The sequence below is a fragment of the Gambusia affinis genome, linkage group LG19 (assembly GCF_019740435.1).
Source record: "Gambusia affinis linkage group LG19, SWU_Gaff_1.0, whole genome shotgun sequence".
Lineage (NCBI taxonomy): Eukaryota > Metazoa > Chordata > Actinopteri > Cyprinodontiformes > Poeciliidae > Gambusia > Gambusia affinis.
This window is the reverse complement of record NC_057886.1, coordinates 11,448,338-11,686,049: the sequence shown is the minus strand read 5'-3', so window position 1 is coordinate 11,686,049 and position 237,712 is coordinate 11,448,338. Positions and strand designations below refer to the sequence as shown.

The window sequence follows — 237,712 nt, the reverse complement described above, 5'->3', positions numbered from 1 at the left end:
GAGGTACTATAAAAGATGTGCAGTACATTACTGGTTTATTTTGTTTACTAAATGATTTAATTAATGTGTGTACGTGTGTAGTGTAAAGATGGATCCCAAAGAGATATTAAATGTAGCTTATATTAATTAAAATTCTTCAAAGAGTTATTGTAAATAGTGATGGCTGTCAGCAGGAAAAATCTCTTGTAGCGGTCTGTATTACATCGTACTTGAAAAAGCTTCTGACTGAAGACACTCTGTTTTCCCAATGCTTTAAACATACATTTGACAGATTAAAGTTTCAGAGTAATTTTTTTCTGATTCTGATATTGAGATTGACAAAATAATACATAAAAAGAGTATCGGTTTAAAAAAAAGCCAAACTTATCTGTTATCCACTTTTCAACAAAACCAAAAATGTCTTAAAGTATATTTATACTCTCCAATGGAAGATTTTTTATTAACATTACAGTAATCAAACCTTTTTATTATTATTGCTGAATAACTTTTTACCTGTTTCCACTGATATTTTTAAAATTAATTTGGCATTGAGCTCTTTCTGAGTCTTGCCATCATCCAAATCTTCAACTCCATTCACAGATTCTCTGATTCAAGTTGGAACTAGCTTTGCACTTCCAAAATTTCTCATATTACTTCCAATCAGGAGAAACATGAAGGTAAAAGATACATTTTAGAATGAAACCTAAATCTGTCATTTGTGTAAATAATTAGTTTTGTGTGTAAAATTTGCGTGACATGCCCAACAACCCACCCCAAAAATACAAGGTTAGTCACAGTGTCAATGTAGTGCTACTGTAGGTCACTGACCTATTTCCATAAAATTTTAAAGGTACTTATTTGTTTATAGAAGATATTTTGTTTTCATTGCAATCATTTTAGCATATATTTACTTTTTGTTTTTTAAGTATAACCTGTTTAATGTTTTGTTAAAAATCAAAAGTACTAGCATTTTAGTTTGCTGTTATATATATATCGTTTTTAGCCTATTTTTATTAAAGTTATTTTTATTTTGGGATTTAAAGTGTTTATTTGTAAGTTTCAATAAATAAGTTACATCTACAATTTTTGTCTTTTGTTTTCACAAAAGTACCCTCGTTTTATTTTAGTGTTGCTGCTTCCACTCCTGCACGACAGCAGCACATGATGTAATCGCTCAGATTCAGAGCTGTGACGTCGAATCACCCCACTCCGATTCTCAGCTTCTCATTGGACAACTTCGCTGGTTCTACAGGAGGAGGTGCTGATTCCGGTCAGACAAACTTAACTACCGGCAGCTCCCTCCCACATGAGATTTTGATTGGTTGTTTCGCGACAAGCCCATAATAAACAAATGCACGCTGCTGCCTTCAATATTAATAATTTGTTATCATAATTTAAGATGGAGTAAACATTACTGAAATGAATAGTAGAATTTATATCAGTACGTAGTATAGTTATGGTTTTGTTGGCGTTTTCAATTATTTCTTGTCATTGGATAAATAATGAATACGGTAGAGTAGTGTGTCGTTTATCACAAATTAATAACCATAACGTCTCTTGTACAGTCTCATAAAATAATTGAAATGCACTCCACATTGTTTCATCCGTTTGCTCAGCAATCAAAACAATAACGAGAGTCGTGGGAATCTGCTAGAAGCTCGCTGATTGGCTGGCTCACCTGTCAGTCTTCAGGGTTGTGTGGGTTCCTCTGTTAGGGCTGAATGAGCTTCAGTATTTGACTCGGTTTGACAAGTTTTCCAGCGACGATCATGGCTGGTTGGTGCGTATAGTTTAGTTGACATATCGGCAAACAACGCATCCTGGATAAGTTTTAGGTCAACTTGGGATCCGACAGTTTCTCAAATGTAGGGACGTAAACGATAAAAGACTCTCCAGCTTTCTGAGATCAGGTAGCACGTCGAGCCGATTCTGTGGTCCATAGACTCAGACGAGAGTGAAGATGAACCGCCTGTCTTTTGACGATCCTTCGTTGGATCTGGATCCAACACTGTCTCTTAACGACCCAAGTGAAATTGACACGGCCCTCTTAAGCGACATCGATGGTAAGGAGTTGTACATTTTGTTTATATGGATACCCGTTAAGTCAGTCATGTTTAAAGAGCTGCAAGAGTAAGCACTGCATGGACTTTTCTCTGTTTTTTTAGTAATGTGTGTTGTGCACTTTGTAACAAACAGCAGAAACAAACTTAACGACTCAAACAGCTTATAGTGTGTCTTTAATAAGACACATAGCTAGAATTAGCTATTTAGCTTTTGAGTTTTCTAAAATGCTTCCCTTTGGTTTTATACGTCAGATTAATAGATTTCTGTTGTAAGTGGTTCTTACTATAACTTAAATGTGCACAAATTGGTTATTCTGTTGCTAATTTTAGCAAGTGAGACTAAGGTGCTGCTAACGGTTGTGAGTGAGCCCCGCCCCCAGCGTGCCTCGCCGACAGAGGTTACTGTCGTTCATTCCTCCTTCCTGGGTTCAGCTCCCTCAGTTGGAACGTATTAACAAGTTTTTACGGTTTGCCCTAATACAATACGACATCCTGCATTGTTACACCTAGTTATGTATTTCATCTTAAATCCTTGTGGATTATAAAATGTTCCACAGTTTGTGTTATTAAGGAGGGGGCAAACAGCTTTTTATCAATAATGCAAGATTTTCTGTTTCCTAATGATTTTCCACCGTTCTCCAATGTGTGTTTTATGAGTACAGCCAAAGTGTAACATGATAAACGGCTGTGGGTAAACAGTATTCGGTCGTGCTCTCCTAAATTTGACCGACTGTAACCCAGTGGTGACGCTGCACGATGGTAACCTCCAGTGGACACCCAGCATCTCTCCCTCTGCTCGCTGTCTTGGTCTGATCGGCGTAGCAAGTCTGAGAGCCGCGCTCTGATTGGTCAAGAGCGATCACCTCATACACAACAGTGGTTTTATACATTCAGGCTTCAACGTTGCACAGCAGACATAACATACACCCGGTAGCGCGTTTCTTGGATGCGATTATTCTATACTTTAACCAGTCAACTCTAGAAGTGGGAAATTATTTTCAATATATGTAAAGAACACTTTATCTTTGTCAAGAGAGAGTTTGAGTTCTCAAACTGGTGATACTATGATCTACCTTGGCAATCCAATGATCACTAGAAGCTTTGGTATTGACTATTTCTAAATGAAATAGAAGTACTTTGGTTTAAAAAGCTTAATAAATGCACACAACTGGATATATTATTTATTAATGCACATTCTTATTTTCTGGAATACAAAAATGACTCAAAAGAAGGTTGCATGTCATCCAGGTTCTTCACCAGCCCCAGACTGATATACTACCAATTAATCATATATCATTTAGCAAAGAAAAAAAGAGGCAGAATTTTCTCAAAATTTCCTCCAGTGTAAAAAAAAAAATCTATTAAAGAGAAACACAAATGGATAAAACACGACACAGATAAGGTGAAGCGCATATGCTTCACTTCACTTCAGCGTTTAAACAGCTTGAGGCTGAAAGCTGTGCTTCCGTCTGGAAGGTTCTGCTTTTGATGTGGTACTGTTTGTCTGGTAGCAACGGTTCCAGGGAGTTCATGTCGAGTGTGTGAGCGGTCTCTGGTAATGTTCAGGACCGGGCTCCCATAGCTACACTGGACCTGATCCAGGACAGAGAGTAGACACACTCCAGACGCCTCCTAAACCTCTGATCTGCAGGGCTGTCGTAGTTGTCACTTTGCCTTTTCACCTTTTTATCACACTTGTATTTCAATTTTTAACAGATCCCTTTTAGCTCTTAATGGAGTAATTATGAGGTTTACTTCTGGTTTATGGGTGACATTTCTAATTTTTTCCTGGTTTTTGTGCACTTCTACAGACATGCTTCAGCTCATCAACAATCAGGACATGGAGTTTGGAGGACTCTTTGATCCCACTCCCTTCTCAGGGAGCCCTTCCACCCAAGAGATGAATGCCTTGCCCCAGACCATCACCTCTGCTTCACCTCCTGCCACCACTCCCACACCTTCATCCACCACCACTTCCTCCATCCTGAGCAGCAACCCCCACTTAGACGCCCTGTTGGGCCCGCCTATCAGCCGCAGCTCCTCGGCCCCGGACAAGGCCTTCCAGCCTGCCACCTTCCAGCAATCTCCCCTGGCTCAGGTGCCCAGCTCCTCACAGAGGCAGCAGCAACCGTCATCAAGCCAGCAGGCTCAGAGCCTCAGACAGCCCCTGGTGGAGCAGCCCCAGCCGAGCGTCAGCCCGCCTGCCGCCGCGCAGGCAGCAGCGTCCCCTCACGGCTCGCCAGGTCCAAATCCGGCGTTCAGCTCCACGACACAGACACTTTTCACATCCCCTGCGCCTCAGACTGCACCTCAGCCCCAGGCACAACCTCAGGCCCAGAGCAACTTTCAGAGCCAAAGTAGCTTTACGGGTAAGTCTTTTGCAGGGTGACGAACGTGTCGAAGAGAAAGACGTGTAGCTCAAAAAAGCTGGAAAATCAGAAATTCTCTGTAAGGGAAATATTGTTCTGATATTTTGAAGTGCAGTGCCACGATCGTTTCTTTGTGTGTCGCAGTCTAATATCAATCATGAATCGATGTTCGCAATGGTTTGATTTGCTCTATAGACGTAATGTGAGTTAAAGAAAAAAAGTTGTCCCTATGTCACCAGTGTCTCAGTATGGGCCGTTTTGAATGAGTGCAGTACAAATTGCTGTGTTATTGGCTCAGAATGACTAGTGTTGTAAAGCTGCTTAATTACATAGTAAGCTCTTTGAGTGCTGTCAGTTTATCCTTTGCTCATATCGACTTGATAGTTTTTTGTTTATTTTAATAATGTTGACATTTGTCGTGTGTCTTCTACTACAGTCGTTAATTAGATGTTGAGGTGTGACGACAAAGAAGCCTTTGGATATTGCATCTAATTTGTGTCTAATAGCCCTGGCTAAATAAATGAAACTATTATCAAAGTCCTGTGTTTGCACAATACCCTCTGTAGATATAGGTTCAGCAGAGTGCAGTAGCTACTGTGTAGTGTTTTATTCATGCAAATGCAATAATTAGTTTAGATTACGCGTAGAGGCAACTCTCTGATTCACTGACTTAAGGAGATGTTCTGAGGTGTTCACTGGGGTTAGGATGATTTGGTTCTTTTTTTTATAGTTCTTTTCTTTATTTGATTCAATCCCTTTTTTTTATTATCACATGGCTAAAGTCTCTGACCCAGGTGCGGTTTGGCATATGAAACCGTTATCTCAATTTTACGTGATAAGAGGAGGTATGGAATGACTCACTAAAATTTCTAAATAGGTAAAAGGTTATCTTAAGTCTACACACTGATTAACAAATCGTTTTATGAAATCATAAGCTTAGTTGGAATATTGGCAAAAGGGCTGAAAACGGTTTGCTTCTTGTGTCGCCGCTTGAAGTCCTGATAGCAAATTAGCATTTCTGTCTTATGTCTTTTTTGCTTTCATGGTGCTTTTCTTTCGCGTTTTGCAATGTCTAGATTTGGGTTTTTTGTTGAATCACTTTCTACGTTCATTTGACTTCTGTTGGCCTTTAAGAGAAAGTGATGATCTGATTGCTAAATAATAAATGCCTATTCTGAGCAAACTGTTCTGATGTTCTCACCTGATATTCAGCGGATATTTGTCCAACTAATGACAGAAAAGTTTTAAAGCTGCAGGCGAACCTCTGCTTTCTGCTTGCACATCAGTATTTTTAGACCACTTTCATTCACGACTGTTTTAATTCTTCGTGCTTGTTTGCATAATTCTTATGCTAAAATGACACGTTTTTAGAAAATTACAACTAAAATCAATTACTTGTTTGTTGGGAGACGGTGTTACTCATAGATGCATAGTCTAGAACTGTTGAATCCTTCGAAAAGCAGCTTGAGGCACTTTTTTTTTTATTTAGACAAGCTTTTAGTTAAATGCACCTCTTATCGTTTTTGTCAGCTGTTTCAGCTTGTTTTTCTTGAACTCTTTGCAGCACTTTGTGATTTTTGTCTGTGAAAGGTGCTATATAAATAAAGTTTACTCACTTGCCACCTTTCTTTTAGTGAAATAAAAGATAGGCTTTTTACAGAAATGATAAGATACACAGCGCTAACAAAAGATTACGATAAATACTTTATAGTAGGTATAAAGTTTACTCACTTGCCACCTTTCTTTTAGTGAAATAAAAGATAGGCTTTTTAAAAAAATGATAAGATACACAGCGCTAACAAAAGATTACGATAAATACTTTATAGTAGCTATAAAGACATAAAATTTTTGAATTTGAATTGCTTCCATCCACCGATTTTCTTATTCACAAAACCTTTGCCGCCTTTAGACTTTGCTTGATTACTAGTGTTGATGTGCCACATTTGCAGCAGTTCAGTTGCAATAAAAAAATTCAGCAAATACCCATATTAATTCATCTGAAAAAAAAAAAAAGTATTAAAGATATTTTATCGAGTTTAACCCGCTTGGTTTAACGGTGCTGTCCCTGTTTTTCAGCCGTCAGCCCCAGCAGCGTGAGCTCTCCTGCCACCAGCTTATCGTCCTCGCCTCCAAGCGTCCAGCCAGTGACCATTCAGACCCAGCTTCAAGGCCTGACCTCTGCCTCCCCCCTCCTGGCCACCTCAGCTAGCCCTCCAGCACAGACCATTACAACCCAAGTACAACAAGTACCTGTAAGTGTGTGAAGCTGCTCCTTGATTGCTCCTGGCCTGGAGAAAGGATGCCTTATTTATGGGTCATTGGTCTGTGTGTGTTTGCATCAGGTGCTGCTGCAGCCCCAGTTCATAAAGGCTGAATCTGTGCTGCTCACCACTTTAAAGCCTGACCCTTGTATGGTCACAACCATGGCCTCCCCTACGTCTCTAGTGACCACCACCAGCCCGGTACAGACCACGTCCCTGCAGGTAGCAGACGAGGCCAGATGTCAATGTAAATTGTGAATTTTACATTTGAGAAAACTTTACTGATTTCTATCCATTTGTAGGCTTTTATGGGTGGAGGTACCATCCTGACCACCGTGCCTGTGATGGTGGATGCGGAAAAGCTTCCCATCAACCGCATCGCCATCGCCGGCAAGCCGTCAGGCCAGCCGCACAAGGGGGAGAAGCGCACCGCTCACAACGCCATCGAGAAACGCTATCGTTCCTCCATCAACGATAAAATATTGGAGCTGAAAGATATTGTCGCTGGCACTGAAGCCAAGGTTGGAAACTGTTGATTCTATGCTCTACTATACTGTGCTGCAATGCTATTTCATTGTAATGAAATCAAAGCACTTGCTTGATGTTCTCGGTTCTGGTGGGAATGTAATAATGACTGACTGGTGTAGATGCCGTGTTTGATCTTTCCTCCTCTTCTTTAGCTCAACAAGTCGGCTGTCCTCAGGAAAGCCATCGACTACATCCGCTACCTGCAGCAGACGAATCAGAAGCTCAAACAGGAGAACATGGCTCTGAAAATGGCAGCTCAAAAGAACAGTGAGCATTTGAAGCCTCATCCTATCCGTGTTCTTCGGCTCGCTGTTAAGCCGGGCCAAAGCCCTCTGAGCTGTTGGTATACACTCTGACTGTTCTTTTTTTTTTGTGATCACTTTCTCCTTCCTTTCGAAGAGTCTCTCAAAGATCTGGTTGCCATGGAGGTGGAAACTCAGGCAGAAGTGAAGAACGAGCTGCCCACTCCGCCAGCCTCCGACGTCGGCTCCCCGACCTCGTGCTCGCGTTGTAGCAGTGACTCAGAACCCGACAGCCCCATGGGAGAGGACACGAAGGTGTGTGGCGAACATTTGATTTGCCAGGCAGCGGTTTTGAAAGTTGCGAGACAGTCAATTTTTATTTTAGGTTAAATTTACACTAATTGTCTTTCTGGATCTTCCTTTGCTGCAGTCCCATTTAGGTTTGCTGGACCAATCTGCAGCAGGTGGCGTGGTCGGAGGCATGCTGGACCGCTCCCGCATGGCGTTGTGCGCTTTTACCTTCCTCTTCCTCTCCCTTAACCCACTGGCTGCTTTGCTCTGCTCATCTGGCAGCAGCTCTGCAGGAAACAATGCAGACATTACCCCCCATCATGCAGGAAGAAGCGTCTTGGGTGTAGATATTCCAGGTAAACCTGCTGGTTTGTTGTAGCAGTTGTCTACTGGAGTTATTTTTGCTCATTACTGAGTGTATCCATGCTGTCCGTAGCTGAGTCTTGGGGCTGGATGGATTGGATGCTCCCCACCATATTGGTGTGGCTGCTGAACGGTATTCTGGTGTCGGGAGTTCTGATCCGATTGTTGGTTTACGGCGAGCCCGTGACCCGTCCACATTCAGGGTCGTCCGTACTGTTCTGGAGACACCGCAAACAGGCCGACCTGGACCTGGCCAGAGTAAGATGGTCTGGTTATTAATCAGCCTTTTGAATAACGATTCATCCATGCCTTACATGAGCTTTTCTGTCTTCTTCAGGGGGATTTTGCTCAGGCCAGTCATAACTTGCGAACCTGTCTGAAGGCGCTGGGTCGCCCCCTGCCCACGTCCCAGTTGGACCTGGCCTGCGCGGTGCTCTGGTCCCTGCTGAGGTTCTGCCTTCAGCGCCTCTGGGTCGGCCGCTGGCTCGCCGCAAGGGCTGGAGGTCTGCGCAGCGATCGCCCCCTGCAGGAGGATGCCTGTAAAAGCAGCCGTGATGCCGCCTTGGTTTATCACCGCCTGCACCAGCTTCACATGACGGGTAGATTTAACACCACAACTTAGGTTATGTTAATCGCATTTGACTTTTTAAAACAACATTTTTGATCTATCCTAATATCATTTGCAATAACAGGAAAAAATGCGGCTGTTATGAACCTTTTTTTTGTGCGTTTGTGCAGGGAAGCTGAACGGCAGCCGCCTGTCAGCAGTCCACATGGCTTTAAGTGCGGTGAACCTGGCAGAATGTGCTGGCTCATGCCTGCCTGTAGCCAGTCTGGCTGAGGTCTACGTCTCTGCAGCGCTACGAGTCAAAGCCAGCCTGCCAAGGATCCTCCATTTTACCTCTGTGAGTCATCATTTCCATGCTTATATTAATCAGTCAAAGCCTTCAGTGACTGAAATCAAGCGAACCTCACTGAACCAAGTTCCGTCTTCTCTCCCGACAGCGTGTGTTCCTGAGCAGTGCCCGCCAGGCGTGCCTGTCGTCCAGCGGCTGCGTGCCTCTGGCCATGCAGTGGCTCTGTCACCCGCTCGGCCACCGCTTCTTCGTGGACGGGGACTGGGCCATTCGCAGCATGCCTAAAGAAAGCATCTACAGCCAGGCTGGAAACACTGGTAGGCCACCAGTTACCTAATGCAGCCTAATTTAGTCCATTGAATTGTCTTCCATTTCCCCTGAAAACTATTCAAAAATAATTGAAATGGCTTGGCGTTCCTACAGTGGACCCTCTGGCCCAGGTGACTCAGGCTTTCAGAGAACACCTCCTCGAAAAGGCTCTTTACTGTGTTGCCCAGCCGCACGGAGAGAAGAGTCCCAACCAGGCTGACGGGTGAGAAAACACTGGGGGCTTTTAAACATGTCTCTGTGTTTTTGACCAGCATTCATTCATTTTTCTAGTTTCCCTATTGTGAAAAAGTTCCTAATAAACGAGAATGTCGGAGCACTTGTTGACCTTTTGACTGGTTTCTGCTGTCAGGGAGTACGCCGATGCTCTGGAGTACCTCCAGCTGTTGATTAGTGCGTCTGATGCCGCCGGTGCAACGTCCCAGTCCTTTGCAATTGGCTCCAACATGGCTATTATGACTGGTAGGTTAAAAAATAATTAGAAAATTAAAAGTTTGATAAAAAGTTTTTGAAAATAATGGCAATAATGACAACTTGCTTTCTGTAAATGATGATGATTGCCATAGTTAGTTATTAATTTAGAATATTCACACTTTTAAAAAAAGGGATAAAATTTTTTTTGTTGATTTTAACATTAATGGTATTAATAATAATTGAAAACAGCATCTTTATTACTAATAATAACCCTATCAAATTAAATATTTAAAACGCATAAATAAAACATGCCTTCGTAAATAATAATGCTGTAATCATATAACACATTGTTGTACAATAAAAATATAATAACTGAGTAATTAAACCTAAATGCATGGAATACAGTAATAATTATAACAAGCATTATTTTTATTCTATAGCAGCATCTGAATTCCTAATAACTGCACAGTATGTATTCATGTTACAGTCTTGTCCAGTAGATTATACTGTTGTTGTTATTATTAAGCTTGTTTTTTTTGTGTGTTGTTTTTAACACTTTAAGAACTTTTTTGAGAACCTTCATATCCAGATTCCCCTTTGCAGGGACAGTAAAGGCTGATTCTATTCCATTCTGCAATAATTCAATCAATTGATAAATCAAATTCTAACATTCCTGAAAAATCACGACAGAAAAAAGGCTTTTAATTGAACCCTTTAATGCATCGCTCCATTTTGCCTTCACATGTCCCAGCTCTACCTGGGTGCTTTTACTAAATCAAATAACCAGCAAAGTCCAGTTATACTCTTTAGAAATCAAGTAGTCTGATTTCCACTTGACTTTCACCCCCGCAGCACTTCCTTTTGTCTCCCCTAATCTAAGCTTAAAAAAAAAAGAAATTTAAAAAAAGGGAACCCGGTAAAATGGAGGCACGCCGGATTGCTTCATTTATCTTCAGCACTGTCAAATCTGTGATCACCTTGAAAGGAGGAATGGAAGCGAGGCTGTGCCGGGGTTTTTAATCGGAAACTTTTTCTTGGCAGAGCTTCAGGATGCTCTCTGTGTTTTAAAATGTGCTTGTGGAGGTTGCATGGGCGTGCAGCAGAATATATTACCCTCCTTAAAAGATCTCGCTGTGGGTGCAAGGTGGGACTCTACCAGAGAGAATGATTCAGGACTCAGACTATAGACAGCTGTCTTTGTGTATTGTGATGCATGTTAAATGTGGGGGGCAAAAAAAAAAAAAAAGCATGTGGGGGATTTGAATATTTGCATAATTGCCTGTCTACGGGAGGGTGTCTCATTTTTTTTTTTTACTTTTTAAATTTTTTTTTCTCCAATCACTAGGCTGCGACCCCCACTCTAAGTGGTGGTCCTCGGTTGCCATAGTGATCATCAATTGGCTTCAAGGAGATGATGCTGCAGCAGAGAGGCTCTATCCAACTGTGGAGCACCTGCCCCGCAGCCTGCAGAACGCAGAGTAAGTTCTGCGTCCGATTCGAGAGGATTTTATTGAACTTTGGCCTTTTTTTTTTACTGCTCCACACACACACACGCACGCACACGACCACCGTCACACACTTGCACTGCTTTAACCTGTGTCCTTTGTCTGATTTGCCACTGGTCCTGGCAGGAGTCTTCTGCCCAAAGCGTGCCTCAACACATTCAGGGCAGTCAGAGCTCTGCTGTCCAAGCCAGAAAACTGCCAGCTGAGTCTGAGCCACACTGACAAGGCCAGCGCCTTGCTCCGAGACAGCCTCAACCTGGGACCGCACTGCCACAGCTCCAACTTAGACAAGGTACGCACATGCTGGAGTCGAGCTGATTTATCTTTAAAAGCTTACAGTGGAGTACAAAAAAAAACCCCACAAAGAAAAAAACATGTTTAGGATATTAGAGTGGAATACAAAAAAAATAAATAAAAAATCAGAAGAAAAAGATACTTTTAGAATATTATTTGCACACAAAGCCGCATGATTTTTTTTACCTGCCCTCAGAGCTCCAGATTCCCCCCTGCAGTAGTTCCTCGGTGCCTCTGTGGGGCGCTGCGGCGGCCCTCCCTGTGGTTTTTACCACATGGTGATTCTGGTGGATTGGCAGCTCAAAATGAGTGTGCTGTGTTTGTGTGTGTGTGTGTGTGTATGTCTATGGCCAGAGCTGCAGTGCATTGTAGTTGCATTGCATGTGTGTCTCCTAAGAGTGCAATGTACCTGCAGTGCAACACAGAGCTGGACCAAGAGCAGCAGAACACACAATCACACACACACACACGCCCACACACGCACACAGGATGGAGGAGAAGGGAGAGTTTGTTTCTGCTTCATAAAATCTCTGTAGGCTTTCCTTTCATGTGGAAGGTAAAAACAACCGTTAAAAATATGAAATATTTTAGGTAACACATTTTCGTGACCCGGTCGACCTCTCCTATCATTTCCATGATGTCCTATTTGTGTACTTCAACCAATCCGGTCGATATTTCTACAGGTCGTCGAGTTAATGGTGTGCGACCTCCTGCTGGTTTTGAGGACCAACATCTGGCGCTTGCAGCAGCAAGGAACGAGTCCTACAGGGTCCGGCTTGGTGGGCTCCAGCGGCCCTGCCAGCCTTCATCAGGCGTCGCCACCAGAACTTCAGGGCTTCCAGCAAGACCTCTGCTCCCTACGCAAGCTGGCACACAGCTTCAGACCTGCAATGCGAAGAGTACGTGCAATTTTTACCCGTGTGTTTTCAGGGGGTTGACAAACTGCTTTAACAGATCGATTGCTATGTGACCAGTGGTGAAGATGTGACCAGTCAGAAAGGCTGATTTTGGGTTTTGTGAAACCATTTCACAGTTGGTTTGGATCAAAACTCTGCTAAAGATTTCATCATTTTAACATGGTCATTCCTTTGGAAGAGAAACCGGCCCACAGCATCACAGATCCTCCACCATGCTTATCAGTGGGCATAAGGTGCTTTTCTACATATTTTCCCTTTGTTTCACATTAATCCGACCTGATCTTAGTGTCATCTGACCAAAGCTAAAGTCTCACTGCAGTTCAGCAAACTGCACTCTATTTAACTTTAAAAACCTTTTTTAATTTTGCAAGAATTCTGCATAAATGTACTCAAATTTGAAGGTTGGATTTTTCAGATTTCCTACCTAATAAACAACTTCTATAACAACACATAAATACGCTTTGTGTTGTTATAGAACCCATCATAATGAATCTCTACAGATGGTGAGCACATTGTTGCTTCATTTAAACACAAACCCATCCTTTATTTAAATCGGCAACACAAACCAAAGCAGCTCTGATCGTTTGAAGGGAGTCTGTGGAGCAATTCTCAGTAAAAAAACAACAAAAAAAATACAATTCTACTCACTTCCACTCATAACACACACACGCACACACACAGCCTTAGGCAAGTATGTGGCATCATTGTTCACAGAGACTCTCTGAGGTAGAGCTGAGCATTAGGTGTGAGTCATCGTCTCTCGCTCTTGTTCCTCCTGTTTGGCTCTAATCTCTCTCTGCCCTCTGCTTCTCTCCAGTTGTTCCTTCACGAAGCCACTGCCAGGCTGATGGCGGGGGCCAGTCCCACCAGAACCCATCAGCTACTGGACCGCTCACTGCGGCGCCGAGCAACACCCGGAGCCAAGACAGGTGCGTTCGTGTCAATGGAGAGGCTTCAGTGGGTTTTTTGGTGTCATCTGACCCGTGCAAGTAATCGGGACGCGTTTGGCGAGACGAATGTTTTATGGTCAGAGAATCTGCAGCGTGAGGGTTGGCTCGGTCTGTTGTTTTGTCTGATAAAAGTCAAAAAAAAAAAAAAAAAAAGCAGATTTTTTTTCTTTGAGAGACCTAAAAGGGGCTGAATGCAAATGTATGTCAGACTCAGGGTGCTTGAAATCCTTGAAAATGCTTGAATTTCATTTTGCCGTTTTCAAGGTTTGGAAAGTCCTTGAAGTGCTTGACATAAACCTGACAGTTTTGCAATAAAGTTCAATCTAATAGTTGATTAAAAGCCTGCATGTGGAAACAGCTGAAACCAGATATTTTCATACACATAATAAAAGACACAGATACATTTCTTCTCACTGACTGAAGTTGAATCAGGTGAAACATTTTATGCTTTAGGTCAGTTAGAGTTACCAAAGTTGTTTCTATTTGCTAAATGCCAGAAAACTTGAGGAGAACACTTTTTTGTGAATTTCTTTGTATTTTTTATTTTTTATTGACATGTGTTCCTTAGAGTTTTGTTCTTAGATCAGTTGGGTGTTTAGGTGGTGTGTGTGTGCGTGCGTGGGTGTGTGTGTGAGACATTTCAAAACATAAGATTTTGTTACATTTGACTTCACCTTGTCCCTGCTGTAGAATGTAGAATACCATAATAAAAAATATTAACAGTAAGAAATTATGTCATATATTGATTAATTAAAACTGTTTTTTACTTAATTTGTATTGCTTTTATCTCCAAAGCGTAGTGTGAGAAAAGTTTGAAAATCTCCCTCCAAAATGCTTGAAAAGTCCTTGAATTTTACTGTGAGCGAAATGAATGTACCGACTTAACATTTATAATTACTACTATTTGTGTGACACAATAAAATATGTCGATGTCGTGGTGGTTGTTGGGGGGGGTGAATAAATAAATAAAAGCAAACATAATGCAAATAGTTGACCTGAGCTCCATAGCTCACCAGATGTTTGGTTTCTCTGTGTGCAGAGGAGTGCGAGGCGCGGCCTGGCCAGCGGGAGCAGGCCGAGGCTGTGATGCTGGCCTGCCGCTATCTTCCTCCCTCGTTCCTGTCGGCCCCGGGCCAGAGGGTGGGCATGCTGGCCGATGCGGCCCGCACCCTGGAGAAGCTTGGCGACAAGAGGACGCTCCACGACTGCCAGCAGATGATCATAAAGCTGGGCAGCGGCACCACCGTCACCAGCAGCTAGAGTGAGGGAGAGGCGGGGTGAGGGAGACTGGCACCGACACTGTGTACTGAAACACCCCGTGTGTACAAACGCACGCGGGAACAGGTGGAGAAAAGACCTGCTTCCGCAGAAACCTTCCAGTCTTTATTGAAATTCAGAAGTTGCTCCTCCTGCCTACCTGGCCTCACATCTTAAGGCACTTTTAGAGTTGATGAACTCTGTTTCTTTTTAAATTATGAAATAATGTGAAAAAGAAAGAAGAAAAAACACAAAGCATCATTTTTCCTATCAGGCCAAACTCCCTTGTGAGAATTGATTGCAGTGTCCCACTCTGACCACAGTGAGGAGCCACCACTTCCCGGAGGTGGGAGGGAGACGTTTGCTGTGTAGCTCCTCCCTCTCTCCTCCCGACCGTCTGACAGATCTGCACCTTTTCTCCCCAAAAAAGGTGCCCGGTGTGTGGGGGTCTTGGTGTCGCTTTGTTTATGGGGGAATATTAAATAAAAAGTAACCAATCTCAATGGTTTGATCGTGGACGTGCGCGCTGAAAAGCCTCTCCACATACTGTAAAGATTTGAGGTCATCATCTGGCTCAACCCCCCTCAATCTTTTGTCTGCACTAGGCCTGTGAGGCTGCTCTTAATGGAAAACAATAACAATAAGGCTTTATGAAATTATTTTCATAGTTTTTGTGTATTTGTTTTTTGCTGTGTACATATTTTACATCATATTTATAATCTGGAGGAACTTTGATTAGCTGTTTTTTTTAATACTCAGAGTGATAATTGCTTATTTCCTCCCCCTGAATCCATCTTGAGTATTCTTAGAGCAGGTTTAGTCGAGTCAGGTCTGTACTGCATAGATCTGTGCTGGTTGACTCTTTAGGTCTTGGACATTTGTAAACGTATGAAATCAAAAACAATTTTCTACGACATGGCTTTGACATTTCTGAAGATCATTTGTTGCCCTAAAAAAAAAATGAAATATTCGGGGGGGTTTTCCCCATTTATAACACTATCGTACAAGAAAATACCCTTTTCTCATAATTTAGGTGGGCCACAACATTTTCTGATGATTTTTTTGAAAGCTTGTAAAAATTTTCAACAAAATGTTTGTTGTTTAACAGTATGTATTTTTATATATAGTTGGTCATGTGAAAACTGAGATGAAAGCTTGTGTAGCAACCTTGTTGGAAGGTATTGTCTTATAACTGACATTTGTTTTTTTCTCCTCCTTCCTCTCTTATATTATTTCATCCTTACATGTAAATATTAAATCATTTTTTAAAGAAAACTTGTTGCTTTTTTTAAATTGGTGAATCTCCTTCATTTGAAAATATAACTAATAGTTTAAACTATAATAATTGTTCTGTGTTAAACTGAAATGACAATTTCTTGCGTTTCCTCTTTTGAAGAGTGATCTATGTTCCTATGTACTTACTTTGTAGGTTTTGACATTTTAGGTCCTTTAAGCAGTTTCAGAATTATATTGCACACTTTTCAGATTTTTGTTGTGTTAAATGCACACAAACACTCCCAGAAAGTCTCAGTGAATATTTATCCTTGGATGGGAAAAATTTGCTTAGGAAAAACTTGCTTAAGAAAAATCCAAAAGTTTTATGATCTCAAACCTTTGACGAATTGAAAAGGAAAACATGCTACTCCTCCTCCCCTTATTTTTTCATAAATTAGTCCACTAAATCCAGGTTTTTTCTTCAGTGTGTCAAAGTGTGCAAAGACAAAAACATCAGGCATTGGTCGTAGCAGCATTGAAAGGTGCTGGTATATTTAACATTGGCGTTACAAAAAACATTTCAAACAAAGTGATGCTGTAGTGTCATCGAGTCCAAAACAAACAGACATGAAAATCAATAAAACGGCATGCTCCCACTTAAGACAAGTGACATTCCAAAAAAGGGGGGTTATTTTTTTTGTATCATCAATGGATTCTTTTAATAACGTTTTATAAGCAATAACATATTCCATTTTATAGAAAATAAACATCTCTAGGAAATACTATACACAATTATATTAGTACATCACATCTTACATTTAAACAGCATCAAATACTTCTGTACACCATTAAATAATGAGCTTCGAAAAGAGAATGTTTTGGTGTGACGTTTTTGCACTTTCTTTTCTGCTTTTAATACTTAAATATGTCTCTTTCTGATATGACTAGAACGTTAACGGTCTCTCTGCGCGGTGCAGCGTTATATTGCCCGGCAGAGAGAAGAATAGGCTACATTTTCGATACACAAACAGACAGGTGGAGCGTCTCTTTGCGTGGCTGTGGAGTAATTACACATCACTGGATATTTCTGAGCTGTACATTGATATGAAGTGACATGAAACCGAACTCCGCTTCCGTAATCCAAGCCCTCGTCTGATCCGGTACGATGAGGATGTCTGCTGTACATACTGAATGTGCACACAGTTGAATTAAACTCAACAAATTTTATATTTTTCTTTTTTTTTGTTTTTCGTTTTTTACATATATATCTATATATTTTCATTTCTGAGTAACACAAAGTCTGACATATAACAAGGGTGACGCAATGATGTTGCCTAGTCATAATGCACATCAATATACACCTTTAAAGTTAAGAGCATTATATTAAAATACAATTTTTTTTTCTTTTAGAACCGGCAAAGCACATAATTTACAGTTTCCTCGTTTATCTTTTTTTAGTTTCGTCTCGTGTTCCAAACACAAATGCTGACATTGAAATGGTACATCCACTGGTTGGTTGCTGTATTTTTGTTTATTAGGCTGTTTAGCAAAATAGCCCAACGTCATGACGCTACCGCCACCATGTTTGACACTTGGTACAGTGTTTTTTCCCCCTTTTTTAATATATATATATATATATATATATATATATATATATATATATATATATATATATATATATATATATATATATATATATATATATATATATATATATATATATATATATATATATATATATATAATCTTCCCCACCCACCAAGACAGGCGAGATCTTCAATTGAAGATGCACTCAGACACAAACACATGGCGAGGGTGTGGCTGTGGAATGAGTAATCACATACGCACAAGGAGAACACTGCTGTGGGATCCTGTTGGACGCGGCGGGCAAAGGGACCTTTCTGTTCAGTTCCCTGAGCCCATCCGAAAACAGAAAACACACACTCCCACGAATGTTCCTCGCTCTGCATTTCAAATAGTTTCCGCTGGGGTCCAGACAAAAAGCACGTCCCCTCCCCTTGATAGACGGCGTCACCACCCCCTGCCTCGCTGCGAGGGATCGTTTTTCAGCAAACAGCTGTTCAGCTCTCCAGGGAATAAGCGGCTCCATGGCTCCACACCTCGACGCAGCCTCTCGCCGTCGTGCTCGTCTACTGTCATGTATTTTACTTTTATTTATTTATTTGGCTTGCAGGACAAGTGGCAGAGTGATGGTTTTGGTAGTGAAGATGGAATGCAGGGATATCTTACAGATCCTGTTAAGGAAGAAAGGAGAAATTTAGAGACGTTCAGAGCGACTCTCTTCATTCTGTCTTATGACCCTTTTTTAAAATTCTTCCTTTGGTTTGAACCAGAAAAAGCTTCAGGCAGCTGTGATGCAGGTGGAGAGAGCCTCCAGGCCACTCTGAGCGGTGAGAATTGAAGCTTTTTCTGCAGAAATGTGCAGAAAACATCAAAGCGAGGCTGCTGCATGAAAGAGGAGATGAATTCAGCTGACCAGCTTGGCTGTAAAAAGAAAACCGTGTAAGAGCCAGTGATGCACTTAGAGTGACTCGCAAAAGTTTTCACGCTGCTTGAGCCTCCTCTTGTTTTTGTTGTGCTACAACCACAAGTTTCTGTGTATTTTTCTACATTTTTATCAGCCAACACAATAAAAAAGAAAGTGCTGTATAATGATGAACAAAACAAAACAAAACAAAACAAAACACAAAATTTCAGCTTTCTTAACAAATAGAAATTTGAAATAGATTGTATGAGTTTGTATTTAATGTGCTCAAAAATGTTTTGCTCCAGGCAGCTTTAAGTCTTTTTAGCTACATCTCTAAAAGGTTTACACATCTAAAAACATCATTTTCAGTTGTTTTTTGCAAAATAACTCCTAGTCACTCTGAGGAACTGTGCATGTCCATTTTTTAAATACACATTTATTGTGTATTTAAATAAATGTTCAATTTTAATTTTGACATTTTCAATTTTGACACATTTTAACACTGTGGCAATATTTCATGTTAGCCTGCTGAAAGGCCTCCGTCCAGCATTAAATCTTTATAGTCTCTTCCAGATTTTATTCTATATTTAGTTACATACATTTGAAAAGCAGTGTATTCTTCATTTATTTTCCTCCTTCTGACTTCAGTCTGCCAGCTGCCCATCCTCATGGTCTTCCTGTTCTCTTTCTGCTTTCTGGTCTCTGGAGTAACACATGACGGTTTTTTTTTTACGCCTGTAGTCTCTCCACCTCGCTGTCACACCAAGGCTCTCTTTTGTAGCCTTTCCTTTCTTGCACCACCTCGACGGCTCCCAGTCTGCCGCTCTCTGATGTAACTGTCCTGATTCGGCTCTTTTTATTCCACCTCAGCCTCAGTGTGAAACTGTCTGTTTCCCCTGTTCCTTAGTGGTTGTTTTTTGCACCCAAGTGGATATATGTGAGCTTACAACTAACCTGCTAATCATCCCATGCTGATGCGCTATTAATGTGTTACGTTTAGGTGAATTCTATCCCGCCTTAAAGTGAGAACACAGGGATAAAGAGAGTCCTCTGACGTGGCAACCCATGGGTGGGGCGCTTGCATGTTTATCCGTGTCTCCTCTTCCCTTTGATTGGGCCGCTGAGCTTAAATTGGCTCGGCGCAGACATGCAGCCTCTCAGATCCCTCAGCCTGATGACAGCTCTGCCTCAGCGCAGCTAACAACGTTCTCTCTCTCTGACTTGCTCTCATTTTCTCTGTGTTTCTCACACGTCGTCTCTGCCGCTCAGACGTGGGAGTGGAGGTGAAGGGGGAGGCGCAGGGGGAGAGAGAGAGAGAAAGAGAGGGGATGAGAAAGGAAGCGGGTGAGAAAGGGGCTGATTGAGGAAGGGTGAAGGGAGGATGGAAGGGGGGAGAAAAACAAATCGGGGAGCTTATAGGATATCAGAAGGTGAACGGATTGAGACGCTGGGAGAGACGGAGCAGCGGGGGAGCAAAGAAGCGGAATGAGGCTAACAGGAAAAAAGAAGGAGGAAGGAGAAATAATGAGAGGAAGAAGTAGAGAGTAATGGTGGAGAGAGCATGTGGGGAGGATAACAGGCAGCGATGGTGGGTGGGGTGTTTTGATCAGCTGCCAGCTTTTCATCCCTGCCAGTCTGCACAGAGGAGAGCAGGAAAGGAAAAGGGAGCAAAGGAGGGAGGGAGGAACAGAAAATGCAGATGAAGGGGGGGGGGGGGGGGTGGAGAGAGAGAGAAATGATGTGAGGCTGGTGCCACCGCTGCCTCAATGCACTGCTGCTCTCTGCTGAATGTCAGCATCTCTGCCTCTCTATACCAGCCCCCCCCCTTCACCCCCTTCGCATTTGACCTTCCACGCTGTGCTGCACTGTCCATTCATCACCAGCAGATGGTGTCTGTCCCACAGGAAAAGCAGGTGTGGTGCAGACTGTTAATGTTCACCAGAAAAGCAGGGAGCCTTTGTAATTTTGGAGGTCTGAGGGTGTTGGGCCGGTCTAGGCTGCTGGAAATGTTTAACAATTAGTGAGTCTGGGATGATAATGATGAATCTGTCCTTTGTAGTTAAAGGACAATAACAGGGACAGGAAGAGCTGCATAAACTGCACTGCATGCAGTATATCCAGTCGATTCAAATTTTGGATGTGCACAAGAGTACACTGTTCCTTTTAGAAAAGTAAAAGTAGGACAGGAATGGAGTCATAAGAAGAAAAGTTAAATTATGAGCTCTGCTTGTTCACGTATATCTTCTAAAAGTAAAAATAAAAGCGAAACTTCCACAATATTCATTCAGACTTGAATCATACATGGACTCTTTCCGTGCCTGAATTTTATTTTGGGGTATCAGAGTAAAAGGGGCTTAACAAAAATACATAACATACCTTTCAGATCTTTCTTTTTATAAACTAATGCTGAAATCCATTTATCATTTCCCTTCCAACAAATAATTACACAGTACCTTTTGAATATCATTGAAATACATTGTGGTTGAAACGTGACAATGTAACTAAAATTTTAGGATGTATGAATACTTTTGCAAAGCACTGTAAGATACTCTACAACACGATGCTGTGAAGTGTCGACTTTAAGGACTAAAAGATTTTCAGGTCTTGTAAAATATCATCAGAAACAAACACTGTAATGATCAATATGCATAAATTTTTACTAGTAACAGTTTTCTTGTCTTACCTCATGTTTTGGGCATTTGATGGAAAAATCATCCTCATGAAATGTGCAGCCTACAGGCAGCGAGAGAAAAGGCAAAGAGGAAAATAAGCTTGCATCGCAGCTAAACAAGTGAAATGAATCAAACAGACGCACGACACCCTTGAACCCCACGTAGATGGCAAAAGCCAGTAAACGATGAAAATGCAAAAGAAAGAATTGCACAGAAAGTAAGAACGAGAGATGGGCGCAAGTGAGTGGATGAGTTGCAGAGCGGGCAGGCAGACATGGCTGGTGCACTCAGCAGGATTAAAAAGGGCCTCACTCCGCTCCCTCTGCTGGCTCTGCAGACGTGGCAGGCCTTCTAATCCTCACACTGTACCTCTCTGGCATGAAGTTTCACAAGGGTAAGCCATGTCACACACATGCTGACACTTCCAACAGCAACAGCGAACAGGAACACACAAATGGGTGAGCTGAGGGGACGTACATATTCGTAACATGCTCCTGAGATGAACAATCTATGTTTTATTGTTTTAGTGAAGCAAGCATTGCACACGTCAGTAGAGGTTCACACACCCACAGTTAGAGCCCCGACAGCCGCGTGGATGGATTGCGGTCAATAATGCACACATAGAGCGTCCCCCCACCCGTCTTGTTCCGTTCTCTTTCTTACTTCTTTCTCTTTCTTACTTACCATTCAGACTCATACTTTCATCATCCTCTTTAATCAAAGCTCTATTTTGGGTTTTCTCTCCCTCTTTGCTCTCAGACGTATCGTTTTGCATTCAATATTGCTACTACTCTATGCATTTTCCCTCTCGGTTTACCCACATCATCTTCTCTTGACTCACCGTTTAATTTTTCACTCTTTTTTTTTAATTTTAACTCTTGCTTGACCTCACTTTCATCTGTCCACATTGGCTTCTTTTGTTTTAATTTCAGTCCAATTCACTGGTATTGTTTCCTACCGAAGTTTCTTACCTATCTCTTTGGCGCAGATGTAGTGGTACTTATAAGAGCAGCCTCTCCAACAGCAGCTGAGAGACGCTCCTGAAATCTGGCACTTGTGACAGCTCTGGGGTTCATCAGACAGAGAAAAAAACCAGTAAAGCACCATTCTAAAATAAATAACACACAAAGAAGGATTGTCTTGACCGTATTTTGAGCCTCTTTATGATTGTTAACATACCGTTTGAGCTGACTTGTTGGCAGCTTCCTTCAGTCCATATAGCCTTCCAGCTACCATAATTATCCCCTTGGTCCAGATGGTACAGTTTTCATGAGCCCAGTGCTCCTTGGCCACTGCCTCCATTTGTAGCTTTTGGAACATGCTTTCATTGCCCTCTTGGTCTTTTGAAGTGGCCGTGTAGAGATTCTGGAGCTGCTTCATTCTCCTGAATCGCTCTCTGAGGGTAACTCTTCTCGGACCACCTTCCTGACACGGTCTTTCCGGTCTCAGTAGCCGTCTGTAGTGCCGGTGATGGTGCCTGCTGTTTCCAGCCTCTTCAGTGGTAGCTTCTGTATTTCCCTCCTTTTCTGAGTTCACTCTATCTTCAGTCTTCGAGGAAGTCCCTGGTTCTTCACTGCTGTTACTGTCATTCTCGTGGGTCTTGCTGCCATCTTCCCTGAAGAGTTGCGTATGTGTGATAGTCAAAATTTTCCGTGGAATACTATCTTCTGTGTAGTATGGTCCACACAAATCACCCAGGTCTTTGTAGTTTGGTGGTTTCCCACACAAGCAACACATAAGACGCATGTCAGATAGATTTGTGTTTACCAATGGTCCTAGTTGCATGGCAGCAGTGTGTGGCACTACTTTAGCAACTGTGAAAGGATTCCTCATTCTAAGTATGCCCTTTTTTCTCCGTCTCTGAAATACAACAGCATCGTCAGGCTTGTTGACTATGGCACACCAAGAAGAAAAGTCTCTAGAGTTGTTGATCCGTACATAAGGACAAAAAGATAGTTTGGAATTCCTGTTGATTGGTCTCCTTCTGATTCTTTTCACAGAGATGAACTCCATCTGTTTTTCTGTAACAGTCACCACAGGACCCACAATACTAGTCTCTTCACTTTCTATATTCTCTCGTTCTCTTTTTTCTCTTTCTTCTTTTGCTCTTTCCTCTTTTTGGTCCTGCTCACATCCAGCTGCCCTTACAACTGCCTCAATTACCTCAATGGCATCTTTCATTCCAGGTTTTGGCCCAGGTTTTTTGTGGATCTTCACTGGCTTCCCAGGAGCGTGCTCCATTGAGGCTTGGCTTCTTTTTTGTTTAGTTGGGTTTGCGGATGGTTTTCGGCCTCTTCGAGGTTTTTGAATAAGTTCTGCAGAGATAGCTTGTGGGGTTTCTGTGAATTTATCCTCGCTAGTTGGTAGAGGTTCCGTGTACTTTGTGGACTCTGTGGCCGTGACTTTTTCCTCTATTCTCTCCACAGGTTCTGGTGTTTCTGTTGTGTTGAGCTCATCTACTGTCTCGGTTTCCTCTAAATTGGCTTCACCCTTTCTCTTCTTCCTCCTCTGTTTAAGGTGCATTTCATGGTTGTTCTTAATAGCTCTCTGTTTAGCAAGTCTTGGTGTTGTAATAATGAGGCTGTCTGCTTCCAAAGCTACCACTGATGCATCTGTACTTTCCACCATGGCCCATCTCTTTCTCTTCGTTCTGACAGACTTTGTGGCATCACTCTTGGAAGTCTGTTGTGTCCTCTCATCTAGAGTTCCAACATCTAATGATGTCTCTGTTGAAGACAAAGCCTTATTGTCAGCAACCTCCATCTTGGTTTCTACTTTACCTTTTTCTTGTCTTCCGTAATTCTTATTTGTAATCTCTTCTTCCACTAATGGTCTTACTATATCTTTTGCTGATTCTTCTCGGCTTAACTCATGCTTGCCACCTAGTTGTGATACATCTTCCATTGTCATTGCTTCTTCTTGCTCTTTCATTTCCTCCTTTGTAAACTCTAATGTCTCTGTGTTATTTATTTGAATAAAAGCCTCACCTTCCTTAAAGACAAATTCAGAAAAAGCCTTTGACGTAAAGTCCTCACTTAGACTACTGTCCTGTTGCGTAGCTGGGAAGTGTTTTTTTGAGCTGGGAGATGTAATCTTCTGTACCATTGCCTCATATTTCTGCCCTCTGCCTTTGCGTGGAGGGAGAACTTTTGTTTTGGTGGGGCACTGGGGAGGCACCACAGGCATGTCACTGGTGGCAGATCCACTGCTGTTAGGAGGCGCATCTTTTGTTGAGGCACTGACCAGAGAAGCTTTCCTGGGTGGTCCTCGCTTTCTTCTGGGGCCTCGGACACTTTTGTCTTTGCGTGCTGGTAGAATCTCTTCAAACAGGACTGACTGAGATGGTAAGTTTCTTAGTTTGGGCTTTGGACCTCTCTTCTTTTTTACAGGTGGTGTGGAAATGTCTGGGCTAGATGTGTGCTTTAGTATTGATAATGTCTTTTCTTTAGATTCTTCAGAGAGGGCTGGCTTTGCAAGTGGTACAGGTGAGTGTAGGGAAACATTGGTTGTTATCATGGCATCAGGATTTGGAGTTAGTAGTTTTTTCACAACTATGACCTCTTTAACTTTTAGAGAGATATCGCTGATTTTATTTTCTGTTGATGTTGAAGTTTGAATATCTTCCCCTCCCCTTTCCTTTTCTTTCGTTAGCTTATCCTGTGAGAGTTTTCTGGATCTTAAGACCATATTGTTGTTTTCCCTTTCTTGTACCTTTATTTCTGGGAGAGATCGCTTTTCCTCTGTTGGAGATTTTCCGTCTTGGTTATATTGCAGTGTTGCATGTTTTAGAGCTTTCCTGGTCCTGCTTTGCATTTCTGGGACTTGTCTTGGATCTTCCCGGTCCATCAATTTTGCTTTTGAAATTGAGCCCCTTGGGCGACCAACTGGAGCTTTGATGGGAGCAGCCTCGGTAGGAGGCAAAACCTCACCAGGCTTGAGTCCAGGTTTTGGACCTGGTCTTAGGACTGGTTTTGGTCCAGGTTTTGGTCCAGATTTTGAACCTGGCTTTGGCCCTGGTTTTTGCCTTACAATAGTTTCAAGTTTCAGTGGCACTTCTGATTCCTGTGATGCAGGCTTTTGTCCTGTCTTTTTCCCAGGTTTTGGTCCAGGTTTTGGCCCTGACTTTAGACCAGGCTTAGCACCTGGCTTAGGCCCTGGTTTTGCACTGGGTTTTGACCCTGGCTTAGATCCAGGTTTTGGGCCTGGTTTTCTCTTCACATTAGGTTCAACTTTTGCTTGCATATCTGGTGCATTAAAAGAGCGAGTGCACATTCTGGATTGAAAACCATCTGTCAGCATTTTAGGAGTCTGGCTCACCATAGAATCCTGATGAGCAAGGTTAGTTTGATCTGAGAATAAAATAGTCTTGCTTGGAGCCATGCTTGATTTTTGCTGAGAGGAATTTGTTTCTTTGTCCTCCTTTTCTTCCTCCTTCTTCAAACTCAGTTGTCGCCTTAATGCCACACCTGAATGTATGATTCTCCTTCTACCCCTAACATGCTTACGCCCATATGTCCTTGGCTGAGCAGATGGAACCATAGGCTCTGGTTTAGCTAGTGGTGTCACAGCACTGGAACAACTTATGCCTGGTTCTATATCATCATCCCCTTTTTGAGGAGATGGTGGAGTGTCAGCCCAGGAAGGGGCAGAGGGAAGTATTGACTTCCCTGGCAGCTGAGGAGAGTCCGGCTCCAGGACCTTAGCATCGCTGTGATCAATATGATCTCTAGCCTGGGCAGGAGGAGCTGCCTTATCATTGAGAGCAGAGAAGACTGGCATAGCAGACTGTGGCTGAGGTGCTGTGTCGCCGATGGCTGACTCCCTTGTTGAAACATCTGTTGCTGTCGTTGCTGCTGCTGCATTAAGATGACCGGGTCCCCCTGCAAAATCACTGTCAGTGTTAAGAGCTAAATTGTGGAATTCTGTTCTGCTGCAGAGATCTTCAGAGGGACTCATTTGGATGTCTTCGTCATTTATGTGCTCTTCAGTTAATGACTGTCTTTCTTTCTCCTCCTCTGCTTCCTCCCTAATATCTTTAGACAAAAGCTGTGAAAGAGAACTTTTTTCAATTTCTTCTTTCTCATCTTCATTTATCTCATCCTCTTCCCTATCTTCTACTATGTCTTTGTCATTCTCCTGTGTTCTGCTCTCCTTCTTGTCACAACTAGACTCTTCCAGGACTTCAGTTTGTGGGGTTGGAGAGGTATTTGCTGAACTGTCATCTTTCTCTGTGGAATATGGATCCTGCTCAAGGTCTCCTCTTGAAATGAATGGCAACGTTTTCACAGAACTCTCAGATGCAGTTGGAGATTCAGACTTGAATACCCCTGACTTCATCTCTTGACTAAAGTGATCTTTGTTACTGGAATCAGAGAGATCAGCTGGGGACTGTTCAACTGAATCTCTTGCATCAGAGTCATATTTGCTCTGGACCTCTTGGTACATTGAGTCTTCATAGCAATAGCCTTTTTCTGCCATATTAGTGTTTATTTTGCTGTAGAAATTTGGGCATTTTTCCTCATCTGTCCATTTCTCTTGCTTCTCTGTAGGGTTGCTTGAGTCTGTTTTACTTATAAAATCAAGAGTCTTTTCCATTGCTTCCTCTTCTTTTCCAGCAGGTTTTTCAGTCCAAGCTGACTCTTCAAAGTTCTCTTTTACAGGCTGATTGATGTGTTGTATGTCTGATGGGGAATCACTTTCTTGTTTCATAGGACTTGGTATTGTAATGCTTGTTGGAGATCTCTCATCACCAATGCTCTTCACTGGGGTATTCATGCCATCTCCTCCTTGCCCTGCCGTGCATCTTATAGGATCAGGGGTAAGGTTGTGCAACCCTGAGTCCCCAGACCTAGTAGACATATCATCTGGAGAGGCAATGGAGCAAGAGGAGGCTGTGTCCAGGCTGAGTTGTGTGTTGTTGTGGGCCTGGGCTGGACTTCTACCCTGGCCAAAGTAATAGAAACCTCTGTCCAATGGTTCATCACTACTGCTGGAGTAGCCACCCTCATGGAGTTCCATAGGCAATGGTTGGTGCTGTGGGGTAGAGTAAGGTTCATGCATGGCCCCACCCACCATGCCACCACTGTCTGGATATGGAGGGCTTTTGTATTCTTCACCTTTCTTGGTGGAGGCCCCACTTCCAGTGCTGCTGTTGCTCCCACCACTGCTGCGCTTGCTGCCCTTCTTGTTTGCAACCAGGGCTTCTGAAAGCAGGAGCTGTTGAACATTATTGGAGATATTCTCCACCTGAGAGGTGAGAGCGTTTAGGCTCCACAAGCTGGGGTTTGATAACAACTTCTCCGAGAAGCGCTCTTTCATTGTGGGCGCTTGTGGTGTTGAAGTGTAGCTGTGGGATGCTGTGTGGGATATGTTGGGTGAAGGGTGGGACCGTGGGGGCATTAGCATGGTGTTTGTGCTGGCTTGATCTTGCATACCAGCTGAAGAGGATGATGATGATGAGGCTGCCCCAGGTGTCATTGGTGGTTGGCCATACTGGAATGATTCTGGATTAGTCATCAGTGGTGAAGGGGTGGAACTGTATGAGGGTGAACGTCCGACAGAGCGAGCAGGGGAATGACTTGAGGAGGGGCTGCAAGTCTGATAATACTGTTCTGGAGATCTGACAGGGAGCTCTGACAGACAGTAATTTTGTTGGGGTTGGCTATAGTGTTGGTATTTAGGGTGGGGTTCTTGGGGGTTGGTCATTGCCTGTAAAGATGTCTGCTGCTCATAACCTCTGGGTGTTGACTGCTGGTACCCATAGCTGTTCTGGGTTGACCTGTAAGCCCCCTGCTTCAAACTGCTATGACTACTTAGCTGTCTGCTATACTGAGAATTTGGAGGTATGTTGTAGCCTTTATAACAATGGGGCATGGGACTGCATTTTTCCATGTATGGGGATGGAGAGGGGGAGGGCTGAGGATAGTGTAGATGACTTTGGGGATACATGAGAGGTGAAGGAGCAGGATTAGGAGGGTGAGGCTGGTGGTGTGGACTTGTATAACTTGGGGTAGAAGGCTGGTGGCATGGGGTTTGGGAATGCCCCAACATGTTTGAGTCTATGTACTGGGAGGATCCAGGTGCAGGGGAAGCACCAGCCTCCAGTCGCCCCACCATCTCCTGTTCATACTGTGCTAACTGTGCAGGGTCCTCCCATTTCTGCTGGAGATGGCCCTCGCTCATATACTGGGCGGAATAATTTCCTGGGGCCATATGATTGCTATAGCCTCCAGGGCCCTGCAAGTGTTGACTGGGGTTTGGTGGGGGAACTTTGCTTCCTCTAAAGGATTTTTTTGCCTGTGAAGCTGATGAGCTCCCATTTCCATTTCCACTGCCTCCAGTACTTCCTGGGTACCCAGAATAGTTTTGCTGGCTGTAGCAGTCCTTGGGTCCTCCAATTCCAGCTGCTCCACCTGTGGGCACATTTGCTGTGTTAGACATAGCCTCATAGCCTGACCTGTTGTGCCCGGGGCCAGGGCCTGGATGAGGACCAGGGCCTGGGTGTGGATGCTGCGGATGGGGATGATGTGGGTGTTGCCGGTAGGTCTCCAGGCGAGATAATTCATGGGGCTCCTGCTGATAGCAGGGTTGGTTGCTGTGGTAACCACTGTTGCGCTCACGAAAGGACTGCATAACTCACTCCGTCTGTAGGCTGAGCAGGGAGGGGGAGGTGAGGTGAAACGGGAGGAAGGGGAAGAGGGGTCTGAAGGTATGGAGGGAAGAAGGAGAGGAAATAGAGAAAAAAGACAAGAAATTATGAAGGGGTATGGTCTAAGCATTTTTCTTTGTCTAAAGAGAGCTTGAGTATGCATTTCAAGAGACACTTAAAGTAACAACTAATTTCTCTTTCTGAGAAAAACACACATGTAGACACACATACATTCAGATCCAAAGTAGATAATGTGTGGTATGCATTTCCAAACACACATATTCAGTTGTATTGGTCTGGTTTGATTGACCAATGTAAAACCTAAAGAATTCCTTGGTATTATTTTTTATTTTTATACAGTTCTGTGCCATTATTTGTGTTAACTGTACATCTATCAAGTGTATTTGAACTACTTGATAATTAAGCCATTTTTAAATTTTAATTTCTTTCATTTTTCAACTTTTTACTAATTTTATGTTATTTTCTGGTCAGGTGTTAATGAAATTTTCAGCTGGGTCCTCCAACGGAATTGGAGGACCCAGCTGCCTTCTGGTCAGATTGAAACTCTAGTTCACTCCCAGGAGAAGTGGTCACTAACACACTGTGTGTGTGTGCATGCTCTAAATGCACCAGCAGAGGGGTTGTGTTGATAGTATAAGATGCATTTCTTCCAGTATGTGACTGCGTTTTGGGACTATACGGTTTCACCTGCATGTGTGTGTGAGTGTGCGTGTGTGTAAGTGTGTGAATGCATTTATACAGAACAGAGATGAACAGGGGAGAGGTGGAGACTTTTGCTGATCTATAAAAGCAAAAGAGTCACCCGGAGACACTGAGCATCAGAGTGAGCATCAGAGTGCGTGTGTGTGTATGTGTGTGCATGTCTGAGAGAGTCAGTTTTAGTACAATATCCCCACCCTGAATACACTCTAGGACTATGTAACATCTCACCAGACACAACAAAATTATTCATCTATGAATACTCTGTGTGTATGTTTGTGTGTGCTTAATAGACTATCTTAATCTTGTGTATTTCTTGGTGAGAAAAGCTCTGGTCTATCTTTTTAAAAATACTACAAACAGATGCTCACATTTATTGACAAAGAGACACTTGTAAATTTCCATGGAGACCTAATATCAGCTTTCCTACCATCCTTGCTCCCCTACTCTCAGGTCAATACCGTTCCACCTGGGGTGACGTGCGTGTGGGCATACTTGTTTACACAATATCATGGAAAAGACGTGGGATTCTCCAAAACCAAGCAAGCTGAGAACAGCAGGTGGGTTCAGCAAAGACACAAATTATTTGTGTTTGGAGTAAGCCCTCTCATTCCACACTGTTTCAGTGTCGACTGCTTTGCTATAGATTTCACACTCCTTGAATGCTTTCCAAGTTACAACCGTAAACTTTATTATGCTTTTTGGGACATAATGTGATTACTTTGATGTGAAATAAAAAAGTTAAATCTAAAAACTGCATCCATTCCAACATCAGTTGGAATGGATGCAGAGCAGAGTTGTGAGCGATGATTCTCAATTGGATTGGAGTTTGAACTTGAACTGGGTCCGTCCTAAAAGAAAAATTTGTTTTGGTCTAAACCAGAGGTCTTCAATTCCAGTCCTCCAGGGCTGCCACTTTAAGATGTGTCCCTGGTCCAATACAGCTGAATTACTTCATTAGTATGCAGACAAGTTTTTCAGAGCCCTGTTAATGACCTGATTATTTGACTCAGGTGTGTTGAAGCAGAAACAGAGCTAAATGTGTTTAAACTATTTATACTGAGATGAAATAACAGAGAATTTCTATATGCTAATCACCTTTTAAGAGACTGCATTGAATTTATGTGTGCGTATCAGTTTAAAGGGGTGGGGGTGTTCATTATCTTACTCTTCACTTTTATGTTTTCTATATGGAACTGGAAAACATGTTTGAGTTTACTTGGACTTTATAATTATAGCACTTCTTTACATTGGTCCAAGTAAAATGAACAGCATTTTGCAGTTGTAACATGATAAATTATGAAAAAAAAAAGTTCCTGGGGTTGGGCATACAAGACATGACACTGTAATCATATTTTTTGTGCTTGATTGCATCTTGCAATAAAACAAAACAAAGAAACCAAAGACACTTTCCCTCGAATCGATTTACTTCACGCTTGCTTTTTCTCAAACACACTGCGTGTGTGTATGGCGGCGTCTACATTCCCGTCACGTCCCCCTTCCACCTCCATTCGGCACCTCCCTCCCTTTCCACTGTTATCTTCCGCACAGAAGCGCGGCACCATGGTGTCGACCGATTGCCATATTTGTGGATGCACAACGTCTCCGCTTCAGTGAGGAGCAGAGAGGAGAGAGGATGGAGCACACATGCTGAGATCACCAAATCCTCCCTGTTTATTTGTCTGCCCATTCTTCAGGGCTTGCATTAGAACAGAGAATGAGGCTTGAAGGAGAAGCAAACTTGCATATGTTTTTTTTCCCCTATATCTCCATGCAGGCCTATACATCTATATATTACAGACATCCAGCAATACACCCACATTTTCCTCCCTCTATTCTTGTCTTCTACTTTTCCAAGCTGATCGTGTTTTGCATCTTTCAACAAAGTGATATTGGCACAGGAAAGATAATTCCCATTCCCATTCCACTATTGCCCCGTTTTCCTTGTCTTTCTATTTCCTCTTCAACCTTCCCGATAGAGATGGGGGTGGCAACGGGAGGGGAAAAGACAACATGGCGTTGTTGGCGACCACCAACGCCATGATAAGGTGAGAGAGAGAGAAAGAAAGAAAGAAAGAGAGACAGGATGCAAGCCACTAAAGAGACGGACGGTGAGGGGATGCAACAGCAGGGAAGAAGTGATAGAATGATAAGTTTGATGAGGAAGACAAGGAGAAGGGGGGCTGTAGAGGACAGAGGAGAATGCATGATTTAGTGAGTGGGCTTCACAGCCTGAGCTCATGGGAAATACAAACTGCAGCAAATACCACACATCCACTTGCATCCACATTACACACAAAGTGGGTCTATAGTGCTTTGCAAACACATTCATATGCCCTGATACTGGCTAATCTGCTGCATTCCCTCAATTTCCCATCTCCTACAACTATTAGATTTACTATCTGTTTGAACTTTTCTGTGCATGTTTGCTTATTTATAATTTCCAGCAGTTTTTCTTTTGTTATTCCATCTGCTTTTACCCATTGTGAAGCACTTTGTTACACAGCAGCAAAATATTTATTGAGTGATTGAACTTTTTGAAAGTTTAACCACAAAGCTTATTTAACAGCATGTCATATAGTCAAACAGAGATAAGTATATATAATTTTCGGTTCTCATAAAAATAAGGAAAAAATGTGGTATCCTTTTTATACTTAGCTCCACTTACTCTGCTATCTCTAGATCAGTGGCCTCAAACTACATTCCTCAAGGGCCAGAGACCGGCAACTTTTAGATGTCTCTGCTTCAGCACACCTGGCTCCAATATGAACTCATTAGCATATTGGGGTTAGGGTTAGGGTTAGGGTAGGGTTTCCCATCTCTCACTGCATGCCTCACTGCATGCTAGTGAGGCAATTTCACCATTCAATTTAAACGTGTAGGACAAGGGACACATGTAAAAGTTGCAGGACTCTGGCTCTCAAGGATTTCAGTTTGAGACCGCTGCTGTAGATTATGTCTAGTGCCACCATTTTCCTTCAACACAATATCTCAGAGGAGGCCTAAGGAAAGAAAAATGAAATAAAATACCTCAAATGACAACCACAGATGTAGTAACATCAAGATGTGAGAATTTCTTGAGTGAAAATTGCATAGAACTAAATACAAGGTCATTCTAGGAAAAAAATCTTACTGGTTTCAAAAGACTTGAAAGTAGGGCAAAGGAAAACAACATTCAACCATAGCTCCTATTAAATGCCATAGATGAAAGTCAAGTATGAGTTAGAGTGGTTTAGTCAAAGTCGAGACCTAATTCCAACTGATCTGATTCCAAGTAATCTGTGGTGAGACCTGAAAATGTATGTTTTTTGGATGCTCTCCATTCAATTTGACAGCAAATGGGTTTTTTCTACATTGATAATTAGATAAATTCTTGAGCCCTACAGACAAACAAGACCCAACATTGATTACCACTGCTGCATCCAACATTTTTTTTTCCCTTCCAGCTGCCTTACTATTATAATTTGAACAGTTTTGTGCTTCAACACACCTGGGAAGGATCTATTCGTTTGAAGCATTAAAATGCATCTGCCTCCAAGTTAAACACTGCCAGGAAGGAATGGGGGGAAGGAAAAGAAGGAGCGGGAGGAATAGAGAGAGGGGTGAATTTGATTGTTCCGCTGAATGGTTCATAATGCGCAGAACTGTGGCTGGTTCCAGTACCCCCCCCCCTTTCTCTTCCTCTTTTTCATCACATCATCTTCAGAGGCAGCTTGAGATGGGATTTATCTGCTTTCTCAACACACATGCACACACAAAGGGACAGAGAGAGACAGAAAAAGAGAGAGAGAGAGAAAGAGAGAGGCAGCTCACTCGTTCCATCAAATCTGGCTCTGAAGCACTTTGGCTTCAAATCTCTTTCCTGCTCCTGGTCCGTCTGTCTGTCTGACACCAATAAACACACGCGTGCGGATGCACAAAGCGGAGGCACACAGAGAGTGGAGGGATGGAACGTCTCTGTGTGTTTACCTCCCCAGTCATGCTGGTTAATTATGCATGCAGAGGCAGTTTGCTGGGAAGGTGGAACGGCCTGGGAGGAATTGCACACGCACGCACGCTTGCACATTCAATCACACGTATTCGCTAAAAAAAAGAAGAAGAAGAAGTCACACACCACCGCTGGAACTACACGGCCCAGCGACACACACGTTCACTAAAGCTCAGCTCGCATGCTCCTCAACAACCTGACAACACACTTAAATATACCAGACACGCAACGCTCTCTAACTTCTCTCTTTTAGCAAACACACACACACCCGCACACACACTCGTGTCTAACACATCTTGCTTTAACACTGGGCTTAACGCAGCGTGCTCCAAAATAACGCAGAAACCCGCCCCGCCTCTGCTTCCAATCAGCACGCTGCAATCCCCTTCCCAATTACACACACTTCAGCAACGCGACACGGAGAGCATTCAGATTCCTCAGACATCACGCTCCCTTTTCTTATTTCCTGTCTGCATCCTCGCCTCTCTGCACCTCCCGTGCCCTTTCATTCGATAACCTCGGGTTCAATGCAACGGACGGGCTGACAGGCCGACCGGATGGCAAACACGCAACATCTCCCCGTGTCTCGCTCCTCTGCAGTGTCGCGGCCAGACTGCGTGGGTGGTTTCCTACCCAGGAGAGAGGCTTAGGAGATTGAGGCAGCCAATATCTACTCCGACATTTGTCAGGGTCCCGTTGTCATGACACTCAGCTGGAGGTCACAGAAGGTCACCAGCAGCCAGTCACATAGATTATTGGAAGACACATGGAGGGGGGCAGAGATGTGCCACCAAAGACAGGCAAAGGGATGCTGATGTGAGGCCACAGGATACAGAATTTGTATTTGTATAAAAAAAAACAAACAAAAAAAAACTACAAAATTATTTCATTTCCTGGACTTGATGGCTGTGCGTCTATTTGCATATATTTGCAATTTGCATTGCAAATCTGGTTCAGAAATAAAATAGTCAAAATTGTTCAAAGTGGTTCAAATTGTAATGCTTTGTGGCCTGCCTCTTGAATCCTCACTTATTCTTTCTTATATTCAAGGAATAAGGCTGTAATGGTATATATGTCTGTCCTAATATCAGTACAAATCACTACAATTTCTATTTTAATTTACTGACTTTCAGACAGTTGTCCTTTCCTCAGTCACAATAAAAAGGTGAAATGATAATAGTGGAAAATTGCTGCATCTACTGGACTCTGCTAGTGTCTGCAATCTGCATCGTGGCCCTGGTGGAACAATAAACCAGAGACCATGTACAAAACACAGCTAGTCAAATTGGTTTGTGGATTTCTCCCAGAATCTTCCCTTGTGCTTCTTTAAATTCAAACTAACATTGGTGCATTATCACCAAACCCAAATGCACTGCAGTCATTAGCAAGAACATATCTTTTATTGCTTTTTGTTAAGTGAAATAACAGAAAATGAGATGACTACAATCTAAAGAAATCTGCACCAAACTAATAGAGATATCCCTCAAAAAAGAGAAAGAAAAAACATGCTTGGGTGAGCTTCATATGTGTGTTTGCCTCTACAACCTGAGTCGTGAATATGATACAAAAATAAAGCAGATTCGTGCACAAAACAGGCAAAGTGATGCAATTTAATTTCTTTGTAAATTCCCCTCTATATCTTCATTTAGTCTTGTTTACTAACTAGCAAACAGGGGGTGTCAGGTTAGATGTCTTAGTGAAGAATGATTATGGGCAGTATCTTAACTTGCAGGTAACTTGCATTTAACAAAATGCATTTAACAAAATGCCATGTCATTTAACAAAATGACATGGCAGTAAATGTGCAAGATATGGCCTAAAGCAGTCCACACCAAAATAATGCAAAATGGGTGGATAAACCAGAAATGCACATCTCTTTTTTATTTATTTTTAGTTTCCAAGGAGAACAGCAACAGTGGGCTGAGAGTGTTTTGATCATTTATGTAGTGGGCACATATTTGATTTAAGACATTACTTGAAGTATTGAGAAGAGTCTTGTCTTCGGCCACAAAACAATAGCAAATGCAAAAACGGGTGGAAAATGCTGCTTCCACTGAAACGCTGGTGACCAAAAACAGCGAAAGGCAATGCTGCATAATTTTATCGCAAATCTTCAGTTGATCTCATTTATGTAAAAGCTAACATGGTACAAGTATCTGTACAAGCAAATCACAATACAGATGTCACGTATGGATGTATATATTTTTATGGTATTTTGTTAAGTCACACATCAAAACAATCCACAGCAAATTAATGCAAGACTGATGATGATAATCTTATCTTTTAGAAAAAAACCCATAAGTTCTACTTTTGCAAACTGTATCTTTGACATCAGGCGTGACCTCATTAAATATGTCAGAACCACAAAATGCAAGCTAAAATTCACTGTTACCTAGTGACAAACTGTAATAAAGTGTAAGAAACAGGTTTTGATTTATATACGTTTATATTGAATTTCCGTCCTACACCAATACGGTTCTCAATTTGCTTCATGTAGACTAAATCAGTTAAAATAACAACATGTTTATTTAGAACACACAAACATTTAGCTTTACAGAAATTTTGTTAGAGCTGCAAATGAGCTGCTAGTGGTTACTGGTTATCCTGTAATTATACCAAACCTTATAAGCAAAACCTATAATCAAATCGCCTGCTATGTACCCATTACACCTTTACGGTCTACGAACTAGGATAAGTTAGAAAAACTGCAGTTTAAAAGTCCATTGCACTAATCCTTCAAAATTCACGTGATTTTTAACAAACAACTCTTTTGATTGACCATATGTAAATATGGACAGGTTCGTTCACAGCCTCCAATGGTAATTTGTCTTCCTGTGAACAAACACAGGAATTTGGGAATGAGGGAGGAAAACAACAAGCCTTGATGCAGGAGAGCATTTTGATTCGGTGAGGAAGGCCAGCTAATGTGAGGTTTGTGTCTGAGCGATGTTGTCTTTCCTCCTCTCTGGAGTTTAGGGATGACTCATCCACAGCCACAGACATGGCTGGCTTTTCCGTTACAGAGGCAGGACGACATCGGAGACACAGATGTCTGCACAAACATTCTCAAAACCAAAAATACCAACCGTGCGCACTGCACACATTTTATTTAAATACACAAAGCCGGTATAATAGAAGACAACAGGGGCACAGACAGACAGAGCTGCAGATTTGGAAGAAAACAACGAAGTTTGGAGAAGGAGCGGCAGATCTTCAACACCTCGTAGAAGGATGCACAAATGAGCCTGATTTGATGCACATAGAAACAATCTCTCTCTAAATCAGTTATTAAAAGACAAAAAAGTTAATTCATTAGGGGTTCTGTTATGAACGTTGCATTTCTGCTTTTCCTTTGCCTTTCTTTGACACATTCAGGTGATGTCCGGTGACCTTTGGGAGAGCGATGAAGTGAGGGCAGTAACCAAGAAAATGTATATAGAATTTAAAAATGGGCCTAGAATCTTCTCCTCTCTAAATCCATATAGTCTTTGATGACATCTAGCTGTTGTAATAAAATAGATGTTTACTACAGAGTAAATTTACCTCCTTCATGTTTGACGCTGTCCTAAACGTATGGCAATGATTTCTCTTTTTCCTCACATTTTCCCCTCCTTATTTTTCATCTTACGTCATCTCACCTGATGCAATCAGCTGTCCTTTGTGTGACAGCCGTTGCTGTCCCTCCATAAAACATTTGACCACTCAAGTTGTAGGAAAAAAAGCAAAGCACCGAGTCACATATTTTACCTCCATTTATTTTTTGAAATAATTGAGTCATTTGAGTCACTTGGACATAAGACCGTCAGAACTAATGTTACATAGAAGGATAGATCACTTCATGGTTCTTCAAAAGTCAGAAACAGAAGCACTTCAGCTTGATGCTGCTCAATGGGCAGGAGATGAGCATGTGATTTGTGAAAAATCCCGTTCATCTATTTTTTCTGTATACTCCCTTCTCCTTCTTTTTCTTTCCTATAGCCTTGACCCAAAATCATTCGGCCCTCCTCTGTTCTGGTTCTCCACACAGCTATCATTTGTCTCTTTTTTTTTTTTTTCTCTCCACAATCCGTTTTTTTCTTTCCGTCTCTCACCGTCTTTCGGCACGGTCACCTCCATCCGGCAGCTGTCGAGCATTGCCCTTTGAAGGACTAAATCTGGTCTTTGTTGACATGGTGACAGAGTGATGAGATGGGGCGGGGATGGAGAGAAGAATGAGCGATCAGGAATTACAGGCACGCAGGCACAATCAAGCACATGGCATCTGCAAAGGGCATTTTTTTCCTCTGGTATAGGAACAGGTTGTGCATGTGATGGGAATAAGAAGAAAGAAAACTGATTGCTTACTCCCTGTTGTGCGTCTTTGTGCTTTTGTGAAAGAGAGCCTGTGTTTTTCTGAAGCCAGGTGACAACAAATGTGTGTCCAAGCATTCTGCAATCTGTCCCAGACATGACCATGCAGGTATTTGTGAATATTAGACTCTGGGCAACCTTTCTTGCTCCAGAGCATGAAAAACGTGCTCTGTGGTCTCTAGGACGTGTCAGTAACCTCACTAATGCCCACACACTTTCTCATTTTGTGTACATGGTTAACTTCTCTCTTATACACCCAAAACACACACGAGGCAGTTGGGATCTTGTAAAATGGGGCACAAGCCTACTTGGTATTCAATCAGAATCATCCAGTGAAGGAGACTTTGGAGCAGAGGAAATAGGATGCAGAAGGAAGATTGGACAAGTGAAGACAAAGCAAAGTAATCAGCGTCTGCTCAGTCCCCGTCAACATCCTGGGCTAGAATACAAGCTGATCCTTTGGAAAATGCAACATTGATCCATTTCCCAGCGATGCATTCATGCACACACAAAACACACGCCACACAAATGTCTTATTCCAGGTAATGGGATGCAGCGTCGCACCCCCCTGTAGAGGGAACCGAGCCGGGGCAGGTTTGGTGTGACGTCCCCGCTGGGCTCCACAGTGCGTTCCCCTCCCATGTCTGCTCATCCCTCAACTCATTTGCACGTACCCGGCTCTCACACATGTGCAAGTGTTCACAAATTCACCGGCACACATCCAGAAAGCACGCACACACTGATCTGCACCTGCTCCCGCTTTGTGCCACTTCAGTACCTCTCATTGATGACGCTGCGTCACTCCTTCTGTGTCGGTGTTCTGACATGCATAAAAACACATTCTATCTCTTCCTGTCTGCTGTTTTTTTCTTCTTCTCTTTTTGTCCTCCAGGTTGTCCTATCCACGACCTCTGTCTACCACAGTGATTCCTTGCCCTGAAGCAAATGTGCAGATGCTCTTTGTCTGACTGGAGGTGTGCATGTGTGTGACCTTGTATTGGATTGGGAGAGGTCAGACTTCTTTTTGGTCTGGCGCACTGAACTCAAGCTGTTGGTGATGGGTGTACTCCATCGTGGATGTTGCTTTTGTGTCTGAAAATGAGACGGATTTGTTTTTTTTAATTCTTTTTAAAAAAAAGAAAGCAAGGCATGATAGAAAACTTTTATTAACCGGCTTAAACATTAACTGGTAAACCAGGAGCTTGAGCCTCACAAAAATGTTTATATCCAAAACTACTACTCCATTGGTATTCGGCTATTCTAAAATTCAGCTAAAAGTACTACTGGCAAGGACATAAAAATGGAGTATAAAAATAGGAAAGGGTATCTTTCGTGCTAGTCAGGGCAGAGTTAATGATTCTTGAGATATATTCTAGATAGATTAAATAGAGGGAGCTCGTAGGAGAGCGACTGATCCTCTGAATTGAAAGGAATCAGTTGCGGGGGTCAAACATCTGATCAGAATGTCTCCTTTACTCTTTACTTTCATGTGCATCCAGCCTAATGTGGACCTCCACTTCTTAAAGGCAGCTGCATCCAGATACTGTCATTACTGAGTTTTTAGTAAATCTTCTGCGAGAGCAAACCACAATGGTGCCCAATTAGCTGCTGAGAACAAGAGGTAAACATCATTCTCAGCTCCAACATCCAGTTTTCAGAATTGAATTTTGCTATATTACAGAAAGATGCTGTTTTTTTATGAGCTTATCTTCTAAACAGATGGATGAGTTGACAGGGAATATTTAGTTAGTTTCTAGTGTTCTTTGTTGAGGATATTGTCATCCAGTAGAAATGTTCAAATCATGCCACGGTCTACTGAGTGGATGTGTAGGTGATATTTAATATTTAAAGGCCAAGCAACTTTTTTTTTTGTACTTTCTGTTTTGTGATCATCTGACAGCAACAACACTAACCACTGGCAGACAACTGTAAGCACTTACAAAATGGCTTCAGCAGAAAATATTTCTCCAATTACGAACCGCAACAAAAACAAGCTTTTGGCACCCAAAATTTCAACACCACCAACAGATGTTGCCAACATCTGTTTACAGAGAATCTAGTGGATGATATCTACCAGAGTTGATTTGTAGTGTCTTTCACTGCCAGTCCTTCCTAAAAGTCTACAATCTCTCCCTGGACCACCTCAATAAAGCCCAACGGCTGTTTTTTGTGAGTGTCTGTGCATGCAGATAACAATGTGTTTATGTTTGTATTTGTCCACATGATGATTTAGAAATGCTTTATGGAATATTGTCCCCCTCTGCAATATTTCCCGTGACTCAAGATCCAAAATACAGACATTTATCCACATATATCTGCGCAGGGTGAGCCTCAACTATAAACTTTTTACAGCTTCTAACACGGATTTGTCTGGATATTTGATCACTTTTGATATAAAAAATGATAAGGCATTGATATAGACCCTATCACTTTGAATTTCTAAGAGAGAAATTCAAGTGATTCATTTGACCATGCGACTCGCATGGATCCATCCTTTGAACATAGTTCAACAAAAATTTTCATATCAAAATGACTTTAAGGTCATTGCAGGGGCTTGATGTCAGCATGCTAAAGCCGTCCCAAAATCGGTTTTGATGTGTGTTTCAGGATCTCTGCAATGTTGGAACACCCCGGTTTCAACCATCTGACACAAACCAGAGAAAGGAAATTGGCTTAGACCAGCAAGGGAAAAGCCAGCTGTGATCTGGAAACTGCTGCTACACCAGTCTCAATATCCACAGTGAAGACGGTAAAAGTTTGGACTCAGAAAGAAAGTCCAGACCCAAAACCAAAACCAACAGGCATGATTGAAATTTGAAGCTGCTCTTAAAGTCAAACCCAATGTCTTCTGGTGAATGAAGTAAAGTAAAGGCAGTCAAGTACCAACTGTTAAGCAACATACTGAGGGTACTGACCTCAAATTAACAACTGGTTGATTTAAGGTCAACAAGTAGTTATATGAAACTTGAACACAAACACAAATATATTCTTGCGTTTTGCAGCGGATAAAGCAAATTCACATGAAGCTTCTGGAAGTTGGGAACTGGCCCATTTTCAACCCATTTTGAAAATGTTAAGAAACTATATCTTAACTATATCTGTGTAGATTTGAAAAAAACAACAAAAAACATGTTTAAACTTGAACATCCTACTTGTTTGAAAAGTTTAAGCAGTTATTTGCTGTCAAGTTATTCTAACTTGGTAAAATAAGCTATTAAAAATCCATCCCTAAATTAACAATTTTGGATTCATAGGCTATCCAACACAGGCAAGTCACCAAATCAGTGACGGTGGGTCACTGAAATAAAAGAGCAACATGAGTGGAAGAGTTGAGAGTGTGAACCAACAGCCAAGGAAAGGAGAGAAGGATTACTGGGGAACTAGAGGCCAAATATAGAGGAAAAGAGCACATGAGGGGAGATTGGGAAGAAATAGAAGACCAGCGGGGGGATAGGTGAGAAACAGTGCAGTGATGGAGAGGGAGAAGGGAAAATATGAAATGAGAGTAAGCGAGGGTGAAAAAAAAGACGAAGGGAGCAACGGGAGATAAGTGGCAAGATATGAAGCCAGGCGTAGGATTGGAGCGAGGCAACGAAGGGCAAAAGTGACAGAGCGATGCTGTGAGATCAAGGCAGCTGGGGGAGGAAAAGATGCAGAACAACAACGAGGAGAGGAGAGGATTGGGGGAACGGATGTGAGATTGAGGGCACAGAGACAAGGGAGGAAAAAGAGTGGGAGGGTTAGGGAGAGATAGATTGAAGCTGCAAGATCAAGGCAGATGTGAGGGAGGGTTTACGGCGAGAAGGGGGAGGGCATAGCAACGAGGCGAATGGAGAGATGCAGGGAGGAGAGGAGAAACGGAGATCGTTATCGCTGGGCCGTGCTGCCTATCGATTTGCGTCAGTGTCTCGAGCCCTGGTGAAATAACAGCGCTTGCTGAGATGCAGGCACCAGCCGTCATTAGCTAAAAAACATAGCTCCGAAGACACCTGGGTCTGCGGCGGGGGCTCGAGCCCGTGTCAGCAGCGCGTGACCATCTGGCACGTTTGATGTCCCCCATGATCGAGACCAGTAAGCACGTTAGAGAGAGACAGATGACAAAGTTTGAGCACTTTGTAGGAGAGGAAAACAAATTGCCGGAAGAGTAAAAGCAGATTGCGTGAGAAACCAGCAGATTGTGGCAAGAAGAATGACGGACAGACAAAGATGCTTAAAAAAAAAAGAAGAAGAAGAAGCAATCAGGCTGCGATGTTTCATGTGACGTTCCTTTCACTTCGGGTGACAGATCTATCGGTCATTTCTCACACTAAGACGAAAGAAGACAAAGTGAGCACCCTGACATCCCTCTCTTTTCCCGCATGTGGTGCAGTGTGATGGTGGCAGTGGAGGTGATATGAGCGTGTGTGTCTCACCAGGGACTGGGAAAGTGTGAATATGACTGTGGAACTCTGCCAACTGAGCACTGGAGAGGGGGAGAGAAAAAGAGATGAGATAGAGGAAAGGTGGGGAAGTTGGAGGGGAAGGGGGGGATCCCATCCTTTGTTCTTCGCTGATGAAAGACGGACTCGGATCTTCTACTCCCACTCCAGCTTTCACTGATGAGCCCTGATGCGTTAGGGCCGAGCGAGTGAGCAGAGCAAACACACACACACATTCACGCCCACAGACACAGACACACAACGGTGCATGCACAGCGGCCTTATTTCATTCAAGAAAGACCCAAATGACTCCCCGCTCACTAATTAAACTTTAATCTCCAATAGCTGCGCACAAATTACCTGCCACGCCACTGAGCGCTGGATAACAGGAATACGTGAAGAGAAAGAGCGAGAGAGGGGTGGACAGATGAGGCGCATTGAAGGTCACGCTACCTGTAGGATAAAATGAAATGTCGTGCATTTCTGGCTCTGTATGAGCAATGAGCATCTGTGTGTATGTATGTGTGCCAACATCCATTACCATGGTGTTTAGATGTTTTTTTTTTCTTTCTTTTGTGTGGGTGTGCGCGTGTGCGTGTGTGTGTGTGTGTGTGTGTGTGTGTGTGTGTGTGTATTGAGAGGGCTGGGAACTCCTTAATGTTGCATCACACACCTGAATGTTATCACACACATGCAAAGTTGCAGCCAAGTCCTCACATCCTCCTCCTGGCCTCGTTCTCATTACGCTCTTTTTCCAGGCACATCCTCTGCTAGGACACACAGACTCTCCGCCATTTTGTGCCACACAGCAGAGGACAGCCACATCAGTGTATGTATGCGTGTGTGTGTGTGTGTGGCACATGGTTAATCACGAAGAACTAATGATAATTACGACCATTTTCCATCCAGTCCTCTATTTCCAAGCTGGACGGTTAGTTTATATGTGTGGTTGTGGGTCTAGTGTCCATCAGTGAACCACTGGCAGGCAAAATTACCGACATGGAATCCCAAAGCTCTCCCTACATGCCACATTAGCAGCTGTATAGTTCATATAATCCCATCAGTGGCAAAGATAAAAGCCTGTTTGGTCAAAAGTTAAGACTTACAAATGATAAGTGTCTTACATGCTGCATCAAACTCTTTCTATGAACGTTAAGCAACTATGTGTGTCGAAATGTCTGAGTTTGAAATATTTTAAACCAAACAAAAAGGCAAAATGGTCTCCAGGATTCAATAGAAGCCAAAAACATCTTCTTTTCAAAGTTGCTCAACCTTTGTCATGTTGGAATGAGAGAATTTATCAATTGACATTTCATAGTTCCACAGAAACTGGTTGCACATGATTGTTTTTACAAAATAGATTATTTTGTAAAAATATATATATTTTTTTGACATTATTAAAAAGATAAACTGTTAAAAGTCATGTATCGTGTTTTAAGTGTAAGCACTACTTTGAATAATCAAATTTGGTTTCTGGTTGTAATGTGGCAAAATGTGAAGAAAAAAAAAAAGTTCCTGAATCTGGATGCCTTAAGCGAGCCGATGCGTTTTCCACCAATGTGGAGGATAACATAAACAGTTGTCATCATTTTACAGTCAAGAAAAACATCTTCCATCCCCAGGCTATATAGTATTTCACTTTGCTGTATTGATGCCTGATGTGCTGGTGTTCTTTTTGTTTTTTTTAAAGATTTTTATTTCTACAACGTTACTGAAAATGGACAATAAAAAGGAAATTATTATTTTTTTCTTAAGACTATGGAATTTATAAAGTTTTTCATATTTTCTTAGTTGATTAATGTCACATTGTGAGAGAGTATATGTGTTATAGCACAACGTGAGAGGAATACAGTTCTGTTCAGCGGGACTGAGGCAAAACAAAATTGATCCGGAAAACAAAAACATGAATAGAAAAAAAAAAAAAAACAGATTCACAAACACAGACAAAAGAACTACTCAAACACCCAATGTACACAACCATGGTAAAAATTCACAAAAACTGAGTAAAAGTTACAGAAGTTTAATTTACGGAGGTATTGTGCATTCTGTGATGATGAGTCACAAGGAAGAAAGGTTGTAGGGGGTTTAAAGATGTTTCAGATTAACTTGAAATCAGTCATTCAGTGCACCAGTCTAGATGTCAGAGTGAGTTCAACCTGAAAGCAGACCAAAATGTACAAAAAAGAAGTCTCCATAAGTCCTGAAACATTATTACGGAACCGGCAGGAAGCTCTGACTAAAGATGTGAATGTGCATAGATTCGCATCAGAAAGAGACTGCACAGATTTAAATTTTATGTTAAATGTGCAAGGAAGAAACATGAAAAGGAGACAACACAGACAAACATCGGGTCTTCTGAAACAATGTTCCAGAGCATGAGAACAGAGGACGTGCTTGGTGTAAACTAAATGCATTATTCCATGAAAACAACCTCATGCCAACTGTGAAGCCTGGAGCTGATAGAGTCGTGGTTTGGGAATACTTTGATGCAGAAAGTCCTGATCAACTCCATCTTAGAGAACATCATAAATTTCCCTGTGTATCATAGAGGGTGCTTGAAAAAAATCTAAGAGCATCTGTAAAAAATGCAGAAGTGGACCCTGCAACATGACAATAACCCAAAATGTAACAGTCAATACACCGAGATTTAAGAAATGAAAAGTCCTGGGCTGAGTCAAAACCCATCAGCTGGCTCCTTTTCATACCATAGAAAGTTGAACAAAAAATTAATCATAAGAAGGTAAAATTATCAGCACGTACTTTAGTGTTGTGCTTAAAAACTTGTTAACGTGCTGATGTTTTTATACGAGTTTTCAGAATTTACATTTTCTTCTCAGACTGCTGGGTTTTCCTAAAAAGATGCCCATATCTTACTGCAGCTGTTTTCTGTAGTGCTGAATAGCTTCTTTTTGCACAGTGTTCTTTCCATTTGTTTGGTAAGTTAAATATCAGTTTTAGTAGCCATAAATTTGCGTTGTAATTACAATTTCAGCTTCTCCAATACGCTAAGACAACACTCGTAACAGTTGCAGTGTCGAGCTTAAAAGCTCTTAACACTTTCACGGTCTATCACCTATAAAAGTAAGCCACAGGCTAGAACCAAAGACAACTTACCACCTCCAAACCCTTTTATACCAGCTATTCATACAAGACAGCTCCTGTTACATATAGTTGGAGGTGAGGTTTTGTATCAGGGACAATCAAGGATACGCCCGTCATGCAAGGATGCTAGTGTGTGGAGTTTTGTGTTTGAGTTAGCCTGGGTGTGCGTGTGTGTGTGTGTGTGTGTGTGTGTGCACACTGCCCGCCATGCGTGGCTAGACAGAGTTAGGTGTTCTGGGAGGGGCGCTGGCACAGCGGTGTGCCCATATGCTTGTGACTGAGTGGCGGGCACGGGGAGGGCAAAACGAACGGAGTTGGGATGTGCACTGTGCCTGTGGTGCATGACTTCATCCCTCCTGCAGGTGCAGAGGGCACCTAGTGAAGCCGATTTACTAAAAAACATGCTGCTAATGCAGGAATAAGAACAAGGGAGCAAAATAACAAGCAGATAAGACAGAAAAAAAATTATCTCTGCAATTAAAAAACACACGCGTCTCTCTTTTCCATCCGCATTATTGAGTTTATTCCGTGCGTCTGTTTCTCAGAAGACTCATTTAACTTTGCAACACCAGAAAACAACTTTTCCGATTATCCATGAAATGCATGCATCTAGTTAAGCAGCCTAACTCTTTAACATTAAGCTCATAAGACTCTAGTACGGATTCGTCTTGATGTCTGTTAGGTGTGAGTTTGTGTGCGGAGCTGACATTGCCACAAGGTGGCTTGGTCAGTGCACCGAGATGCAGCTTGCGTCATCTGAACACCCACAGACATTATCAGCGTCTCACACACACACACACACACACACACACGTTTCCAAAATCTGTGGGAAGAGGCATTTGGATCATGACACCGTGCAGCTGCATTAACACACGCCCAAGTTTTAGTTTAATCCAGAGAGATGTGAGGAGCAAGCGATGCCTTTGAAAGTTCATTAGCAGGCAACTCCCACAAACAGAGACCTGCAAGCAGCTTGTGTGATTTGGAGGTTGTTGATTTGATAACTTTTGATGCAACCACATCAGAACATCAAACCCATTATGCCAATTTTCTCTATGATGCACTCATCATGGAAATGGTTATGATAAGTTTTAGACCTTAAAAATGCATTTGAACCTATATCTTTGCATTACAGCGTATTCAACGTCAATGACTTTTGAAAGGTTAACTTTAATTTTTGCTTAATGTATATATTTATGGTGGTAGGGTTACTTTTAAGCAAACAGAGATTCCAGGAAATTCAACATAAATTCAGACTTGTACAGTCAATTCTTGTTTATGATAATAGACAAAGTACTATCTTTTCTAATCAGCTGCCACTGGAGAAGGAACAGTTTAAATGCTTCGGCGGAAGACCCAAATGTGAACACCAATCTTGTCCAGAATGACTGCAGGTAAACTTTTCACCAGAATTGTGAATGTTGTTAAGTGCTTATAAGCTGCGCAATTCGGCACCTAGCAACCAACCTGCAGCCAATCAGTGCGCCTCCTTCCATGTATCCTTGACAACGCAACACGATTCTTCAAATGTACATCCATGCAGGCCCCATGCAGCGCTTTCAGCTGGCGAGAGCCAGACTTTAAGCAGCATTAAACCTTAATTTTGGACATTAGTGTAGCGAAGATAAACAAACACCTCAGAAAGACTGGCTGAGGTTTCCAAACTGTTCAACAGGGTGGGATTTCGCAGAAAACGCTGCTCTTCTTCCAGTAAAAAGTGGAAGTGCACTCCTTAGAGCTTCGCACTCAGGCAGATGGCAAAAAGAAAGGCTGATGGAAAATTTCTCTTCCAACACGCTCATCCTCTTCTATAAACTGAAAACAAGTGCATTTGGACGAAAGAGGAGGAGGCCAAAGAAGCCACTTCTTTGCTGCTTGCTTAGGTTAGACTAAGCCAACACTCAGACATCATTTTCTATGTTACGGCCCAAAATGAACCAAGCTGTCATTTAAATTTTTATGTATGACCCTCATGGCTTCAAGTTAAAAGAAGGCAAAGAGTCTCATTGACTCCCTAAACCACCATAGAGATGATCACTTCCTATTTTAACCCCCCAGACATCCTCTATTTCTCCTTCCCGCCATCCCACGTCCATTTCTTCTTCCTCTCTGCTGCCTGTTCCTACCTGTCTCATTTGCATAGGATGCCTTATTTGCATACATATGAGCTAAAGAGAAAGGGGATTTGGGAGCTGGAGGAAAAAAAAAAAAAAAACACGGGAAAGAGGAGGAGGCGAGATATGCAGGCAGGCGGCTGCTGATGAAAAGAAATGAAAAAGGGGCCTTTCAGGAGGAAGCTGCATCCGCCACCCTTCTCCCTCTCTTTCTCTCTCTGTCTCTCCTGATTTTTTTCCCACCTTTTCTCTTTCAATTCTGTTCTCGCCCTTTAGGTCGCACCTTAGAGAGTGCCTGCAAAGGCCCCATTAACGTGAAATATCAGGCCGAGAGACGGAGAGGGCGAAGACGGGGAGGGGGGGGGGAGAGAAAAAAAAGGGGAACAAATAACCAGCAAAAGAGCAAATGCAGCGTGGGCCAAGTAAGAAGAGGGGGATAAAAACAGAAGAGAAAAGAAAAACAAAGAGAAAAAGCTGACAGATAAATACGGCAAAGGAGCTTGTGTGTACGGATCAGCCATCTATTCCCTGCAGCAGCCTGGCTCTGTGTTGCTGCGGCGTTGCTGTTGCTGTGGTGGCGATGGATGGTTGCTTCGGCAGAGCAACATTGATTGGTTGTGAAGTAAATCCCCCCGTTTTGTAAGCCCCGCGGGGTGAGCTGTTTCCCTCTGAAAAGGACGGAACATGACAAGCCCCTTTGCTTCAGTTGCACATTAAACATGTACACCGAGGGTGCAACAAAATATCCTCGCACATCCGCTTAAACCCCCCCCCCCCGAAACATACAGGAAAACGTGAGGAGCAGCCCATCTCCTACGTCTCCACATCAGGACGACCCAGATGCAGCCCATGAAATCCGTCCCTGGCTGCATACAAATACCTCAGCGTCTCACACACCGACACACACGCACCTTCCCACACACACACACACGCACACAAACAGCCATATTTATCCAGCTCGCTCCTGCTAATTGCATGCTTCTAATAACCTGGTGTAGATAGAAAACAGAGCCGTGCTCTCTCTTGTCTCTCGTCTCCCCGTGGACAGAGTCCAGACATGAGGCAACTGCAGAAGCCAGGAATATGAAAAGGCAGCTGGAGATAGGAGAAGGGCAGATACAGATGATTGTGTCTTGTTTGCGTGTTTGTGTGCGCGTTCGTTCGTCTTCTGCTCTTTGTTTGATCTCTACAGCCGGGCCCAAAACGGTGCAGCAAAACTGAAATAGCATTCCTGCAACACACATGCATAGACATGAGCAACAATGCACTGATCAGTTTTGTGACCTATTTCTGTTCTCTGATTTAAAAAAAATAATGCTTAGACATTTTTTTGCTACTGAAACAATGATTTTTGTTTAAAACAAAGACAAAATAATAAACAAAATTTTTATTTTACATTCTAATGATAGATAGGCCTAAATTAAAGTACACTGACTTGCCAAGGATTTCTTTAAAAATGTAATGGTTTCTAAGAAAATTGCTACTCAAAATTTGTTAACACCTGATTTCAAGTGGCTTCCTCTTCTTCTGTTCTGAGTTTTCACATTTTATTTGATGATTGCTACAAACACAAACATGGCAAATATTTGCAAACAGAGCCCCATGTCTGTTTTTGCTCGGCCTACGCAATATGCGGCTTCACAAGAAAATGGCTTCTTCCTTTAATACCAGAAAAACTTGGGTTTATTGTGAGTTACAGGTTAATCAGTATTTCTCTTTTAATTTTAAGTGGTAGAAGCTGTGACTGTGAATATGCTCACAGACAAAAATGTTCTCGATATAAATTTGATCCAGTCTTTGAAATTCCTTTTTTGTAGTAACAACTTCTGCTCTGAAGAGTGTTTAGGTCCATGTAACCTGGTAGCATTGAACCAACAAAGTTTGGATTTTTTTTTTTTTTACTAAAAATTTTGGACTCCAGAAGATTTTTTCTGTAAACTTTCACGGACCAGTCGCGCTACAAGCTACAGACCAATATCTGTGTTTGTACATGTTTGTGAGTGCACCCACACGCGCGTGCAATCGCTTGTGTGTGAGGCATCTCCAGGGTACCATCAGGAGCGGGTAGAGAGAGGACAGTCTGCGGGGGGAAGAGAAGGGGGAGAAAGTGATGAAAGGTGGCAGGGGGTAAGGAGCAGAGATGAAAGCATGGAGGGTAAAAAGGGCAGAGAAGGGATGCGAGAAGGGAGAAACAAAGGGGAGAGGATGTGCCGAGCCGGGTTGAGGGAAAGAGGGAAGGACAGATGCACTGACTGCTGATTGGACAGAGAACAAGGGGAGAAGCGAGGGAGAGAGCAGAGGAGGGAAAGAAAGAGCCTGTCACCTCTAGTCAGCGGCTATTAGCGGCAGCAGCAGCTCTGAGACACCATCCCTCATTCTGCTCTGCCAGCGCTGGCACAATTAGACACACACACACACACACACACACACGCACACACACATGCACGCCCGGACGCACGCGCTATCACGCACACGTTCATACATCCATCTTTCTGCTCCCTGATTCTGTGCGTGTGTGTGGCTGAGACTAATTGAGAGAGTGCGTCAGGCTGGGCGCAGTGTTTTTTTTTGTCTTGGTCTGCTATGTGTGTGCGCGTGCGTGTGTATGTGTTCACGTAATGAGGAGGGAAAGAGAGAACGTCCTTGCGTTTGATCTGCTTGTGTGCATACGTCCGTGCATGCATGCATGTGTGTGTGCAGCACACAGGGCCCCCTGCCCAGGCCTGAGAGTGACTGATAGAGTCCATGCCAACTGGAGCTGCATGCCACAGTCTCCACGCCTGCACCCGTGTCCTGCCACTGCCAGCCCCCTCGTCTCTCATCTCTCCGTTTCCCTCTGTCGGCCTCCTCCTTCTCATCTTCCTCAATCCTTCCAGCTTCTTTTTTCCCTGGTTCATGTTAAATCGCTTTGTTTTTTTCAGGGTTTTTTTTCCCGGCAAGACAGCTCTTCCCTTTTTCCCTCTCATTTGATGCCCTCTCATCCTTGAATCTTTTTAATAGTCGAAGCTCAACCTGCCCTCCTCTAATTTGTCTGACTAATTTGTCAGTGCGTCCATTTGACGCACCGACGCCACATTTCGTGACAGCCTTTCTGTTTATCCCGCTCTAAAAATGTTTTGCTTTTACCTTCCACCTCAAAATGAACCACTTTCCTTCTCCGTTTTATTTTTTTATAATCCTCTAGTCATCTTCTCTTCTTCCTTCTTTTCCCCCTACATCAATAATTAATTTTCCGCATGCCGCCACTAGTGGCAGCTGTTTCCTATTTTCCGCTCCATTCATAAACCCTTTCCTCAATACTGTCTTGATATTTTTGCTCTCATCTTTCCACTTTCTCCATTTTTTTCCTCGTCTACTCTGAAATGTCCCTTTTCATGGCTCGCCTTCATTTTCATCGGAATCCTCATTATTTACTACCTACTATCACTCTTCGCCCTTCCCTTTCTCTCCCTTCCCCCTTCTCGCTCCTCTATCACCTTCTTCTCAGCCGTGAATCTCCTCATTTCCATAGAGCTTTGCAGCAGGCAAACCAGCCTGGCTCCTCACACATGCGCATGAATCGACGCAGCACGCATTCCTCCATCCTGAAACGTAGAGGTCAGGGAAGATGAGCACGTGACGTGTTTATGCACTCGGACAGGTCTTTTATGCAATGAGATTTGACTGCTAATTTCTTCCTATTTTGTATTTCTTGTTTTACTTGGTACATTTTTTTGGTGCCAACAGCTGTTACTGACAGTAACCAGACATCAAATGGGCAGACACAGAAAGGGGGGGGAAGACATGCAGCAAACGTTTCAAGTTCGGGATCGAACCCGGGATGAACGGATACACCTGCCTGAATTCTTCGTACTTTATTGGAAGATAGCATGAGAAAATAATTTTGTTTATCATTTTAATACATTAATATCTGCATTCGTATTCAGCCTTCACATACTAAAAGCGAAACTGAAAAGCCAAGCAAGCAGAGAGCATTATTCAGAGGTGAAGCCAAGATCACCTCTGATCTCAGTAAAGAGGAGCTGCAAAGATTCACTGCTCAGGTGGGATAATCTGCAGGTCAGACAACTGTTAGTTGTGCATTCCATACATCTCACCTACTCTTGACCTGTTGAAGTAAACTACACCTTCTACTGTCAAACATGGTAGGTGAAGCTGATTAGAGTTCATATGTAGATCTGTGGAGTCGTAAATAAGATCCAGCTAAGCTAAGAGGCTAGATGGAGAGAGTATTCATTGGAGAAGGAGCCTGCAATGGGAAGATCATGCTGTGTCTTATTTAAGGGTATCAGAGTAAATCGGGGTTGAATACAAATTTATGTCGCAGTTTTCAGATTTTTGCTTGCATTCACAAAACCACACACACATTCACACACACTGATGGTAAGCTACTGCACTTAAAAAACAACATTTTGGAAAACACATGTCACTTTTCACAATTATGTACTGCTGTGTTATTGAATCAAATTAAATCCCAATATAAAACACTGACATTTGAGGTTATAATGTGTTCAAAATCTATACCATTCACTTTGGTTCAGATTTATGCATTCGGAACGATAGTGACTGATAGTTTGAGACCTGTTCTTTTATGAGAAATTATGGCTGTGCCACGGAAGTCCAGTACCTCAACGTGGCAGGGTGCATAGAGTTTAAACATTGAACCCAGTCTATTACGAGGAGTCGAAACTAACCTGCCTTATTACGGCAGAGCAGTAAAAAAACATACCTGTGGAAATTCTGCCTTTTTTTTTTAAAGCTTGTCTGCATTGTTTTCATTGCAACTTTGAGTCCACAGAACAAACAGCAGCAGATCAAGAGAGAGACGAAAGCGGACGAAGAGAAAGTCTGCTTATTAGGGCACCACTGGCTGCAGCGTAAATGTGATTCATTGGGAGAGCAGCAAAGACACAAAGGGAGCGAGAGACAGAATGAGAAAGAGGGAGATGGATCGACTTGTGATCTGGGGCGGCTCAGGATCAGGGTGGCTGTCTGCTGTCCTAAGGGAAAGAAAGGGCTCGCTCATTATTTCAGGAGGGTGACACTGGTTTTCACCACGCGTAGAATAAATAGGAACGCCGCAGTCCAGGCTGCACAAGTTATCACTGTGCAAAATAGGCTGACAGCACATTATCCAGCAGCAGGCAGAGGTCTATCTGTCTCAGGTAATGGTCACCTTCTGCATTCCTTTTGTGAGCTTGCCCCTTATCACACAAACTCCTAAGCCCGTGTGGAAATATGAACGACCTTATCTGTTTCTAGAAACCCCGTACATGAAATTTCATCAGTATGCGAGCATCCTGTGTATCTTTTTGTGTGTGTTGGTTGGGGGTTGGGGAGACGTCTGCATGCGATGACGTGTGCGCACTCGTGTGTGAGACGCTGGTGCAGCCGTGCAAGCCTGTGACTTACTCTGTGTGACATTTGACATACTAAAGTGCCCGCAGTGTCTGCTCCACGGGACCCGGGCTGCTCTCTGAGAGCACGGCAGCACGCCTCCGCTCCCACTCGCCGCATCGCATCTCGTCAAGTCTGTCCCCTCGCATTTTCATTTTCCCATTTCGCCTCATTCATATGCTATTTTTGGATTTAAAAACCAGGTAGGCTTTTATTTCCCCCCCCTTCCCATCTGGTTTCCAGTCAATACGATACCCCCTGTCCCTGTCACCTGTTATTCTCTTTTCTGCTACATTTTCCCATCCTCTCATCTGTTTTCTGTTTTTTCTCTGTCCTTTTATCGTCTCTCGGCTAACACCATGGCCCATTAGCTTAGTTCACTCCCATTGCCTTGATAACTTTGAGTGGGTATGCTAGAGTTGTGTTAAGCAGCGATGGGTTTGTTGTTTGTCTTTGTTGACACACGTTTCTTTGAGAAGGAAGCAGTGGGAAGGGCCAGTCTGCCGCCGCCGCCACCACCGGTGTTTCTGGACTCCTGTGCTCACTTGCATCCGCTCAAACTTGCACACATCAGCTCAACGAGAGCGCCCACCACGCACGCTCCAGATAAACAAGTGCGCTCACATCTCCCAGGAAGTTACCATGGCAACTCCCTCTCTTTCATTCCCCTCACCGGTTCACTCTGTCTCTCTCTGACTGAGCCGCCTGGTTGGCTGGCTGTCCTGGAGGCGAGACAATAGCGGGTATCAAGGCCAATGTCACTTTTTACTCCTCCCCTTCATCATTTTCTACTCCCCATTTTCTGTCTAAAACCAGCCAAAACCCAACCAGCACTATACATATAATAAAAGCAGGAAAGAAAACACTTGTATTGATAAATGTGACATCACATGTATCAATGTGATGTCACATTTGAAAACAATAGTACAGTATTCAGTGAGTTTCTTGCAATTCTGCTCAATCTCTCCCCTTTCCCACTCCCTTTTCTTTACTTTTTTGCATAATGTGACCAATTGCCTTCTTCCCTTTGTAGGGCGCGAGAGGAAAAGGGGATTTCATGCAGGCTAACTAAGCCCCTAATCCCCTGTTTCATGCCAGTCTCCCTGTCTCACTCTCTCTATTTTGGGTTACTGAAATTTGTGCGTTTTCACCAAGTTGCCATGGCGGAAAGAAGTATTAAGATTATTCCAATCTGTAGATATTCAGTAACTAGGCTTGCAGCTAACCTAATCAGCATAAAGTGTGTGAAGATTTTTGGCAAAGCCACGAATGAATGAATGAATGAATGAATGAATGAATGAATGAATGAAATGAGGTTAATCACGGATCCTAAAAGGTTTACACATATAGTTACTTGCAAATTGAACGTTTTTACATTTTGCTGTGTTACGACTGAGTCTGTTGCATATTATAGCACATTATCATTTGTTAGAAATAAAAATCAGAAAGGCTTGTTGACCATTTATTTTCGAGCTCCTTGAATTGATACACTGTAGAACTACTTTTCACAGCAATATTTTGCTAATTTTTCTTTGCAAAATAGCTCAAGCTCCATCAGATAGCATGGAGAGCACCTGTGAACAGCAACCTTCAAATCTTATTCTACATTCTCAATTGGCTTTAATGCTGGACTTTGACTGAGGTATTCCGATACACGAATATGATCCTATTCCATGTAGTCCAAAACGGCCTCCACTGAAACAGAATGGCCATGTCAATATTATGTAAGCATCCATTTTAACTTTGGTGCCATCCAGTCTTCACCTTGGCATTGGGATTACATTAATAAATCAAAAAGTTTTAATACTTTACGTTAAAGAATGACTGATTGATAGACTCATCTATGTGATCGTCACAGTGAAGAAAGAGTTGAACCAATATTTAGTGGTTCTTCTATGTTGAGACTCTCCCCTCTGGTCATGAGAAATTGATCATGACTGAATGATAATTTCGATTTTTTTGTGCCGTTCAGGAATTGCAGTCTTCCTGTAGTTTTAGCAATAACAGCGGAGGGAGCGAACAAAGCCATTCAGTCCGTGTTGGCCACACTTTCAAATACTGAATTAACATTAACAGCCATCTTGTTCGGCTTGGCACTTCTCCCTTCGCAGTGGAGGGCCATTGTTTACAGTGAAGGCAATTTCCTGTAAGCTTCAGGCTTCAGTCTGGAGCTGGCACATTGCGTACACCACGACCAAACTTTAGAGATTGGGTAAAATTTTTAAACTTCAACAGAGTCCACACCTCCAGCAAGCTATTGTTTCTCAATAGCCAAGTCCAGACCCTCTGTATGAAGCAAACTGTAGAACAAGGGGGTTGGTTTTTATCAAGCTGCACATCCTCTCCACATACAGAATTTTAAAAAATATGCTTTTGAAACTGTTTTTTAAAAGCCCTTAATCAGAACACAGTTTGCGTGTGAACTAGGGCGCAGACAGTAAAAAACTGTTTTTCAAACTATTGATGTTTGATTAAAAATCCAATTAACCCTTTTTTAGGCTACAACCACTTCAGAGTTGTCAATCCTTTCTGAAAACAACTTGAGGCTATTGAGGGTAACATTTCAGTTCATTTCAGGTAGGATCATTAAGTTATAGCAGGGTATGTTACTTTTATTCTACATAAATAAGGAATAACCATTCTTATTTTCTTTTACCTGCTGCAACTCTGCTCACTGTTTCTTTAAAGTTTTACAAAAGTTCCTGTTTTCTGGATTTTTGTTTAAGAATAGTCATTGCCTCTATTGTTAACATTAATAATGGATGACTATAGATTTAAATACAACAGCGTGGTTTAGCAAATGTGCCATACTTAGCGACAGTAAAGAGGAGTTGAAGTGGCTGTTCTTAAAGCAGATGGGAGTCTTTGGCTGTAATGCTCCCTCACTGTCTGTCTCACGTCTTTCTTTCCGCCTCTGAATGACTGCAGCTCAGACCGTCACTCCGTGGTGGATGTGTGCGAGGAGGCAAGAGAGTGAGGAAGGAAGGAAGAGAGCTGTCAGGCGCTCCGGCTAAGCATCTAATAGGTTCCCATACTGAACTGACATTTGAAGGCTGCAGGAGCATTAGTCTCGAAATGAAAAGAGAGACGGATCTGGAGAAAGAGAGAAAGAGAGAGAGGGAGAGAGACTGGGTGTGCAGCAAGCGTTCTGCAGCCTTTATCAATGGATCTGTCTATCCTTTCGCTCTGCGCAGCCTCATCTCTGTGATCTCCACCCACCAGAGTCCTCCGCCTCCTCACACCGTCCCCTGGCCTCTCGCTGTATATCTATCGAGCCCAGAAAGAAGAGACGGGAAGGACGGAGATGAAAGGAGGGAGAAGGAATACAGTCAGCGGTTGACCCAGGGAGCGCTGAATGAGCATGCGAGGCATGGCAAGAGGGATGAGAGGAACTGATGAAAAAGAGATAAGAGCCAAAGAAGGGGTGAGAAGACTGAATGTTAAATGTATAATTAAAGGTATGTCCTGATGGAGACGGATGTGGCAGAGCTGACAAAGGCAGCTAATAGAAATAAATAGACAGAAAGATGGACACAAGACAGGTACATCAACAGACATCCAGAGTGAAGACCGTTTGCCCTAAATCTCAGTCTCCCTCTCTGTCTGACAGCAACGTCGAGAGATCAGAGGCTTCTCACAGCCTCTTTATGCTCAATTTATCTCCTGTCATTTGTCAGTCATGTTTTCTTCTAGGCTACTTTCGGGGCTCTCATTTCAGTCTCTCAAGAGCCATCTCAGGTAATCTACTACAAACAGCTGCAACTCCTGGAACTAGAAGATAACTGCATTACTGTCTTGGCTTAGGCAAGATCCAGGAACCAAATGGCTTCTGGAGACGAACTATTCAAAGCTAGGCATTAGGCCAGAGTGTTACTGGGAGGGTGGCTCTGGGGTGAGTGGCGCTATCCATTAACTATTAACTTCCTCAGTCATTTTACGAAAGAGTAAAAAACATTTATTGAAGTTATCTTGAGATACAATTTTCCATCATATTTTAACATCTACTGATAAATAATGGGAAAACACAACTTTATCTAGGCCTTGAAAACTTCAAATGAAGAAATACTTTCAGATGAATGTTAACAAGTCATGTTATGATGGTGGACATCCAGAGAGCTCTTGAAATGACTTCAACTTTGTCAAAAGGAAAAGTACCTGCTTTTGAAAAGATTCCCTATTTATACATTGTTTACATCAATATTTTTATGAATTTTTCTTATTGGAGACATATTCTGAACATTTTGTAGAATACTCTAGACTCTGGAAGCAAGAAAGAAGCACCTAAATAAATGTATGAAAAGGGCATAAGGTTAACAGCCACATTCCCTGAATTGTAAAACACACTTTCCTGCGTATATGTGGTTTACTTTGGGTGGTCACTCTTCCAACATTCACAATAAATGTCTGATGGAGGTTTGCTGTCTGGACTTTAATGTGTGTCTCTGTGCACTTGTTTGCAATGACAATCAGTCGCAAAGTTTGCTGTGCATATGTAAATACATACGTATCTGTGTGTACACACGTGCATCTAAATCTGTGAGGGAGCCTGTGTGTGGAGATGATAAGCACCTGAGCCCTGAGGCGGCCTTCAGATTTCCCCTCACGTCCTCGGTGAAATCAGCCCAATCACTGCACTGTCATCTCCCTGCCACCAGAGAGAGGCCTGCGCTGCATACTGACAAGCTCATTTGCCTAGTGCTGTGTACACACATGCATGCACACACGCACGAGCATGTGCACGCTCACTTATGCCCTCCAGGCTTTCCACTTTCTCCCAAAATTGAGTTCAAATAGAACCACTGTGGGAGACATTTGTTGGGATTTTTTTTTTTTTTTTTTTTTTTTTTTTTTGCGCAGGTGAGAAAAAAATGCTTCCTTCTTTTTATATTTGCCAAATTGAAGTGTAATTTTTCTTCCAGCACGCCACAGTCAGATGAATACCTTAACCCCAAATGGATCATCAAATATTACTTATTACGGCTAAGATTCCCTATATGAGTTGCATTAAAAATTCACCTGGTGTTGATGGCAACTGAAGCTTCCCATTGATCAGAGAACAGAACTGATTCCAATCTTGCCCGTGTGTGGATAAGTTCGAAAAGGTTACTTCTGATGCGCTGCCATATTTGATTCATTACATTTTACAACTGACTCAAAAGTGATTCTTCTGAATCTTAAAAATTAAAAGTAACAGAAAGCAAAATAAACCAAAAAATATTTATATGTGATATCTTGTTTTGGCAGCTATATTTTAGCTTTATGCCTTTCATGCACACCAAAGTAAAAAAATGCATTATTTGGCAGTGGTTTCAGTTTATACTTAATCTTTTGAACGTAGTTGCAGTGCTTGTACAAACCAGACCATCTCCAATACTATTACCTTGTTAAATAGTCCCACAGGGTTCTGGTATGGAGCCACTTTTTATTTTTATTTTTTGTTTGTTTTATGGCCTCCTGTTTGAACTGATGATCAATACTTTGTGAACATCTGTATAATGCACTTATGCAGCTGATATTGAATTGTGCTGCAATATCTTCAAACACAATCTTCATCACAGTATCAATGTTTGCAATACTGGAAATGATTTATGTGTGAAATGCAAGATGGGGTAGGCTATTTTTATTCCATTCAAGCTGCATGACAGTAATACTGTGTATTTGGTCAAATTAATGATTAATATGCTTAAATACATACTGGCAGGGGCATTCTTTTCATTAGATATAACTGCTTTTTACTTGTTAATGGAATTATGAAATTATACCTTGTGTTTGTATGATAATTGTCCCTGACATTGTTCCATAATTAGACAATTAACTCTTTCAAGCACAGTTGTCCATTCAAGTCATGGAAATCTAATAGTTGGGTTTGACTAATTTAAATCTCCATATAATCCCATCTTACAACTCTGACCATATGGAGACATTGATTAGTGTCTGATTAGTGAACGTGGTAAGATATCCATGGAGGCATGGGCTGTTTTATGACAATTTTAAAAAGTGAGACCTTTAAGAGCCCAATACATTTATGCGTCATAGCATTTTATTGGTTATAAAGACTTTTAATGAGTGACCAGAGATAGAGAAGGGGTTTCTCTGGTTATATACATGATTATATAGACTGAAAATATATGTAGCTCTTGCCCTCCTCCTGTTTCGGCAGGTCATTTGAGTATGATGGCTAGAGAGAGGAAAATACCCGCTCCTCCAGTTGAATGTTTGGAAATTTGTCTAATAGTGAAAAACACAGTAATGGCTTCAGAAAAGATGCCATTCATCACTTTTCTTAAGGTGACACTGACCAAACATTCACATCAAGCTATGAAAGATATAGTGCCCATCCGTATAATAAACAGTCCATTCCAGATTTGCCAATTTTGCAAATCCATCCATCCATCCATCCATTTTCTGTTCACCCTTGTCCCTAATGGGGTCGGGAGTTGCTGGTGCCGATCTCCAGCTACGTTCCGGGCGAGAGGCGGGGTTCACCCTGGACAGGTCGCCAGTCTATCACAGGGCAACACAGAGACAGACAGGACACACAACCATTCACACACACACTCACACCTAGGGAGAATTTAAAGAGACCAAATAACCTGACAGTCATGTTTTTGGACTGTGAGAGGAAGCCGGAGAACCCGGAGAGAACCCACCATACACAGGGAGAACATGCAAACTCCATGCAGAAAGATCCCGGGCCGGGAATCGAACCCAGGACCTTCTTGCTTGCAAGGCAACAGCTCTACCAACTGCACCACTGTGCAGTGCAATTTTGCAAATGCCCTGACTAATTAGCAAGCTAATATAAACTCGGATGCTTTTATTGTTACATTAAGAAGAGAAGGACTGGAATAAAGGTTTACTCTTCTTGCTGGCTTTTCCCAGCAGGCACTATAAAATTTCAATGCATTCCTTAAAATTGAATGAGAACTTTAACACTAACCTATAAAAATATCTACAGTGCACACTAAAAACATTGTAATAAGTAACTGGGATGATAGGTTGATTTAAAAGATTAACTGGAAACCAAAAAATATATTGTGTGGAGTTGGAGTTAATCGTAGTTGCTTTTCTGATGGTTTTCATATTTTTGTTGATCAATTTCTGCTTCATTATCACATCACTGAGCGTTTACATTCTGTTGACCCAAAACTGTCCTTAAAACCTATATATAGAGACAGACAAGCGGAAGACAGACATTTACGAGCTGCAGGCTGAATGAGCGGATTTGAGAGGAAGCATCTTGCCGTATTTGTTCATGTTTTGCAGTCCTGTAACGTGCGAGCTTGAGAGTAAGAAAACGCAGAGAATATATTAATTCTGCATGTGTTTATGTCCGTGTGCCTTGCCGAGCTTGTGCGGCGGCAGAAGCCACACAGAGTGCTGCTCTCCTGTCAGTGTGATTAGACGGCTGCACTGACAGAGCAGCGATGGAGAGACCAGAGGGAGAGATAGAAAGCGGCGGAGAGACGGGGAAAGACTTTCAACCGAGGCGGGGGATTTGAGGGAGGGAGTCTTCAAAGAGCATGCGGCCAGGCGCCTGACACGTACAGCATTTCTGCCTCTGTTTTTCAGACGCACTCACCCGAATGTTAACACTCACCCAGGGCTGCAGTGAGGTCATTTTAGCTCCGCTTTCCTTTCGGTTTAACATGAGCACAACACTTATCTATGCATGCACACAGTTCACCTTGACTCTCTTTCCTCAGCCCAAAAGAGGCCAATGTGAGAGCGTGTCTCAGTGTCGGATGAGAGGTTTCCATGAGAACAGCCACAGCGGCAACCCCCATGGGCTCATTTACATATTCAAGTGCAGAAGTGTGGTTGAATTACAGTGATTGAATGACCTAATCGATAGGGTGGACTTAATGGATGGATGCAAGGAAGGACAGACAGAGGAGAATGGAGATGAGGAGAAAGCGAGCTGAGAGGAAGAGGGGCGTGCCAGCTGATGGTAAATCGGAGTGCACATGGTGCAATGGAGCAGCATTTTGGGTACAAATTGAAATCGGTTTGTGTTTTCCGATTCAAGCCATACAAGTACCTACGGCTCAGTGTATGCATATTAACCATGGCTAGTACCCACACGTCCTGAGCAAGTTACATAAAAAAATATAAGGAAGGGAAAAATTGGAGGGCAAACATTTTTAAATATTTAGTTGCACAAAATGGTGTAAGAAGAAATTGCGGCACTCATCTTGGTATTTCTTGTCAGTAATGGGCATCCAACTTTATGTGATGAACTAAGCCCCAAATATTGACTTGGGTGCTTCATCTATGTTCGAAACTCTTCTTTTTATGTAAGAAAAGATGTAACTCAAGTTACCTGTTGTGTAGATGCCAGAAAGCATCAACAACAATAATGAGCTGAGAAGGCAGGAGCTTCGCCCCCTTGTGGATAACAGATGACACACACATAAAAAAATGAAAACAAAGAAATGAAAAATCAACTGAACTTTACTAGTGCTTTGTAAGCTTGTATTGCAAATGTATTTTAACATGAGGAGTTAAAAAGCGTTTTGTAATCAATTATGTAATCAGAAGAAAAAAAGCAGGCATCAGTAGATTTTAATAGAAACATTTTAAATTGGGCATTTGCTTCTCAGCACAAGTTGAAGTCATGTTGTTGAATCTACAAAAAATACCAACAATAACACAGTTTAAGCACCAACTAATTAAGATGGTTTTCCCCCCTAAACAAGTACCACTGCTAAAGCCATATTACTTCAACGGAGCGCTTCGGTACTCAATATGACAGATTAAAAACAAAGCTATCTCAGGAGTTTTGAACACAATGTTTTTGGTTCGTTGTTGATCTCTGTGAGCTCACCCTCAGCACACAAACTATGATGAGTAAGCACCAGTGTTTTGGTGCCTGAGTTGCTGCTTTTGGTGGTGAAAGCTGAAACAAAATGGTCCCCAGCTAGCACTAGCATCAGTTTATCCCTTCCTTTCTTTAGAGGGAAACCCACCGGAGAGCAATAACAATGTGGCATCCCAGGTCCACTGAAGAATGACCCGGGGTCCTGCTGGGGTGAGGTCTATGCTGGATTTGTCCCACTAGTCCGCTACTCCTATTTTTAAAAGCAGAGACTGCACAGGGAGCTGCCACTGTGAGGTACAAGGACAGGGCAGAAAATGTGTGATAAAGCAAATCCAAGAAAAAAAAAGTGAAAGACCTTCAGAAGGCCAGCAGAAACTTTGAGCGGTTGTGAGAAAGACTGACTCTTTCTTGAAAAAAAAAACAAAAAAGAGGGGGCTTAAAACTACTGCAGGGTACAAGCATTCCCTTGAATTATCAAACATTAAGATCCATAATTGTATGCTGTGATCTTCTTAAACTTTTTTTATTTTTTTCATCGTCCTTGACTCTCTTGCTGACCACACAAATTCACTGGACATGCAACGGCCAATTTTCTGAAAGGCAGCCTTCGCTCTGCTTGGCTGTGTCTAAAAGCCCAAGATTATCTAAGCATCAGTAAGCCACCGAGGAAGTGGATCAATCATGGTTTTATTATGATGAGTGCGTTGGGGTGGCTGCGCAGAAAAGTAAATGGTGCTACATTATGCAGTGCAATAACTTTCCATAACGGAAAGGCAGCCGCAAGAGGCGAGCAGCACAATGAGATGTTTACATAAACATAACGGAAAGGATGCTGACTGTGTGGAATTGACAGTTTATGGAGGTGTGTGAAGCTTCCAAGAGCACAATGTGGAGATGCTGTGTTCTGACAAACAAACAAAAAAAAAAAAATAGAGAAAGAAATCTGTGTTTGACGGTGGATTTGTGGCGCATTTCTTTTAATCTCTTTGCAAATTCACACGCGCATCCGCACCCAGATGTTTGATTTGGTGCAGTGGCGAGAGCTGGACCGGAGGTGAGGCCGCAATCAGCAGCTGCTGTGACAATGGAGCCCCGGTGGTCAGAGGGACAGAGGAGTGCGATGGGTGGTGGAGGATTCAGAGCGAGATGGGGGGAGGGAGAGAGGTCTGCTGGGGGAATCAGTGATGGGGAAAATGGATGGAGGCGAGGGGAGAAACGCGGGGGTTGGGGGAGGAGCTGGGGTGGGCGGCTCTAATGGCCCGAAGACACAGCTGGCTGCAGACACCGAAGGACATAGACACCGAGAGAGTGAGACAGACTGAAGGAGGGCGATGGCGGCGGCGTGGGGTGCAAAGCAGATAAAAATAGAGGGGGAAGAGAAAGCAAGAGATGAGGAAAGGAAAGAAAAAGATTCTTCCTCTTTTGTAAGATTTCTGCATCTGGTCGCCTACTGTGGTGGACATGGACGCTCATAGCTCGTGCACGCACAAACAAACACATGAATGCCGCTGCCATGCATAACAATGAATTATCCATGGAACAATGGTGGCTCCTTATTAATAATGAACATTAAGGATGAGACAAACATAAGAGGCAGGGTGGTAAAACGACAGGAAATTTTGATTTACTTCAGTTCCAACCATTTACGGAAAGTGGATTAGAAAACACCATGACTATAGAAGGTCATAACATTTTTTTTTTAACCATTTGAATACTTCTAATGTGACCATACCAAATATTTCCTGTGAGGGACAAACCAAAAAGTTTGTGGCTTTTAAACTAGAAAACCCTGAGCTTCATCTGGCTAGTCAGAAACCAAAAACTATAAAATCTTTACAAATGCACCGGGTGTACATGCAAGCAGGTTCGTTAACATAAACAAACTTTGGTGTGGATGTCGTTACTGCAGGAAGAATTACTTGGTGGCAGCTATTTTGTGCATCAGTGAGGTTTTTAAAATGAAATCAGATGAAGAAGAGAACAATGAGGAACTATTTAAAAGGCAAAAATATTTTATATACGTTCAGACATGTCTGTAGTTCAATCAGGCTGTGAGAGAGTGCTACTTTAGCTGATAACAAGAAGGCAGGACAGGGTGCAACAAAAATGTTCTTTATCCTTTTGAGGTTTCTGGAAAATGTTGGCCGAGTTAAAGTAAGGAACTCTATTCTCTACAAAAATGCACTTAGAGACTGCTGCTTTAGCAGTGGCAGTTGTGATATGAGAGCTAATCGCTAATTGAAGACACTGAAGACAAGTGAAAATGTCTACGTTGTGAAATAAATGATTTCAATCCTTCCTTTCCCACAAAATCTCTGCTTTCAATCTAAAAAACTGAACAATGAATATCTCAAATAGTCTTTGTTTACATTTAGGTTCCCGATGAGAAATTGGAATTGGCTAAAATCGGCCAACATTTCCCCCAAAAGCAGAAAAATCAGCTGCTAAATTCTGAATGACGCATTTCGATTTCCAGCAAAAGCGCTGGCTCCTCCGACGGATGCACCTCAACTATTAACTGTAATAATGACATAATGCAGAATGAATATATTAACGAGGAGAAGAAATGTGAATTTGTAAACTCCGCTGAGACGGGAATGTGTAATTATGTGCCATGCAGGAGAGAGAAAGAGAGATAGAGGGATATGAGAGAATGATGAATAATGAAAAAAATAGAGAGCAGACCAAATAATGTGGCGTAATATTCTAAAGGGGAGCATACCAAAAGGGGAAGAAGATTGGCGTTAGAACAGCAGATGTAAGATGAAGATAGAAAAAAAGCAGGAGGGGGTAAAACAGAGAGGAAGAGGCAGAAGTGGAGGAGTGAGAGGGAGGAGGCGTGGGGTCGGATGTTGACAGAGCAAAACGGAGAGACACGCTGCAAGAAAGAGAAAGAGTGGCATCTGTGCACACCAGGAGAGCAGTGGAGAGCATAAAAGGTTAACAGAAAGGGAGCTGGGGAGGAGAAGCTGGGTCAAGGAAGAGGCAGACAGAAACAGTGGAAGACGGAGGCTCCGAGGGAGAAGGCAGGGGGTGAAAAGGGGATGACTCAAAAAGAAGCAAGGAATGAGTCGGAAGGGCGGAAGCAGATTGCCACGAGGAAAGATGGATCTGTTGCAGGCTAGGAACAGAAAGGAAGTGGTGCAGGGAAGACAGTTACATGAGGAAGAGTCAGAAGGAGTCCCATTTATCTCCAAGGTGAGGCTTTAAAACCTACCTGCCTTACTCGTTTTAAACAGTGAGCAAGGAAAGTCTACTTGTTTCAGATCAACAGAGCCTAGAGGGTGCCAGGTGAGGAAAAAAAAAAAACGGAAATCCATTTCCAGAGCTTTGGAAAGCACACCGATAGATCTCCAATAACACTGACGTCTATGTGCAGCAGGTGCTGTGGTGAGCCATGTTTTCAGTTTGAAGCTGAAAGGGTAGAAACAGCGGTCAACACAGCGGTCTCGCTTAAAAAGGGTTTAGAGGCCGTCCCTCTGGGAGATGGCTATATTTAGCAACTTTAATAGTTTTCATGCCATGCCTTCTTTAGAGAACAAAACCTTTTAATTGATCGTTGAAGTTGTCCAGGTTTAAATCTAATGGATCAAATTAAGTCAACTTTCATTTATAGTTGGAAATTTCGCTGAACACTTTTAATCAGATTTAGAATCAGCCAAGGCTGTGTGAACAAACAAAAAAATATAGAATTTTTTGGTTTTCAAGTCCCCACAGCACACAGACATTAGTTATGCATATATAAATAAAAGAAGAGCAGACCTGTAACTCTATTTTTAACCATTTTTTATATACATAAAAAGAAGAACAAAAAGATTGCCATGACATTGCAATAATGCTTATTTAGTTTCACAGCAGAGTATCTGACTACTCAGGCTGTAAGGTGTTCATTGTGTTCAGCAGAGAGACAACCTGGAGAAATAAACTGTCTCTGTGATGGATGGTTTAGGCAAATATTGCTCTATCGTGCCCACGTAAAGGTAAAATTGGAAAGAATTTGTATCCAGGATGTGTGGAGTCTGCAGAGATGCTAGTAGGTCCTTTTTCTGATCCTTGATGTTTACAAGTCCTTGAGAGAACAAAGGTCAGCCCTGTTGACCCCCACTGCAGACCTGATTCCTGGTTGCAATCAGCTATAGCTGATTTGTGGATAATCCAAGCCACAAACTGATGATTTATCACAATATCTGTGGAAGCAAAGCTTCAATATCAGCATCCTAATAAATTTGAACTATCTTAAACACCAAGAGATGTTTTTGAAGGCTTCAGAGTAAAGATTGGCTGGTGTTTGAAACACACCAACGGCACTGAAGAACGGGAGCTGACGACAATGTTTTGACTGGGATGAAATGGAAAATATGAACCGGAGCTTCAGATCTACGAGGTGCATTGATCTAGTCAGATTTTGTTATTGTAGATGACATGATACATGGAATCACTACAATATTTCTTTCAGTCCTGTGCTGGATACATTTTGTACATTTGCTTTGCTTCACTTTTTATACACGCTGAAGATGTCCCTCTTTAGTTGGTGCGTCTGCGTGCGCGTGTACGTGTACGTGTGTGCGTGGGTGTCGAACCACATGAATAAATATCGCCACAGAGATAGCCCAGGGTTTGTTGACTGCTCTGATGTTTAAATTTGTGCCGCGGCTTCTCCCAGCGAAGCTCGTGACTCACTCTCTGATATAAGCTAACGCGCTAAAAGCAACTCCGGGTCAGCGCTTACCTCTTCTAATTTAACGCTGAAGGGGAAAACTGCTTAGGTAGTTGCGAAGTGTTCCCAGCCCAAAGTAATCCCACCACCCCGATTACAGTCTCGGTTACTTTTTAGGGTGATCGATGTGAGCCATTGCGCTAGACGTTGCCTAATGTTAATGAGATCGACACAGATTTTGTTATTAGCCAGCTAGGCTAATGTATTCTAATGCATTCTCTGCTGCCCGTCTCTTATCCGTGCAGGATATGCATGCAGCATCCTGTCTGACTCACAGAGATCTCATTACAGATCTCTCCAGCTCAACGAAACCCTGTCGCTGGCCTCTCCACCTTCATCCATCTATCCTTCACTCCATCTCCCGTTGCTCTTTGCCCCTTTTTCTCCCCTGGTCTTTTTAGTATGCATTGCTGTGTGGCCTGTGTAGGTGAGAGTCGCTGCTTCTGCTTGAGTTCACGGGTGAATGTAAGAGGAGGAATGCAGGTGTGTGCATACATGAAAATCCAGGCTTAAGGTTGACTTTTTGCATCGTGATTTGGGTCTTGATCTTGATTCTGTTTGCATGCGTAAACATGAGAGCTAAAGCCTAATACAGACACAACTGCTATGTTGGGCAGTTTTTTCTCCCCTCCTTTTTATACATCTGCTTTGCTGCTCGCTGTCATCCAAAAATAAGGACAGGTATTCATTATGTTTTTGCTTAGTGGGGTGGAAATATATTGCAAATACTCTGATAATTGATCGTATCAAAATTCTAATTAAATTAGAAAATTCGGCTCAGGCTTATCCGTTTAAGCCTCAGGTGGTTTGTGCGCGCGTTGGTGTGTATGTGCATGTGTGTACTCTCCTTCCGGCTACCATGACTACGGCTCGGTCAGTCGATGGACATGTGAGGCAGAGAGGAAGAGGTTATTAGCATCTCTATCATGTTTTCTCTGCATGAGAACATCAGCAATTAGCCAGATCCCAAACACACTCCGTTCAGTCCTCCATCTAGGTGACTGAACATCCCTCCTGGGGATGCGAATGCAGGTCCGCCTCTGACGTGTTTGGAGTGATTGCTTTGTTTACATACTTTTTCATATTTTGCTTTGTTCCTTGTAAGAGAAAGTTTGACTGAATCAACACAGCTCATTATGTGATTTGTTGAACACCGGGTCCAGCTTATGGGAGATGGTTAGTTCTTCGTGTTTGACGTCAAAAGCGAGTGTGTATATGTGAGGGTGATTATTCTGGAAGCCCAAGGTAAAGAGGCAGCCTTCATAATAACTCTCTGATTAAAAAATAAAAATCAAACAAATGAAAAACTCCTCTGCCTCCGCTCTGCATCTACCTCCGCAGTGTGGCAACCTTTTCCTCAGAGAGTCATGAAGAGAATAGATGAGAAAGCAAACAAGAAGGGAAAGAAAAACGGAAAAGGACAAGGTTTTAAGCACAGGTTTGCAGAGCTTTGAAAAATTATTTGCCTCTTTGCCAGTTTCTTGCGTTATTCCCATTTTTGTCAAACTTAAGCGTTTCAGAAATAAAATAATTTCAGGTAAACATGACCTGAATAAATACGAACAGTTTGATTTACGATTAAACCTAACCACGTACTATGTGGAATTGTATAGTATGGTCAGAAAACCATTTTTAAAAGTAGCTTTTATTAAAAACGTGTTTTTATATATTTGTTAAAACAATTACTCTGTCCTGGCAGTACTGTATGAAACAGATAATCAAGCTCCTTTGCCTCCATAGCTTGGTCATAAACAACCAATCAGAGCCAGGAGGAGGGTCTTTACATGGTGTACGCAAGCATCATTGACCATGTGATGATGGCTCCTGGCTTCGATTGGTTGTTTTTGACCGAGTTATGTATTTCTGCAGATGGCAGTAGGACCACATAGAGACGGCAGAAGAGATTGATCTGTTCACAGATTATCTATCTCAAGTTATACTTTGACAATACAGTGAACATTTAAAGTATATGTAAAAAACATGTTTTATAAAAGTTACACACTGCAGCTATGAGGCTTGGTTGGTTCCCCAAGCCACAGTCAGAACGATTGTCCACAAACAAGAGAGCACATTGAACAATGGTGAACATTTCCTGGAGTGGATAGTCTACCAGAATTAGGCCAAGAGTGCATTGACGACTCATCTGCTAAAGCTTTTCATAGCTCTCTTGCCTCAGTTACACTGGTGCATCTGTTTTCCAGGGTCAAAACCACTGTTGACCAAAAAGACAAAGGTCAGTCTAACATGTTCCGAAGAGCATTTTGAAAATCTGATGATGCAAAAGTGGAACTTTAAAAAAAAAAAAAAAAAAAAAAAAAAAATTTAATTAGCTTCTTGTAATATGTAGTTTAAAAGTAATCCAGCAATTCAGAAATAGCCTGACAGTGAGACATGGTAGTGGTGACCTGTGGCTGCTTTGCCTCTTCGTGATCAGGACGACTTGCCATAATCTCAACTGTATTTAAAATATGCAGAAATGACTGAAACTGCAGCAACTACACCAAAAGGTTTGGAGTGTGATACTTAAAGTCTGGACATAAATCAGATTGAGATACTATGGCAGCATGACCTCAAACAGGTTGTTCATGCTCATAAACCTTCTAATGTAGCTAAATTAAAAAAAAAATGAAGCAAAGAAGAGGCGGCCTAAGTTTATATATATGTGATTATAAATGTTATATTTGGAAAGTGATAACTTTTCACCTGGGTTAAGTTTTGTTCACATAATTTAAATCATGGTTATTTTTTTTTTCTGTATTTACTTTATCCAATACTGAAATTTATTTGATAATCTGAAACAATATTTGATACATTGCAGAAAGAGAAGAAATCTGCAGGGGGCAATTTGATTTTTACATGACTGTAAACGGAAGTGAGCTAAAATAGCAATGCAGGGCGAGAAACAGTAGCAAAACAAGCTGAAGCAGTGTCAGACAGAGAGAGACCCCATTATCACACTGGCAGCTGTTTATTTATATTGTCCGCTGCCCAAATTTCAATCCAGCTTCCCTTCTATCACCACAGCAACACCATATTGTCAAACCCTATCAGCATGCCAGCAAGGCTGCTATATGCAGATCTGGCATCGGGCCGTTGCTTACTTCCAGATCCCACATGCAGAGCAGCGTTCATTGGTTTCACCACCTGGCTGGCTTACTGTGTGCCACCGGTTGCTATGGAAGCTAATTCACAGGCAGGAAACTCACTTTGCAGCACAGACACAACCAAATCACAGGAGGAGCTATCACGTACACAAGGATTGAAGGAAATGCTCACATGCTGGCATGCTAAGTTGGCCAAAAACCAAATTTCATTTTCAGGGTATTGCAACGATACTTGAAGCAGTAAAAATATCCAATATTGAAAATCAAGCATCACACGCATTACTACCACTGATTCATCACCCGTGAAAAATATTTAAATGTACTTCTACCTCATTTTTGTTGTAATTTTACTGATCTTTTAGCCACCTGTGTTGGTTTGTTGGAGCCCTAAGTAGCTGATGAGATTTTTGTCATTTTTTTAAGGTTTAAGATTAAAATTAAAGTTAATATCTTTGGAGGAAAAATACAAGCATTTCAGTCAACACCTTGTACAATTAGTTTCTGCTGCATTACAACTGCAAACCTTTTAGTGCATGTTCATACCAACTTTAAGCATCAAACATCTGATAAACTTACAAATTTTTCTTTGTAAAACAACTCCACATCAGTCAGATAGGATGTTCCTTCACTACCCATGTATAGCTTAGGGGTTTAATGGAAAATAAGAAAATCAAAACCGAAAACAGTCTGCTGCATCTTAAGTCAAAATCACTACAACTAAAACATATAACTCACATGTACCTAAGAAAAAGAGTGTAGAAATGTTCACATTTGTAACAGATGAATTTACCCACATTAACTGGACAGTCAAATTCCCTTTTTTATTCTTAAACTTTTAATTAAAAAAAGAAAACTCAGATCTCATCATCTTGTGTTATTTGCAAGTTTTCCTAAATTTAGCAATGATAAAATTGGAGGAGTCATAATCAAAGACAATACAAAGCAAAATAGTTTTTAGCAACTTGCTGTTTGTGATTCAGACGTGACTGATCAGGTGAGGAATGTGAGAGAGAAGATGTTTTTTTTTTTTTGTATGTCACGTTCTTCAACATTTCTCTCTCGTTGCTCCTTTTATCTTTCCTCTGACTTGTTCTTAATGCTGCGTTATGTAACCGCAGCAGCTGTTTGAAGTCGCAAGAGGGTAGGAAGAAGGGTAGAAAAGTTTTCAAAGTGCTGCTGCTGCCACTGATCAGAGCACAAGGGAGAAGCAAGTGACAGTGTCTGCTTCCAAAACAAACGCCTGGTCCCATCACACATTCTACCTGTGAGCTTCAGTTTTTATACCCAACTATTTGTTGTTCTTTTCAACAAACGTGAAAATCTGCATGTCTGACATTTTGTGTATAATGTGTGTCAAACTATTCACAGGAAACCACAGGTGCAATACAACTAACGACCACAAGGTGAAAGATCCAAAACAGCCAAGAAGGAACAACCCTAAATTTTACTTGAGAAAAGGACTGGCATATACTAGTAATGTCACATATTTAATATTGTTTATTTGCTTGTCACATACACATTTCAGTCTAACTGCAAGTTCTCTTCCTAAAGGAACAGATGAAAAACTAAAACATTTATCCTTTGAAACAATGAAAATTGAAAAAAGTTAAATAAACGAGAATTTAAAAAAATTGGGTCATTTATGAATTGAAGGGGAAAACAATAACTACACCAATCAATAGGCAAAATATTTGAATTAATTTATTTTCAGTCAATCAATGAGACTTTACGATCTAACAAGTTAAACAACTATATTAAAATGTGCGAAATGAAGAAATGTACTTAGAAAACACTAAAGAACATTACATTTTTTGAATTATTAAACTCTTAAATTAGAATGACAGAACATAAAGTCTATAATGAGTTGAATGTAACCTAAAATAAAAAACCAGACACAAAGATAAACAGCATCAATGGCATCTTAATAAAAAAAAACTAACTAAACATAACATTAAACCCCCCCCCAAACAAACAAAAAATAACAACATAAGATAAAATAAAATGTAGATAAAATAAAATGTTTCCGTTGCCTCTCCTGGGTGATATTCACACAAAAATAGTAAAAAATATATTTTTTTTCAGTTCAGTCAGTGTTTTGCTCTGAGCAGTAGAATGTACTCTTATAAACTGATTTGGTGTGTGCTTAAAAAAATAAGTTTTGGCAGATTAATGAAAATAATGTCCTAATTCCTTTGTTTTATGTTGGATTTTAAACTGCTCTCTGACAAACCTGTGGCACATTTTGAATAGACTGAATTCTCTTTTATGTTTTCTAGACCTTATAAAAATATTTTTTAGAAAATTGGCGAGGAAAAACTCTGCTCAGTGCATCTCCATTTTTAAATTATGTCTTTTTTTTTTTTGGTCTCTGAATTCTCACTTTCGGTGCCTTTCCTCTTTAAGAAAGCTAGCCAGCTGCTGCTCTCATTTCCCTGCACGCTCCCACACATTGATGCGTTCACACTTAAGTACCTTAAAACGCACTCTAAAATTACTAGATTACTGTAATTACAGCCTCGCATGGCGCTGACAGCTGTACAGCCAACTGGATATGTCCTACATATGCAAAATTTGACCAAAAACCTTTACAAAAATGCAGATACAATTCTTCACACTGTAGAAAAAAGGGGAGTGCGAGTGATGTCACTGCCTTCAGGTGCATCATTGCCCCTTGTTCCTGCTGGGATTATGTATTTCCTCACAGGAAAGCACAGAGGCAGCATTGAGCCATTAACACACACCTGTATGTGTTGCTTGCCACGTGTGATGTATACAGACTTTTCCATTTGAACATTTAGCAATTTCCAAACCCAGCATCCTGCTAACAAGCTGTCATTCTCATGGAAACACTGTTTTTACAGAGACTGCTCACAGTCACATGTGAGGTGCCTTTAAGGCCTCGCGCCGACACTTATTATCATGGATACACACCAAATGTGTTGATTACTGATCTTTTACAAGCCTTATTTATTCCTCTCTAATGAGACACATGTGATCAAATACTCATCAGTGATGAAAGATGGCCCACCACCGCCCCTCGAAACCCCCTCCACCCTTAATCCCCCCACCAGCCTCCTCCTAATTCTGTCTATCAGCAGCCGCGGTGTAAAGCGTTGTTTTGATGCGGTGATGATTTGATGAGACGATGAAGAGGTAGAAAACAACTTGGAGGAGAGGAAAGAAGAGGAAGACGGTGAGGGACGTGAAGGACAGTTGATGAACTGCACAGAGCTGGACATCAGCCAGATGCTTTTAATGAGCAAAGTGCAGCACCCAACACCTCACACCTAATTGCGCACGCACCCACACCCACACCCACACCCATACACACACTGAACCATACAGATTGATGCAGGAAGCTTATTTTTGCCTCCCATACTCTGCAGCATCCCGCCATCCAGCACTAAGTACTCCCTCAAGATCAAACAAGCAGCTCACAGTAACCAGCATACAGATGAGCCTTTCTCCCGTCCTCCTTCTCCTCCTCCTCCTCTCCCCTGCAGTAACCTCTTGCTCTTCCTCTCCCCCTTCCTTCCCTCTCCTCTCGCAGAAGGGAACACATCGAGCATCACTCAACAAACACACTGCGCTGACACTGCCCGGGATAGTCCAATAAAAACATATTACCTGCAAACTGCATTAAGGTCCAAGCGTGGGCCAGATGCGCACACAAACACTGCCTGCACGGGTGTGTGTGTGTGTGTGTGTGTGTGCCTGTGTGTGTGCGAAGGGGCAACTATATGTAATCAGATCTAGGTTAGCAGAGATAGTATTCTGTTCACTGGAACAGCACGTACCCGCTCTGTCACACTGCATCCGATCTGAGGCCCCGGATATAAACCGTGTTCTTAGGACGCTCATAAAGATGGAAGCCAAGCGTCTGAGATGACGAGAGACCAAGATCTCTCCGGTTTGTCCTTGTGTTTGGGTTTTGGGTGCAACGTCGTGTTGCCAACACCATGTGTTTACACTTTTGCTTGTAGTTCACAATGAAGTGACAAAAACACACTTTCGTGTTGGCACTTTGGAAGTGCTGCGTTATTTTTCATAAACACATAAGCTGCCGTGTGATTATGCAAGCTGCAGCGCCTTGCAAAATTAACAATGCAACCAGAAACTTTCCTGTATTTTAGTGCGATTTTATGTTATAGACCGAGAGTTCGTGATCTGAAAAGTGTGGTGCATATTACCATTGTAGAAAATCATTTGTACAGATTACTTCTAGCCAACAACATTCATTACTTGCTCAAATTCAGATTGCTTGAAAGAACAACTTTATTCCAAGTTTAATACGTTGGTATTAAAAGCATCAGTCTAAGTCTAGACTTAAGCCTTTGTTTTCTCGCTTTAGGTGTGACATGAATCAAACTCGCAGTCCTCTGTAGTGTGAACTTCTAAATGAATACTAAGTACACCCATGTGACAAGTTTATTGTCATTTTATCATCAGCACTTTTTTCCTTGGAGAAAAAAAAGCAACCCCACAGCATGATGCTGCCACACCGTGTTTCACTCTGGGTAGGTTGATGTGAAGGACTGGATTTCTGGAGCATCTGCTTTCTGTGCAAACTTCTTATCAGTTTAATGGGTCAAACATGAGAAGAGCCTGAAAAATAGTTTTTCCTTCCTGAGCTGTGGATATCTATTTGGTTGCTATTGACGTCTTGTTTGCTTACCTGCTTTAAACGTCTCTGCAACTTTCTCCCTGGCCTATCTTCTGTGGTCTGATGATGCTGTTAGTGACCTAGTCCTCTCTAACAAACATCTGAGCCCTTCAGAGAATACCTGTTTGTGTCCAGATATAAAATTACGCACAGGTCGACCTTATTTAGTAACGTCTAATGGTGATTCACTAAACTGGATTTTACTTAGGGTATCATAACAAGGATAGGGGCTAAAAATAAATACATGTTGGACTTTTTAGATCTTAAGCTGTAAAAATACTGAAAGTCATATTGTTCTTTTTTTTTTCCCACTTGACAATCGTGCATTATTAGTTTGTTTTGTTGAGGAAACGTGACAACATGTGAGAAAGTTAAAGACATCACTGGCTAATTGATTCGTTTCACATTTTCTTTTTTCTGCTTGTAGAAACTATAAGCCCTTGTTGTGCTGCTTTCTGGACAGAAATTCAAAGCACAAACCCACTGCAGCATGCAGAAGCCCGGATTACCAAATGGGGTCATTTACCAGGTTTTGCAGCGTAGCAAATACGTTGAGAAGTTTAATAAATTGAGGCTGCCGGTCTCTGGGCGAAATTAGCACACACTGTTTTCCACCCTCTGCAGCCCTCAGAAAGTTCACACATCTCTTTGCACACACTAAGCTGAAAGGGAGCAGCTCGGTTTCGCTTGCATCACAAAATCAGCGGAGATAATTTACTAACACCTAAAGAGCGATGATTTTAGGGAACCCGTTTGTAAAAAGGAAACACAAATTGTCAGCATCCATGAATAAAAATGAAAGGCTGTGAGTCATACGTGGATGTGCTGTTCCCCGTTTGTGTTTGTGGCACTTTTCTCTAATGAGGGACAATTTTTTTTTTTTTTCGTTTTTTTGTTCCGTCTATCTCCCCGTTTGCCTAATAACAAGCCCAAAAAGATGACCATGAGCCATCTGGGCAATTACATGGGCACTTGGGGGCTTATAGTGTGTTGCTTAGAAACACACAGACACAAATGGAGAACTTGGTTATAATTGATGCACAAGCAATGGAGCAAGCAGATCTAAATGCAGGTGCAGATACATGGACAGGCAGGGAGATTAGGGCTAAAGAGGAGAGACGACAACTGGGTGTTGGGGTCTTAAAGAAAAGAAGCTGACTTTCCCTTCCTCATGTCTTTGTTTTGATCTGGAACAGAGGAGCGGAAAGGAGGATGGACGGAAGAGGAGGCGGAAGAGGAGAGAAGCACAGAGGGCAGCCTTCGCTTTTCATTTCACCACAACAGCATGTTTCCAATTTCAGCATGTCCTTTACTGACCACCTGAGAGACAAACAACAACAAAAAAAACCCATACACCCGCTCTCTGCTTTTTCCAACTCTCCTCCCCATCTCGGTGACGCTTCCTTTCATTGTGTTGCATCATGCAGGAGAGAGAGGAAGTTGGGCGCTCCTCTGCATTTTGATGTCGTGGTCTGTATCTGTGATTGTGCATTTGGTGTCTTATCGGCCTCTTTTGACACACCAAACTTTGCTCCATGTATCTCTAACACGCTCTCTCCACCATCAGCTGTATGCAAAACACCAGCAAAACGGGGATATTTATTGCCGTTATCGCGCTTTATTTTACACCAAAACATCCATTCACACAGGTGCCTCTCAGTTTATCAGAATAGAGTTGAAAGGCTTATTTATCCCAGTAATCCAATTCAACAATTGAAACTCAAATATACAGATTTGTTCCACAGGGAGAATTTCAAGTATTTGTTTCTCTTCATTTTTGATGGATGTGGCTTAGACTTTATTAAAACTACACATTTTCAGAAAACTTGAATATTATACAAGTAATAAGTGGATTTTTATGATAGAAATGTTGGCAATGACGGCCACCATACGGACTCAATCCTGGATGTTCATCTTGTATTAATTACTGAATCAATGCAGTGTGGCATGGAGGCGATCAGCCTGCAGCACTGCTGACGCTGATCTTCCTCTTGAGAATACTCGAAAGATTCTTTATGAGGTCTAGGTCCGGGTAGTTTGCTTGCAAGTCAAGCAGAGTTATACCAAGAATATTAAACCAGATATTTATAGTTTTGGCTGTGGTGCATCATACTGGAAACCAGCATTTCCATAAAGCTTTTCAACAGAAAGAAGCTGGCCTCCCTATATCATCACCCACAGCTCCAATTTTGTATCCCACTCTGCCTCCAGATCCAGGGATCTTGATTTTCAAATGACTCTTTATTGCTTGAGCGCTACAGTTTTTCCTTCCACTGAACTTTCCATTGTTATTCTTGGATGCAGCGTTCTGAGCGTAGCGAGCTTCATCAGAGATGACCTTTTGTGTCCAACCGTCCTTGCCAGTGACTGATTGCATAGGCCTCAACGCTGAATTTCAGAATTTAAAATTCCTTTTATATCGTTCTTATGCAATACTCAAATTTAAAATATCATTATTTTATTATCTGTATGCAGTATATATTATAATTTATAGAGACGCACCAGTATTGCCTAATTCCGCTTGTCCAAGACATACACACACACGCGCGCCCACCCACGCACACACACAAACACTATCTCACCCGATTTCTCTCCCAGACGCTTCTCTATGCACCCTCTCTCTGCGTTATCTCGGCCGTCACCCTCCCCTTCTCCCTGTTGCGCTGCGCACCCACACGCTCTCACATGTTCTCCACCTCCCACCCAGCTTTATTTACTCTCCCTCTCCGTCACACCTCTTTCTTTCCATCCATCTCTCCCCCTCTCGGATCCTCTCCTTTCCTGTCTCCTCCGGGTCAGTGAGGCTGTGGGGCAGCATCACTTTCAGTCAGCGGTGACACTGCAGTCTCAGTGCAGATTTTTTTTAATGCCACTACAGTAATAAAAACTGCATCCGAAGTGAGTTTTTGTAAAAAAACAAAAAAGAAAAAAAGAAAAAAGAAGTCAAATCATATGCAAAGGGGCAAAACATATAACACCATGCTGTACTAAAAATAGCATGCAAGCCTGAGAAACTCCTCAAAAGCAAGCAATAGAAATACACACCATAAAGAAATATATTCACTCACACACTCACATGCATGTGGGTGTGTGTCAGATCCCTGCTTATGCAATGGTCAGAGTAAACAGCCATGCTATGACACATCCCTGCTCTGACTTATAGTGCTGTGTTATGAGGCTACGTAACACACGCTTGAGATGCCGAGTGCTGCAAGGGAAGAGTTGAGGCTTAAAAGCTCGCCTCCTTCCCACATTCATGTGTTTATAGAGCTGCTTTTCCATGCTGGTTGTTTGAACAGATGCTGGAGGAAAACAAGGTCGAGGCAGGTGTCGAGGAGTGTATGTTTGTGTGTGCGTGCGCGCGTGTGTGTGTTCGTGTGGGAGGCAAATGCACTGCCCCAGCAAAATGAAAATAGAACGCAGTCCCAGGAGAGAGCCGGCTGTCCTCTATTTGGCTTGCAGATGTACACACAGACAGACAGCAAGACAGATGCACGCCCCCCTTTTTTCTTTCTTTTTTTTTGCATTCACTGCCCTCACTTCCATCTGCATCCCGCTGCTTTTCCCAACAATGTTTGGAAACAAATGACAGGTGAGAGCTCTGTACCTGTGTAGGGGTAGGGGGCGGGGGTCAGCCGTTCTCTCCTCCTTTTTGTAGTTCTCCCTCCTAAAGCCCTCTTGTTCAGCCGGTCTGAGCAGAGGCGAGCCGAGCAGAGGCGAGCCGAGCCAAGCGTACGGCGGCGAGGCTCAATCCTTTCACCCTGCGATGCTGAAAATGGCACCAATATTCCCTGACAGCAGCAGGCTTCCTGCCTCTCTCTCTTTCTCTCTCTCCCCCCTCTCTCTCTCTTCCTCTAGCGCTCTAGCTTGCCTCACTCCTCTGCTTGTCTGCTGCCATGTTGAGTGCACGTAGGGTGAGGGGCGGGCTCAAAGGAGGGGAAAAGGAGGAGAGAGAGGGGAGAAGGAAAAGGAGGAAACAGTGAGGGGGACTCAGGGGGATAAGAAAGCAATTAGAAGACAGCCCCTCTTCCTTCCAGTCAAGAATATATAATGGAATTAGCTCTAAAAGTGTGTGTCTCTGTGTGGGTTGGAGGTCAAGGGAGGTGAGGAGACGGAGGTGCTGGGGTGCCTCGTCTTGCAGCCTCTGCTGGGGAGTCTAGCAGCCACCAATTGCAAAAGTGGGAGAGAGCAGATGGGAGGATGTGTGCGGAGTGATTGCAATCGTCCTGCTTGTAGGCGTGTATGTGTGTGTGTGTGTGTGTGTGTCTGTTTGGGGGCATATGTGTGTGGGCGTGCATGCGCGCATGCGTGTGTGTGTGTGTCAGGGCTGGAGAGAGAGAGATGGAGAGATTGCTGATGTGCTGTTTGGAGGGAGGAGGCGGCTGCTTCAAAGCCTTCTCCATCTCCGGTTTTTTCTCCCTCATCCTCCTCTCCCTGCTGTGTGGGTGTGTGTGTGTGTGTGTGTGTGGGGCGTGTGTGTGTCTGAGAAAAAGAGAGAGAGTGGCGAGGAGGTTGCAAGCCTGTTTTGGTTCCATTCTTTTTTTTAATGGCTGTATATTAACTTGAATGCGTGTGTGTGGCTGTGTGTGTGTCTATGGGTGAAAAAAGGAACTCCTTCAAATCTGTTTACTCATGTATGAAAAGAGATGACCGTAATCCCAATGTGAGAGACAGTGATAGGAAAAAGATGAGTGGAAGCTCGCAATGTTTTTTCTGCGTTTAGGAGAAAATTAGATAACAAAAGGGGGTGGGGGAAAGCAGCGAGAATGCGTGTTTGTCCCTGTGTGAAGATGTGTGAGTCTGTCTTTTGATGGATGGGGACTGAGCCAGGCGCTGCATGAGGGAGATATGTGCATGTCACTGATTGTGCAATGAATGAAAATAGGAAGGAAATGGGAGGGAGAGGAGGGGAGGAAGATTCTCCTCCCATTTGCAGCCGTCTCCATCTGCCAAGAGCGCCACCTTATAAATAAATTAATAAATTAATTAGTAGTAATTGTGACTAAAGACACAATTGCCTTTAAGTTTTCCCCTTAAAGGCAAAACTTGCCATGTTACAAGTGATGTAAACTTCCTGCAACATCTCAGTTTTTATAGTCAGCTGTCAGTAAGTTGCTGCAAATGGGGAGAGGGGTTATGAGTCTGCCTCTGTAAAACTGTCCCAACTTTACAAAAGTGTTTTTCTGTTGACAATCCTAATCTCCATGTGGGTTCTAAATATATACACATAATAAAAGCACATCAATATTTGTTAGAATTTTAAGTAACTAACAATGGATTAAATCACGTATGAAGGAAACCCCCCTTTTTTTCTGTGGCACCTTTCATGCCTCCACTAACTTCCCAGGTGGATCAGCGCCGCTCTCCTGTTTCAGTCTGCTCTTTCGAGTAGAAGGCGCGCACATCGGAGCGTCATTTTGAATATCTCCCGCTAAGCCACCAAAGCAGAAATCCTAAAAAAAAAAAACAAAAAAAAAAAAAAAACATGGCGCTGGCGTACAATTGAGGCGCTGACCCGTGATCGCTCCTGGCGCGCAGACTCACGCACGCGACGGAGAGACGAGCGGCGTCTGCTCGCACCCTCGTGTGACAAACTCGCGCCGTTCAAGGGCGATTGATTCGGTGTTTAATTTCTCCTCCGGTGCTCTTGACGCAAGAGGATGCGCCTCAGTCTGACCTTGACAGCAGACTGGAGGTTTGCTTCCGTCGCCACGGACACACAAACACCAGCAGCGTTTCGTTAACGTGCCTGAATCTCATTCAGACTGAGGCAACGTATGTATATATATATTATATAGCCGTCTTAATAATTCACATGTTGAGATGAAGTGTGTTGTTGACTTACACACACAAAACAAAAAAAAAACAAAACAAAAAAACAAAAAAAAACAGAGGGACTATTACTCATTGAAGCTACTAAAACCAATCAGACTGACCAATCACCTTGAGAAGAAAAACAAGGTGTTGTGGCCTGTGTGTATGTCAGCCATGTCATGGGCCTTCTACGCTTTGTTTTTCTCTTGGTCAGCCGTTAAAGCATCAAATCACATCAATCTAATTTAAAGGTAATGCGCTGAAGAGTATTGTGCAGCATGGAGCTCAATAACAACAAACTAACGGAATCAAGCAATGCGTATAGATGCAGAACTTGCTCGAACTCACGCGCCCGAATCATTTTGGTGCGGTTATCCTCCACGGGATGCAATTGTTTTGATCAATGCGAATCTGAGCTAGACGTGATTTTGCCTACAGTGCTGCCATCAATTGAGATGGACGGGGGTTAAACACGACTGCTTCTGAAGTAGCGTTTGAAAGCACATCTAATCTCAGTTTATAAGGCACACACACAAGCACACGCACACACTATGTGCACTATTCAGTTTGTAGAACTGCATTCAGCATCTTTCTTTATTAGGTTCTTTTCTCCCAAATACAATGAAGCAAAGGGTTTAAATTAAACTACAATACAGGCATCTACAGAAGGCAGTTGAAGGTAAAGCAACGTACAGCTACTTTGCCAAAGAGAGTCAAATATATTTATATCAATGTTAATATATATTAGAGAGCTAGAGAGTTTCAGATCATCTATATGTTTGCTTTCATAATAGTATATGTGCTTGCTTTGCTATGTATGTTTGTGCAAATATTCTAGTCTGGAGTCAGTTAAATGGTGTTTGCCGTGAGTGACCCCACAAGGTTAGCAGTAGAAGAAGAACAAAGGAAGTATCTAGACGTCTCCTGTACACAACTCAGCTAGCCTTGCAGTTGTTGTCGCACTGCCCTCTAGGAGATTTTTGAGCCAACCTCATTTAAAGTATTAAATAAATTTAGAAAGCCCACAAGATTAGTTTCTCTCAATACAATCTCGGCTGTCCTTCTGTCACTTCACCCAGCCTGCACTCTGCTTTACCTCTCTAGTCCACTGCCTAGTGCTTTGATGGTTGAACTCAGGTACTTACTCTCTTCCATCCTGCAACTCTTCCATCAACCTCCCTCTCATTCACACACAGGCTCTCTCAGTTTTGAAACTATTTATATAACTATTTTGCAGTATTAAAGCAGTGGTACAGATGTTTAAGCACTGAACGTACTGCGGTAATCCTGAGATCTTCTTGGAATATACTACACTATCATTTGTAATAAATCCATCCTATTATTAAGACCCCTGGATATGACTGTGTTGTGCTTCAAGCTCGACTCTTTTGTTATATTTGTTTGAGCCTCTTATTTTAAAGTAAGTTAGAAAATAGATTCCCTGTTGTGTGGATACAGTCAGAGTCTAAGAAGAACTTTCTGCAAGGCTGGTTGACACAAATCAGTTTTACTGATATTGCCTCCAATAAGTTGGCATCTTATTCTTAGGCATTGGTCGGCACTAAACTAAAGGACTGTTTTATTGGTTATCTATAATTATTAAGGAAAACATTGAATTCTAGACTAAATAAATCCAGTCTGAGCAGAAATTTTATTAAACTTGTGTTTATTTGACTTGAATCTTTACTCCACTAAATAAAATAAATGCACATTTTGTGGCCAAGCAATATCATTTGTACCATAAGCAATTGTTCAAAGAAATGGGAATTTTGAGCAGCTACTTTTTTTTTAACTTCCTGTAGCAGCTAGCTGTGCTGCATCGCTAACATCAGCTTCTACTTAAACAGCAATAAGGGGGGACTGGATTTCAGTGGATCTGTTAATTCTACAGCTAATCAAAATATGTTGGCAGGCTTCTTAAAGTGCATTATTCTTGGAGGAAGATTTTGCTCCAATTCCTGCCTTACGATTAACTGAATATTTACTCCCAAAATGTTGAAGTGTTTCTGCTGAACATCTGCTAAATCATTTTGTTAACATATTGTTTACAAGTGTTAAAGAAACATCTATTCAAGTTACCAGGTGATGGATAAGGATGAAGGTGAAAATGGGGTTTGGTTGAGGATCCAAACACACATACCTCAGATCAATCGGAGGCAGGACAGGAAGGGGTGGCTCTCTGCTGCCATAGAGGCAGGACATTGGTGTTTGATGCTGTTACTAGGCAGGATAAGCTGCTTCTGAATGAGGTGAGACGACATGGCCCCTGTGGACGGTAAACAACACCAATACTCAGTTTGAGTGATCCATAAATGTGTTGATACTTCTGACTGTTTGAAGAAGAGAACGTTCACCTTTTCTTACAAATTATTTAGCCTGCAAAAAAGCTGTGTACATATAATTTGACAACTTCACTTCTGTGTTAGTACACAACCTCATGGGTAGGTTATTAAGGGCTTTTCTGCCTATTTTTAATATTCAGATTTAATTTGAGTCAACAGGTGTCTTTCTGGTCACAAAAATGAGGAAGCTTTGCTGGTAGTGTTCTTGTCTTGCTACCTCATTAAATTGAAGTCCAGTTAAAGTCTGACCTTGAGCTTAGACGAAAGTCACAAAGAATACTTGCTGTGAAACGCAAAAGTAAATCTCCGGCTATGATGTCAATTCAGGACAACAAAAACACGTCACAGATGTAAACAAAGTAGCCACCTTAACCAAGCTCTACCGCCACCAAGTGAGCTATGACCGTAGTTCTTTTTCAATCAGAAAAGCTGACCACTGGCTCCCTCTATTGGCAAAGAAACAGTATAGTTTTTTTGTTTTGTTTTTTGTTTTACTCCGAATTGGAAAAGGCGCAAGTTCTTAACATATATATGTTTCTGTTTCTGCCCTGAAAAGTCATGTGTCCTAACGCAAAAACAGGATCAACAAATAAACATCTGATAATAGACATTTCAAAATATAACCCCAACTTTATGTAGTTTGCATTTTACTATGGGACTGCAGATGGGGCACATAATTACTAAAGTCAATCTAAGATGCTCTGTCTGGTTCTGTTCTGATTGAATCAAAAGGACAGATAGTCCATGGTGCTGGTTTCTGTCACTGCAGTATTACACAACCTTTGATGGTGATATGATGGACCAGCAGCACCATGGACAGAGCATCTGTAAATCAACAGACTTCTAAATCAAAAGCTGTGCTTTTTCAGCACCATGGACAGCATCATACGTTCTGCCCCCGCCACTAACAGCAATTTGCTGCGCCTCGGGCATAAAACTTCACACATCCCCAGCAACATCCACATAAAAAGACAACTGTGGTCCCTTTTTGTTTTATTGCACACTTTAATCATGTCGTAAACTTCACAGTAACAATGCAAGAGCAGGAAACAGAAGCAAACCACTGTGCAGTGCAGCTCAATAGCTCTTCAAAAATATTTATAGGTATTTACACAGAAAATATCAAAAACATGAAACAATGCCCCATGGATATGCCTGTGTCTGGATGAGGCATTTATTTTCTTGTTTTCACCCAGAACCACTTCTTTTAAGTCAACTTCACACTGTTTGTAGCTTTGGGAATCCCGTTAATACTGCCAACCCAAACACATTCAAGTACTGTAGTTCTGGCATTGCACAAGTACTAGGTTAGCCAATACACTGGACTCTTAGAAGAAGAAGAAGAAAAAAAAATACAATTGCACTGGCAACACTTGCACAACTTAATCTCTAAAATTAAACATCTTTGTAGTTTTGTATAATCTGAACAGAAATATGTGATCAAATAGAATGTCAGTCTCAATGCTAAACAATTACAAAGAATGATAGCAATGCATGATGCTGCCCATACTTTCCTAATCTTAGAGAATACATTCAGGAAGCTCCCTGAACCTGCCAAACACTGTCCTGAAAAATACTATTTGCTTTATTAGAAATTACTTGGTTCTTTCAGGAAACTTACTGTATTAGAAGCTGACTTGTAATTTGGTACTTTAAGGTTCCAAAAACTTTCATGGAACCTGGTAATTGTATTTGAAAGGCTTGAGGAAAGTTCTGGGACAGTTAAAGGAATACCCAGTCAAGGTTTTGTTAGAAGTCACCCCACAATAAAGTCTAGTTTCTACAAGTCTGCAGGAAAATGTACGAAAGAAATCAGTAAGTCTCATGAAAGCTCCAGAAAGTATCTTGTATGTTCCTGAAAAAACATGGTCAAAGAAATCGGGAGATTTCCTTCAAGTATCTACAAATGTCAATGGAAGATCAATGAGAGTACCTGATACATAATGGGAAGGTTCCCTGAAAGATTCAGAAAGTTCCAGGTAAGTTCTGTTAGTTGTTTTAGCTAAAGTATTTATGATGAAATCTGTATTTTCCAGTTTCTGAAGCAAAAGTACAATTTATAAGTAATGACTATATACTTACATATTGTATATAAGTATATAGTCCCTTTTTGGCGCACCAAATAAATAATAATAAAAAAAAAAAGACCACCAAAGCTTACTAAGCCGAAAAATATAGAGGAAAAATGACAGTAAGGTTTAGATTATATCTAAGCTAATTAACTTTGGGCCTGTTTTTATGAATTAAAGGTTGTAATCCAGAAATTTCTTTTTTATGCTAAATTTCTTTTTTTAGGTTTTATGTTGTTTGCTTCCTGCATGTAGTGCAAGACAAATAAAATAAAGAAAAATCTGAACAACAAAATAACAAGAAAATTGAAGTCAAAATTCTTACTGTACTACAGTGTAAAATACAAACGTAATCTGTGATTTATACTTTTCAGAAGTAGGTAGTAATATCCAGCTTGTTCTTCTGTAGGTCTGTGCCAAGGGAAATAAAGCTTACAAACGCATGTTTTTACACACCCATGTTCTCCTGGCTTCAAGATGTAAGTTTCCAGGCATGTCATAGTTTTTGGAACATTCACTAAAAACAAATTTTGCTTAGCTTCTAACAAAGTCTTCTGATATAGTGTGATAAATGATAAAGCTTATATTGTCTGACTATATGCCCTTCAGTCAGTCAGTGTGTTGCATTTGGTTATGTATTTATAAAACACATAAAACATACCAGGACGAAAAAAAAAATAATCAAAACACAGCAGGAGATCGTCTATGTCTCAAACAAAAAAAAATATGGCTGTATATGACAAATATAAAGCCTCCACATGAACATGTTTTTTTAATTTTTATTATAATTATTATAATTTTCTATATAAACACACCTAAAAGCACTTTCTATAGAGGCAATGACGGCAGTCTTGGAATTCACTGAATTCAGCTTGATTTCAGAGGTGGGATTTTTGGTCCAATCCCAACAGGTCAACAGCCAAACGCTGCATGGGGTCCATGTTGTCACCCTGGAGGATTCTCGCCCCCACTACCTGTGGGCTGGGCCCCTGTGAGTGACCGTGTCCCCAGAAAGGTCCTCCTCCACAACGTTAACATAGCCTTCTTTATCTATGCAGCCCGTCAGAACCTGCAGAACCAGCCGGAGCCTCCGATCCATGGCAAGCAGGTGAGGCCGGATCAGGACAGGGGTCAGGCGGTCTCGCAGCAGAGACTCCTCCATCAGGGAACTCAGCTGGTACTCCTCTTTGGCCAGCAGCTGCAGACGCAGGTAAGTGGACTTCCTGACCCTGAAGCAAATAAAAAAAGATGTTTCTATGCATCCAGATTTTTATTGTGACCCTATTAAATCTATTTGAATTTAGTTAATTAAATTAAACTAGCTGAAAATTTAAAAATGACACTAAATGACCATCATTAACTGGAGCTTCTTGGCACATGTGTAAACAACTTTGACAACTTTTGCCGGAATAATCATGTGGCTGAGAGGTTGCTGTTTAGGTTTCGCTGGTTGGCACAAGATTAAAAAAAAATCTTCTGATGAGATTGCAGTCACATTGGCAAGTTGTTTATTGGAATTAAACAAAAAAAATTATTAATTATCTGGAAATCATGATCAGAAAAATTAAGATGCGAAGAGATTGCAAAACCCTATATTGCACAAAGTAAACGGAAAGACGATTACTTTGAATAGTTTCCAGCAATAAGTGATAACAGCACTCAAACACTAAAATACACTATTAGGCTAACTACAGAAAGTAAAATATAGGATACATTCACAACATCCCTTACAAGTCTTGATCTGAACTCCTTTGTGTCCAACAATCAAATTGACACCTTATGGAAATCTATCACCGAATTAACCAACAATCTGACCTGCAGCACTGGCTGAGCGGTACGAGGATGGACAGCTCATCATGCGAGTGTTTTCCAAATCTACAAGCAAAGGAAAAATATACAAAAGTGTGATCAGTCACAAGATATTTTCAGTAAGCTCAATATTATTTAAATCAGAGATAAATTATAATAAATAAATTACAGTTTCTTGGCCCACTGAAGTAGTTTTACATTTTGTCGCATTACATTTGATGTGCTATGTTGGGAGTTCATGTGACAGACAAACACAAAGCAGTGAACAATTGTGAAGTAAAATAATAATGGTTTTCAAAAGGAAAACTTGCGATCTAATTTTCCATCAACTTTAACCAGCCCCCTTGTAGAAATCATTCCCACAATGTGAGAACGCCAGCATCATGTTTCATAAAGGGGATTAGTGACTGGGTTTAAGTCTCATCTAAACACGACCCATTTTTCTAAAAGCTTACTCATTCTATTTATTGTTTCTGTCCCCAGATGGTGGGGAATTAACTAATTATTGTTCTGCCAACAGATTCTGTGGAAGAGTTTAAGGGGCATAAATACTTTTGCAGGTTGCCTAAAGTATCCTATGCTGCCACCAACCTTGCATTGAGATAGATACGGGTGCAACAAAAAATAGTTGAATGTATTTACCCCCTTCCATTATCGAGGTGAATGATGAAAGTTTCATTTCCAAACTTCTCAAAAGTTTCATAATGATGACGATCCATGTTGCCTGTATAAAAGCAGAGCGTTACGATGACAAAACTTTTCTAATCTCTTATAATAATAAATCATGAGTGGGATGTCTTTTAAAAAAAAAATCTATGAATTTAACAAAAATAATTACCAAGCCTTACCCATTAAGAAATCAAAGATGGTCATGTCCATGACGTCCAGCAGTCTGGTGCCACGATCATACGGAGGTGTCTGCTTCACCTCGTCACAATAATCTGGATCCACTTCCCATCTAAAAGCATGTAAAAAGGGAAAACGTGTTGATAAATTTTTAAATATAACTTCTAACTTTCTTTTTTTTCTTTTTCCTCTTCACAGAATTAAAGCCTGCTTAATCATGATAAAACTTGCTCACTCTGCTTTCTTGCGCTTGTGATAGGAGCGTCTCCAGGGGTTTCTCCACGTCTTGCGTTTGGCCAGACTCAGATCGGGTAGGAAAGCTGCTAAGGAGCCTTCGATCTGGTCTGGTTTACCGCACAGAGCATGCTCCGTGGAGCAGTAGTAGGAGCATTCGCCGTAGAAGCAGACATTGTTGGCTGAAGAAGGAAAAGGGGAGACAGATTCAGATCTCAGAGAAAGGAAAAGGAAGCGTTTTAGTCACATTAATGTTAGATGTGTTTGTATGTAATATGAATGAGGAGAAAAATGTAGAAGTGAATTATGAAAAAACGGTAAAGAGGCGGGACGATGAAAAGCAAAATACATCATGGCTCATTTAATGAAACCCTGCCAATCATTCATAATTGCTCTGTCTAATTAAATGCATTTAAAAACAACATATTTTTGTTTGTCAACTGAATATGTTTGTTGCATAAAGCGCCATAAGATGACATTTGTTGTGAACAAACAATAAATAACACAAAGTGAATTGAATACAAAGTATTTGCAATGTTTAAATTGATAATGTCTACACCATTCAGAATCTGCTTCACAGCAAAACCACAAATCACTTTTTTATGCAGTTGTTCAGGCAATAAACAGTTGTTTCATATTTCCTTTGACTTTTAATAATCCAGACAAAATCTGCTTAAAGGAAATAAAGAAAACCAAACAGAATCAACTGCTTTAGGTTTGACATTTTATTTAGAATTTTTTTTTTCAAATAAAATAAATTATTACATTTTTTAAATATTAAATAAATTCATCATATTTTCAGTCGATTTCTGACCAGATTGTTCTTTCCCTTTTGACTAAACATACCCATAATAATAAGAAAACATCTACAGAAAGTTTTATTCATCAGTGATCTTCCAAATGGTTGACCTTCATTTTCTTTTATTTGCAAAAACTTAATTTATGTTGCATAATGAGACCATGATTATATTTCCTTCTCAAAGAATTTCACTGAGCATCTGTGGACTTACAGTGCCACCATGTGGACAGTTTCTGTCATGCTCTGCTATATAATTTTCAGTTCACTCAGTCCTGCATCACTGCTTTGAAGAGCTCAGCAGATTGTCAGCCTGACTGGTCGAGCTGCTTCTGCTTGCAGTTTACTTGCAGCAGAAGTTAATTATGGCTCCTCTGTGTTTGTTTCTACTTAACACATCTTCCTACCCATCAAGCTACAGTCAGAGTTTCTACCTGGTGAAATGAAGAAGGTCCTCCACAGCTTCTTGTCACGCGTCACGTCTCTGATCTCGCTTGTCATGTTGACCAGTCGCCCCGCCACAGGAGGCACTCTGCGAAAGTCAAGGACCCTAAAATGACAAAGATGGAAAAAAAAATAAAAATTTAGAGATCATTCGGCTTTATCAAATCAAATCAAACTTTATTTGTATAGCACATTTCAGCAGCAAGGCATTTCAAAGTGCTTTACATCAAATCAAACACAAAAAAACAATGCAACATAGAATCAACAATGTTTGATTGCAGCAAAATCCAGATTTAAAAATTTTGCATCCTAGCTTTGATCTACAGACACAGCTGGGAGTTCTGTTAAATGATAATTAGAATTTAAAGCTAATATGAAAACCAAATGTTTTAGGCATTCACTTTCTAAATGGGATATGTATATTTTTAAAACACTGCTGATTTGACTGTGTGGACATCTGCAGGCATCTTTATGTTCATCTAAATAAAGACACCCACCAGTAACCATGAGAAAATCTATCACTACATGTTTGATCTGTTTGATGTTGATAATTCATCATCCTACAATGATTCTCTGTTTTTGCTCAAGTTAAACTCAACCCATAAGGCTATTGAGCATGTTATGGTCTTGTTTTATTCTTTCTCAAAGAGACAGCACAATCAGCAAGATCTCCAAATAAACACACATTTTCATTTCTTCCTCTTTAGCTTCATCAAGTTTAACATAAACTCCGCAGGTCCAGTCCTCTGTTCTTGTTCCTTTTCGTTTTATTCCTTAATGCTTCTATAGCTGAACACTATACCTATTCAGCTCCTGTTTAGCCTGCGTCACTGTATGTTTGCCGCCCCCAATGACCCTGAAACCATTTGAGACCAAAAGTGAGCCTCCTGGGAGCAGGCGGACACACAAACAGCCCGGCTGAGTGTGTGAAACTTTACCCTACAGAAGATATCATTCAGCGCCTGCAAACTGCACCGTCATGTTGAGTCCAAGTGACAAAGGAGCATCTGTGTGTATGCATGCATGCATGAGTGTTTATTGGCAACATACATTGGGTACCCTTAGTGAAGATGTGAACGGAGCCTTGGAATAATTTCTATTTTATTGCCTGAGTTGAAAGTCACACTGGGAAAAAAAAAACTAGGAAAGAACAACTTCTAATTTAAGTAAATTTATTTAGGGGTGAAAAAAATGCTGTTAGGAATTAATTGCTTTTTTTTTTTTAACTAAATCAGCAGTGGCTTTTCTGTAGGACAGAGGTTTGGGAATGGTGAAAATGTATCATTATTCTGATGAACGATTAAATTTTAGTTTTAAGGTCCAGATGGAAGCATGCACTCTAACAAGGTTCCCAGGTCTTTTTCAAGAGAAGCATGAACGGTGGGCATGAGGAACTTTTCCACTTTGTTATACACAAAATGTGTTTGCAATGTTTATCTCAACCTTGGTCTCAAGTGAGCAAAGCACAGAGTCCGAGTTAAATTCTCAATCGTGTTTAGTAAACTTAATATTTATTTGTGAAGTTTGGAAAGAAAACTGTTGTTTTTTCCCCAGCATTTTTACCAAGCAATAGTTTTTTATGTGGATCTCTTCTAACTTTTGTTAATAAGACTTGACAACTTCAAAATGCCACCTTCTGCTCTGGGTGTGAGCTGTGGAGACTGTTTGTTTTATATAACTCTACAAACAATCCTGCTTGGTATTTATGTGGCCTGTGGCTCAAAGTAATGAGCCTCTTTTTCACATCATGTTTATTCTGTAGAGCCATGCTGTTCTAATTAGAGATTCATGAAAACCTTAAATCATATGAAAAAAGTAAAACATAAATAAAAAAAGCTCTTCTTACCTCTATTCTAAATTAGTTCTCACATTAGTGTTTTTTAGAGAATTATTTCTTAATGTTTAAAACCATTTTTTCTTCGTGAATAGATTTAGCCAAAATGAACTATTTTTCTATGTGAGCTATGCTGCCTTGATGAAAAAATATTTATTTTAATGTCTTAATGAGCAGATTTGTGGAATGTAAAAAAAAATAAAAAATCCACATTTTATCTCTTAATGTTGCTTTCAGGGATAGGAAACACACACAGTACTTTGCTGTGAAAATGTTCTCAATTTTTTTCGTCCCACTTAAATGGATCAAATCCTCAAACACATCTTATCTTAGCATCAGCCAAAGAAACCTGAGTAAATACAAAAATATACTTTTCAAACAATGTTTTGATTCATTAATAAAATAAAACTATCGTGCCCAATATATAAAAGTAAATGTCCCAGCTAATAAGAGATTTTTCCATCCTCTGCGGCATAAACTACCATAAAGTCTTTGTTTGTATCATTGTGAAGGAATTTATTCCACACTTCTTTGCATATTTTCATCCATCCATCCATCCATCCATCCATCCATCCATCCATCCATCCATCCATCCATCCATCCATCCATCCATCCATCCATCCATCCATCCATCCATCCATCCATCCATCCATCCATCCATCCATTTTCTATCCATCCATCCATCCATTTTCTAACATCCGTGTCCCTAATGGGGTCAGGAGGGTTGCTGGTGTCAATCTCCAGCTAACGTTCCGGGTGAGAGGCGGGTTCACCCTGGACAGGTCACCAGTCTGTCGCAGGGCAACACAGAGACATACAGGACACACAACCATTCACACACACACACACACCTAGGGAGAATTTAGAGAGACCAATTAACCTGACAGTCATGTTTTTGGACTGTGGGAGGAAGCCGGAGAACCCGGAGAGAACCCACCATGCACAGGGAGAACATGCAAACTCCATGCAGAAAGACCCAGAGCTGGGAATCGATCCCAGTACCTTCTTGCTGCAAGGCAACAGCTCTATCAACTGTGGCACTGTGCAGCCCTCTTTGCAGAATTATTATTATTTTTTAAAATCCAGCAACGATCAAGAGTTTTTGAGCGTGAATGACCCTCTTAAGGTCAGTCATCTGTCATCATTTAAGACAAAACGTTCACTATTAATGATGGGTTTTTTTTGTTCTTTTTTGCCTTTTATAGGTACCTGTTTCCATATGACTGTTTTTCTAAAACATTGTGCCTTTAGCCAAAAAAATATTTTCAGGTTCATCAATGTGATAATATATTTATGGAAATGTCAGACAGCTGTTCCATATTTGCTTTAATTTTAGATAATACCTCTCTCTCTCTGTGCTTCAATGGACTTACAGAAGAGTAAAATTGTGATTTAACAATAAGGGCGACTTTTTATCCTCATCAAGTCAAGTCGTTCTGGATAACTTTTTTCCCTTAAATTAATAAAATAATCATTTAAGAACTTCTATTTTGAATTTACACAGAGTATTTTGTTCTGATATTAGAACTGATATCATGATTTTAAACATTTAAGTGTGACAGAAATGCAAAAATGAAGCTTGTACTTATTATTTGTAGGAGTTAGGTGTTCTTACATCCTCCTATGTATTCCTCCGTGATCCAGTTTGATTTAACAAGACAGTTTTGGCTCAGACAGGTATCTCGAGCTTCAATGGTTGTGCACAAAGTTTAATTTGAAGGCAACCCCGCATGGTGCAGGCAAACTGCTCTTTAATGGTAACTCAGAACGCCTCCCTGCAGGGTTAAACTCATGTTCTGTGGGTAATGATACACTTGTGATATTCCTGTCTGGCTCTTCCTGCCCACTGAAACAGGTGCAAGGAAGAGCAAATTTAAGAGGGAGTGAGAGTTTGACTCTGTAAGCACGTTTAAAATAATTATCATGCTCCCAGCATCTTCCTCCTCCGCCTCTCTCATTTATCGCTCTTCTTAGGGCTGAGTTTGTGTCCCCTGAAGTCGTCGGAGTCGAAGGATCACACTGAAATCAATGTGCTCAATTGCAAAAAGAAGGGATGATCCCTTCTCCAAGCACGTTATCCAATCCCTCACACTTAATCCTATGGAAATTGTTGCGGGACAAATCCACCGCTTCCAGATTATTTGTGTGGATCGAACGATGCGAACCACACGAAAAAACTCACCTGTCCAGGTGGAAAGCAGCAATCTCAGCATTGTGTCTCTCAAAGTCGGAGAAGTAGAAGAAATCTGGAGGCGTTTCCTGCTCTCTGGTCTGCCTGGAAAACAATGGGGATGTTTTTGTTTTATTGAGACAATTTAATTAGAGTTTAGTTTAATAACATTTTGAACAAAAATACGTTTTGATATTATTTTAATCTTTTTTTAATTTGAAACAATTTCACCCCTCTATTTGCAAACTGTTTCACCTCCATCAGTTTGTTTTTAAATATTTTTTTTTTTTACTCTTTTGCGAGGTGAAACACATCTCAACGGCTGCACCCATTTCTAGGGAAGAAGCTGACGTGTCAGACCAAAGCCTGTGTGAACAAGTCTGCTGTAGGGAAGCTGGCTGGGATTCTTGTTCATGTCCTGCAGCCTCCTCTCAGCTAACAGGCATACGCACCCCCACACGCACACACACACACACGCACTCTCATTCAGGAGATATGGAGCTCTGCCAACCAAGTCATGGATCTGAGTCAGAAAATGTTAGAAGCCTCTTTGTATCTGACTCTCTTGTCTTTCCCTTTTGCCTTTCCGCTCAGCCCGGCTGTCTGACAGCGGACTTGTCTCTTTCGCTTGATTTTTCTTTATCTCGGCAGTACATATGTAGACCCACCTGCCAATAACCTTCTCCGTAAAAGCTTACACTAGCACAGACCAGATGAAGTGTGCACGCACCCATCTCTTATGTCTGCACCAATTCTCAACTGTATTAAAGTGAAAACTACCTGGTTAAGTCAAGTGCTACTGTTACCTCCTCTTTCACATCTTAAATTCATGTCGCACCGCAAAGGCAAAACACCGCTAGCAAAAAACCCCCAAAAAAACAAAACTTTCCTCCCCTTACTTTACCTGTCATCGAAGCAACCATTTACACATAAATCAACTCCTGCCTTTGAGATCCCTTCTTTACCACCCAAAGCAACTAGGGGATTAATGATCTGTTTATTTTCATGGTAGATTCTGCGTAGAAGGAAATAATCAGCAGCAAGTTTTAGGAGATCATCAGCAGAGCTCTATTTACATAGCACCTTTCAGATGAAGAGACATTTCTAAGTACCTTTTGAGACTGGAACCATTAAAATAAACCCACACATAGCATGTTAAGCAGTACCACAATGTTTAAAATCTGTTTAAGTACAGCAGGCCTACATGTTTTGCGTGGTGGGAACCTAATGCTTCTTAAAACTCTAAACACAACAACCCAGAGGTTAAAACAGGATGGTAGAAACATTAAGATGTGATGTTTGACGGTTTGGAGGAACTACTTACATCCACAGTTCTGCTGGGGAAATCGAAATGAACCAAATGGGTTCAAATCCACAACGTTGTGAAACCCCTTACATAAACATAACGTTCATTAGGGACATCTAAAAACTGACATATATCCAGTAATTATTACTCAAACCATTCCTCAGATCCTAATCATATATAAAAAATGTTGTTTAAGGATGCCGTGATGAAATCAGCCTTTAAATTAAACAGAATCAGAATGAAATAAGATCATTTTCAGCTGCAAAATCTCAAACAAATTGCTGTTTTTTAAATACATGCTTTAAGACATTGCCATGAAAAAATTCCTCAATGTCTCTGTAGCCTTTTTCCAATGACACAATTCATTCTGAGCTTCTTTGCAAGTATTCTTTCAATGAAAATGTCAGAAAAAGCCATGTGATGGTCACCGCAGATCTGGTTTCCATGGTCCCAAAGGAAACGAACGGATATGATGTGAAAACCTTTAACAAGACAACAGATCTAAAAACAATATGCAGAGTCACAATCTTGTTTTTTCCTTGCAGTAGTGCACCCATCCACCCAGCCTCCATGAGGAAGTGTCCTTGATAATAAAAAGGGGCCTTTATTTGAAGCAGAGTGAGCTGAGGGGTGCCGCAGAGCTTCTGCATGTAGCTCAGGAGTGTGGGTGCGTGTGTGTGTATGTGTGTGAAGTGATGAAGCTGAACTACATGGGCCATGTTTGTGCTGATTCTGCAGTTTTAATGTCCATGAGCTTAAACCTGCACAATGAAGGGTTATATTAGAAGACTTTCAAAGGGGGGGGGGTCTTTACTCAACATTCACACACTTTTCTCTCTGCTTTCTCTCATAAATTCCCAGACTGATGATATGAATTGGCGACAGAGAGGGGGCAGTAGAGACAAACAGAATGAAAGAAAATCGTTGTGCGAGCCACCTCCATCTCGTCCTTCGGATAAAACCGAGGAGAGGAAATAAGCAACTCTCTAATGGAATAAAACTTTTGAGTTAACTAAGTAGCTATTACATATCTATTTTGGTTCTGTAGTAGACAGCAATTCGCACAGTTTCAGTTTGTAGAATCAGAAAGAAATTCTTAAAGAGGAAGCCATTAAGACCTTCAAAATTCAAAATAGTCTAAGTTAAAACATATTTGCAAATGCTACATCACTTGAAGTTCTATGGAGCATAAATAGTGAACATGTATATCCCCCATTATATGCTTTTCTGTCATGCCATAATGCTACACAACATTAAGCAAATTTGTGTAAAAATAAAAGTGCAATTCAGTGCAATATTTTATGGCCTGGTGAATTCAGGAGTGTTTCCACCACCACTTGGACTTAAATCCAATTTCCTAGAGTTGCACGTTTCTAGTGCGACAACAAAAAACATGACGCACTAGTATGTGCTGTGCTTGTCGCAAGCAATGAAATTTCTCTGTCTTCCGATCAACAAACTGCTTTGTGTGACACCAGACACACAAAACAGTTGTGTGTCTTGTTTTGTGTGTCTGGACCTACAACTGAAGGTGAACCATGGTGCGGCACAGGTTGGTTATATGAGCCGCTTTTACAATGGAGACAAAACAATGTGCTGAATGGCACCGAGCTGAACGGTACCACCCAGTGGAAAAGAGGCATTCATCGTTCGCAAGATTTCTGGGAATATAATGTGTGGACCAACAAGACAAAAGCTGAACTTCTTTAATGTGTGTGTCCAGTTACATCTGGACACTGCATTTCAGAAAATGAATATTATATACTGCACAACAAGGTGGTGGTTGTAAGATAATCTGGGCCCACTTTGCTGCTGAAAGCCTTGCTATAAGTGAGGGAACTAAGAAATGTATTCTCTATCAGAAACCCTAGAAGAATATTATTCGGCCATTAGTTCGTAAGCTTAACCAACTCTAGATTAGGCAACAGGAAAATGATTCAAAGCACACCAGCTAGTCCACTCTAAACATAAAAGTTTATCAGCATTTCACTGGAAAGTTGGGGAAGTTGAAGGGAATGAATGATTAATGACTTTAATCCCTGAATTAATCTGATTTAGTCCTGCAAAAAAACTTCAATACTGATTCAACAAGGAGACAGCAGGAGGGTACATGAGAAACTTGTTTCTACTGGTAATCCACAGACGATCTGAAACCCCCCACTGACGAGCTGGTGTGTTGCTGTCTGGCCCTGAATCACACATGGTTTTGGGCTAAAAGTCTGTGAGGACGTTGGCAGGGTGCCTCTAATGTAAATGGGGAACAAAGAGATATAAATACGCAGACAAGTTGGCAAGGTTTTGAGATGAGCACCAAATAGCAGGCTTGAAAGCCTCCTGCTGATGAAACATTTTCCTACAAAAGGTAATGCGACTGAAGGGTATAACAACTCGCTTCTTGTAGCTTAAGTGGCTTTAATCTTCTACTTTCATATTCAGAAAAAAGAGAGAGCAGAAGAGAAGATTTATTAAGAAGACTGAAGCCTGCTTAGTGTCCTCTTACCTGCATCAGTTTAATAGTTGTTCTTACAGGGTGGCCAAACCCAACCCTCTCAAGTGGTCTGACCCTCTTTAACACTAATTATCAAGTATCCATCACCCTCTTTTCAAAACTCAAATGTGCTTTCACTTTTCATTTTTTTCCTGTGCCTGTTCTTAGTTTTGCATCTCGACCGCCCAATACAAGCTTTGTTTTTCTCACAGTGTTGCAACATTTCCCTCTTAATTTCAGCCTGCACAACTGAATGACATTAGAAAACTATTTTGGAAAGTTTTTATATTACAGCAATGAAGTTCATGCATTTTATTAGGACTTTATATAGCAGTACATGGTTGTAAATTTAGGGAAAATGATGCATGGATTTATAGTTTTATTTTTACATTAAGGAATTAAAAATGTGTACTTCTCTCCCACATCTAGACATAATTTTTTCTGTTAATTATTCTTTGTAAAATTGATTAAGCTCATCCAGATTGTAGCGAGAGCCTCTATGATGTAAGCAGAGCCACTCAAACTCTACAGGCAAAAATGATCAAAATCTGACTGTCTAGGCCATTTTAATCTTACATCAGATTATTTTCTGACATCCTGAGCTGAACAATATGATTGATATTTTCAAATGTAGTCCTAAAACGGATATGTGTACATTGTTTTTCAAAGAGATGTATAAAAATTTGTGTCACATTTCATGTGACTATTACTTTATTGGATGTGACAGACTTTCCATTTTGCACCGGTGGAGATAGAAAGTGGTATAATCGAATTTAAACAATGGGTGAAACAAGCATGGCATATCTTGTCACTACTACTCTATTTAATACTTGCTCGCCCACACTGTTGTAGGAGTTGCAGCTTTGATATGGGCCTTTGTTTTCGCTTTCCATACAAACTTACATGTGCGTCAAACTAATAATGAGTCATATTTTCTTCTGCACATCCAGGTCACAGAGATGTAGATGGTTTACACTGGAACTTAATGGCAGTCACTTTACAGGTTACTCCAGTCGGTTTTTCTATTGTTATACTCCTGTATTTTGGTCTATTTACCTAATCAACTTTTCACACCTTCTCTGTATCTTCAGAAGAAACGCGTTATGGCATCACAATGATGCCACCACTATATTTCAATGTGGGGTATGTGCTCAGAGTCATCATTTTTCCAAGCCAAAAAGCTAAAATTTTGGACTCATATGACCTTCTGCAATTCCTCTACTTGGCATTTGCCACATTTAAACAAGATTTCTTCCTGGCACTCTTCCATGAGGATTTGTGAAGTACCAGAACCATACATGCCCAGTTGAACCCAATCCTATTCAGTAGTGTCCTTTTGGTCTTCATGATGCTTTGTGTTCACTGTTTTCTATAGCCTTTGAGGTCTTCATTGAACAGAAGGATTATTTTACTGAGATTAAATTACACACAGGTGGATTTAGAGCTGCACAATATATCACAAATATTTATTCCTATCGCAATATTACAATATGCTTTCCTAATACATTAGCTACTTATTTAAGTACCGTGCAATCAGGCTCTCAAATAATATACTGGATGATGATAGTTGTTTAATGAAGCATAAGAATGTTTTAGAAAGTTATCCCATTATCACAGAACTCACCAACTTTATTTCATGTCATGTTTTCCTTATACTGTGCCACCCTACATGGACTCTACTTCCTAATTAGTTGATTTCTGAAGGCAACTGGTTGCATTCTTCTAGTCATAATGCACTTTACATTATTGTCCACTGTTGTATCACACCCAATTAAAATAAATTTTTTTTTTAATAATGAACTGTATATTTCCTTACAGCCTGATCGCATTGTATCGCATTTCTTTAAAAAAGACATATAGTAGTGGGCGTCATTGAGGGGTGCAATGACGCCCAAAGGTCTTCTGGGGAGAACTGGAAATGATTAGTGTGATTTATACAGAGCATCCCTGTGTAAATGACATCTTGTTAAGGACTCACATCACCTTTAGGAGGCAGACAGGTAAGAGGAATGGAGGACAGGAGTAAAAAAAGCTTTTCAGGAAGGTGATTTGTGTCAGAGTGTGCTGCTCTACAGGTCGTATCCAGCATGGGCCTATCAGAGATGTAACTGTCAAGGCTTTGCGACTCCATACGTGTGTTTACATCTGCAAACAGCATCTTATTGAGTGGGTGATATGCATTTTTTTTTTTTTTTTTTGTGGCTCATTCCTCACTCTCTGTCAGCTCATTTTCCTTTATTCCTGCCTCCAACGCCGTCACCAGAGAAATATCTAAGAGTCGGCCCACGGCCCCAAGGTAGCTGTCGAGATTGAATTTCAAATCAGCGTTGCACAAGTTGTGTTCTAGCCTCAGCTATTTTCAACACATGGGGTGAGATGGTGCCGCGAGGGAAAGGCAAGTCATCTGCATGTGTGGGACGCAGTGTGCGTGATATCATCACAGGAATGCAAAAGGGAAAAGACTTGACACGAAGAAGATGTATGAAGGCTGAAGTCAGAGCTGCAATTTCAAAGTTATTAGATGCTCATATGGAGGGGAGATAGACTGGAATTAATAAGAGCATAAAAAGACCATCAGTGATTATCCTTCAGCTGCACCAAGAACTGGTTTGGAGGTGGAAATGTCTTTTGATTGAGCTTTAATAGAAGAGAGTACTGGGCAGCTATTTTGCTTCATTAATGAACTGCAATTAAAACTATATGATCAATTAAAGCCACAGCACTCCATATGACACATTTAGCACCATAATTAAAACAACACATTAGACAGTAAATGTAATATCTTTTCAAGGAAATTGGAACGCCTGCTTTCATGGCAGCAATGCGTGTTCTTGGGGTCGTGCTGCTGAGTGAAGCAAACGACGCAGCTATCGCAGGCTGGAAGCTCATCCTCAAAATGCACATGGTGGAAAACCATGTTACAAAAGAAACTCGATAATTTTAAACTAGATAATGTATTTATACAAACTGTAAAAACTGATACATACAACTTTTTCTTTTCTGCTTGACAATTAATCAAGACAATGCTTTTCTTGTTTCATGTCAGAATCAGTCAAATTTTGTTTTCTAAACTCCAGAATGGTAATAAATTTTAAGTCTTGAAAATAAAGTCCTGCAAATAAGTTTACCATTTGCATTTAAACTATTTATTTGGGAAAAGAATAGGTGATGATGTGACAGTTAATTGACATCGCTAGAGTTAAATAAAGGAGGTCGCTTGGTAAAGCTGGTAAGAATATCATTAACCAGAGTGAAAGAGTCTTACATCGACATGGGCTGAAAAGTCTCACATTGAGAAAGAAGCAATCCATCACAAAGCAACATAAAAAGACAGATTTTAAATAAAAATGCATTAAAGGACAATGAGCTTAATTTGTGGAGATGACCTGTGGCCTAATGAGACTTAAGTTGAAATGTTTATATGTGGTAACCATTAATGGAGATCAGGCCTAAAAATAAAGGGGAAACCGGAAGGGAAATGGGGGAAAAACGCTGACGGTGTTTAGCTGGAGATCAGGGCAGCTTTCCAACTAAGAAGGGCAGACCTGACCCCCGGGGTATTTTTAAGAAACACGGATCACTGAAGGTGATCCTATGATGCTTTACTGCAGGATCATGGGATTATGGTTGCAAGGATACAAAGTGTAGCAGTCAATAAATCAAACATCTTTGTACCTACAGACTGGATTGCACTGTGATGGTTTTATATTACTAAAAACATTTATAAAAAAGAAGTACAAAGATTTTAATAAGTGTTTCGGTCAGGGTTATGCCTATAAGCTCCAGAGGGAGTCAGACCAATTAATTTGGTGAATATATGAGCCAGAAAAAGACTAAGAATGGCAGGGCCTAGTCATTTAACATCATAATGTTGTATTTTCATGCCATTACCCACTCACTTCCTGTTGAATTACAAGGGTTTAGTTCAGCATTCATAGAATTTAAATGCTCTTGTTTGGAATTACGTATTTCCCGTTTACATATGTGTGTTTGTGTGTTGCTGTGCTAAAAGTACGCATTCAACACAGCTCCAGAATAGTGTGGCCAAGTCATAATTGTCCAATCAGATTAGAAATCTTGATGCTCATATTATGACTTTTTTGACTGCACACATGGCACAACTTTAGAGCATTTGACCTTCTGTCCGCGACAAAGGCTGTGAGCAAAATCTGTGCGGTTGAGTTTGGAATCTAAGCAGACATCTCTGAGCACAGCAGCGGTGCTGTGGGCTAGGTCACTATCTGTAACCACCAGAACTCCCTGGCAACCCTTCAGGTAAATGGCACAAGCCCTCGTAACCATTGGAAATAGCTTTTCTCACTGTGTGCGCATGTGTGTGAGAGTGTGTTCATGCTCGCCTGGGGTGGAGTCCCGTCAGAGCGTCAAAGAGGATGTGCCAATACAAGCGTCTCATCTGGCCAGATGGCTGCAAATCTCTGTCTGAATGTGTCAGGGATCAGGCTGTGGCTTACAGGGCTGCAAATCCCTGCTGCTCTCTAACTACCCTCTATGCATACTGTTCAACAGTGCAGTGGAAAAAATAAAAAATGAAACCAAAAACTGACTGCATTACTGCTAAAAGGCTGAGGATCAGGAGAAATACTTTAAGATGAAAAGGTATCAAAATAAAAGCTCTTTCATTCAAAATGTGCGAAGTTATTAAAAAGAACATTTCTGAACCCTGAGGAGGGCCTGGACCATACAGCAAAGGGAACTAAAGCACTGTAACACTACAGGACACTATGAATAAAATATATACTAACAATATCTCTTCAGTGAATATTTATTTTATCAACAAAGAAGAATGTTCTGTGCTGCTAAAAAAATTGTCCAATGAAAAATATTTTTAAGCCTTCATAAAGCCTCAAGAACTTTTGATCAACACTGCTACCTTGAAAGCAAAGGAGTGACAAGAAAAAGAAAATAACAGTTTGGTTAGTAGGAAAAAAGAGAAATAACTGAGAGGTAGCATAAAACTTGTGAACACTACTTTATAATAAAATATATATTATCAAACCTTGAGTGAAATGACAAATTACAAATGTGAAATGAAATGAGAGAAAAGAGAGGCACTGTGATTCAGATTGAAATAGATCACTGGTGCAATAAAATTTAAAGATCCAGTCTTTTCTGCTGCATCTACAGACAAATAACACTTTATAGGCCATTGCACATTGTTTACTTTGCTGCATTTGTTGCAACTTTATTGTTCCTTCTCTTTGCACATTACTCTGAAAACATATTTATAGTTTGTCAACTTTTGACTTCATTGTGTTTCACTGGAATTTTAAGGATTATAGCAACATAAAGTATTAGACAAATGTAAAATGGAGGGAAACTGATACATGGTTGTCGAAGCTTTTCACTATTTCAGGTCTTGAAGATGTGATTTACGCTGTAGTTCATGTTGAAAACACCTCACACTAGGGTGGAGGGTTCACCTTCCAGCAGGATAACATACAACTTTGAGCTGCAATGAAATCAGATGTTTGAACTCATTTAAGTTGCATTTTTGTGTTAAAATATCCTAAATAAGACCATTAATCCAGTTAAGAACCTGTAGCTAGTCCAAATTCAATCTATCAGACCCTTAACTAAAAAGCAGCTAAGACCTTCAGCAGCAAAAAGTGCTTCTGCAAAGTAATGATTGGTTGTTGGGTTGTGGGATGGAGGTAGAGACAAAAGCAGGCCACACTTTATCAGATGTTTGTATAATTATATAAACTGATCTTTGGTAAATAATAATAATAATAAAAAAACTCATATTTGCACATTTAAAAAAAAAAATCATACTTTTGTCATAGGCAATACTTTTACAAACTGTCTTAAAACGTGGGTTTGCTAATTTTCCAAAAAACAGCACAGGAGATTCTTACGTGCCTCTTTGTTGGCACTTTTTCACCAGCCCAGGAATAATTCAGTTTGCTTATGCCTCAAAAGTGCAAAATGCTTAAAACCTGCAGTTACTGTGCAGAACTGAGTCACATTTTTAAATATGTATGCGAAAGCAGGAAATCTCATTAGTGTTGCTGTGCTATATTCTATTCCACAAAGCCCAATTTCACTGAATGCATCCTTATGTTTCCATGTTGAAATAACTCAATTGAGCTTGTTACTAAAAATGTATTTACTAGTGACTTGCTTTTAGATCTGCTCTCAAATGATAGCCTTCTTGAATGAATGGAATAAAGGTTGATGACTAAACAGCATGCATTTTGTCCATTCAGAATATTCACAAGAGACTTTGATTGAGGTTTAGTGATGCAATAGTTGCTCATATTTATATCTTAATTGGATACTTGGGGTATTAAACATTGCAAAGTTATGTAGTTTCCCTGTCTGCAGCTGTTTTGACTCACTTATGAAAAACTATTTCAGCTATTTAGCATTCATAGCACTGAAGATAGATAGAAGGGGACTCATTTCCGCAGAGCTCCTATACATGCATGGTATAAGTTAGAAAGCGACGGTTTTGATGATGCTGCAGAGAATGATATGATTAGTGCAGGTTCATATATTGGAATAATGTATGTGGTAAATATATGTTGAGTGTATTCACTGAAAGGGATTATATACTCAAAGAAAGGCAAGTCTTAATGTTTGCAGCTACTTCTTTTGTCTTTCTCTCCCACACCATCGCCCACAACAAATACACATCGTTTTTATCCCCAACAATCGGAAGTGTTCCAGCAACACGGAGCCATACTTTGTTATATTTACATATCCACATTCACACAGTGGATTAACTGTTTTCAATAGTCTGAGCCAATCCTTTAGAGTGCGAGATTCACAGCAGGCTTAGCACACAATCTGAACTCTGAATTATGCAGAGCGCACAAAATGTCAAGGGTATTCTTGGGTCAACAGTGATTTAATGTCAGAAAGCACAAGCATGAGAATATTTATAACAATAAGCCGTGAAATGTGACACTGAGGTCAGGCCATGTGAAGATTTTCTTGTTATCTTGGTTTTTATACATAGTCAAAATCTGCATTAAGTCTGTTTCAGAAGGGATCGGATGAACTGCGTAGAGTTCCAGTCATAAGTTTACACAGAATCATCATTATCCTATTTTCAGATTGGGTGAGTGAATGCTGGTTTCCATGCATACTATAATAACGAATCGTGCAGTTTAGCCAGAAATTACTGGTTCTCTGAGTGATCAAGGCAGACCTTGTCTGCTCTTTTTCTTATCCCAGTTGAAGCAACTGGGATAAGACTATTGTTTCTAGTTAAATGTTTAATTTTTCCTCTACCTGACGTATAATCACTAAATCAAACTGTGATTTTTTTATTTGGAGAATCAGACTTGCCATAAATAATAAATATTAGGTGACCACACGATGATGGCTATCCATCTGTAGTAGAATAATAATTCTGTAATGATTTAAAATATCTGTTATTACGTCTACTTATGAGAAGTATAAAGGTCAACTCTGTTCCAGAGATGAGATCAAAGGGGAGAGCAGGCAGGGTTCTTATCAGCTGCCACAGGAGTTGAAGGATGGGTTGTTTTAGGATGAGAAAAAGGTTTTCAAGCCCAAGGCTTCATCACCTCCCAGGACAAGGACCACAGGAGGGGTAACAAGACAGAGTACTTACACTGCTTTGCACTCAAACAGTTGTCTCCATCATTCACAACTCAAGAATTCATAACAGGAACCAGGGGATGAGAAAAAGTACAGGAATAAAGTTTCAAAGTACCCAAATCTCAGCTGTAAACCTAATTATGTGGGAAAATAGCATAGGATGGCTCCACCCTGACACATTTGGGACCTTACAGGGCAAACAAGAGATCATCATTCTTTGTGAAGGCCAACTTTACCTCGATAATGGAAAACAAACTTAAAATCTCTCCGCCTGCAAGGATCTGTGGTGATTTAAAGAGCTCTCCCTCTTTCATGTGTGTGAAAAGGTTTTGTTTATAGCTGCAATCCAAACTGAGCATTAGCACCAGTCTTCATGTCACAGAGGCTGTGAAAGAAGCCGTGGTATTTAGCTCAACTTGTAAGCTGCAGCCATTGGGAAAAAGAAGAAAAATCCCAGTTTGAGCGTGTCAGTAAGGTTGAGAATGTGCAGGGTTAGCAGCAGACTTTTCTTTATTCTCTGGAAAGGGCAGATAGTAAGGATACTTCTGTAAACTCCAGTAAATTCCCTTCTGTAATTTGCAGAGTTCTCTCTAGGAAGCACAGCAAGGAAGTCCAACCTTCAAAGCAGTTTGAAGAATAAATCGTGTATAAATTAAATAGTTCTAATATTAGAAACATTCCATATTGTCCCATTACAACACATGCATTATAGTGTACAAGAACACTCCTTCTCAGCCAGTTCATTGAGTGCATGTGGCTTGTGCCCAGAAGAGTTAGTCAGACCTCCCTTATCTTTGCCCATCGGTGTGGTGAGCATCTCAAGATGTCTCAATGAAAGCAATTCTATTATCTCAACACAAAGATAAGAAATGCACAGACAGACACATGTTTTTTTTTTCTTGAGCAATGTTCTTTCTCTTAGTCTTTAGTTAAAAAGAGAGTTTGCACCTTAGGTCTGCTATAAGATATTAAACTTTTAGACAGAACGATGTGCAGTGCTTTTTTTCAAGGGCAGCAGTGGAAACACGTTGCCAGCTCTCAGATATTTCCAGGCATCATGTGTTTTGTGATCATCTTGACCCACTCTTCTTTGCAGAATAGTTTCAATGCATCAAAAGTGGGTGACCAATCCAGAACCATTAAAGGAGGATCTGCCAGTCGTGTTCTGTTGCATCACCCAAGAACAGTTGAGTTTCTCAATGGTAGAGAAAATGTATTGTTTCATTCATGGAGTTTTATGATGTGGGAGTCATAAAACTGTAAGATTCAAGATCTGTTTTGGTCATTACGTTAACCTTTACATTTAACCTGCTGTTTTGCAATGTTTACTGAAAGTTTGTTAGCCATTAGTAGCACAATTTAAGTTTACACATAATAACAAGAATATAGGACATTGCTTTTCACTCAAAGTGAATTGTTTTGTCATGTTAATTCATTGTTCACATAGACATACTGTACAAATACACACCTTTTTGTTCTTTACATACATAGAATAAAACACTCATGACACCAGAGATTTATTTAAAAAGTTGCATCACTGGAAGTTGTTGGGAGGAGAATATGGAAATATAGTTTTACGTATTACTACTAAATTAGTAGGACTTTATATAAGAGACTTGTTCAGTGGTTTCAGGGGTGAATTATTATTTCTATTGAAATGTAAACTTCACAGAATTTTACATTTTCCATGCCAATGGGGATAGGTTATGTGTTATTTAACTCTATATTAACTGCTTAAAATATTAACAGCATTAAACTTCCTATTTTTGCAAGAGTGTCAGTCATTTTGTCAGAGAGAACGTCCAGCACATCTCCGTGCCTGGCGGTGATATAGGAAGTGAATGATTTATTTTTAGTTCAAATCTGAAAGCTGTTTCTTTTCATCCAACAGAGGGAAGCCAAACTTGTCTGTGGAGTTTAAATATCAGTCACATTGCATCCCTAATTCCATGTTGAAGTGTTTTTTAAAAGAATTTCTTAGATGTGACCCAAAACAGGATATGAATGCCACATTTTGTGGTAGTTTTACACTTAGTACATTTGGCTAAAGAAACAAGAATTATTCCTCAAGATCCTTTAAGTATATACTTGACAGTCTTGTGTCCGCAATGCCAACCCATCGGCCTGCACCCATTTCCTTTTCTTCCTTAGTTTCCATTCATCCTCCTTCTGATTTCCTTTCTGAACTCACCACAGTGACCATTAGGCACAAAAGATGATTGCATTCACGAGCAAAAATAAACAGGCCCACAAAAGCAACTCCATCATTGCTGAAGACATTATTCTAGGAGTGTTTATATTCTCCCAATATATTTCAATAAAGCTGTTGGAACAATTGGCCAACTGCTCAAAAATGAAGTATTTGGTCATTTTTGAAAACATTTATTTGAGTTAGAAAACCCTGTGGTTTTCATTGCTAAAATGTACACACTCCAGCAGGAAGCAGCTCAGAGAGTGAAAAGTTTAGGTTTACCAGGCTGTCAGATAGTTTTAGGACGGCTTTTTTGTCTCCAAAATGGATTGAGTAAAGCAACATGAAACTTAACTAAATAAAACTCAAAGCTTTGATACTTTCGCCCAGAAAGCAATCGAAAGACCCCTCTGGAAAGCTATTTTTTGTGCCAGGACCCCAAATTGAGCTTTGTTTCCTCCATAAATGAACTTTTCTATTTAGATCTGTCAACAAGCTTGTTGTGCTCTGTGGTTCGAGGCCAGATGCCATTCCTAAATAGAAACCATCTATCAGAGGCTAAGTGGTGGCTGAGAGATGTCATTGTGGTCATGAGTGGGTGACGGTGGCAAAGGGCAAAGTGGTGAAAGGTCTGGAAAAACAGTTTCCGGAGTTGCATTTATGCTTGTGTAAGAGCTAAGTGGGATGGGATGCGTCCAGTGCATTGGTGGATAAATCAAGTTAATGAGTATGTGGAACAACTGACTTCCCACCAAAACCACAATTAATTTCTTACAAATCTCAAGATGTTTGACTGTGAATCAAAAATTCTGCCATGATATAATTGATCTGAATAGAAGAAAGTTAATTAAAAGTTGGATCAAATTTCAAAAAGGCAGTACTGCATGAACTCTGTCAAAGAGTCCATTGCATTTGAAAAATGCATTATAATCCTTATTGGTTGTTCCCCAGAGCACCTGGTAAGAGAGCATTGTAAAGCTTTGTGGAATTCAATTGTTTCATCCTTGTGTCTGGTATGATAAGAACATAACCACAATCCTGTTGCACTACAGTTAAATAAAGTGAACTCTGGCTTTCAAAAGTTTCACCAGGTCATAAACTCAGTATACACTCATACAGAGATCAGTCGGCAACTTGGGGTTAAATGCCTTGCTAAGAGGCTCATCGACATGTGAAAGGTGGAAGGACTATGCCAAACCCTGATCATGTTTGGATGATGGACTGAAAAGGGCTGAACAAAGACTCCCTCTAACTAAGGCTGGATTGAGGTTTTGGGCCTGATGTGGTTCAGAAGCCGCTATTTGACAACATCCTCACCCTGTTAGCTACGCATTCCCCACATATCAGTATGACATTTTTACACATCCATGATTTCAGCTCTTTTTTAATATATATCTCTTCTCTCCATCTATCCTCTGGCAGAGGATAGATGGAGAGAAGAATGACCTTTATGTCCGTGGCAAAATTGAGGGCCTCTGAACCAGGACAGAGAATCCTCTGTTTGCATCACTTCTACGTACAGCTACCAAAAGAAGGGCAGGAAGAGGAGGGGCAACTCAGGGAAACCCCTGGATCAGGTTCCTGCTTCCCCATCCTGGTGATATCAGACCTGGAGAATACAGACCCTCCCACATCCTGCCCTGACAATGGGCAAAGCCAAAGCAAACCCCGCTCCTCTCCTCTGGTTTAATTGGTAAACAATGAACGCATTTTCCTCCTCTTCTACTGGCCTTTGTCAGAGGGGACTGGGGAGTCACACACATCCTAATTACCACCTTGCACGGGACAGGCTTAGACAGGCACAGGCCTGGCTCACAATGGATGTATTAACCTTTGCATAGCTATTATAAAGAGCCAGAGTTTTACAGAGTTACAATGCTTTCTCTCATTCTCTCTGCTGAAGAACTGGTTCATTCATGCAGCTCAGACAGACATTCAGCAGGGCTGCGGCAGATCTACCTGGAAAAGGTTGTTCAATAATGATGCCACTCAGTTTTACGGACTGTGCGGTGTGTGCGGTCCTTTTATTGAGACTTGGTGACAAGGGAGAATGAAGCAGGTGTATGCAGTTATTTATGCAGTTACAGCTGTGATGACAAAGATAATAGTCCAATTTTTGTCTCTGTTTAACTGATCACACACATTTTCCTTTCAGAAAGGCTCAATAGCAATATTTCGGGCCCCATAATAAGAAGTCATATTTTCTTAGGCTTACTGCAAAAATGCAAGTTTCCTAATCATAGATAAGGAATAATCAAACCATTTTAAAGGATGGGTATCAACCTTCTGAATTCTAATTTAAAATACCTACCTAGGGAAATCTTCCATCATTTCAGCAGCTATGCTTGCTCAAATTAGATATTTTTATCCAAGGCAAAACTTGGCCTGCTTTTCCTGGTATTTTAGATAAATACTCATTTAAGCTGTATATAGTAAGTTTTTTCCATTCCATTCAAATGTGGAACTTGGAGTGGGAAGTTTAGGAATACACATTTAGGATTTAAAACCATAATCATATGATATGGAAGAAAGCAACAGACCCACACAAAGCAATAGCAAGTGCAGTTTAGCTGCCAAAAAAGCACACAGAAATGCAAAAATGAGTATAGTAAAGAATGAGTAGAGACAGAGTTTGGCAAGGTGAAGCAAGGTGAAGCACATATAAAAAGTTAAAATCATAAAAACAAAGCTAATTGCAAATAATCGCTGAGATACAACCTATGAAAAATATTTCCTAGGTAGGTTTCATATTTCACAACAACCAGTTAAAATGCTCTAAATCTTAGAGATCTTTCCACTAAGGAAGTAACGATATCAAAAACTCACAATATAAGATGAGACATGATACAGAGTTAATGAAAATGATACAGTACAAGATTTTAATACTGCTTACAAAGAAAAGTCAAAGATTCAACAAGCTGGTGTCTTCTTCCAGTACAACGTTTACCATTTACCAGTTGCTACTGGTAACGACCACTGTGTTCGTGATGTAGCTCAACACACCCCCACATCCAACCATTAGTTGTTATAGCGATGTTTACATATTGATCATGTCTTGTCTGTTACTCTGTCGCCATTAACAGTTCCTACTGGAAACCCAAAATGCTGTCAAACAATCATTTAAAGGTAGTTGGGGCATCTTCTAATACAACGTTATCAGGCAACGCCACGCTGACCGCAGCTGTATAGTACTTGTAAGCTAGCAGTCACCTCAGCAAAAAATATTGTAATTTTTTTTAATATTGTGAGATCTTGTTACACACCTTGTTACTTTCTACTGGCGTTTTAAATATTCACATTTAGCTGCACTTAAGAGATATTTAGTAAGATCAAATCCATTATGGGAAAAGTAAAAGTAAGTGCCCTGTAAGTTCTGGGGTTTCACATATAAAGATAAAATCTTTCCCAGATTCTAAAGACATTGGAATCTGATCAAAATCCGATATTTCACAATTTATTAAATGAAGACTATGCCAAAATGGAAATTCTCTGTGCTAAAAACAAAGCCTGACTACAATTCAGCGGCTTGCTGAGCAACATTTAGTAGTAATTAGTGTTAATTGTCGACTAAAACTATGACAAATACTCCTAGGTTGATGAACTGTAGTAACTCCTTTTTCAAAAATCACAGTGTTGTATCAACAGCTGTATGCGTCAAACCTGCAAACGGTAAGCTTTTTAAATTAAACTGAATAACTTTCAAATTTGTTGGAGACCATATCATTTCTTTAATGTCCTAACACAAAACGTTACAATTATAAGTTCATTTTTTAGAGATTCATGTACATTTGGCTTAGTAATGAGAATTTGTGGATAATGCATGCCTATAATTAGAGTCCTGATGATGGCAATAATGACAGCGATGTAATCATGATGGTCATATTGTTGTATCATGAGCATCATTCCGAGCACTTATAGTATCTTCCGCTGTCATTTAATTACTTTACGCTAAGGCTATTCCCAGCTCTGTCATAGTATACTGTGAGTGCATAAACACTTTGTTAAATCAAGAGCGAAAACAGCGAGGATCTAAAAATACAGAGCTGAGAGGCAGAGAGTGACAAGCCGGGATTAGCGCCGCCTCGGTGAATCAAACAAAAGCACCCGAAAGGAAGTATGGATGGGAGGTGGAGACAGGAAGGAGCATGGACAGCAAAGGTTGAGAAGAGGGTGGGGATGGCGATAAAAAAACACAACTCATCCTCGGGAATCGACCGGGTGAAACATTAATGAGACAAGTGTGTGAGAAGGATAAGAGGAGAGTCTAAAATAAGACAGCCCTCAGCGAGTCTGTGTCTGAGTGCAGCTGTCAAAAAACAAAAGTTATTTGAGATTTAAGATGACAAACAGGTACATTCAGCGCCAGAAACTCTTCTGTCAACCGGAACCAGGAATAGAAGCCAAGAAGATAAAGAAAATAGGAACGGGATGATGACACAAACAGCACTCATAATCATTACTCATGTGACTGATACAAAATGACTAATTTTTGCAGATTCAGAAGTTTTGCAACTCCCCAAGCACACACACACACGCGCACACACACACATGGTGACACATAATAAGATAATGCGCAGAACGAAGGAAGATGACTGACACTTCAATTAAAGCATCTCATGCTGAAGTTCTGCCACGCAAATTATCAATTCAAACTGCGTGTGTGTGTGTGTTTGTTTGTGTGTGACGATGAACATGCAGATATGACAGACCACTCGATGTGGCTGGTTTTATGACTGTTAACTGAGCACTAATTAACTGGCTCATCTCACAAGAGCCCACAAGAGGTCAGGGCGCCCACACACTTGGATTGCACTAAGCAAACACACATTCACACACGCATACACACACAAGTAACACAAATATGAGAATTTTATTAAAAGACTTTGTCTACATGGTTGCCTGAAATAGGAAACATATACAGTGAAGAACAAGGAGAGGTAAAAAGAAAAATACTGGAAACCAACTTTGTGGCAGAAGGCTGTGTTGAAAATGCCGACTTTTACAAAGGTATCAGCCTCAGGCGGCATTACACAAAAGTTTTTGATGGAACAAATAGAATTGAGTGGGGAGAAGAAGGGATGAAAGATGAGAGCAGAGAGAGGGTGGGGGAGAAGGAGGTGCTGTGAGATGAGCAAGCCTCATCCACATTAGAGCGGCTTAAAACTCAAATTAATCTTAAAGACCTAAGGAGGGAGTCAGCAGCGCTTTGAGCCTGGAGAAGCGCTGCTGGGGCTGGCAGCCTGAGTCCAAGTACAAAGCTGCAGGAGAAACAGATGTTGAGGATGCCTCAGACTAGAATACAATATATGTGCGCCTGAGTATGTGAATGAGAAAGACCATTAGAAGTACAAGATAGAGGAGAGAACAATGGAAATATTGCTTGATAGCAGATGATAAACTAGCTTCCTGAGATTTTGTTCGCTTGTGGAGAAGTTCCAGGCAAATAAGGAATCCTGAATAGAATTGAAATTAAGGAGCCAACTACTGCTTGTCACTACAGGTCAACTAATCCCAAATTAATATCATCTATGTTTGAATGTTTGTGCATAATACGTCTACTGTTATAATGGCTTTTTAAAAGACAGGTCTGTGGTTTCATTGAGGCTGGAGAGGAGAACAAGATTGGAAGCAGATAACAGGAAGGCTTTACACAATAAAGCAAAGTTGTTCTTTTTTATCCTTTTGAGCTACTGTCACATAAAACATGCTGGATTTCAGAAGGTTTGACAGCTTATGATCATCGTGAAGGCCACAAGCCAAAATGCGTTTCAGAAGGCTTTATTTAGCAGACCTCTGAGCTTCTTTATGCGTCTTGGGAGTTGTGCCAAAAACGTTTAGAATTTCTGGGCTTATGGAAATCCCAAAATTGATGCAAGGATCAACATTTCGAGCAAGGCTCTCTATGGCTAAGGTTCTGTAGTTTATATGCTTACACATGCATATTGTCCTACATACATGCTTAAACATGTATGTAGGACAAGGGTCCTACATACATGTTTAAAATGGTTGATTTGCCTCCCTAGCATGCAGTAAAGCTCCTGTAATGACCAGCACACGAGACATCAAGTGTTGAAGATTTAGGCCTTTGCGCTATAATACAAAGAAATGACAAATGATGGTCCCAATGGTGCTAACTGCCATAACTGTGAAAATTTATCTCCTTAATAATATATTTTCTTGTATGAGATATGAATAAAACCCAGTGTTACATCTGTAATACTCTGTTGTTTTTCTTAATTCTTCCTGTAGATTTTTATTTTTTTTTTATAAAACATTGAAATCAGTTAAAATCAATTTACAAAAATTGTTTTGATGCTGAGAGCACTTTGAATATAAATTTACATTTAACTTGAGAGGGTGAAAGCTACCAAGTAAGACACATGTTCTGGTTCACAGCTACTCAGTTTGCATGTGCCTTAGGCTGGGTTTTTCTGCTTGATTCTCAGAGCACATACCTAATGGTGCAATGTTGTGTCAAAAAAAGAGAAACAAATATGTTTACAATGTAAAAGCAAAACAGTATGATTTGCTACTCTGATGAAAGCTATAATCTCTATCGGTGTTTCTGCATGGTCCTCAGGGTCCACAGTCCTTCGCATTTTAAATGTGTCTCTACTCCAGCATACCTACTTCAAATGATTGAACAACCTCAGCATGTTGTTCAATCTGCAGCTGCAGAGACCTGTTAATCAAGGATTTATTTAAGGCAGATTTATGGCAGAAGGAAAACACCTAGAACACACATTGTGTGCCCTGAGGACCAGGGTGGTGAAATAATTATGTATTTTAATTATTTCTTGTTTTCCATGTGTTTAAACCACAGAGCCATTAGATGACAGAGTCTGATCGAAATGACAGATAAGGCAATAAATGGGCAATATGTTGCAGGATATGAGCTGTAAAGTTTTGCTCAAAACACTGTACAACCTTATTCAGCTCTACCTCACTGGGTATTAGAATCAGCCTAAGTTTCATCATCTAAATAAACAGTTTACCTGCCTCGTTATGTTTACTACCTAAAGATATGAGTTTTAATATTTCAAAAGCTATTTCTACTCCTAAATCACGTGAAGCACTTTGAACTGCCTTGTTGCTGAAATGTACAAATAAATAAACTATACAAATAAACTTGACGTGTCTTAAATGCCCAACTGTAAACAAGTAAAATAACAGCGCAATCAAACTGTCCACTGGATTCATTAAGGAATGTTTTACGGCACTGCAAGGCTCCGTTAAACTGCAAGTCAGATTGACTTTTAACAACACAAATTGAAGAAATTTTGAACATTATCCTTCATTAGCCGTATTATTTACAAATCAACACATCATTAGTTTCAAAAACGAAGTGATCTGGTCACAAAATTATTAGAAATATGAACGTGAATGTTTCCCCATCTAAAGCAGTGAAACTAACATGCTACAGGCGCACAGACAAGCAAACCCCCTTCACTTGAAATTTATTGCCTCCTTCATCTCTTCCCACTCATGAATGAGCCACACCTGCTCTCTGCAGATTGCCATTGATTGGAACAGCCAGGTCAGAGAAATTGCCTGGCATCCTGAGGTGCTGCTCCGTCCCCCTGGCAGCCAAGGCAGCAAAAGCAGAGGCTGCAGACAAGCCGAAGACTCTTTCCCTGACGAGCACATTTTAGATTGAGAGGCTGATTGAGCTGCAAGAAATCCAAGAGTAGAGCTGTACGCAAGCAGCAAATAAGGAGAGAGATGGATGTGACAGTCCGGCTAGAGCTTTTTGCACAACAAGCTGGGTGAAAACCATCTTGAATTAGGTTGCTAATACAGATCTTCAAGGCTTTTTGACTTGTCGCAGGAAAAATAATCAGGATTAAATTGTGTGTGTGGTTTGGAGCAAACAAGCTGGTGTTCCTTTGTGGTCATATCCAGAGTGTGGGTTTGAAGTCGTCACCTCATGCCCAGAGCGGGCGCTCTGAGTGAGCGGCTACAGCTGCAACTTGGCTCGCGGTTCGTGCATTTCCCGGCACCAGTTGTGGGTGACAGAGGGTGCACAAACTCTGTAACCTTCACAGAGAATGTCTCTTTGCAGCTTGTATGTGTGTATTTCTACATGTGTGTGCACAGCAGCTGCACGAACAGCTGTCTATAGTAATGTGACTCATCTGTGATCATGCATACATTTAACATTGCGTTCAGACAGCAGCTCCTAAAACCGTGTCTAACTTATGATAGCCGGCGGAGCTGCGATGGTCCTTGAGAAGAACTTGAGAGATGGGAGCAGCAGAGGAAAAACAACTCGAAATGTAAGATGTCAGGAGCGTTTTTCACTTCACATGCATCAAAAATGCAGGTGCATCGCAATTCAATGTGAAGTTACTTGGATGTACAGAAAAGCTTTAAGGAGGGCAATCACGGGGAAGGTAATTATCCAGCAGAAGGTCATTCACTCCCTCCATAGGGATAGAAAGCTACAAAAGGTCAATATTAAGGAAGCCAGCTATTTAAGCAAATTAATGGTAAGTTGTATCTTTTTTCAACTGCAACACAATTTTTCAATTGGCCCAGGCTTGCTTGTCATTTGAGCAACTTTATAAGGCCTTCATATCTGTGTAACCAAAGTTTTTACATTGTAGCAATATTTATTGTCCTCTCAGCAGATAAAAAATCCCATGCTTTTCAAACAAAGCATTAAAATTCATAATAAAGTCACTAACCTTTCATTGTTTCAGACAAAGAAGGGCTTGTTCTCCTTATTTAATAACTTAATACACCATGAATACCTTTGAGAAAGATGCTATAACTGAACCAAGGGGGCAGCCTTATATAACAATGGGCTACAATAAACGTGCCTGCTCACAAACTGTCTGAAGATGATAAAGAAAATTGGCTCTTTGTCGCAGCTATTAGATTTCAGAGTAGACACAAATACAAAGAGCTCAAGCATGTCAAAACTGATTCGGTTTCTGTAGATGATGCATTTAGATTTCCTGTGGTATTAAGGGTTTGCCATGCGTGTCCTATGTACCTGTGCTGTATGTCAGGTGTGCGTACACAATGAACTCTGCTACATGCATTAATTTTACAGCTGATGACAGAAAGGCAGCATCAGTAAAGAAATCCCTTTCAAGGAATCATGTAATACACAAGCTATTTTGAACAACAGAAATATACAAAAACACAAAGAAGGAGTGAAAACATGCCTGTACTTTACATACCAGAGGTCTACACCTCCTTCCTCAACCTCTCCACCTGCCATCTGACAAATCCATTTAGAGTGAACATGAACATTAAGGTCCTGCATGCACACTAAAACCAGGATTTTGGCAGAGACAGATAGGCAAAAGAAACATGAGCCAGACAGACACAAAGATCTGGCATAGGGAGGGGCTCTGCTTGGTCTGTGACCTGGCTCCAGCTGGAAGACCCAGTTCCCTGACAGGTTGGCAGTGCTACAGCCCTCTGGGGTTTAACTACTTCTCAAATGTCTTCCTAAATCTGTTTCTTCTCTGTTCAGATGCCACTTCTTCCTCAGTCTTTGACAGCCTCTGATTATCTCAAGATACAGCCATCTTATATGCTCTGCTTTGGTTAAGACACCTAATCTATTGTGTTTGGTCTTGTAGTAAAGCATCCAGCACAAATGTGATGGTTTATAAAGTTTTTTTTTAGCTTTGAGAAGAAGGAAATTAGGTGAAATATTGTCTGGGAAGCAGTGCTGGAGATCTAACAAACTAGCATTTCACTTAGGGATTGAAAAGTTCAGTGTGGCAAGCCTAGTGGACACAGAATTAAAGTAGGTTAAAATGTAACTTTTCTCCGTATATCAGTCCATATTACACCATTATAGTTTAACAGCTTCATAGTAATATAACTACCAAAGCCTTGTTCCAACGACAACTTCTTAGGTTTCTCACAAAAAAGTTCTTTGATTTCCAGTGCTATACACGTCTTGTTTAGAAGAGAAACTAAAATCAGATACACAGTCTTTCATTCATTTGGTTCAAACTTTGATAAAAAAAAACATGAGCTGCTGACTTTGCTTATTATAATTGGTAAATATGCAGAGGAAGAGGCATTTATGAATTTACTGATAGCAATCAAAAGACATCAGGAGAGTTTTTATATTGACAAAGGATCTCTATAAAATGCAAAAATCGAATTTTCTTGATAGATAAACTTTATGCTCACAAACACCACACGCCATCATCTTCATGTTCTGGTAGTTGACTTTGCCCATTTTGTCATCGTCATGGCATGAACTGTGTTTGGGTCTCAACAATCAGAACCAATTAAACCATCACCTTGTAGCAAAAATGGTTTCACATGAAGAGACTGTTTTTGGTGGGTGAGGATGTACTTCATAATCTAAATGATTGTTCTTCAAAAGTGGGCTCAAACTTTCAGTCAAAAAGTTAGCAAGCCAGATAAAACAAAGCTTCAAATACTTTCTGAAGGCTCTACAGGGAAGACATCTTGTGGAGTTGGCTGTCAACTTGTGCACTGTAGACTCCAGGCTTATGGCTTTGTAGAGTTTTGCATCCACCTCAAAGAAGGCCTGAAACATCAAACCCTCTCTGAAGCAACACTTGATGCTGTACAGCAGAATGGGTCAACACAAACACTGCTTTACAAGGATGCTCTGAACCACAGCTATCCCTACAATTCCTAAAATAAGTGAAGGTTGGATCAGTATGACAGGAACAACAAAAGCTCAGTGTATTCTTTAACAACAACGGAAGAAAAGTTGTTGTTTTTTTTCTTAAGGATTTGTTTTTCAGAAAGGTCTTTATTGCAGTAATTTTGCTCCGAGGAGTTTTGTATAATATCTGTACACACTGCAGACAGATGACTGTGACAGTCAAAGCAAGAAGCCTGAATAAAATATGACAGGCCAAACAAAGAGCTGCAGGAATCTGTAGCTCGTGGTTCAGAAACTGACATGTAATTACTGTCAAAACGGTTTCCAGCAGTATCTGAGAAAGACAGCTTCGGTCATGTCTAAAGTAAGAAACCAGAGCTTTTCATTTCCAATTTAAATGCAGAATTCTTCATTCAATCAGTCCTGTGGTAATTTGAGCTTTACGATAGCATTTATTGTACTCAGTCATTTAACCTCTACATTACAATTCTGTTTGAAGTTGACTTTTTCTTGTAACAGATCACATTTCAGCATTGCAAATGCATCTTCATAATGCACCAAAGAGATTCAACTGCTTCACAAAAATGAACATGGCCATTAATAATGCTGTTTAATACCAAACTCTACACTCAGAACCACCCCAGGACTTCAACAAACCCTGCAGTTCTCTTTTGTTTTCTTGCCTGCCACCAAAGTTACACTCCTCTTCAACTCATACTTGTATCGTCCGATTGCCTGTGAATCACCCACACAGACATGCACAAACCTAGGGTGATCTTTGTTCTTGTCAGATGTGACTACGCTGATGGTGCCTGCCGGGTGTTGTTGTTGACAAAAAAGTTTTGCATTCATGGACGTTATAGTACAGCATCGACTGTTGTGCTGTTAGTTGTCACAGTCTGAGCCCTATTTAGGGGCCACCATTTCACCATATTTCTGAGGAGTTCTGCGTATTCAGGAACCACCGCTCAGAATAAACGCAAAACATTTCCTGCAAGAACGTCTCTACATTCATGCATTTGTTCTCAAAATAGTATTAATCTGACAAACTGTGTCTGACTCCATCAGGCCACTTTGATGTAATGTCACTTTGGCTGTTTTTTTAAGGCAGGCTCAATGTTGAGTGGAGCCCCAAGCAGAATTTGATTTGGGATCCCAGTTTCAGGCAACCAGCCACTCTGTTTAAGTGTGTGAACATTGTACATTTAAGACAACATGCAAAAGTAGTCGCTTTCTTTTAACCACCTCATAGGCAAAGTGCAGCAACAAGTGAAGGAGCGAAAGCATTACATCACTCTATGCTCACTCTGACAACTACTTTAGCGTGGACTTAAGGAAGTGAAAAATTCGAGTGGGTTTGAAATTTTAAATGTTTGAAGCTCTTGGTGTACCCTGATACAGTTACCGGGTCAACACCAATTAGCAATAGGCAACCTTTAAACCTTGATTTACATATTACTGTTAATCTATTTAAATTAAGACTTTTCTAGACCATGTGGTTTTCTAAACACTGGAGCAGATTTAAAAAGTTTTCCCAGTCATTGAAGCCCTCAATGCAACCAAAAACAAAACAACTCCTGGGACTTTTTTGAGAATCTTATGGGGGCACCTGCTTTTGGATTGGGGGCTCAAAGCAGTAGTTTAGTTTGCTTATGCCTGGGGCCAGCTCTGGCTGGTTCAATGAAGTTTTTCTTCTCTTCTTGAATTAATAAAGAACATCAAAGCCAATCCCAAGATCAAGTTGTCAAGCTAGGTTATTTTGAACCTTTCAGAGCTTCACTCATAACTCTTAGAGCAGGGAGATGCATACACAAGCACGCACATACACACATATACTCATGGATGTCTTCATTGCTTTACCTCTTTCCTTTTCCCTCTTACTCCCCATATCTAATGTTCTCCACAGGGGCTCTCATGCAGAAAACCTTTTTGCATTTCATAGCAATCAAACTGGGCTTGTGAGCAATTACTTCTGATCGCCGCACAGTTGGCCTGGACTCTGTTTATCCGTGCCGACATGGGAATTCATGGGGAAAAACTCAAGACAGCAGAGAGTTAAAAGGTATTTCTTTTTCAAGAGCAATGCGCCTCTGCCGGCACATCGAGCCTCCCCAAAGACGACTATGGGATGGCTCAATGCTCGTTTTAATTAACACATAAGCCTGTTGATGTTAATTAAAAAGGAGACAGGCGATTCCCCAGTCAGAATAAAAACTTACGAAGAGGAGGGAGATATCTATGTGAACAGAGACGGTGTCAGCACTCAGTACTTATTGTACTTATTACCTTGTTCAACTCACCTACGATTGCAGGATTCACCCCTTGAGTGTTTTCACATTTTGTCATGTTACAGATACGAATTTTAATGTGTTTTAATGGGATTCTACATGATAGACCATAATTTTAGTTTCATCTAACCTCAGCTGTGCTGTGATATCAACATGGCTGGCTACGACTGCATACCACACTTTTCAGATTTTTACTCTTAAAATTTATGACAAAATGAAAAAAAAAAAAAGGTTGTGAGGGGTATGAAAACTTTTGGAAGGCCAATGTTTATAAAAATCCAGGTGACTGTAGCGTACTTATTAAATCATTTTAGCCATTCTGGCTCTACTTACTTCATGGGCTTGAACAGCGCTTGTCCATAGTTCTGGAAAGTCATGATCAACTTCAGCTGGGTGCCTCCGGATTTCATGGCTGAAAAGAAAACAAGAACGATGTTAGACTATAAAATCACACCGTTGAAAGCATAAACAAAGGCAAGCACACACTAACGCGGGACGGCATCACATCTGCACAGATGATTCTGCGTTTGCTAAAAGTGAAGCTTAGTGTGAATTCACGACAGATCTGTGTGTCTGTTAAACAATTTAGCAGACACTGAGTAATGAAAGAGAAACAATTAAGGTTTTTGAAGCTGTGTGCAATGTAAAACAAATGTGACAACTTGCAAATAAAGAATGATCTGAATTAATCAGAGAAGTTTCCTTCTCCTTTTAGGATCAATAGCTTGACATTTCTCTGAAAGCCTCCATTGATTGCTCAGATCACTCGTGACGTCTCGTGCACATTAGCCACTTCCTTTGTCACTCAGACACGCTGACCTCCTGTACGCTGGAAGCTTATGTCTCTGACTATCAGTCATATCCGTGTTGTCTCCCACGGGGTGATGGATTCTGACGGCGAGCTTCCTGCCTCCCTCTGACTCAAACAAAAGGACCGCCAGGCCAAGCTAGTCCAAAACGCCTTGTCTTCTTGTCACAATGGACCCGCTTTTTGAGGGGATTTGCTCATTTATTACAGCATATTAACTTGAGCACATTACAAAACACGGTGCCGCTGCCCAGCCCCAATATCAGTGTAAGCTCCCTGTAGTGCGCCACATTGTTGGACGAGCATACAGTTGTATTCTGTGTTTACTGACTCTCTTAGTGCTGTCGTCTCGAGAGCTCTAACATTTTGTTTCTCTATTTTCTCCTTGCTTCTGCTTTTTTTTGTTTGCATATGTCATCCTTGTATTCACATCCTCTCTGTTATGCTCGGTCTGTCTCAATCCATCCTACTCAGCACCGGCAAGCTTTTTTCGTTTTGCTGTGACTCATTTTCAAAGGCTTCTGGATTATTTAATTTTTTTTATATACACTGTTTCACTCAGCAGTACATAACCTCAGGTGCTCCACCTTTTTACTTCTGAAGAAAACATTCTGGGATTAAAGCCATATAACACATTAAGATGCACCCTGGTGACCAAAATCTGCTGTTTTCTAGCTTGATCAGCCCTGACTGGTGACTGCCCAGTCTAAATTTAAAAAATCAGAACACTAAATGCTTATTTAACTCACCAGCAGGTCATACTCTTTGAAGTTGACACAGTCCAGAGGAGCTCATCTCAATTTGAGCTATTTTTAGAATCAGTGAAGCATTGAAAATTAAGACAGACCATGAAGCAACAGAATGGATTTTCATGTTGCTCAATGTTCAAAGTCCTGATTTAAGCATAAATATTATACCTATGTTTATGGCAAAAGTTTAGACTTAAAATAATAGCATAAATAGTTTTTATTCTTATTTGTATGTAGTATGCACATGTATGGCTCATCTAGTGTGATAATGAGAGTTCTTGAGTTCAGGCCCCTTTTGTTGCTTTTATCCTAGTTAGCAATCTAAGTAAAAATAATGTTTGGATTTGAAGTAAACATCTACAAAATGATACAACAGATAACAAAAACTTTCACTTTTGTGGCAAATACATGCATACATAAAAGACCAATAAAACTTTGTTGAGAGGTATTTTTATTTAAAACAACCAGATGAAGCTATTTAAAAGAAAGTTGTTTGTTATATTTTATATTACATAATAAGATACGTCTGTCATTCTTTCAGGTTGCAAAAGAGCAAGACATTCAGCAGCTGACAGGAAGAGAGAATGTAGTACATCAAAGTTGCTGCGTTTCATTTTTTTTTTTTTAGCTCTTGACCTCTGTATGCGACCTCTGTTTTTGGAAATGTTGACAGAATTTGGGGAATCGGAAATCAAAAACTGAAACTGCTGTTTTTACGTTAGCCACTCTCACCGTGTTAACTACAAACATCAGAAGCTGAAGCGGCTATTAAATATCAACATATTAATAATTTAGTCTTTGAAAAAAAGAGAATATAATAAAACCCTGTTTAACAGGTACAGCTCTGTGTGAAAGCACTTCTCTGCCTAATAAAAATAATTCCTGACCGCCTATGACAGGAGGGCAATAAAATATTTCAATTGATGTTCTTACATTGTCCTGTATTATAGCTCTTAGACAGAAATTAGAATTGCCTTGGTATCAGCAGGTTAAAGCTTTACAGAAAATTGAGATTGGAAATCAGCTGCAAACGTCTGATGCATCTCTACATGTAATATATTTACTCAATCAAGGTCGGGTGGATAGTCTCCTGATGTAATCATGAAGTGCTGGATCCTGGTGCGCTGGAGAAATTGAAAGCTATGACCTCAGTCTTATAAGCCAAGCTTCCAATTGTTGCCATAATTTGAATATTAAATGAAATCCCCCCCATGCAAAAAGCCCCGAGCATAGCTTAAGTGATTGTTTCTTTTTGGATGTTATCTCCGCTGACATGAATTTACAATAACATTTACCAGCACATTTTTGTTCTACAGGCCTCCCACCCCCCTGAAGCATTCAAAACTGCCCCCCATTCTCCGCAGCGTGATGATAAATCCATCGTACCTTCACCTGCGCCTCTTTGTGCTTCCATGAGTGTGATTTATGAGTTAAGCCGAATCCCGAACAAAAGGCCACAAACGCTTCCCAGCAAAGACAGACACAAAGGAGAAAAAAGAAACAAGCACCATTTGGAAGAAAATGCTGACGAGGGAGGCTTTCTAATGCCATGTAGCTCATATATGTTTTTGTTATTGCAGCCAAGCAGATATGAGTATAAAGGCTGTTTGCAACAATGTGGGTCACTGCTGAACATGCTTCTGAAGACACACAGATTACACAGGGTTTTATGGCAGACAAACGAGATGGAGGGACCACGACCAGGCAGATAGCTTAAAAAGGCTTGGGTATAAATGAAAATAATACAATTGCTAGATAATAATCCAAAAGAGTGCAGGATTATAATAGAAAAAGAAAAAAGAAAACAGCTGCAGCTCATCTCAGTATGAATTTGGCTCAAATTTGTAGATGAAAAATATACTTAATGCATGTTGTAAAAATTTATAATTTCTATGTACGTAGTCTTTCTATAACTATTTAAATTGCAAATACAACAAAAAATAAAAATATGTAAGAGTTTTGACTATTTGTTTGTAGGTTAATCGAGGGCAAGGACTCATCACCATAAAGGTATTAAATTAGAGAATTGCTTCTAAAAATCTTTGCAGTCATCTTATCAAAGATACATTTTTCTGCGTTCTGAATAAATAAAAACAAGACTTACACTGCCCTTTCAAAATAATGGAATATATTAAGTGTGGGGTTTGGGAGAGAGGCAGAATAGTTTATGGACAAACAATGACAAAATTATAACAAAAGACAGAGGAAAGACATCGCCCCATTCTTGCCATACTGTTATGATTATATTATGCAGACATTGTAAGAAACCACAGGTGGAAAAAGAAGCTACAATTGGCATTTTTAGAAGGACACTGAAAAGCAAGATAACCAGCTTGAAATAACCTGATTGAGTTTCTCAGGGTTAAACCTTCTCCCAATATGTACCTCTCTCATATTATGTCATATTTTCACCACATCGCTGTAATTTGACCTGTTATCCACTACTACTTATGGACTACCAAACACCGAGACCCAGCACGTTGCATGTCAACATACATTGCATGTTAATTAATTTTTTTGGCCATTTTAGACAAATAAATGCAAAAGTTAAAACATATTTACCTCAGGTATTTCTGCAGCAGTCAGGCTTTAAGTGTGGAACAACCCAAAATAAATGGATAAATGGATGGATGGATGGATGGATGGATGGACAGCTAAAACTGAATGCACATCAACCCTAAAGACATGGTGGCAGCATTATGATGTGGGAGTGGTTGTCTTCAGCAGGGAGAGGGAAACTGGTTAAGAGTCGATTGGCAGAAAGAAGCTAGAGTCAGGGGAGTTCAGCAAAAAAAATAAAAAAAAAATTTCCCACACTCTTTAATTTTCTTTTTCCATACAATCCAGAGAAGGAAAATTAAGCACATTCCATAATACTCCAGCAAATATGTCCAAGTATATATGTATATAAAGAAATCTACATTCACCGCCTTGGCCCAACTTGGCTGTGCCTCACCATTCCCTACAACATGGCTCGGTCTGAGTGACTCACCAACGCTGGTGATCCGCTGAGTGACCAGGTCTTTCAGCAGGGCGTCCAGCACGGGGCTGTGCCTGGGGTACAGCTCGTATCTGTTGATCCCGATGTGGAAACGGAGCCAATTGGGGTAGGATTCTGCTGTCGCCTCAGCAGTTGGAGAAAAGTCGTCTTCGTCCTCGTTCCCCTCCTCGTTATGCCTGGGGGACAATAGAGTAAGAATGAGAGGGGAGGGCAATGTTTAACAGGAGTTTGTCACCACATAGGTTTAATGGTGTAAAGAAATGTGTAGAGGAACATTTCTAAGACTATGCAGAGACTGAAAGTTTTTCATTCAGCAGAAATGTAGATAAAGGCTTATAGATAGATAGATAGATAGATAGATAGATAGACAGACAGAAGGATAGATAGATAGATAGATAGATAGATAGATAGATAGATAGATAGATAGATAGATAGATAGATAGATAGATAGATAGATAGATAGATAGATAGATAGATAGATAGATAGATAGATAGATAGATAGATAGATAGATAGATAGATAGATAGATAGACCCTTTAAAAACACTAACATTAGTTAAGTATTTTCTCTATAACCATCATCTTCCTTACATTAACAGTTAGACATATAAAGAACTGATCACAGTTTTCCTGAATATTCAACTTACCATCCCTGGTTTCCCGTGGCTCTCGGATAAAACCTGATATCATTGTTGACGTTAAACAAAGTATCATCATCCGTGAGTGGAGGAAGGTCAACCTTGTATAAGGGATGCTCAAACAAAGCCGACAACCGAGAGAGAGCCTGGGCAGAGGCGGTGCGACCCACGCTCGCGTCACCCATGAGAGGCTTGTGCTCTTTTGCCGACGGTCCCGTTCGCCCGCGGGAGTCCCCGGCTCTGTCCACGCCCGCCGCGCTCTTTTCCAGCGAGTGGGACGTGAGGTTTGAGCTGGGCTCGTTGCTGAAATCCTGCAAGATCCTCAGCGTGTGCTTGTTAGGCCAGCCCGCCTCGGCGGCCGATCTGGCGCGCTGCTTCCCCCAGCCTTGAGAGTCCCTGGCCGGGTGCTGCGCGCACTGGCAGCCGCCCTCCTCGCCGTCCGCTCCGGCAGCTCTTTTCTCCAGCTTTGGCAGCAAGTCTATCATGATGTGCAGAGTGCACGCAACTAAAAACACCATGAGGATCAACACTCTGAATTTACGAAACAATATCATGGTTATTTATGCACTATCTTATTTGGTCTCCGTACAAACAGATCAGGCTTTTGTGGTCCAACAGTGGAATGCTATGAGAAAGCAGCAATATAACTATCTTCTATTACCATTTTACTCACAACAAGCGCTAGGAATCCCATCATATTTAGGAGTCATATTTAATTTGCAGTAGTCCAAAATCTTCATGTCCTGACAGGTGCATGTAAAGCGCTCTTCATGTGCTGCCTTCTTGAGCTGGATGTTTGTGTCAGGAGGACGGCGGTGGGAATAAATGTTTCAGAAGATGTAACAAAGAGGAGCAGGGTCCCGTTAAACGCATCGATGCTCTTCCTTGAACCTGCTTCCCACCGCGGAGTGAGACATCAAACGAGCCATAACTGCTTTCTGTTCAAATGTAAAGTCACAGCAGAGGTAGATTTCACTTAATCCGCTTTCCAGTGATATCTGCAGTTAATTTCTAAGACCAAAATTTGAAGAAGAAGAAGAAGAAGAAGAAGAAAAACATTCCGTAAAAAGAGGATGTTATCGGCGAGATGCTCGGATGCTGCCCCACTTCTTCTTTTCCTACTGCGAGCGTCGTTGAAGTGAAATCAGATGCTGCCTGGCAGGTGTTGCGATCCAGGTCGTGATTTTGTCCTCTCAGCACCACCTTGTCTCTCCCTCCAAGTGTTCATTCAGGGTGGGTCTGTTAAATCTTAGACATCTGAGCCCAGCCTCGGTGGCGTCATGAGGAAGAGATTGGCTGCGTCCCCGCACATACAAGCAGCGCCACTGTGACATGAAAGGCGAGCTTTAGGGATGAAACGCTCCGGGAGCCGAAAGGCTGCAACGCTCTAGTGTGCAGCCAGAGGGCGTTGGAGCAACCTGAAACTTCCGGATTTCCAATTTTTTATTTATTCCCCCCATATCCTCCCTACAGGTTAAGTCCATTGGTTCTAAATGTGAGATTTCTGGACATTGAATATTTAATTACTTTAGTATAATAACTATTATGTTACAACTCTTAAAGTTGTAGTGCTATGAGATAAATCAATCTTTTATTGGAGTGAACATTTGAGAAATATCAGCATTAAAATAAGACAATATTTAACAAAATTATGACCACATTTATAGGTTTTTCTAGGCAGAGTCTCCCTAAGTACCCAGATTTAGGTCGGGATCCGCAGGAGTAAACGATACAAAACTGAGCTTAAACAAATAAAATCAACATACTGATAAGTATTTTAGCTGTTGATGATAATCCTGTAGTTATTGAACTTTTTAACTAACTCAAGGACAATACTTCTATGAAGAATGAAAGTCAAAAGTTGCTCTTTTTTATTTTTGACTCAGAAACTGGAAGGTTTGAGAACCACTGCTACAGATCATCCGTAATACTGAATTCTCTCTTATGTTTTTGTCTCTTTGGTTCTCCTTACAAGTTTCAATAGCTTATAGTTTGGGGACTGAAACAGGCATGATGGGACAACCTTTATGTTGTGGCTGATGGACAATTTCTCCTAGTTGATTTGACCATAACATAAGGAGACCAAATAACAGCATCTGACACGTTTCAAAGCAGCCCAGGACAGTGAGCATGCAAACTGGAGCATGTGAGGCTGCTGTGTAAAAGCGTGGGCACAGGTTAACCCAGAAGCTGATTTACTGTCTGTTTTCCTCTGTAGGAGAAATTTAAGGGAGTTAATCCCACAAGTAGAACCATTGAAGAGCTTTTTGGCTGCAGAGGAGCTTCCAGCAGCAAAAACAACAAAACCATTGACTGACCGAGTAAGATGTCAGTTGAAAGCTTAAAGGAGAGGAGTGTGTTTTAAAGACTGGTCATGATAGTGATGGAGAAACTATCTTTTTCTTTTGTTTTGTTATAATTATTACAATTAAATTTCAAACAGTTAAGCCAAAAATGACAACGTATTGTTTTCCATTTTTTTTCTCGTTCTTTCTTAGTCTTTCTTTGTTATAAAGCGTAAGTGTGCGATGATTTGTTAATTTAATCATTTTAAATAACATAACCAAAAGTGCACCATTACAAAGCAAGCGAGAAATGAATCAAGAGAATCTTTATACTCAAAGTAGCACTTATAAAACACACTGACGATGGAGTTGGTGTTAGCCTGTGATAGATGTTTGTGGCACTTGTTTAATCAAGGTCAATAAAGTGCCTGAATAAGTCTTTATTCTGTAATATTTCAATCATTATTAGTTAGAAAGCTTTCTATTTGTAACGTTTACACAAATGGCTCTTAGGTTTAGTGGATAATAACAAACTGTATGATACAGTTTGTTTTCCAGACCAGAAGGTCCTGAGGAATGAACGACTGGAGGAATGTCAATAAAACAGTGGAGGTTTAGTAAAGTGATGGCAATAAGAGACTGATCTTACGGGTTTTTACACATCATTTTTACACTTCATTCCAAATAACTATGAACGCATCATTCCACAGTAAAATAGTACAATTATTGACTTCACACACATATATTCCTAGCAAAAGGACAGAGTTTATACTTATTGTTTCTTGCCAGCAGCTCTGGCAGGATGGGACTTGTTGCAGTCTCATCTTTTGTCACATGACTAATAACTGCTTAGGAACATAAATGCTAAAGACCACCAAATACGTTCACTAAAAATGCTATTCGTTTTCAAGCAAATGTTCTTGGGAGTTTAAACCTTCACTTTTCTAACTTCCTGTGACACCTAGCTATGCTGCAGTGCAAACAGTAGTGCGGTGTAAACAGGAACAAGTGAAGATTCTTCACTATGCCGTATTTTTTATTTCCATCTTCTTCCATAAGATTACAAAAACTTTGTAGGTAATAATGTTTATGAAATAAGACATTGCAGTGATAAAAAAAAACAGGAAAACATTATGCAAGGGTTCAGTTAATTCTCTCCAAACTGAGTACAAGGCAGACATCTGATTTGAAAACTTTTAGTTCTTCTGTGAGAGAATGTTTCTGTTTAGACTGAACTTTGAGTTGTGAAACACTTTAGAAAGTTAAAATATTTTCAGAAAAACGAAACCCCAAAAGAGCATAAACTATTTCAACTACTTCAAACAGAGACTCTTGTCAGACATGCATATAAAGAATGCAATTTTAATCAAAGGTTTAAATCATATTAACTACATTCCTCACATATTATTCCTTGGTTTCAGACATTTTGCAGTCAAAATACACCCACCTGCTGCAGCAGAGGTTATCTGTTATTTCCTGATGAATTGGAAAACCTTTTCAAGTTAACTATGTGAACGCTACAGACTGAAAGCAATTACTGCATTTGGCACTTGGGTCTGGGCTGGGCTAGATTTCTTCCTAACTTGGAATAAATGACCAGCACTTTAAAGCCTCAAAGTTTCAGTTTGCCAAATGCAGACTTTTGCCTGCCAGAAACCAATAGCGAAAGTCTAGTTAAGCACTTTGTATTTAGCTCAGTCAAATCATACCAAGGACAGAAATCTGAGCAAATTATGAATATTTTCTTGGCTTGTTTGTGCTTGCTTTGCACAACTCAGGGTTAGGGCCAAACTGGAAGAGTTTCTTCTGGCTTCTGTCAAAGGTGTTGAGCTGGAGTGTGTAGCCACAGCTAGATTTGTTCACCCAAATAAAGCAGGATCTGAAAGTTAACAAGCCAATGAAATGATATCCCTATTACAAGCTTGGCATCCTAATGTGCACCTAGCAAAAAAAAAAAAAAAGAAAAAGAAAAAAAAAAGATATGCACAGACATGACTGGATGCCTCCAATGCCAAAGTTATTATCTGTGAATTTTATAATTTTCAGCTACACAAGATCCCCCCAAAAATACCAATAATAAAAACACATGAGGGATTTTGTATCATTTGGAGGAGCAAGTGAGAACCAGTCGCTTTTGGCACACAATATCCATGTGTGTTGCCAGTGGGAAGAGAACAGATTCAGTAATTTTCACTTTTCTTGTCTCTTTCAAGAGGACAGGTTCAGACTGAATTTCTTCTTATCTCAAGGCAGAAAATGTATTTTAAAAACAGACATGTATTTTGCTGTTAATAAAATGCCTGTTTTCTCATGCGATTCATGTTCTAAGCTACTGGGTAGATAGACTGCTCATCCTTGACTTGTATTTGGAAGGAAAAATTTTTTTTTTTAATGCAGACTTGTCTAATTATTGTTGTAATCAAGTGATATTTATGTGAAGTTGGCTTATTGGTTATTTCCTGAGGCAACAAACTGCATTTGAGGCTGAAGCAAGCGTCAAAGTCATTTCTTCTATTGGTGGCGCAGAAACACGGCACTTTGTAATCTTCGGAGTCTCCTCGTCAAACAGGAGAGACGTTTACCCGGCTGCTTTGGCTCTGTGGTCGTATTTTGTTTTGATGACAACGCAGAGCATTTAGAAAAATTGCTTGAATTTTTCTGAGGCAAACGATTATAGATATTTATACCAATAAATAATATATATGACGAGAAAAATAACAAATGCAAATGAATAAACATGAATTCGAACAGAATCATTTGTAATCTAATGAATTTTTGATAGCTTCATGATTTTCTGTATGAAATAGCTAGTAATGGAAAACAAGAAAAGAATGAGAGAAAAACTAACATAACATACTGTCAGACAAGACATAAAGAAAGAAAAAATAACAATCATTACAAAACAAGTGAAAGAGAAACAGGAACTTGCGCGCATAGATTGGGATAGCACTCCATCCATCCATTGTCTTCCACTTATCCCAGATAGGATAAGTGGTAACAAATTTGAAAAAGAGTAACATTTTCTTTCTTATTCTTGGGGATTTTTCTGGCATTTTCACTCAAGATAGAAAATATATCCTTTCGAGTAAATTCTGGATCCCAGTTCAGTGGGATCTGCCTAAATTTGTCTCCAGAAATTAGGAAATGAATTTCCACTGAAAATGGTAAATCCAGTGATTATCATTAGAACCTTGCTATTCAGGATTTGGAAAAAAAAAAAGTTTGCTCTGCTTATTTTTCAGTCTTTTAGTTTGGTGTGGTACGAACACAATGGTGAGATTGTGAAAGAACGGTCTGAAACCACCACAAAAAGATTGCCGCAGGTCTGGCAAGGGATTCAGAGAAGCCTCAAAAGAATATGAAAGCATTCGACTGTGCAAAAAATAATGTACAAATCGAGGACATTAAAAACATCAGGGAAAATGTCCAGGCTTGGCAATCCAGGAAAGTTTATTCTGAAAACAGACTGCAGGATGTTAAAGAGGTCTCTAAAACCACTAGGATGCAGATAAGGCATCCGAGGCAGACTCTTGTTAATATCGATATGAAAGTTTATGCCTCTGCAATCAGAAAGTAACTAGACAAGTTCAACTTTTACAGGAGGAAACCAGAGCAAAGGAAATATTTGGCACAGACAAAATCCAGCATTCAAGAAAAAGAACTATGACAAAGCAACTTTGAAGCATAGAAGTGGAAGTGTCATGGTTTGGAGGTGCTATGCTACAGTAAGGAATTATATTGTGAATCACAGGATGCCTGAGAGAAAAAAAAATGGATGAAGCAGCAGTGAATGCTGAAACATAAAAGTAACCCAAAACATACCTGGACTTTCAATGACTGAGAATGACGAAGAGCATAAGTTTGAACTCTGTCAATTGGGGCATACGTGCCAGAAAGCCCTCAAAAATGACACAGGTGAAAGAAAGAAGTGGAACAAGTTTTCTTTCAACCAATCTCAGATATTGGTACATGTCATCAACAATCTTCTCATAAGTTAGGTAAGGAATGTTTCCTTGCTTACACCATTATTAAATCGCAGTTTTTTTATTGATACTTTTTGTTTGCTGAGTAGAGTGTTGTGGGAGTTTACTTTTAATTTAATAACTGTTTTTTTTTTTTGCTTACCACTTTTTCCTCACATTGCTATTTTCTCCTCCTACTTCCCATCAATTCATCTGCAGTGATTACTCTACAGTGATTACATTAACTTTGTCATTTTTTTCTGTCCTTATCTGGATTGCTTTGATATTTATGTATTTACACTCAATAAATATGATATGTTTGTGGACTGGTGCTGCATAAATAAACTAAACAGAAAATAAATGAACTCATTTATATTTGAAAAGGAGAGCAGAGAAAAAATGATTACCTGAAACCAAGGATTGGAAAAAAAAAATAAATCAAAAGAGACTTAGGATTCTGGTCTTATTTGGCACATTGGAGTTCTCAGAGAAATATGTTTGTGTCTGTCTCAGTGTCTGAAAGATTGACCTGAGGGCTTGTCTGTTCCTGAGGTAGGCAGCAACACTATTCAAAGTTCAACTTGATTTCCCAGACCTCACGGATCAAGATACAAGAGCAAAGTTACAAAGTAATGCAGACCAATAACTCTGACCGAGATGAAGCCACATCACCGGTCTGATCCAGTGAATCAGACATACACACATCTCCCAAAGGAGCAATGGTAAGGGAAAAAAAAAACATTTTTATGACTGTCTCCCATGAAAGGATAAAAACTCCATCAGTTCAAGCTCGGGCTGGCAGTTATATCAGTGGGATGATTTGTTAACAGTTCATTTCAAGATGAAAGATAAATGGGTGTGTAAATTTTCTAGGCGCAGAAGTTATAATTGGGGACTAATCTCAGGCAGTAAAGCAATGAAAATGTTCAGAAATGGCTCGATGTTGGGTATAACAGGCTGATGAAAGAAAAGAAAGGCTGACTGAGGGACTCTGAGCTGGTGACTGAAATGGAGAGAAGCAAAATGAGTGTGAGGGTGGGTGCTGAGCAGTGACACATTTATTCACTTGACTGAGAACAAGCAGGAATATGGACTTTGGCAACATGCGAGGGACGTGTGAAAGGAGGCCATAGTGGATGGTAATTTCTAGGTTATACTCTAAAAAATATCTTCAAAACCCCCAAAAAACCGGTTCTATCAATGAAACAAGTTTTATTTCTATGAGTCGGGAGTTTAATTGTTGTTGTAAAGTCAATGTTGTTCTCAAGCTTTCAGGCTTAAAACAAAGACATCAAGCAAACATGAATAATTCATCAGTCTCACAGTGCATGGCAGAAATTTTCATTTGCGTTGAATTGCTTGAAATCTCCACGTTACGACCACAAACTATTCAAACAGGGTTTTATGCAGAAGAATATTGCAAAGTACCATCTTGTTGAGAAGTCGATGGATAACTACGCATGACTTTCAACATTTTAACAAACAAAAATCTGAAAAGTAGGGTGTATATTTGTATTCAACCCATGCCCAAGTTAATGCTTTGCACAAACACTTCTCCCTGAAATTAGAGCTGAAAATCTTTTGGGGGTATGGCTCCAACAGCTTTTTACATTTACACATATCCATTCTGCTTTGCAAAATGGCTCAAGCTCTGAAAGACTGGATAGAGAGTGTCAATTTAGTCCTAATTGGATTAAAGTCTGAAACTTTGACTATGCCACACGTTTAATATGGTTTGATTGAAACCCTGTCATGTTGCTCTGATTGTGCTTCAGGCTACTGAGGTGATTCTCTGCCTCAGTTTCAAGCCCTTGCACGACTTTGAGGCCATCAAAGGTCATTTTCTGAGACTCAATTACACACAAACTGCCAATTAGGAAGCCCGTAGGGTCAACAGCTTGCATTGGGTTTTATTTAGAGGTATCAAAATTAATCTGTCCGTAAGCAAATTGCTACAAAAGTCTTCACATATTTATTTGGAAAAACAATTTGGAAGCCATGCATATTTTTTTTCTTCAACTTTACAGTTTTGCAAAACTTGATGTGGATCTGTCATGTTAAATCTCAATAAAATACACTGAAGTTTGTGCAACAAATTATTTTCATGTATTTGCAAGTCATAACAGGAAACAGAACAAGACTGTTGTGCTGATCGGTGTATTTTGAACCCTCACAGAGCAGAGTGAGATAAAGGAAATGAGGGGACAGCAGGCTTTGACCTTGAAGTGTGTGTTGTGTTTATGTTTTCTAAGGCCGGGTGTGTGTTCCCAGAGACATGACAGCTACTGCAGCTGCTGACCTGTCCGTCATCAGAGGACTTGGGCGCGAACTCTTTTCTGTCTGTCATCCACTCATCAGCTGACAGTGTAGCTGACAATGTATTGTTAGTCACTGTCCCAATTCATTGCACAATCAAAGGGCAGATGATAAATGTCTGTTGTCTATACTTGTCCTTTCACCTTCTAAAAATCAGCATCAAACAAGTTGAAGAACAAAACGTGGGATTTATTTTGTTTCCTTCTTTTGATGTTGTCATGTCTGGAATACTATATATGTAAACGCAAAGTTCCTTTAAGTGTAACTCTGAAAATTAATGTCTGTTTGGTGTAACAAAGACTTAACTTGACTCATGAATTGTTGGCAGCATGTGCACAGTAGTGCAGGCTCGCTAACCCAGACTTATTACGCTTGCGTTGAACGAGAAAAATGTATAATACTTTTTTTAAACAAGCATTTGAAAACCTTACTTACTGTTTTCTTATAGCAATAATTAATCTTTCAGATAACCAACTGTTTTTGCCACAGAAGAAATATTTTTCTTTTTGTTTAAGGTAAAAGCAATCTCACAATAGAACACTTTTGTTTTAAATGGTATTATTACTTAAAAGTATCATACTGTAGAATCTTATAAGAGCCAAGAACACATACTGCATCCTTAAGTTTAATTGAAAGGTCTAGCACAGCTTTCAAAGTTGTGTTTTAGAGGCTTTTTAGTGAGTTAGTTAAACTCTGGAACCAAATACACAAGATGTTGAAATGTACATAAACTGTTGACATCCTTAAGTCTAGACAGAAAACATCACAGTGAGCTGCAGCTTACTCATACAGGCCAAAGATGCTTCATCAAGTCAGTTTTATCCTGTCTCAGCTTTTTAAATACTTATTCAAATATTTCTTTTTATTTGATGTTTAATTTTTTTTCTTGCTAAATTTATTTCTTGTTTTTAAAATGCTTCTCATCTCTGTTCCTTAGTTAGTTTTAAAGCATTTTAATCCCCTAATGCAGGAAGGGTGTTACGACTGGTGTCGTAAAGTTGATTATGCAAATATGAGCGTACAGGTGCCTGTCCCTGATTGGCCTCCCGAACGTGACGGATATAAAAGCTGCTGATGGGATTTCCTGTCATCCATCCTCAGCTCTTCTCGACTGGCCGTTCTGTTTGACCGTAACACCTTGTAAAAGTTCTGGAGTTTGTAGGAGTGAGCTGCCTTTTCTTAGTTTTCTCATGTTTTTCTTAGTTAGGGAGGTACATTTTTGTCATTTGGTTTATTTACTTTCTATTAGGCAATATTCAGATAGTTTCCTTATGTTAGCTTAATCAAAAAATACATCTTTTTAAAATAAATAACATTATGAAATGTTCAACTGTGTGTGTCGGCTGCTTGAGATCTGAAGAGGATGGATCCTTCACGTTGTGATCTGGCCACCCTAGACGGGTCATAACAAGGATATGTTAAACTTGACCGACAGATCATTATATATGGTTCTTATAATCAGAAATTGTAAGGACAATTTTTTTTTTTCTTTGAGATTTGGATAAAAAAAAAAAAGATTTAATCAATAATGTCAGTACACAGCAAACTGTTAAGGTAGGTATTAAGGTATTCTGATTAACTCACTACTGAGTCTCTGAACTGTTTAGGAATGATAGTTTAAAGGTAAGGGCAGTCTGCTCTGGCTCAAAGTATGATGAAATACATCGCTGAAGGTTCTACCTGCAGGGCAGGGTTATCATGACATTTTGATGGTCATTGACCAGGAAAACGGCTCGTGTGCTGATGTGGCACTCTCCACTCTGATTTGTGTATTTACAGTTCAGTTTGTGAACAACAGGGTAGCCATTCACTCTCACCGCCTCCCCATGACTTTAACAGGCAGTTTGTTGCTCAAGAGTCTGTCATAACTCTACAGTAATCCGTTGTGGGCCACATCCTGTTAGTGCTTTGCTCCCACTCGCTTGTTGACACACAGGTCATTGCAGGGCATTCACTTTGGCACTAAGATTCAGACATAAAATGATGTGACAGACACTCAAATATAGAGAGCAATAGGCATTTCTTTTCCCATTACAGTTTCCAGTGTGTGTGCATGATGGCATGTCCCCTGTTGTGTTTGGCCACGACTTTTCATCCAGGAAGCCCATAATTAGACAGGACCGGTCTCTGCCAAGGAAGGATGAGGTTAAGGAGTGGGAGTGAGTGGCCTGTTTTGCTCTGTGGTTTTTAAAATGAAGCGTAATTATAGGAGAGACACCCCTGCTGGACCTCAATGACACATTTCCTGTGATTACAGGAAATGACCGGTATTGATTGTAAGAAGAGAGGAAGAGTCATGTTTAATTGCATTAGAATAATTGCTTATTGATGGCTGGGGTGAGGCCTGTCGCTAATCATAAAGCTGTAGCCTTTCAGGTGTGAAACTTGTTTACGCCACAGTGGCCAGAAAGTTGGGAAACTCACTTGACCTCACCTTGTAGTGAAGTGAGTTAATTTCATCATGTCTGAAAGTCTCGCAGTCCAGGAATTCTAGAAAAATACGTAAAAGATCAGGACTATTTTCTACCCCCTAATCTACATATATACGGAAATTTTGCTCCACATTTAAAGGAGTTAAACTGTGTAACTGCCTTCCTCTTTAAATCCCTTGAATGAATCAAATTAAGTTTCAACTGATTTTTCAAAACTTGCCAAGTAGGCAAGTTACTCATAAATATGAGTAATGAATTTCTTGGTAAGTGCTGGGTCACCTTGTGCACCACTCAATCGTTATTGAGGATGTATGCCCTGGCTTTGCAGTTTCTCCTTATGATTTAATAGATTTTCATTCTTCTTCTAACAAGAGTAGAAGTAAGGCCCACAAATGCTTTCTGGTGTTCTGAAAAAAGACTTTAACAGTAGTTCAAAATTAGACTGAACCACACGCTTGGACATGTTGTGTTTTTTAATGAGCTGCTTATTTATTTATTTATTTATTTATTTATTTATTTATTTATTTATTTATTTATTTATTTATTTATTTATTTATTTATTTATTTATTTATTTATGTAGCAGGGCAACAGAAATTGGAGGAAGTCTGTGGACATCAATCTTCAAGTCCTACCACAGATTTGGAAAATAATTAAGGTTTGTGCTTTGACTGGGCCACTCTAAAAAGTGCTTATAGTTTCCTCTAAACCAGTGATCTCCAAACCACAGAAGGCTTCGCAGAATAAAAGGATTTATAATAAGATTAAATCACACTCAAGACTGTTTACTAAAATAAGGGACATATCAAAAGCTTGTTTTATTTAAGGGTGTCACAGTAAAAGGAGCAGAATGCAAATTCAGACCAGAACGAAAGACACTAATACCCCACAAATAGCTTTCCTTCATAGTTCACTAGAAATCACAGCACAAACAGTTTTTTATTGAACAGGACTGCAGCAACAGATATGGTAATTGTGCTGTCAGCAGCATCATGTTTGCCTGTCTTGTTCACTAGCTCCGTATTTCTGTCCACGTCTCATAGAGGATGTGTTTTGAGCAAACCAGACAGCTTTGATCTTCAGCCAGGGACAGCGGCTTCGGGGCAGGCCATGGTGCAGAAAGTTGCCCCGCTCCCAGGTCACTGTGGTCTGGAAGCTAACACGGGATCACAGAATAAACAAGTGGTTTAAGTCCGGGGAAAGCTGCGGGGCGGCCAACAGAAGGGCGTGTGTTTGCAGGGCCGTGCATGTGTGTTATGTGCGCGTTTGTGTTTGTGCCAAGGATTCTAAAAATTACAGACTTGTCCATGACCTGCTGTCTCTCGAAGCTTTTTAGAAAGTGGTGACTGCTTCATGTCTCAGCTGAGAACAGTGATGGTGTACATTTTTCAACTTATGTGCTCAAACTTCTTCAATATTATTATTTCCTAGTACAACTCATCACAGGCTGTAAAAGTACTTTCAGATGATGAAATTACATTGAAGTGCTGCTAGGGGACATTTATGCCTTTCATTTGCAATGTCGTCATACACGAGCTCCCCATCATCAAATTATCATGCAACACAAACAGACAGAGATGGATTTTAATCTAATCAGCTTAGCCATGACACTGCCAACTCCAGGAATTACTCTATGATGATTCATTTGCATAATTTGTGTCCTCAAATAAAATGTAATCATTTCATATTGTGTCAGATATGTCAAATTTGTTAAGACATTTATGTACCATGAACCATGCGTTTTAATAAATTTTTCAGCAGAAGATTTGTGTCAAATGTATTAAACGTGGCAAGGAATGACTGGTAAAACATGAGTGGTCTTAAGATTCCCTCATTTATACAGCTAATGTAGATGTAATTACCAACTTTTATCTCACTTTGCTTTATTTTTTGAGGTTAGTGTACAGTTTTTACTCTTTGAGAACTTCAGATATTGCTGAAAATGTCTAAGCACTCCTTTTATAATGCTTGATTTTTGTTGCATTAAACATTAAGCTATAAATCTTTTTGAAACCAACCCTCTTGGTGACATAACCACAAATGAAGTGGGAGGATTTTTTGGACATTTACAAATTTGCAACCTTTTGTAAAGCCATAGTCTATAAAGAGATTATAAAGTATCAAAATGATAAAATTCTGCAAAGGTACCTATCAGGAGAGGAGTCTAAAAAATTCACTTCATAAATATGCAATGGCACAGAGGAAACCCTGATGAATAAATTGGAGAAACTTACTGAAACTATGCGTTTATCCATAACTGTTTAAAAAAAATAAATAGAAGGAAAAGTTGCCAAAATTACAAAAGATGAGTGACACAAGAGATGATGGAGGAATTTCTGGTTAATACTCATGTTATATAATGAAGACAGTCATATGTATTCTCTGTATGTATGAACTAATATATCCAGGCTATGCTAAGATTTCTCAAAATCTTGTGGAAGATTGAGACACAATCAAATCAAACCAGACTGGAAATTTTGGTCACAATACCAAACCTGAACATCACCAAGGTTGCCATAATAGTAGTGATGGTGGTAGTAGAAGAGGTAGTATTTACATTTTATTTGAGGGCGCCTTTCTGAAATCCCATGCCACCTTACAGAGAGGAATAAATATGTAATCTATAAACAATCAGTAACAGAAAATCAATACAACAAGATTTGACAACAGTTAAGGTTTGTGCTTAAGGAACGTAATCCAGTTTGAACAAGTGTTTTTTGAGCTGTGACTGATACGAGGCAAGAGAATCTATATTCCTAATTACTAGAGGAAGTGAGTCTCTGGGATGAAGAGGAGAGTGACTGAAAGCTTTGTTCCCTATGGAGATAAGATGGGCAAAAGGAACAATAAGATGATTGGCAGACGAAGATCTGAAAGAGCAGGAAGTGGTGGCAATGTGAAGCAGGTCACATGAGGAGATATAGATGCGCTTTAATGTGAGAATTAAAATGTCAAAGTTTTTTCCGAGCTTCCATGGGTAACCAATGAAGGTGTTGAATAACTGGGGTAATGTGTTCTCTTGAGAGAATACAAGTTATTACCTCTGCTGCAGAGTTCTGAGGGAGATGGAGCTTATGGACGGACATGGGAGACCAAAAAGAAGAGTTGCAATAATTGGTCTGGAAGGTGATAAGGCTTTTGACAAGGTTGGCAACAGAATGGAGACTAGAGATGGGACAAATTCAAATTATATTACCAGCATGCAAACTGGAAATATAATTAATATGGGACTAAAAGGAGAGAGTACTATTAAGTATGACTCCCAGACTTCTACCCTGTGGGGAAGGATGAATGGGTAAGTATCAATATTAATGGAGGAACTGTGAAATTTGGTAACAGAAGAAATATAACAACAACTAAAAGTTCTGTTTAATTTCTGTAAATTAGACAAAAATCATAATCTAATCTTTATGAAGCAGTCAAACAAGGTGGAACTGGGCTTTTGGGAGATGTGGAGTGGGATGTCACCTGCATAACGATAAAAATTAAAATGATATATTCTGAATATGTGGTCAAGAGGGAGCATGTAAATAATGAATAAAAGGAGCCTCTATACTGAACTCTGGGGTGCACCTGCAGAAACAGAAAACATACTTGAAGAGTGTGATTTAAATTGGATGAACTGAGTGTGGACTGAAAAATATGAGGTAAACCAAATGAGGGGTATGACGCGCCATGATGCACTCAGTGAAACATAGTGGTGGCAGCATCATTCTCTGGTATTACTTGCATTTGGATTGCAGCGGGGTTTTGATTGTTCTGAAAAACCCGACGTTTGAAATATGTGTTTGTATTTTAAAGTAAAATCTGTAAAAATTACACTTTATGTTGAGGGGATTCAATTAAAAGTGATTCTTAAATAAAAAGATCCCAACAAATTAATATTCTGTAAATTTATGCAAAGCACATTGTAAATGGTTTATTATTTTCACATCTTATGGCTATTTGAATAGACAGTGAGCAAAAGTTGAATTTCACAGAAACACTAAAAGCCTTGCCATCGTCTTTCTGTTTAAAATTGGCATGTTTTTCCATTGCATGAATTTGTTCTCTCTTGACTTTCTGCTATCGTTGAAATTCATAATTTAAACAAACACAAGAAAAACTGGCAACAATATAATAAATAAAATTATAATATCAGATTAAGTGTTTTGTCTCTTCAGAGTCAGTTGAATAGCAATAGTAATTTATTGATGTTTAAGTCTTAAGTGTAATAGCTATTGTTATTATGCCATTGATATTCAACACATGCCTTATCCTGTTTATCAAAATTTACATAATTAAAATATGAAGTAAGTTTTTATTTTCTCTCTTTTCTGATTTTCCTAAAGTTATTCAAGTAGAAAATATTTATGTTTGTTTTATATCACTAATGATTACAATGAAACTTTAGAGGGCTGACATAATTATAGAACGGATGTTTTTCTATCAGTGTCTGTGTTACAGTATAGTTTTGTGTAGTTAGAAAAGGCAATCTATGACAGCAGCACAGAGGCAGTGGTTCAGCAAACTTTGTCATTACCCTTCTGCCCAGGGGGCCTGTTTCTTTTCAGACGCCAGATGAGAGGCGGGTATGTTGCACAGAGCTGACACTGAAGGACAGACACAATCATGCACTCTCGTCTTGTACCTGAGGCCAATTCAAAGTCACCAATTAACCAGGATCGCATGTCTTTGGACTGCGGAAGTAAAAAATAAATAAATAAATAAATAAATAAATTAAAAAAAAAAGCAGCAGACTAAACAGAAAAACTCAGACAAACAACAAATCCAAACCTTGAACCTTCTTACAGTGATGCAACTCTGGTCACCACTGTGCATTTTCACATGCCGCAGTGCATTTCATATTATTATTTTGATATAACACGTACAAGCTATTCATAGCATGTATATTTAATCTTTCTTACATTTGTGTGCTTCATGCATATTTCATGCGCAACAGTCACGAATGCGGTACACAAGTAGCACGAAGTAGCTTCCTGCAACTCACTGAGAAAGTGTGAAATGCCTACCGCCCACAGCCGTCCCTGAGGTCCACCAGCACAAATGCAGCCCTAAATTCTTTTTATTCACCAGGACCGTCAGCCGCTCCTCTGATCCGTGTCCCATCTCTCCTATCCTGTCACCTCAGGCCAAAAAAGCCCTGAGTGAGCTGTGCTAATGTTTCTCCCGTCTACTGGGAGAAAATTTGATAGACTGGACAAAGAGGGAGCCCAAAAGAAGAAGAAAAAAAAGTGCCTTTGTCCTCTATGAGAATGGAAAATCTTTAAGCACAACAGACATAATCACAAGAGTATTCCATAACCGTTTTGCAAGGTAATGTTATCTTGATGTAGAGGAGAAGACAAGGAGATTGAGCGAAAAGATTTCCAGTAAGTGAGAAGGCCTCCTTCACTTACTGGATTTGTTTTTATCAGGTCATCCTGCTTTTAAACTGCAATGGCAGGCGGGCACATTGCAGGGTTTTCACTGAGTCTAATTTTTACTTCCAGATTTAGTTTTTAAAGTCTGCAGCTGATCCAAAATCATCCAAGATAATTTTCCAGCAGTATCTGACTGCAGATGTTGATCTCTGACCATTGAACTTTCCCCTTAATCTGTGTCTTCACTGATAGGTTGTTACGTTATAGATTGCTTAATATCCTATGTCAACCAGAAGAGAACTTGAACAAATGCAATAGAGTTGAAAGTCTGCAGTTACATACAGGTGACATATATATATATATATATATATATATATATATATATATATATATATATATATATATATATATATATATATATATATATATATATATATATATATATATATATATATATATATATATATATATATATATATATATTTTATTTTTTTATTTTTATTATTCTCAATGGTTGTAGGTTTCAGGTATGCAGTTTTTGAGAATATTTTAAAACAGAAACATTACTTTAGTCCCACACAATGATGGGAAAGAAGGCTGTCTTGACAAATATCCAGCAAAGTGTAAACAGATGTATTTTCACTGACCATGTAATTGCACAAGTTGACATCTGCTTAATGGAAGCGTGCCAATTTTGAGAGGACTCTCAATTTTTGATGAAAAGTTTTGGCGCTAGGATGAGGTGGTTCTTTTGGCCCTATCAAAAATGATTTATTTCACAAAACTGCATTGAAAACATACAAATCACCTGATAATTAACCGACTGTTGCCATGGGTGACCATCAAACCACAAAGAATAAGACGACAGAAAATACTTGGAGGATTATGGCGCGGCATATTTTCACTGACTGATCACATGGGCAAACTTATTCACGTGTGATTTTAATTGTGTTTCATATTAAATGGAAACACTGCAATTGTGAAATTGTGTTTTTTATTGAATATTGACAAAGTTTTCAAGATATGTGTAATGGAAACACAAGCTACTGACTCCAACCAGAGAGGGTAAGGAAAGGCAAGGTTAGCTCATTGCTAATGAAGCTGGCTTTTCACAGAGTACTGCATGGTACAGCATTTTTTAAAAGAATTTTTGCTGTCCTCGTGGCCTTTAGTTGTAAGTAATTTGACAGGAAGAGGCCAGACAGAAGGAGGAAAAGAAATGCAGCAATGGTACCAAGGCACAGTCGGTAATGCATATGTCTTTTTATACAGTATGTAAACTTCTGGTTGGTTTCACTTGTATAATTAATTTACTTAACATATAGTTTCAATGACATTCTAGTTTAATAAGTACTATAATCTGAATCAGAGTTATTGGCCAAGATTGTGTTTGGAATCTGGACTACAAAGGAATAAAATAAAGTACTCATCTCTTTCTGGGAGATTCTACATGTTAGATAAAGATCAGCCTAAGTTAATCATAAGTGATAAAGTTAATAAAGTGGGCAGCTACAGAAACTAATACAGTGTGACACATTAACACGTCCTCAAGCAGAAAAACAAGCTTTCTCTGACGGCTTCCAAGGCATAAATGTTACAAAAAACACAAGCCACACCAAAACGCTGTTATGAAATGCCTCCCCTGTGTCCAAACATTTCCTGTCCTTTAGAGAAGCTGCATATTTCATTCAGTCTCTGCTCTCCTGCAGCATAACCATAAGAACAAGGTCAAACGAGATGAAGCATGGTTCTGTCCTCACTCCAGGCTAATTTCTTTAATTCTTAAACAAGATGTGCATGACAGAGAATTAATTTTCAGCACAAACAAGCCTCTGTTTGTTTCCTGGGGATGTTTGGCAGCCTTTTTTTTTGTCAGGAGCTGGAAGTGATTAATAACCCTGTCCAGCACCTACTACAAGTGGGAATTAAAGGCAACTGGTAAAAATAAGTGTAGGTGTTAGAAAGTGAACTGGGTCGTCTTTGCTTTGTGTGGCTCTGGCTCTGGACAGAGAGCTTTGTCTACATGCTCTGTGGCTGCAGTACTTTCCTGTGCAAACACTTGCCTTTACCTTGTGTCCTTTCTGAATGTCAGTGGGGCTGCTGCGGACCACGTGTCCCTCCTTCTTGCTGCAGATAATGAGCGTATTAATATGTACATAGGCAGCCAGGTTAATGCCTGCCTGGCACTCCAATTTCACGGCCCAGTCCCGGGTTGAGCACCAACGGGCTGTGATTTTGCCTTTATCAGATGAAGAAAGAAAAATATAGTTCTGAATTATTGAACAGATACATGACTGACAGGCCAGCTGATGAAACTGAAAGGGAAGGTAAAAGACAGGGAAGAGAGAACAAAAATTGTTATAGTGAAAATGACTGATGTCAACGATAAGTGTAGTTGAGGAGGTTGATGCTAAAAAATACTGACACCAAATATGGCTGGAGGGGGAATGGAGGAGGTGGATAAAATTGCTGAAATTGTTATTTGGTTCTCTGTTTTCTTCCATGCCAGAAGTACAAAAAGTTTCTCCATCCATGTCTATATGTCTTACTTTATGTCATAACCTTTATAACTTTGAGGTTAGTTAGTTTTGGTTTTCACTTTTGTGTTGTATTTTTGCTCATCACTTGTTAATAACTTTTGCTTTTGGTTATGTTCACTTTCTTTTCTTATGTTTTAATTGGGCTCCTGATCTCAGTGTTTCTCGGTCTGTTCATTCTTTTCATTAGCCATTTTCCTCCAGTTCCTGCAGTCATGCCCTCCCTGACAGCTGCAGTGTATTCAGGTAAGCTGACACGCTGGTTACTCACTCCAGTAAACACTGGATCTATATATTCAACTATTTGATCTTCAGTCACTCCTTGCTGGTTTGTTTTGTTGCAACCCAGAGGAAACCTGCATCCTCCTGTGTTCTCTTCCATTTTTCTGTTGTAAATTTTTCTTTCACTTCCAATATAAATTATTTAATCATGGTCCTGCCTGCCTCCTGCCTGTGTTATGGTCCTCAGCAACAGCAAAATAACTTTTTCATGCACCAATTAAAGACAAAATAGACAGGAAGTCAACTGAGGTCCAATTTAAAGTGGGACAATTGTTGCCAATGCCTTTCTTATAATTCAATATGGCTACTGTGGGTTCAAAACAAAAGGATAGACACAGAAGTGAATTGTTCTTTTGAACTTCTAATAATCTGTGTGTTATGAGTTCAGCTTGGCATAACAGTAGTTAGGATAACCCAATTACATCTAGAACATGCCTATGTTGAGTTTAGTGTTATTCCCAGATCCATGTTCAGGTGTAAATAAATAGTATCTAACACTTGATACTTTGGTCTATACTGGTATTTTATTGTGTATTCTCCATTGCACTGTTCTGTTTTTTACTCCTGAAATCTGTATCCTAGAACAACTAATCTTTTTTTCCCATTATATATATTCTTATGAAGTAGTTATAATTTTTTGCAATCTCCTTCTAGGCTTTCTCCGCTTGATACATTCCAATGATTCGGACTCTTCTTAAACAGGCTACCATCTTTTCCACAACACCACCATGTTTTTGTGGAAACATATTGTTCCATTTGGTTGCTTAAGAAAATAGAAGTTAATTATTGCATCAGTTGAGTTTAAATTACTCATTGCCTGCTTGAAGAGGATTGCAGACGGAGTAATTATCCAATAGGAGGGTCATATTTGCTTTGCTAAATCCAGGTGGTGCCTATTTTGTGGCCAAGCACTTCAGATTAACTATTTATACCTGTTTAAGTAGAACGCCATTTAGGCAATAAAAATACACAACTTTGTTTAAACATTTCTAGACAAATTCCTTTGAGTGAAAATCCACTGGTATTTGTCAGCTATGAAAGCATTGGAGAATATTTTCAGGTAAAAGTCATTTCCAAATGTCACACAGATAAAGCAGCTCATCCAAAGTGCTGTCTGACAGACTGCTGGGATCAGACTAAATGGTGGGATAACATGTCTTCGCATGTTATCCTGTCTGGTTGCATCCTGCTGCTATTTCACAATTCCAGAGACTCAGACACATTCCAATAATTTAATTGCCTGCTTTAAATCAGATGTCAAGAGAAGTCATATTTTATCCACACTATCAAGCTTCGCTGGGAAACACAACCTAAGATTATCTTTTACACTGTCTCAGTCTCCTCAATTTATTTTCCCACAACACATCAAAACCCAGAGGAGATTCATAACAACTTGGCATGAACTAACAAGCATGCCAATCTACAATATGTATTTATTACACAGTTTCTGTCAATTGTTATTTACTTATAGGTTCTGTTCATGAAGTTTGCAAAGCCCCTTATCGGGCTGGTATGAGAATATATGAGAATCTGACTTTATGAGAATATAGATAAGGCAAGTTTATAGATCAATTTAGGCATTTCATTTTTTATGATAAAGAAAATACACCTGAAAGAGAACTGCAACAATGTCAACTCAGTCAAACAACTTTTACTCTGGATGAACAGGTTATTCTGATATAGTTCTCTCTTTCTGCATGGTTTCAAACATCAGGAACATTTGCTTTTCATTTCCATGGTTGCATGGTTCCAGAAATACAAACATGTTTGGTTTTCATATATATTTGAATATCTATAAATATCATGACCTACAAAATTCTTCTTTGTTGCTTCAGCCTTGTACATATATTAATTCAGTGAGTCAGAACCTCTGTAATGCTGAATTGCCTTAAGAATCTAAAAGAGCAAAACCAAACTTTCGTTTTAACACTACTGACAATGCAGTACTCTTAAATACAAAACATAAGCGATTTATGCTAAAACCTCAGAGCAGACCGAATAGCTGGGAAACACTTAAATAGAACAGGGGAAAACCCCCCCAACATATTAGCCCCCAAGGTCGATAAAATTTTAGCATCTAATGTATCAGAAAGTGGTATCATCATTTATATTGAATTATCGTGAGGTCAGACACCACTGTAGCTACAAAGCAGCACAAGCACTGCAAATCAGGGAGTCGCTTGTGGCATTTCAAAATCTTTTGAAGGCCAATGTGCAATTGCTTCATGTGAAAACAAAACTGGACATTTGGAACAACCTGCAACAGATTACAATAAATGCTTTGTTTGGTTGTGGGTCATTGAAATTTTAAATGTGACATAACTGAAACAAAAACTTTCAGAACATCACAAAATGTTCCTATTCCTAGCAAAAAATACAAATCCACAAACGATGCATTGAGTAAATACAGGAATACATGAAGTAAATATATGAATACAGCTTTGTTTCAAAATGAAGGAAAGAAGTACTGCATAGGAAGGACAGGTTTTCTGCTAAGTGTTCCAGCCTGCACAGTAATTATCCAAATCCTTTTATTATGTTTTTTTTTTTTACTCATCAGTATCAGACAACCATAAAGCTTCTGCTATTGCAAAATTATATTATAAGCCCTGTTGGTTTCTGGTCGTGTTTCTTCCTTCCACTTTATTACTGAAGGAAATGCAGTGTTGCTGTGTTTTATGGACATGTCAATGGTGCTTTCAAACTGCTGTACACTTAAATTTTCTTCAACCTCTCGAAACAAATCAGACTGTAGGTACAATTTGGAGGGTTGTGCATTCCTCCCCAGATAAAATTGCTTTTCCATGGAGCTCAGTACATTCTGATTGTTCTGTGTTTGATCAAATCACTGTATTGTTTGGAACAGATTATTGGCTGCAGCTCCTTTTGGTTGTTTCTACTTCATCAGGTGAACTGGGTAAGAACGGGCAACTGGTAGTGAAACAGAGACAAACATGGCAACTAAGGACAGAGAGAAGAATTATAAAAAAAAAGACACTCAAAGAATAGAGCTCAGATTGATAAAAATAATCAGAATCTAAAGCAAAACCACAATTCAAAACAACGACTTAAACCAAGAGATTTCTTCAGTATTTGAATATCAGGTGCTGTGCAAATACTTGTGCTTACTTTGGATTTTGCATTAGAAGAATTTGCAAACAGATGTTTGATTACAGATATGACCACTCAAATCTCAACAACTATGCGCAGCACATTTCTCGGTCAAGAGGGCATCAACGGCCGACTCAGTGGTTGTATGCAAATGTACGTTTCTGAGAACTAATTTGCACATCTAAGAGTGCATTAAAAATGGTGTGCTCCTTCTGCAAATCTTGGGTTTTATACAGAAACGAGATGAAACACTTAATTCGCAGATGAATGTTTGATGCCGATAGTTTCTAACCAATTATGTGCAAATAAAGCAAGGAAATGCATGTTTTTCTGAACATTAGAGGGTTTTCTGATACAATCCTGTATTAGTAATGAAACAGAGAACGGAATAATGATATCATCTCACTGTGCAATTCAACAGCTCCACCATCCTCGTGTACCGCCTCTGGCACTGACCTTTCAGGAGCCTCCCTCTCTCACACATGTATTTTACACTTCAAAGTAAGCAGTTAAATTATTCCAATTAGGCCCGAAGCGCTGTTCTGGTCACACCAAACTGCTGATGAAAGAGCACACTAAGCTTGTCATCCTCTCTCAAAACCCACTGCACTTGTGTATTAAACATATTCTTTTATTCACTAATTAAGGGAGAAATCTGGTTGTCTTTACCATTACACAACTCAAAAAGCTGCCCATTGTGGATCCTTTGTGGATATTCTCAATCCAATTAAAATAACGTACGGTGATTAAAAGATAAGGGATAGAAATTTCTTTCCTTCTTATGAAATCTCCATTAAGGCTTTAAAAGTGGCCATGGATTTATATCTGAACCACCAATTTACAATGAAAAAAAATAAATGAGAATCGTACAGAATTTTTGATAGATGAAGACTGAAAAAAAAAACATGGAAGACTGTTGTGAGCCTGGAAATTCTTTATTTAGTTATTTATCCTACTAAAAAAACTAATCATGACCCCTTTTCAGTTATATCTGACAGAGATATAGGCCCACATTACACATCCTGTCTCGTTTATGGCGCTTTTCGATATTTGGTGTGGTGTGCCCTAATACGAACTTATCAGTCTTTTACCAATCGTGAAGTTTTTCACGGCTTTTTAGATTTCATATGCATTGCACCATGTGTGTCTACACTCGTGAATGAGTTCTCTCTTCTGTCCAGTGAACACATCCTCTTGCCTTTGAAGAAGCAAAATCAAGGGAGTTGTGCAGGAGAAAATTGCAGATGGAGCCTATTATGTCTACTGTAATATCAATTTCACAAACAATAATGTCGGGGAAAGAAAACGTAATGAGAGCAGAGGACTATTAGCCCAACATCTGCTCTGTTCTGCTGCTTCATCTGTCTCTGCTGTCTGGACTGCTTTTTATTTATTCTAACCTGCTCATTAGCGTCTTCTTACTCTCTTCTACACGAGGATCAAACTTGATTTCTTTCAGAGGTTTGATCTGTCTTGTAAAATCTATGGAGTACAAGAGAACATATATAAAGCAAATATATTTAATATATCATTGTTGTCTGGCTTATTAAAAATACATAGATAAATATATATTTAAGGCTCTGAAAAAAATTAAGTGATCACAGTATTGAATCCAATACTGATTTCTGATTGACTGATGCATTGTTTAGGAAGGCAAATCCTAAAAAAATTTCTCCAAAAAGGTATTTACTCCAAGTAGTCTACAAGAGATAAAAACACTCAGCTGAAGTTTTTTTCCTCCTCAGGTGGAAATAAGTGAGTACAAGAAGACTGGAGTGACCCTCAGAGTCATCATGTTTAGGTAAAATGCTTTTATACTCCATGTCACTGTCAAAGTCTCAAATTTTAAATCGTTTAATTCATGTAATTTCACCTCCCATTCTCTCCTCTAAAAGCATTAAATGCTGGATGCTGAGTGGGTACACCGGCACTTATGGTGCCCCTGCCGTCTCACCTCTGTGGAGAAGAAGGCGCCGTGACATTTAGGCCTCCATGTTCTGCAGGTCTGGGGCAAGCTGTGAAAGCCAGCCAGGGAGAGTTGAAAGAAGGATGGAAATGCCAGCAATCAGCCAGGTAGTACGTCAGAATCTCAACCTTTTTATTGTCTTTATGTGGGAGGGACAGCCATAACCATTAAAATTAGAAATGCTCTTCTTTTTGATTATATATGCTTATACAAAACCATAAAGTTGATTTATCAGTGAGTGTTGAGGTTTCTCTCTGGAAAAAGAAAAGACATCTTGTAATTTAAAACTTATTTCCTGCTTTATCACAAAGCTCCAGTCTTTCAGCACCAACTTCTCTTGTGTCTGAAAATTGGATGAGTTTCTTAAATAATCAACAGCTACATGTAAAATAATGAGACGTTCACTGCATATCATTGAGATTTTGTGCAACAGACTAATACAAAGTAAAAAGGTAAAAGAAATTTTATTTATATAGCACACTTTCAGCATCAAGGCAATACAAAGTGCCAGGCATATTTATCAAGAAGTAGAAGGAAAATTACACATTGTTTTCAAAACTGTTCAATGTGAACATTTTGAGAAGAGTGTCATGGACTGTGTTCAGTGCTCTTGAATTCAACCAATGGCCTTCATGCAGTACTAAAGACGTAGCTGCTTGTTATTTGTCTCAGAATAAAAACAGCTGTTGTGTCATCATTTGTACCGAAGGTCTCAGTGGTTTGTCAGTTGGCAATGTTGAACATGATTCACTTGATCCAGCAACGACAACCTCAACAACAAAAAAAACCCCACAAAACACTCCTAACAAATAAATAAAACCCACAATGCTACTCATATTAGAAATGTAATAAATTGTTGGCCTATCATATTTGATGCTGCGCTAAAAAAAATAAAGGAAACACTGACCTGTTCCTGAGCTGCATGAGCCTTTTCTTCTTCTTTTCCTCCCCAGTGGCCAATTTCCAAAAACGGTCAGAGTGGCTCTTGAGCACCTCAGGTTGGCAAGGACTGTAGGGGGAAATCCACGTTTACCACAGCTGACCACACACACCCACATGTCTGGATTCCACAGCTCGACCTCAAACAAGTCGACACAGACTTATGACTGCAAGTCACATATAAGCCAACAAAAACAGCATCAACCTGCAACCCACACACCATCCCAGTGACTCAAGGCCCTCATTTTGACCTTGTAAAAGGATAACCATGCAGACGCAAACATACACATGCATAGGAAATTCACAACCCCACAGGCAAAATATTACAAAAACAACATAGTCTGCTACTTCTATTTAGGACATATGGAAAGTTTGTTTTGGTGCGTGCATTTAGATGATTTATAAAAGAACTTAAAAAAACAAAACAAAAAAAAACATTGACATGGCTTGAATCATTCAAGTTCCCCGACATGTGTCACTGAAACCACTGATGTGGTTTCAGTGTCACCACTGACATGCTGAGAAAAATCCCTCAGTCCTCAATTTAAAGCAAATTTCAGTCTGAATTTGTCTCGATGAAACCTCTTTCATGGTTCAAGTTGTTCAGAACTGCACAGCACTTTACCAATTGGTTAAATTTAGAGCTCCATTGCAGAATAATTTCCAAGTAAGCATTATGTGATAATCCTGGTTGCTTTGTTATTTCTTTTATGGCTCAGCCTTGTTTTCTGCTTCCCCAACCATACACTGCCATACATGCACACGTTGCTTCCACCCTGGTGAAGACAATAATGCTTTTATCACAGCTGAAGTGTTCTCAGGTCCTGCAAATGCCTCCTCATCACGACTCCTTACTTATCCTAGATTTTGAACAGAGCTTTCACGACTGACTGTAATTTGCCATGCGCGAGGTTGAGGAATGCAATGAGCTGCGAGAAAATTTGTGTGAGCCTGTACGGGGGGAATTGTGTATTTATTTCATTGAGTAACATCGCTTGGCAAAACCACCACAGTACATACCTGGGGTAATGACTTGACAAATCAAATCTGTCAGACAATCAACACTTGCCACTTCTCCTTCCTGAGGAGGTAAAGAGGGACCCAGTTAACCAGCACTGAAGGAGGAGAGCACGGATGTGTACAGCTACTCAAAAGGTCGAAGAAGAAGTTTCTTCAACATTTTGGGTTGAAGACATTTAATTTGTCTCTGTGTTAGACACAAAGGGACAAATTAAAAAAGCTGCTGGATGAACTAAAAATGTGAAAACCAGAATTTCTATTTCTTTAACTGAGCCCAGACAAACAAGAACATCAAGTAGCTCAAAATGAAAATGATACATTAATCTAGTTAGTTGTGATTTCTACTCTAGTCAGCCATGAACATGTAGACAAGGAGCCTGACTGCTTACAGGAATGGTGAAAGCATGGGAGGAGCAGCCGCATACACACAGCAGGTGACACCACAGAGTTGAGAAGGGCAAGGAAGCATAACAACAACACAGCAAATCTAACACTGAAATTGTCAGGAACTGAGAAGTCTGTTTAAGAAGCGTTAAGAAAGAAGGAGGCACTAGGAAATGCTGAATGTTGCCTGAATGTAGTGATGATATGTTTGAAATATATTAAAATATAGGAGAATTAGGAGTTAGGAGAAATGCAATCTGAGAGCAACAGCGCAGAAACCAGCACCCTGAACAGGGATTTAAAAGCAATTTGTAGCAAGTCTACTCTGTCTACAATTAACTATGTAGATAAAAGGACCCTTGTGACAGAATATAAATTGAAAAACACTAAGAACAGCATTATTAGCATAGACATCAACAACCTTCCAGCCCCCCACAACCCGAGTAGCCTTAGTCAGTGTTTATTAAACGGTGGGCTCTGACTGAAAGTGGCGGGTTACTTGCCTTTGTCTGGGAAAAAAAATGACAAAATAAAAACAAGAAATCAATAGAGTCTTGACTTTAAAATATCCTTTCTCTAAAACATATCCAGTCTTTGAACTGGATATCGCAGAATGTATATTATGTACTTAATATTTATGTAAATAATTTCTTATACAAAATACATTGTCCAAATTGTGTTAAAATGTTGTAGTTGACAGTTTTAAAATTGAGATTACATTTTTAATATTACAGAATATTCCTACAAATAACTGAGTAGTACAGTCTGCACGTTCTCTTATGTGTAGTTTGAGGATAATTGATAAATTGTCCTCAAACATTCAAATTAAACTCAAATTCAACATTAAAATTAAATTGTGAAGTATATGAATTAAATTTTCTGACAAACGATCCCAAAAAAAGTCAGACACGTTAACCTTTCTATGAAATATATATAAAAAATTACTTTTGATGATTAAAGCATGGAACAATAGAAAAATGTTTTAATGCCTCACTCAGAGTTTCTGGTAAAAAACAAACTATTAAATAGAGGGAATACGGTTGTTCATATACTGTACGCTTGTACATAAAAGAATCACAATAAAATACATGTGAGTTTAAAATTTAGAAAAAGGATCACCTCTCACTCAAATAAAGTTTTAACATTAAGATTTTTTAAGTCTTTCAAATTACCCCATGTTCCACATGAGCACTTAAAATGGGATTACTGCATTGGTTCAGAAACAGCATTTTGAGATCTGCGGAGAATCAAGCTGCTGTGGTAAGGTTATATTTGGTCACTTTCTCTGAAACTTCACTCAACATGACAGCTCATTTCAGAGAGCAAACACTCTCTGTAAGAAGCTGATATTTGCAGCCTCCCAGATACAAAAATGACGATGCAGCCTGAAGAGATGCACAGACATCTATAGACTTGGTTACAGACATATATATATATATATATATATATATATATATATATATATATATATAGATCAAGTATAAATATATATAGATACAGATATCTATATCTATATAGATATAGATATATATGTGTGTGTGTGTGTGTATGTATGTATAATGTCTTAAAAGCTTCTTTTCATAGAATAATACATAAAAACACAGATTCAGGATGCAATCCGGTCCCCTTTAAAACATATATGTTTTAAAGGGGACCGGATTGTTGTGTGACACTGTTGTGCTGCAGTTTATTCTGTGTTTTTGTTTTTGATGACTTCATGTATTAAAAACATTGAGAAGGTGTATGATCTGAATGTCTTTTTTGGGGGTACATCTTACCTTCTCTGAATAAGTAATGGTTATTAACTGATTTTAATTAACTTTGATTTGTAATTATCAGGTATTACCTACTAGCAAACAAGAAAAAGTTTTACCTAATTTAACTGAGTAAGTAGCTGTTGAATATATACATAAATATTGGGTAAATTTTACCCAATTTCTTTAAGTATTTCATATATTTTTTGTTCAGTTAATTTATACTCAATATATGGAATTTAATCTACCCCAACAGAGTAGATGCAAATTGTTCCCTCTCATTTATTAGGTAAATTCTATACTTTATACTTTCTATTACTTTTTTCAGTGTATTAGGTTATAGTCAAAGTAAAAATAATTACCGTATAATGATTTTCAATATAGTTTCATGGCTTAAGTTCCTCTATATGGAAACGTGTTAAATTACACATTTGAAAGTATTTTAGCAGGTTACTGGATAAAAAGTTAATCTATTAAAATACTGAGCAAATTACAGCCACTTAAATAATCTAAGCTGCATCTCAACGGACAACTTACCATTAATAATTTCAAACGGTTTGCTTTAATGTAGCCCATCAGATCGCTGGATACACCAACAAAAACATTGTTCAGAATATAAAATTTATGAAATTTTGTCTATGAAATTCTTTAGACTGACACATCAAGATGCTTTATGAGGAGGGTAGGGTAATTATATTAGACTCTAAATAAATTTCTGCAAGCCACATGGTGAGGGCTTGTTAGAAAACACTTGGCCAGTGGAAACATCTGTGGGGTGGATAAACCACAGATGGAGAACTAACCACATTTATGAAGGGACTAAGATTGGCAGAAGGATCTAGTTGAGAAAGATAAACAAAATACTCCCTTTTGTGCCATATTGTGAATTCCTGTGGTGCCAGTCGACCAGAGAGTGGGTTTAACTTCTTTTCTACTCCCTTAAAGTCAACAGATTTCACAGCTGACTGACACTCGCGCAGTCTCTTAATGTGGTGTTTTTCTTATGTTTCTACAAAACAGTTGCGGCTTTGTACAAAACAAATAAAAATAAGCTAAATATTTAAAAGCTGGTAAATGTATCAAAGTTGGTATGTTTGTATAATGTTCCTTGGGATTTATTTTTGCAGAGAACAAAGAGGATTTTGTTAAATCAACATTTGGGATGTTGACTGCCAGTTTAAAGTAATTTCCTGGTGACATACTAGGTAATGGTGCATTAAAACAGAAACATATTGACTAAAGCTGAGAAAACTAACATCTTCTGTTAGATTTTATTCTTGTAGTGAATACTGAAGACACGGTTCCATCCACCAGTCTAGACCACATGGTTCTGTGTTGCAGCAAGTCAAAATATGAATAATTCTACTCTAGATGTTTAAGCTGTGGCTCAAATAACATTTTGTTCACTACAATAAGTCCCAAGTTTGAAGTGCAACCTGTTATAAAGGAGTCATTGCAGAATGAATGCCTTACCTAAGGATTTGGAAATTTCTGCATCCTGTTGGAAGACTTTCACACAACAGGCAATCACACTGCTGCTAAAGTTGTTGACACTAAAAATTCAAACGATGCTAATTACTTGACTTTATTTGAGTTAAATAGAATCCGACTAAACTGAACCCACGTTGTAACATCTTTAATTGCAAACAGAAAATCTAAAGTTAGGTTTGCTACACATATTTCTTTATCAGACAGCAAGATGTGTATCTGGAAGGCAGCAACAAATTAGACAAAAATACCATCGTAATGGTATCTTGAGGTTTGAAAGGTAAGAACAGCTATTTGGGATAAGTGCCTCAAGGTTTCTGTGGCCAAATTAAACACTGTGGCACAAAGAAGGCTATTTCAAGGAACTTGTTATGAATAGTAGAAGAGAGGAAAAAAAGAAGGCATATATACACTGAAGTAAAGCACAGACAGAGGCTTTTTATCCATAATTTCTGACCGTTGCTATTAATTCCTTCACACTGACCTCTCTCTAAGTATTTCAACCATGTTTAATATGCAAAGTCCATACATTTCTCTTTAATACAGAGTTTGAATCATTTCCATTCATCTCTCAGATCTTCACAGATCTCAGGTATTCAGTAGTGACCGAGGCTCAAAAGACAGATTTTCTTTAAATCTAAACCACTGGTCCCTGACCTCTAGCATTTGTCTGCAATATGAAAACCCAAGCTTAAAATGCCAGTGTGAAACCGGCTGACAAAGACAGCAGGATCACAGAGTGAAAAGTCACCACACTGGTAGGCAAATACAAAAGCAGCGGTGGTGACTAATGGTTTCCACAGAGAGCACTGGCACAGAGTTCAGACAACACATTCAGGCCCCTTGTTATTACAACAAAGAGCCTCTGTGAACCACAGAACAATGAAACCTTCTCAATCTCTTGTTTAAAATCTTGTTGAGAACAAAGTGTGTAATTAAGTCAGTGGATACCTGTAATTTAAGACAAGAGTTTATATCAGTGTTGGTTTTGATCATAGGACAATAAAATGACCAGATTAGGATAACCTGCAGTCGTTGCTGTTATGCCCTGGCTGATCCAGAGGATATGCAGCCAATTTATACTAGATTTCACTAGATTTACCTGTCTTTATTCTGATGTCTGCTTGTAAGGTAGTGATGGTAACCGATGTGATTCATTCATTCATTATGGCTCAGTTTTGACAGCTTGTGGTCTTCCAAGAGTAAAAGACTTTCTAATTCTGTTCTAATTCTGCTATAATCCAAGCCGGGTTGTGTTCTGCTTCCTGCTCACCCTCAACCACCAGCCAATAAAAGACTGTCTGCTTAGTTTACCAAAATGAGCTGTAAAACGACATGGAACATGGCTTGTTTTTTCCCTTATGTTGAGTTAAATACAGCTGCGCTTCTAGAATGAGTTTCACTTTCTCTGCTTTGTATTAATATTGGTTGATAGAAATGCGGCATTATGCTGCAAGATGTAACAATAATAAAAAAAATCTTAAGTGCATTCACTACTCTGTCTTTTAATTGGTATTTTTTCATATGTATTTAAAAAGTGTATAGTGGAATCTGATTGCATTTTTCTGGCCAGGGGGCCATCAATGAAGTAGTCTCTTTCTTTAGATGACAATGATCAAATACAACTAGACATGGGAGAAACACTGACCACATCATTTGATGAAACATCAGCAAAACTTGCCTAAGGAGTCAATGGACCTATTGGTCAGCAGTCTCGCTCAAGAAGAGTACAGTAAACACTGTGGTGATGTCGGTGCTCTCCACTACTTCCATTACTCCATTGGGTTTTGAATCAGCATCTTAAATAAATTACATCCGGATGGACGAGGGAGATGGTTGCAGGGTGGAAACGCATGCAGCAGGATTCACAGATTTTAAGGCGTAATCATCAGAATGGGGGGAAAAAAAAAACTGCAGTCTCTAAGCAAACTACATTCAGTCAACCCAGTCAGGTGGCTGCCTCCACAGCAGTTAGTCATGAAGCCTCTTCTCTGTAATAAGCCACTGACTACACTACTTCACATCATCAAACGTTATGTTCATCTAAATCAAAAACTAAAAAGAAAACTACATTGTGGCATACAGTACTTCCTCAAGCTAATGAAAGAATGGTCTGGTTTGGATCTTTGCAGCTGGGTGTGAGTCTCCTTACATGAAAAGTAAGATGGAGCCTTACACCGACAGGAAAAAAACTCCACAGAATTAGATAATTGTTGCCATGACACAATCATTATGGGAAATTTGATAAGATTCAATGAATAATTTCCAGAGAAAAAAGAAACATCTTTATTTCCCCTCGGCAATACAGTGGTGAAAATTCAAAGGTATGTTGTGTTCAAAACGGAGTGTAAAATTGCTGTTATGAAAAAGCCATGACATGTCAGTATGCTTTGATTTGCTTAATATTTGTGTTGGATTGAGGTCAGCTGTGGTCAGCCGAAAATGTGATTTCGTCCAAAGCTTTCAAGAGGAGAAAATGAGAATCCCTGATGGATGTGTGAAGTTGTCCACAACCAAAGGAAATGTTCCAACAAATTACCAGTATCAACTTGAGATATGTCAAAAAGAAACAACTCTGCTTTCAACCTAAAATAAAAATTAATTCTACAAGATACTGCAAGTCTCAACTGGATTGATGTAAAAGAAATAAGTACTTGCTTCCTTTAGGCGATGGAAAAACAATCACCCTGTTGCTGTTAAATAATTTGTTTGGAGGTTTGTAAATTTTGCTCTTTTCTTAGTTCCATCATATGAAGACTAACTTTCTTATTGTGGGAAATTCTTATTAAGGGAAATGCATGTACCGTAGTGTAAAAGATACCTTCTGGTTCACACCATTATGTTTACATTAATAAGATTATAAACATCATTAGATTGGAGGAAATTTGATAAATCTCAATTCAATTTCAAAGCAATTGTGATTCTACTTCCTTCTTGGTATTCACTAAGCAGGCATATCTTTGTCACGTGTACACTTATAGATTACTCCAGGGTTTTTGAAACCTCAAATCGACATTATTGAGTCATGTTGCAAAATATTGATAGATTATGTCATTAGCCCTGTAACCCGCTGGTCCTGCTTTTGCTTGCTCTTTCTTTTCTAACATTGCTAAATGCAATGCCACGGCTGCTCTTTGACAGCATGAGACGTACATTTAGCACTTTATCTGCAGCATGAAAAACTCAAGTCTTTTCTCAGTGTCCCAGAAACCAGCCTATAAAAATCAGACAGTGGTCTAATTTACTTAAAGTGCAACCTCCATATAATTTTGATGGAAGCTGTAAGAGAAAAGAATAATGTCATTGGAGAGAAAACCTGGGTAAAAATATGACATTAATAGTGCTGCGAATGAGTTTTATTCTCTTGATTTTGATTTCGTAGCTCAATAGTTCAATTAGGGCTGCAGATCAAGTTGTGGGTGAGATCTGATTGAAGTGGCTTTGCACATGCGCTGTTTTTTTGTAGCTGGGAAAACTGAAACTATGTTGTCAAACTTTTGCTTTATTTAAACTTTTAGCTATTCATTTTGGTAATTTAATAAATTATAAATTTTTTGGGTTTTGGAGGTTATGTGTTTTTACTATGAAATGCCATTTTCCAAATTCCTTGCAAAGAAAATACACTCCTTGCAAAAAATAAATGAAAAATTTATGCATTTTAATTTATGTCTAAAAACAAAGGAAAACTGAAAGCACTGATTTTATGAAATTTCTCACTAGATTTAGAAAAGTATTAGATTAACTGACTTACATAATCTTACAGCATTTCAAATATATTTATAAAAAAACCCATGCTTAGACATCAATCAGAAGAACTTGTTTTGTGACATATTGAATGAACATATTTTTTCTGAATCCACTGCTTTTGATTTCATTTTTTTGTAATTGAATCACAGCCACCTGCCTATAACGTGATAATCCACTCAATCACCCTGACAGGCATCACTTTAGCTGTCAGCTGTGTCTGTATTGACACTGACAGACGAAACCAGTGTCTTGAAACACGACTGTCAAAAGTCCCTTTTCAAATGAATGAAAAAAAAAATGGCACAGCTGCTCAACCTCACAGCCACTGGACAAGTTTGCAGGCAAGGCCAAGTCCTTTAAAAATGAACTAGTCAGAGGGAATGTTAAATTTATGTCATCCTCACTTTAGTATGTATGGAATATCAGCAAAAACAAAACAAAACAAAATAAAACGAAAAAAAAAAAAGCATGTTTTGGTGGGCGGGGAGTACTTTTTTATGCCCGTAGGTAAAACACATAACCCAGAATTAGCTTAAGTACCTTCAGTGAAGTAGAAAGCGCCATTAGGGAACAAACAAAGAATAGTTCTGGGCTATCCAGGCAATCACCTGCTTCCCAGTACCTATTATCCCCAGGAGGAACCTGCACTACTCCCCAGAATGTCTCCAAGCAGCTTTGCTCTCCAACTGCTGCCATATTTCTGCTCCACTGGACGATAAAATAAAAGCCCTCCCAGCTGCACATACTCACATGCACAGGCACGCGCACACACACAGAGATATACAGCACTAAGAGCCTTGCAAGAAGGATTTACAATTAAGGGAACAGTGACTCCTCTTACTGAATGCAAAAGTGGGCTCTTGAGTGATCCATTGCCTTGAAGTGGAGCAAGTCACTTGTCAACACGGCAGACTGAGCTTCAAATATTTTGCTGTGGGGTTATTGCAGTTTTAGCTGGGTCATGCGATTAAAGTTGTGGTTAGTCAAATATTATATGTGACCACGTATTGGAGCAGAACTCAAGTCAGCGATTCAAGACAAGCTTTGTTTGAAGTCTTAGTAATTAGTGTGAATGAATCTGAGAAATTGCAACCAGAAAATAAATAAATAAATAAATAAAATTCTCACCAATGAAGCAAGGCCTCTTTGGATAATCAATTACCTTCTCAGGACTCAGACAAGCGTTAATGTTATTTATTTATTGATGACTAATTTGATCAACCCGCTGTACACTAAGCAAAAATCTTAGTTTGTAAAGCCTGATGCCAACTCTGTTCAAAGAATTCAATAAATTTACAGCAGCTCCTATTAAAATTTCACAAACAATTTTCTTATTTTTGTCAAAACAAAATTAGCACTAGAGGAGACCATGTCTTATTCATAAATAAGCACAGAACTCCATTTGCTTTTGATTTCAGAAGTTGTTGAATGTTTTTCTGTTTCAATATTACGTTATTACTTTTCTACTAGTAAAATGATGTTCATTAATTATGTATCTCTGACTTTATATATATTCATAGGTTTTCAGTAATTCCACTTCTCTTCAACTAATTATTGCTACATCAGTGTTTAGCTGTCATGTAGCAACTGAATTAGTGCATTCAGGCACACAGCTAATATCTCCAGAACCTTCACAAGCCTTTCCTGAATAAACTGTCTACTCTTTGCAGTAGAGTTATTGAGAAGTTCACTTTTCTCCAAGTTTGAGGTCCTAAACACCCCATAGTTTTTAATTAAGATTGCCTGACACTTTGTCCATTTATCTTGCCTAGTCAAATACTCTACAGAGAAATAGCACCACATAATGACTGGCTTGTCAAGCATTTTTTTCTTCAGTGAAGAATCACGTTTTTCTTGCCATTTTTACAATAATCTGACAGGTGAGCTGATGGTTGTTGCCCTTCTATAAGGTTATCTCTTCTCTACAAAGGAACACTGGATCTCATTCATCCTGATCATAGGGTTTTTGGTTACCTGTATGACCAAGCCTCTTTGTTCCCAAGCACTCTGACTGGACAGATGTGGGATGTCTGTTGGTGGTCTATTTCTCTCATTTTCCCCTGATGAAAGCTAATGTGGATGCTCTTTAAGTCATGAAGATTTCCTTGCAACATTGGGCAGATTAATACCTTCACACACTCTCATCTTACAGGCCGTCCATACATTTCTCGCCACACTTTAGGTTGATTTCCATCACATTTATGTCATTTTCCATATCAGGACTTAACATACAAATGCCATGCCAATAAACTGAAGTACCTTTTAAAGGCTATTTGTTTTAAAAATTCAACACAGAAGTGTATCTCTTATATTTGACACGATTTTACTATGTATAGTTTGATATACTTCTTATGTTTCTGTTTTCATTCATGGTGATGGCTAACAGGCTAACGAAAACTAAAAGTTTCGTTTATCAGAGGATTTGAATACCAACTAAGACCAATTCAAAAACATAGCTAGATTTAAAAAAAAAAAAAAGATGCTGTGTTACAGTCCTTTACAGTCAAAGGACACTAAATCATAAAATGTTATTATTAAGAAAGGTAGGGACTTTACAGAATGCTGCATCCAAACTTGTCAATGAAAAGTTGAGTGGAAGGACAAACTCTTGCAGAACTAGGTGGATAAGCCTCAGGATCAATAACGCCCCACAGACGGTGGCTCTTGAAGGACTCTATCACCAGAGAATTTCTTTTCTTCAAGCCACTCCTTAACCAAAAACTACGTCAGAAGTGTCTCTGAAATTGTGACTTCAATTAAATAATTTGGGATCTAATTTGATAAAAGAAATAATCATCTGATGATCATGTTGAAAACTACAAAACTCTCACTTAAAATAGCTTTTTAAATGTTTAAAAAAAAAAAAAAATTTGCAGTGCAGCATTCTTTTGCAGCTTGAAAAAAACTTTCTTCCCTCTTTCCTCTGATTACTGGTTTTGGTGATATTATTTCTAAACAAGCTTCTACCTCCCTTTTAAAAACACTGGACTAAGTATATCATGAAGTTACTTGTTACAAAGTTATTTTTCTCTCTAAATCAGAGGATAAACATGCCCTTGTTGCTGCTTATTTCAAAAACTTTAGTTAAGCAATAGAACTGCTTAACTTTCAAATATTTTGTTGCACAATTCTATTATTTATTTTATCAGGATACTGTTAAATGTTTCCATAGTGAAAAGAAAACTTGATTTTTTGCTTCACATCAATAGAATTACCTTAAAAATGTTCTCAGTCTTGAAGAATGCTTTTATTCTTCAGGGTAAAGAATTGTGTTGGACTCCAGTTGGTATAATTTTAAATATTAAACATTGGCCTTTAAAATTTTGCATTAACTACTGGAAGTGTTTTATTTAAGTGTTTTTGTTTGTTTATGTTTTTACATTTATGTCACAGGGGTCCTTGGAAGAAATGTGCTGTAATCTGTAATCATTTTAACTAAATTAAGGTTGAAGTAATGGTAGATAGGCACCAAATGAAAGTTGTTTGTGGTCCAGTGGCAGGTTTTCTATCTCATTGATGATTTGCAAAGCCATGTCATCTGGTGTTGTTGGTCCACTGGCTCACTCAAACATATTCATTGTGATCAATGGCTCATAAAAAATAAAGAGCCAGATGAGACAAAGAAGAACCTCACTTGAATCATTTGTCTTATTGTGCAGAGAAAAAAAGCAGAGCAAGGACATGAAGTTTTTATAGCAGCTGCAATTTTAGATTATAAAAAGGATTTTCTAATTGCCATTGTACATTTTGATGTTTTAGCTGAAAAATGTCACACTTCACTTCAGATCAAGACCAGAACTGGACTCAGAAACGAGCTCTCCAGCTATTAAATTATGGGCAAGAAACTTTTTTTAAACAGACCTGTTTTTGGATAAAATATATTCCTGACAATAAAGTTATATAAAGCCATTCTTTTTTATTTATTTATTTTTATCCAAATTGTCTCTGTGGTTGTGGTTTAAGAGCCCCCGCCCCCTGCTATGGTAAGCAAAATGTGTTGCAATTTATTAAATTATAGTATCCCAAAATTGATATTTGTACAACTGACATCTCCCAGAGGTGTAGATAAAACCCCTCTGAGCTACTTTGATCTTTAAACCAGACTGCAGGTGAGTCTCTGTGGAGGTTCATCAGTCAGATACAACAAGAGCCAAAGTCAGAAGAAATACTTATGTAATAGAGAATTTACATTTTTTGCATTAATTTATAATTAGTTGAAAAACTTAGTCTTGTGTTTCATTCACCTCTATTTATGTTATTTACTTAAGATTTTCCACACTTTCTCTTTCCGTCTGTTTTTATTTGTCTGCCATCCTGTGTGGAAGCACAGTCTCCGTTATGACCTGTAATCTGTGCTTATTAAACAAGGTGTCTGTGCCATTAAAAGAGGAAAATGATCTTTAATAGCAACACCACTGCCAGTGCCTGCTGGCTCTGTGCCATTTCGCTTTAACGGGCAACGCCACATTAGAATCCTAATTTGAATGGCCTTGCATCACTGCCTTTGAAAATGTTTTCATCATTTCCATCTCCTTCCACCAACTCTCTCCTGTGTCTAAATTGGTGGGAAAGGCTGTCCTGGATTATTGAACCGTCAGATCTTCATATGTGCCCGAAGGTAGAGAAAAACTAGTTGAACCAAAGAGAAGCCATGTTCTTATGATGAGTTTTATCAAGTAGGGGACTCTTTGCCTCTTATGTTTGTAACCTCCTTTGCCCCATAAGGGAATGACCTCAGTGAATCATGCAAGAGAGTAATAAAGGTGAGGTAGTGAAGTAGCACAGAGAGTTGAAGGTTTCATATTGTTGCAGATTCATTTATCTTGTAGGCACTTATGCTTTTGGTGCCGGATCAGCGAGGACAGCGAAGCACTTCTGGGAAAACAATCATTTTATGAATCCTCCCGTGCCTCCCGAGGATAACGTCTCGAGACCTCTAAGGCAATCGAGGCACCATGCAGGGATTTTAGATTGTTATCAGCATCATATCTGACCTTATTAAGCTGATTGGGGAAGACAGATATGAGTGATTCAGACTGAAGTCACTACACTTTTTCTGCTGTGATGATCTTATTCTAACTCAGTTCTTTGCTGCCTTTCACCTAAAAACGAATGAATACATTTTGCAAGGTTTTGATGACGACAATATGTGCTTTAACTGGTTACCAACAACATTTTAAATCATATCTACATTTCTTTATGATTATTGTACCTTAGGCTTTATCTCTGGTAACTTGATTTTAAAAAGCAAAATAAAAAAAATAAAAAATAAGATAAAATACACAGTTTTCTCCCTAGATCTATATTAATAACATAGCTAACTAATTAAATACTAAGACCATGCAAATTCTCTTTGGTAGAAACATCTCCCTTTTCTTATTCACAGTGCTATTTTGTATACAGTCAATTGTGTAAATCTGATCTTCTGGCAGTTTTGTAGTTTCTTGTAGTTGAGTAGTTATCAAGTCACATTTGATAACAAATTGTCCTGTATATGACTTATTTCACTGTTTTTTCAATTCCTATAAAATATCAGCTGTTATGTCACAATAATCAGATTATATAACTGTACATTACTGATCAACATGCCTATATTGGTTGGCATTCTTGTGGTATTACTTGCAACGTGCAAAATACATATCTGCTATTTTGATATCCTTGCCGCTTTAACTTCTCAATCACATTTATTTGTTGTTTCAGTGTATGACAATTTCATCTCTTTACTATGAACAGGAAAATCAAAGACATAAAATAAGCTTAAGTATGTAGAACAAGGAACTCCAGATATCTGAAGCTTGACTCAACCAATAAGAATCAAGGCTTCTTGTCTGACAGCTCCTTATTTGTCCTCATATTGGAAGATCTCACCATGGCACACACACACATACTGGGGTCCTGACAGTAATTGGGCAGATTGAATATCTGCTGAAAAATAAATTAAAAAGTTTGTCCATGAAATTCCATGGAGCTATGAAATTGGAGCTGTAAGGTAGCAGTAATATGGTATGGAAGGAGCTTCATTATGCATAGCACTTAGTTGCTAATAATGGCTGGTCAGAATGAGCTTCCCTGCTAAAGGCTGTTCTTAACTGACCCATTTTCATGTTTGTTTTGGGGTATTTATTAATTTTTTTGTACAACTGAATCTCTGTTATTTCAAACTCAAATTGTTCAGGACACAGTCTGTATTATATATATATATATATATATATATATGGAAATAGTGAGAAAAGATTAATAAGGGGCACTACTTTTCTTCATTTGCAATAGAAAACAGGTCCAAACTGTACTAGCTCTTCTTTCTAAACTTTGTTCGGGTTGAATGAATTATGTAAAAATCAATGTCATGCAAGTTGTGGCAGCAATATATTATGCTTGTTCATTTTAGCTGCTTTACATCCTTTTGTTTCCTTTTCACAGTTGTTGTCGGCATTAGTAAACAACAAATAGACTTCATATATTTCAATGTCATTGAACTGCAGTCAAACAAGAAACGTGAAGCAGTAGCGCTGTTGTTGCCTCAAGAGGTTGGTTTAATTGTGTTGCTTCATTCTGTTCACATTTGTTTTAAATTAAATTTTGTTTACATTTCTAGTAGATTAGTCTGACACTGTTAGCAGGTAAAGTACCCTGGCTCATTAATTAAAGTTAATTGGCAGCTAAGGGAGTGGGATGTGCATGCTCCTGTCAAACAAAGTAAGGTTATGTGAAAAATTGCAATCAGCTGCTTTTTACTTTGTACAGAAACACACAATTTTGAACTGAGGCATAGAATCACACAACAGGAGGTTAAAAGTGGGCTGAAGTTAAGAAATGAGTCATGTAGCTTTGGAGGTTCTGAGAGCATGTGTGTGCGTTTACTCTGTATGTGTGAATGTTTTCTCATCTTTGGGCGTAGGAGTGTTGGTCTGTTTTGAATTGAGTGTGTGTATAACATGTGAATTGTTGCTTTCATGTCTCTGTATGTGCCTGATGTTTCATAATTTTAGAAACCCATTTTGACTTCTTACATGAAAGGATCAAAGGACTGGCCTGTATTTCTTTATTCTAGCACCACTGGATTTTAGCTTTCAGTCTCTGAATACATCTACTGTTGCTTACTCTTGCTGATCTATAATTCAAGACAGCTCGGTACATATTGTATAATAACTGTCGATATTCCTGTAGTAGGTGTCTGCAGTATTTCACGCTGTTCACATACAGAATCTATGTCATAATGTGGATTTCTGCTGTGTAATCTCTGGTCAGGTACATTGAAATATTGGGTTTATCCTATTTTTCATAGTAAATAATTTGATAAACAACTTTGTGGTTAAAGGATGGTTTCTGTTAGACTGACGCTCAAGGCACTTTTTTGCTCTCTAACATAAACTGTATGTCTTTTGTTTCTTGTGAAATATTCATAGCTGGTCTACAGGGAGCGAAGTACAGTATTTAGACCGCTAATTGTTGCATGGATGGACCTTAGGGGGTTGTCATGTGCTTGGCTTGGAAAGTGACACATGACACTAGTGAATGTACAACCACTTTACAAGCATAAATTTGATCAGAAATTCAAATTTTTGGTAATTATTACTAAAACGAATCACCTATTTCCTTAGCAAGTTCAGCTTAGCACACTTTCCACTTGGCACAACTTCCTACTTGTAAATCCAGAAAATATTTTCTCTCTTGCCAATTGACTGTTTTGGTTGTTATATTTTATATATTTTCTGGCATTAAACAATTACCGTAGGTCTTAAGTATCAATACACAACATCTCTTTGACATTTGAAGAGATGTTGAAAGGTGATTGAGATTTTTTGTTTTGTTTATATTTTTATTGTTGTTTTATTTCTGATTTACCAGATGAAGAAATAGATACAATTTCAAACTGACAGGGTCTCACGATAAAGAATTTGATTGTATCACAACTCTATGTATCACAACTCTTTCTTTTTTTTAACCACTTTTGTGTAAGATGTTGTTGTTTTGTATCAACATAACATATTTATGAAAATAAATGTGGATTGGAGCTTAGATGGACCAGTAAGTTTAGTAAGTTGCTCATTTAACTGGCATAGTTGCCTCAAGACATTACTTTCCATTATATAACAGAGCCCCAATCTATCTGTTCCCCCCGCAGACTTTCAACCTTTCAACCTGATTACTTCACACACAGTCGGGAGTTTTGACCTCAAAACCTTTGCCTGAAAAATCAACAAGAAGCCCCATCACTGTTTAATGTCTTCAAAGGGAGAAAAAAAAACAAACAACTCAAATAATGTAAAAGCTTTTACAGGACAGATGTGAAGATTTTTGCAAATTTCTTTGAGATACTCCAAACAAATTTGGAAGTAAGAGGGTTAGTCTTATTTGCAAAGTAAAGTAAAAGATTGGACTTTGACATTGACCATTACTTAAAAAATAAATATATTAAGCGTAAAATATTTTCAGCTTATTGAAGGAACATATCCTTCAATAAAAAAAGAATGTATAAAAAAATGATATATTTTTACGATACCTTTGGTGCAGTGTTATAACACTAAATGTTGAATGCAAAAGGAGAAGATGGGACCCAGTGCTGATACCTTAATGCATGACATAAAGACCTGACTGTTCAGGGTCTACTAAAATGTTTGTGGGCAGACGAATGCTGCTGAAATGATCTCCAAATGATGAAAGTTTCTCCCCCTGAGGGGGTTTGTTTGATTAATAACTTGCATGGAAAAGTAAAGCAGAACAGAAAATTGTGTAAATGTATAACTGAAATTATGAAAATCAAAATGGAAAATTAGAAAATGAATGAATAATTAAATCATATTTTCCTAATCCTCATCCAAAGTTGCTGAACCAAGCACAGGATGATTGTAACTTGTGGATGTTTGAGTTCTTACCCGTGTTTCTCATTCTGTAGTTGAGCTTGTTTCTCTTGACTGCCTTAATCGATCCTTTATTATGTTCAGCAATTACGATACACCACAGTGATCAATATTTGTACTAAGGCCTCCTGATATTAATGTTGGTCAGACTTTCTTGCTACCTTACTTTCTCTTTTTCTTTAACCATTGTTTAACTGTAAATGCTCACAACTTGCTCCAAGCTAACACTCAACCACTTTAAAACAAAGTGTAACATAAACTGCCTGAAAATGATCAAAGATAATTAAAGGTAACACATTAAGGGCTCTTACACTAAAAGTTAAAAAAATAAATTACGAAAGGAATAAAGAGAACATAAACATAGCAGAAAAACAGAATGGTTGGAAATGTGCAAAAGGGAACTCAGCATCATGGGATGATCAGAGACCCAGAAAGTACTTATCTGCAGTGTGGCTTCATCATCGATATAAAGAGAAATTCAACAGTAGTAATTCAGAAAACTGCTGATTTTTAAATAGACTGTCAGAAACCGATGAACAGAATGTCAGGACAGATGAGATTATCAACCTGCTGACTAAACACCCACCATGAAATGGACTTCTGTCTAGGCAGGCAGGAGTAGCATGTTGTGTTTTTTATTATTATGTAAGATATCTTGTAAACATTTTCATGTTTTGTCAGATTTTGCCATTATTTAAACAATAGTTTCCATTTACAGCCATATGTTCACAAACTGTACATGACAGCAGCTGCCTCATCACTGGCATGCAAAACTTAAAAGAGAAGTTTGATGTTTATGGTTACATGTTTAACAACTGAATAATACTAATAATTAAAAATGTTATTGTGGGAAAATCTACTGGATAATATAGAGGTTAGCCATCTGCAGCTTGGAGCAGAGAAAAGTTACCATACTGCTTTTAGCTACAAATATGGCTTTGGTTCAGTTGCCCCTTCGTCCTTTCTAATAATTCTTTTTTTTTTTTTTTTTTTCAAGTATACCAGGACTGAATGTTAACACCACCACATATGCTTGCAGCTTTTATATCTGTGTATCTTGGATTTGTGGCACATATCTGTCCTAAAACCAGAATGGCAACTGAAGGAGAGAAGATATTCTTTCATTGACAGAAGATTTGACAAAAACTGCATAGTTTGTGTTCAGTTAAATCAAACTTCATTGTTTGTCAACTCAAAACCTAAAACATGATTTTGATGGATGGGGATAAACCCCCCCCCCCAAAAAAAAAAACGAACAACCCCATATGATATCTGATGCCAGAATGAAATCTCTATTTTTTTATCTTGCAGAAGAAGTACAGTTGGGGTAAACAATTTCTACATCTTTTCAAAATCTAATAAATATTTTGTCAAAATTGTCCAACTTATAAAATTGTATTCATCTCAGTTGTTCTTGTTATATTATTTTTGGATTGTGGTTAAAAAAACAAACAAACAAACAAAAAAAAAAACAAAGCAATGGGAGAATATGTTCCCGAACAGATGTCACTGGATGCAAAGCAGATTTGCAATAATGGGGTGGAGTTTTCATTAAAGTGGATAAGAAAGTGATACAACAACAGAAACCGTACATAGAAAGATAACCCCTTAGACTTTGCTTCCCATCACACTTGATAAAAGCTCAGTTTAAAAGATATATATATTTCTAGCCCTACAAAACTCATTGCTCTCTCACTTGAATATGTCCTCAGTCATTCAACTGAGGTGTCCTTGATCACTCAAGAAAAACACAGGTTTTTTTTTTCTTTGTTCTTCACAGGGAAGAGAGAAAAACCTTAGCTATTACCATAATAAGGTAAATTAGAATGTAAAGTCTTGCATTGCTTCAGCAGTGGGTCTGAGGAAAACTGCTGACAGTGGTGTTGGCAGATCTTCTGGGAGAGAGCTTATAATTGCCTCAGCTACTACGTGCTTTCCTCTTAGAAATATAGGCTCCACATAGCTGCTACGAGCTGAGTCAGTCTGGGCAGCTTTGTGCTATTGTAAGAGAGCAGTTGTCTGTGAGAAGTGGGTCCTCTTTCCTTTGAAACCTAAAGATGATAGCTAAATGGATACTTCTTTATAAGTGTCGAGGGTTTGTGAGTAATAAGTATCTCACTCACAATTATAGTAAGTCCAAGCTCTTTTTGGAAACTAGGAGAAATTCTCTTTTGGGAGTCAAGCTCGGTGCAACCTATTTTAAGAGTGAATTTCCCTCATTCATCTCAGGCAAGCAATATTATTACATATTTGTGCACCTTGACAGTTTTGCTTGACAAAATTTAGTACATTCTTATTGCTTGACACTTTGAAACTGTAAGAATATATTTTTTACATTTAAGTATTGGCTGACCATCTGAGGTTTGATGTACAGTGGTCTACGGATCCTTAGTCTTCTTAAAAATATGTTTTATATGTGTCGTAACCCAAATTTCTGTCATTAAACCTTTGTCGGGATATTGCATGCAAATAAATAATTTGTAACTGTGAATGTTACGATTGGTTGTTTTTGATTTAATCAAAGTGATTAATTTCCATGTTCATGACATTGAGTTCTTGTATTTCCCATTTTCCACATGGTGGATTTGCTTAGTACATGTTGGTCTATCTATATTACAGGAGTGGAAATAATACATTATTGAGAGGCTGAGTAGCTGCCAGAGAAAATCTTTTGTCACAGATAAAATATGTGTATATCGGTCTGAATATTCAGTGTTTTCTGGGGAACGACATTGTTGTTTTCCTATCATCTGCATATTATCTGAATAAAACCTATTACTGCATCAAACTCCACTCTGCTGTGTTTTTCCACAGTGCTTTACTACTTGACATTTCCTTTGCCATATTTTTCTGACTTATTTTAATCCTGGGTTTTCTCCATTAGTAGCCTATGAAACTTTGGCAAAATTGTTTTTGTATTTTTTCTGAACTCTAAAGGAAATTAAAGCAGATACATGTGTAAAAGAACACTAACATTAATTGAGAAAAATGGCATTGTAAACAAATAACAAATTTTAAAAATTTAATGATGTAATTATTAAATTACATCATTAATTTGAACTACAATTTTTTATGTTTCAGTTTTTCTAGAAGGTGGAAATTTGTCCTGTTCTGAGTAGCTTTCAACTTAACTCCCCAATGGGAATCCCTCCAGTTTGTAAAATTGTGCTTGTTTTGTGAACTTTATTAGATGCATAAGTAATAAACTTTAATTATACGCTACATATACAAAAAAAACAAAACAAAACAAAAAAACAACAAAAAACACTTCTTTGGTTGTAAATATAAGCTCTGTAATAAATTTTAACAAAACCAAAACAACATTGGTTGAAATTAAACTATTAACCATCCATTTTGCAGCAAATCACAACTGGAAACAGTTTTTTTTTTCCTGATTTGTTTTTAAACCATTTTGCATATTAAAGGAGATGAAAAGGCTCTCTAATAAAACACAGAGGCTTTTAACTCATTTTCTTAAAATTAGAAAATGCATAACAGCCAACAGTGCATTATCATAATTACATTTCCTTTCCAAAATGCAGTAATAATCAAAATGTGAAATAAAGTGGTAATCAATTAATGTCATCAGCAAAGTTTTGGAAATAGCAAGTGAAGCTTTCTTTTGAACTTATCCCCCTGACAAAACAACACATTTTCCCCCATGCCATGAACTCTTAAACCATTCCAAGACCCTCACTTTCAGGCCTCATTTTGCAGTCCTCTCCATGTTCTGACTCTTAACGTCCTGCTGATGGAGGGAATGCAATCCAGGTCTGACTGTGAGCAGGCTGGCCACTCAACCAGGACTGATAATTCATACCCACTGCTGCACCTCCCAGGAGTGGCTCAGTGCCGGCATTAACCTCAACATTTCACTTCTGAGCTCAATCTCCTGTGACTCCATGGAGGAAGGGGTTTTCTATGATGCTTGATATGGTTGTAAACAAAGATGACAAATTGATGTGTTGCTCACAAATCTGAAAGCTATAAATCTTTGAGAAGGCTAAAAGATTTGGAGAATGGCCACTCTATATTCTGTCAAGAGCTTTAGAAGTTTTCAGATAATGCTCAAAATGCAAAAAAAACAAAATAAAATTAAAGATGATGTTACACACGGAACGGCAATGAATAAAGCATCCATCTGGCATGATTCTGTGAAGAGAAATCTCTGAGTGAGTTTTCATCTTTCACTCCCAACAAGTTCTTAAAAGGACAAAAAGCAAAGACAAATGTTTGATCCAGCACCTCTACGTATGATGTCACATTCACTCGTCAAACAGAACAAAGTCAGAAGGTCCGTTCTTTTGATGTAGCACAAGGCAAATGTGATTCTTTCATTCAGTGTCCAACAGATATTATGCAAGATAAATCAATAAATTTTCTGCATGTTAGTGTTACACTTCAAAGTGATAAATAATTAGAGCTTTTCAGGCTCCTACCAATAGTTAAAAATGACATAACAATAGTCTTAATTCTTATCAAAAAGATGTTTTGTGTTGTTCAGACTAGTTTGAATTTTTAATAACTATTTCTTACTTACTAAAAGAAAGAGGATTTTAGATGTAGAATTGTACAATACATCATAAATGTGAAGTTGTTATTTACCTTCTGGTTTTATTGATAATAAAAACACTGACCATATTGTTTGTGGCCTGCCAACAGCAACTCAAGTCAATTCTCATTTCTGTTTATGAGTAATACAAATCTTTCCAAATATTTCTTCTAGCCTTCCAGCCATGCATGATCATAAATCATATATATTACCACCAGGTTTGTGAATGGGTATTTGGTTTAAAATTGGGTTTACGGTCCTTTTAGGCTAAAGCAAAAGCTAAGTTCAGTTTAGCACAAGTTTCTAATTAGACCTAGTTTGAAATCTCAGAAGGATAAAACAGCAACCTTATTGTGGTACACATAGCGAGAGCGTCACTATGGCACTCAAACTTTGTCACTGTGAGATAGAATAAGAAAGTTTCCTCCTAAAATTATGCTGTTCTGATACTCCCCAAATTTTGTATATATTGTAAAGAGTTAATGTTAATTCTTCCTCATTCAGTAACAACTTCTTCTGAAGTGGAGCAACGTGTTAGCGGTCAGAATGGTGCTTTTACTGACTGGAGAGTGACTTGATTTTTGGGTTTCAATCTGCCCAATTTCCCCTCGGCCTAAAATCACCTAATTTCCATCAACAGTGGTTTTCTGTGTGCTTCGACAAAGCTGTGATATATTTATCATTGGAGGTGTGGCTAAAAAATGCTTGACAAATTATTTATTTATTTTAAGTGTAATAGATTCTGCTTATCAATAAATGCATGTTATGGTGATGTTGTTGCCAGAAGACTCATCCGAAAAAAATCTACTTGATCTAAAATATTATTTTTATATATCTGTCGACAGAACTTTGGATGTTGAAAACTTTTTTGATTTAAAACTAGCATGGGAGATTAATATCAGACACAGGCATAGGATTTGGTTAGAGTTGATATTTTGTAAAAACTGAGTTTTGATTTATGTTTGAGCTATGTTGGTATGATGACAGCTGAGCAGCCGAAGCCTCTGCTTTTGTGCAGCGAAGAGGAGAGAGAAAAAAGGAGCTAATCAGAATGATCACAGGGTAGCTTTGTAATTATTTACTCCATTAGCCACTAGTGGTCGACACGAAGAGCACTGACTCGCAAAATTAGAATCCTTATCTGAACGGTCCAGAACCTTCACTGTATTCTGAAGGGATGTGTAAATGCAACGGGCTGCGCCTTAACCTGGAAGCATCATGTATGCAAGGACATTCTGAGGACATGCCAGTACAGTATATGTGACACCAGGATGGTTCCTGTCCGCATTCAGGGCCACAACGAAACTGAAACTTTACGAGGTTCCTTACTGAAAGCTGAAATCAGGATGGAAATCATGCTAAGTGAATTGAACATTTTGCTTTTGAGTGTACTAACAATCCTCATCATTATGCCGTCATGAGGAACAGATTGCCCAAGTACTCTTTGCAGCAGAGGTCAGAATAATTTACCACAGATTTCCCTTTCTTTTCAGTCTTGAATCTCCTGAATGCCAAATATTATAGGTGGAATTTTTACATTTTTTTCTTTCAGGAAGAAATAAACAGTAACTTAGCAACCTTACCTTGAACTTACTTTAATTTATGACGGCCTTGTGTGCCATCATAATCTTTACTTTATTCTGCCTGCATTTAGGTGCAACATTACCACAAAACTAAACTCAGGATTCACTTCGTAGAAAAGCAGGATGTCATTTGTGACTTTCCAGGGACAAATATGGTTTTAATAAGAGTCCTGATTTTAGACTGCAGAAAGTCCTTTCTTCTGCTCTCAGAAGAAAATAAGGCTGAAATTGAGACCAGTTTTCAAAGACAGTTTGCGGAATGTCCTGTTTTGTTTTTAGAAGCTGGAGGTGAACGTCCCACATGCTGTTGGAGTAGAGCACAAATTAAATTACTTCTTACAACAGTTCAAATTTAATTGCTAAGAATAGACACCAACTAATTTAGAGGAAAAGTGGGAGTGAGGTGCGTTTCTATTTGAACCAACAAAAAGCCTCCAGTTTTTATGTATGAATGTTCAAGCAGCTGTTTGTGCCATAGAAGCCAACAGCAGGGGAATATGTCCTAAGGGACAACAGAGACATAAGGACCTTGTAGAAAACTTGCACTTTGTGTGCCTTCCTTTCTCTCTGCAGCCTGAGGAAACAAGGACCTCATAGACTTAAATTCTCTGGTGCAGCTGATGCTGGATAGTGCAATCTTGTGCAATTTCTGTACTTTATTACAGCATACATTAGGTCTCTGATGTGGCTGACTTTAAACCCATACTAACCAGACAAGTGGAATTTTGAAAGTTTACTTCAAAGGTCAAAATTTTTAAAGGTTTTATAATGAGAGGATGAAGAGATGAATCAGGATTTGTCCCAACAACAATAAATGCTTCCAAGCTTTAAAATATGAGAAAGGTTATCCTTTCTCCATCCATTTTCTAAAAAAATATGTTCCTGGTAAAAGCGAGGGGGCATTGAATAAACAATAAGTATAAAACATAATGTTGGTGTTTTGTGCCTGGACTCTGTTATGAGTTACTTTATTGTAGGACTTCGTCCCAGGCTCGTGACGGCTCCTCTGTCACACTGACTTTTTAATTCAAAGGCTTTCACAGGGATGTCTGAAGATGTTCTGCCAGAGAACTCAGTTGACATTAAAAAATATTTGTTCTCAGTTATTGCTCTGGAAACAGATTTATTTAGTTTTTGCCTTATTACTTCATAATGTTATTTCCTATAATATTTCAGGACATTTTAATTGTAAAACTTATTTAAACCGATCTTAGGTGAAGAAAGACAATTGCACCCTCTGTTAAATGTCAAGTAAACTGTAATAAAAACATTTTGTTAGATGTAGAAAATTGAGATCTAAGGCAAGGACCATTTAATGGCAGAAATGTAGAATCAAGAAATCTCTGACATAGAACATTTCTGACAGCTTGAAGCAAGCTAAAAAGTCTGAGAAAGAAACAAAACATTCCCCAAATTAAAGTAATATAACATTATACAAACTGACATTTGTTAGTTTGGAATTGTTATAAACTTCCACAGGAGTCAGTCTGCAAAAACTACCCTAGTGTTTGCATTACTGTAGTAATGCAAAAAACATAATTTCAAAGAAAAAAAACAGAAAACATAACTTCAGGACCTGAACTCTTAATTTTTCTCTCTACAAGAAAACCTTGAGAGAAAACATCCAGTCACCAGTTAGTTTTTTAAAGGAAAATAAAGTGAGTTTAGATTATGGTGAAGACCTTAAAAAGGACATTCATGCTTGAAAACCCTCAAGAGTGGCTAAATAAAGCAAACCGGCAAAAAAAAAAAAAAAAATTGCACATTTGTCTGTTAAATGCTGCTAAATAGTTAATCTCAGGATTAAGATGCTTTATAGAAAATTGAAAGAAATTAAATATTAAAGCAATTAAAATAGAATGAGCACTCAAACTCAAGTGCTCGAACAAAATACAATATGTCGTGTAGTTTATTAATTTATTGTCACACTGACTATAATAGCTGCGAAGCAAGCTGTAGTGGATGTAAAAATGGTGAAACATGAACAATGAACAATGTACAAGCGAGGTCAGTGGTATGGAGGGAGTTGGGGGGCTTAACTGCAGATGTGACTCCATAAGTGAAATTATGCTTAGGGCCTCACACAACCTTTGGCTGCCATAGTCATGACAGGTTTTTGAATAAGTGAACATAAAATGCACAGTGGCACAGTTGGTAGAGCTATTGCCTTGCAAGCAAGAAGGTCCTGGGTTCGATTCCCGGCCCGGGGTCTGTCTGCATGGAGTTTGCAGAAAGACCCCTGTGCATCTCCCTGTGCATCCATGGGTTCTCTCCGGGTTCTCCGGCTTCATCCCTCAGCCCAAAAACATGACTGTAAGGTAAATTGGTCTCTCTAAATTCTCCCTAGGTGAGTGTGTGTGTGAATGGTTGTTTGTCCTCTATGTCTCTGTGTTGCCCTGCGACAGACTGGCGACCTGTCCAGGGTGAACCCCGCCTCTCACGCAGAACTCTAGCTGGAGATAGGCACCAGCACCTCCAGACCCCACTGGGGACAAGGGTGTAAGAAAATGGATGGATGGATGAATGGAACATAAAATCAATGCACATAATATTAGACATATGTCTTGGAATACTAGACATACTAGCTGTGAAATCCTGTTCCAAAATGCTGTTCCTGCTTTCAAAATTCAAATAAAAATGTCTTGAAAATGAGTAATACAATTGTTGGTTCCAGAAATTCACCATTTCACGTTCTCTTGTATTTTTTTTATTTTTTTTTTTATGAAATAGTTTTGTGTTTTATCCAATATACTTTATTTCTAAAGTTACTTCAAGTGAGTGTATGTTGATGATGACTGAACATCTCTGCAAGCAACTTGAGGCAGGGAGGAGAAGCACACAGAGGACAGCTCATGTAAAATAGAAAGGTGTTGACCTCAACACATGGCACCCGCAGGGGAGCTTAAACACTCGGGCTAAATGAGGGCCGCGTCAGAGACTCACTAAAGGGGAACACTCCAAGCCCGTCTCCATCTCCGTATCCCCCTGAGCCCCTCTGCAACAGCATGTCTTCCTCAGTTAATGCTCCGTACGGTTGGACACACTCACTTAATGCTTGCACACATGCACTTTTTGAAGTCGCTCTTTCACACATTCACAGAAACTAAAGTTACTTTCTGTTTTGTTTCGCTGCTGTGCTCAAATCGTTTGTGCTTTGTCACAGCAGGTTACATGCTCACTTTGAAAGGTGTGAATTAATATGAAACAAAGCAGGGCTCCTTTTATAACAATAAACTGAATTCACACCTCCGCTATCAACTGGATGTAAAACAAATGAGAACAAAAGTGTTGGAATAAAGCAACATCATGTTGTGTACAGCGAGCATATGCTTCTGCTTAAAATTCAGTTGATGCAAGATGAGCTTTCTTCTTTTGCCTGGATAGTGTTCAGACTAAATATAAACTCATTTACGGCTGCATGGTGGAATATCTAGTAGTGCTGTGGCTTTGCAGGAAGAAGGTCCTGGGTTCAAATCACAGCCTGGGGTCTTTCTCATGGAGTTTTTAGTGTTATGTCAAACTTTGTTTTATTTCAATCAATCTATCAAACAATCCATTTTAGCTATAAAGCACCCTTCATGTTGGAGGCAGCTTTCTGGAAACACATAATGAAGAGCATTTCTGAACTGGGTTTGAACCATCCAGGGTCACAGTCTGCAGGTGCAAATACCAGAGTTGTGAAGTAAACTGCTGGTGGGATACTCCCTTTTCCTCCCATCTCCGTAAGAGGGCTGGTGGATATTTAAAGCAATGTACTTTTATCTTTTCTTCACTTCCGTGGACTAGCCAGGGGAGTCATTGCTCATATTCTTTGCTTAATTTCTTAATAAAATAATAAAATGCATTTTGATTCTTTCTTGATTGACTCATTGTTTCAACTTTGGTAAGACGTATGTATCCTGGCTTCTTTCTGTAGCCCAAAAAAATCACTATTGGCTTAAATCATCTATGTTAATCACCCTTGTGGTGTGCTTGAATGTTTGTCTGTCCTGTGTGTCTCTGAGTTGTCCTGAGATGGACTGGAGAGCTGTCCAGATTGGACCCTGTCTCCCATATGGGGGAATTTTCCTGCCATAAGTCGAGCACACTGCAGAGGGTATTTTACTGAAGGTCATCTTGCTGGTGAAAACTTAGATCAGTGGTGCCCAAAGTTGGTGCCTCGATGGCCTGCATCCTGGATGTTTCAGAGCTACCTTTAGCTTTTAAAGCTAATTTTACTGTATAAATTGCTGTGACTCTACAGTTTAGCTTTGAAAGCAGTGTTTTCCATCAATTTTTCATAGTGTTTGGGTGGGATTTTTGCATTGACTGGACATTTTCACTCTATTTCAGCAGCTTTTCAATGCGTGTTGTGCAGACTTTGGCTTTCTTCTGCTACTCCTGCGCATTTCATACACTTCTGCAAGTCTTCTGCAGTTTACTTCAAATGCTTTTGCAATTTTCACCAAAAATATTCAGCTAGCAACATTCACGCTGCATTTTTGCAAGAAATGCAGATTTTCTACCTACATTTTAGATCATCTGTCTAGAGCGGAGGCTTTTGTGCACATCTATACGGACAGTATTTTCCTCCCCTCTGTGTGTTTTCATCATCTCCTTGTTGAAACCTGCGCGCCGTCTTGATTTTGCTGCTGATCTAAGTTGGAAACTTTTTCAGGTTTCTAAGTTGGATGCTCCTCCTGCATCTTGTCTCTCTGAGGTGCTCTCTTCATTCACAATTCATTATTACTTTAAACTTTTTTATATAAGTTGCCTTCTCTCCCCTTCACAGATTTTCTGAGAGGCATTTATTATTCAGAGAGCAAAATACAGGTATTTCAGAGTCGCCCAGTAAATTCTGCACTTTTCTCTCTCACACAGAAAATGCTTTGATGGTGTTGGACTGTCCCTCACACAGCATTTAATGATGAGCCAATTATTCTCACTTTGCATCATTTTGCCTCTTATCCATTTTACTGTATTTTCTCCTGTTGCCACCACATTTCTAACATCAGTCTCAATATCGTCTGTGGGTGTAAGAGAAGAAAAAAAGGTGCACAATTCCTCATTAGGTGCATATATATGCATATCAAGTTTAAATGTGCAGATGAATGCTTCTTTTTATCTGAACAAGAACAAACAGTAAAGGTTTTCTTAAGCATATTTGAAGTTGATATTTAATATTTGTGTATCTTTTTCTCGTTTTTCAGTAATAATCTGAATTATTTTTTTATTGAACTCTTAAATAGGAAATGTACAACTTGCTCGTCTCCTCTTAGCACCACACCTGTATATAAAATTTCTATCTCAAGCATCACAGTCTCAAATATATGTAAAGCACCAGGTCAGGAAGGAATATCGCTAGGGGGAATCAACAACCGTTGCATCGGATGTTTTCAAGTAACACATGACTTTAAAATGTCCCAGCAAAGAAAAGCTACAAGTATATGACTCTATTATCTATGTTGTGACAGAAAACCCATCTGTAAGACAGTAACCTTTAGCATCAAAAAGCTTTAAATAAATTATACACTCTTTATATGTACAAACACATTTTAGAATATTCTCAACTAAGAATTGTTGTAAAATATGACCATCCATTTATTGCCTATAAAATTTTTTCTTGCAGGATCACAGGGTGGCAGCTGTCTGAAGCAATCTTTAGCTGGGAAGCCGTGTACAACCTGGACTGGAACTGACAAGGAAAGAACTGGAAGGTTTGCAATTCCTGGGGAGGGATGATCAATGACATATGAACCAGATTTAATGCAAATATGGATACACAAGGATTTAAATATTAGAGTTCAGCACAAAAGTGCGACCCTAAGCAAGCACACAAAGTACTGAAATCAGAAATAAAATTAAAAAATCAAAATAAGTACGGAATACCTTAAGTGAGAAAATCTAAAAACAAACGACAAATGGACTTAGCTTGAAATACAGGATGTTGAAATATGGATAAATGCTTCATGCTCATTTCTAATCATTGTTGGTGTGCATGGCATCATGAACTGTAACATACTGAAAATAAGACGGCACTCAAAAATTAGAAAGATTTTGGCTTTATGCAGTGCTCCAGAACTAGGCCAGTGTAAACAAATAAAACAGGTAAAATACTGTTCTCTATTATACAAGACTGAAAATAACAATGTTGCAGAAAGGGAAATGACTTGTTTTTTAACCTACAAATAATGTACCCCTTCATTGTTGAAAGTATAGAATAAAAACCTCTTACTGGGTTGTCTCAGTTTCTTTGGTGAGGCTGTTGATGCCTTTCTGAAAAGAATCTTGCATTGTGCCTTGTATCTGCTTCCTTTCAGAAAGCTTTGATTTGAACTGTTCCTCATTAGCTTTTCTTTGCGTCTGAAAATTGTGCCAGCTATTAAATATTCACCAGTTTCCAAATCGTGTTGAAACTGCTTCAATTGAATCAAGACTGAGTCGTTCTGGTCGTCAGATCCAACAGAGTTACGGGGGGATGCTTCGCTGTTTTGTTTTTGAGCATTTCTGTTTTTGTGTGTTTGTGTATCACATTGTTTTGTGTCATCTCAAAATCACAAGCTGCTCTCCAGGGAAGCAAAACAGTCAGAGAAAGCAAACTGCTTTGTGTTCATTTTTATACCAAGGGGATGGATTGTTACAGAATAATGAGCAGTTACATTTCTAAAAAGATCAGGAAATGTTTTGGTTAAATGTCATCCAAACATTCAACTCAATGATTATTTTTTTTTATTAATGTTGTGTTAAGAAGATAATGCACCATATAATTAAAATTTGTTTGTATGTGTTTTCTCATTTTATTCTGGAATAAAGTTCTGACTGTACAGAAATCTTATTTTCACTGTCCTACCTAAAATGTTATTCATACAAACAATTTAACATAAAAACTGTAATCAAATTAAACTGAATTAATGTAATAATATTGATTATTAAAGGGTGCTATGTTGTCCACCAAAAGCTTAAAGTCTAATGAAATGTTGTACCAAATATTATTATTATTATTATTGAAATTAATCATTTACCTGAGTATAAACTTTTCAGTAACTTTCAATAATAGTACCAGTCACTGGTGTTTATTGGTATTTACATAACAATACAAAAGTAATGCTACTTTACAACAGTTCAATCAGCAATTAAAATTAATATTAAATGTAATAAAACTGATTTCAAATATCTTGTAGATGCACAATTTTCCTAAAGCTCTGAATATTAATGAGTATGTGTGGGTGTGATCATGTATACAGGCTCATATAGATTACATTATTATGTAATCACTCTAATCTTATAAGAGGGGTCTACTGTTACTAAAAAAAGATATTGTTGGATCGGGTGGAAAACATGCACATGAGCCCATGTGCTCTGAATCCATTGGCATTTCATTGCATATTAGAGAACAATGGACCTTTGGAAGAATTAAATGTCTGAATCTGTCATCAATCATTACTGCTAATGATTGATGTGCCCGGTTAATTATTTGAAACATAACTAATACAGATAAGAAACATAACCAAAAATAAACATGAATCACAAAACACTCAAATAAATCGAATCAAAATCTTTCCAAGATGAGTCTCAGTTTTATGCTTACTCGAATAGTGTGCTATTTACAGTGGGCTTCCTTCTCATCGGAATCCTGGAAGCATATTATTCAGTTTTGGTGATAATGTTCGTTAGTCTCTGTGTTCATATGTTATCTTTTTAATGTCACAACTAGGCCTAATAAATCCTGGGTTAGCTTATGAATCATTGAATGGCTTAGCGCCACAGTACATCAAAGATCTGCTATTGTTCTATCAACCTTCCAGACCTCTCAGGTTTTCCGGTTCTGATCTGCTCTCCATCCACAGAACCAGAACTAAAGGTGGAGAAGCAGCATTCAGCTTCTATCCACCACAAATCTGGAAGAGACTTCCAGAAATTTGTAAAACAACTGAAATACTGACTTCAGTTGTTGACTGTGTGTTGTTATGAGTTAAAGCAATTTGAACTGCCATGTTGCTGAAATATGCCATACAAATAGCTTGACTTATTGATTACCAAAGTCACCTCATAACTCAACTTGTTTGGCTACTGAGGGATTTTTTTCCCTGACGTGTGCAGCTAGTTAAACTGAAACACTGAGAAAAGTTGATTGCCTCCATACAGGTTGAAGTGCATTTCAGGATAAATTAGTTTCACAAAAAACTTCAGCAGAAATAACCCATTTATCTTACACAATGATTTTCAGGAGACAAATGCTCTACAGTTAATATTTTTGTGTCTTTTTTTAAGGGACCAGTTTATTACAAAGGCATGTTTTGTCTACAAAAGATTCTTGCAAAAGATTACTAGAAGAGTGTTTTGATATCATCTGAGCTAGCTTTCAGCAACAATTTGCATACATTGTCACAATGAAGTTCAATTGATGCTTACTGACAGTTTATTCATAATTACTGACCTCAGAGAGCACAGACTGAACATTTAACCAATGTTTGCTAAATCTGATATTGCTGCTGAGAAGAGATATGTGAATCACAATACAAATATACATGTTGTTAATGATAGAGAGTGCCCATTCAAATGAAATGTCTTCTATTTGATTTCAATATGCAGCTCTTTGAGCACTGAACAATCTTGCATGGAGCTATTATTAAAGTTTTATTAGCTGACCATGCTTTGTTCTGTCAGTGAATGGCTCTTATTATGTCATATGAATAGAGTCCCTTCTAAGCCAAAATGAAGTTAGCGTCAATTATATTCAGCTTGTTGGGCTTGTATTACCTTTTAAATCAGTCTTCAGATTTCCAGTATTACTTTTCTGGAAAGTCATTTTTATGCTGATGGGAAGAAGCTCCAAGAAAGAGCTGAGCGGCGTCTATAAAGCGTGGTATGGTGAGAAACTGGGAGACTGCCAACTGACTGTTGGAAGATTTCATATTGTGGAGATAATCTGTTCCATTTCAAACGGTTTACGTGATTTTAATGGATGTGCGCTTGAGAATGACTGAGAACGAAACACTTTAAAGCTTGAAGCAGCCACTTAAGAGGAGGATGCAGAAGACGTAAAAAGCCTCTTCAGTTTGACCTTTTGCGGTAATGCATCACAGATTAAATGTATTCTCCCAGTTGTTTTCTTTTTTTTTTTTTTTTTTTGGTCAGCACCACTAGCACACCTAGAAATTTAAGGGCAGCCGCAGTAAGAAAGGGCGCAGTGGGAAATGTTAGACAATGGAAGTGATGGGGTTAACTATCTTATCTGTTTAGAAGTAGTTGTCCTTAGTTGTCCTTACAAAATCAAAGACTGCTTGACTTGTCATTAGAAAAAAAGCTGCCAAATTGTATTTCATGTTATCTAAGGGAAACATGTGACATTAAATAAGATATTTACTACATTAAATAAGATATTTACTGCATTTATTAAAAAATTATTCAAATGATCTATATATTTATGTATTAGAGCTATCTATTTATATGAAACACATGGTCTTTATGTAACCATTCTCACATTAGCCTCAACATAGTCAGCGGACAGTATATCCAGCAATATAGTTACTTAGGATTTTTAAATGATTAGGCATGTTGACTTAAAGATGGAAACTGTGGGGCAAATTCACAAAACTGCTCTTCTGCTAATTTCTTGTCCTTGCTTTATATATACTATCTGCTTTATGTCTGCCCTGGATTCGTAAAGCGATCTATACTAAATACAAGATGCAATAAGTCCAAAAGAAGCAAACAGTTTGCAATTTTTTTTTTCAGGAAGCAGCTACAGACTAAAATATTTCTCAACAAGGAGCTTCAAGTCCTTACACAATACAGACACTCCCTAAAACTGTGTAAAGAGCTTGTGTACCTGTGGAGTGATGATATTTAATACCAATAATTGATATTCATGGTTTTCTTGTTTGCTACCCCAGAGGGTTAAAACATTTATTTTATTTTGATGACAGAACAGCATGTGATTTTTTCACCTGTATCAAGTCAAGCATTTTTTGTTCAGATATCCAAAGAAGAAAAATGAAAATATCAGGAAAACACCACATTTTTTTCCGACTGTTAATCATTATTTTCACAACAGGAAGTGAATATCTTTCTCAGCTTATTGTGTATCTTATGTATCTTGTTGAACATTCCTCACTTTACAGACAAAGTTTTGAAAAGCATATAGGTTGAGGGGTTGAGAATGAACATGTTCATCATAGTTTGCTTCAACAAACAAAAGTTTAACCTTTTTTCATTTGGGCATTTACAATTCATCTCTACATTAATATAAGTCAATGTGTGAATCTAACTTCTAAGTTTGCCATTCTTCTCATTCTCTCTGCATTGTCGTTTTCCTTGGAAAACGACAATGCAGAAAACGACATTGGATCCGACTTGCTCTAGTGGTATTTGTGTGTCTGCAGGATTTTAGCTTGAACTTATTGCTGGAGGGCAGAGAAGGGCTGCTGTGTTTTGCCCTTAATGAGTGCATTTTCCAGTAGCTTTAAAGTCTTGTGAAAACTATCAAAATATTAATTTTGAAGTGCTGCAGATTGTCCCATCATTTTTGTGTTAACGATGAAACATAGCTGCTGTTTGTTAACTTTCTTGCTTCAGGTCCCTCATTCAAGCCTGGTTTGAGAAGTCTGTTCTGTTGACATTGTTCTTGACTTATGAGTGTAACAACTTTGCGAAAATCATGTTTGCTTTGGGATAAGTTGAAAAGGTTTTGAAGTTTTTAGAGTTTTGCAAAGGTTTAATATTTCAGCTCTGGAACCCAAAGGAGCAACATGAGGAGGAAGTTGTAGTTGTGATTCTTACACAAGCAACAGATTAACAGAAAATAAGAAAAAAAAAAACACAGGAAATGGGAAGTACAGGCTAAATCACAATAAACAATAAAAATAAACCTAGTCAGTGCAACAATGATTTATTGATTTTTTTTCTCCAAGTTTTTCATCTGGCTTCACATTTGTAAAACTTCAGAAAAGGCAGATATGGACGTATTTGCACATTGGGTTGGAGTCATGCACACTGTTCGGCTGGCTTTTTAATCATTTCTTCGAGATCTAACAGGATAAACCACCAAAGGATTCAATCAAGCGTGTTTCATCACACCAGTCAGACTTTACACCAAGCTGAAATACTGCACTTTCTAAAATCACTGACATCTCTCGACCTTTTTCCACTTTTTATCATGTTATCATTGTATTTTATTGTAGTTTTATGTGATAGACAAACATAAATATGCATATTTTAAAGTGAAATAACAAGTACAAATTTTTGATTTACTTCTTTTGTTGCAAATAAAATCTTTAAAGTGTGATATTTGTGGATTGATTTTTACTATTATTTTGATTCCGTCACACAGTACTTGAGCAATATTTTTTGCTGATTTTTCCCACAAAATCCCCAAAAACTGAATGTATCTTTGTGGTTGTAAAGCATTCAAATGTTACGACAGTTACTACTTGTACAAGAAATCATTTTGTTTTTGTTAGAATTTAGTAGTACACAGGTGGGAGGAAATGTAAGGTACAACATATTAATTTTAATTGCCTAATTAATCACTCAGCAGCCAGCTGCTGAGTGATTTTTGGTTGTCTCCAGAGAATAACCAGAGTTTCAGGGAAGGTATCATTTCTCAGTACCATGCCTTTAACAAACACTGACTCATGTTTATGATTCAGTATTACTGAGGAATTGTTTTTGTTTAATTGACTCATGCTTCAGTCCACACTCGGTTTGTCACATCTTCCTTTACAACTACTTAGAGTTTTGCATTTCACAGTGTTGCCAAACAGATGCCCGTAGTGTCCGTATGTATTAGAATCAAAAACGGACCCATCCATAGTTGAGTGCATCTCCTTCAGGCTTTGTAAATATAATAAGTACTCAAAGAGACATTTTTCCAGCCCACTTCCCACAGTGCCAATGAAGAGTTCACAAGCTCTGTCACGTCTGTGATTGCAGCCTACGCTCCCAAATAGCCAAACATAAAGCTTCAGCGCTCACCAGTCTGTCCTCGGCACGTCCTGGCAATTAGGGCTACAGCCCTGGGGGAAAAGCATGACAGATATGAGAAACAGTGCTGCTTTAAAGACCACCAGCTGTTTTTATAGGAACACAAAGTAAACTAACTTGGAACTTCACATCTGGCTTTCGCTTTCTTGCCTTTCCCTTTCCCCTCTGCCTCAATGAAGTTCATGATATCAGCAATCAGACTAAATGCTTCCTATTATTCCCTTTTTAATGAAAGATTGGAGAAAAAAACTGACTTTAAAGGCATTGTAATTATGGAGCTAATATGAGGGAGTAAGTCAATGAAAACGTGACAGTGTTTGGTGATGCATATTACAACAGCTTTGAAACCAGAATGTATTTCAATTTTATTATTTACTTAAGAACAATCACGTCAGGATCGTTTTTCACAATGCAAACTGTAAGAATAGTTGCTTTGAAATCATCACACAATAAAACATCTTAAGTGTCAGTAACACATTTGGGACCTAAATTGCTTGCAAAATATTCTATCACGTCTGAATATTTTTTATGGCATTGCTCATCTCAGTTTTCCCGCTTTTTTCCCACTACTTAAAGGAGTTCCTCATGGTCCCTTCCAGGACTACTCTTTACTTTGTATGATTGAGTGATTACTGTGCTAATTTATAATATTATAATTTGTAATAAATTATAAATTCCTACTATGAGCAGCACAAATGACAAAATGTTGTAGAAGTTGAACTAGCAGGAATGATAAATTTAATTCTGATCAGAGAAATTTAAAACCTTTAAGTATACTCTTACTTTTTAGGACAACACTAATGTAGCCCTAAGAATCAATCCTGATAAAGTTGCACATTTGCTTTATTTTGTGGAAAAATGTGAGATTTTTTTTTTTTACTGGCAGGGGGTTATTTTACGATGAAAAGGAAACACCTCTGAACAGCTCTTATCTCTAATGAAGGTGATCAAAATATGATGCTCAAGGCAGGAGGGAGTTATATTATGGATCTTTAAGTGGTGTACTTTTAAGTTAATCTGGTGGAAACTGACTTGTTCTGACAGCCTCTTTATATGGCAGCACTTTCACATGAGGGAATGAACAAACTATGCTGCCAGCAAAAACTCCCTTTTATCCTTCACTCATTTTTTTTCTTCCAGTTTATTTTTTCAATTTGAAATTAAGCCTCTTTCTATTTTGCTGGTTTCAGACTTCATTTGTCCATTCAGTTTTTTTTTTTTTTATTAAAATGAGGTACCGGTACATACCAGAGGTTAAATATTTGTGAACATAGGATTTAGCATGCAACACCTTTTCCGTCGCTCTTTCAGGAGTTTTCATTCTTTTGCAGTAAAATGCCAAACTTGCTCGACAGTTCAAAAACAATGTCCCAACAGGTGGTGCCTCACCTTGTCTTTCAAGGCAACACCACTTATGATTGACGTGTCAACACTGCTCCTCATCCCTACAGACAGCAAGTGACACATTGAGTGCAGAGAGGCATCCATAAATAAAACCCAACCATCTTCACAACAACTTTGGTTTCTGGGTTTCATAGCAACATTTATTTTTGTATTTGTAAGTTCAGTTTTGTGTCACAGGTTTGCTATATTTCATATCATTTCATGGTAAAAAATATATATACATATAGAATTTGTTTTCATAAAGCATGTTGAATTGATCTGATTTAAAAGCACCTTAGCAAGGTTATATGTGAACTTTTTATGTTGCTCATCTTACTTTAGTCTATATAAGACAGGCCAAGCGTGGCGAACCTCATTTCTTTGCTGCAGCAGGAGCCTCCATATGAGCTGTCACTTCGAATACTATCAGAAAAAAAAAAAAAAAAGGTCGATTTGATGGGATTGCTGTCCTGAGGCAGAGATCTATTTAAACTTTTTGCACAAAATGTTTGTTTGATTACGCTCTCTGGATGGTCTTTCAAAGTTCAAGTGAATTTCTAATTTTTTATAAAAAGGCTTAAATGTGGTTCTTAAATGTTGAGCATGAAACTGTTACATCTCACTAACTATTAGCCAAAGGTTATGTGAGTTTACACTGAATCAGTCGCACAAACAATTCACAGTAATGCAGTAGAACCAGTTATATTACCATTTGAAAATAATAGTAAGTTTCAGTGAAAACCCATTGTTGCACAACTAGTAAACTTTCAATTCTTGTCAAAGAAAGGGGAATATTCTGCAAATAATCTTCACAAAATACCTGCTTGACTTTGTCTTTCTGTGGCCTGAAGTTGCAGACTTGCTTACAAAACCATAGCTCTGTAATTCATAGGCATGTAAACCTTCACAAAAATATTATGCACAATGGACCATGTAATTTCTGTTCCTTTGTGAATTATCTAATTATGCGAACACTGATTTGACTTTCTAGATTCATGGCAATTCCCACATTAGCACAGAATGGCAAATTTAAAGCAATGCACTGATTTTGAAAACTGTCATCTTGAGAAAATTAAAAAGGGCCAATCAAGTAATCAGAAACTTCATAAATACAATTATAATGAGGAACAACGATATTTAAAAGGCAGTCAGGGAGAATTATGTTGTTTTCCAGGCATGTAGGTTCTCTTTACATCACAATCAAGTAACTGCTCCCCTCTGTTCTTAAGAAAATAATAATATTCTTTAAAAAAATCTTAAAAGAAATATGAATTCACACTATAGCCGTATCGGATGTCTATCTCTTTAAGAACTTCCTACCCTTCCCAGCATTCCTCCTTCAGCATGCCACCACAATGAAGCCATTTACAACCGTTCTTTGGAGCATGGTAGTCTGTACAATGAGCTCAGCAGACACAGAGTTCGGCATGGAGTCTAGTAATTGCTGCTGATGTTAGTCTGATGGAACTGAGTGGGGTGTTTTCAGGGGAGGGGTGCTTTGTGGGGTGAAAGTTTGGCTGCAGACTGAATCTCTAAGGCAGAGCTTTGTGTAAATAGGTAAATAGTGCATTGTATGAACAGGTGCTTAGGCACCCTCAAATGGCTACCAAGAGAGGATTTCTCAACCATGCATGAATGAATTAAAGCAACACTTTGAGTATGTGATTGATGAGGAAATAAAGTAACATGACATAAAGCTCTAAAAGTCAATTTTGCATACAACCCCCCATACAAGGAATATTTTTTAAATACTTGTACACAGTAATTTCCTGATTAAATGGGTTCTGAAGGCAATTGTTCCACTGGATTTTATTTAGGAGTATCAGGGTAAATGCACAGTGTTCAGATTGTTTTCATAATTAAACTCTACTTGGTAATGGTTTATCAAATATATCCCAATAAATTTACTGCAGTGTGAATTTCTGAATGTGTTTAAAAGGCACTGTTTATAGTCGCATAGTTAGCTGCTGGAAGCAGCAAAGTTATACTGGATTTGCTTAGACTGTCTGCAATTAAATTGCACATTGCCTTTTTGCTTGACTGGCACTATATAATATATGCAATCAAAATCTATTAAAACAATAAAAAGTGACTGCATTACATGGGGAACATATAGATCGTTGCCCCTTATACGTTGAGGGGTTACTTAGAATAAAGCTTTGAGTGGGGCACTGGAGCTCTTTCTCTTTTAAACTAGAGGCCATTAGACTTTCAAATAATGTGCTTGTTTATCATAATAGCCAAGGGTGTCCTGGTCAGACAGGCTTTTTTCTTTATCCTTGTCAGTTGCTGAGTGTCCAGGCTTGATAAATATCCCATTAACGCTTGTGCTCCTCTTGGTGGCCTGGCCATGTGGGAATATTGTTTGCCCACACACACACACACACACACACACACACACACTTTAACATCGTCACGTCTATCTAAATGTTGATGTCAACTCTTAGGGAAGCTGCAAAAAATATCATTAGTCTCCCCGTGTTTTGTGACCACACAGCTAAACAGCTATGCATGTGTGTGTATGTTATTCAGACCACTAAACTTACTTTCACTGGACCTACTTGAGCACCTAGTTTGCAGGATTATATAGCACTGCCCTGCAGGTATTTTTTTTTATTTATTTAATTTTTTTTTACATTTCTAAATCCGTCACTCCCCTTCAGTATGCCCCATAACAACTCCTTTACAATGTCGTCCTGTTTGCTACATTATAACAAGTAAATATAAAACACTCTGGTTTTATTCCACACTCTGTCTCAGCGGTCATGTGGCTTTTACCTTTTTCATACCTTTATGAAATGAGAGGAGAAATCAGTTTGGTCCTCTGTCACAACAAGACATGTATTTCAAAACCAGCAGGCAAGATCAGGTCGTTTGTTGCTTTGCTCCTGGTTCCATGACGGCTAAAAAAAAAATGTTTCCTGTAAAGCAAGAAATAAATAATATGCCACTCCAAGTAAAAGTCTGATAATTTACTTTTTCACAAAAAATCATGTGCAATAATGCAATATTCATAAACTCAGCATGCAAATTGTACAAACAGAGTGGGTTTAGAGCAAATATTTCACTTTAGTGACAAAAGTTTTAATATTGGCTACAGATGACTATGTTTAAATCTACACTGATAAAGAGACGCAGCTGGCTAATGTTATGTCCAGATGTTACTCTGGGTGAATTCAAACTCTGCGGTTTTGATTGCGAGTTCAGACTTCAGTCTCCATTTGACCAGAAAGCAGACAAAATGGCAGGTTATACAGTATTTAATATTCCAAAGAGGTGCTATCACAGCAGAGGGGATGTGCCCTGCATTGATGCCCAAAGTTTTCTCGGCCCCATGCAGAGAATAGCAGCAGAAACTAGGAATGAAATCCTCCGGATCATCCATTTTGTTCATCTGTGCACTGCAGATGTAACTGATAAATGGGTACATGTGAATGTTGTTGTTATGGCTGCTGCTGTGACCATGAAAGGGTGAATTTTAAAGAGGAAGAGATATTTTTTTCTTACTGTTTCTGCGCTTTGTTCATCTCAGAGTGGAATGAAGCAGTTCAATCTGAAATGTAATTAAAATGCCAAGCAACATCGTTTTAAATTAGCAATTTAATTGTGTTTGGATTGCACAATCATATCTTTAACGTGTTATCAATATTGTCTTTTTTTATTTTTATGTTGAAAAGAAACAGATTATTTGGGCTCCCAGCAGGGAGGCGGTGCTTGCAGAAAGTGCCTGTCAAAAGTTCATCCTTGTTAAAATTAGTTTTTAAAAAATGTATACACAGTGCCAGTTTGAGGTTAACATGCACTCATCATGGCCATGAATCTCATATTCACTTTTGGCTTGCAGAGATCCATTTAATTTCCATTTCCCTTTTGGAAATGTACAACTTCAAAGAATTGTAAAAACAGGAACTAGGTGCACAAGTTTGAATTTAATGCATATTTCTCTATTCCCCACACGTGCAAAATTTATCATTCAGGCTCAAAAATTATGCATCAAGCCCACTTTTATTTATTTATTTATTTATTAATTTTTTTTCTTTAGACGTCATCAACAAGTTATTTGTAAAATTCTGCCTGGATATTTCAGCATCCTTCTTGGCAGAAATAGCTCATTTAAAGTTGCCGGTCCGCTGCCATGGACACTGTTTTTAAGAGTAGCTCATAATACAGTATGTGTTGAGGTCCAATAGGTTTAAGATCCAAACTAAAAACGTGTGCTTGAGATCAACCTCTGGCTGGAACATCCAGTTTTGTCATGACTTCTCTCAGATGAGAGGAAACTGGTTATGATGTTGATGATCAGTCGCCAGCTACAACCAAGAATAAAGCTTAAAATATTTTGGAAGACGTTGGAACATTAGTATCACTGTCCACAGTGAAGTGATGTTATCAACATGGACTAAGGGGATGCTCAATGTATTTGAACTACTCACAATTATGGCTTTTAAAAGTCAATGAAGTTGTTTTTTTGTATAATCTTACCAACCAAAAAAGAATGGTTCAAATGGTTATTAAAATAGTGCTGGCTGTGTATGTTTCCATAAAACCATCAGTTTGTTAATCTGGAAGAAATGCAAGGATCAAATGACTTCCTTTTATTTTTAAACTGCAGATAACACTTTTTTTCTAATTATCAGAAGAGACTTGGTATACAGTCTAGAGCATCTATTATTTAGAGTATCTATTCAAAGTTGTCTTCCAAATCTTTCTTCTGATTGGAATTCACATTAATACTTCTTGTCATACATTCATGTCATACATGTCATTAATACTTCTAATCATACATCTCGAAGGGATATGAATAATTTTGACCCCTAAATTAATGTGGCAATCCAATTTCCAGGCTCATTTCAAGCAATACTTACTGTAAGTCCACACTGTGCATTCCCATACTACGGCAGTCACACAACAGGAATAAACAGCATGAAGCTTCTGTACAGAACGAATAAATGTCAGGCCCCCAAATACAGCACTGTCTAGAGAGCACAAGATTAATTGTAGCCATTTGTCAACTTCCCCGAACCAGGTGTCTGAAGAAGTCAATAGTCTGCTAATTACATGGTGTTAGAAGCCAGGGTCTGGCACTGTGAGTTTGGCTGGAAGTCATTATCGGAGGTCCCACGCGCCGCAGATCTATTGGCATGGGGACCAGAGACGAGAATTAGTTGTGAGTACCAGAGAGCGTCAAAGCACAGGGGGTGACCACCACACTGTACTCTGTGAAAAGGCTGATTTATGTGCTTTATGCAAAAGTATTGCACATATCATGCACAGGTGTGAATTGCAAGCATTAATAAGCCTCGTGGACACACATCACATTATTAAAGTTGAGTAACAGGTTCCATTTAATAAAGTTTCATTTTCTAAACCAAAACATGATCCCTCATAGTGTGCCACTGAATTTTATTAGTAAGAGAAATACAATCTCATAAATTATTTCTGCTGTTTGCAGAGACATAACACATTTCAGATCAGTGACAACTGCTTGTCAACCAGATATTTGCTCCTGGTGCAAGAAGGTAAAATGCTAGCAGGTCTGGTTTATCACGGCTACATCTGAACATAATGCTAACTCCACATAAGACCGCTCATTTGCATCTGATAGTATTGCTTTCTCTGCATTATCTGCTAATGATGCCTGCTGTTTGCATATCATTTCTTTTTCTTTTTTTTTTTTTTTTGTAGACTGCATTCAATAACTCTTTTAGGTTTGCTGTCATTCAGTATTCAACAGCACAGCATTCTTACCAGATGAGAGTCATATATAAGTTTGTGTGCTTTGATTCTGGCAACACTGATGTACTGAGGTTAGTTTCAGTGGCTAACCATGCTGGACATTTTGGTTAAAAGGTGCCATTGATATGTCTGACACCAGAAAAAAGATGTCTGACATCTATTCTTACTTTCCTCCTGCTTTTGATTTGTTACTCCTGTGTTATTTACCTGTTTCGAAGACACAATAACAGGTGCTTGTTAACAACATTCCCATTTCAGAGGATGCCAGAGAGACGGGCTGCAACAATAGGAGATCTGCTGTTTACGGAAACTCTGTGTCAAAAAAAATTGGATTTATGCTAAATACCTTATTTAATTTTCGTCCTGATCTAATTACAAACTTTGATGTGTTTTAAGGGGACTTCATGAAACAGACCAACATAACATTTAGCATAATTGGAGAGTAGAGTGATAAAAATACCAGGTTGCAACACTTTTTAAAAATAAAATCTAAAAAACCAGTATGCGTTTGTCTTCACTAACTCAGTCATAACTCTTGCATTCCTTTAAATTTCAGCAGCAAGAACTTTATGGGGAAAAAACAGAGGAATTGCACCTCCTCATTAATATTTTTATGTTTCTTTAATTGAGCTGATTTTATAGAAGTCCCTTGACTGATAGCCGATCAGCCTCAGCAATATTTCCCCCCCCCCCCCCCCCCATCATTGTGCTGACTCCACAGAAGTGCTGTTCCACCCCAGGGGTCTCTAACACCAGGCATTTTTGTCGTCGTATTCACTAATCATTAATCGGTTGCCTTATGATCAATCACATGTCAGTCACGCCTTGGCAAGTCTTGCATTTGTGCATCATCTACAATATGTAATTGCCTGCTTGTGAATGGTCATGAATTATTGGATAAAAGTTGTCCCCAAGACGGACTGAAACTTGAAAATCCTTCTGAAATGATGCAGCATCCCTATGCTGCAATTCAAAACATCAAAAACTGAATTATATGTACATACTGATACTGGTACTTTTGCTATTAGCATAAATAAATGTAAACAGAAAGCTTCTTTATGACAAAAAAAGGCAGTAATGGGATTAGGTTGGTGGGCACGGTGTGGGTTAAATTCATGTTCACTTCCCCAGAGAGAAGGAGAAGGAGAGTGGGAGGACTAATTGTCTTTGTAGAGGCTCACATAAAGTGTAGGGTCATTAGTGTTAATTATGCTGTGCTGTCACCAAGGCAGCTGTGATTATCTGACTTATATTGTTGGTGGAACAATCATTGTCCTCACAGTGTCTGTGTGCAGGGACATCTTCTCACCTGTGCCTCTGTGCTTCTGTTGTTTTCAGACTAGCCAAATCCAAGCCGTTCACAGCTTCACTGACTGTCATCAGTTTGTCAGCTCTTCCTCTGGGTATAATTACAATTCCACCTGAATGTTGATGAAAGCATTCACTATTTGTTTTGCATTTTGTTTGGCTGATAGGGCACCAACAGTAACTCTCGACACACAACTCTGTTGATTCTGATAACCCAAGCTATTGTACGTTATCAGATGTCAAATCAGTCCAGTGTGTAATAACACTGACGACTGAAAGTCTATGCACATACTAATATTTCCAAATGTAGCTGGACGTTGGTGCACGAAGGCAACAGGAGTTAAAGTGTGTGTTTCTGAGCAGAACTATCCTAAAGCACACATTATTTATATTGCACTCTGCACGAAATGCTTCGTAGGCATTAGCCAAATCACAAAATTGCTCAGCATATTTTGGTCTTGAATGCTTATGCAAATCTTCCCAACTTGAATTAATTCTACTGTTTGTGAAGGTCACAATTTTGGAATCATATGTCATGAAAAAAAGTTTCTAACTTACCAAGTTCACCAGGAAAAACAGCATTGAAACCAATATTTCCAGCAATAAGACCTAATATCTAATGGATGCAGAATTCATATTTGCAGCAAACTTGTAAAGAACACAGCCTGCAAATTGTTATAGACTCGTAGAGTCAATACTAGGATGGGGAAATGAAATAGGTTTATTATTAAATTAGTCCTTGTGAGATCAAGTTTAACAGAGTTCACCTTCTATTGACCATGCCTTTCCATAATGAAATCTTTGACCCAGAAATTGAGGAAGTGTATCTTTTAGTCTCTCCAGCCATTCAGTTGTCTCTTTTGTACTCTAATAAACATTGCGATTGACCTTTAAATCACCAGGCTTTTGGGCACAATGTTGATTTTAAAGATGTTTGAAACATTTGGAGGGTGTTACAGTTACACCACAACTTAAAGTCAAAAATACTGAGGCTTTGAACCTGTTGGATATCCAGCTAAAACACTCCTTACATTTCCTTTTAAATTGTATTAAATTTTGAGTTCTTTAACTCCTCATTTAACTTGTTCCATAATTTTATCCCATGAATTGAAATACAATTGGTGCTGCTGATAGTCTGGTGGAGTTATGTTTTCACATCTCTTCCCATCAAATCCAATAATCAGAGGAACAAGCAATTGCTGGCTGCGACTGAAGTGCAAAACAAAGACTAAATTAAGTTTTGTTAAAATATAATGTGATCTCTTCTATAAACACATTGCCTTACGCATAAAGACATGTTTATTAACAGGAGTGTCTTGGCTAACAAATGCAGAGAGCTTTATGTGCCTCACTTTTTATTTACAGGCAAATACATCAAATAAAACCGACTTCATATCTGTGATTTTCCTTATTTTATGTACATTTTTATTAACATGCATTTGACTTCATTTATCAAAAATAATTTATTCAGTTCTGCATTCCTGTTGGTGAACAGGCCTACACCAAAGAGTTCAGCTTTGTTCCAGCAGCCTCACACTTTTGTCTCTCTTCTCCAGCCTGTGAGCCAGAAGCTGCAGACAATAGTTTTAATGGGATTAAAAAGGGCATCAGGAGGAGTTCCCATGGATCACAGCACTCTCAACAGATACAACACCACGAGTGCCAAGGAAGACAGCAAACACGGTGAGATTGTTTGCCATTTCCTGCAACAATAAGACTGACCTTCCATCGTCTCCACAGGAGTAAACAGCCTTTGGGATCTGGGGACCTGCATGGAGGGTCAGGATGAGGTTTTGGATCTGTGTTCAGGGGACCCTGAACTAAAAACCCAATTAACCCCACATTTCAGATAGACCTAATTAGGCTTGTCAGATGTGTGGCGGATTCATTATGTTTCTAATTAAGTCCCTATCAGACCCAAAGAAATAATGGCTTTTATGGTGCATCAAAGTGTAGCTGCACTGTGTGACATGAATGGAAGACAATCTGCTGGCGATCTTCCCGAGCTTGTTCCATGGAAGTTGTCTCCTTCACAATGGACTCTGTGGCTAGACTTTGCCCTTATTATTAGAAATGTTATTTTAAACTTTACAGAGTTCTCAAAAAATGAATTATATCAAATTTTGCCTGATGCTCCTTCAACAAGGTGCCATAGACAAATATTTCTGAGTTGATTCAAGGACAAGCAAACAATTAAAGCACTTGCAAATACATTTTGACTCTCAAGCCCTTTGCTTTCCTCTTCAAAACAGACTTATCCTTGTGCATTCAAACACAAATGCATTCATCCCACAATGGGAGCATCTCAGCAAAGATATAAAGCAGTATTGGTAAACATGTCACAACCACTCAAACAAAGCAGCATTGCTAGCGGGGCTCTTACCCTTTATCTACTTCATGAATTTATATGCCACTCAAGGGAAACCAAAGAATGGGAGTCTTTGGTTTTTCTTTAAAGATTTAAGAACAAGCAAAATACAAGCTTTGGATGAAAATGTACTCAGATTTAAATAACTTGAAGATGTTATACTCCAGGGAGATGAGGAGGGGGGAAAATGGAAAGAACCTGCAAAACACTTGGAATGAAAACAGAAAGATGCGAAAAGACGACCCCAATCGTCAAAAAATAAAGTAAAATAAACAGCCAAATGCATTAGTACATTTTGAATACAATATTTTTTTTTGTTGTACAAGAAAATGTAATTTTTTTGGTGAATACAAGTTGTACCAGCTGCAAAAATTCTATTCAGATATTTGTAACATATGTAGGTACTTGTCATTGAAAAGCACTTTATTTCAGTAATTTATTTCAAAATTCGAAACTCAAACGCATTCCACACTATTAAATTAGATGCTAACAAAACCAAAAATTCACCTTCTTCCAAAAACTTTACATCGGATTAAAAAAGTATTATTGGCCTCCTGAAAAGTATGTATATGGACTCTTCAGTGGATGCACTCATCGTTTGGCTGTGTGAGTCACTGGATCAGTGCTGTGTGACACGGTAGAACTCACCCTGAGGCTCCACTGAGGTGCTAAGGATGTCCAGTCCTGCCTTCACTGAGACTGCATTGTCTCGGTCTGGTGTCTCAGAATCTCAATGTTGACGAGATTCTCTAAAGAGTTTAGTTCAGGGAAACATGTTATCCCTAGTGATACCATAGTTATTGAAGAAAGTATTGGTATTTTTGACAATGAAGTCAACTCAAGCTTCTTGTTCTGGTCTACATAAAGCTTGTCAGTCAAAGAAACTACAATGTGACATAAGATTTTGTTGATTTTGCAGTATTATCATCTGGCTCTTTATTTTTCATGAGCCATTGATCACATTGAATAGCGAGACATTTCTTCCCCCTCACATGTACACTCTTGTAGAGGTGTCAGAAGTCTTAATGAGTTGTGCTTTAAGCGTTATGTGGCCTCCTGGTAGGATAAACTCAAACATGTATCAAATATTGTTTATTAGATTGAGAGCTTCCGACAGTTGAGTTTTTTTGTTTGTTGAAATGTAGTCAAATCTTGTATGTGCAAACATTTCAGTATTATCATTTCGACTCGCTTAGCTATCAGAATGGAGACTAAAAACTAATTTGATCAGTCTATTATAGCCATGGAAAATACTATACTATCAGAAAAAATCTCATCAACTAACATCAACAGTTCAAGCAGTTAGAAAATGTTTACATTTTGTTGTCTGCCATCTTTCTATGCATTTATTTTGGTCCTTTCTGTGTGGAACATAGGGAAAAAAAAGGGAGTTTAACCTAAAATTTAAGTTATGTTGAATAAATTAGATGACTGAAGTCCTAAATAAAAGTGAAATTTAAAAGTTGGAAGGCCATTAAGACAAGCATGATAATTATAATCGAAAGGCAACTTTTCAAATCAAGAAGAAAATTATAGTAATATAAATTTACATGCAAAAGAATGAATAGGGTAGGTGTTTGTTTGTGACTTGCTCCTAATTTGACTTTCTTTCTTTGCTTGATTATAACTCCAGATAGAAAGTTATTTCTTGGAATGAGTAGGCGTTCACACCTCTCAGTGCGCTCCATTTGAAACTCCATGGCAACACTCTCTTTTCAAAGTGATGAAGAAATTTAATCATTTACATGGTATAACGTTTTTTTGTGGCTTGAGTTTTTTTTTCTTTTTAAATGCTCAATGATTCAAGATAATCTTTAGAATTTTTTCAAACCATAACAAGAACAGCACACAAAGAGATTTTCTTGAAATACGCAGGTTTATTTTCTGGCATTTTTAGGAAAATGTATTAAGATTTTTGTCCAGTCCTTTATATATGTAGGAATTTGAAAAGGTTAGGGTTTTTGGATTTTTTTTCTATCACTATTACAACCAATAAAAAGGTTAATATTTTTTATTGAGAGAAAAAGATTTACAACCTGCTCAGGTAACACTTTTCCAGTTAAGAATAATAGAAGCTATGTGAAAGTCTCAAAAACTGTTCATCACAGGTGTTATCAATACTACACTGTTCACACGACACAGTATGTCTTCCAATCTTGGACTTTTAATTTACTCCCATTCATTTTCCATTCTAACTCCAGTTCTTACCCTAAACCAAATCATTACCAGTGCATTCCTAATCCTAATCTAAGATCAATTTACACCTCAGTCCTAATTCTAACTCTTAACACAAAACAGTATCTCCCATAAGGAGCAGTTGGTCCCTACATTGTAGTATTTGTTGGAAATAGGGACCTTACACTGTGTTAAATACAAGACCACACACACATACACACACACAATTTAAAAATTATTCTGAAACCTGAATCTGCCTGGAGTATGACTAATCCTGGTGTTAATTAACCATGTATAGTTTTGCTTACAGTGACCACACAAAGTTCCCTTTACCCACACATCATTGACATGTCACATACAGTATTGGTGTCGGTTTCCTGCCCCGGGATATTTTAACATGCAATCTGGAAAAACAAGGGGATCAAGCAACTAATCTTCCTATTAGAAACTGACTTTTATCCTTTTTCCCAAGCCACTGTTCTTGGTTTTGCCCTTTCTCCATCCCTGATTGACAGCAGACTAAAGGTATAATTTTTCAGCTTCTGTCACTTATAATAGGTGATGTGCAAAAATCCTACATTACTTGCAAACTGTGATATTGAAAGAGCTGTCTCCATTGTAGCAGCACATCTTTTTTTAAATCTGCAGTTGATAAGGATATGAATTATTAACTACAGATCAAGCCCACAGTGCCAAGAGAACTCCAGCTTTTATGATAGCATTATCAATCAAATATTGCTATTGAACAGAATCGCAGCAACAGCAATGTCAATAGATTCAGTAGAAAGGAATAATATTTGTATCAAATAGTGTGTTAGCTCAACCAGAAATCTAAACAAAATAGATTTTTCCGGACAGGGATAACAAATTTCTCCCGATTTAGTTCAGTTATTTAAATCTTGTGTAAATCAATATCCAACACTGTGCAGCACTAACAAGCATTATACAAGATCTGCAAAGTGTTGATGATGAAAGCTAGTGAATTTTCTTTCTTAAGGGTATAAGCAAACGACTGAAGCCCAGTTTTTTTTTTTTTTTTTTTTTTTTTTTTTTTTTTGCTGTGCAGCATTTAGGAAAGAACCCAGTGGAGCGTCTGTCATTACATTATGCTGACGCTTTCAGCTAAATACGATAAAAACACTCGCTAACTGGACCCCTGCTGTCTCACATGCGTCTGTGATGGATAACAGCAGAGTTTTACAATCTGTTCTCCCACCTCCATTCACAGGGAAGAAAAAAATAAAGAAGAGAGAGAGAGAGATCAAACTGGCTTATCCCCCTCAAAACACTTTAAACCAGTTTCTGTGCAGTCAGCACAAAATTCTGATCGAAGGTATTAGATAGCCGGTCTTAATACCATAAGCCCTGGCACCACTTCACATTGGATAAAAACTAAGGATGATTTGCAATGAATCAGCATTCAGCCACCTATAGAGCTGTGTGATGGGAGCAGACCCACAGCCTTCATCTCTTGCCAGGATCTTCAAAGACTCTATAAGAGCAGCAGTGAGGCAGAAGTTTAAATCCTGTTTCCGGTTTACAAAATCATCAGTGGCTTCTTTGCATTATTGTATAAAACCTTCCTCAATTTGTCACATGATTTTATTTAGATATTAATTTCCTACTGATTCCCTTCCACTAATTTTACAAATAATGGCAAGAAATTGATGTCATTTCCTTCCATTAATTGTAAAATTAATTTGTAACGAATTTTACAAATACAAATACGAAAAGGATATAATTTGTTTGTGTTCAGTCCAGTTTTTGTACGCCCCAAAAATAAAATATTTCTGAATATGTGAGCAAACCGTGTCAATTCATTGTAAACTAATCTGTTCTTATTTGATAAATATGTATTAGAGAACATTAGTGAACCAAAGAAAGGTCAGGGAGAACATTTTCAATAAGCAGTGTCAGGTAATACAAACAACATACCAAGTGTTCAACATCTGTTCAGCGAGTCATCAGAAAATGTATGGCACAATGGCAAACCTACTAAGACGTGTCTATCCAGCTAAATCGACAGGCTGGACAAAGAGAGCATGACATGTGTAATGTTAAAGTGATGGCAAAAATGGTAACAGGAATTTATGAGGATGACGCTGACAACAGGATATAACGAAGACAAAATGTAAACTTACAGGTATTACACAAAGAGAGCAGAACTTCAAACCAGAATGAGTGAAACAGAAGAAACCAGAAGAGAACAAAGAAAATCCAAGATCTTAAATACTGAGGACTTAGATCTTAAATACACTTGCACTTGTTGATCTGAAGGTGATTTCTCCCAGTCTTGTTTAGTACGCTTTATTGAAATTTTACTTCATTTGTCATTGAACTAAAGTTTGAAGTACACTTCTTACCCTTAAAAAGGACATAAATCATTTTGCCAAATGAATGTAAAAGACACTGTAAAAAACCTGCGTGAAAAACTTTTGGCTTTTGACAAAACACCAGATAAATAAAAATTACAGATCATTTCTGGTGGGTGAGATGGATGGATGGATGGATGGATGGATGGATGGATCTTTGTTATGACTTATTTGTCTCTGTCACTGAATCGTTGTTGTGCTGAAGAGGCCTTGCCACTTTTACAGCTGCACTCAGCTGAGTTTTTTTTGTCTCAACAGCGTTATTGTCTTACAAAAAAGTATAAAATGACAACATTTTCTTACTTCGGAAACTTTTCTTTTCATGCCTCTTACAAAAATGTTTAGGTAAAAGGAAACAAAATCAATGTTTTATTATCATTATTTGATGATAAATAATTCTCTACAGTGTGTAGTTTAGGCCAAATGGCATTACACTCTGTCAAGAGAAATTGATGATAGCACTGCCTTATGTTTACTTATCTCTTCTCATCATACAAACTGTTATCACATATGACTGTCAGGAGCAAATTGTCCACATGCTGCTGTCTGCTGTTAAAATGCATCAGTCTGCTGCTCAGCCAGCAGCAAATGTTTGGCTGACACTCATCACAACCAATATGGGAATCTGATTCCAGCCTCCCTATAACCAGTTTCATTTACACAGAGCTTTGTACTGAGTGTACACACACACACACACACACACATGCACCCCTCCACGCCCACATGCACATCATAACCCATCTCTGCATCTCAGTCAAACTACCCAGGGACCTTCACTCTTTGCCTCATATATCATCCAGATAACACAATACTTCAGGGGGATGCCTGTTCAGTGGCCTGACAATGTCAGTAACAAATGAAATGGCTTCTTGTATCCAGTTGTAAATATAAAATATGGTATTTTTTTTTACAAAAAGATAAATCATGTGATCATTGTACTCAGCTCAACATTGAGATGAAATTTGTTTTTAGTTCATGGTAAGTGGGACAGATAATGCTCCGAAAGTTGAAGAAAATGTCTAATATGACTTTGGAGAAGGACAAGAAATGACATGGTCAAAACGGCTACTTAAAATTTGTTAGTCTTGTAATAGTTAGAAGGACAAAAATGCTTATTTAAGAAGCAAAATGCCCAATTTATTGCAAATCCTTAAAAACAACAGAAGTAATCCTTTTTGTTAGACTTTGGTGAGAAGAGCCTCGGATAAAGGTACAAAATAGAGACAGGAGCTCCGTAGTCAAAAGAGCTCTTGAGGGCTCTTCAGACTAAAGAGCGGAAAAGGGCTGAAATACAAAACAAACAAATGTATTTGTCACACCACAGCATTCCGTTTCTTTTAATATTGCAGATTTTGTTTTGCAATGAACTGCTTTGTTTGGATTAGAAAACTGATTGATATTAAAGAGGAACCTGTATGCTGTCCTTTTTATTGTTTCCTGGCATAGAAAACAAAAATGAAAAATCTACCAAAGTAAACTAGTCAAGAATTTATTTTCAACTGTAACAGCATGCTCTGCAGAGGAAAGAAAAATAACATACAGCCTTGATGTTTTTAGTAATTACTTTCTTTCTCATGCTTGCAGTTACCAAAATCCTGAGCTGCTGTGCTATAATCTCTTATTTTCTTATTGATTGCCTTGTAGTGAAGAATAACTTTTACCACCTAACAGATACATATTCACAAATATAGGACCAGTGAGTTGGAATTGCATATGTGACATATGGCAGTGGCAGTACTACATTTTAATATTATGCTTATGCTAAACTCTCCAGTTAACTAGATGGTAGATGTCTGTCTGTCACATAGTGACTAAACACCCTATTTGCATCCAGTAAGAACTTGTGCACATATGATGCACTAAAGATGCAATAGAGAGCACAAAGATTGGCTTCGGCCAATAGAAAATTTTTTCAAGTGGCACATTTATAGTTTTTACAGATTAAAGATAATGAAAAGAGCTGTCCACTCGGCTAACCATTCCTAGTATGCCCGCTCAAAGTGGTCTGGATGTTCATATTTTAGTTCATGCTGTTTGCTTTATCTCATCTTTTCAATAGCAATCAGAATAATTTTTGATGTGAGGAAGATGATAGACAGCTTGCTTTGATAAGCAGCATGATCAACCAGCTGCGCAAGAACTCAGCACAGAATAATGTGTGCTTGGAGACTGAGGCTGTCCAGCAGAACTGTTCACCAGGCCCAACACAGAGCAGCCCTTTAGGAAACAATTACACCACTGATTTCTTGTGCCACTGGTTGCCTGGGTATTGCTGTGACATCATTCTGCCTGGAGTTAGATGGAAGTTGCAGCACATTTAAAAACAGTTTCTAAAACTGATTTCTTTTTTTTTAGATGCAAGGCTATTGGTGATCAGAAAAAAGAAAAGAATAATAATCTAACAGCAATCTAAGAACAATAACAATAAGTCATTTTCCCAAAGTAACAGCATTGATGATGTGATGCTGGCTGCTGTCGGTGGCAGATTTTTTCACTGATAGAAAATTGACTTTTCTATCAGTGACAGAATAAATTATTTTCTTGCAAGTTTGACTAAAAACATGAAAGATGAAGAAAAAGAAAAATATATGTATATATTTGATTTAAGAGATCTAATCACTTTTAGTTTATTGTCAGGAAGTCTAAAGCAAATATTTTTATTAATCTAAGATGTTTTCCCTTCTCAACATTCAGGAGGATGAGCCTAGACCGGCAGCCTTTCAACTAGTTAAAGACTGTGCAGGCTCATATGATTTCTTAAAATTTTCTTTTGAAGCTGATGAAACAAAATAATCAAGGCTTTCTTCACACCTGAAAATTCAAAAGCTTTGGGTTTTTCTGTCGGGAATGAATAAAACTAAAAAAGAAGAAAAGTCATATTAGATGTGGAAATTCTTTTTTTGAAATTTAATGAACGGTTGATCCCTTAAGAACAGTTGATCCCCTGCAGAATGCCTGGCAAGTCACAGTATTTGCCTTTGCCTTACTGTGCAATGCTGACATACAGCTCAGCTACAGAAAAAAAAGGCCTTGGCAATTCCTAGCTCATATTTTTCAAGCGAAACACACAATAAGATGGTATATTGAACATGTCTTGGTTGTCCAATTGTACAATAAAGGCTTTATCTTTCTGTCAAGGGACTCCTTGTTTTGAAATTTGAAACTGAAAAGAAAAAAAATAGAGAATCTATCTTACGTTGCTGGTTTACTTCTTGAAAATTCACCTTGGACACTGAACCAATGAAATTATGTTGTAAGATCCCATTGAGACCAAAAGCAACCTTCCTAAGGTCAAACCACAAAGTATATATCCTCAGTTTCACAAAGATGAAAAGCCTCCAGAGGGCTGTTAATCCATGACCTGAGTGATATCCATCTGACCTTCAGCCGCTACAAAACACCCATGAGACTTGTGCTGTTAGCACGCATCACACTTCTCTAAAATGGGACAAACTGAAACAGAGTTGATGACAACCTGTAAAGTAAAATGTAGGAATCAAGAAAGAAAAAAGCTGTAAATCTCTTGTGAAAGGGGTGCAAGTATTAATTCAGCTCAACCGATGACATAATACACCATGCTGGGTTCACAAAGACAATATGAGATTTTTTAAATGAGAAAACAAGATTCCCCTTTTTTTTCAAGATAGCGTAAAGGTTTCATAAATTACTAACATTGTTTGAAAGAATTGGTTATCAAAATATGAAACCTCAGTTCAGGCTTGAGCCTTCACTGTATGTAGCACCCGTCCTGTTTCATTCTAACAAGCATTGTGGTGTTAATGGCAAAAAATAGTATTAAAAAACGTAAATCTTAGGTTGCTGTTTTAACAAATGTTTGCACCTTTTCTCCCACTCAACCATTCATCTTCTCTGCCAGTGTAAGCACCATAGGGTGATTCCTGTTTCTAGTGTTCACTGGACATGTTGCTGGATTCACCCAGCACTGGTAATCTTAACACATGACCGCTGAAGAAAGGCAGAAATCATACAGATTGAATACAGATCGATTTTAACTTTCCCCAAAAGAAAAAAGAAAAAAAAAAGTCAGTGTGCAGTTGAAAGATCTGGTGTTGACTCCAGTTGTGTTTTTTATGCTTGGAATGTTATCGCTGTTATTGCTGTCAATCGTATAGCATCAAAGCTTATTCTTACCTTACATAACTCATGCGTGCCGCCCCTTAAAAATCAGCGACTATAATCAGATTACTCATATTGTTTGCTCTGTCTGTCTGTAGTTTCTTGAAATAGGTTGAAGTCTTAGAGCAAAGTTTGAAATATCTAACAAAAACATGAACACCAAGCAACAGAGAAACAACTCTGTTTAATAAACAACTTGTTGCTGTATGCAAATGTTTGTGTTTATGAGAAGTTCACACTATTACTTGTCATAATTGCAAAAAGCAACCCACTTATTGTCTAAGAAGACGGTGAGGTCAGAACACAGTGTTTTATAAAAACAACGGTGTGTCTTAGAAGGAAGCTCTAATAACCAGTTGCCTGTGTGCAAATGTAAGCTTGATTTAGCAAATCCTATTCTTGAGGTAATAAAGTGACAAATGCAACTTAATAATAGTTGAGTTTTCCAAAATGTTCATCTCCAAACAGACTTGCCCACTTTAAAATACTGCTGTAGTACTTTTATGAAATGCATCTGTACCTATACAAAGCCAATTACTGCTAGCAGGTAATAAGAGTCCTGCAAGGGTTAGTTTGCTTCAAGTATAAAGTGCTAATCCCTGAAGGTTACTTTTTATCTCACGTCTTCCTCTGTGCTGCTCTCCCTTAATCTCTACTCCTTCATATCTTTCTGCTGCCTAAATGAAGTAGAGAGACGACTGGATTTCCCATAAAAGTCTTTGATGGCAAATGCACTTTGACTTTGAATACAAATGCCACCTTTCACGAGCACCTCAGCCATGGATTATTATAAGGCATTTTTTACATCCATCCAGCTAAAGGTCTTACAAATCCATAGAACAGAATAGAGTAGCAGATTGTATGAATACATTTGTGTTTCCACCACTGGTTTCTGTTTTATACAAAAAAAATCTCTTAACAGCATTTCCCATATTCACTCCCTTTTATAGGAATGCGAGGAATTTCCCTCGCCCAAGTCAAAAACAACATTCAGAGGATTCTCTTCTGTTGTCTTTTTTTCTACATATGTGTGCCAATCAATGTCTTTTTTCCTCCTTTATGGAATTGCAATTGCTTTACAGTAGGGTGCTGCTCCCTCGATTAAAACAGGATAATGCAATCCTGCAGCACTGACATGGATTATATGTCTCCCTCATTGATCTATGCATCAATACCCCAAAGAGCAGACATCTTGCGTGGCTGACACTGAGCATAACTCTGAAATTGAAGCAGATGGACTGAGACAACACTGCTGAGGACGCGTCACATCAAAAGTAAGCTCACATTTCATCATATTACATTTCTTATAAGGCATTGAAACCATATCTTTTCTTGAGTGCACGGAGTATTAATAATGAAACAACAGAACCGTTTTTTTTGTAAAGGTTCAGATCCACCTAGTTTTTTTTTTTTTTTCCCCTTGTGTAATTTGTTGTGGAAGCTGCAAATTTAGATATTTTAACAAAAACAAAATATTTCATAAACTTGTGAAGATTGTCCAGAAAACATGTATTAAAATCCCTTACTTTGGAAATAATTATTTTGATGCCATATATTGTATTTTGACACAACTAAATACAATATATTTAACTTTAATTGGGGAATTATTTTACACAAATGAGGACAATTTGCTGCATTCACATTTAAATACATTGAAATATTTGAGCTTAGTGTTAATTTGTTATGCTACATACCATGTGTTGGGAGGGATCAGTTCCTTTAACTGAGTTTATTTCACTGTTTATTTTTATTTTTTTTTACAACAGTTGATATGTGTTAATGATTTACTAGGTTGCTGGAAACAAAATGTACAACATTTCTTTTTGAAATATTCTAAATTGACCAATTTCCGACTGCCGCTTAAATATTTGCTTTGTAGGCTTTTTGTCTCAAATGTAGTGAATTTTGTGTTTGTTACGTTTTCTTATTGGGTTTTTGACAAAATATCAGATTTTTTTTTTGTTTAATCTGCTCCATCTGTTAAATCAGTTATTTTCTTTGAAGACTTTTTAAATTTATATTGAGGAAGATGGTCAATGGACCTAGGATTTACTGCTCTGGTCTGCTAGCAGTTAAAGGTCCAGTGTTTGGGATTTGGTGCCATCTGCTGCTTAAATTTAAAAAATTCAAAGCAATCAATCAATCAATCAATCAAATTTTATTTGTATAGCATATTTCAGCTGCAAGGCATTTCAAAGTGCTTTACATCATATCAGACACAAAAACATAGTGCAACATAGAATCAACAATCAAAACACAACATTAAGTCAGGTTCCGTCATTAAATCTAAGCAAATGGTTGTCTCAAGAAAACAAACCCTAAGAAAAAGAGAGTGCCAAAAAATCAACAAAAAAAGACATTTGAATGTTACTGTTGTAAAGAAACACATTTAAGCATAAATAAACAGCAATCACACTTCTGCTGATAAGTGTTAAACATTGTTCTTTAATGCTTATTTGACTATTTCTATATAAAACATGCCAAAGGCAATGAAGCCAGACCAATTATTTTATCGACATCCCCTTCTGTTAATCAAATCAAGACTAGAGGCGGATCCTGTACATGCTTTCTTATCTTAATAATTAATTTTGTCTTTCTGGATCCATCCCCATTGGTCTAGCTCTAGCCGATCAAAACATGCATGCCGTTTTAATTACAAGAGACTCATTGTAAAAAAAAAAAGAAAAAAAAAAAGTGAAACATACTTCCTTCAGAAATTATCACTACTTTTAAGAAAATAACTTAACACTAATTGTCCTGAAATATATTTAGGTAAAAGAGGAAAAGTATTTAGAGTTTGATTATTTATTTAGGACATCCCTGTGTGTCGTAAATCTGAGATTGCAGATGGTACCAGTATGGCTAAAAAACTATTTAAAACAAAAAAAAAATCAACTACAGCACTGTCAATGGTGGAGACTACACTGAGAAACGGACACCAAGACAAAAGAAATAACATCAGAGACAGAAAGAAACTATGCCGTGGTGTTTAAAGGCTGATTGAACTCCCCTGCTGACATATTAGAATGGCCATCCTGCTGGATCATTCTGATTTATATTAGTTAGCTATTTAATGCAGCTGCTGGGATAGGGATTTCACTTTTATTTTATAGAGCTTTCGTGCTGCAAGACAGCTGGGAACAACTCTCACCCTGGGGTACTGATTACTCATCCCACCACTGAACAGCAAGCATTACTATCTGATTCTGGGATTCCAGTGAAATAAAGCAGCCTGCACTTAGATTCCCTTTAGGCTGAGCAGTGGATATAGCCTACATCAGAGCAGGACAGCTAATGGGAACAGCTTTCATTAGCTGCCATGAGAATTTCTGGACTGCTTTAATGAGGGAGAAAAGATGAGTAAGGCAGTTCTCAAACTTGAATTATCACCTCTGGATGTGAGCTGAAGTAACACCTGCATAAAGTAGGTATTAAAAAAAAAACAAAAAACTGTAAAAACAAACAAACAAAAACACCCTGCTCCATATCTTAAACCTCAAACAGCAGTAAAGAAATTCAAGTATGAAAGAAAAAAAAAAGCAAAATAAGTGCAGCTTAAAGTAAATAGATTTCAAGTACGTCTTTTTTATGAGAAAGTTTTAAACAAAACATAAAAATGCACGTCCCATATAGTTGCCCATTTTTTTCATCATTGTAGCTGACAAAGGACACAGAGCACTTTGCTTTGAAGCAAGTTATTTCAGTTTTGAGGTCACAATTCATGTTTCCTTTTGGATTTCATGTTTATTCCTGAGTTGCAGCAGAAGAAAGTGACTTGAAACCGAGTGTTCCCATTTTCACTCCCTGTAAAAAGGTTTACGGCAAATCCTAGTATAAAAAAAAATGACTACCAGCAGCATCAAGCTTAAGTAAAAATTACTTCTCAGCAGAAAGAAATTATTGTTTACATGTGATTGTATTTTTCTATTAATAGATCTGTTGAATGAGAATTTGCTGTTTCATCTTTACCAGTTTCATTGAACATTATTAACTTTTTCACCTCTAAATATCTGTGCCTCATCAAGCCTAATTGCTGCAGCCTCACCTAAGAGAAATACCAGCATGTTTTTTTCATATCCTATTTGAGGTTGTCAGTTCTTGCTGTGATTAATTTGATGTTGTTTATATTGCAATGTAAAATCTTCTAAATAGTAGCAAAGTATGCAGCACTTTGACCAGCTCTATTTTTGTGTTTAAATGCTTCATGAATAAAATTATTTCGTATCAGACAATTCAGCTTTAATAGAAAGACCACAAAATTTAAGGAGTTAAGGTCAACCTTATGCAGCATTTGGTGAAAACGGAAACATTTAAAACAAAATGACCACACAATCTCATATCTTAGTTTTACCAAATACAAACAGGCGAGATGCAAATCTTCTTATAGAGAGTTGATGGGTTTTTTTTTGTTTGTTTGTTTATTTAAGACATCAGAATTTCAACTCTTCTCTTTAGTTCTGTGCCACAGTTTTGCTCTGCTCTGCTCAGACATTTGCATGCCTCATGTGGCACTTGTTCTGTCTGTTCACTAGAAAACTGCTTTTATTGGACATTTGGTCAAAGTTAATTTGAAGATCCTGATGGTAAATTTTTACTGCCAAGAAGTTGGAATGTTTTTATACTGGGTGTGCTGAGGTTTAAAGGTCTTTATTCATCTGAGAGAAGGATTTAGGAAGCATTATGCAAGCCAGCACAGCATGTTCTTCCTCAGGCTTTGCATTGCAAATTACATATTGCATAATGAAGGCACCAATATTGAAATGTTTAAATGCACAACCAACTCCGAAGCGGAATGCTTTCTGTCAGAGTTAATAAACCTGGACCCAGTGTGTTGTGTGACATTTTGCAAGATGTTTAAATGCAGCCACTTTCAATGGGTTGGCTGCAAGAGCATATATTAACTTTTCTCTGGAGCATTTCCTTAAGGGAAATCCCATCACTCAAAATTATGAATAATTGCATTTACATATATTATAAGGCTTAGGCTATTTTCTATCCGATCTTTGGAGTCTTTTTAGTAACTTTTCAGTATTTATCCATGTAGGTTTGGCACCATGATGGAACCAGTATGTGTAATCTTATGTGTTGCAGCTAAGTTGCTTTTGAATCTGTTTAAAAAACACATTTAACTGCATTAATGGATACATGTGATCATTCTGTGGCTCTAACTGATCAACAAGGTCAAGGATTTATAAGTAAACCTTGGTCAGTCTTATACAGATTATGTTTATAAATAAACACAATCTGCCATATTGGTTTTATAGAGGAGAACTGGGAGTATGAGTATGTGCTCCTTGCAAAATCTGGTTTTGATGGACGCCAAGACACAATTTGATGGCTGAGATCAGCCCTTGTGCTGTAGTTAGCTCAAGAAGCCAAATTGAGCGGAAACAATCTAAACACTATCCAAGATTTTACAGCTTCAAAAGGGACACTTTGATAAGTTATCCTTCTTTTGTTCAATCTGAAATGCATTTCAACAATTAGAAAACAGTTATTACAGTAGTAAAATGTGGCCAAATGGACAACAAACATCAACTAACTTATGAAAACTGGAACTACTGTTAAATCAGGAGTGTATCAGTGGACCTGATTTAGAAAAGCTTTGAAGATCTGTTCTTTTTTACTTGTGTTATCCAGATATCCCTGAGTTGGCTCGATGGTGTGATTTGCAGACTGCAGTGAAGAACTGGGTCATGTTGTCCCCAGTGAAGAAGCCAGGTGGGTGAGGCCCATTAGCCAGTAACTAAATCCACTCGTCAGGTGGCGGTGGTACGGAGGGCAAAGAACAAGACTCTAAGACGTAATGAGACATCTTCACCCACAAAGACAGACAAAAAAACCTCACGCTGCATTGCAGGGTATACACACACACACTGTAAAAACTGATGAGAAATTATAATTTTCATTCAAACACATCAAATCACATAGACACACATAAATTTAGTCTCAAATATTTTATTTCTAATTTTCCTGCTTTCTGGTGTCATCTTAGTTGTAAAATACTAAGCAATAGTGCCTTCTCTGAGACTGCAGAGAAGATCATGTATCACAATTTTAAGAAATATATTTATTATTATCTTAACTTAATCCAGTTAAAGTAAATTAACAAATTACTAGCTAAATTTCACGTCCTTCTACATGAGGATGGTGAAACCTTTGGCATTTTACCATTACGCCAAATCTATTGGCATCTTAGCATCTGAAAGGTGGAAATGGGCAGCGTCACAGTTTTTCAGGTTAAGATCAGTTTACCAGGTTTGAAGGTTGGTCAGGCTGTTTAAGGAAAAAGCTTAGTAGTTGCAATGGTGGACTAACTTCCACAGAGCACACTTGTATGCAAACAACCAATGATTTTACAATTTTTACATCTGGCTGGCTTACAAAACTGTGCCGCTTGGTTTGTGTTGTACTCTACGGAGAATGCAAAGATTTTCCTTCTCCTGCTGGTTACTTGATCTCAATGGGAAAAATTTCCAAATGCTGTTTTGCGTCCATCAAATCAGAGCAGAAGGCCTGTGAAGCCTCGTACTCCATCGCTGATACACTATGGCGTTTGTGTTGCTCTCTTCATTTTAACCGGATGATTTTGGATTATTTGTGCTAATGTTATTGTGTACCAATGAATGGCCCATTTTCTTGTGGGAGGAGTTTCCAGTACAAAAGCCTGGAGTAGAAGATCTCTCATGAGGATTGTGCAGTTTGTGCCTAAAAATGCACAGATTGTGAGAGCTCAGTAGCCAAGGGCAAATGTTGCTTTGATTTCCATTTTACGACTTTGAAGATTTTTGAGTTATTTTTCCATTTGTTTCTTGGTTTTGGTAAACTTTTTTTTTTTTTTTTTTTTTGTTTTTTTCTGCAACCATCTACATAATGTGCTTGCAAGCCTCACAACTCAACCCATGTTGTTCCAGTTTTTGCATGACAGGAAAGTTTATTGTCATTCAGCCCCCGTTCATTAATCTTCAGATTTGCAAAGTCACGTCAGTTTCAGTGCTGAAGTAGTGGAATAATCAATATCCATCATCCCCAGTTCAAGACAAACAATCCCTTATGACATCCCTCCCAGGACACATCAAAGACAAAACCTCTTTTTTTCAGAGCATCCTCCTGTCTGGACGCCCATGTTTTTGGTGAGTGTGTGAAAGTGGCAGGGAGGTGATGCAGGGATGATCCAGGCTCAGAGTAGAGAAGCAGAGACTGCTAGTGAGGAGAATGAATAGTGACTGGCGCTCAGCCTTGTGGCAGCTTAATGACTTGCGGTCAGTTGACTCTGTCTCAATTAATCAGACTGCTCTTTCCAGCTTGCCTACTTCCCCCCACCTCCCCCCCCACTCTCCCTCCTGCTTTATTCTCCTCTTGGCTCTAATTTTTGCCCTCATCTTCATCCCTTGAGCAGGGAGACAGCATCTTGCTTCTAGTATTGTTTTCTTTTGTTTTCTGCTTTTCTGTCCCTGCTTGTGTATTTCCATCTCCATGTTAACTCATTACTTTTTCTTTCAAATGCTCCTCGACGGTTCCATTTGACTGAACATTTTTTTTTTCCTTAGCTCTGCATCAATGGGAGACTGAAAGAATGGGGCCATTTTAGCATCACCCTCCACCCATCAGTGTTTTGTTGCCCGTTTAAATCTATTGAGACATAGGGTCTTCCAAGTCTCCTGACATTTGCTTTAGAAGAGGACTTGTGCCGCATTGGCTGCTGTGAGAATTGTGTTGAATATTAGGAGGTGGAATGAAGTTTGGCAACACAAGCCTCAGAAGCAATAACTTCTGGAAAACATGGAAGTGTGTGTAAGATGTTGGTCAGCTCTCTCTTGTCAGAACTTATCTGCTTTAGTGGATTTCCCTGGAGGGTCTCGCTGGCTTCCAAGGGTGGTCCTGACTTGGCTGACATTTGGAGGACTGGTCTGTGATGGCCTTTAGGGCTGCTTTGTGCAGCAGCAGTTGTTCCCCCAGCCGGTCTCGGCTTTACTCCTCCCTTCGTCTCCATTTTTTTTTTTTTTAAGTCCTTTGTCTCTGTGGATTTTGTCTCTAGTTGTCACACATTTCTCTCTCTCTGTCACTTTTCTTTGTGGCTTTTTCGCTTTGCACTCATTTCATTTCTGTTTCATTTTCACATTCTCTCCCTCCTGTCTAGCTTTCTCTCCCACTTTCGTTGTTTGATAGGTTTTCTCAATTTTTTTTGGGTGGTGGGGTTTCAGTCTCATCTGCTCTCTCTGTCTGCAGGGTCACTGCTGGCCAGGCTGCCTTGGGGTGGGTTTTGGGGGTTTGTGTCTGCTGCCACATGCTCGAGCGAACAGAGAGAAGACATGGGTCTTCTGCATTAACCGGACTGACCCCACCCTTTTAGCTCTGCTGTGTAGAAAGCAGGAAACAGGGAGCAAGCAGAGGTCAAATACTCCAGGAGGAATTATATTGTGAATTTGAAGCAGCACTGATCCATTTGTGGGGACAGTTGCTGCTGTTTGGACCCCTTCTGATGAATATCTTGATTTTGCAAGTTTAATGGATCTTCTTCTTGAAAATGTTGATTTACAGCAAGTGAACCTGATGAATGACAGAAGGAAAAGCACATGCAATCTAACGAGAGATAATTCCTCATTGAACTGAGGTGCAATCAATAACTCAGCTCTTCTTGTTTTTTTTGTTTGTTTGTTTTTTCTTGCGTAAAATGGTTAAAATGGCTTTTTCAGAAGAAAATGTTCTGTTGGTTTCTTGCTCTTTATCTGTGTTTTGCATGTCAAATAAACAGACAAAAGGTTTAAAACTTGAAAAAATGGTTTTCAAGGTTTGCTATTCTTTGGCTGTGAAGAGTCACATTCCCTGAGCTTCTTGTTTGGATGTCAACTTACGGAGGATAAGCCTTACAGCAACCAGGTTTTAAAATGGAGATGCAAACAAAATAGTTGGATCCACCAATTGTCGTGCATCTTTTCATGTGAAACTTGTTGAGAGTAAAATAACTGATTTGCTTCTCTCTGTCTCTTAAGAGTGATTAGATTTTTATTTAGAATCTTTTACACAAACTGTCTTTGTTTAGATTATGGAAATAATATTTTCATGCTTTACTTCTTGTACCATACACAAGAATATCATAGATATATGACAATGTGTTGAACTTCACTTGTGAAGCACTTCTATGCTGACAAAATGTATTTTATGAGTAAGTCCTTATTCATAAAAGTGCTTGATATTTTCCGAATTATAATCCAGCAGAAAACTAGAAACTAAATGGATAGTAAAATGTTAGCATAATAGTGCTTCATCCTACCACAATATCTGTTAAATCACAATAAATCTTGGATTTGGTGAAAAAGTTAATATTTGCCTTTTAATACTAAATCTGTGATTTCTTAAGACAAAGAGTTAAAATATATAAATATATAAAATATATATACATAAAAATAAAAAAGAAATTGGAGCAACAGTGGCTCAGAAAGGTCAAGAAAATGCAAAAGCCACAACAGAACAGTCTTTTGCATCTTGTTGACTCTTCTGTGCCACCGTACTAAATATTTCATGAAACAAAACAAAAACTGTGTTTACGTTTGTGGTAAAACTTCTCCACCTGAAGGTAAAACCTTTAAGTTAAACTGACTGACCTTATCGGGCATCTGAGAGAAAACCTCCCACTTCTAACAGCCACAAGCTAAGGGCAAGCAGAAAAACAAAGGTATTACACAGGCACAAAGAGCCAGCTTAGGAAATACTTTATAAAGTAGCTCCAAACTAAGCTTTGCGTGCACCTTGACAAAGAAGTGAAAAAAGTATCTCCACCCTTCTTCCCCCTTGCTCTTTAGCCTTCCCAGTGGTGTTCCAATCTGTAATTACAGACTCTATTTGATTCTAATCACCAGGCTGAAAAGACAGATACCACATGCCCACCTATAAAATCCTCCTACAAAGACCTGGGACCGTGCAAAGCTATATTTCTCCCAATTATCTAGTTGGGATCGACTGGCTCGGTGCTGAAGTTCTCACAGTGTGTTTGCCAATTTGCTGTGTCAATTAGATTTTCTCCTAGGTAAGTAATCAGACTCGGGGAAAAGGTGAACGAGGGAAAGATGAAGGGAAAAGTAATTACAGCATTTTGGGAGGTTGGCAGCTGCTCCAAGTTTTTTTTCTGCACCCCCCCTTTTCTTTTTTAATCCCTTTTATAGTTTCCCATCAAGAAAACAGACTAGATGTGAGAACAGATAGCTTGTACACAAAAAATAAAATTGCAAGTAGAGTGCATTTGAAGGCTTTATTGTTCCAGTTCAAATTCTGCAAAAAGACAGAAAACAAAGGAAGAAAATAATTAATAAAACACAAAACTAGTGTTTAATGAATGCAAAAATTTGCTGGTGAGTGAAAATGGATGCAAATGTTAAAATTTGGACATAAATTTCTTGTTCAATGGTACATTTTGAGCAGCAATAATGAGATAAATTGAGAGAGAGGGAATCAGGTCAAGCTGCTCTCAGCTGTCCTGCCTGTCCTTGTAAAAAGAGTTCCAAGTCTCTAAGGTTTAAAGGCCTCCTTGAAATCACCCTAATCTTCCCTCCACAGATTTTGCATTGGATTCCAGTCAGGACTCTTGCTGCTCAGAAATGTTATCATTACTTCTGATCAAAAGAAACATTAGAAAACTACTTTAAACTTAAATCTGACAGGGATATGAGGGATTTTGGTCTTAACTGTATATTTCTCTATTTTAGCATGAATAACAATGCTAATCTAAAACAAAAAAAAAAACAGTAACACTTTATTTGACTGGGTGTGCACAAGACTGACATGACACTGTTATAAACATGACATAACGCCTGTTTTGAACATGAAGGAGCCTTTATGAATGTCTATGACTGTTGTCATGAAGCGTCACTCAGTAAATAATGAGACGTTTAATACAAAGTTGCTTTAAAAGTTGCTTTGAAAGTTTTCAATTTATGCTTTTCTGCAGCACCTCTTCTACTATTCAAGAAGCATAGTAGTTTAGCTTTATTTGCCCACATTTTCCAAAAGTTGGCAATCTCTGGAGAAGATAGCATGTCTATGGGTCAACAAAGACTTACTTAGTTGTTTTTCTGAAACCTTACAAAAGGAAATTGCTTGTAAATCTCAGAGAGACCTGCTTTTCCAATGGGAAACTTAAAAAAAAATAAAAGCATCAATGTCATTAAAACTCCTTCACTGTTTCAAGCAAGGTGTTGGCTTGCTGGCTGATAAAGCAGGCGCTAATACAGAATAAAGAACCAGCTTTAAAATACAAAGCTGTAGCGTAAATGTTTTTGGAGGATTAACTTGGGTTAATGTCTTTCTAGGTCCTTCAAATAAAATGCCTGTTAATTATGTGAAATGGCCAAATGACAAGAACGTCATTGAACAAAATACGGAAATGCAACTACACTAAAGCACATGCACACGCAACTAACTTTAGCACCTAATAAAGTCTTATCAGCCTTTTGTTAATTAAAAGACAAGCAATACATTCCATCACTTTGTCACTTCCACAAGAGTGAGATACTTCCTGGAGTAATCACTCAATATAGTAATCACTTAATTTCTTATTTATGTGGTGTGTGTTTGTGAGTGTGTGCCTCCATGAATAAATGTGTAGATGTATGCCTTTGTGTTTGTGTGTTATTGATTTACATTCAATCTATGTAATTGCTTTCACTAAACTCACATCTGGCTGAGTCCATGTCAGCACACAGATCAGCATGAGGAAACAGTGAACCTGTGTTCACATGTAAAAAACATTTTTAACATGTTTTTCATTAGGCACACATTTTTATATTAAGATGTTTTTTTTTTAATTGCTCTGGTATAATAAACTAATCTTACATGTCATGTTTTCATTAGTTGCAAGCAAGAGATTATTATCATTAACAGAAATAAAAGCTTTAAAACATAATTCTATGTGGAATTAATCTATGCAATGTGCTTAATTTGTGATTTACTGAGGTACATGAACTTTTCATTCATCTAATTTGTTGGATGGGTCTGCAGTTGACAAGAACTGCCAGAGTGAGGCCGGCTCAGAGGTAAGCCACTGCACACATTTAGCTAACCCTTTCATTGAAACGGGACAGTAAAATGACATAGGTGAAAAAAAATAACATCTGGGAGTGTGTCTTCCACAGCTGGAGACACCTTACGTCTTAAGTTTGAGAAAGCAAACGTGCAAATTTGTCAAGCACAAAAACTGTTGATGTCCAAAAGTTGACAATTGCCATTACATTTGACATAAAAATATTTATTTGACACAGGGGTTCAATTATTTTAAGAATGCTAAAAGTTTATTTGAATCAAATTTTATGACGTTTTTAAAAAAATTTAAATAAAAGATTTGTTTTTGTAATTAATGTGCAGTGTCCAGTACAATATGTGCATAAACCAAAAGGACACCTATGAAATAATGATAACTTTATCTCCGTTATGGACCCAAAACTCGGCTTTGGGTAGAGAGCATTGGAAATGGACTGGTTTCTTTATTGCCCAATAAAGGTACTGGTTTATGAAATTGTTAATCAAGCCAAGAATGGCAGTTGGAAATGACAGATGGATTTAAAAGGATCTGGGATTAAAACTAACAATATTGCTTCCCGCCGCACAGAGAATTCAGACACTCGGTCCAAGACTAATATAATGGGGGCGCAGCAGCAAGACAGAGAGGGTGAAGTCTTGCTGTGAAGGTTAGGCTAATAAATCAACAAACACCAGGGATCTGATGGGTCTCTGAGCACTTTCCTTTCGTTTGTTTTCTTTCCATTTTCTCTTCCTTCATCACTTTTCATCTGTGCTTCTGTTATCTGGTGTTTGAACTGGCCTGAAGGAGTTGGTTATGACAGACTACAAGCTTGTCCTGTGTCAGAGTTAAGTGTTATGGTGGAAAATCATGTTTATAGAAACACACATGCTTCCACACAAGAATAGGACTGACACATTTTGAAGTGTTTGCTCAATGGATTATAGCAGTACTATGATCACAATCTATATTATAATATAGTGGTAAGGAAAATCAGGAAAATGCAAACATCTACAGTCCTCTTTGTTCATGAGGGTACAGCCAATCAGCACCAAGGGAAATAAATTACACTCCTTAATTGGCCAGTTTGCAAACAGCAGGCAATAGTGGTGTGTCAACTACCATTGTGCCAAGGTATTTAAACTTCCTAAACTGACTTTTTATATATTTTCTAACATTCAGATGTGCTCTAAGAAAAAAAAATCTGAGAATAGTTGTGTTTTCCTTGAATTACACAACTATTCAAGGAAACAGTTGAATATTTCCTAGAATACTCAGTAGGTGAGTAGAAGTCACCTATTCACAGTAAAATCTTTGAATAGTTGAGCCGTCGAGGTCCACCGCATATAGTTTAGCTTTTGCATATTTTTTATGTGACTCAGAAAATAGATACCATCTCATTGTAAATCTGTGTTCTAAGGATAAGAAGAGAGGGGAATTATTTTTCACCACCAGACATTAATTATTTCAAAAATGATAAAAATAATGAATTGGGGAATCAACAACTGCTCTGTGGGCTGGAGGGTGGAGGTGGGGGGCAAAGAGGGTCTTTAGTATGTTAATTAAACTCTAAATTACATAAACTGAAAGCTAGGAAAATGAAACTTTGAGCTTCTGAACTATCATACTTTCATGATATATTCTAACTTTTTAAATTTTCATTAAATCCTTTCATTTTCTTTGTCTTTGATGTCGTTTTGTAGAAATGTATGAATAACACAGGCAAAACTGCAACCAAGAGGAGGGCAAAAAAAGGCAGCATAAATAAGGCAGTCTGAGGCTACGAAATGAATGTCAGGACTTATGCACCAAGTGATGAACATGATTTTGACCTCTCATGCACACATCTGTCACAGAATAAAGGAGTACAGGAAAAATGTTCTTGCATAAGCAGCAGCAGTTTTCTGAAAGCTCAGACTGACATTGTTAAAGAACCAGAAAGATTTCTGCAGTCAGGACTGACATTTCAAAGCATATGGCAACTCTTTAAGTGTGCAGGGAAGAACAGCCGGTGGAACGCTTCCTCTCTTGACTCCATCAGGAGGAAGTGAAAGTGACTGTTGCATATTCATGACCATATTCATATCAGCATAAGGTATCTTCCAAGATGTCAGAGGGGCAGGTCATGGTTTGAAAGCATTTATCTCTCAGTGGAAATCCACAGATGATTTCTATGAGATCCCGAGCTTGCCATGGTTTTGCAAGAGGTCAATGAATCAATGACCCGGGCAGGTAGGAGGCTGGACGGAGCCAAAGGCCAATCAAATCAATTCCACCGGGCCAAGACAAAGGTCAGAGGTTTCGTTTGCTAGGAGTCAATACTCAGTCCTAGAAACTTGGTGTTAGTACTTCATTATTAATCCCTCTCAAAAAGCTGATTCATTTTTTGTTCTGTATTTGCCTTTTACTTTTCACTCCACTGAAATATGTCGTGGCGCTAAAAGGATGTAAAAAAAAATATTGTTTTTGTTCCAGTGAATCCATTTAAACACTCTCCTCTTTTCATTTGTTATGAGTCAAGACAACAGATTAATTGATGCATTATAACAGACTAAAGCCTGAAATGAAGCGAGGCAAGGCAAGAAGTCTCGGAGGTACACGAGGATTAGGAGAGAAAGCAATTCGAGGAGAATAAATAAAAGCCGTGCTTGTGCAAAGATGGAGAAAGACACATGAAGACAAAAAAAGACACAAGAATGATAGAAAACAAAGTAAGTATCTTCAAAAAAACATCAAGTTTGAACAAAGATTTTAGAGATTTTTGTTACATTTTTCCTGGAGGGAAAAAGAAAGATAGCGCACAGTGAGCTCTGTTGGCTGAGGCCATTTCAGCATTCACACCAGGCCTGGCAGGAATATTGTCTCTTTAATACCAGGCTCTCACGTTACTTGTTTGTGTGATTTTCTAGTTCTATTTTCTCATCACCACTCCTACTTTTTGCCTGATACCTTCGATAGTTCAAGCTTTGAGAGCTCTCACCTTCTTTGTATCGATCTGTGATTTTTTTCCCCTCCAGATGACCCCCTGTTGCTTTAAGTTGCATCTACTTAGTGTGCCGATGATACCGTGCGACAAAATGATCTGCATAATTTGCAGCTTTTCACATCTGAGAGCTCTGTATTTCATACTGGAGAACAGACATTGTAAATATTTTATACAAGTGCAATACATGACCCTGTTACATCCTTCAAAGTCAGATGGTGAGTCCCAGCTGTCTGAGGCTGTCATGTCTTTTTAATGTGTCTGTCAGCAAGTTAGAGAAGCCACATTAAATAAGTAAAGACTCGTCACGCATCACAGTGCTCCATCAAACAATCTAATTTTCTTTTCAGTGGCTTTCTACTGATCAGCTTAAATTTTGCTAATATTAGACGTACAAGTTTATGTGAGTTCAAAACACAAATTAATGTTGTCAGGAACGAGCGAGCTGAAACGTCAATTGGTTTTACAGATTATTTTCTCCAGGCTGATTTATTACCTAGCTGCATCAATGACGCAATTTTAGTTTTTTTTCTTAAATGTGGCAGAACCACTCTTACAACTACATTTCTGGAAGCAGAGGTCTTGCAATTTCATGTTTTCTTAAAAGTTCTGAACCAATCTAACTTCGTTATATGAAATCCAGGAGTTTTTCTTCACTATCATCGCTGCAGCAAGATATTACCTGCTATCTATTTTATGCACACAAAATAGTGTCAGACATATATAATGACACAAATCTAATATTATTGCAAAACAGCTTTAATGACTGGGTTTGACTTTTACATTCTGTCAGGGATTTGAAAAAACTTATTTTCTTCTACTAATAACCTATTTTTATATGCATGGCTTGCAAAATTTCATTATATAATTCACATTATTTGGTAGATAAATCAAATCAATTTAACTTACCTGAACTCTGTTGGCTGAGGCCATCTCAGCGGTCACCCAGGTTCAGACAAAATGTTAATGTAAAAGAGCAGTAAAATTATTTGTCTGGGCATCCTGCGGCAGCTTCCTCGTGTGCTGGACTGCATGTTTCCTCCTAATGAAAAGCAGTGATCACGGCATAGTTAACTAATGTTAACTATGCTGTTAACATTGTTGTTCTTCCGGTTTTTTAAACCAGAAGAACAATTTTGCATTTGTTTGTTAACACACAGGCCCCAACAACTGCTATATAAACTTGAACTGCCTGGTTCTATGTTACTAGCAAAATCAAGAACGAGCAAGCTTATGTAGATACAGATATGTTCTTGTTATACACTTATAATGCATAAAAATCTCTGATGATTATGTACAGGGTTCAGCTTATCCTACACAGATAACAATAGAAAAGAGCAGAACAGCAGAAGGAGATTGTTTTTTTTTTTTTTTTTTGGTTGAATTTTTAAAAGATTTATTTCCTTGTTTCTACGTTCAGCGTGGTGACGATCTTCTCTCCAGGTTTGCTGCACAGCACTGTTTTCAGGGCATCCAGGCATCTGGCATTTTTGCAAAACGACTGGCACTGTCTGGCACTCACCCTGGCCGCGACAGCTGGAGGTGGGGCAGACCGACAGTCACAGCCCGCGAAGATCAAAGAGAAGTAAGGATGGAGGGACAGAGCCCATCTGTCAACCTTAGCAGTCATATCCTGGATAGTGGCAGCTGGCTTGAGCCTTCTGCTGCAGCCTGGCACGTCACCAACAAATGTTTTCATGCTTATTATTAGCAATAACCTATGAAAGACTTAACAATCATTGACCCAGCAGGTTTATTAAAAAAATACTCGTCTTGGCATCATTAAATAAGTGAGACATCCATCCATCCTTCCATCCATCACACACTTGTAACTGATAAATTAGGCCAAAATGTAATCTCTTAGTGAAATTAAACAAAGAGCCAAAAAAGTAGAATCTTTAAAAAGAGCCAGACCTCCTGCCATTGAAAGAACATCCCAAAGTATCAACAATGGTCTCTTGCATAGTGATATCAAAAGGCATAACTTGAGGAAATTTAAGAGACAAGCATATGTTGTTTCTTATGAAAACTGCAGCTTGTGTTGCTGATTTTTAGTTTTATTCACTTAAAGCTATTGTTTGCTTAGTGTTGTACAATAGTTTTCATTCAACATGCACTCATTCCATCATTTTCACCCTATACAGCTCATGTACTTTGTTTAGATATTATTCTCAGATGACTGTGCTCAACGCAATGTGCATGAATAACCAGTTTCATTGTGTGCACTGCTTGTTTCTCGTGCGTCCTCTGGATTGTTTTCTCTTTGTGAGTAAGTAGAGCAGTAACTCCCTGGATCTAACTTAAACTGCACGTAACACAGCTACTGTTTAGTCATGTGCAATGGGGAATACTTGGAGGAGGTAAGGAAATAATTCCACCATCCTAGATTCTCTGAGTGTCAGTTTAATCTTTTAAGCGGTATGTGAAATTTGGGGCGAAATGGGTTTATTCAGAGGGAATTGATTGGGGTTTTTTTGGATTCCATGTAAAAGTTGCACAATGTAAGGCGAATATGTGACTAACACTTTAGCAAATGTGTTCACACATTTTATTTAGGCCTTCACAATACCTCACATTATGTGCCGCCCCCATCAAGCTCTCCCACGGAGGTTCTGTTGCCCTGTGATGTTTTATGACAGATCCCGTCTCGAGTCTACCTGGTCTGTCTGTCGCATGGATGTATGATAACCCTGAAGCAGTCCACTGCCGCAATTGTGAAGTGCAGGACATCTTCATGTATTTATGACTCTATTAAATTCCTGCACAAGGACAGGGGTTTGGGGGAAGGAGAGGTAGAGTGCTTTGGCCTTTCAGTCGTTCTCCCTCCCATCCATACACGTTATCCTCCCAACTAACTCCCAACCATTTCACCATTTCTGTCAGTCATTAATGTAGATTTATGTCACCACCTGCTGATAAAAAGTGAACAAATGTGTGGTTACCACAAAATAACCCTGAAAAATGTGGAAACATATAAAACTGAGATGTGCACAATTTATTATGTGCTGTTCCTACAAAACCTGAATTGGGAACCATATTCTCCTAAATTGATACTTTCACATCATCATTAGTATATTGGGATTGTTTATCTTGTCTTTATTAAAATTTTTCCACCATTAATGAACAGCCGTTTATTAATTTTACTTCATAATTGAAGCAATGTAGTTAATTTGGACCAAAACTGCAGTTTATTCATAATTTGCTAAAGTACTTATTTTATATCCAAAGGTTTTTGTCAGCATGAAAACCCATCCAGTTTTTGTTCTTTTCTTTTGAGATTCCTAGTTTAAAGCTTGTACTGTGAAGTAAATCAAATTCAACTTTTATATTTGATTTTTAGAAAAATGAACAAAACATAGAAAACTGAGTTTGAGAAAGTGTGAAACTTTAGCAGAAAACATATAAAGAGACCAATGTACCTTTGTTTTGTCGTGTAAGCTTTACAGGCTCAAGGAAAAAAAAATGAGGAAAAAAAAATGAGGAAAAAAAAAAAAAAACATAAACTTTTGCTGAAGGAATGAAGCAACCTTTATGAGTATAAAATAACATACAAAAAAAAAACATATACTATGAGAATGCAACACTGCATGAACACTGACACATTTCTTTTCTCATGGAGCTGTTTGTGTTACCCTGACTTCAGCGGATCCATTTGACCTTCAATCATCCACAAATTCAAAATAACAGTCTGTGACTCAGCATGAGTGCTCTCCAACAATAGAAATCACCGAAGCTCCAAATACTTCAAATCCAAATACAGCCAGAAAACCAAAGAACACACAATGGAATCAAAATCAAATATAAGCAGCTGCTCAAAATGTATTTTTTGAGTGGCTACTTGAAAATAGATTTTTTTGTTTGTTTGTTTTTTTTTTCCTTTTTTTATCAAGGTCACAGCAAATATTCTAAAGCCTTCATTTTATTTCACTTTGAGCTGTTCAGTACCAGGTTAATCTGAAAATAAACTGAGCCAGTCAGCATCTAACTTCCTTTCACGTATGTCTCTGAGATATAAATGTACAGGGTACAACTGCATCTCAGTATGAAATTCCATTAAAAGGACGACTGGCTGAAAATAAATGTGACATTTGCAACTGTATTACAGTAGTTGATGGAAAACTAAAATAGAAAGGGCAGCAAATACTGTTGATACAAAGTTGAACCCTGTGAACATTTTGACTCAGAAGAAATTCAAGCAAAAAGAATCAGTCTGCAAAAGCTCACAGAGCAATAGAAAATATTAAATTCTACTTTTTTATTTGAATTCGCACAGAGCGATGCTAAGCTTTCTTTATTATTTGTGTTTTGATAGAGAAATATTGCATCAAATTTATGAATAGCCTCAAAAAGCATCTGGATGGAAGGTTTCTGCAGTCTCCAAATCCACAGAAATATGTCAATAGTTCTATTTTACTGAGAACTAAAACTTAGATTTGCCTTTAAAAATCAATCAAAATCATTCTGCAGTTTATATATTTATAAATAAAGTAAATAGAAATCCTTGTGATTCATTTTAATTCACACATTAACCTAATTTAATTGAAGGGGGTCTTGCAGGCCATCTATTATAATCCAGACAAACACCAAAGAAATAACATAAACAACCTTCTTGATAGATGACTACCTGACAAATAGACGACAGTTTGTGAGACTGAGGAGTTGTCTGTGTGCGTAGGTGGTCAGCTGAACAGGACAGCCACAGGGCATGGTATTCTCACCTTTACTTTTCACTCTGTAAACTCCACAATGGAATAGGAAGGCAAGGGCGTGCTGTGGTGGCTTAGGGGACGGAGCGACCCACATTAGGAGGCCCTAAGTCCTTGATGCGGCCATCGCGGGTTCGATTCCCAGACCCGGCGACATTTTGCCACATGCTCCTTTCTTGTCAGCCTACTTTCATATAAGAGACACTAGAGCCCACAAAAGACCCTCTGGAGGGGAGAAAAAAATAAAATTAAATAGGAAGGCAAAGCAAAAACCTAATTATTTTCCAATGGCTTTAGGAAGTTAAAATGTCTATATGCTTTTGTTCCCAATGTGCAAGCCTTTGGGACCTGATAGAAGCTCCCATGTTTAAATTTTTGGGAGGTGAACTGAATCCTATAAACTTCCTCAGACAAAGTTTTCTGGAAAAAAAAAGAGATGCAATTTTGATTCCTTTTCGTCCTGTTTATGAGTTGAACTACAGCCTACAGTGTTGGATTTTAGTCCAATGCAGTCTGCATCAGCGCAAAAATCTGAACCGCAGGTGGATGTGTGGTACAGATAAAGAAATATGCATTTTGGTGAATAAACCCTAAACAGTTTATTTACACATTGCACATTTGTATATAAGATATGAGACTGAACATACGGAAATATAAATGTTCATACTAGATCAAGAGTATCAAAAATGGAACTTAATCACATTGTCTGAAAATAAATACGTGATATTAACAATTATTATCAACAACATCATCAATCAAAAGTTAGTCAGGAAGTGCAGATTCCCTGGGCCTAAACCTAAGACCTGAGGTGAAATTATACTTGCTTTGTAGGCTACCATCTTCAAGTAAACAGACGCCAAAGCTTTATCAAACCAGAATTCCCTTATGAGTACACTTAATCATGATGAGTTAGTCGGGACATGAGGTGGAATGCACATTCACAGACATTATCCTCTGAAGACCAAACACAGAGGCAATTAAAGAGCTGATAACTATTACATGACAAACAGCTGCCATAGAAACCCAGACCTGAGGGGCGGACAGCTCCCATTAAAGAGCTGCTTCAAAACACAAACAAAAGTGTGATAGTTGGTATCATACATGAAAGACTGAAACAGTGAATAGATTCATACAATGAATTATGAATTGCTTTTTATATCCGGTGTAGCCACCTTTGGAGGCAATGATCAAAAGTAATTGTTCACGGTAGGGAAAATTCTTGCTGCAATTCATTGAGGTTTGTGGACGTTTGTTTTTGCAGAGCTCTGTTACGGTACCACCACAGGATTTCATTAGGAATTGAGGTTTGGATTTTGGAGATGCTTGTAGACATCATTCTTTCTGTTTGGGGTGTTTATTTTTGTTTTGATGCAACCTAAAATCATTTTTTGAAAAGTTGCAGTTAAAATTGAAATCAAAGTTTGTTTGTTTGTTTGTTTGTTTGTTTGTTTTTCATTTTTGCCATTATATGGTCTCACAAAAAAGTTGAAATTGCTGCACATAACCTTCCCTTCCTTCTCTTTTTCTCATCATGTCATAATCCCTCCACCTGAGAAGACCTTGCATCATCCTCCTGCTGCTGGTTTCTGGTTGAATATCTCTGCACATAGAAATCCAGCCTCAAAATGCATACGCACTGAAAGACATAAAATCACGTTACCACGTTTTAATAAAAGATCAAACTGTTGTAGAGGCTGAAGAAAGTGCAGAGGACGTGGGAAGTGCAGGAATCAGGTGAAACAGGAAGTTAAATTAGAACGGAGCTAAGGGGATTGGTCAAAATTCAGTCAAATTGCAGTGATTGGTCAGAAATAAGGAAGTATGGAAAACATAAAGGAGTTTTTTCAGATTTGCAAAAAAATTCCAGTGACTGGTGAATTGCAATTAATTTTTGGATGATTAGTGAATTTGTATTTATAGCGATCGCAACTTTGTGGATGAAATGCTTATTGGATTGAGAATATAGCCTGGACCGAGCTTATAAAGGAGTTACACAGATAAATTGATGACATGACAAAATGTTAAAGGACTTAAAGATTGTTATAATCTTAAGATTCTTAAAGATAATAATTAAACATTCATGTTTAAATTTGGTTTTAATTTTAGGAAAAATAGAGTAGGTTCAGATTCCTAACCTACAGTGATGCAGGCTTAGTGGCGCAGTGGATATTATGGATTGAAAAACAAAATGTTATTTCAGTTATTTCATTTAAGAATTGACTTGGACTAGAGGTGAAAGACTTGAAACTGGAATTGGAGTTGCAACCTAAAAACTGACTTGGACTCTGAAAAGACGCCCTGTGAACATGCCTGGTTTCAACTGGAATTCAATATTTTATATTTTGTGACAAGTTCAAACATTTTAAGGTTGGAAAGCCTCCTTGCTATTTTTTGCTTCCCCCACAGATTTTCTATCAGATAAAAGTAAGAACTCTGACTGCGTCACTCCGAAACACAGATTTTACACATAGTCATGTTGATAAAATTAAAAGATCATTATAAACCTAATCCTGCCAGGTGTATGAATAATGTAAGAGTGAAAATTGGAGTTATGAAGCCAATGTTGGAGTCTGACAATAATTCTGGGCTTAACTGTGTGTAACTAGAGCAGTATCGACGCAATCGCGAACATGAAAGACTATTAAGAAAAATGTTGTGTTGACATTTCCGGTTCCGATTAATCCAACACAGAACTGCTTGTCTTTCAATAATGTCTTACCGAATCACTCGTCCATAAAAGTATGTACAGCTATACATGCACGTTTTTATACACATACATGCACCAGCGGTTCTGGTTGTTGGCTGCAGAGAAAGCCTTACATGCTCCTCCTCCACCCTCCCTATTTACCGACAAAATTAAGACATTGATTTCTTCTCTTGTTCTTAAACCTGCATCGATTTAACTCAGGTGTCTGAAATTACCTCCAGCCTTCTTGCTCCATGCACACACTCACGAATGTTTTAGGACACAATGATTGCAAATTTCTAGAGATGGTGTACAGCACTCAAGTGCAAAAGAAACCAGCTTTGACTCAAGAAAAAAATAGCACATCTACATTCACCTTTAGGGGACACAGTTCCTTCCAACTCTAGGTGTTGAATAATGTTATTACATTCTTTTGTGTGCTTCTCATATTTCTTGTTCAACAACCTCCCGTCCCCCAAAATATCTAAAAATGAATTGAAACTCTGAGGTGAGCACACCAGCCCACTACACTTCCAGTGTAACTGTGTAGCTCCGCTGGGACGGAGCCTTGGGTGGAGCTCATGTGATGGGAAAATAGCTTGATAAGTAAAAACCAGCTGGAGAAATTGCCTCTTTTCTCTCTGCTTCATATTCTTTTGGTGTCAGTCCTTTTTCAGGGCTTTTTGCCTGTACAGCTCCAGATGTGATAGATGAGCTGCTTCGACCGTAGATGCGGCAGTCTTAAATCATATGCAGCCTTTGTCCAACATAATATCTAAACAACACTCTCCAAGATGAGGAAGGAACATGGCCTCCAAGAATGGAAAGAGACGCTTCCTGCTTTGTGTCAAATATTATGGGTCGATGAACATCATTATTTAACAGCTGCTTCCACAAGAGGTAGGCTAAAAAACTTGGCTTCTATCTTATAATGTTGTGATGTAAAATGCACAGCATGATGCGAGGTCCAGTATGTATCTAAATGAGGCAAGACAACCGACATTTGATATGTATGTATGACAGCTGTCTCCCAATAAATTATTTTTTTTGGCATCAGAAAATAAATCAACAAAAACATTTCTAAAAGGAGGCAAAATAACTGCCTTGAATGCATTTGTAACCTAAAGTCAACAGCTTTTTGGTTCAACATTACTCAGAATGGTTTACCCAGTTCATTTTGCTGCAATATAAGAAGAAGGGAGAGCACTTTTGAAAACTACCAAACATAGAAGTTAATCTACCAGGAATAAACACAGCTGTTGGATATAAAATATGGCAATGGTTTAAATATTTACTGTTTTAGATCCACAATTATTATTATTATAAGACACATAAAGCAGTAGAAAAATTTTATATATATATATATATATATATATATATATATATATATATATATATATATATATATATATATATATATATATATATATATATATATATATATATATATATATATATATATATATATATATATATATATATAAAATTAATATTATTTAAAAAAATATTTTCATGATTATCATAATTGGATTGAGAACCTATGAGGAAAATGTCAGCGTTATAGGATGCTGTTTGAGAGCTCTATGTGTGATTAAAACAACAGGGTGGGAGAGACTTTCGGTTAATTGAAAAAGAAATAGAGCTGGGTGTCATCTCCATAGCTGTTGACATTAATACTGGAATTGGTCTAAAACAATTAAGGTGACTGATAAAGTTTCAGGACGTAATCGCGGAGAACCACCTCAAGTCTTTTGAGGTCTACGCTAACAGGCCAGCGTTTCAAACCTTTAGAAAGAGATGGAAAAGAATCCATCTCTCCTTCATTGTTATCAACTTATCTGATAACAATGAAGGAGTGTTATCAGACAAGTTGAATCACTTGTGACATGGTATCAAGTGTCTGTTAATACAGTTTTAGCAGAGGTGCTAGTAGTTATGGAGGACATTGTATGTATTAGGCATGCATACTTTCTCTATATGAATTATTAGACAAGTAATGGGTATACATCTGTGAACAAACAAGCCTGTAATCCTTTATATTCATTATTGTCTAAATGACAAATACCTTCTTAATTAGCAAAGTACAATGAACAAAACGGTACTGAATATCTTATAGAATGGTAGTCTCTCTAAAACAAGTGTGGAAAACCATCAGTGAGAGGAAAAGGTGAGACTTTGCACATTGTCAGTAAGCCCCACTCTTTCCTCTCCAGGGGCTGTACCATTGATCTGTCTGAGAGCAGAGTTTCTAGTAGTTTGGGAGTGCACAATGGGAGAAGGCACACTGACTAATCAAAGGGGCCAAATGAAAATTGAGAGGCAATTTAGGGAACCAATAGCACCATGGGAGCCTGCAGTGAGTGGGAGTTGGCAAAGAAGTAGCATAAAGGGGCACCGATTCCGAAGGAGGACTCAATTCGATAGAATAGACTAGTTCAGTTCGCAAAGAAAGTACCTTTTAAAACCAGACAGATGAAGTGGGAAACATTGATTTGTTCCATACAATGCAATTCCATGCAGGTTCAAGCATACATCTCAATGTTTCTTTGGCAGATTCCACTGTCCTTATATTCACTGCAACCAGGTCAACGACACTTTACGGTGATGCAAAGTGACAAATGCACCAAAGCTACACTGAAGTGACTTGAGAAAAACAACAAGGAGCCCAAGGCAATACTCTAGAACAACTCTGAATCCTATCTACTTCCTCAGACAAGGCAATACTTGTCTATTGCCTGAGGAAGGCAATATAACTCTGTTCTATTGCTCTAGAACAGAGTTGTTTGAGAGCAATACTCTAGAACAACTCTGATGCAGATGGGTAAAAACTCCCAAACATTGGAAGCACCAAAGCCACACGTAAACTCCAGAAAACCTCGACCAAAGATTTCAGACTTATTCCACTTAAGTGGTTTCAATCATGATGTTTGATTTGCTTCCTTATTTCTCTATCCTCTTCTACTTTCTTTTTAAGACAGAGGCCTGAACCTGCATCGGTCTGCATAAGGACAGTTTTTATTATTGTTCTAAAGTTGTATGTTGCCTAGGGTGAATTCAGGATAGTCTAATGAGCTGTTACATTGCCATATTGGTCTCCTCATCACTCAAAGAGCCAGTCTGACTCTTCAGAGTTGGCATGTCACAGTTGTCATCTCTTGTATTTGAGCTCTTGTGCTATATTCAGTTCTCCATTTGTGGGCAGCTTGGGAAGGTATATATAATGTGACATTGGCTTCATTTCAGGCAACTGTGTGCAGGTAACTGTCCAATATATATTAATTCTCACAGGTTATTCTGAGTACAGCTTGGATATTTCATTGATTGAAAATGCTACAACCATTAACAACATAAAATACTAATTTGTATCATTATTATACACACTAGATCAGCTGTGTACATTTGCTTTTAAAATTTAATTAAAGTTTACGGACATTAGAAAATATATCTAACATTTTCAGTTAATTTCACACCCGTAATGATGTACCAGCTTCAAGTCTAATGCTTTTCTGTTTTCCCTATTTGCAGATCTAGGTAGTGATAACCAGATTGTGAGAACATCAAGGTGAGCAGATGCCTCTCTTTAGATGAACAGAGCTAAATCCAGGACAATCCTGGAAGAAAATACTTGAAACCTGGGTGGTTCACATTCCAGTGGGAAACATACAGGTAGAGCTACAGCAAAATTGTTTAGATCAAAGTGTATTCATGTGTTTGAATGCCTCAGTCAAGGCAATTTTTGTTTTTTTATAGACACCGTCTATCCAGTATGACAAAAGTTGAGCTATTTTGCAAAGAAGAAATCATGCTACACTTTTCAGATTTTAATATGTGGACATGCTTAAGAACGTTGTATTTATTTTCCTTCTGTGTAAGAAATACTTTGGGTTATTTTTAAACTTTTAAAAAAACACATCACATTTTGTGGTTGTTACATCACAAAATGTGAAAGAACTGTATTCAATAGCAGCGCACACTTCTGGATGGCACTGTAAGTTGCTGGTATTGCTGCTGCATTTCCACCAGTGCTCTAGTTGCTTGAATGTCTTGGGCGCAAATATTCTCTGTAAGGAAGAAAAGTTGCTTCATTTAGCCATGCATCCCTGCCTACTGGTAATTATAGCTCTATTGGCTGAATCATTAGGGTAATTTACTTACAAAGTGCTCTCCACTCTGCTTTCAAGAGTCAAACTGCTGCACCATTTCCCTGTGGCATCACACCATCACGCTCACATTTTGACCCAGTCAATTTAAATGGTCACCTCCTTCCAGCTCCAAGCTTTAAAACTCTTTGCACTCAGCTACACTGATTGAAATACACCCAGGACCTGGATTCTATCTGCAGTCCTGAAACACTTTACATCAATATGTCAGGGTGGAGGGGAGGCACATTAACAGAGGTATTTTGTCTCCACTGTTTTTTAGTTCTGAAGTTCGAATATCTTTCCTTTCAGTTAGAGAAATAATAATTTCTAAAACAGTGGCAGGAAAATTATTATTTTAATCTTTCCTGTTTACCCCCAATAATATGTCATTATGAAGCTAAAGTTTATCTATCTACCTACCTCTCTGTCAATACTGTTCAGTTAAAATAGGCTGCATTTTCAATTGAAGAACATCTCTATCAATTGATATTATCATCTGCTTAGCATGCTCAAAAGCTGATGAACACATGCATTACACCTAGAAGTAAAAAAAAAAAAGGTTCACAATTCAATGTTTAGCATTCAAAATAGATAACTGGTTACTCAGATGTAAAAGTGTGAAATGAAATAAAAATATCTAATTAAAGTAAAAAGTAAAAACAAAGATTTAAGCCCAAGTACTTAAATAAATAAAAAAATAAAGACATATTTACATAAATCCTAGAGAACTCTGATTACGATACCTATACCTGTAACATTGTCTAGTAGTTGACAATTATAAATTTTCCATTTACTTGTCAATTTTGTTGGTAAGGATAAGAGTGTCCATTCATATATCCAGCCTTAAAATGACGGATGAATTAAAAAACTTAGCCTCGCAAGGTATCAATTTTTTATATGAAAAATTGTCAGGAACCTTAGTTAAATTAGTTAACTAAATTCCATTCAACTGCATTTGTTTTTCAGATTTAACAGGCTTATTTTTACACAAATTACTATACATAAATACAAACAATGCTGATGAGGATCCACCATCAAACTTAGCTAAAAAAGATACAACAGTTAAAGGGAAAAATCAAGCACAGATACACAAACCTAATATTCTGCATTTCATTTGGACAGGTGTATGTGTTATATGGCATTTCATGTTAAATTGTTGAGTCAGCTGATCAAATGTCAGCCTGAGAAAAGCAAATGCCAGGTCTTGGCTGATAACAATGATTGTTATGGGAACAAATTGGTTTCTGGATATTTGTGGATAACTTGCATTCTGCTCCTGGATACCAGCGGATAAGGTACAAATTCAGCAGCATTAGCAACACTGAAGGGCTCTTTTATACCACAATGCCCAGTAGAGGTGGCTCATGAAGTCTAAAAAAAGACATATATTAGCTGTAGTCGGTTCGGATCGAGTTCGGTTTGTAATCACACCTGAAACGAACCCCACCAGAGTTTGTTTGGACCACCTCTGAAAGTGAGTCTTGATCCAATTGTTTGTACCAGAATGTATTCAAACACCAATGAGGGTCCATTTAAAGTGACCCATGTATGTTGGGTGTGAATAGACCCTAAAACATCAATGCATATGGACTGTAGTACAGTCTATGCACTGAACATATGGTACCATCATATGTTTTGGTGAAGGAAAAGCAAACCAGGGAAGTGAAAGAAGATTTACAGAGCTCACCCATCTTCTGTGTCAAGTGAAACAATTTTACTTATGTGTGAAATCTTTCTTAAGAGCAAACAGACAGGGTTCTTCTGATTTATCTTTTTGACATTTGATCAGTAACATACATATCCATTCATTTCACAGGCTTTACAACAAACAAATAAGATTAGGGAGTAGCAAGAGTATTTGTCTTGTAATCCAGAAGTTGCCAGTCTGGGAGAGGGTTTGCTCTGAGTCGGAAGCTCAGCTGGAAGATGAAGCTTCACGGAGGAGCATTGTGGAAATTCTGAGAGCAAACATTTAGGAATCCCTGAATAGTTTCGACAGGAGAGTCAATGGTTCCTCCAATGTGCATGAATGAAAGAATCAAAGCAACACTCCAGGTACTGTATATTTCTGATGAGGGGATAGCATTACACCATGATATAAAGCTACAAAAAGTTGATCTTGCAAAGTATCCTCCTTCAAATGACCCACTGCTAACATCTTGGTGCCAAATACCACAGAACATGTTCAGGCATCTAGAAACCTAAGGAATGGGACTTTGTCAGATTGAATATTTAAGGTGAAAGACACAACGAGGCTAATGGCTATCATGTTATGCGACTGGTGCAATTTTAGACTTCCGTACACAATTAGAATGACAAAAGGGTAAGTTCATGTTCTGAACAAGCGTGACTCAGATTATATAACAATGGTATCCATACTGTTTCTCGTTTGTCTCCATAGTAGGATGCATCAAGGTTAAGTACCTGTGTGATGCAACAATATCGACCCACTTGAAAATTACTCAGATTTAAGGAAACAACTAACAATGGATTAATTTGCAAACCAAATTTATGGCACACCTCCTACAAAACAAGGTTTGGATTTCTTTTAAAGTAGGATTCTGTGAAGAAGTGAACCGTCGTTGATATCTTCACTGCAACCTGCAGTCACAGTTGATGGTTACTCACATTAATGTATGTGAAATAAAGAAACATTTAACATAATTTGGCAGAGAAACCATCTGATGCAAAATTGATGTGTTTAAAACTGAAAAATTTAAAGCAGTTCAACTGAACATTATTTGCATATTGCATAAAATTTCATCAGTCACTCTGACAAGTCAAGCATCACTTAATCTGGATTTTAATGCTTTTCATGTGGAAGCCAGTAGAAAATTCTGCCCCTGCTGTGCCCTACAGTCAGATCCAATTTGAGGTTGTTAAAAGTTTTTTTGATGTCAGGTAAGATACTAACTGTCCATAACCTCTCCACAAAACACCGCTTAAAGACACCTGAGCTTTTCCTCATACTGTATGTTACTTTGAACTACGTACGCCTTCTTGACTATCTAAGTTTGTAAAGAAATATGATTGTCATTGTCACCACCCCTACAGTTCCTAGCTTTTCTGCAGCTGATTTCTAGTTTTAGTTTTACATTTTTTCTCTCTGTCTCTCTGTGCCTGTTTCTCATTTCATTGCAGCGACTGTTGAACCTCTGTAGAAAGCCTGTAGGGGGCACAATGTCTCCATGCATGATCAGCAAAGCTCTTCTGTTAGGCCCATCAGCATGCCAGGAGAGAAACAAGCACACTGCCATGCCACAGAAATAGCAGCATGTGGCTCTATCAAACAGTTCTGGCTCTCTGCAACCTTGATGGAACTTCTTGCAAACCTGATACATGGGTTAAAGTGTTTCCTTTCTTTTTGCATATGGATTACATTATGGGTTGCACAAAATTCTGTAATGTATTCAACAGCTAGGTTTAGGAACAGTATAAGAGATCTGGCTCTATGCGAACTTCTGATCTAAGCTATGAGCACCCTCTAGTGTGAGATTGTCAAATGTATCAGAGTAATTAGACGAAGATGGGAGATGGTGGTCCTGGGAGGCAACCCTCAGACTTCACATCATTAACAATTGCTCTGCATTGATGTCTGACATTGATGTCACAGATCCCATGTTTGAAAACCTCACTGGAGGATTGATGCAACAAAAGAGCACATGAGTATTATCTTTAAAACAAATGAAAGAAAATGGCACACCTTCACAATCTATTGCCATGCAAGCACAAGTGGCTCCAGACTGCGTATTTAACTAAATAAATTATTTTAAAATGATGTCTCGGGTTCATAAGATTGTGTCATGATAAAATATCATAGAAGCACATCGATATATATATATATATATATATAAAACTTATCTGTTTTTTGCTCTGAAACTCAATGGAGTCCTTCAGGAAATGTAGTAAAGTAATCATAAGGCATAAAAAGGGTCACAGTTACAATAAATCACAGGGAGCCTCACAGCAGCTCCTTGATGAATATGACTCACTATGATGCTAATGGATGATGCAAATCACACAGTGTAATAACTTCAATACTGCTTCAGTCGAGCTTATTTTTTTTTCTTTTCTACTCGCTTTATGTCTTTTCTGTCTCATAATTGCAAACACTTTCAAAATATATACAAAATCTGCACACAGACTCATGGGTAGCTTGCGCATCTTTTATTCTGTCCAGCATTGACAGATTCACTTTGATAGACCCATTAAGACAAATACACAGATGGAAAATTGTAAAGGGAAATAATTCCCTCCAGCTATAATACAGCCTGTCCTTTTACCTTCATTCATGATGCATTCTGACTGCATCACTTTCCTTTCTAAATTCTCACTTTTCTATCTTCAGTCTGTTCCTCCATGTCATGTAGACAAAATGAGGGAAAAAAAAGAAAAGTAAAGAATACTGAAATTCAACCTGTTCGGCTGTTCTTTCAGAAGAACAACCGAAAGAACATATAGCTATTGTTTCAACGCTATATGAAAACAATAGCGTTTAATTATGAGAGAAAGTTAATCAAATGAGAGTGGGAGTGGAAACGGACAGGTTTCGCAAGGACATGTCCATAAGTGCGCGGTTATCAAAACAGACAAAAAAGAAAACGGGAACTCTTTCCTTTCCTCTACATTAGCGTAAGTTGAACACAAGAATAAGTTGGATTTCTGTTTGTTTTTTTTGTGGCATTTAATATGGTTTCTTTCAGTGAAATTTAACATGGATATAATGACTTTATCAATGTTGTGTCTGTATATAATATGACAAGATATCATAAAGGAACAAAGAACTCCACCTATTAGCCTTCACTGCAGGTTTTTTGTGTTGATGGGCTTGTTTCGGCCAGCTTAATTAAAGAAGAACATTCTTGTATTTTTAGATGTGTTGTGACTTTATCATTTTGATTCAGGTTGAGATTTATAGCACATCAAAATTAAGTTGATAAAATCTTGGTTCTCTACCTGCAAGTGTTTTCCATTTCTGCTGAGTCAGGTCGAAGTGTCAGACTTTGGTCTTATAGTACTCAGGGATTTTTTTTTTTCTGTATGACTTCACCAATCGATGATCAGAAACGGAATTATATGTTTGTTTGCCTCCTTTATAGCACATTATTCAAACACCTAAAATACATTTGGAAACCATAACATTTCCATATATAGATTTCTTGCACAGAATAACGTAACACTTGCATCAACGATGATTGTACCCACATTTTGAAGTGAGACACTGAGTCCAACAATAAATAAAGTATGTGCGCTAACTAAGAATATCTGAAATCTGGACCGATTAGACCAAATGGATAATTGTTCAATTAGAGTGAAGTGTTACTAAACTGCTTAAGTCTCAAAGAAAGCAAACATAAGCTGTGATGACCCAAATCTTCCTTAGTGCATCTCACACTTACGCTGTCACCATGTTCACACTCAGCTCTGTGGAAACACTTCCAGGCGCACATCAAGCACACTCTCAACTTGGTGATGAATCATTCATTTGGAGGCACATGAAATAACAAATTGTGTCATTTCACTTGCTGCTTGGCTGAATCCAATCACTTCTCATATTACTTGTAATATGAAATTATGCAGATAGTCTAATCTTTCTCGCAAACCCTTGGCTCTCTGTAGTTTTAAAAGCCACTTGTGGAGACAGCGTACAAATGTGCCCACGAACAAAGCAAACAAGATAGTCAATATGGTCGATACAAGACAGCCATGGTGCCTATCCAGAAACACTCTGTAAGTAAAGCTTTACTTGTGTGAGACCAGTAAATAATTTGCTGTAATGTGATCAAGAAAACCATTGTGTTGTCTTTTGTATTACTAAATCCTGTAACCTTAATTACGGCAATGTGGTGAAGCATTTGTACCCTATTAGATTTATTGTTTCTTGTATTTTTTTGTCACATTTAAACCTTTCACCTGATTGATGTTTGTTTTTTTTTTTTTTGAAACAAATAATCAAAAAATATTCTTCAAACGATGATTTAACCGGTTATTATCCTTTATGTACCGTAAAAGAAAGAGAAGAAGCCTAATATTGAGATAAGAGTTTAAACAAAAATAGAAAACAATAAAATAAGTAAAAAGCTCCACGATAAAGGATTTAAATAATATGGCAAGACCTTAATACCAATAATAAAACAGTAATATTTAGAAAGTACACATAAATAAATACTCAAAACACAAACACATGTGGCTCATGAAAGTGAGAGCCACAATCCACAAATGGAGAACATCACATCTGGTGTTTAAACTGACACAGCCTGCCAGAAAAGAAAAGTTATATATTGTGATGGTAGTGACATGATCTTTAGCTGCGTTGATGACTTGGGACCTGGACAAGTTTCTTTAACTCATGGAACTCTGCTCTTTACTCTGCCATTAGTGCACCAGTGGTATACAGCAGGACAATGATAGAAAAGACAACAGTAAGTTGTTTTTTACAATTTACTGTTGTAAAGACAATACAAACCTTCGCATCACCCTGAAAAACAGATGACTGGATTTATTTTAAAACAGTATTTTGGGGTTACTCTGGTCATCCCTTCCTGGTATTTGTTTTATTATCTGGAACACTTAAGTGTAGCAAAAAAGCAAAAAACCAAAACAAATAATTATGGGCCAGACACTTTTTCAAAGAATTGATCCTCCACGCAATAGCATAACAAAATGTCCCTGTTTTATGCCAAGTTATGTGCATATCTCATCATTCTTTTTGGTGTGATTGCATACCCCTCAGTCCAATAGCATTTACTGTGGTTTATGCAAAGAGTGCATGCAGTCACACAACACCTGTATATAGTACTGCCTGTTCTCCTTTGTTTTTCTCTTTGTCTTCCTACAAAGCTGATGAGACAGGCCCTGTCAGCCTGAGTAATGACAGCTGATCTCCCAGACTTAAAACAGCAGTGAGCCTGCAAGGCGGAGGCACAAACAAGGAATAGGAAGAATACACCAAATCATTTGCCTTTGTCTTGCTTTGCCTTGTGAGCTCGCTACCTTTTTCTCCCCTCAGCTTGATGCCCTTGTTTTTTTCCAAGAACTAACTTAAGCCTCCCAGTTATGTAGTGCTCGGGGTCTGCGGCCTCTCCATTCACAGCCTA

At 38.9% G+C, this 237,712-nt stretch overlaps 3 protein-coding genes across 6 annotated transcripts; 1 reads left to right on the top strand and 2 right to left on the bottom strand.

Annotated features, from left to right (window-relative positions):
* Positions 1–1,287: 1,287 nt before the first annotated feature.
* srebf1 (sterol regulatory element binding transcription factor 1) lies at positions 1,288–15,892 on the top strand. The gene is made up of 19 exons (XM_044101182.1): positions 1,288–2,042; positions 3,854–4,411; positions 6,488–6,663; positions 6,754–6,894; positions 6,975–7,193; positions 7,353–7,467; positions 7,600–7,757; positions 7,873–8,089; positions 8,170–8,354; positions 8,434–8,695; positions 8,835–9,001; positions 9,102–9,270; positions 9,377–9,485; positions 9,633–9,742; positions 11,040–11,172; positions 11,326–11,491; positions 12,177–12,392; positions 13,228–13,339; positions 14,400–15,892. The coding sequence occupies exons 1-19, from the start codon at positions 1,940–1,942 to the stop codon at positions 14,618–14,620; spliced, it is 3,537 nt and encodes a 1,178-aa protein (XP_043957117.1). The 5' UTR covers positions 1,288–1,939; the 3' UTR covers positions 14,621–15,892.
* Positions 15,893–17,586: 1,694 nt separating this feature from the next.
* On the bottom strand, positions 17,587–77,907 carry LOC122822480 (retinoic acid-induced protein 1). 4 transcript variants are annotated; one of them, XM_044101177.1, is made up of 5 exons: positions 77,642–77,907; positions 22,172–28,694; positions 21,964–22,057; positions 21,004–21,053; positions 17,587–18,337 (listed from the first exon to the last, which is right to left on the bottom strand). In XM_044101177.1, exons 2-5 carry the CDS (start codon positions 28,622–28,624, stop codon positions 18,146–18,148), a joined length of 6,789 nt encoding a protein of 2,262 aa, XP_043957112.1. In that variant the 5' UTR covers positions 28,625–28,694; positions 77,642–77,907; the 3' UTR covers positions 17,587–18,145. The 4 variants fall into 4 exon arrangements, with proteins under 4 accessions (XP_043957112.1, XP_043957116.1, XP_043957113.1 ...); XM_044101181.1 differs by having other exon boundaries at positions 17,587–18,087; XM_044101178.1 differs by having other exon boundaries at positions 18,162–19,955.
* Positions 77,908–85,020: 7,113 nt separating this feature from the next.
* On the bottom strand, positions 85,021–125,432 carry fam20ca (FAM20C golgi associated secretory pathway kinase a). Its single transcript, XM_044101176.1, has 10 exons — positions 124,072–125,432; positions 123,417–123,601; positions 119,201–119,279; positions 92,405–92,497; positions 88,379–88,494; positions 87,150–87,330; positions 86,917–87,026; positions 86,711–86,792; positions 86,075–86,134; positions 85,021–85,488 (listed from the first exon to the last, which is right to left on the bottom strand). The coding sequence occupies exons 1-10, from the start codon at positions 124,614–124,616 to the stop codon at positions 85,230–85,232; spliced, it is 1,710 nt and encodes a 569-aa protein (XP_043957111.1). The 5' UTR covers positions 124,617–125,432; the 3' UTR covers positions 85,021–85,229.
* Between the last annotated feature and the right edge of the window lie 112,280 nt (positions 125,433–237,712).

Coding starts and splice junctions, on each gene's coding strand:
- srebf1 (XM_044101182.1), top strand. CDS start 1,940: ATGAACCGCCTGTCTTTTGACGATCCTTCGTTGGATCTGGATCCAACA. Junction 2,043..3,853: donor CCTCTTAAGCGACATCGATG/GTAAGGAGTTGT, acceptor GCACTTCTACAG/ACATGCTTCAGCTCATCAAC. Junction 7,194..7,352: donor TCGCTGGCACTGAAGCCAAG/GTTGGAAACTGT, acceptor CCTCTTCTTTAG/CTCAACAAGTCGGCTGTCCT.
- LOC122822480 (XM_044101177.1), bottom strand. CDS start 28,624: ATGCAGTCCTTTCGTGAGCGCAACAGTGGTTACCACAGCAACCAACCC. Junction 21,054..21,963: donor CATCTGCGCCAAAGAGATAG/GTAAGAAACTTC, acceptor CGCTGCCTGTAG/GCTGCACATTTCATGAGGAT. Junction 18,338..21,003: donor TCAAATGCCCAAAACATGAG/GTAAGACAAGAA, acceptor TTCTTTTTACAG/CCAAGCTGGTCAGCTGAATT.
- fam20ca (XM_044101176.1), bottom strand. CDS start 124,616: ATGATATTGTTTCGTAAATTCAGAGTGTTGATCCTCATGGTGTTTTTA. Junction 92,498..119,200: donor GCGCTGTTCAAGCCCATGAA/GTAAGTAGAGCC, acceptor ATTGTTTTCCAG/GCAGACCAGAGAGCAGGAAA. Junction 86,135..86,710: donor CACCTCGATAATGGAAGGGG/GTAAATACATTC, acceptor CTTTGCTTGTAG/ATTTGGAAAACACTCGCATG.